The 288,358-nt window shown below is 45.6% G+C and overlaps 2 protein-coding genes and 1 pseudogene across 7 annotated transcripts; 1 reads left to right on the forward strand and 2 right to left on the reverse strand.

Moving 5' to 3' along the window:
- The first annotated feature begins 26,449 nt into the window (after positions 1–26,449).
- On the forward strand, positions 26,450–154,424 carry SMOC1 (SPARC related modular calcium binding 1). Of its 6 annotated transcripts, none has more exons than XM_035539738.2 (13): positions 26,506–26,756; positions 65,775–65,946; positions 73,181–73,293; positions 82,357–82,456; positions 84,721–84,768; positions 105,866–105,922; positions 110,659–110,739; positions 127,795–127,987; positions 128,858–128,940; positions 133,340–133,445; positions 142,954–143,201; positions 148,883–148,933; positions 150,955–153,218. In XM_035539738.2, exons 1-13 carry the CDS (start codon positions 26,631–26,633, stop codon positions 150,966–150,968), a joined length of 1,392 nt encoding a protein of 463 aa, XP_035395631.1. In that variant the 5' UTR covers positions 26,506–26,630; the 3' UTR covers positions 150,969–153,218. The 6 variants fall into 6 exon arrangements, with proteins under 6 accessions (XP_035395636.1, XP_035395631.1, XP_035395630.1 ...); XM_035539737.2 differs by having other exon boundaries at positions 26,508–26,756; positions 150,952–154,424; XM_035539735.2 differs by having other exon boundaries at positions 26,508–26,756; positions 105,833–105,922; positions 150,952–153,220.
- A 9,044-nt stretch (positions 154,425–163,468) lies between these two features.
- SLC8A3 (solute carrier family 8 member A3) lies at positions 163,469–243,673 on the reverse strand. The gene is given in 8 exon segments (XM_035539622.1): positions 163,469–163,845; positions 164,007–164,282; positions 164,846–164,945; positions 165,422–165,546; positions 173,446–173,463; positions 183,594–183,700; positions 241,907–242,403; positions 242,405–243,673. Coding segments are annotated over 8 exon segments (2,769 nt in total).
- A 39,500-nt stretch (positions 243,674–283,173) lies between these two features.
- LOC118244871 (uncharacterized) lies at positions 283,174–283,296 on the reverse strand (annotated as a pseudogene).
- Between the last annotated feature and the right edge of the window lie 5,062 nt (positions 283,297–288,358).

The following is a 288,358-nucleotide window of genomic DNA, read 5'->3' on the forward strand; positions in this document are numbered from 1 at the left end:
TTTACCAGCAACTTTAACCGTTTCTGCATTTGCAGACTGGGCACTTTCTGCATCCACACCTCCCTGTGTGGGATGGGGCAGCACATCCCTCATGTCGGGTCCTATGGAGCCCTGGGTACCTGAGTGGGGCAGCTGTGAGTTTCCAGGCAGTTTCCCCAGGTGCAGCATCATCTCCTTCCTGCCGCAAAAGAGTGACGGAAGGAAGGATCCACCGCTTCACTACCAAGCGACTCCTGGGGGCTCAGAGCAGAGCCCAGCAGTGGGATTCACTCCCTTGTGCAGCACGGGAGGCTGAGGAGCACTCTTCATCTGCCATATCTGTGGGCTTGGAAAGGGCAGCCAGTGGCAGACACCTGGCTGTCCGGTGTAGGTGCGTCTGGCCACATGCTTCAGAGCTGCCAGGTCTTCTGCAAATCCACAGCTTTGCTGGGAGAGCTATATCCTACCTCCAAAACCTGGCAGAGGGATGTAACTTCCCCTGCGGGCTCACAAAGAACGAGACTCTCTCCACCTGGGGCTCACTTGTATGGCACTGAGGCAGACTGTGGGCATGCCATGCCGTCCCGCAGCATCTGTTTTTCTGAATCTCCCCCAGCCCACAGCATGAGGCTGCCCAAGGGAAGCCTGGAAAACCCTGCAAGGATGGGGTGACAGAGACAGCTTCTTCCCCCCGCTTCTCCTGCCCCGAGCTGCCCTCCCTCGGGCACCGCGCTTTTATATTTTTAGAAAGCACAGTTTGTGTTCCTCAGCGCTAGCTGTGCGCGTCAGTGGCTGCTTCACAATGAACTCTCAGGGGCCTGTCGGCTTTGTACGTGAGGGCTGTGCCCCGCCACAGTATTTTCTGCTGTGCTGTCAGGCCCACTGTGGGCTCTAGCTGCCTCAACATGGCGGCCTATTGTTCAGTGCCCGCCGTGCTGCTTGAAAGCAGGCCCGGCGCTGGCAGCGTTGAAGCCCGAGGTCCCCTTGTGTGAGGGCTGCTAGAGAAGGTGGAGGAAGAGAGGGGACACTGCCGCCAAGGACAGACAGCCCTCTGGAGGATAGGGCTTTGCTGTGTGGATACAGGTTGACCATGGGGCCTGGGGGAGCCATTGAACCCCTTATGTCAGAGAACATGGCAGGATCAGTAGAGCAGTCTGCAGCCTGCAGCCTGGCTGGGCAAGGGCAGCATCCTTCTCCTCGCTGGATGGCTCAGGGACACAGTACCAGGGGCAGACACTTTTTATCACACTGACTCTGACAGCCCTCCTTAGAAATGACTCTGCTCCACCTTCCACGGACCCCACTGTGCGCACCCGTATTTGCATCAGGTATCCATCTTTTCCCACAAAAGTAGCTTGTTCTGGGGAGCTTGTTTCACCACCCACCCGCTGTAAGCACCTGTGAATCATGTGGCCTTTGTAAAATGACCTTGGCTAACCTGTACGATCTCAGACTAAGCTTTCAGACCTTTCAATGCTTTCACAGTTTCCGAGCTGGGCTGAGCGCCCTTCCAAATTGTCAGCCTGACGCCACCCATGCTGATTTATGTTCCCTGAGAAATGCAATTGTAACTATTTCCATTAAGAGAGCCCTCAAAACCGTAAATGGCTCCAAAGTTGTGAAGAATGCATGCCCCCGGCTCCCTACAAATTGCCCCTTATATTTCCCTGAATCTAGCTGTATCCGGTGCTTCAGCTAAAGCAGCGTTTTTATTTACAGCACGTGCACGTATGCAAGGCACACTACCAGCTTGTGCTGGCATGCTGTCTACACTCAGACTCGTACCAGAATTGCTTTCCACCACTGAGGCTTCCTATCGCAGCATTGCTCCCCAGGTAAAGGCCTCTTTCGGTTTGTCTTTTTCCTCACTATATTTGCTCATCCACTTGAAAATAAGATCTCCCAGGATATTATTGTCTTTTATTCTGGGTCAGCAGCTTGTTTGGGGTTTTACTAACAAAAATGGAACAATTCTTGCAGGATTTGTAGGACAACACACTTTATTTCAGGCACAAACAAACCCTGGCTCTCAGTTAGCATATGCGAGCCGCTGTACAGCACTGCATTCACCTACGGAGGTATATAAAGGGTAATGATAATGTTGCCCAGAAGGCTAACACATCAAAGGCCGAAGAGCAGTTAAAATGCATTACGAGCTGTTGGCAGTGATTGTGGGGGGTATTAGCATATTGCTGGTTTAGACGGCCTGAGTAAATGAAAACCCTCTGGATTAATTGGTACACCAAAGAGATTTGGGAGGAAAATGGAGTCTGATGGAAAATGACAAACACTGGAGAACGCAGATAGCTCCGCGTGCTGACCTATGGCAGGGCACTGCTGATTAACTTGTGGCTCCCTGCTGTGCCCTGGGGAGCTTGGCCAGGCCAGGCTGCCCCACCAGCAGGAGCTGCAGTGCTGCCATCCTTGCATCCACGGGTGGTTAGAGGTGAGACTTACCAGGTGTCTTCTGACACCTGGACACCACAGGAGAAGAGTTTAATTATTTTTAATGATGTGGGGGCTGGGGGAGGGAGGGGAGGACTTATTTAGTCTCCTGGTGTCTGGTGTCACAGAGCAAGTGAAACTGGGAACTTAAATATTTATTAGCACAGAGACTGCTGGCTGAATTGGATGGCAACCAGCATGGGTAATATTGAATGTTACAATACCATCCTTTACCATGTAAACCAACATTCCAGCTTCTACTGTGTATTTTGTTACTGATGCTTCAATTATACACAAACAACATTTAAACTAAGTGTTACAGCAACAGCTACACAAACTCAAATTATACTGGCTTATTCACAGGTGAATTGACCTGCTGGAGCTCACTGACCCACCTCTCAACCCGCCACAGCCACACCAGGTAAGTCCTGCTCTCCTGGGCCACCCATCTGGTGACTGGAGCTGGGTACCCATGCTGACACCAGTGGGCAACAGGCACTGACAGGGGGCTCCTTCACCTCTTTCACCCACCCACACTGGGGTGTCAAGGGTAGAGGATCCTCTTCTTTTCTCTGACCAGCAGCTGGACTCACCAGTGGGTTTTCTTCAGGGTTTTCAAAACAATTTGCCCAAAGCCAACCTGCTGCTATATTTATGATTTCTTATCTGGGCATCATATGGCTACATCCTCAGTCTTCTTACTATGATCTAATCCACTTGTCATCATCTCTGACAAATGATGATTTTCTATTGTTAGTTTTAACTAGAAGCTTCACGGTTTGGGTGGTTTCCTATTCAGTTATGCCAGTCCCCTTGTAGCTCAACAGTTAGCTTCATTCCTATGCCTACCATTTGAACTCTGCACTTCACACATTTGTCTCTTTCAGACTTCAGGTGTCATAGGAAGAAAAGAAGAGAAGATAGTGTGTTTCTGGTCACCTGAGATGATTTACAAGCTCCCTTTCTCCTTGCATTATCCTTTCAGTGTACAGAAAAGGGGAAGGAAGAGCTGCTAAAACCTGAGCACTGCATGGCCTTCTGGTGGCTGTGTGGGCATGATGGGGATGGAAACTCCAGGGGGACCTTTCTCTGTCCTTTCTCCAAATATATTTAGGAGCAAATTATGTGAGTAAAGACTTGGCAGAAAGACAGAGAAGGAAAGTGAGACGCCGTATGCAGCTCATGTCCCAAAAAGCTCGACTCCTGCTGACACAAGTTTGACAGGCTCCCACCTGATCTCCCAGCTTGTTGTCTCAGATGATTTAAAGCATGGCTGAGCTCTACAGCCTCCGTCATTACCTGTCCCACTGTCCTGCCAGCAACTCCATCCTTCAGTGGGTGTCACAGGAAAAGCTTTGTTTTCTGCTTGTGCCAGGGAGCATTGTGGTAATGTGGGAGAAACAGCAATCTTTTACACTTTTTTTCATATTGTGAAGGTAATGGACACCAACTTCTCTTTGACTTGTTCCTGAAAAATTCCTTGCTTCTCCCATAAATCCAAGACTTATATAAAGAATCTGTTTTCCATCTTAAAGCTAAAGACAAACATCAATTTTAAAATCTATTTTTAGTGAGTTGCATTGTAATTTATAATCTTAAACTGAAGTTTTAAAAGTGCTCTCATCCTTGAAAAGAAGAGACCATTTCATTGCTAATGACTAGTGATAAAGTGTTTTCTAAAGGTGACTGAGCATAGCACAAGAAGTCTTAAATATATTTATTAGCTTATTAAACATAATGAATTGAATCTGGTTGCTAATATTAGCTATGCCTTTGTAAGTGAAAAGCACTTTTGGTTAGTTAGACAGTTTCTTATCAAAGAACAAAAATACAACATTAAAACATATGCAGCTTACTGAATAATCATGTTATTTGTCAGACAAGCAGAAGAATCATCACTGAAGCACTCTCAACGTGCCAAATTGGGTAATATACATAATTAGGATCCATTTGATTAGATATGTGCCCATGGTAACAGCCACACTCATGATCCACATATTAGTACAGCCTTGAAATAGTCTTCAGGGAGAATGATGGCAACAGTGCACATCTGAAGCTTTACTGGAGAGACTTTTGGAACATAACCTACGTACTGATTTCCTCTGTTTCTGTGGTTATTCTTTATTTTTAAACAATGTATGCTTTTGTTCTCAAAGGTGATATACTGCTTCCACGAAATGTCACTGCACTTTTATCCCTAAAAGGAAGATCTCGTAATCATCTACATAACATTTTAAAGCCCCAAACCTTCCTATATTTAGGGACATATCCCAGCAATTGCCAAGACTGCTGCAAGCTGTTACTGGGAGGTGGGAGCAATCATCACCTGGAAGCCAGCCCATCTCAGATCCACTCTCCTCTTGGAGCCCAGGACAGCCCGGTGATGGATAAGGCCTTCTGGATGTTCTTTTAGGCTGTTGCAGGAGCCTCATGAAGACACTGCAAGGACTCAGAGAGAAGATAGATTTTGCATCAGATCCAAACCTCTGAGAGAGCCTGCAAGTGCTGATCTACTGCCAACCCACAGGGAATGAGTCTGGAGGGTACTATTTGGGTAACAGTGGAACCCAAGAGAGTTTGTTTAGCCGTAGATGCAATATGAATTGTTCCTGCAGTTTATTTTTACATCCTTAAAGGGTGAATGAGTTTGGAAAAGTTGGGCAGAGGCAGGGAATTAGCAGAATGAATTATTAGGGGTTATTTATACAAAATGAGAGAAGTAGATCTCCTGGCACAACAGCGTATGTCCGGGACGATGAGAGTTGCTGCTTTTGCAGTAGTGACCACTGGGAAATATTTAAAAGAATCTTTTTTCCCCCCAAAAGGAAGAGATCAGAATATAGATAAGTTTGCCCAGGTGAAGGCACCAGGCAAAGACTGGCTTGTAGTGGGGAAACCTGGGCAACAAATACCGAGAGTCTGGCAGAAGAGGAGTGTGGATCACCCCTGGAGAAGTCCTGGTCAGCCTGATCCAGAGGGGTAGGATGGATGTGACTAGAATCTGGCCATGTGAACTATCCCACCAGTGCAAGAGAGCCGTCATGTACCCATGTGCAGACACCTTACACTGTAGAAACAAGACAGGACCCTGGTTGTGGATATATAATGGAGAGGGAGTCAGCACTGAAAGACTGTGCAAAACAACGATTCAGGAAGTCTTCTGGCTTTTTGGGAAAAAGGGGTTTATCTCAAGTGTATAGGAAACACAGAACAGCTAAAATGATTTGATGGAGGAGCACAGGGGAAGACTTTACTCCCTGGTTTGGCTTTTGCTCTGGCAGAAGAGGAGCACTTTTCTCCAAGGGGCCGGTGACACACACAGCCGTGTTTGCAGCCTTCAGCTGGAAGGCAACAATACTGTAAGTTATGGCTACACAAGGCAGTCAAACTGTTACTAGGTATGGTGGTAGGATTATACAGGCAAAAGTAGACTTGTGGGTCCATCTTGGGCATGCACTGCCTGATTCAGAATGGGTCACCTTTCTCCATATTAGTGTGCTGTTAATCACACTGGGGACAGGATCCATAATCCTCGGCAATAGAAATTAAGTTCACTGATCAAAATGCACTAAAGTGGTTTGTCAAATTCCTACATCCTTCTTTTTCAGCAAGTGCTCTTTTTAGTATGGCTCCCCAAAGCAGGGGATTATTCAAACGATTCACACTTGCAGTATAAACTATTTGGTCTGAAACAGTTCAGACCAAAACCCACACCTGCCCTGGCTGGGAGGGAGGACCGCTTTTTTGTGCGAATCCTACAGCACCAGTAGTGATGCTGCCTCCTGTATGTGACAGAACACTTGTACTGGGCGTGCCCAGATGCTTGGGATGTCCTGCAGGCTGAAGGGTGTCCTCTGGCCATGGGGCTGCCGGTCTGGCATCTCTGTGGGTGGTGAAACCAGCCTGGAAAAGGCACAGCAGATGTACCCAGCGTGAGTGTGAGAGTGCTCAGGCACACATACGTATATAGGGAGTATTAGTCCCTCCTGTGATAAACAGCTCTAAGGAGAGCTATGTGAAATTTTGAGTTTCTGCTTCTGTTTTCCAGAACAGAACAAACTGGGGCAAAAAAATAGGAAAAAATTGTTTCCTGGAATTAAAACAGTCATGTTCAGAAATGTCTACATGTTCTGTTTTGACATTTTTTGGATCAAAGTGAAGCATTTTGACGTTTCTGAGGTAGGAATGTTTTGTTTCAATTTGTTGAACTGACATGAAACGTTTCGTTTCAAGTCTGCTTAACATTAAAGTAGGCAGTCCGTTTCCTTGGGTTTGGGTCCCATTCTCTCCTCTGGGCTGTGCTCCCTGGGAGCTTTGCCCAGCTCCCATAAAGCTTGGGCAAGGTCCACGTTGTTCTCAGTAAATGTAGCTCAGCCACAAGGCCCCATGCACAGGAAAGAACAGAGGCCTTTTCGGGAAAGTTCATTTTGATGTCGAACTGAACCAGAATGAAAAAGTGGGGGGCAGTTCACCTCTGACAGTTCACCCCTGACAAAACACAATCTCATTTCAGCGGTGTCCCTATCTTCCCATGGGCGTTTTTTAATTGTGCAGAAGCTGTTTTCTGATCAAAAAAGGAGGAAGTCTCCCAGCGAGCGCCTGTATAGGTGTTGACAAGATCTACATCAATCAGCTCCCCAGCGGGCTGCAGGCTGGTCCCCTGGACTTAGTCCTTGGTGTGGGGATGGAGCAGACCCCCCGGAGCACACACTCCCAGGACAAGCTGTGGAGCCCCGCTTGCCTGCTCGAGGCGCTGGCTGAGGCCCAGGCAGCCTCTGGCTTGGCTGGCCCCCAGGGGGAGCGAGGGTGAGAGGACTGAAATAAGAACAGAAGTTGCTCTCGGGATGTTAGCAGACCCTCTTCTTTTCTGGAGACGGCTGTCGGGTCTTGCTGGTGTTCCTGAAGAATTTTTCCTAAAAGCTGCTCTGGTTCATTCTCGACCAGGCAGATCCTACTGCTTGCTGTGCAGGACTGGGCCCCTCCTCCCCCTTTCCTGGGCAGCAGCTTCAAAAGATCTCTGATTTTGCTCTCCAATCAAGCAATCTCATTTGCAAAACAACTGCGAGGGCCCTGCGAAAGCAGAGGGCCTGCTCCTTTGTTCGGCGCTGGCTTTGGTGACACAAAGGAACCATAAAGGTGATGGCGGAGAGGCCTGGGCAGCAGCAGCGCTTCCTGGGCTGCCAGCACGGGCCTCCCTCCCCCAGCTGTAATTTCAGACCCTGAACGTCAGGATTATGCAGGGCCGAGACCAAGGCGAACAAGGTGGATTGCAACTATTCTTAGCTACAAAAATTATTCCCGGCTTGCTTTGAAATCCGAACCAGGGTTAATTTCTCCCCCCCTTCCCCCAGCCTGTTTCCTCTCCTCTTTCATGTACCTATTTGCATAGACTGTCATCGCAAGAATCTCCATTAAAATTGAAAGCCTCCTTCCTGCATGTCACCTCTCGCAGCCCCCTTCCGCTTGCCCTGCGTGACTTTTGGAGGGCTGGAGAGCAAAGGTCCTCCGCTAGCATCGCCTGGCCGAGCCCTGCATTCCCCGTACCGCTGCGTTGCTATAGGAACATCTATCAACTGGGGAGTGCCGGGGAAAAAGAGCAGGGAATTATCTTAATTATCTAATGATTGATTAATATGTGTTTACAGAGCACTTCAAAACTGTGCATCCTTCGGTAAATTGTTTATTAACTGGGCAAGTGGTATAATTCGCTGAACATCCTCCACTCTCACTGGTTTCGGTGGGAGAAAAGGGTGGTAGGCAGTTTGCGGGATTTGTCATAACTATATTATTAATATCTCTAGTAGTTCTACTTCAGGAAAACAACTTAACTATGAGCCTTCCCTTTAAATTTTCGTAGGCAGGGCTGCCCCCACCTGCCACTAATGTTGCTCAAGTGCCTCCACTATAAAGACCTGTGCTCAGTTGTTCTCTGCTTTGACAGATTTCACCCACATGGGTCCCTGATGTTTGGCCCTTGCCCTGCTTCCTCCCTCGTCTGCTAATGAGCTGAGACCATGCCCAAGCAGATTGCAAGGTGGGTGCAAACCGATCCCTTAAAGAGTTCTGCTTCACAAAGCACAGGGGAATCTGGGGTGCCCAGTGCTCTTCCCTGTGTGCTTGATAAACAGGGCTTGCAGCCTGCATGGCTTTGCTGTGAGCTGCCAGATGCTCTGGGCGCCCATACGTGTGGTGTGACCTCGGTGTTGAGTTTGACCGTCCTTGTAGGTGCAGGCAGTGAGACAGGCTGGTGTTATAGGGTGCAGGCACCCACCAAAACTGGTCTTCCCCATCTAACCCAGAGGGGCTGTTTCGTGGGAAGCTGATGGGCTCCTTTTCTCAGTAAGGTTTGTGAGGGAGGATGATGGGGAGGGTAATAAGTGTTACTGGAGGGGCTGCTTTCCTCTGGTTGCTCCATGCAGAGCACAAAAGGCCTTGGATGCTGTGGGATGGGCCTTGATCAGGTGTGTGACATGTACGGCTCGATAGTTTTCCAGTGGAAGTACAGAATAAGTAAGGGGACTTGCAAAACAAAACAGATTTGTCCTGGGTATTTACAAGTTATTTAAACCCTACTGATTTCAAGGACTCTCAGGCTTCTCAGTCCCTATGAATCTATATGCCATACAGCAGATAGCATCCAGTAAAAATGCCTTCACATGTGGCAGCCACCTTCCTGGTTCATTTATAGGGCCTAATCATAGATTGCTGCAGAGAAGTCTCCACTCCTGCTGAAGAAAACAGCAGCAGCGTTAGGTTGCTATTCTGTAGTGGTTCAGCACTAGAGGGGGATGTAGCATGTGCTTTCCAGCACGTTTCATATGGGCATGCAACAATATTTTACAGCAATATTTATGAGGCGGCTGTTTTTTTAATTGCTGACATGAAGATTTTTCTCTTGCAGGGGCAATTTTCTTGCATAGGATAAAAATCAGAGAGGCTGCTGTTTTCCAAGCCTTAAGAGACTGTGCTTGTAGCCAATGAATTTTGTGATGTTTAACATGTCTTGGATATTGGGGCCTCAGAACTTAGGGCAATTCTTGGGTCTTTTTTTTTTTTTTTTTTGTCTGAAGTGAGCTAGTGTTCGAAAAGCAAATAGAGGCTGCTCTTCAGCTGGCTAGGAGGGTCTGGGGCCTGTTCTTCTTGCCGTCGTGACATTTAGTGTGCTGTGCCAGAGGGCTGCAGCCGAACTGTGGTAGCGAGTCCTGCGAGTGGCTGAACTAAGGCGGAAAGCCAAATCCACCCAGCTCGGCTTGCTTGGAGTTTCTGCACGTTCCTGTTCTGAGCAAAAAATGGCTCTTTGATTTCACAGACATACCAGTAATAAAAAACAGTTGTCCACTTCATGAAATGTTGCTGCCTCATGGGTGTTTTTGCAAACTTGTAGAGTGTAAAAGCTGGTCAAATTCCTGTCTCTTCTCTTGTTTTTCTCCTCCTCATCTCCCAGGAGCCTTTCTCGTTCCATATTTTGTTCCATGATGCAGATGAATGTCAGTATGGGGACATAATTTGGTAGCCCTCTAGCTCAGGGGATTTCTCCTGGTGTGTTTGGGTATGATGTCTTGGGAGAAGAGCAGTTTTCCTGGTGCATGCCCCATAGATGCACTAACACAGCTGTGCAGCCCAAGCAGTCCTGTACTGCAGCAGAAGGTGGGAATGACACTTGCTGAAGAAAACCCATTTTCAGGGCAGGAGATAGAGGCTCGCTCGGATCTGAGTTCTGCTCTGCCTATGGCAGACCTTCACGTGCAGCTCCATGCCCTCCTCCTTGTACCCTGGACACTGCACGGGGCTGCTGTTTCCACCTCGCACTGAGGGCAGCGTTGGAAAAGACGTCCCCATTCACATTTCCAAATACAAACTTTTCTTCCCCTACTTTTAGCGCCTGTAATTACCTCTTTACTCCAGTGCCAGCAATCTTCTATCAGGCATCGTTATTAACAGAGAGAAAGGAGAAGGGGAGGGAGGGAGAGCGAGAGAGCCACAAAACTTAATTTAATCACAGCACCCCATGCTCAATTTAACAGACACAACAGCTCCGAATGGGGTCCCTGTGCAACGGGAGGGCAGGCGGTGGAGCGTCCCTGGAAAGAATTAATTGTGGATGACAATGTGTAAACAGTGCGGATGAATAGGGCACGCAGGTGTGAGGCACCGGGGCCATCCCGGGGACTTTTTCACACGAATTTCAGCTCCTTCACTGCTGACCTGCTCCCGAAAATGTGATTAGTGTCGGCGTTGGGAAACCATTCAGGGTGTCAGGATTTGGCACATATTAACTAGCCCTGGGGGAGAGAAGGGGGAGCGCCTGGGGGCTATGAAAGGAGGAAGTCTGGCAGGCGAGGGGATTGTTAAAAGGACAGAAAATCCTCGGTGCTGCGAGGTGACCGGGCTGCTTGGGGGAAAAATGGAAGACGGGCAAAGCAGAAGAGCACTCTGAGGCATCCCAGCCCTAACTGAGCTGTGTGGAAAACAAGGCATTGCATCGTGGAATATTTTTCTCTATGTGTCCATCATAAATATTGATGATGTTTATATTACTGACTTCTTGGCGGGGGCTTTCACAGTTCTAGACACTTCAGCTCAAGAGATAAACAGTCAAAACAAGCAGGAAAATTAATGACACAGCAGCACCAAGAACAGGAAATATCTCCTGGGTAACATATGGATGTTATTCAGCATGTAAAAATCCCCCTTCATCAATACGTACCCTAAAAGTAAGGTGATACATACAGACAGGGGGTTGTATAATGGGCCCAATTTACCAAGCACGAGGCTAGACACTCTTAAATTATGTTTCCTGTGCCAGCCTGGCCCTCTGCATCCAAATGTCAGATTTAAGTGCAGAGAGCAGATGAGGTTAGGATTTTTTTTAGAATGATGCAAGAGGAAGGACAGCACTTGATGAGGGCTGCCGTGAGTACCAGCACCCTTGCTGGGCTCTGTCACTCCCTTTCTGCCTTGCTGGGAGCCCTTTCCCTGCCTGCCTGTGGCTGGGGCAGCGCAGCAAGGTGCTGCACAGCTGGGATTCCTGGCTTGGCGCTGCCTGGACCGCCTAGCCTGCAGGCTCAGGCCTTGCATCATCACAATCGTAAAAGTTATGCTAACCACAAACACACCTGGGGATGCGGAGGTGAGGCTGGGCTCTGCTGGCTTGCAGAGCTCAGCGAGGGGCAGGGCTGACTGTGATGCCGGGCTGCGGTGGGCCAGCCCCTCGCTGGGCTGTTTTGGCTTGGAGAGATGGAGGAGGCGGTGAGGAGAGGGCGTGAGGTGTCAGAGCAAAACCCATGAAGACAATATATTGAGTAGAAATCTCACTTTAAAATTTAAACTTAATTACTGTTGAAAATTAGCTACTTATTTTTTTTTTCTCAGTAGACTACATAGATGTGGTGCTCAAGTCAAGCATCGATGTGTATGAATTCTGATGGTGGCTGTCACTGCCTTCAGGCTGGGGGCTGAGGCTGTGGAGGAAACTACCTTGCTCAGGCACTAAAAATTTTTGCCTTTGGTTCAGATCGTGGTGATTGGGGATGATCTCTCCGGTAAATTACAGCAATGGCCACATGGGAAAGGTATTCCATAACTACCGATGTGACCTGGCAACGCTCCTGTGCTCAGTTAAGTCATCGACATGTGGATAAAACCTGTTTGCTGTTAAGTCCAGTGATAGAGCTTCATAAAAAGCAAGAAATAATGACACTCAGTTTATTTAGCATATGTCCAGGAGGGTGTCCAGTCCTGCAGCTCTTGAAATGGGGCCCTCCCTGCCCAACAAGTTTCCCAAAAACTGGGTACCTGGCTGAAGCCATTCATCTCAGTTCTCTGTGGGAGCAGGGTGACTCCAGGGGGTACGTCACCTTGCTTATCTTACATCCTCAGCAGGGACTAGTGACAGTCACTGCATTGCAACCTGCTTGACTGATGGCTGTTTTCAGAAATGACAGTCAGTGCTACGGCTGTTTCTTTCCCCAGCATCTTGGCATTGAGATATCTTCTCTCCTGGAGCGCAGCAGCGCTCAGCAGAGCTCATGCTGAAAGACATTTTGTCCTATAAACTGTGTACGTTAGATCTCCTAAAAATCATCAGAAATGAATCAATTCTGTATTGGCTGTTCTTACCAAGGTGAACGTGATTTTTTTTTTTTTTCAGAAGAGTGAATTAGCCTTGTTGCCTCAGACAAATTCCAAGATACTTTCAGTTTTAAGGACAGAGTGTTGCATTTGTTGCAATATTGCTTGCCTGTGCTTGGCCAATGGCTCCTCATGCTTGAACCCCCCCCTTTTTTTTTTCCCCTCCCATCATTTGCATAGAGTCATTATTTTGGTCACGTGCTAGAAATTTCACCAGCTAGAGAGCTGGTAGCTTTCCCACTGGAAGATAGAGGGCTGCAGGACCCAAGGAGATGTTTTTGCCAGACCACCTAGGGGCTCTGCAGGCCACGAAGGACTGTCTCCATGCAAGCCATCCTTATCGTACAGTACCAGCTGGCTGGACCTTAACAAGTATGCCAACAAAGACTGGCTTCTCAGAAAGGCTGCAACACTTCCTCAGCTAGAAGACCTAACAATTGTCGTTCATTGTACCTTCTGGTTGGATCACTGGATCTCCACTTGTGCTATTGTTATCTATTGTTTCAGATTCTATGTTCCCTGTCCGTGCCCCTGCTCTAACTCCCTGTGGGAAGCTTTCCTTGGGGCCACCCTGCCATGGCAGTGCTGGAGCCCTAAGGTACTCTGGTTCAGAGCTGCCTGGTCAGCAGGACCACGTTGGTCTGCGGTTCCTTGACTTTGATCCTAGCTGAGGAACTTGGTGCCACTCCACCAGCATCAGCTCTGCTGACATTTCCCAGCTGAGGACCAGGCTAAAAGGCTGATTTTTCACAACTTTCTACACTTCTTGTGTGGGATCTTGCATTACAGGCACTAGCTGCCATAGCACCAAGGAAAACTACGTAGAGTTTCTTTAGTTCAAGAGTGGAAGGCTTGAGGATGAGAGAAGGTAAATAATGTGCAGGCAGTGCGGATGGGACAGCTGAAGAAGGTGAAGATGTGACTCCGCAATCAGTTGTTTTAAACATACAGCCATAGTTCTAGCTCAATTGTGGGTTTGTTTTACAGAATCATCATTTCAACCAGATTTAAAACATCACTCTAAACTGATGTTGCATATGGAATATGCTGCTTTGCTGACAAACCCCTCTTTCTCATAGATTCTCCAGTAAGTGCAGACATTTTCAGGCTTGGTGAGAAATCAGTGCAAGGAGGGGCTCTGGGAAGTTTAGAAGTCACATAGGTGTGTGCCTCTGTTCCTGCCAGCTCTCATACCCATTTCTGCAGTGGGTATTGGTAATTACATCTGGTGAGTTTGATGGTACGCTGAGTCCAGCTTTGCTCATTCTTCTATTCTGCAAAAGAGCATTCAGCAAAACACTTGGCTTCTTTCAGCCCCCTGCCAGTGCCTTGGCAACACCGGAGTTTTCCAAAGTGCTCTGAGATGCAGACTCTGAGTAACTTATTTTCCCTGTAGCAAGGCTGGAGGAAAAGCTGCCTTTGGAAGAGGTTACAGCAGAGGGCTAGGAAACGAGCTCTGGGGTGACAAACAGCAGTCTCCCCTAGGAAAGATGAGCTGAAATTTTGGTTGCTGAGTGCTACTGGCTTCCCCATGCAAGGTCTAAGCTAGGACAAATTCTGGATGTGCCAGGGGAAGGAGACCTGGGAATATGGAGGAAAAGCTGTGAGGGGAAATCCACTGCTCAATACTTGGTAAAGGAAAGATGCCTTGCATCTTAGTCTCCAGGGATCATTAATCACCATAGCTCAGCTGGTCTGCTCACAAGTTGTGCTGGTCTGGCTGCAGCACAGCAATGTAGTGGTATGACACAAACCAATGCGGAGGAGTTATGAAAAGCAGTCTCTCTGCTGGTTTATAGGTGATCCGAGTGACAGTGAATGAAATGCTGTGGAGCTTCAAGTCGACATATTTCTTCAAGTTAGAAATGGATTGACTAAATCAAGTAAAATAAGACTCAAAATTTCAGCCAGAGCTCAGATTACATAAATTCTGAGTAATTTGCTTTTCCTGACAGTTTTCAAGTCTGCATTTACAGCTTCTACTGGGAGTGCTTACAGAACTGCTAAGTATCACTTCAGCAACAGGCTTGTGGGGTGTTTTGCCTTTCCTAATCAGTGCCCGCACTGAGGTAGAGGAGAGGCAGTACTGATTTCTCAGTCCGAAGTGTCTTCCTGGAAGATACTTCTTGGGTGTAGACCAAGAGCGTGAGGGTAGGTGAGGCACTTTCTTTTGTCCCAAGTTTATCTGTGTTAACTGAAAACCAAAGAAAAACCAACTAACCAAAACCAAAACAAACAGAAAGCCTTTAAATCCTACCTTCCTATCTGTTATCAAGTGGTGGGCAGTTGCAAGTGATGTTGGGCCTGGAATAGGCACCAATGTGGTGATGTTGGGGTGCTCAATCTGTCTGTCCAGGGGTTTGCTTAACTGCAAATGAAAGCACCCACCCTGCACTGCCAACCCGTCTTCTGCCTGGGTTAGAAGCAGGTTTGACTCTTCTGGCATGGCCAGAACAAGGGTTTTGGTTCATTGTCTGACTCCAGCTGCAGTGATCACATACAGGACTGCTTGACAAGTATCCCCAGCTGCCCTCAGTGGTGTGAACTGCACACCTTATTATCCATTTGTGTTTCTTGACCCCTCTTTTTGCCAAAGTTTCATTTCCCTTTGCTTGCCCCAGACTGGATCCAGAGAGACAACCTGCACCTTAGTCCTTTTTTTCTCAGTAGACCACCATAGTTTTGCCATATTCACAGCTGAATTTGGTATTTCTGTTACTGGTGGCTAGATTATCTCAGCTTTGTGTTATTACCAGCACGGGTACCGGGCTCGCTAGCCTGGTGAGGTCCTATTTCCCAGAATGTCCTTGGTGTTCCCCTCCAGCTGTGTGGTTTGGCTGCTTCTCACATACGTCCCCCTTAACTACCTGAGAAATCCAGCCAGCCCTCGTGGTGCTATCTGCAGTTTTTGCCAGATTCTCTTAATATTCCCTCTCACACTCAGCTCTCCATGTGTCACATCCCTTCTCTCATGCCTTTTAGCTCCCACAACCTTCTGAGGTTGCTTAACCTCACACTGGAGCCCAGATGACAGCTTTGCCTGCATCGATATCACTGTCCCTATCCTCCAGGCTGCAGCATTTTTATTTGCTTGTAATAGACCTATATGAGGACTATTAATACACTTATGTGATGATGTAAATCCAAGTCTTCACCGAAAAATCTCCGAGGGGCTGACTTTTTGAGGACATATGGTAAGAAACTCAAGGCAGAGGTCACTTCTGAGCAGTTGTATGTTCAGCTTTCCAGCTAATGTCAAAGCCCCTAGCTGTTTAATAACAAAGTAGACTCAAAGAAGGTGGTCGTGAAATGTTTGTGGATGTCCTTGCTTGTTCCTTGGCAAGTCTATGGGATTACCTCTAGCACCCTGAGGGTGGAGAAACTATTCAGCTTGGTTGTTTCTTTCACACCTTCAAGAATGTGTGAGGTGTCATTTTGGATCTGCCTAGCGATGCTGGATGTCTGCCCAAACCAAAACGCTGGACGTGGGAACAGTTGAAGTCCTTATGAGATGGACCTGGGGGAGAGGAGGTAAAAGCAGTCAGTGGCAAAGGGGCTGAGCGCTGGTGAGACATTCCTTGTGTCTCTGCCCTTCCCCAGGCGCTCCAATTCTGCTTTGCTGCTGAGCCTCAGTGGAACCAGCTCCTCCTGGTCAGGGAATGTCTTCTCCACTCAGGGGTGCCTGCTGAGATGAAGCCACCTGCAGCCATGCTGCTGGCTCCTGAGAGGGCCTGGGGATGGAGCCCTGCCCCAGATGAGTGGTTGAGCAGTGCCTGCAGCTCTGCTCTCACCCTCCTGCAGTCCACCTGCTGAGCTCCAGTTCCTGCTGGCAGCAGCACACCTCTGCCTGATGCTGCTGAGCGCTTCACGTCCTGGAGGCTGGGACACCCGCATCCTGCTGGCGGCAGCAGAGGCAGAGCCTCTACAGGGTTGGCCCTCATGCCTCTTGGGTGTTAGCACCACACACACACAAAGATAATAAAGGAAAGAGCTTGTTGTAAAGCCGCAGATGTGACAAATGAGTAGGTAGCCCACACCCAAGGTGAGGCAGCCTACTTTAGGCTACTGGTTTCTACCAGGGGAACAATGTAAGGCTATCTCATAGCTGCGAGTGCCCACTGGATTTTTATCCAGCCATTGGCTACAGTTTGCAAAGCATCACCAGTTAGTTACGGTCTAAATTTCAGCTGGTTTAGGCCTAGAGACTATGAGCACAGAATTAAATAAGAATAATATAATTTACTTTTTAAAAAAAAAAAAAAGAAGAAAGAGAAGTGGGATATTTTAATAGAAGCTTATTATTTCTAGAGAGTGAGGGAGGCACTGAAATACCTGAAAACACCTACAAACAGAAATACAGAGTAACCTGTGTTTAACCACACCAAAGAGCCCTATTCCCTCCATATTTTGGGCACCATTGTCTCTTTTTGCATAGATGAGCGGTGAAGTATTTGGCTAGTTCCCAACTGAGATTGCACACCCAGGGTTTTACCAAGCTTCTCCGTTCCAGTGGTGCACAAAGCCTTACCTGCTTTGCAAGCACAGGTACTGGTGGGGTGTGTAGCCTTGGCTGGCACGAATGCTTGGCCTCAAAAACTTGGGTGGTTAGGTGTTGGTGGCCACGCTCTGGGATGGCTGCAGGAAATTTGGCTGAAAATGTTTTGTGAAAAATGTATGAGAGCCGGTCCTCCAGCAGTATGTATGTACGTGCTATTTTTTCTGCTCTGCCAGCTGGCTTAGCTTATTGAAATGTCTTTGTTTCTGACACATGGAGCCTGACAATCTCCATCTTTGGGCCACATTCAGGAGATATTACTCCTGCATGCAAGTAGAGATGACATCTTGAAGAGGACTTGCTGACCTACACAGATATTTAGGGGCCAGACCAAAACAGACCAGCACCTGACTAGGGTGATGCAGCCAGACCTGAGCCAGGTCCACAGGAGCCCCTACTAGTGATGTGGGGTCGGTGTCACCACCACCTGCTGGCCCGTTCTCACACAAACTAAGTGGAAGGGAGGCCTTCGAGTCTGCTGGAGTGCCACGGCAGCGTGTTCCACTTACAGCCCAGGAGGTTTTCTGCACATCTTCATGGACCACGTGGCTCAGGCTATGTAACAGGCACGTTTTAGGAGACCTTCAAGCCCCAAGGAGGCCATAGGAAGTGGTCCCTAAGTCAAGTTGCAGGTGCTGTGAGGACTCCTGTTTCCTCAGCAGGGGTGGGGGCAGCCTTTGGTAGAGCTGCCATACACATGTGCCTCTTGCATCCACCGTCAGCGCAGTCAAGGCAGGCCTGCTTTTTTGGGAGGCATTTCCACCCATGCATGGGAGGGGTGCTTATACACAAATACATATCTTACGTGGCTGTATTCCTTTGAACTGATCCTGTAAGCCCACTGAAGTGCATGGGAGGTGGGTGAAGCCTACTCACGGGAGCACCAATTTGCACGAGCAGGTCCCTGGTTTTCAGCAGGCTGCAGTCTTTCTCCCATCTCCTTTCATATCTTCCAGTACATGTGTTTTGACTCTCTGAAGCCTTCCCTTGCAATGCAAGGAACACATCTCTGTCAGTGCTCCGTGCAGTACTCAGTACCTGAGGAAGCGAATGGCAAGCAGTGGGGACGGATGGTGCTCAGCACGCTGCTGGGAAGCCTTCTGGCTCAGCCCCGCAAGATGCGCTCTTTTCTCCTGCTCTGCTCCATCCCCAGTGTGTATTACACTTGCCCCAGCTTTGCAGAGATAATTTGCACTCTCCTAGTTCATTAGCTGCTACCCCCTCCTGTCCGTGGGCAAAAAAAAGCCCTTACTGTTCAAAAGAACACATGCAGCAATCATTAATGCTGACCCTAATTGTGCCAATTCAAACCACTCAATAGCTCTAATTAAAACCTCTCTTGTGCAGGGCACTGAACAGTAACAAAACTGTCACCCCGAACAATCAAATCATGGAGTTAAGAATTTTTTTCCCCTGTTGTGTTCAAATGTTGTTGGTGCTGTCGGAAAGGGTCATCTGAAGGGATTAAGTATGGGGCTTTTGTAGGCTGCAAGGAGGGGGGGGGGGAATATTTAAAAACAGCCAATATCTTTTGGTCACAGTTTGAAATCAGAAGACCCCAACTCTTTTCCAGGTCTCCTTTCATCCACTTCACCCACCCCCATGCAGCAAGCAACACCTGCAGAGCCGACAGGCTCTGGGTTATGAGACACATGGACACCACAAGTCAACTTAAACATCTGCAAAGGAGGGAGGGGGGAAAGCCCAGGCGTTCCTATCCCCGCAACCTTGTTTCTCAGGGTCCCTGACTACACTTTCCTGTGCACCATAAATAACTCTGCAATTACATTAATTGGTTGCATATTTGTTGACACAGGGGTGGACAAGGGTAGGTTATGGTGGGAGGATTTTTGCTTTCAGTGCAATTTTATACTACTTTCTTCAGATGTCCCTTAATCCCCAGTCTCCCCTCCCCCATAATTTAGGATTCACATGTCTTCCAGAATAACTTTATAAGCGTGTGGGTGGGAGGGGGGGGAGAAAGAGCGTTAAAATTCATTTGATGGCACCCATGCTCTCACATCTGTTCTGCCGTGTTTCCCTAGCAAAGTCTATCAATCAAAAGCAAAAGGTTGATATGTATCACAGTAGGATATTTCAAAAAAGCTGGTTGCAGGCGATTGTGTGCTGGAAGTTCTGCACAGAGTTTCTGACAGGGGTCAGAAGAAAGAAGCAGTATGTGTACGTGCCTTTTTTTTTAAATATATTTTTATTTTTTTGTACATTTTGTACTTTTTTTTTTTTTTTTTTAAGAACATAGTGAAATCAAAAGAGCAAAAGCAGTAATTGCCACAATCCCAGTCTCAGCATCTCTTCCTCTGTTTATTGTTGAGCATGTTCTGAAGCCCAGATCTGGGAATGCAAGAGCCTGGAAACACCGCAAGTGCTTCTGCATCTGTGGCTCTAGTTTAGATCGTTGCAGGCACAGATGCTGGCTACAGTGTGTGGCTCTGGGTTCATACCACTGCCTCCGAGTATTTGGTGTGGGCTTCTTGAGGGAGTCTTTTCTTCCAGTGTCTCCTTGGCTTGCTTGCTTTTGCTAGTAAGTTGCAGTAAGAAAGTTCATGGCATGCCGTTTCATCTTTCCTCCTTTCATCCCTCCTGAACCCATGTCCCAGCTGAGGACTGGGGAGTAGGATGATACCCGTAGAGCCCTGGCAGCCTGCCTCTTCAAACAGCCTGAGCACTTTCTGTTAGAAACCACCTTCGTTGTTTCTTGTTCCGAATGGCTGGGTTGCACTGCGCGCCCTTACAACATTGCCTTGTCTCAGCGGTGAAGCAGTTCCATTTAGTGATGGGCAAAATAGCCCACATTTATAGTGCAGCTTGACTCAGCCTTGAAGTATTTAGCCTCGGTTAGCAACTAAGCACAAAATCTTGATGTATAAACATATAAACACACATTTATTATGTATAGAAGCAACGGAACAAAAGAATGTTTTTAAAACACTTGAAGGTGAACAGTCCCTTTTTGTGCAAAATCATAGCAAAATCTGCCATCTGAGAAGATATGTTGAAGGTAAGGTTGATTTTCCCAAATTTCCCTCAGACCCTGCAAATTCTAGCCCAAGGGCCAGCAGGAGGGCCTTGCTGTTTTCCAAACTTGGGGATGTTGCACCTTCTGATTGCGCTGGCCCCTTTCTGTTTGTGCCATCACAAGACCCTAATTTTCAATAATAATGATGTGTTCTTACAATGGGATGGTTGACACTACTAGATGGCATCCAAACGAGTGCTTTTATCAGAACAAGGTCCCTTCAGCAGCAGCACTGGTGAGAAGAATAAGGAGCCAGAGCCCTTTGAGAGTTTTGCTGTCTGTCAGGGGCCATGGGAGATATCTCTCCTGCTAGTACCTGGCACTTGCATTACACAACATGCATGTGAGGCTCTTACAGTTCTTGATACTTGCTCAACAGGGAGAAATAAGGCACAGAGACATTTTTTGACTGGCTCCAGGAACTCTCAGTGAGCCAACAGGCACCCCAGCATCATCCCCAGACTCTGGAAAGCACCACCTCTTTTTCTGAGCTGCTTCTTGCCTGTGTTCATATGGGAAGCTCTGTCTCTCTCTTATCTGCATGCTGAGGGTAGGGGATTTCAGTAAAATATGCTCTGGTATAGATTCCCATTGCTTTCTGTATGGATCTCCCACGGTCTCTGTCTGCCCTTCCGTCCTCATTCCTTGCCCCCATTTTCTAGGCAGCAATGCTGGAGCCTATCCTCTTGACGAAGCTGCTGCACTTTAATTTTCAACAGGCCCCTGTTGCTCTTGCACCTTGTGTGTGGTCTTTGAACGTTATGTGGCTCGGCAGCTGGGAATAGTGAGTGGGTGGGCAATTTAAAACAGAAAAGACTCTGTATCAGCGCAGGGCTGAGGTTTGAACTCTGCTCAGCTTTGGATACGTGTAGCCGGTTCTCAGGGCTGTGATTTAAGTGCAGTTTTGCTGGTGTCAGTGTGAAGCCTAAATCAGTGCTAAGAAACTGGTAGGGAAGAAAAAACAAACTTTGCCTGTCTGATAATGAGCGTTACTCTTGGCCCTGATCAAAAATTGTAGGATCAAGGCATCTTGTTTGTATCCTGCTGTTTTGTCACCCTTTTGTCCCTAGCTCGGAAGACAGAGGGTGGCTAATATGATGCCAAAGATTCTTTGCTAAAATATGTTTCTGAGCTTCTTTCATGCCGTTTAAGACACCAGTCTGATTCTGAGCTTACTGAGGATAAGGACTGTTGATGGAGGAAGATAGATGGAGGGGGGTGTAAACCCGTGACACAAAATATCTGAATCCAAAGATCTGAGTATCTCTCTAATGAGACAAGGTGAATGTGCTCAAGTGACAAAATAAACAAACAAAAAAATAAATAAATCCCATGTCATTGTTGAGCTCACAGGGCCTGATCGTCATCTGCTTTGTCCTCCTTTTTGCTGTTGTCTGTGTTAGTGGAAGATCACCTGAAGTAGAGGTCAGACAAAAGACCCCGCCTTCCCTGTGCCCTGATCCCCCTACACGTCTTTTGCACATTCAGTGGTGAGCCCACTCCTCTGGGCAGACGGTTCACATGTACAGGAGGTTCACCACCTGCTCTCCCTGGCAATTGCAGCCTAGAGTACCCAGTCCTCAAAATTTCAGTGCAGAGGTATTTCTTTCCCCACCCACTTTCCATCTATCCCACCCAGGTAGATAGGATGAGCAGAAAGAATCCTTGCCTTGATAAGATTGATAAACGAGGTTGGAACAGAGCTCCTCTCTTCTGGAGTCCATATGGAGTCCAACCCAACTTCAATCTCATAGCTGACTGAAAAGAAAAAAAAAAGAAAAAAAAGAAAGAAAAAAAATTGGCAAGTTCCTAAGCACTTTTAAAGATTCTAAAGGTTAAAGATATGGTCGATTGGCATTCTTTTTAGAGCCTGAAGTGATATTATATTTACTTCACAAAATTCAAAGAATGCACAATGAACGTGCCACATAAATACCCATCATTCACCATCACTACACTGGCCTCATACTAATTCTTAACATTATAACCTAGAATTTGCAAAACCCAAGTAAAATGGTAAAAAAGAGTATCCTTGTTTTCAAGGAGTTGGCAGATTACATACTAACACCAGCCAGGTCATAGTGGGAGTTCCACCCTTAAAAACAGATATGTGCTTCAGCACCATGAAAAATAATATGGAAGCTCAAATGGGCTTTACTGCATCTTGCACTTTACTGCATTCCTTTCTAGGTTTATTTTTTCATAATAACACTGGTGTATGGCCAGCAGCCTGTTCCTGTGGCAGAATAACAAAAGGGTGTGAAGATATGGTAGCATGATCAGATGGACAGGTACTAGTAGGAGGTGAGGGTTTGGCGGTGATGGGGAATGACCAGGACTACTGGCAATTTGTTGGCCAACCAAAGAAGTGCAGCTAGGACCTGCACAAGTTAATACGCTTCCTAGAGAAAAGCCCCGCACAAAATTTCTATATAAAGTATAATAAATAATGTGGTGGAGTCTAGATGGATTTAATGGAAAAAGACTTGCTGTCTTGTCATATTTGTAGCAAAGCTTTTTGTTCAAGTATTGGTGAGCATTCTGCCAAGAGCTTCAAGGATGAAAAGCCCAATAGGACACTTACAGGGTTTCTGTTGCACTCAGGCATACAGGTAATTAGTTTTCATAAGAAATTGAGCCTCCTTTTTGCTGACATAATCCAGCAAGTCCACCCCAAGACATGCTAATAGCGGTGTGCCTCTACATCTTTAAATAGCGTGAACACTTTGCCCATGGCAGCAACTGTGCTGACAGTGGGATGGCACCGTGACATTGCCATGTGCTGTGACTTGAGTCCTTTCAAATCCAGGGACTTTCGATTTCCAGCCTTATATGACCTAAGGGTCAAATTCAGTTTTCCCCACTATCCCCATATTCAACCTGTGTCTGGGAAGCTGGGGAAATGATGTTCTGCTTCAGTTTGGGGTGACTGCACAGACTCTTCTCCTGTGGCTGCTATTCCAGTCTGCACAGGGTCATGAGTGTGCTCAAGTGTGGTTCTTCAGTCTTTATTCTGGGCTGCCCTGAACTCACTTTTGGATGGAGATTTGGAGGTGTCAGCATAGTAGGAAAGGCTCTTTCACTGCTGTGGGTTCTCAGCAATCAAGGCCTGACAGGAATGGACAACTCTGATTGTTATTATTCAAACTATTCAGTACGCATAAAGTGCAAGAAGATAGCTTTAAATTCTGCATCAGGTTACAGTTAACAACAAATCAAGCTCACAGCAAATCAGCCATATTCCTCTTTACTACTTTTGTGACAAAAAAGGGAACTAAATCTAGGCCTGCTGCAGGAGTGATTGTAACATCCACTGACTTAAGAAAGAACCAGTAGCATTAATTTGGTCTATAAAAGCAATCAGCTCATATTTGGAGGCAGTGAATTATTCTGTATTGCAAGTGTGAGTAACAATTTCTGCTAAACTTGTAGGAGCTAAACTTCTCTGATGGAAGCAGCGGCAGGCAGATCCCGTGACGGTTCTGTTGTGGATGCCAATACTGTTCAAAACAGGACAGCAATCTCCTGAAACTTGTCCGAGGACAAGACAAGTAGAAGCAAAGGCAAATAATCACGGCAATCAAACGGTTCTCCCTGAACAGTTGTCAAGACCACCAATACATACGCCTTGTGCCACGGATTCGTGGTGGTGCACGTGCTATGCGTGCACCATGGCAACAAGATATTAATCATCAACACCTATAGGCACATGTTGGGGTAAGTCTCCAGAGATGCAAGCTGTAGGCTGTATCTGCTGCACACAACAAGCCCCGACGATACTAGCTTCAGTGCTACCTCCAGCAGCATTGCATAGCTGAATTCATTACTGCTGGGCTTACATCTCACTCGGAAGCATCCAAACGCCGGGCCTGGCGTATGAGTGCCTGGACATGAAGAACAACTTCGCTTCTAGTTCTGTGCCCCTCTCTCTTTGTAGTTTTCGGTTAATCACCCTGGGCAAGTTCTTTGCTGGTGAGACACCATCGACTGAAAGTGGCACTGTGCCAGCGCAGCATTTGGCACCGCAGCCTCCAAGGGATGGCAGGGATTTACAGAAGAGCTCAAGGGAGGTGAGGCACCAGTTCCTCTTGCGCTCAGACACTAGCCTCCTCTTGGCTCATCAGCATCTCGGCAGTGCCACTGGTGCCCAAGACAGGCACGTCCTGCTTGCCAGGAATCTGGAGAAAATTAATGGACAATGCAGGGGCAGAAAACTTTGTTTGGGCAGTTTGCTTAATGAGATTTTTCTTTAAACACAACACACATGTAAAGTGCACCTATACCAAAGGGAGCACCCGCTTAGCTGAAGAGTTAGGCATGAATTTTCAGCGGTGAATGTTATTCACCACTGAACACAGAGAATTATTCTCTCTGCTGGTGTCTCTACCATGTAACTGAATGTCCTTCTGATGGTTTTTGGGCTCAGTGCATCTGAGCGAGATTTAATGGTTGTATGGCCAGGCTGTGGAGTCTCCTCTGGCCCAGTTATCACACTAATGCCATTACTTTTCGCAAAGAAAATAGATGTCCTTACAGAGAAATAGCTGGCCATGGAAATATTGTTCAAGGGTGGAGTGGTACATGCTTGTGGTTATAAACAGCTTTGGCCATAAAGTAGTCAAAGCGTTCAGCTACTGAGGATTTCTGACCCTCTCTGGGACTTCTACTTGGTGTTAAGATGCTGCTGGTGTCAAGGCCACGTAGGCATTGAAGTGTAGGCTTCTGGCATAGCTGGTACTCTCTCTTAGGGAACAGGAAAAACATATATATATATATATTTTTTTTCATGGAGGTAATGAGTGTTTATTTAGCAGAGAGGTCCTGGTATCCATGGGTTTATCTGTGGAAAATATACCAAAGGGATACAGCCACACTTAAAGTGCAAATGTTAAAGGACACATGAAGGCATCACATGAAGTAGATCAGATGCAAAAAACTCCCCATGAAATTGGAGAGGGGATTGTAGACAAGTGAGATATTGTTATTCGGACTGGAATTTCATCAAGACTTAACTCCAAGGTGATGTGGTACTTTGGTGGTTGGATCCCCACCTCAACAAAAGTGAGCTAGATTCTGCCTCTCTTTCTGCAGGTGCCAGGTGTGCACTGGTATAACTTGTCCAACCTCAGCAGAGGTGATCCTGATGTACACAAGGACACTCATATATAGATTTTCCAGCTCTCCCTCCCCGCCTCCCCTCAAGGTCTGTGCTCATATCATGTGGAATGGCAGCAGTTCAGGTGTAGATCAGAGAGACTTTGAAATGGAAAATCAGAGGATACCGCAGGCCATGCTGAAGAAGAGCTGGCAAAGTTTAGGACCGGGATAGCAGAGAGCGGTGAGGGTTAGGGCTAAGGTACATCAGTAGGCTTGTATGGGTTGCCGGGTTTGGAGCTCCAGAGAGATCTCAAGCCAAGAATAATGAATACTGGCAGAGCTCCGTGTGAGTAACAAACGGCTCATACTGCCTAGGCTAATGACAAAATGTTACATACTGGCATTTTAAAATAAATACTTAAAAAAGAGAGAGAAGAAAAGAAAGATGAAAGCAACCGCTATAGCTAAACACCCTGCTTTGCTCTGATAAGATGCCAGAATTATATGACTTCTGCTGTGTAACAAGGTTCTCCATGTGGGCGTAGCAGCCCCTCCCCATACCTAGCGGATACACTCTAGGGAATTTTTACAAGTGTGAATATTGGCTCTTGTAAGGCCATTGAGTGCAGAAAGCCAAATATGCTGTATGAAGAAACTGCCTGTCGCGTGTTTTTCTGCACGAGCACGAGAAATGTCCCTCCGAAGGTTATTATCATTGTTGTGTGCACAGCGATGATGTGCGCTGCAATGAGTATCATTTTGTGAAGTGCAGGGTCTCTGCCCTGCAACCAAACTCATCAAAACGAGGGTCCCCAGGGCAGCCGGCAGGTGGGCAGAGGCTTGGCACTGCTCTCTGCCTCCACAGCCTGGGGTCTCCAGGCGCGGGCGGCTTCCCACACAGCGGTCCCACAAGGGCTGGATGTCCCGAGGGAGACCCGCAGCGGGTCCCCCCCAGCTCCGGGCGGCAGGGGGCCCTTCCCGGGGCCCGCCCGCCCGCCCCTCAGCTGTCACCGCGGGGCTGCGGGCCGGCCCCTCAGGTGCCGCCGCCCGGACCTCGGGGCCCGTCCCCGGCCGCCAACCTGCGGCGCCCGCCTCACGGCCGGCCGCGGGGCGGGGCGCGGGGGGGCTCCGCCGCCGCCCCGCCATTGGCCCGGTCCCGCGGCGGCTGCGCTGCCATGGGTGCGCGGCGCGGGGCGTGCGGGCCGGCCCCGCCCCGCCCGGCCGCGGCTTTATAACGGGCATCCCCATGGCCGAGGCGGGGAACCTGCCGCCGCGGGAGGGGCGCAGCCGAGCCCCGCCGGCCCGCACACAGCCGCCCGCCGAGCCCCGCCGCCGTCGTCGTCCCCGTCCCGTTGTTGCCACCCCGCTGCCGCCGCCGAGGGGACGATGCCGTCGCCGCCGCTGCTGCCCGCGGCCTGGCGCAGCGCCGGGGCTCGCCCGCTGCTGCTGGCGCTGCTGCTGCTGCCGGCGCATCTGCCCCAGGGCGGCGGGCACCGAGCCGCGGGGCCCCGGGTAAGTGAGCCCCGCTCCCCGCCGGGGCCGCCCCGCCGCCGGTGCGAGCCCCCCGGGGCTGGGCGCGGAAGGGCTCGGGCGGGCTCCGCGCTCCCGCACCGCTCGTTTTGTGCCCGGCGTGGCGGTGGGGCTGGGTCCGCGCTCCCCGGGGGGTTAACGGGGTGCCCGCAGTACGGCTAGGTGCCTCCGGCCCGGGCTGCTCCCTGCCGGAGGCTGGCTCCGTGCTTTTTTAATGTGACAATGCCTGACGCTTGCTGGGGCTGCTCGTTTCACTTAGCAAGCTGTTCCCGTGCTCCTGGGGGAGCCCAGCATCTCTTCTAAATATGGTCCTCCCAGTGCAGCACCGCCACGGACATCCGCCCGCAGGAGAGCCCTCGGGCACAGGGCAGCAGGCCGGTAGCTGCTCCGCAGGCAGTACTGCCACAGGGACGTGGTCCTGGGTAAGTGGGAAAGCTCGATCTCTGCAGGCGTGTTGGATGGGCTGACCGCGTGCATTCTTGTCCCATCGGTCTGAACGTTATGAAATGTAGTGCTTAATTAACTTCAACCATGGTTAGGCAAGATCAGAAGCCTTTGGAATCCCGACTCAGACAGAATATAACAATAAGGGACTCGGGTGCAATGGTCTAGCTTTTAAATAGAGCTGCTATTTGACCATGATGGCAATTAAACGCTTCTCAGAGCTGTGGCTGCGCTGGTGTCCCTGTGTTTAGCTGCACCATGCAGCCTCTTTTATGGCCAGATGTGTAACAAGCAGCTATTAGAAAGTGGCAAATTAGATCTAGTGTGTGCCATAAATCCTTGGGGACCTGTTCTGGAGGATGGGGAACCGTAAGGGTGCTTATGCATCTATCTGTATGACCTGATACAGAGCCTAAAGCTCAAAGTTGGAGTGGTGCTGTATTGAGAGGAGCTTTGAGGTGATAACTAAGCATCTAGCTAGGTGACTAGGGCCCTGAATAAGCACCGGTATCTAAATGCTTTAATGAGGAGCAGTTGAAACAAGAAACAAAGAACAAAATGAAAAGTCCTATTGGCAGTGCATAATTGCACAATGAGCCTGCCTATCAAACAGTTTCCATATAGGCCACTTTTATACACTGTACTTTACAAGGCAGTTTAATTGGTCCCTGTGTTGTGTCATCTTTGGAATGGGAACTGCTTCAGGAGAGTGGAACAACAAATACAAGGGGCTACTGATTTACTTACTGCTTGAAATCAGTGAACCAACTTTGGTATTATCCCCTTCATAACTGAGGAGAACGTCAGCTGAATTGAGCACCAATGTCTACAGTTCTGTACAAGGATCTGCCTTGATGTTTTAATTTATAAGCTTTTTAGTGGGAGGCCATGGACTTCCAGGATGTTTCACAGGTGAAGCCTCTCTTCTCACCCACCAAGTGTCTTGCCTATGTGCACGCAAAGATGGAGAACTTGGCCTACTCATTTGCAATCGTGTTGATAACCCCTGAGCTTCATCTCTGCTAGTGATTAGACATTGCCAGTAAGGCTGTTACTAGCGTAAAGATGCCATACTTCGAGCAAGAAAATTCTTAATTATTCCTAGTTTTTTTTTTTTTTTTTTTTTAATGATGCCTACCACGTTACATCACTGTTTCTCATGTGGACTTGTGATCAAGACTATTTTCCCTTCAGGAACCCTCCCTGACCTGTGAGGTCAGTGTGGTAGTTCTGGGGACTAATCCTGCAGGCATTCAGTTGCTAGGTGTGATACTTACTCTTTCTCTTCTGTACAGTGAGCACTAGAACTACAATGTGTGCAAGTTTGATTGCTTTTAAAGGCAAACAGTAGTTTTGAACCAGCCCTTCTCAGTGAGTTTAAATGAGCAGCAGTAATGTTTGAAACAAGTTTTTGATCTTTCTCTTTTGCATTTCCCTCTTACTATAGCAGTGTTGCTGCTAACCTAGGCAGCCAGCAGTGTCACTGAATGCATAAGCACAGAATTACGACTTGCAGAAAATGATGAACATTTAAGGGTAGCACAGAGAATGGGGAGATCTGTATTTCTTGTGCCAATGCAGGATCAAACTTTCAGATGAAGTGAGATGATTGTGTGGATACCAAGGTAAATTACAAGAGCAGGTGATATCCACTGGGCTGCTGAGGTACTTCTGGCTCTCAAAAGTTGTACAAAGCTTGATGTTTCTTCCTACAGTGAAACTGTGAGCAGTGACATGAAGCATTTGGGCTTGGGAAGTATCAGTGACCTGTGGGCAACATCTGACTTTTGTATGCCTGCTGTGCCCACTGACAGTTAGTAACTGTTCCAAGTAAAACTCCACAGTAAGTCTAATGTCTTGGGTGTCCTGGAAATAACTTGAAAGTCCAGGGCTATTATGATTTTTCTTCCTCACTTGACAGACTCAAAGAAATTGTCTGCTCTGTTATGGGATTGCTTGATCATTTGTACTCTTGTAGGTCTGAAGAGCACAGTGCAAGTGATCAACTGACTACATTTGGAAAATGCCTGTCTGAAGAATGTTCCCATGTGGAAAAAGATAATCAGGCTTGACTTTCTATTCATATTCCCTTCCTTCATGCCTCTTTCTCTCTGCTGGCATGAAATCTGGAATTGTGTGACAAGACAAGTCTTGCCATTTCTCCTCCTTGACCCCACAGCTTGACTTGCAAAGATGGGGAGCTTGACTGGGCTGGCTCTTGCATCTGCTACTGTGTGATGAATTTGAGCAGTGCTCTCTCATGGCAGATTAAATAGATTGTGCCGCTAAGCCCTATTTTCCTCCATCTGGACAATGAATTGTGTCCTCTATCTTTCTAGTTCAGAAAGATATCTTTCTATACAGAAAGACAGAGCTACGTTTCCTGTATGTCCCTTTCTTTTTGTGGCCAATTCCTGACCATCATGAATGTGCTCCATTAGTGGCTTAACAAACAAACAAACAAAAACAAAAAACAAGAAAACTAAAACAGGAAAATAGTGGGTGCTTGCAGAAGTATAACATGACTGCAGCAGTCAAAAGCTGTCCTAGGAACAGGGTTGAATTTGTGGCAGACAAATTCAAATTCTGTATCCCCAGTGACTGAATAGGACTAAGAAATGGGAAGCGAGGGCACTCACTAAATTCTTGTCCTAGTTTCATGCATGGAAACGTGCCATATCCCTCCTTGAAAGGAATGCTGGTTGGAGGTAGGGGGAAACCTTCAAGTTTAGTGCTGCTGTAAAGGGAAGGTAGTAGGCAATAAAACAGTGAAGGATCCAACAGGTTCCAAAGCATTAGCTGGAGTGGCACAGAACAATGCAAACTCCCTGCTGCAGCTGGTTACTAGCTAAAACCCCACATAAGGACCGCAGTAAAAAGTGCTGAAAAGGCTCTTGCAGCATTGCCATTCCCTCTGGAGGAGTAAGGAGCATGGCAGCTTGTGCTGAGGAGCCTGTATTGTGTTGTCTTCTCACTGCAGCACCGCCATAAGGGCTCTGCAGAGCAGGTGTCTTTAGGTATGCTCTACTAAACCTAGGGAGAATGTTTTCCTTCATGGTAGGAAGAAATGAGAGAAGGACATACAATAAAAATACAAAGCAAAGGGCTATATATAAAGGAGATCTAAAACAAAAGAGTGAAACTTAGAATGGGTTTTCAATAACTGAATTATGGTTTGAGCTTACATCATTGCATTGCAAGGGTCAAGCCATTACTTAACAGCTGAAGCATTTTAATGTTTCAGATATTTTTACTGTTGGAGGGATTTCCATTTTAATGAAGGAATAAGTACTCAAAGGCAAGTGCCTAGAGAAGTGTCCCCTAGCAGGACAGATTTGTTGTCTGTGATGCATAGCTTTTGGTTATAGATACTCTGTTTTGGTTGGGTGGTAGTTTTTCTTGCCTAAGTAGGAATTGTAATTATGTGTGGAGCTATAGCAATGTTTTTTCTTCCTGTCCTTGTTTGTACTTGGGTCTTTAATGTTAAATAGCTTAATTCCTTGCAAACTACCAAAGAAGCTGATCTGATGTGCTTTTTCATAAATTATGCAGCTGTGTTGAGGAACAGGATTCATTCTTGTGTGGAGAAGTATTAAAAATTACATTACAATATGTTACTATTAGAACAGTGAGTCCTGTTCTAACCAAGAAAGCACTGTAGGATACAATTTGTTCTGTGTAGTCTTAGTGTGTTTTAACTACCTGAGCTTCTGAGTTGGCTTTAAGAATATTTCACTCATGTTAATTACCTCTGCTCCTAATGAAAGATTTCTGGCCAGCAAGAGACTTGGTACAGAGAAAGAAACTGCTTGTGTACTTCTGCTGGCGCTGGTAGCAAGCTCTGTAGCTCTGGAACATCTGCAATGATAACCTCTTGGACAAGTTTTCAAGTTTCTAACGCTAGTCATGTGCTAAGGTAATCTTCACAACCATCAGTGCAGAGCAGATGCTTTCTTGGCTGCTTTTATTTCTAGATGGCCTGAAGCAATTGGTAAGATGACTGTAAACTTCATTTCAGTGGTACAGTAGTGCTGTAATATTAATACTGATGTTTAAATATCTTAGATGTTCTTATCCTGCCATCTAAAACTAATTGCGACATCACTTTGTCGGGAAAAAAAAAAACAACAAACAAACAAAAACCCATTTATCTCCTACTTGGCTGCTGAATCCCCAGTTCTTCTGAGACTCATACATCTGACAATACAGTTAAGTGTTATACAATAAACTTTATGCTGACATTAAAGGCTGAACACTGAGGCAGTACAGGTGAAACTGAAGCTAAGCCCTCAAGTCTGAGGGCTGCTGCACTGGCTGTAGGACTTAGCTGCCTGTGTGAAAACATGAGGGCTTCCTTTTGGGAGCCTCACTGGTGGCTTCCACATGGTCTCTCTGGTGACACAATGTCCAGGGACCTAGCAATACAGCAGAGCTTGCCCCAAGTTTAATGTGCGCTGCTGATAGCTCACTGCTTTGTTCTCAAGTGAAGTTCAGGCAGAGAAGCAAAAGGTGTAACTTCCACCTTGAGCTGTGAAGCTTTCTTTCTTGTTAGACTACATCTTTACTGTCACTGAACTGGTAGGATTGTAAGTCTTCTATGCTTGTTTGTGAGAAGCTTTTCCATTCACTAGGTTTGTGCCCAAACGCTACAAGGCTACCATTGCTGTAAGTGAATCACTTCTGTGCTGGAGCTTTCTGGGTAACATGTGGTGTTGGTGTGAAATGTTTGCCTGCACAGAGAAATTACTGGGATCTGGGATGACAGTGTATGGAACTGTCTCCCTCTTCTGACAGGCTCACAGTAGCAGTTGGTGTTTGAGGTCAGCAGCTTGTATGTGAAGCCTTCTGCATGCTGTGGCTTTCACTGCCAGTGTGTTCTGGCACTGTGGCCCTTCTGGTGGTGGCTGTGTGAGAATCAGCTCTGCCTTCTTTTCTGCAAGGCCTCATAGCTGTAGGAGAGAAACTGAAGGAAGGCATAGCTAGTCACACCAGAGTGAAGCTTCCACTCAAAGCAGTGGAAATAACCACCTGCTGTACGAAGGAGTCCTTTTTTTGCATGGCCTTGTGTGGGCTATGGGCAGCTCTTCAGTCTGAGAGCAGTCAACCCAAGTCAGCTCTCTCAGGACCAGACCTTGCCTTGAAATTGGGCTCGTGACTCCTGTCAGGGATTGCTCTTTTCTTAGCACAGTAGGCTCCTGATACAGCTTAGATCCCTCAGTAACACCGTAGATGGTGGTGGTTATATTCATGAGCATTTGAGAAGAATCATCCCCTCATTTGAGGGAAACATTGCCTTGCATAGAGGCATTCATAAATGCTGCCTGTTCCACAATGGAAACAACAAACAAATGCTCTTGTGCTCCCCTACACAAAGTGCTCTGAGGGAGGCCTGTGCTAGCTGGGCATGAGCCCTACACACTGCAAGCACGTCCCTAAGAGGCAAGGAGGGGTAAGATGGAGGAAACCAGCTTTGGTGCGTGAAGCGATTTGCTGTAGTCTGCATGAGCCTTCCAGGGTAGCCTTAGTGTTGGTCTGCACCTGACTGGATGTTGTGAAGACCAAGATTGCCGGGGCAGCCAGGAGGGATGGACCTTGGCCTGATGTCCCCTGTGGCAGCTCCTCAGAGGCAGTAGTGCTTCTGTTTCCAGAGCAGGGGGTGTCGAAACCTCCATAAGCCTGGAGCTCTTTGCGCTGTCAGTCTCTGCCCTGGTGGTCTCCCATCTGTAGCCTGCTTGGGAGGACGTGCTTGTCTGCTGGGTTTGTGTGTTTCTGCCTCCCACTGCCTCATGGCTGAGCCAGCTGCTTTTGAGAGCCCACTGACAGGTGTTCTCACCTGGAGCAGCACGTAGCTGTGCAGTGGGGAAGTGAGGGGTAGGTGTGAAATGAGGGCAAACTTGGACCTTGAGGGGAAGCACCTGTGGCTAGAGATAGGGAAATACTAGTTACTGGAGGAACAGAGGCTATACCATTAAAGGTTGGCTTGGGTGTTTGTCAAGTAGAGTCTGGCAGCAAAGCCTAGACAAGCAACGCACCAGTGCTGCTGGCAGACTCTTCCATGCAGGTGGAGGAAGCTGTGGAGGAAGCCATGCAGGAACTGGTAAGTGTTAGGCAGATAATTTGCTCTGCCATTGGTGTCCTGCCTGAGTGATCACCTGGGCTGGAGCTGGAGTTCTATGGAGCAGCTACGGCCTCTGGATGAAGAACATGGATGAATGTGAGCAGGGCAGTACTTATGTGGGTAAGCACAACAGAGTACTGCACTGTTCATTAGTACAAACCAAAGCCATGTGCCATTGTTCTGTAAATTGGGTTGCCTTGCCCCCAAACATCTTGACATTAGCTAGGGAGAAAGAAGCAGTCTGTTGGCATTCATCAGTCTTTGTGTGTAGGTTAGACTGAGCCCACTGAGACTGGCTGAGTAGGCTACATGGCAGCATATTAGCTCTAAAGTTAAAATTTGATTTGCTGCTGGAAGAGCATTGGCCTGACGTAAGCTTTCCGTGTTCAGAGGCTCATGGCAATGAATGTCACTTCCCACTTCCCCTTACCTTTCAGAGGGGAAGAAGCCTGCTGGTCTGCAACACGAGGCATTTGATTAAAGCTGGGAGTGGAGGGGTGTTACAATGAAAAGGGTGAGTTTGGAAGTATCATAGGAAGTGGAAGGGGAAGGCACAAAGGAATAAGGAAGATGGGGAAGTAGGACAGATGAAATAGCTTTCTTTCCTGAGGTTTTTCTTGGCCACTGGTCTAGTTAATGACAGTTGGAATCCTATCCGGAGGGAAGTGCTGATCCTCAAATGGGGAGGACTTCCAAACACTTAGTGGGCAGATTTGGTTTCAGAGTTTCTCTTGGCTACCAGTCCCCAATTACCACTAGCTGGGTCACAGACTAGAAGGAATGTGGAAAATGTTATCCACCCCTGTTCTCTTCTATGTTCCATGACCGAGATCAGTCACTTAAATTGCTCAAGGAAGCCATGCTCCGTCTTTTCATGAGAAGTCCACCAGCCAAGTTGCTACGTTTGTGCTTGTTATGAGGCATGGGGTAGTGCATGTTGTATACTTTTGTGGAGTTCAGCATACTTGGTTAAGAACTGTTTTTCTTTGGTTAAATATGAGATCTTATCCTTCAGTTTTAACTGTAGTGCTTTAGGGTTTGACACTGCAGCAACTTTAAACCATCCAACACAATCTTAACATAAAGATAACTGTCATGTTCTACAGCAGCCATGAAAACTGAGAGGACTCACGTCTGTTCTTTGAGCTACAGAAGCACAGCGTGGCTGGTATGGAGGGGGAGTGAAGCAGAAATCAAGTAGATAAGAAAGCATATTCAGGTGAAAACACCTGGTAAGGTTAGTGGTATCCTTTTAATGTACAACAGGGATATATGCCTAGAGAAGACATTCAGATGTACACTATCTCTAGATCTTGCTTCTCTGTTTACTAGACACAGATACTAGTCACAAGCAGGTAGGTTGATAATCTTTTGTTGCAGCATAGACTCCCTTGAATAGCATGAAGATTAAAGAGCCTACTCTAGTTTGTACATCAAGCCATTTCCCTTCTCATGTCTTTGAAGCAGATTTACATTGTAGTCCACACATAGGCTTAAACAAATACTTGGTGGAATGAGGTGCAAGTAGAGAACTAAAAAGCCAGAAGCTCCTGGGTGTGTGACTTCCAAGTGGAAGATATTACATGAATTGGTGTTTGTGGATACTGACCAGGTAAAGGGGGGTTCTGTCTGTGCCAAGTAGCTACTTCTGATTTAAGTATAGTTACCATACAGGATGGTAACTCATGGGATTTTGCTTGGAGTTTTGCCTCTGGCTTACTTCTCTACTCTTAAGAGTGAGTGGGCAAGTGTTGCAATAGTTGATGAGGATGTACAAAAGTAGCTTTTTAAAATTGTGTTTGTCTGGAATGCCAGCAGATAATCTGCTCCAAACCTTTAATGGAAAGGCAGATTTTAATATGTGCGTTTCTCAGACTTACTGGAAGTAAAATACATCTAAGGTAGAAGTCCATAAAAGACTGATGTACAAAATGAGCAGAGCTGTAATGATGGGTAAACTCATTCTCGGGAAGCACATCAGCCCAAGTTTGTTTTGTACGCTCATCTTCAGGGACTTCCAGAGAACTAAGCATTCTCTTCACAGTGAACTCAGAGTGCTTTGTTATACTACGTGGTGGTGGCTTTCTTTTTTTAAATGATTGAGCTTTTACATTGAGGCAGGTCAGTTGGTTCCAAAGCAGTCTAGGTGTTGCTGGCTGTGGCAGCTGAAGACTTTGGTTTTCCATAGCTGCCAGGTTTTGTCCTTTCTCTGGTTCCCCTGAAGCAACCAGTGTGTGGGCAGGAGAAAATGTATTCTGTTGGACTTGACCTGTCACTTTCTTAAAACTTGCAAAGTTGTTGAAATCTAACTGTAGGAACTCTCTTGAACTTTACAGTTCTATCAGTCTATAATCTACCAGTTGTGTACACCCTGAAAATCAGGATTATTTTTAAGGTGTGTGGTGGAGCATCAAATAGTTAATTGTTTTTGCCATGATGTCACTAGTATAGGTGCCTCTTGAGGGTGAAAAGGATGGGGAGTTGGAAGCAATGGGTGTAAACTGTTGCTGCTTTTGTCTTTGTCTCATTGAGAGCTAAGGACAATCTCTATTTCAGGATTTTTAATGTGAAACATGGATACCTGAAGGAGTTCCAAACAAGCTGGAATGGGAACAGAAAGAAGTTGCGTATTTCTTAACCGAGATGCTACCTGAAGCATTTTGGCAGTAGTATTGGAACTGAAGCTAGCTGTTGCTCATCAGCATACTGCAGTGAGCAGTTTTGAAAATTTCTAGTCTGGATGTAAAAGCAACCATAGGACAAAGCTACACACAATAGCTGTTAAAACACTGACAGACGTTACAGACGTTGCAGATGAGTTAAGGGGCTCTTATCCTAGGAGGATGAAGCTATCCTGCTGTGATTCTTGCATGGAAGTAAATAGGAAAAAATATCAGTCCCAACTTCCAAATTGAATTTTACTTGTAGAGTTAACTTCAGGAAAAGCTCAGCATGTTTTCTAGAAAACCATATTTTGGTGCTGAAATTGGAACTGAGTGGGAAGAAAATGATCTGCTACTCTTGACACAGTAAATTTCCATGTGCGTTCTTAAAACCTGCCCATCAGTATCTCTGGAATTGACCTGGTTGTTTGAGAAATGTATTTTGATTTGAAAAATTTGAGATGCCGATCTAGCTTGAATAGTTGGTGAGTGTCACAAGTAAACTATTTTTTCTTAGTTTCCTGTTGGAACTCAAAGAATTTACCTAAATGGCTCCAAAAATTGCTTCTAGTTCTGCTGGCATGAAAGCAAACTAAAAACAACAAAAAAAGCATACACAACTGCTTCACGTAACCCAGGGACTTCCCCCAGGAGCCCCAGAATAGATGGGAAGATTTCAGCAGGAAAATCCCATGCAGTTTAAAAGAGAAGGATTTGATTTTGCTTGAAACTTGAAAAACCACAAACACTTGTGCTGTCAAGGGAATGACAGTCCTAAATAGAAATTATTTTTCAGCTGTCAGCAGCTCTTTGCTACGGGAAGAGAACACTGAGTTTCAAAGGCGTATCTTTTTCCCTATGTTAAAGAAAAGGTAGGTATTGTATCAGAGTAACTGTTCTTCCTGCAAAACTTCATACTTTCTTGGGTGTCCCATGCAACTGTTAGCTTATTACTGCTTTTCATGATCAGAAGAAGTCCACATCTGACTTCAACTGGGGACTCTTGATCATAACTACTTCCAAGTCAGCCAGCTCACTGCTAGCGTCACCTCTCAAGAACAGCTACTTACACAAGCTTTCTGACTAGCTTTTTCCTCATCCAAACTTTTGACAAACTCACGTCCACACCCTCCAAGATGTGTACTCTGTGTGCCTCTGTTCAGGCATGGCAAGGAGGGTGGGAGGACAGTTCAGAACTTAGTAGTTCTTGTTGAGCCCTGTCTGGAGCTGCCCTTCCGGCAAAGGTGAGTCCAACTTCAGGAAATAATGCTTTTCTTCGGAAATCACTGAGGCAAGTACACCAAGTAAAACTGCACCTACATTTTCCACCTGACATGCTTCCCTTTGGTTTGTTCAACTTCGATAAACACTTCTTAGGTGTAGAGATTTAAACAACTTTTCAGTGCAATGGTGAAATGCAGCATGTCAGAGCAAAAGCTAAAGATGACTTTCACTTCTTTCCTCATCTTCACCTTTCACGAAACCGTGGGGAATCCAAGCACTTATTCAGGAGGTGCCAGAAGACTGCTGTTAGACATGATGAGGTCACCTCAGATTAAGAGGACAAAATAGGGTGTTATCTTTGGCTTGACTCTTTGGTTAGTATTTATTAGAAAGCAAACCTAGGGATTACCACAAAAAAACTAAGCCAAGCACTTGAGCTCTTAGTAGATGGCAGACTGACGTTCATGCATATCCATGTATTTCCTAAGGCAAACAATTAGGATCAAGTGAGAAGAGATAATCTTGTTAAATCTCATGCCAGTGTTCAGATGGATAGAACCATACTTATCTAAAATCTCTGTAGTGTGACTTGCTAGTGAAACAAAAGCCGCTAGCAGATGCTGATGTAAAAATACAAGATGCTCTTGCCATCTCATGTGTTGTAAAGTGATTGACACCAGTGCTATGCACAGCTAGAAAGCATCTGAATGAAGTAACAATAGATTCAGCAGTAACATACTAATTGAAGACTGTGTATTTACAAATGCTGACACTGAAACTTGCTCATTAATGCCCTGTACTAAATGGCATACAGGATTTGATGGCTCTGAATAGAGGAAACCTCTTAAAATCTTAAAATAGCCAGGAGATAGGGTTTTAGGACTTACTTCTTTCTCAGGATAGTGAAAACTTTCCTCCTCATGCACCGTCTCTGTCCTTATTTTTTGCTAGCTGCCCTTACTTTGTCTAGTTGCTGTCTGACTTCTTGTTACTCTTGAGCACTTGGCTTGGAGCTTCAGATCCCTGAAGTGAAGGGAAGGTATCAGGAAGCTCCAGACTAATTCTGGGAGGAACGTGCCTGTTTTATTTCTCTTCAGGGGAGGAAGATGATGGTACCTGATGTCATCTTGTTCTCTGTTGATGAGAGCTAAAATGTACAGCTGGCCCTAGAGAATCTTTCTGTGTGTTATAGGGTGACATCTTAAATCTAGTGGTCTATGCAGAGGTTGCTAGGCCTGAACTCTGTCAGTTGGACATGCTGCTTTCAGACAGTCTAGAAGGATTCCGTGTAAGTGTGATTCTCCCTTTGGGACAGGTCTTGGTAGAAATTGAGGAAGATTATAAAGCTTACCCACTTAAAAACTCAAATGGTAGTGACTCCATAAACATTACAGGCTTCTAAAGAGGCAGTTGTAAAGCACTGAATGAACAATTGGCAAGTGTCTGTCTTAGTTGAAGCTTGGAATCTGCTCTGGTAATAGCAATACAAGCTTTTAGGCTAGAAAAGAAAAACAGAAGGCAGATGCTTCATCAGTTTGAAAGGTCAACAGTTCCCCTGAAAATAAGGGAGAGCTCAGAACCTGTGACTTGGTATCAGTCACTATGACAAGATTAAACTTAAATGTAATTAATTGCTTGATTCACTTCTCCGCTCCCTCACTTGGTTGGGTTATTCACTTATTCCAAGAAGAACTTCTGTAGGTTTCAAACTATACCTGTATTTCACAGAATCATCTAGGTTGGAAGAGACCTCCAAGATCACCTAGTCCAACCTCTGACCTAACACTAACAAGTCTTCCACTAAACCATATCACTAAGCTCAACATCTAAACGCCTTTTAAAGACCTCCAGGGACGGTGACTCAACCACTTCCCTGGGCAGCCCATTCCAATGCCTAACAACTCTTTCAGTAAAGAAGTTCTTCCTAATATCCAACCTAAACCTCCCCTGGCACAACTTTAGCCCATTCCCCCTCGTCCTGTCACCAGGCACGTGGGAGAATAGACCAACCCCCACCTCGCTACAGCCTTCTTCAACACCAGTCACCTCTAACAACAAGCAAGATGGTATTAAGTTATGCACAGGGCTGCTCTTAGCTGAAGTGTGAGGATGGTGCATAGAATCTGCAAAGTGGAAAAGTTTCTGCTCTTCTCCTTGCTGGTGTGGTGGGTTGACCTTGGCCAGCTGTTCCCCCAAGGTGTTCCCTCACTGCCCCTCAACAGGGCAGGGGAAGAAAAAGATGAAAATACAAAGGGGTTGTGATAAAGATAGGGGCACCACTTAAACAGTTAGTCAGATCACAGCTGAACCTAGACATTGGCTTTTCATCCTTCCCTTCTGGAAGGCAGCACAGAGTTAGTTGTGAGGAAGAAGTACTGTTGCTGGACATGGTACTGAATAATTCTGAAAAGCAAAATGCCAGAAAAGGAAATGCCAGATGTTACAACACTTGACAAATTCCAACCTGAGCAGCTTAAAAGAGAATCTGTGTAACTTCTGGTTCTGGTGTTCTGCATCCTTGGTTGTGGACAAGCCCCTGTTCCCTCCCTGGTGCAAGTGCGTTTGGCCCTGAACTAGCTAGGCTTTCTGCTGGTATGTCACTGTTATCCAGTGAGGCAGAAGATCATGACAAAGTTTTGCTTGTAAATTAAATCAGGTCTGACTTTTTTTCTCTTAAGAGCTCAAGTTGCAGGTGCTGAAACTTGCCGTGCAATAGTGCTAGTGCTCTGCGCTTGTTGGTGGGAAGGACTCTGGAATACTTCAACAGAATGCAGCTTCAGAGAAGAGCTACTGCTCAAATGCCTAGGTTGTCTGATGAAATGTCCTGTATGTCAGAGACTAAAACTTCACTTCTCTTAACACTTTCTAGTTGCTTGAGGCTAAAACCTTTTTTGTTAATTGTTTTTTAGATTAGACCTTTTGCTGGGGCAACAAGAAATTAGTAAGTTGCAGGCAGTCTCCAAATAGAATAGAAATAAACCTTTAAAAATTTTCTAGAATCTACTAACTCTTGTAACATTTTAATCTGGAGGCTTATGCCTTCATCAAATCATCTCTTAAAGCCTAATGAAGGGTATTCCACTGCAGTAATTCACAAGCACTTACTGACCTTACGCTTTAAAGCAGCAATAAAATTTTACTTCCCTTCTTGCATTGCTGGCTGCCATTTGGCAGGATCCAGTGGAAAGTACAAGCTTTGAGTTTAAAAAAAAAAAAAAAAGGCAACTTAAGAAAAATAATGTTCTGTTACAGCTGTAGAAGTACCACTGCTTGAGCTAAGATTGACCATTGAGGACAACTGGCAACAAGCTTAGCTGAGTACTCCTGTTACTGAAAACAGGAGGCTGTTACAGCTTTTTCAACCTATAAACCATCATTTATGCTGTATCCATACTGTTGGTTTGGGTCGCCAAGGTCATGTCTGAGCATCTTTTCTGATTCCTTGCTATGGGGTGAACTGGTTGCTTTGGCCTGCTGCAAGCTGTTGCCGGACTCCAGATAGAAACCTCACTTCTGCGGCAGAGCTGATGCTGAAATTTTGCTTGCCAGTCATAAAGCTGGAGCTGGAGATGTACCAATCTGGGCTGTATATACCTGAACACATTAGATTCAAAATAAGAGGTATATACTCCTAGTACTCCTGATGTCTTTTTAGGTAATAAACCACAACCCATGAGGGATTGAAATGGTTTGATATTTCAGAGAAATCTTTACATACTGACACTGGATCATGCATGCAACTTTTTATATACAAGGGGATAAAATTGCTTCTTTAGATGCTTACCTTCCAACATGTCTCAAACATCTTGTATAAGAATGATTGTACTTGATCATCTCCTTAGCAAAAACAGAGCTTGTGTGCACTCACCTACTATGAGTTGTGGTCTCTGAGAAGAGGAACAAATGTTAACATCTACTAAAACAAACAAACAAAAAATCCCACCCACACAATACACCCCTACTCTACCCATATTTGTACTAGGAGTTGCAGTGTTCTGGTATGGTGTTCAAGCCAGGTGTAAGAGCAATCTTCTGTGCGTGAGAAACACGTGTGAGAAGTAACTTTCCTTCCAGGAAGAGCAAGACTAACTCTTTCTCCTGCCCTTTTTAAGACAGGGTAGGCTAAGGCCTAAAAGTTTGCTGGGTAGGCAGGATTCATTCCCGACTGAATATGGTGCATGCCTCAAAGCAATAGTAGGTTTGTTGTTCCTTTGCAAATGTGAAAATTAAGCAGGCCAGCTCAATCTGAGAGTAGTTAAGGGTGTCTGGGCTAACTTCTGCTGAAGTCAAATCTTTCTGCTTTTAACATAGGAGCACTTTGGTTCTATCCTGTACTGGAAGAGCTTTCCCAGTGTAGGTATAAGTGAACATTGTACCTATGTACAAGAACTTGTCTGATAAAAAGGAAAACTCTACATCTCTTCAAAAGAGATCTGGGGTATCTTGTATGTCTCAGCCTTGGCATTATAACTAATTTTGTCCCGTCGCTTGTTAGGCAGTTTTCCCTTCACGTCTGGTGTAGTGGTGGGGGTTAGATTGAACTTGTAAACAAGTACTTTTGGACTCCACAAGGGTGCCTACCTTTGCAAACAACTGCAGAAGACATGCCCCTGAGCTCTTCAGGGTATTGCCTAGACTTCATGGAGCTGGGTGGACTACCTAGAAATGCTCTAATACAGCATACTTCATCATGTTGTGCTCCCACTTACCACACTGTGGGGTCAAGACACACACCCCTGAATAACGGGGTTATTAACGTGGTTATCATTAGTTATGATGGTGCTGGGTGCTGCTCTGGGCCAATTGATTTCAAACTGGATGTAGCACATGGGGAGGTGATGTGGCTCCTTAGAACCTGTCAGAGTTATATGCAGTGCACTAGAAAATGAATTTTCAAGGTGTTTTGGTGGATGGGCTTGGTCCTACGTATACTCTGAAAAGAGCCTCTGTCTGAATAGGGGAAGGAAACTGAGCCCTTGGGTATGTGTGATGGATTAGATCTAGCCTAGCTAGGGCACCCTTATTAATTTGGGCTTTTAACATCTACATTCCCTTTGCTTTCAAGTCCCATGGCCAACCTGTGCAAGGTTCTCGTCAGCTGCTTTTTATTCTCTGTTGTCAAATATGTAAGTAGTTGCTTGAAATAGAACAGTGAGATGATTCGGCTGAGCGCAGGGCTTCTCTGCTCATCTGCTGCTTGTTATTTCTGAACGCAGGAGTGTCAGTCGGCCTTCAGTTCTCCTTGTTTAGGTCTGCGGCATGCGAAAGTGAAAATCTGTCATGCGTGTATGTAAACACACTGCGTTAAAGCATTCGCTCTGCAACTGTGAACAAGGCACTTGATGAGAATGAGGAAAGTAGGTCTGGAACATGTAGCAGTGTTAACTTAGTCTAGAAGGGAAAATGATAGTGTTGCTGTCTGCAAATGGGGTGGAGAATGCTCAGAAATCCTGTCAGCTTTCCAAATTACCAGAAAATTGAACTGAGACGGCAAAGACTTGACCAGTGTACACAGTGGTGTGCAGGGGTGAGAAGATGTGGGTTGATATGGTTTCTGTCTTTCTGTGAAATCGCTGATGTACACTAAAGGTGCAAATCTTGCATTAAGGCAGTTGTGCAGCAGTAGACAAGGGCTTTGAGTAGGGAAAGGCAGCATCAAAGTCTCTGACATCCCTAAAAAGTGCAGTGCAAGGCCTGTCTCTTGCACTGAACCCTATCTTCAGAGCAAATGTCAATGCCCTCTAGTGGCTTCAGCCGTGCAAGGAGCAGCAGGCTGGTTACCTAGAACACCAACCTCCCGTTCTCTGTGGCTGGAAGAGGTAGCAGGAGGTATGCGTTCTGGTGAAACAGCTATGCTGCAACTGGGTGAAGAGGAACAATGGGAAACATCCAGGAAATACTTCCAAACACGAATTATTTAAATATTGCAGAATTCCAGGCATTCCAGAAGTGAGATCTGGGGGTACTTTTGCCTTTTTAGGCTGGGAATAAACCTTCTCAGGGAGCTCACTGCAGAAGAGTTTCTGTATTCCCTTCTGTAAGAGCCTGGGTTTAAAGAAAATCAATCACTGTGAGACTCAAATGGGGAGTTAGCCAAGACAGGCTTCCAGAATTGCATGGTGTAGAACTGCATTGGCAACATGAGGTAAAACCTGATGGTTTTGGGTATGCACGATGTTTTATCTGTAGTGCAACAGCAATGGTATACCGTTTGGGCTTTGGGTTGTCTATTGTTAAATCAGCTATGGGTATGTTGTCGTAAGAGTTAGGTTAGTCTCCTAAAGTAACTGCTCAGCTCTGAATGCCAATGCCTGTGTGCTGTCTAAAGCTGTTCCTTGTACTCTCAAGGAGTAAAACCTGGGAAGTTCAATGTTTCTGTGGCTATAGAAGGTAAAAAGGTGTTGGGCAGAATAATTGGCTGTCTGAACTTGCTTACTACCAAAAGGAAAAATTGCCTTAAGGAGCTTTCAAGATCAAAACTTCTCGCAAGACTCTTGCCTTTAAATCTGATCTTTAAATTTACTGTGGCTTCTAATAATATTGTAGTAGTTCAACTTTAATTCAGTATGTTGTTGGGGAAAGGTAATTAGATGCTTTAATTCCACTTGAATTGTCTACCTGACCAATGATATAATTAAGTGGCCACTTGTGCCAGTTGGAGGTATGTACACTGGTGTGCAACATACTGATAAGGTGTCCCAAAGATAGCTTTCTTGAGTGCTTAATGTAAGGTGCTTTGAACTGGAAATTGAGCAATTACATTTGGAAGCAATTAATAAAAGCAGTGGAAATTGTAGTTAGTAAATTGTCCTGAATGAACAAAGATTGGATTATGCATCTGGTGTTTGAAGACTCAGTCTCAAACATCTACGTGCACTTGTAGGCTGGGGAATCTTTGTTCTGGTAAGCTGCCCAGGTTGTGTTTTAAGTTAGAGAACTCCTAAGTAGCTTCAACATGTACAAAAATGGGTCCAAAATGCAATAGGGTTTGTCTTTTCTTTTCAGCTTATGTTCTTTGAAAGGTGCTCCCCCAGCATGTTAAGGCCTTGTCCCAAGAAGTGAAGGATTTTCTTTCACTGTGCTTGGGATCTTGAGTAAATCTTCCATGAAGTAAATGGCAGGTTTGGTAAGAATGTTGTTTTAAGGATACCTTGTCCTACACTAATACAATGGATGTATAGCTACCAAAATGCATGTCTGATCCTGCCTGTCTCAGAGTCCAGCAGTTCCTTTACTTCAGTAGGAACAGAGCAAAGCTGAATGAACTTGGGGTGCTGTCTCTGCAATGGGGCAGTTAAGTCCCCTTGTGCCTACTGCCACTCTGTATTTCCTGGTGCTAAAGTTTCGTTTCCTTCCCGTGTAATGCTTCTGCACAGGCACAGCTACATCTCTGAGGGGTTCAGCTGATGTTAACAACTTCATTTTTTACAACGTGGAATTGCCTAAATAAGAAATAAGTAAAGCTAGAGGCGTAAGGCTTCTGCACAAGTCTAGAAACTGAATTGTGATTCAGCAGGTGAGGAGATCCTCTGAGGGCCTCAACCGTTGTTTCAGCAGGTCTGTACTCCAGTGATTAAGTGCTGAATTAGACTCTTCAGCTTCTGTTTTTATCATGATTACTATGCTTGATTGCAGATGTGTTGCTGAGTTTATCCTGTCAGCCCTGTTTGATACTGACCTCGGATGTTGCAGTGCTGGATGCGGAGGAGCAATACTGAGATGGCCAAGCAGTTGCTAAGTTGGCACGCAACTTCTGTAGGTGCTTTGAGCAGTTGGTTTGGGTGCGTCTATCAATGTCTGTAGCTGTTGATCTCCCACAAAGGTGTATGCCTGAGGTCTGATATTTTCAACTCTGGGTTTATCAGAAGCTGAATGCAGTTCTCTGAGAAAGCAAATGCTGTTAGCAGCAGTCCCACTTCATCTTTCTCATCATATCATAAGTATAGCAAACTTGATTGTCAGCAGCTTGTCCCACAGATTTGCATGGCAGGAACAGGCCAAATGAATTATCTGCCAAGCTGTGAGCCTTATTGAGAATTCAATGCCACGTTAGACTGGCTGCTTTTCCTGGCTCTTTTCTTGTCTGCCCCTCTTAAATTAAGAATTTGAAGGGGGGGTCTCTGCCTTTCTTCATGTGCAGGCCCATTGCTTGTTTTGGAAAAACCTCTGCTTTGGAAAAGCCTTATGCTTTTCCAGTTCCTAGTTAGGTGAATGAGTGACTTTTCTTTTACAAAGGAGCTGCCTTGTGTTTCCAGACTTGCAGCTGAGAGGAAGTGCCATTGTTGGAACAGAAAATAAACCTGTTCTTCATCCTCTCCCAATGCTTCCTATCTTGTAGGCCAGTTAGGTGATAGAAGGGACAGTGCCTGGACATCCTGTGCTGCACTACCCTCTCAGAGGGTGCAGGGTACTCCTCTGGGATCCCACGTGGTGCTTGGCACTGCTGTGGTTGGGTTGGTGCCATGTTTACTCTGAGCTTGCCCCAAAGGTGGGGGAAAGGGAGGGGAGGAATGTCAAGTATCTTCAGCTTGCCACAGGATGTGATTAGGTAACATAAGAGGATTTAAAAGTCTTTCAGACAAGGAGTAAACATGTCAAATGTGATGGAAAGCTCCAGAGTGTTATATGGACTATCTAAGTCTCTCTGTCAAACTTGGAGCATCAGGTTAGTGTTGAATTTCTGCTCTGTTTTGACCCCTTTCCTTTGAGGGGAATGTACCAGCTGTTGTAGAGGGGGAGCAGGCCCTTGCAGGCTAATAAAGAAATAACTTGCCACTTTGCTACTGAGAGTTAATGTCTTCTGGCTCTGGGTAAGATACTAATGAAGTTATAACTAGGTTTTATAAGAAAAACCGTGGCTTGTTACTCCTACAACTGTGCGTGGGTCTGAGTCTCAAATTCCACTCAACTGGCCTCAGAGAAGTTGTGTATATACTAATTTAAAATCTCATACAATTCAGCAAGGCCACAATAAGCATACCTGCATTCACTCAGCTCTAGCTTTCATGCCACATTTTGTGTATTTCTAGCTAATCTTTCCTTGGTGGGTAAAAGACCTCACACCACGCACAGTGTTGGTCTGTCTTGTCCTTGGAGCGGTATTCACCGAAGCCATCTGCAAGAGCAGTGATAGGTTCTTGCTTAACTCTTTGCTGTTGAATGGCATTCACTGCACTGGTGAGGTTAGAACAGCAGCACAGCTTCATTCACCTCTCTCCATGTTGTTCATCCACCTCCTGTGTTAGGTAGCCAGGCTGCATCAGCAAGTGTTTCTCTGTAGTTAAAAACATTGCTTGTAAGTGGAGCCTGTGCTTCCTTCACAGCTGTAATCGCTCAGAGGTAAGAGCTCCAGGCACCAGGAGTTAACTAAATGCTCCCTCTCACCCCAGTGATGCATTATTGTGCCCTTGCCTTGGATGTGCTTTTGGCGAGTAACTATAAACATGGCCAGAGGCTGGGGGGAGAGTAGCTTTCCATGCATAGAGTGTCTGGAGAATGGTGGTAGCTTGTGCTCGTTTCATCTTCTGCTGGCTTGTTTTGTGAACTTGACCATTTCTGAAGCTCTTCACCCAGAGTGGAATAGTGCCTGCCTTACAGGTATGTGGTGGAGCTCTTTTCCTGATAAATACACCCTAGTCCACAGACAAAAAGAAGTCTTAGAAGTGCAAAACCTCTGAAGCTACACAGCATGCTTACAGTATATCCCTGTTAAACAGCTGTTTGGCAATGTCTAATGCAATTTCCAGTTAATGAAGAATGTTTTCAGGCTAGGCCAAATGAACAGGTGATGTTTTAAACTGATATTTTTAATAAGTCTTTATTTCGTATGATGCAGCCAAGTATGTATCCTGCTGCATTTGGTGGGATCCTGGCCATTCTTGTTCTTAAACAGGACCCTAAATTATATTGCTCAAATATTGTGCAGCACCTGGGAGAATCCCTGCCTTAAAGTTCAAACAAGAGCGGAAATATCTGGGGTGTCTGCGTCATGTTAGCAACGGCGTGGAAGAAAGTCTTCCAGTATCACCCCCGCATTTCAGTGAAACCTGGCATAAGCTACACTACAGGGTCAGGTATGTCCTCACTTAAATTTAAGAGCAGGAACGTGCTCAGTAGGAAAAAACTGTTATCTAAGTAGAAGTTGCCCAGTCCCTCAACACTATGCTCCAGCACCCAGGGCCCTGGTGCAAAGGGTAGGCTTGTTGAGTGGCGAGAGATTGCTCAGTTGCCTGCGGATTGCAGCCAGTCCCAAAGACTACCAGCTGAAGAGTCCTGACAGAAGTTATCTAAGAATGCTTGAAATGGCACTTGTCTCTTGCTGTTTTCTGTATTCCTCAGTTTTTCTGGGCTGTGTATTTATAAGCATTAAGTGTCTGAAACAGAATTCATGCTAATTGCTGTATTGGTTTGTTGCAGAAGCGGATGCTTGCCATGTAGCAGTTCTTATGGAGCAGAGGGAGGTAAGAGGTAGGAGCGTGATGCTATCTGTGAGCTGTCTTGGCACTAGATGTGCTGTCCTCCCTGCTTCTAAAATATCTCAGGAGGAAAAAGGCTTATTTTTGGCATTGTTTCCTCTTTATTGTGAAGTGCAAGGAATGAAATCTTACAGAAGATCATGGACAAGAGACTCAGACTGAAAGACTCGACCAGATAGAGATTGTTCCTGATAAACCATATTTGGGTTGGCTAGAGATGGGAGTAACTAAAACAGCCTTTTTGATGAGCATTATTAGAAAAACTCATGCAGTATTAGGAGGGACCTTCACAGTTAAATATTCAGCAACTTTTGTACTAGGATTTCATTTGATGTTATATGCCTTTTACATTCTGCCTGCTGTCCTTTAAAGCTCTGCCAGTATTGCTCCTGATGGTCAGTTTTTGCTGCAAGTTTTCTTTGCGAATGTGGTGCTTTTTCCTAAAATGCTCACTTGCAGCAGGGTGGTATGCAGAGTTGAAGCTTCTTGTTGATGCTTAGCCTCTGAGCCTAGACTACCAAGCTACTGCCACTTATTATCACCAAGTAAAATAGTTCTTAAGACATCCAAAAGCTGCAGGGTTTCTCTGGTGTTCCAGTTACATTAGTCTAAATAACGTACCCTTCTCAGACAACATCATTCTGCTCTTCTTGATAAGAACGTAAGCTTGGTAAGTTGAAGAGGTTGGTGGACTTAAGAACCCTGTTTTTTCTCAGGTTAGGACACACATTCATCTAGCCCTCAAACACGGTGCAGATGGTTCAGTGTGTGGGGCAGAAAGTCTAGAGCTAGGTGAGAAGTTCTACTAAGAGTGACCATACGAATAACTCCTCCCACAAGCAAGCTGATGGAAAAGTTTCAGACTGATTCCCTTGTTAAGTTTCCTTGTTGCTGTGTAATTTCTTACGGGGATTGCCTTCTGTGCGACTATCTACTGGTTTAATTCTTTAATATCTGACTCTGGGGAAAAAATGAAAGTACTTTCTATATTTGGATAAACATTTGCATTACCCTTAAACGATGTCCATGTATGCAAATACATGGCTCACTAGTCAGTACATCTGAAGGAAGCAAACTTTATCAGAAAGTACAGTTATGCTGGGGGAATGGTTATAAATAGAAAATGGAGCGAGATGCCCAGGGACAAGATGACAGCTGGAAGTCACAGGCTAGCTGAAGTGAACCTGTCTGTGCATTGCCTGCATGAATCCGTCCGGGTACACCTGCCTTTGGGTAGTTGTTGCCATGTGTATTGACTCCGTTTTCTTGGGGAGTCCTGGCTAACAACTGCTGAGGTGGAGGTGAGCAGTTTGGTGTCATCTAGTCATCACAGATCTGTCCCCTGGTACGAACAGCACCAGTAGAGCTACCCCAAACCACTAATGGTGTCTTTCTGCCTGAACTGTTCAGTACTATGTGTGAATAATTTTATCTGCGAATAATACTTATCTTAAGCTGTTTATGTTGTTAAAGCAGACTTCTGTTTAAATTTAAAAAAAAAAAAAGAGGAAAACCAGGATTAATTAGCTAGTGACTTCTTGGTATGCTTTTTGTTTGTTATTGCTATGTACCTACTATGCCTCTAATCAATTTGGGTGAATTGCTACCCATTAAACAGTATGATCAAGCACATAAAATGTTGCAAAGACTTGATACTGTCTTATGCATCCTCCTATAAAAAGTAACCTGATTTTTGAGCTAAAAAAGCAAGTCTTTTAGATTCTTATCCTTGCAGGGTGCTGTTCTGGAGAAGACATACTATTGCTGCCTTTTTGATTTGCCCTCAGGGCTGGACAAGAGCTCCTTTCTGCATAGAAATATAGAAATCAGAGTTGCCATCATTTCCACAGGATGTTCAGGCCCCTGAAATGAATTATCCTGTGAAGTACAACCACCTTCAAACAAAAATCTTCTCTAAATTCATGCTAGTTGTAGTCAGTTTCTGTGAGGATGTTGTGTTTGTGTTCCTTGGGGTGATCTCTTCTCACTTCAGCTGAGCTTTTTTAATAATCATTTAGCCACTTGAAGTGTTGCACGCCTTCAGACCTTGCCCGTTGAGAGAGAACTAGTTTGAGTAAAAATGTTTGAGGCAGGTGTCATTAGTGCTTGGTATGATCTGGGGAGAGAGACTAGGCACTCCACTAAGCACCCCTCCAGCTTTGTTTACTGCTCCTTCGGAAATCATTCAGAAACAAGTTTTTAAGGACCTATACTTACATTTTTGGCACTTCCGAAGAAATTTCTTTCCATAGTCAAAGATGTACACAGGTCCTGCTTCAAGGCTTTCTTATAAAATATTGCACAGAAGACCATTTGTTGCCTGCAAACCTGGGATTCATCTGATTTAGAGGACTTGACGTGACTCCCTTTTAAGAACAGTGCTCAGCTGGAATTGTTTGCTCCGAGGCAGTCCTCATACTCTGTAGCAGGATCCAGTTCTGGGTAGGGACATGGAGAATGATGAAATAAGCAAGGGATATAAATCTGCGTCCTGGAGCCAAATATTGCTGTCAGCTTCTTTGCGTGCAAACTTTAGACCTTCCCTCCCTTTAAACCTTGCTCACAGGTGTTCAAAATCTGGCTCTGGCTTTACCTATTGAAACTTTCCCTCCTTTTTTTCCTAGGGATTAACGATGACTAAATTACCCTGCAAACTTTTCTAAGAAGTTTGTGTTGGGCTCTGCTGAGAAGTGAGGAAATTCCAGCGGTGGGGGGAGAGGGAAGAAGGAAGCTCCTTGGCAGAGACTTCACAGCCAGACTTGGGAACTGCAGAGAGTCCTAGTCCTGTGCAAGTTGTAGTATACCTGTGCTCTTAGCAGGCTCTGGGTACGTGGGGAGGGAGGCTGAATCTGGAGATGGGTTCTCTGCAGGATGGCTTACTCTTGTTTTCAGATATTTTGTGTTTTCTTGAGGATAATTTGAGTTTGTATTTTTTCTTGCTCTTTCCTACTCCACTTTATTTTAGGCAGTGCTCATGCTTTGTCGGCACTGTCTTGATATTTAAATGTAATGATATTGTGTGGTGCTTCTGAAGATCTCTGCAAGAAACTGAGTTATTGCTTCCCTGCCAAGTGGCCAACAGCTAGGTGATAGCCACAGGCATGTTAGGGATGGGATGGGAAACAAGGCTACGGATATCTTGCCCTGCCACTGAAAAGTAATGAAAATAAAATCTGCTTTCAGGATTTGTAATTTGTCATCTGGCTTGATGAATCAAAAACAGGGCAACGTTGAACTGACTTATTTCTCTGTAGCCTGGATTCAGGAGTCTAGTGAAAACAAAGAAATTTGCTGGCTGGAATATATAGCTCAATTACTTGAGCTGTAACCAGTAAAAGAGGATTGGGGATTGAAGTAGTATCCAGAGATTGAGCAGGATTACTGAGTACAATTAGGGCTTTTGAGGGCTTGTTTAATAACTTCCTACTACTACTTGCTTGCATTCTGAATAAGAAATTGGCTGAAGAATTTGTATGGGTTTTTAAGGTACTGGGATGAGAGAGGTCTTAGGAAGCTGGGCAAGCTGAGAAGGAGGGGAGGAGCTGGCACAATGATGAGGGGTGGGAATGAACCAGCAGCCTGGCACGTGAATAAACCCTTGAGGAAGATGCTTGGTGCATGAGCTGGTAACAACACTTGTATCTCCAAGATGTGACTGTAATTGCTAAAGAAGAATCTTTTGACGTTGATTATGGAGATGGTCTTTCTGTGCACAAGAGTCAACACACTTCAGCTGGGAGGAGCAGAGATAACTTAAGGTTTTCTCAAAGGTTTCAGTGTTTTCCAAGTAGGTACTGGAAGAGAGCTGATTAAACATATAGGACCTCTCTGAATCTAAGAGGGTGAGAATTGAAAGGGAGCAAAGGCCAAGAGTGAGAAACAGTGTCTGGATACAAAAAGATTTGAGTAGAGAAACGTGTGGTACCGCTAGCCATGGCAAGGTTCAGCCAAAACCAAGACCGACAATAATAAGCTGATTCAGTCACACTAGTGTCTTCACTAGTAGACACATCTAAATTTTCAAGGGTTGGTGAAATCTTGTAGCTAGGCCAGGTATGCAGCCATTTCTTGTGCACCTATAAATCCAATTCTTACGTGACTGTCAGCCCGATTTCTTCAATCAAAACAGACATTCTCTATTGGGTCGCGGTTGCCCTAAACTGACTTAGCATCTGCCTGGAGTCCTATCAAGCAACATAAAATTAGTTTTGCTAATTCTTCCCTTCCTATTTGTATGGCTGAATTTCACTGGGTTTCTGTCAGACTTGATACCCCCTCCAATCATCTCTTACCTCCTGATATGGACCAAGAAGCTTGTAAGAATTGTGATGATGCATTGTTCAACATGTCAAGATTATTTTTTTTTAAGGTGAAAGTAGGACTTCTCAGTGTTTTCAGACAGCTGCTGCGTGGAATAACTCTTCAGCCTGAAGTTGCTGAGTGCAGGGGAGGAGAGAGGAGAATGGTGGTGGCTTTTTTTTTTTTTTTTTTTTTTTTTTCCTTCTCCTCTATTCAGAACAGGCCACTCTTCAACCAGAAAATCCCTGACAGCTACTTGTGCTGGATGCTTCTGCCTTGCTACTAGTCTTGCTACTTGCTAATAGTCTTGCTACTATTTAGATATCACTGAGCTACTTTTTGGGGTGTGGATGACAACAGCCATGGTCTGGGCCCTTGTTGCTATCTACTACTTTTTTTTTTTTTTTGACAGACCTCACCTGGCGTCTGCAGCACTTTGCAGCTGCAGTGACTAGAGCTTTCCTGAGACTTAGTTTTGAGCAGGGTGAGGGAACATGATTTGCTAGTGTCTTACTTCTTGTTTAGATGAGAAGCTCGTGCTGTAATTACTACATGAGTGGTTGTAGGTGGATGGGAGAAAGGATTAGAGATGCTTCATATCTGTTCCCTGCCAGTGTGTTAGCTTGCCTGCTATGACCTCAAGCAGTATGGTAGTACCACATGAGCAGTAAGCCCTTCTATTGTGATATTCAGTGACAAAGCAAGCCCTGCTTCTTCTAATCCTTCCTACTGGTGCCTCTCTATTCTTTTGGGGCTCATCTTTATATAGGCTCCTTTATATAGGCTAAAAGTCCAGGCTGAGAAGGAGGGACATCCACCAATGAGAAGAGCAGTCTTGATCAATGGGGTCAGAAAGACAAACTCCTTCAGGTGAGGTCGGGCACAGCAGCTTCTTATGTTCCAGAAGGTGTGAAGAAAGAAAAATTGCTCAGCCTTGTTTGGAGGAAGCTCCCAATACTCTTCCAGATGTGGTGGTGATGTGAGCGCTACTCTTTGTAGTTTGGAGAAGTTGAAAAAAAACCTAAACCCTATATGCAGAAGCTGGTATCACAGACTGCTTTAAGTCTGTCAACTAAAAATGTAAGTTTGGTCTTTGTCCACTGCGAGAAGTCTGACCAGTGAGTCCGAGTATGTGTTTGTACTGAGGCCAGGTCTTAGACCAGACTGAAAGAGATCCAGAAAATCTGAGGAATCCAGATAAAGCCACAGCTGTTTTGCCATAGCTTTCTCAATAACATGCCCTGAAAAGGAAGATGAGAGAGTGCAATAATCTTGCCCATTATCTGTGTCAAGGATTTATTGTGCAAAGGTTTCATATTTGTTATATTAAGACTGATACCCTTCTCCCTTCAGGGAGGCAGACAGCAAAAATAGTCCAATATGTATGTTAGATTTTTGTTTAGCTTTCACTCGAGACACAAATACAAATAGTAGCACAAAGTTAGCTGAGCACTTCCAGAACCCCAGTGAGTGCAACTGGAGGAAAGTTAACCTGGTGAGTTTTGTGTGAATTTGGGCTAGAGGTGACTACTTCTATGAGCTGTCAACCCTGGACAGAAGAGCTCATGTACGAAGGTACCCCGTACCTTCGTACCACCGTACCTGGTGCGGACAGCTTTTGACTACAAGGATCTTAGTGACGGTGAAAGTTCACTTCACTTGTGTCTAAGGGACAGTACTGTAGAGCCAGAAATGCTCTAAAACTTATTTCTTTGGGAAAAAAGGAAATTGTCTGTCTCTAGCAAAAAGGAATCTTCATGAGTATTCTGCAGCTCTTCACCTAAGTGTGAAAAATAGTTCAGTGTAGCTGGAATCAACCTTTCCTCCTAGCTGAAAGTAAACAGACACTAAAGTAAACAGTCCCGTAGTACAAAACGTGAAAAAGCTGTCAACCTGAGAGAGTGAACAGCCTGTATGAAGATCAGTCACTCTCTAATGTCATTCTGCTTGGATGTAGGGATTAAGGATATGTATAACATAGCGGGGTGAGGGGAAGGGATGCAGTATGATGGGAAAGGAATTTTGTAGTTTACAGGGGAAGCTCATACCAACAACCTGGGGCAGCGTCAAGATGCCTGTAAACGCTTCTTTTGAAGACACCTTTATCCTAGCTTCCCCTTCCATATATTTAAAAACTGAAGGCCTCAGGAGTCTTCGAGCAGCAAACCCTGACAGGTTAGTGATGACCCTTGCAGAGTTCGGTGGTAATGAGGGGATTTGCTGGGAACACCTTACAAACCATGTCTCTCACTTCAGTACTGAAAATGCTCTTGACCTGTGTGAACAGCATGTCTTGCTAATGGAATAGCAACGTTGCTTGGTAGTTCACCAAAAGTGATTAAAATGAAACCTCTTACTCCCAAGCTATCAGAAGGTATGTGAACTCTGTATTTGAGCAGGATAGGAAGCCTTGTGCACTAACAGCTTGTCACTTTGAAGTGGCATTGCGTAGTTTGCAGTAAATGGCAGTGCTGGAGCTATAGTAATGCTTGACCTGTTTTGTGCTTTTCAAGTTCGTCGATTGGCATCTAAGTTACTGCTGCAGTTCGGAAGAAAAACACAATTGTAAAGGAATCCTGTCTGCAGAAATCCAAAAATGTCTTTACTCCTCTGTGTATACACTAACACATTTCTGAATGTTGTCTGTCCCTGACAGCAGAGGATGGAATTAAAGCCAACAAGGATCCTTCATTCTTGCCTTGCACAAGCGTTTTATCTTAGAACTGTCTTTTGTAGCTTTTTCAGCTCCTGCAGTAGCCAGTACACATCTTGTCTGTTATGGAAAGCTTGTTATCATATGTTTGCATGGCCATATTAAGAAACTTTTTTGAGGTGGGAGCTTTAATTAAATTAAAGCTGCATATTGACAGAACTGAAGTTCATGTCCTGAGTCTTGTACTCACAGCAGGTTCTTCCATTTCTGGCCCAGAAAGACTCCAGTAATGGGGAAAGCTTCTCTGCTACTGCCTGTACGGTGCCAGGAAGATCTGACTGCCTGACGGTCCAAGGAAGCATTGTCCAGCACGTCATTCACACAGAGGGCTAAACTCGGCGGGTGGTTACCCATACAAAATCGAGGGAAGCATTTGGTTTAAATGCAAGAGGAAAGATGAGAAATATTGTAAACACTGTAAAACACAACGCAAACAGAATTGCAGAACAAAGTAATAAAACAATGACTCTTTCCCTTAGGGAGTTAGGGGAAAGAGTTTATTTTTCCTGACTTTTGACAGGAGTTTCAGTTCTGTTTCCTGATTCTTTCCCTCTTGCTCTAAATTCCTGGCTGGAGTATTTCTTTTCTTGGTAGACAGCACTATTTTGTTCTGAATTTAAACCTTGCCTTAGATTAACGTATCTGTTTAGGTCAGTGTAGAATCCCCTGAGGTAGGTATGGCACTTGAAGCAGTGACTGTTAAGAAGTCAAGCCTGGGATCCTTACGATAACAAAAGCACCTACTGGAGGGCTATTTAAAGTCCGTGCTGACCTACAAAAGCAGGAGTTAAGATTGCTAAATGGTATGTATTTCAGTAGTATGGTTTGACTTGTAAAGCTCGGTCTCTGAAACCACCTGTCTGCAGCTCAGACCCTAGCAGTCTGAACGTCAAAAACCAGCATGTTTGTTTGGACTGTGGATGTCACTACTGCAGTGTTTCCTGGAAGGAGCAAAGAGGACCTCATAGCTATTAACTGAGCAATTAATAACTTCTGCTGATGAGAAAGTGTCTTTACTGCTGCCTCTTAATCCATAGGCTAAAAGTCAAGGGATGAGTCAGACTGTAAGATGCTAGGAAAAAACCTTTATTTGTAAGAGCTCTGGAGTAAGGTTAGCCATAAATGTGAGACAGCTGTAGCTTTCACAGTGCTGGCAATGTGAGTTACTCTGTATTTAGCAAGGGAACATGGTATTTTGTATTAACAAGGTGAAGTTCCTGTCTTTTCAGTTTCACTGTTTTTGACACTTCAGAGGAGTAATAGAGTAAATAAGGGCAACCTACTTTATTACTCTGTATAGCTGATGGGGTCAGGACCCAATGGAAAATCTCTGGAGATGCAAAGGTAGACCTTCTATGGAGGGAGACCTGTCAAGATAGCTATGTTCCCAGACAGAAGCAGTAATAGAGCTTCAGAAGCTTTGATGCTGAAGTGTTCATGATTGTAAGTGTAAAGTCAGATGGAGTGCAGAGAACCCCCTGATGCATCCACCTTCCACCGAGAGTTATCTTTGGTTAATCATTGTCTTTGGATCGTGTGGAGGTAAGCATATAGTTAAGAAAAGCGACCTCTTTAATGTTCACAGCACCTCCTTTTTCAATATTCCTCCTGTGCACTGGAATGTCAGACTTGGCATTCAGTTAGTGTACCTCTGCTGATGGGCAGCCAGCCCTTGCTGTGTTTGAACTAATGAGCTCAGCTATTTCTAATATCTACTTCTTGGTTCTGCTGTTGGCAACAACCATAATGAAGGCTGGATGCCAGCTTCAGTTTGAATGACTCTTTCAGTGTTTTAGAAGAATTGAGTTAAGAAGGACTGAAATTTGTAGAGCTATGGAGTTTTAATGGGTGGCATTTTCAATCCTGGAAGATCTACACGAACAAAGCATTTGCACTCTCGAAAGAATGCCCTTATACAGTTGTATTTCCATTGGAGCTCAGCTCGAAAGATATGTCTGCCTAGCTGTGTTTGTAAAATTGTTTAATTCTCATCTTTTTTCATGTGATGATCTCCTAGCAGAGTAGAGCAGTTCCAGAGATGAGTCGTCTTCATACACCTGATGTGGTTTTTTTTTTTGTTTGTTTGTTTTTTTACAATAGTGTTTAATACATGTGGCCGTTGTTGAAGTGAGACACTGGATGTGGATGTGGTGTAGACTGGACAGTGGTGACAATCTAGAGATTTTTCGGCTTGACATAGGCTCAGCTGTATCTGTTTTGCTGTGTGTGCTTAACTAATATGCATGCTAAAGGGAGTTAGTTACCTAGAAGATAGTGTTCACAAGTTTCAAAGCAGTGAAAGTCTGGTAAAACTTACCTACTTTTTGCAGTGCAAGGTGTCTGCAATGAAGAGTAGGTTTTGTTTTTTGTTGGAGAGAATGAGTGATGGAAGGAAAAAATGTTTGTGTTTTTTGTCTTGCCAGCTTGGGATGTTTAGAAAGCTTATCAACTGCCCTGGAGACTCCATTTAGAGCAGGCTCCCTGCTCTTCAGCAATAACACTGTGGAAAGAAAGGGCAAAGTAATTCTATTTCTTGAGATAAAGAAAGGATGAGACTGTACTTAAGGAGGGTTGGATGAGTTGTTGTCAGGTTATAAAGACAAATTTTAAGGGCATTTGGACTTAAAGGGAAGCTTTTTATAGATACCAGCCTACTGATGGAAACTCAACAGAGAGCTTTTACTTAAAGTAGATTCATTTAAGAATGCTTCAGCAAGACTTGGTTGTAATTGGACATGCTTGCAGCTGATGTGCATCCTCACATTACATAACAGACTTGTGTAAGAAACACATGAAATAATCTTCTACCCTTTGAAACAACTTTGGCACAAGGAAGGAGCGTTGCTGAACAGTATTAGTGTAATGCTGAAAACTCCCATGAATAAAAGATTTGAGATAAGTTCAAGAGAAGGGTCTTACAGTGTTCTTGAGCAGTAATAGATCCCACAGAGGTTCTAAGGGAATTATTAGGAAGGAAGTAGTTATAGGTGGAGGGGAGGATTACTGTAGATTACACAGGTCAATCTAATTAGGTGAATTATCATCTAACATTTCAAGAGTTTGGAACCAGTGGCCCCTCAACTTGTCCATGCTGTCTGCAGTGCTCCAAGCTTTTTCAAATTGGTAAGAGGGCATTTCTAGGGCTGACTGTGTAGCCATTCCTACTACAGGTGATAAAGGGCACAGGAAAGCATTCTTTCACAGCCACTCTCTGCATTCACGTGGGCAGTTTAGCCCGTACACAGAACTCTGGAAAGACTGGAGCTGACACTTAGTTTTTTACATGGTGGAGCGTAAAAAAGCATGTACCTCAGTCTCCAGCACGATTCAAGAGATTTAGGGGCAAGAGGGTTTGCTCCAGATCTTGAAGAACATATGCAGTGGTTTAAAGCACTCATCTACATTGTTTAAGGATGGGGAACACTTTGGGCAAAAATCTTGCTTGAGATACTGCCCTCTGTTATACTGTACACCTAATGACATTGCTTCAACCCTGCTGGTTTCTTGAGATCTCCTGAGTTTCTTTTGAGGAAAATATGCCCCCTTCCAGTGGAATAGCTGACTTCTCACCTTCTGGTGACAGCACAAAATTGTAATCCTGCTATATTTGCTAGGGGAAAAGAACAGCTTCAACTGTCGTTATGACAAACTGAAGTAGGGGATATAGTTTCTTAAAGGAGGCCAACTTGGCATAAGTTATGTAGGATGATGTTTAGAAGTCTGGTTTTGTTTTTGAGTTATACTGAAGAAGCAGAGGACTCCCTAAACCAGACAGACTGGATTGGGTTATTAAACAATACAATTTATTAAAGACAAGATTCCACCTTTATGTCAATGGAAGTTTTGCCATTGTTTCCTTTGGGACAAGAAATGCATTTCTTGACTATGCAAACATCTGGATTTTCTATCTGGTTCAACATATATATAGTAGCAAAGTTAATGAGAAGAAATAGTCCAAGTTAAACATACCTTCTCTTGTCAATGTGTTTGACAAATTAAATTTAATCTTGAATTTGTTGTAGGCTTGCATGTCATCTTGGCTGCAAGAATAATCTGACTGGGAGAGTGAGCTTTGACAGAAGCTGAAGTAATGTTATTTCAAAGGAATTAAATCAGTCTCTACCTTAGTATTGCCAAATTTACTACTAAGGCTTAGAAGTCATGTTAGAAATAGAAGACTTGAGCAGAAATTTCTATTTTGTGTTCTCAAGATTTTTCCTCCACTGTTCAGTTGATCAGCATTCTGATCTGTGGTACAATGTGCTTCAACAAACTAGATGTTTACATAAGGAAAGGAACTCAAAAGTGATACAGGCATGTGGGTAAAAATTCTGTGGAAGAAGAGATTGTTTTGAAAGCTTAAATTAAATCTTGTTCTTTGTCTCTTAGTTTCGTACTTTCCTTCCCACAAGACAGAAGTAGTTAAGGGGTTATACGTATTGCATAAGTTTGCACCTCAAAAGCAAGAGATACCATTTTAAAAGTTCACTTTCTCACTGTAATATTTTTTGTTGTAAAACAATAAAAACACACACAATATCCCCCCCCCCAAAAAAAACAAAACAAAACAAAACACCGAAAACACCAAAGTGGAAAAACTACCCAATAAACAAAAAACCAGCAGAGATTCTCTGTTACGGTTCAAATTCTAAGGCTTTTCTACTTAACTATTTGTAGGTGAGCTCTTTAAATATTCTCTTAGAAAATTTCGTTGGCTCTAGTACCTTATCTTCTAAAAGCAGAGTACAGCCGCCTCATCATGTTTTCTTCCAAGCTGATTCCCCAAAACACAGTATTATTTCCCTAGCTAGAACTCTTCCAGCAGATGAAGCACAATACTTGACCACTTGTAGGGGCTTGCACAAAACAATGAGGGGGGGGAGATTGCTGTAGAAAAACAAGGTTTCTAGCCTGTAAGGGAAAAAAAAAAGCCTTGAATTTAACTCCTACAAATACATACCGAGTTTGTCTGCTTTGTGGTGTGATCCCATATGTTTGCCCAGCCTTCACCATCCTCAAGCGCAGGCTGTGTGCTTTGAACCTATTCTTGTTTGCACAGCTGGGGGCTTGGGGTTGAAATGTAAGTGGTGCTTTAGCTTAGGCTAGACTCTAAGCTTTGCAGGTGGGATGACTCAAGGAGTATAAGTATTGCAGTGTCCTTCTCGTAAGTCCCTTCTGTCTGGGGAAGGAGCTGAGCCCTTTTAATTTTTTTTAATTTTTTTTTTTTACAATACCCATTACACAACTGGCTTCTCAGGAAGCTGCCTTTGAAATCTTTTTATTTTTTATTTTTCCCCCACCAGATGGGTTCTGAGGCTGAAGGCCCTGGTCAGCTGGTGGGAGCCATGGTGGTGCTGGCTGGCTGGTATCTACCTGCAAGCCACGATCGGCCTCTCTCTGCCAGAGTTTCTAAGGCTTTCAGTCTTGCTTTCTCCCTTTCTAGAAGCCAAATGCTTTGAGTCTCTGGCTTAGAGCGTGATCATTGACACCTTCGAGGACTGCTGGGCTGCTGGTTCCATGGCGGGAAACCTGGCTGAGCTCCCAACCTGTGGCTGAGGTGCTTGGGCCCTGCAGGCAGCCTGCCACGGGGCTGAGCCTCCCTGCGATTAACACAGGGACTCGGCTCCAGCTCTGCCTCCAGTAAGGCTGGTTGCACCAGTTGGGAGCCTGAAACCAAGGCATAAATCTGTAAGGCTGAAACTAGGAAATGCGAAATGATACATTCCAACGGCAATAAAAAATGTCCAGAACTTTGTAGTCTCTTCTAGTGTATAAAATGGTATGGTTTTCCCTGGGGAAGTCTCTGGGAAGGACTTGAGACAGGCCAGTCTGATTGCTTAGACAAATGGGTGGGTGCCCTGAGCGGTGTGAGCATGCCTCGATTGATCACTTTTTCCAAAGGTATATTCTGGGGGTCTTTAAACTTGAAGTCTGGCAAAGCTGGAGTAGGCCATTGCACGTGCTGTTTCCTCTCTTTCTCCTCTACCTATTTTTTCTATCCAGCAGCCTGCGCTAATCTGAAGCAAAGTTGCTAAACAGCTGAGGCACCTCAGTTTTTATCCGCAGTGGACCCTTGTCTTTTAGATTAGTTTCTTAACAGGCTTCCAGTTTGTCACATTCACGTCACTTGTGTCCCTTGCTCCCTCTTTTCCCTGAAGCTTTGCTAAAGCACTTTGCTCTGACACTGCAATGCTATGGCCATTTCTCGTCACCCCCATCACAAAGGGCTGAGCTGCTCTGTTTGTGCTTATAATGTACCCAGATGGTGAATAGAATGAGTGACCACCAAGCTCATTTTCACTTGTGGGGTCAGACCTTTCTCTGCTAAATAACACAAGTGTTCCCAGCTGCTGTGCAGCTGCAGGGAGTCTGCTTTCCTTCACAGGCATTAAAAACCCTTTAATCAGTGTTTGTTGTTTGTCAGCAGTGGTGTTGAGGTGTGGAGAAAAAGAACAGATATGCTTTGTTGGCAAAGTTAACTTTATTCTGACCTCTTATCTTTCCTTTTTCTTTTAAAGTCTGAAGAAGCAGAAAGTAGTTTGGGAAGTGGTTTCCGCAAGCACCTGTGTAAATGTATTTGCTGAAGGAGGAGGTTTATACCCTTATACAGATACTGCATTTGATGTAAAAAGATGCTCTGAGAGCTGCACTGAACTGGAAGCTCTTTAGGGGAGGGGCTCTCAGACTGATTGGTGTGGGAACTGCAGGTTCCCTTAATGTAAGTGAATGCTACAAAAATACAAATATTGGTATATAATTCTAGTGTTACTTCTGCTTATTTTAGTATAGAGTCTGTGTTTAAGGAATACTATTTGTAACATGGTCAATTTTAACATTTCCCTGGAAAATAGATTCTTCCTGCCAGTTCTTTTTTTGTTGTTTTTTTTCGGTTCTGCTTTTAATAGGTCTTCTCCCATGGAGGGAAAAGGACTGGTAAGCCAGTGACACCCTCTCCAGTCCCATTTTTTTGGATGTAGCCTGTTCTGAAGAAAATGAGAACACAGGTATCAAGAAGAGGCTTCAAGAAATCTTACCGAAGATAGTTATTTCCCTCTTCTTTCTAGAAGAGGATTTGAAATGGCTGGTGCTGCACGCTTGTTTGCAGGGTTACTTCTCTGTGTGCAGAACTGTTCACATTGTGTGTCCAGCACCAAGCGCACCTCCACACGTGTTGATTCTGTTGTTTGCAAAACCTGTTCGTGTGGAAGTCCCAAGGCAGTTAGGACATCAGGCTTTGATTCTGGCTTCCAGGGTGATGATAGGACAGTCTGTGTGAGAAGTGAAATCCCTTATCTCACTGCTCTCTGAAGGCACCTGAGATTCACAGGACTGCATTGGTGATTTATGAGGGTCAGTGGCCAGGCATTGGGGCACCCCGTGCACATCTGCCTGGCTCAGTGGTACCTTCTGCAGCAACTGAGGGGCTCTCCTGGAGCAGGGGCGTGCTTCTGGGGGGAAAAAAAGCGCCTGCTTGCTTGAAATGGGGATGAAGAACTGGGAACAAGTCACTTTTGAATTGTAGCTCGAACTGTGACAATGATAAATTTGATTGCTCTCCTTGCTCTCTCACTTGTTTCCCTCCCCAGGTGGGCAGACCTATTTCAGCATTCATCCAGTGTTTTTCCTCTGTTCGTTGCTGAGGCTGCTAACAAAGGAGCGCAGTTGTCCTGCTCTCAGAGAGGCAGAATGTAGGAAAGAAAATGTCATGCGCTGGGCAGGAAGGGATGGATGCTCGAGATAAACTAGTACCTTAAATAACTGTGGATGGGATGTGGTGATGATTAGCAGTGTTCATGTGATAGAAGCAGAAATGGTGGACAAAGAACTGCCATTTTATTATCTGAAAGCTGCCAGGGCTGCCAAGCCAAAGAAGGGCTCTGAGCCATGGTGAAGCAGGTGTCCTGCAAGGGGGAGTTTTTGAAGCCCTACGGTAATGTCTCCAGGAGATGCAGTCTTTCTGGCAGTGCTGGCTGATCACATGAACAGGACCCTGATCAGACAGGCACGATCCTGGATCCTTCTGGAAATTAATGCAAACTTTTACAATTAAAATCTAGTCGAACAAAACAAGCACCATCTTGTGCAACTACGTAAACCATAAACTTTTTTGGCAAGGCAGGTGTGGCATCTTCAGTGCCTGGAAAGCACCTAACGCTGTGTGGGATCCCTGCTGTAATCCAAATTACAAATGCTAAAAAGGCTTTGATATTTTTTTATTTTTTTTTATAGAGCGATTCTTGGCTTCATGTGGATAGGCAAGAACTTCATAGAGACTGCATTGGGGCACGCTGCATGTTTCCTCAGGCCCTCATAATTAATCAATGTCGAGCTGTTCCTTCCCATCCCTCTGTAAGGAGGCACCCGTGGAAAGCTGTTCCATAGCGTTGGCTTTAGCTCATTTGTATGGGCTGGCTGTAAGCGGCTTTATATTCCTCACGTATGTCCCCTCTGGGAGCAGGGGCTGCCCTGTCCCGTACGGCCCTTTGGCAAGTAGTTTGGTGCAGACGACAGAAGGCTTAGGTGAGTTTTTGTGATACACACTGAGTTTTCATTAAGTTTGCAGCATGGTTTGATGATGGAAATTAATATTCTGGTTTTTGGTGCTCTTCTGGAAGTCTCTGATATGTGGAACTTGGTTTCTGACACGAGGAGTTGCAAAAACTGCTCTGTGCTGGTATCTCAAGTCCTCAAAGCTGTGCTAAATGGCAAATATGTCTGTTCCTTCTGAAGCAGAATGGTTTTGGTGTTTAACTGAGTGTTTAACCAGTGTGTGTGTACCATACAATTCTGTCAGTTCTGCTTTAAAGTCTGTTTATATAGACAGTTGAGAAGCCTTGCAAGTCTTTGAGAAAGAGTCTCTGACACTGCACATTGGGAGGAAGCTTCAGCATCATCAGCCTGCTGCTTTTTGGTGTGTGTTTACAGTCATTGCACCCTGGGGGCTGCAGAAAGACGTGGCTGTACCCAGAGTGTGGTTCCAAGCTCACTTGTGGTAGTTCAGCCCCTGACAAGAACAGGGCAAAAATCTGGTCGAACGTTACAGTGTTTTTATAGTCTAGTCCAGGTCTCTATAAACCATTTAAAATTGCCTTCAGGTTTAAATTTTCCAATTTCCCATTTGGAACAGGTGTTGCCAGGTTATAGAAAGTGTTGCAGAAAAGGAACAAAAACACTTTAAAAACTCTGCTGTTACAAATTTTGGCAAGTCTCTGACAGATGAGAATTTAAAAAAAAAAGTTTGCCCCACCCAAATTAAAACAAGTGCAGACCTTGCTCACTTTTCCCAGCTGTCATGTTTAAATAGGGTTTTTAGTAATGCATGAGTTTTCAAAAGGCTCAGCAGTATAGAAGGTAATGTGTTTTCACACGAAAATATTCAACTTCTCAATTGTTTTTCATCTTACTTAATTGGGGGGGAGGGGATGAAGATTTTTTTTTTTCAAATGTCAAAAAAACAAATTTCTGCGATGCACGTTGCTGGAATGGTTAAAAACCAACCCAAAGCAGGCTTGAGGCAATGTTTTTTCAACAGCTTTAACCTCAAAGCAGGGAGCAGACAGCTTTGTAGGCAACTTTGAGACCAAGGTGATTATGGCAGTGACTCACACTTCCCTGTAAGGCATCCAGCTATCAACACACTTGGAGAGCCGTGGCTTTGTGCATGCAGGCAGGGTGTCAGTCGGTGCCCCCTTGCCAGCCAGCTCCGAACTGCTGAGCTCATAAGTGCTTTGACAGCATGCTGGGGTAGCGGCGTGCTAGAGAGCAGGTCTGATTCCCTCGTGCTCAGGAGAGCCTTCAGAGATGGAGCTTGGGAAGGGGAAGTGCAGTGCTGGTTTAACTTCCCTTCTCCGTTCCTTGCTTAATCCCCATGGGACTCGTTTCAGGAGTCCTGTGAAATCTTCCTGCGAGCAGGTAGTTGGGTTTGGGGAGTAATTAAGGGTCTGCCTGTCAAACCACTAAGTAAGGCAGTGAAAAGGGCTGCTACTGTAACATTCTGTTGAAACTCTGCAGGTATGGAAAGAGGACTGATAATCAGGGTCCTCAGCACGGACTTGGGAAAGAGGCCTGGGTATCGCTGTAGGCAGCTCAGGGTGTAGCTGAGGACACAACAGAAAAGTACCACCACGTGTTGGGCTTTGCAGGGACCAGGCTGAGAAATGGAAGGTGGGGACTCATCTATATGTGCATTGCGGGCTTCAACATCTCCAAAAGATAAGGCAGAAGCCAAGGTGACTTCAGTGAAGGGAAACAGCAGTGATCATGGTATGGAGGACATCTTCTGAGCAAGGAATTGAGGGACTGGCAGGAAAGGAGTGCCATGTATGCAGAGAAACAGGCTGCATCCGAACTGAACGCTCGGAAGAAGAGGCATTCAGAAAGATAGCAAAACCAAACCTGAAGGGAAGTAGTTCTTCACATGGTATGCAGTGAGGTTCTGGGATGCATGGATGCAGTTGTCAGCTTGGCAGGATGACATCAGGAAGGTGCTAAGCGTGGCCTTGGGAACGTGTAGGTATGCTGTTGTCAGTGGTATCCACTGATGATATAAGTAATGCTTTAAAAAACAAATAACTGGTAATATAAAGCTGGCCACATCCGTGGTTCAACTACCAGGGCCAATCTTGATAGGTTATCTGGGTTCTTCCATCCTTGGTGATGCGTTCCTTGCACCTCTAACTAACGTTGTCTAGGACCAGATCCTGTTTGCGGCGGGGCGCTGGGTGAGCTGGGCTGATGTGACTCAGTATTGCCCTTCCCGTGTGGGTTTTGTTTGGCTTTGCACAATTTGTGTTTTCAGAGGTGAGGCAGAGTGAGTAATGTTTCCCTTGTGTTAAAGAAAAGGGAATGGCAAAGACCGTTATTTTCTTTAAAAGATATAAGTGTTTCATTTTAAGTTCCCTTCAGGCAAAGTCCGCTTTGGTAGGCAGCTTAAACTGCGTTATAGACCATATTGCTATTATCATAAAAACGAAATATGCTGCACTGTGTTTTGGGAAATTAAACAAAACTCTTTTTTTTCTTCTCCCACTTTCCCTCCTTCCTTCTTTCACTTCCTTCCTTCAGTTTTTAATAAGCGACCGTGACAGAGACCCTCAGTGTAACCTGCATTGCTCCAGGTCCCAGTCCAAGCCCCTCTGCGCTTCTGACGGCAGGACGTATGAGTCCATGTGCGACTACCAGAGAGCCAAGTGTCGGGAAGCGAGCTTGAGCGTGACACATCGGGGCCGGTGCAAAGGTAGGTGGATTTCAAACACCTTTGAGGGGAGGAATGGGAGCCCTTCCGACTACCAGACGAGTTTCTTGTGCTTAGTACCATGCTCTGTGAGTAGTCTGATTTAAATTATGCATTAATATGAGTATGGTATCTGAGTCTGGGGTGTAGGTGGCAGGAGCAGGAACCAACAGAATTATGAATGAAAGAAGGCAAAGGAGCCAGAGATGCCAGAATAAAAAAGGGCCCGAATGTGTGTCTATGGAGCAGAAGGGGCTGGCTTCATGGAAATGCACAGTCAAACCCTGAAGGAGATCTTCCTTGCTGCCTGCATCAATGAGAAACTGAGATACCTTTGAGTTGTAGGAATGTGCAGCAGGGAAGAGTGTGCAGGCACATTAGGTGAGTATGTCTGAAAAAAGACCAGACAGCCTTTCTGTGCTGAGCACAGAATGCGTGGAAGTCTTTACATGGCCTCTGTTTTGCTTTCCTGCTGTTACACATTTACTTAGAAGTAAGAATATTGTCTTTCTTTCAGTTCGGCTTTTTCTTCAGCATACCCTAAAGTTGAAGTTGTAACTTTTTTATTTTAGGAATATTAGCGTCTTGTCACACAAATAGTCTGCTTCTGCAGTGAAGTGAAAAATTGTCGAGTGCGTTTTCTGGGAGCACAATTGACTTAGGGCAGATGGCACAGATGTTTTTAGCAATTGGTTAAAGTGACAGAAGAAACTCATTAAAATCCCTGTGGAAGGATAAATAGGCATATGTTTAAGTCTAAATTGTTTATGAAAGGTTTTGTTTTGTTTTTCTACTATAAAAATGTATTTTTAAATTGCTGTCAGACTTGCTTGTTCTAAACTGGAAATCTTTTTTTCAATGTATTGACAAATGTTATAGTTTAGGTGAATTATGAGCATGACAGCAAATATTGCTATGTTTTAAATGGTTTGGAAAAAAGCTTCCTTGTATGTTTGTTCTTGCCACTGCCGAGTTGCTTTATGGTAGCTTTTCTCCTATAGCAGAGTGTTTTAAATAAAAGCAACAAAAACAACTCACCCTAATTCCATGGCTGATATTGGCACACAAACTGACACTGTTCAGTTGCTTAAATCATGAGATCTGTAATGTGTTACAGCTCACGTGCAGAAGTGTCTGTTTTTGGAAATGCAGAAAATGTTGATTGCAAAATTGTACAGTCTAAAGACTCCTAAAGAAATAACTAAAGGATTTTTTTCTTAAGCACAGATAAAGTATACTTTTCCTTTTTGCATGCTCAGACAACTGAAATGTTTAGCTGGAAATGCTTGTGTTCTCCTTCCTTTTTCCCCTTGCCCTGTGTTAACTGTACAACACTAATGACCTGGGAATGTTTGACAACTGCAAGTCTTGCTTTTAAGCCACTGTCTAACAGTCCAGTGAATCATTAGGAAGTAGAAATATTCTTTTAACTATCACATTCAAATTTAATTTTGCTGGTAACTTCTGTGTGTGCTGTTATGGAAAAGTTCTTTTGTTTTTCTAGTCGCGCTGGGAACATGACCTCTAGTTGTGCATAAAGATAATTGCTCTTGGCAAATGCAGACAGTGGCAAGACCAGGTGTGTCTAACTACAGGTCTATGTTTTGTATTCTCACAAAGGGGGGGAGGGTACCACCAGCAGTGTCTGAGCATCTTCTGCCACTGGGTTTATGCTGAACAGCTTTCATTCCTTCTGCATGACAAAGATGCTCTGCAGGGGAACTCCCATTGAACTGGAAATGATCCCAAGGACCATCCTGGTCGATCCTGTATCCAAGAACTTACCCGTGTGAAATGAGCGCTTTTAACTTCCACTTCACTCTCCAAGGAGGAAAAGAAAAAATCTAGTAACTAAAATAAGGAAAAGAGGAAGTATATTGTGGATAGCAAGGCATGGCCCTGCACCCCAGATTACTTTAGGTTTCCAATTTCATGTGCTGATAGCTTGAACTGTGCTGTGCTAAGGCAAGCAGAATGGTTTCCATAGTGAGAACAGAACCTTTTTGATTCAGTTCAGTTTTCTGCTCTCTCTCAAGAAGCTAAGGACCTTTAAAGATGAAATCTTGCCAGCCCTTTGGGAACTGTAACTCTTATTCAGCTCTTGCTCCTTGCTAGCTTCCTCGCGTGCTTTTCAATGAAAATTCTCTGGTGCTAAATTATCCCAAACTCTCCTAACCCTTACGCACACACATCACAAAGGGTTACAGATGAGGACTAGCTTTAAATGATCAAGCTACGGCACCTGTGAGAAATAGAGCCTTGCTGAGATTCCAGAGAATAGTTCCAGACATAGCCGTGTGTAAAATACACAGCCAAGCACTTGTACCTGGGTCTTTTGTCAGCTGGCATCTTAAGATCTTACATTAAATAACAGAATTCTGCCTCAAAACTTTGCAGAGATGTAGGACAAATACTTGTTAAATGAGTCTTGGCAAGCTGTCAATATTGTACAATGTTTTAGGTTATATTGGATATCTGTGCCTTAAAAAACACTTAAGTTCTGTGTTAACTGGTTAGTTTCTAGGAACTTGCTTGGCCTATTTAATTAAAAAAAAAAAAAAAGGGAGAAAAAGGAAGTGGAGTGTGTCCTAAAGGGAAAACTCTTGATTGGTTTTAAAAGTGGTGGTACAAAGCTTGTTCTGCAATTACAAGTCCCTAGGCAGAACGAACCTGTCTGTAGGTTACTGGTGGGAGTTGGAACAGGAGTCTTCACCCCATATTCCTGGGATACCTGCATGAACACAACTTTTGGCTGATGTGCTGGAAAGGAAGGTCTCATTCTGACTAGAGATGTGTTCTTTGAAGGTAACTTTCTTCCTGTACCTACTGTTCACATGGTAAGGGAAATGGGGTGCTGAACCCACTCTTTGTTTTAGTTCACTTGCCAGATTCACATATTTTGTCTTTGAACTTTCTTATTCTTCCTAGTCAAGGGAGAAAAAAGTGAGACCTTCCTTGGCGGCAGATTGTCAAAATCTGAAACGAGGCTTTCAATCTCTTTGCAAATTTTGGCATGTTTTTAGATATGCTCCAAATAAGTTAAGGAACTCGGGAGCAGCAGTGGTGTCTGGTTGTCAAAGAAGCAGCAAAGTACGTCAGCATGGAAGGAAAGAGGCTAGATATTCCAGGTGTAGGACTGGAGTGAAGTGGAAAACAACTGGGAGGGTGGAGAATGATCGACACCATGTGGGACAGATGGGCACATTTTTGTAGTTGGCTCAGCTTCCATTTTTTGTCTCTTATGCAAAGACACAGATCATTGGCTGGTGTAAATGGATATGAATCTGCTGATTTCAGTGTAGCTGGTCTGCTTCGTGCCTGATGGGGTCTGGCCTGTATGTGAGACGGTTACCTAATGTAACTGCAAATAGTTCAAAAGCTGCGTTTAGATCAATTTTTGCCATTGAGCTTTTGGTAAAAACAAAGTAGAATTAAGACTAAATAGAAAGATCTTTGTGGCTTGCTGCTAGTGGTCTGTAGGTGCCTGGAGATGTTCTGTTTCCTATTATTAGGATAGCTTAGGTCTTTATACCAGGATGCTGTGTGGTGTCAGAACTGCCTCTACCTGTTGAAGAGAGGATGCTTGAATTCTTGGGGCCTATTCATGAGCGCTCTGTGTATGTTATGAGGGACATGGTGGTCTCGTTTGAATAAACTATTCATGGATAAGATCAACTGTGGTAACTAGCCAACTTCATTGCAAAATCCAAAGCTATGTGCACCTGTATTCTGCAGATTAGGCCCCAGATGTCAGAAACATCACGTGTAGTTCAGTTCATGGTTGCCAGCTACCAGCTTGAGAATGAATTTTCTTTAAAAGGCAGCTTTCTGAGCTGCAGTGAATCTGTTCTAAGTTTAAAATATTTAAAGTAAAAATTATTAGACAGCTCTGCATTTAAAAATGGCATCCTCATATGTTTTTTTCACCTTATTTAGGGGAAGAAGGTCTTCTTTAGTCTGTCTGGACTGTGAAACTGGGCTGTATTAATGCCATTCTGTTTTTAGAAGCTTGGTGTTTGATTCTTCTGAGAACATTTTTAAGAAAATAGAAAAAGTGCTGAAACACTCAGTTAATCAGAATGCAGAACAGGGTATGTGAACCTCCATCGTGTAGCATCAGGCTTTAGTAAAATTTGTAATGCATCTTACATTTGGGGTGAGCCATTTGACAGCTACTCTTTAATGCTTGGCACTTACGTAATATTTTATATTTTCTAATTAACAAAGCAAAAATAGCAAGGTGAAGTCATCCCACTGAAATCACATGTTGATGTAAACATTATAAAAATACCAGCCTGTGGAGTGAGGAAGAGAAGGATTGACAGTCCTTCTAAAAACAAGCTGGTAGATGTTGATATTAAAGGCACTGTTTTTACTGGAACCGAACCGTGAAACGACAGACGAAAAAGATAGCAGTATGCACGCACCTCTCCAGCCAGTGCAGTGCGGATGGTGGTTCCAAGTCAAGGCTGTAAAAGGACTGGCATGACCTTTGGAAATCAATGAGGGAGGATGGGAGAAGTAATTAGTGTTGAGCGTTCACGAACAGGAGAGAAATTGTCCATCTTCTCTCTGCATGTCAGCAGCAATTTCTGAAAGTGACCCCACTTGAGTGAAGGATTGAGATGTGAAAGAGGATGTCGCCGCAATGTTGAGCTCTTAAATTTTCTGTTGTATCAGTGGTGTGCTACACAATGTGGTCTACTAGGTGACAGCAGGTAATCTGATCCATAAAGGCCAGTTAAATTTGCCAGGAAGGGCACCCTCACCTTAGTATAGATAGCATGTTTCTATCATCTCATAGTAAGGGCTTGATTTTGTATGCATTAGGCAAACTGGACAAAAATCTGAGTTAGATTCCCTTCTGCCTAGACTCCCAACATCTTTGTGCTACAGGGATACTACGAAGCGTTTGCTCCTGCCGGTATGGTGAAGCATCCAGTTTCGGTTACGTAGGTACCGCTGCACAGGAGTGGTGAGTGCACCAGCACTGACGTAGGTGCTGTGTGCTTTACACTTCTGCATCACATTCAGGAGGGAACCTAGGTATGCTTGTCTGCAGTCCTGTATTCTCACACGGAGAGACTAGGAAACAGACTTGAATTGTGGATGTGTGCTTTGATTGTCATGTGACGTATTTGCAGCTCTTGTTTATTCACGTGCTCTTCTGTGCTCAGATCTGCATAATCTGGGCAGAATTTTTTTTTGCTACTTAGTCGTCTCCTCTGAAGCAGAACTTGAAGGTGTTTTTAAATCAGTTGGCTGTGTAGTAAAACAGAAGGTGTAGCCATACCATCTGGTTTTATAATAACATCTTGTGTCATGCCAAGCAAGATTAGACTCCTAGACTTGAATGGGAGATGTGCAGGTGATAGTTAGGTGTTCCAGTTACCAGCATTGCCTGTGCTTCCTTTTCGGCTGAAGGAACCAGCATATTCTTCTAGCAGAACCATCTTCTGGTTGAGGTGTGCAAGCAAGGTCTGATAATCTGTTTCCTTTTTCAAGAAAAAAAAGTCCTACAAATTTAATCCTAATTTTAAATTAAATCCTAAATTTAATTGAAGAAAGTCTTTTTACTCTGTAATAATCTCAGTCTTTGTATGAGTTTAGGTCTGCCTGAGATCAAATCCCCGTGTGCTAAGGGCATTGTGCAAACACCCTTCAAACAAGTTGCAAGCTAAATGTGAGTTATGTAGGATCAGCAGGGACACGAGGTCATAGGGAGGGGAGGTAATGGACTGGTCATCGCTCAGTGGGTCAGTGGCAGAACTGATGCAGGCACTTGCTTTATAACCCAGTGCTTAAGCTATATGTACCTGTGCTGAATGCTATTGCTGCACATAATGACATTTTTTCCCTAACGGCAGGGGATTGATTTCCATAATTTCAGAAGACTTGTGTAATACTTCTTGGGGACCATGTTAGTGTGATACATTTAACGTGAAATTGTATAGACAATGTTATCAAACCTGAAACTTAGTCTCTTGTATCATCAATTGTGTAAAGCTGTCATCTTGAATGCTATTGTCTGTTTTTATCAAAACTATTCATAGTGTTGTGATTTGTTTCTACATCTAGATGTGCTTAGATAGAAATTGCTTCTATAGCTATCAAGTGCAAAGTCAGTTGATCTGGGAACCCAGCCTGGCTTTTGAATTCAGTGTTACTATTGAGGATCCTGTTGCTGAAGTTCAAGTGATTTGTGAAGCCCAGTTTGGGCTCTTCAGGGATCCAGCAGAATTTTTTTTCTTAACCAGTTCAACCTTGATTATTCTTTGTGATGCTGCTGAAAGATCTGATGATCACATTTTACAGTTTTTGCACTGAAAATATTTCAGTTGTTGGATTCATGTGAAAAGGAAGGGGGTGCTAGTCCCTGTGTCAGTCCTGTGGAAGCAGATATTTGCTGTTTTTCATTCTAGACTGAATATTGGACATGTTTTAAAATGCAAACAGCAAGTCAATCTGTGTCTCTGCAGGGCAGAAGTCTTTTCTTTGACCCATCAGTGTTAGGCTTATATGAGTCTATGCCCTGTAACAGTGAGCAGGACCTGGAAGGGGTTACGGTCATGCTACATGCAGCCCTCATCTGGAGTAAGTGCAGAGCTGAGCTCTTAACCCCTTCAAGCTCTGCTTGTAGAGCAATGTTTCTCCTTTGTGGCAAAGGAACTGATATGAGGAAGTATAATACACTCCTAGCTCTAAGTGCTGGGACTGGAGGTGGAAGGTGGGTTTCAGTAAGGCATGGGCAATGGCATGTCTTTAGTTGGGTGACTGGTTGTTTTTGGCATCTAACTGGGAGAGTTGCTCAGAAAAGCTTTGCTGGAGCCATCCTGCTTCCACATTGCGTGTGCTTCTGGGCCTAAATTACTTGGCTTATGCTTTAGCCATCCAGTTTCAGGCTGTTAATACTAGCACAAACACAGCTTCCTCCAGGAAGAGCTTTCAATGTGTGAATATTGTGCTCTAGCTTGGAAGAAGCTTCCAGAGCTCTTGGATGATCGTAAATAGTATTGCCTAAGGAAATTAGGCAGTTCTTTGTTAACTGGGTCAAAGTTGTCTAGCTTGTCATGGATAACTCCACAGCTGCCTTTTAAATGTACAGGTAAAGGTTGTTGATGCCCTGTAGTATTATTATTACTATTTTTTTTTCTCAGCTGCATGGTGCATCTGGTATCTTTTGAAGATGCCGAATAGTTATTTGCAATCTGAATGGGGTTTGTTTGTCTCTTTGTAGATGCTGGCCAAAGCAAGTGTCGATTAGAGAGAGCTCAAGCACTGGAACAGGCAAAGAAGCCCCAGGAAGCGGTCTTCATTCCGGAATGCAATGAGGATGGATCATTCACGCAGGTAAAACTCCTACTGGCTTCCTTTGGCCAGGCTTCCAGAGGCTGCAATGAAGTCACTGATAAGGCATGAGCCAAGCGAGGATGGCAGTGTGGGTACACAGTCCAACTCAGTTACTGAGGTGAAGGTGTTGAAAGCTGAGGACTTGGTTAACCAACTAGAAACTTTGATTCAGTCACCATATGTACTGTAACGCACACACACATGTAATGGCATCCACCTCCAGTGTAGCAAAAACATTTTTCTGTGTTGGAAGTTGAAGGAGAGGTCAAGTTTTCTGCAAAGATGAGCTGAAATGGGCATCGAGGCTCTCACAGAACAAGGTGGGACATGGTTCCTCTGTTTTTACCTCCGCTTCATTTATCCCAGAAAAAAAAAAAAGTATCCTAATGAGCATCTTCCCTCTGCATGGCACTTGTTAATGACAGACTCTTGTTTCCTGTACTTGGCTTGGTTGTGGTTTGGGGGTCTGGAAGAGAGGGGATGAGAGTTGTTCGGGGGTTTGATTCTTCAGTATTTATTTCCTGGAAATAAATGAAGTGCTGGGTTAATAGACCGTTTCATGATGTTGCTTCTCTTGAGAGCAGTTGTGCCAGGCAGGTGTAGCAAAGAAAGCTTATGGTTGGCCTTTAATATTGGTACAAAATCACTAGTCAGTCCTGGCCACTGAGCATCCTTTACAAGTAGTTGAACTGGGCTTCCAAAGAAGTTGAAGTTGTGACAAAAGGAAAGCACTCATGAAGGAGAGTTTGAGAGGAAGATTAGTCTGCTAATCATAGAATGGTTTGGGTTGGAGAGTCCTTAAAGATCTAGTCTAACCCTCGTGCCATGGTGATGGGTCATTGCCAAGGCAGGGTAGAAATGAACAGCGATGCTCGTCTCTGTTACCGCCAGTGTATTGAGTGGTGTTCCAGTGCTGACTGAACTAGATAGTAAAAATGGTTCACGTGCTGTTCCCTGGCAGGTAGGAGAGGGATGATGTCTCCTTAGTTTGGCACAGATCTCAGAAGCCCAAATTCTGCATCCCTGGTGATGTTTGCTTTGTGAAATTGGGTAGATCATGTAACGCTTGTGCTTTAGCTTCCCTATATCTAGCACTGTTCTAGATATCTTGTGCCCCAGAGAATTCTGAGAATTCATTAGTTATTGTTGTTTGCAAATTCTTTTGAAGGTTATAAAAAAAAATCCTAAATAGAATCAATATTGGCTTCAAAAAGATGAGTCAAAAAGCTTTGGGGCTGGTTCAAACACTTTGCAATGCCTCAGGGAAAAGGAGAGGAAAGATTTTTTTATGATAACCCACCAAAAATCTGTGTTCCCCCTCAGCCTTACCCTCCCATTATCTGATACGTGGGAGTGTTTTTGTTTTGTTTTTTCACGGTGAAGTGGGAAAAGTTTAGTCCATCTTGCCAGCTTTGCATACTTCTCCTTTGGAGCAGCATCATATGTGTGCAGTGTGGACCATCTTGGGGAGGTGGGGTAAGAGATGTAGCTGCAGTTTTTTGCAATCTAACTGCGGTCTCAACTGTTGAAATTTGATTTTGTGCAGAGCTGCTCAGGTTATGTTGGCACTGGAATGGAATATGTATAGTACCTAGCACAGTGGCCAGCTAATTGTTCCATGTTGAACTTCACAGCTCAAGAAGAAAGGGGGAAGGAAAGCTGAGTTTTCATTTTCTGTCAGCTGTCCATCAGCCTCTTGGAGAGTAAAGTAGGGGGTGCAGGTCAATTTTTTTTTTTTTAAACTCTAATAAGCTGGAATAAGAGTGCAGTTGATAAAGCTTTACTTCAGACAGGTTTATCTGGTAGTTTGGTACTGGTGTCTGGGTTGTGGAGTAGTTGCTGGGCCTCTTTTCTGCACATTCCCGGGGCAGTGTGGGTTGCCAGTGTTTTCAGTAGAGAAGCAGCGTGAAACTGCTCACAAAAATCATGTATTCTGAGCTGGCGGCCAAGCGATATTTCGCATTCTTCCTCCATTTAGTTCTATCTCTGAACACTAAAATGCTTTTGTTGTACCTGGCATGTGTAAGGAAGCCTCTGATCCCTTTGTAACTGGCATTAACTGAAATTCACATCATTCCTTGGATCATAATGCCCTGTGTTCCACATACGTCAGGAACCAGCTTCATCAGTTGTATTGCAGCACTTAAGGTCGTTGTCCCTGCTGAAGATGTGAATGAAAAACAATGGCCAAGGAAGCTAACTGGTTTTCATCTGCACTTGAGACAAATATTTCTTTTAGCTTCTGGTTCAAATTAATTTAATTTGATTTTAAAAGCATGAATAAATTGTAGAATTTTGGTAAACAGTATAAACAGTTTTTGCTTCCAGCAGCTCGCAAATAGATCTGGTTTGGTGGAGGTGGTTTGGATACTGCCTCTCTTTAGCACAGAGTTGGCACCCCCAGGTTCTGCTCTGCAGAGGAACTGTGTAGGCCAGTTCATAAAGTGCCCGAGGCCTTGCAGAAGTCAGATCTGTGCGGTTATTAGTTTATTCTGCTTCAATACCCAGTGAGTAGTTTCATCTGAACTCCAAAATCTCGGTTGGAAAGCCTAGAACACAGCAGCATCTCACAATGATGATTCTAGGAGGAATATCCACCATGGTCTTCAACTTTGGATCCCTGTCCCAGCAAGAATCTACTCAGGTGCACATATTTCAGAGTTGGCTAGGGAAATTTTTTCAACAACTTCATCCCTGCCATGTAACATTTTTACCTAAAATATTTTTTCAATAAGAAAAACTTGGAGAGAAAAGGACGATGTGCACATGTACATCGAATATTAGGTATCTTGTTACTGTGCTCAGATCTTGAGCTGAACCTCTTCTTTGTAGATGCATACATAGTAGGTGTTGAGGCCCACATCACCATCAGACTTGAAAATATCCTGTTTTTTTTAAATTTGTTTAATTAAAAATATTCAAAAATAGTTTGGAAACAATTTTTGGTAGAGGTAACAGTGTGTTCAAAGAACCTGCTTGACCTTGATCAGATTGAACCTGTTAAAGATATCCTGAGTGTCTTAAGTCGTATAAACTGTCTCTTTCGATAGTTTGCAAAATCTAAACTGAGAAGAAGTGTTGCCACCAATTCTACTGCTTGGATGTACAATTTTTCTAGGCAGGGCTACTTATAAAGGGTTTTGTGTGTGCTGCATGAAAGGGAGCAGGCTTCTGTCTGTTCCTTGGTTTTCATAACTGTTTTATGCACCGTGTCTGTAGCTTCCCTTATTTTGGGAGTTTGTGTATTGCGAAGATCTTATCAAACTCCATTTTAGCACTGCTTATACATCTAAATGTCGCATGGAAGAGGTGGTGGCATTGCAGGCATGATGGGGTGACTGTAATGGGGGCAGACCTGTTGGATTGCTCTGGAAAATGGAGTTAGGGGTATTTCGTTATATTTCAGTCTCTGTGAGAGGACTATTACTTCCTATAACAAAAGCTCTCTGCGGTTAGCCAATAATAATATAAGCATGCAGATAAAATTTGAGTTATTCACAACATAAGAATGTTTGATATGAGTAATTTGATTCATTTTACAAAACTGAGCTCACATACTGTTGTGCAGAATTGGATGAGACTAAAACCGGTTTCTGTTCCCGAGACTGGTTCTCTCCTTTTTTTGTTGTTATGCTGTATTTTGCATAAATGCCATTCCCTTTCCATGCTGCACTTAACCTGCTGTGATCTGTTCTTCATAAACAACAGGCTCTGTTGGGTAATCTGTGCACTTTCTTTTGCTGCCTAGTGCCATTGGGCTTATTGCCATGGGCTGAGAGAGACTTGCATTCTTCATAGTTTTTCCCCAAGCAATTTTTTTAGAGAAGGTTGCTGAGGTTTTAAACAGAATCAGTTTCAGAAAAATGAATATGAACATGAATAATCTTATCCCTGCTTTGGGGATGTAAGCTTCTATGGCTTTTTTGTGGTGTCTTGCTATTTTGCCACCTCCTTCTACTGTTTAGCTTTGGTTTCTTTTCCTTGCAAGTCTGCATGCACGTGGCTGAGAGCAATAGCATACTTGGAGAGTTTCTCTGAGTTCAGGGTTCTCAAAATTGCAGCTGCTGGTGCAGTTACGATGCAGCACTAAGACTGCTGTGAGCACATCAGGCAAACCTGTTGTCTTATGACGGGGTCAGTAACTGTCTTTGTTGGACCAGTTTTCTGTCATCAGACAACTTCCAGAGTACTCCAACATCTAATCATATGTCTGGAAAGAAAGAAGCTTTCTTCATAAAGAATCTGGGCTACAATTAGTAGATACCTCTGCTTATTTTTTAATATTAAGAGAGAACCTTTCTATAAAAGACTTTAGTTGGAGAGGTCTCTGTGAGCGCTGCTCTGCAGACTTGCCTGCTACTTAGGCACTTTTTTTCTTCTTCCAGCTCTTGTTTTGTATTGCATTTGTATATTGACCTAAGAATAACCCATGGATGAGTAAGGAGGTGGCAACTTTGGAGATTATGTATATCTTCAAGGAAGAACTGGTCAAGAGAGTAAAGGAAAAGATTCTTAAAACAGGAGTGGACATCATTATAGAAAGCAACAGTATAAGATCATGCATCCTTAGTGTTAAGGGTCACTTTTTGCTTCTGAAAGAGTCTGTGTAATTTTAGCTGGGGATCCCTCTCCTGAGCTATATAATATCAGTTCAGTGTGTGTCTGTTGGGAATGCCCTTGAATGTGGCTGAGATGCTTTTGCCACAAATCACTTATTTCCCGATTACATATTAATAAAGAAATTCCCATGGAGCAAGTGCTTCCTGAGCAATGCATAGGCATGAGGAAGGCGGCCGCTGCATAAAACCATGTTGGGAATATGGGAATATGTCTGCACAACATCATTTGGGAAGAATTAAATTTGAGCAGTGAACAGAAAAAAGTGGCAAGAATGATTTAAGGAGTTACAATTCCAAAGAAGCTCAAGCTTAAGCTGTAGGCTGATTGTTCCCTACAATTGTCAGTAAAGGCAAGGCAGACTTCTGGCAATAGTCAGCCAATGTTAGCCTGGCAGAAAAGATGACACAGTCCAGGGGCTAGGCAGTACAGCAAGATATCTAAACCAGGGCAGAGGTGCTACCGCTTACTGTAAGGGTAAATAACCGTGTTGGAAACAACCCCTTTGTTCTCCTTTTTCAAATGGTTGTGAGGTGATAATGCAGCTTGTTTGTTGAGTTTTTGAATTGTTTGGGAATCTGATTTTGGCGTTGCTGGTGAGATGCTGAAGAAACCCAAACAGCAGCAGCTTTTTCCCTCGGGAATGAAGAGGCAGAGGAGTCTGCCAGTGACGATGGTTTTAATGCTTGCATACTGTAATGAATACGAGGGCAGGTGTTTATTCATGCTGCCAGTGGCTAGTGTGGTAGCTGCTGTTTGATTTCACACGTGGTAATAGCACGGGGGAATAAGGAACTGCTGCCACACTCTTAATTTGGGCAATGGCAGCAGAGCATAGTTGGGCTTGTCGCTCATACTTTTCATCCTTCAGTTGAGACACAGCTGAGACGGCGTATCTCTCACCCCAGAAATACAGAAAGAGGATCCTCCTGCATAATCAGGGATGCAGGTGCTTGCAGGGCTTTAAACTGCAGTTTGATTTTGTTTGGAAGTGTTGCTGTTAATAAGGAATCGGAAAGACCTCGAATGATCTGTAGGTTTTGTTTCTGATTCCATGTTATGTAACTTAAAATGTTCAGCTGTTGGACAGGTGTACATCAATTTGGGATGTCAAGCTAAGCTTGTAATGAGGCTTTCCTGCAGTAATGAGTGTTTCATTACCCAGAGCTTGGTTAGCACTCGAGTTTATTTTGTATATAGAATTAATAAAGTCTTTTTCTTTTGTGTCAAAGCTTAGTCAGCTTTAGAAGACTAATGAGAGGGAAAAAAAATGAAACTCTTCTTAACAAATGCATTTTGATAAACCCAAGTAAGAACTCAGTAGCTGAAGGTAAGATTTGTGCAGTAAACAGGTGCCACTATTACTCTTCTGACCATTGAAAAATATTGCAGTGTGGGAGTGGAATTAGATTAAGGTTGAGTTTCAGGCAGAAGATCAAATGGGAGTTAGAAACAAAAACTCAAGCCTAAAGTCATGTGAAAAACTTAAACAAAAACAACAACAAAAAATTGGATTTCCAATGTTCCTTACTACAGGAGCTCTGGAATATGTTCACAATTTAGTGTCGATTTTGTTTACACGCAGTGCTTGGATATGGTCCTAGATCAGCTATTACCTTTACATTTTTCAAAACTGTAGCAGTACTGTGTAACTGATAAAAAGTATACCCATTTCTTTTTTTCTTCCAGCCTTTAAACTACAAATTCTTATTAGTCTAAAGACCAATATTATTACGACACCTAAATATAGAAAGACCTGGTCAGGTACCATGGTGAAAGGTAGCATCTATCAAACATGAAGACATCAAACATGAAGACATGCAGGAAAGTCAACTGCAGTGATTTTTGGGAGGTTTCTGAAGTGTATGTTCTTCATGGGTAGTTGTCCATCCTTTAGGAATGAAAGGATAAGGGCTGACATTTCATGACTCGTATTATCCATAGTAGGGAAGCCCTTTGGTGCTGCAGTAGCACATGTGGTTGGTATGAAAGTGCTGTCAATCTGAGATTGTTGTCGTTTCGTTGTGTTTTTTTTTTTTTTTTTTTTGTTTTCATGACTGGGTGGGAAAGGTGCCATGAGATACCAGTCCACAGAAGATCAGAGTTGCTTAGTTTAATTATTCAAGAAATTACTTCGCCTTTATTAATGTATTGTGTTTAAATGGCATAAGTGAGTGGCATATAATTGGTAGCTCTCCACTGGGATGAGTTTTATAATATGCTTTTAGTTACCCTCAATTTCCAATACGTTTTTTGGACTCCTCTGCTGTCAACTTTGCTATTTTCTGAAGGTTTAGCTAAATAACTTTCAAGTCACTAACACCTGATTTTTTTTTTTTTTCAAATGCTGGGTACACGGGGAGCTCCTGAAGTAGATGATGCACTCCCTTTTTTATATAGTGCTGCAGCTACTGCAAAAAGAGAAATACTTAAAAGATATTTTTGTTGGAAAATATTTGAGTCCGAATAGTAGTATTCTGAAAAAGTGGTCCAAAATACAGACAAATGCTTTTTTTCAGTAATGTAACATGGAATGGTCTTGCCCTACAAATCTGGGACACTATCCTGGAATTTGACTTCATCTCTGGGTAAGATTTTTACAGTTAATGCTCAGGTGTAAAGACAGCTTCTTGTGCTGTTGGGAATGCAGTAGCGTGTGCAATAAGCAAAGATAAACACTAAACACCTAAAAAAAACCCCAAGTTTTTCTATCACATCTTGAATGTGTCATTGATAAGACTGAGCAATAAGAAATATTTTGCAACTTGATTATTGCTAATTATATTCACAGCACTTTTGAGTAATTTGCAATCAATTTTGTGGTATATTAAGAGAATTAAAAAAAAAGTGTGCAGATAGCAGGGACAGTGACTCTAATAATGTGGGTACATGAGATTGTTGTTGATTTTGGCTGCTAACCGTGCGTTTGCTTGAGGCAAAATGATTGCTTTGCGCTTTAGTAAAATCCAAGATAAACACGTGGTACTGTGTTATAGTTGCTCTTAGATCATGTTTTATGTGATACTTAAAGCCTTTTAAAAAGACCATCGTTAAGTCTCTAAGCAAACTGCTACCTTGGGGAATCAGAGCCAGCTGTCAGCAAGGGGGAATAACTAATCTAGTTGTGAAGGGTCCCAAAGGGAGGGAATGGTACAAACACCCCAGTGCTCACCAGTTCTCTGGGGGGAGGACTAGAATGGGAAATCAGCTTCAGAGGACTTCCTTGGAAAAATAGAGAATGGACTGAATTCAGTCTGAAAGCAAAATAAAAAAGCAGATTTCATGCCATGGTTTTTATCAGAAGTGTATGATGCAGCCATCTCTAGCCTGTAATAGTGTAGACATTTCTATACTGTTTCCAGGTGCTGGTGTTACTGAGGTACAGACTCGCCCACAACTGAAAGTGCGTTTGCTGGGAAGGATTTTGGAAACAGTTTTTACACCAATCCCTCTATGATGATTATTTACTTTAGTCTCAAGGGAAGTCAGAAGAAAACCTGAATTCATCCAAGTGCTGATCATTCTGTGAAAGCTGAGGCAAAAGCTGCAATTAGATTTGTTAAGCTGGATGAAACTGTACTGCCACTGGACTAATACCTGCAGAGACATCACTAAGACCAGCCTGCTAGATCAGGATTTATTGCTTCTCACTTCAGAGGTCCACCTCCAAACTAGTCATTCTGGTGTCCTTCCATAGCGTTGGAAAGAACCGAGACATTAGTCATTAGACATTAAGTTCAGATGCAGAGCTTTAAAGATAAGCAAATTGAATCTTAGGCTGTGCACCTTTTGGCTCATTACAGACTTCATCAAATGCTCCTAAGTCCTTGTCAATATGCAAAGAGCAAGCATCTTGCTCCTACTGCTGGAGTTGACATAGTAACAGGAGAGAGCTCAAATCTATCTGGAGAAGGTTTGTTAACATAACAAGTCAAGTGTTGTGTTTTTCTAGCTGTGTTTACTTAACAAAATGCTCTTGCAACGCCCACAGACCACTGTTCTCCAGCAGTGGCTGTGGAAAGGGGCTGAGGTGGCCTTGCCACATTGCAGCTGGGATGCAGTGGGACTCTGAGGAGAAATTATTTAATGGTAAATAATAAACAGGATTTAGCAGAGGGTGGAATGAGCTGAGACATGACTGCTGCGTACCCAAACTGAAGTGTTCTCAGCTGAGTATCTGTAACTTCCTTTGCCTCCTGAATTGCAGCTAAAGGAGTTGGAGTAGGAGAAATAACCTTTCTTTGGGGAGGGAGGTGGAAGGAGAAAGTCTTTGTCACAAAACATGTCCACCAAAATCAAATATACTCTTCTATGTGATCTCCTTGCTCTGAAGCATTTCTTCAGGATGCTTCTGGGTTGGGACTTCCATTAAGGTGCTGGACTATAACAGTAGTGGTGGGTGACAGAGTGAGAAATGAAATGCCTGCTCTTTGTTTTATCAAACAGGTGCAGTGCCATACCTACACGGGATACTGCTGGTGTGTGACACCTGATGGCAAGCCTATTAGCGGTTCTTCTGTACAGAACAAAACTCCTGTATGTTCAGGTACTGTGGGAGTGGCTTCAACAAATACCCGTTTGGTAACCGAAGGGGCATGGGGAGGACATGTCCAATTCAGAGTGCTTAATCTTTTCAGGTGACTTGGCCAGTTCACCCAACTTAAAACTGCAGTTGCTGCTTGTATTTCCCTGTTTGCTGGCTTTTGGAACCTGCAAGGAAGCGTGGGCTGTGGCATTTTCACCTGGCAGCTTGGGTTTAAGACTCACTGAGGAAAAAACACTAAAGTAACAGAGTGGAACCATGGCTTGTGGTAGCCAAGGCAAAAGCCACAGTACTGCTGTGTACACCAAACCCAAGAATCCCCATAACAGATGGGATCTCTCTTTTCCATGAGATGTATTTTAAAGAAATGGTTCTCAGGCTGAATTGAGTTGGGTCATAGTCTTGTTGCCTTCAGAGGCTGTCAGAGCAGCATTTAAGCTTCCCAAATCATCACTTTCTGTACTTAAAGTAAACTGAAGTGTTTCTCCCTGCAGTCAAATACAGCATCCCATGGCTCAGATGGGATGGGACTGGGGGAAGGCTCTAGATTTTCATATGGCCTTAGCTTTATGAGCTGCAGTGAGCAGAGCTGCTGTGGCAGCAGCAGCACACCAGGCACAGGAAGGGATGGGAAGCTGTTCTGTGCTGTTTGAGAGAATTCAAGGGCGACACTAGAATCATGTCCACCTGCCCCCCCAAAAGAAAAGTTGGTGAGAATAGGATTGTCCAATGTGTTAAGTAATGCCATGTAGGGACTGCTGCCTCTGGCATCATGCTTTGCAATCTGCACCCTAAAGGTATTTGATGCACTGCTGCTCTCACACCTTGCCATGTTTGCCTGTTAGATTGGGAGCATGGCAACAGTCAAACCCTTTTTTTTTTTTTTTTTTTTTTTTTTTTTAAATCCTTCTCACTTTGTTCACATCTTCTTTGCTTTAGGGTGTGTTGTGGTAATAAGTAAATGTAGTGACTTGCATGAGGATTCAAGTTAAGTTGGGGAGCTGCCTGGGGACTAGTGAGTCAAATACTCTAGCTAGAGGGGATGCTTAGTGTTTTACAGGTACACAGAAAGAAAATAAGGTTAATATCCTATTTTTGTTTAAGGTAAAATGCTACAGTAATTTGGCGTAAGGCTTAGAGAATGACTTTCTTCCATTGTTGGCTAAATATGTTTTTGGTAGGGCATTTTTAGAGGATGTTTTGCTGATTTGTTCACTTAATCATGAGCTGTTTATAAAATTGTTTTACCAAGAACCTAGAGTCATTGTGTTTTGTGGGACATGCAGATGTTAGCCTATGACAACTAATATTGTGTATGTGCTTCCTACTTGTAATTCAGCAGTAGACCTGTGATGAACAGATCTGCAAGTGAAAGTACCTAGGCAATAAAGCTTAGGGCTTGTCTTGACTGGACTCTTGGGCCTGTCAGAGCTGCCTCCTTGGAACTGACTTTAGATCCATGTTTCCTGCATGATCAGTAATCACTGGAACTGTTTAATAATGGTGCACAGCAGAAGCATTTCCCTGGGAATAAAGCTATTCCACAAAAAAAAAAAAAAGCTTGTCATAGATTTTTTACATTTTGGTAACAGATTTGTTAAGAAAGCCTTTATTATCAGCTCAAGTTTTAGTGGATAATTCATGATGCAGCACTAAAGCAAACTGCAGAAACAAGTGCAGAATCATTTATATAATATGAAGCTTGAAGTGTAAATTAGAAAAAAACAGGATGTGTCCTATTTGAGTACATGCTGGATCTTATCCAATGTCCCTTCTCAAACAGCTGGGGATGTTCAGGGCTTGGTTGAAATCCATTTTCTGGAAATTGTCCCACTTAATCCCTTCCTTTAGAATACTGCCCCTTGCATTCCCTGTACACTCTCACCACCTGTTTTTGATTTGTTCTTCCTGACGTTTGCAAACCAAAGAAGTGACTCTTATTGATCTTTCCCTCTTGCCCTTGGATTTATTCCAGGTTTCTTACTAGTGCACTGCTGTGTTGAGCTTTTTCAAATCACTGGATCCAGCTACTAAAGATTTCTTGTTTACCCACATCCTGATTTAACATCCTTAATGCATAAAACTTTCTTATGGTCTCCTAGTTGGTTGAAGCCACAGGAACTCTGAATCCTAAACCAAGCTGTTGGCAAGTAAATAGACATTTTGTGGGCTTAGATATTGACTGTTTTCATGTAATATTACACGTTTTGTGTGATTGTTCAACATCTAAAAAGTTGTCTTTTTTCTTTCCTTTTTTTCCCCTTTAGGTTCTGTAACTGATAAACCATCAGGCCAGGGTAACTCAGGAAGGAAAGGTGAGTGGAGTCCTGTGCTTCAGCAAGTTGATTTGTAATAGCAGTTGCCCAGCCAAGTCTGTGAGATAACTTAGAACCTGGGTTTCTAAACAGGTCTGTGTGTGAGAGGCTTACCTGCCTTTAGACCTCCCCCTGCAGTAGGACAAGTAAGATGACAGTCTGTGCATCACCCTGGGGACTGAAAAACTGTGTGTTCTGCTCTGTGCTGGTCGCTGAGATGTATAAATGAAAGCAGAGCTTCCCAAAGGGGCAGCAGATACAGGATAACCTTTGTTTTTTTCACCTTGATGTTAGCTACTGAGAATGCTCAGTAAAATCCTTGGAGATTAGAAAGACTAGCAGTATGACTAGTACACTGGGAGTTGGGAGTGCTAATGTAATGGTTGTGGCCCTACATGCATTGAAAAGGTGGTGTTTTTTTTAATTGTTCTGCATAAAACCCTCTGGCCAGCTGGAGCAGAGTTAGATTAAACCATAGCTGCTGTTGCAGATCTCACCCTTTTGTGCATTAAGCAGTGGTCCTCCTTCCTTTCACTGCTTTCTTTGGTCCTTGCTTTTCCTGAGCAAGGCACTGGATATGTTGCTCTCAGTCTCCTGTGTGTATTAGTAGCCCTTCCCTGTGTCCTCCAATTTGCATTCACTGAAATAGTCTTTGGAGGATGAGCAGTCAAGTTTGATGAGCAGTCAAGTTTGTCTTTAGGTGTTCTACATGCTGTGATTTCCAATCCATCTTCCTCCTTACCCCCCATTCAGAGTCAACTTTCTAGTGTCTTCTTACTGCAAGAAAACTGTGCTGAGTGCAACCTCACTCCTGCTGAAGAGGAGGAAGGCTTTTTCCTGAGAAGTACCTGTTTTGATATATGAAGCAGGACTGTTACTACTAACTCTAAATCATAGAGTATCCTGAATGGGAAGGAACCCACAAGGATCATTGAGTCTAACTCCTGACTCCAGATGGGTCCACCCAAAAATCAAACCACATATCTGAGAGCATTGTCCAAACACTCCTTGATCTCCAGCAGGCTTGCTGCCATGACCACTGCCCTGGGGAGCTGTCCCAGTGCCCAACCACCCTCTGGGTGCAGAACCTTTTCCTAACTCCCAGCCTGCCCCATCCCTGTCCCAGCTCCATGCCGTTCCCTTAGACCCTGTCGCTGTCCCCAGAGAGCAGAGCTCAGCGCCTGCCCCTCTGCTCCCCTCATGAGGAAGCTGCAGGCCGCCATGAGGCCTCCCCTCAGGCTTCTCTGCTCTGGGCTGAATAAACCAAGTGATTTCAGCTGCTCCTCATACGTCTTGCCCTCTAGACTCTTTACCATCTTCATAGTCCTCCTTTGGATGCTGTCTAACAGTTTTGTCCTTTTTATACTGTGTTGCCCAAACCTGCACGCAGTACTCGAGGTGAGGCCACACCAGAGCAGAGCAGAGAGGGACAGTCCCTTCCCTCGACCAGCTAGCTGTGCCGTGCTTGATGCACCCCCAGGATACAGTTGGCCCTTTTGGCTGCCAGGGCACACTGATGACTCATATTCAACTTGCCATTGACCAGAAACCCCAGATCCCTTTCTGCAGGGCTGCTCTCCAGCCTCTCGTCCCCCAGTCCATACATACAGCCAGGGTTGTCCTGTCCCACGTGTAGCATCCGGCACTTGCTCTTGTTAAACTTCATATGACTGGTGATTGCTCAGCCCTCTGATTTGCCAAGATCTCTCTGCAAGGCTGCTCTACCCTTCAGAGAGTCAACAGCTCCTCCCAATTTAGTGTCATCTGCAAACTTACTCGTTATGCCTTCAAGTCCTGCATCTAAGTCATTTATCATTTATCACCCATAATGTTCTGGTTTTGTCTACCTGTATGCTGGACACTTTTTCCAGAAGGATACTGTGAGAAACAATATTGAAAGCTTAACTGAAATCCAAAAAGTTTACATCAACTGGCTTCTCTTGGTTGACTATGTGGGTAATCTTGTCATAAAAGGAAATAAAGTTCATTAAACAGGACTTTTCCCTTGTGACCCATATCGGCTGTGACCAATGACCATGTTGTCTTTCAGGTGTTTTTCAATAACTTCTAGGATAATCTTCTCCATAATTCAGTTCATCCATAAATCAATTCAAATCAGTTACTTCTGAGACTTCAAAATGCAGGAAAATGCCTACCTTGATGCCTAATTTTAGTTTGAAAAACATCTTCCATGCTGGGACTGTCCAGTCCTGAAGGCACTTAAGAGGAATTATAGATTGTTATGCTCAAAGCAATGATGCATTTTGAGCGTATCTGCTCTACAGTCTGTTGGTTGTGTATGGTAGCTTAGGAAAAGGTAGGGAGAAGAAAGATGCAAAGAGACCTGCTTATTTAAACCTGAATGCTGAAGGTTGCTTCTTACTTCAGATAAGGATGTGTCTCTGTAAACCTGTAATTAAGTGTTAAACTTCACAGCCTGTGGAATTGCCACCTGAACACATTGTTATCATACTTTTAATACAGTTATTGTTAGCCTAGCCTGAAATACAAGCAAATCAAGTAGCTCTTGCAATCTGCATTATTTTAGAAGAGCGGGTTGTTTGTAGGCTTCCTACCTGAGTAGTTCAGGTCTGTTCTGGAATTGGGAGCAGCTGATACTGGATTTCTTAAGAAACAGAGCAAAGGGGAAAATGTCAGAGTTTTTTTTTTTTTCCCCTACCTCACCCCTTTTATTAACTCAAAAGCTTCAACATACAGAAGAAGAGAACTATAAATGAAAGAAATTAATCTAAAATTTGTAATATAAATTGACTCTTCTTGGTGCTCCCTGTGGCATCCTATTTTAAGAATGCTAAGCTTGATCACATGGATGGAGAAACATTCTATGCAGTCAGTAGCTGTCAAGAAAAGGAAAACATCTCCCTTTTGGCCAGCATGCTTCAAGCAATCATGTAAACTTTACATCCCCTCCAATTCTGAGTGTTCATCTGTTGAAAGCCCCCACACAAGCCTTTCTCCATCATGTCAGAAAAATCCTGGTGAGCAATTATTAAATAGCCTGTACAGGACTTTTAAAATGTGAAATGATTTGAATTGAAATAATTTGGTTTAACATCTGGGGAAGTTAGCATTATTCTTTTGGCTTGTGAAGAATGTTTGGTCTAAAAATTAATTTGCACTAATCAGTGCTTCTTTTTGACTTATTGCTGTGATCCAGAATTTCAGTATTGGGTTTTGTGGAAAGCAAGCCAGTACCAAGAACAGGCAGCCTGGCTTCCTTAATGCAAATCATTCACAGGAGCCCTGGCTTCTCTGAAGGCTTGTGACTAGCCAGCGTGGCTATAACCATCCGTTTTAGCGGAGTGTTCTGAGTCTTTCTGTAAAGATAGCCCTTTGCAGGAAGACAAAAAGGACATGATGAAGAGGAGTCCATCAGGAACTGGGTCAGTGATGACTTTGCAGAGGCACATTTTGGAAAATTCTGAAGTGGTCCCTTTGAGCAACTACCATCTGACTTAGCTTGTGGAATTTCCACACTCCTCTTTCCACCCCTGGATGAGAGTCCCTGGGTCAAATAGTATTATCTGGCACAGAATAGGCTCTTTCAGGAGGTGAGGGAATAGCTAAGACTCTCAGATGTGATTTCCTTTGTCCCATTCATACAGGAATGTAAAATATGGAGCTAATAAACTTTGTATGACGTTGATGCCTTTCAAGTCTTCAGGGCAAAATAGTTCTTTGGAAAGAGGCTGCTCTGCCTAGGGAACTGTACAGGTGGGTAGGCTTAGGCTATTAGGTAACAAGTGAAAGGGGAGACTTTAGTAGCATATTAGCTGCCCTCTAGGAGAGACAAATTAATGTTGGAAGAGGAAAAGGACCGGCTGTCAGTAATAGCTCTCTTTCTTCAAATGTTTTGGCTTAGTTTGTAGAGGTCAATAGGTATGATGGAGAAGATGTGCAGTAACACATGCTTCCTGTTCACGGGCTGTCTCATTACTGACGAAAAGAAAATGAAATGGCTCTATGGGCATTGGCTTGATATGTAGTTCCAGAAGTGGCTCTGTGGAGCTTTCTGCAGAGAACAGGCAAAAGTGCTGGCAAGAAATCCTTTTTATTTTTAAATCCTGTGCTCTGGTTGTCCGTGTTTTCATTGCTGCTGTTTCTGTATGATGTAATGCCAGTTACTCATATAATTTGCCCTGTAAGGTAATTTAAATCAAATCAAATTGGCACCAAATTTAAAACTTTAAAATAGCCAGTACTGATTTGTTCTGTGTGTGTGGAGTGCTCTGCTGCTGGAAGGCAAAGACCTGGGCCCAGGGAAGCAGTGACTTATTCTTATATGGTAGAATGGAAGCCTGGGTTCTCCAGGACTTGCAGTTCGGACACTTACCACTGTTTCTCCTGTCTGAATTCAGCCTGCTTGAATTTTTTATAAACAAAGTCCTTTCAGGTTTGTCTGTCTGACCCATGAAAGGACCTCTCATCCCCTCCATCTCTAAGGCCTAGTGCCCTAATGTAACACAGCTCAGTGCCAAATGTTTGTCCCGAGTTACAGTTCATCACGTGCAATGAAGCTTGACAAGGTTTTTGTCCTTCCACTGTCATTGCCCTCTCCTCAAACCTTTTTGGAGTAGACTAACACTCTAATTGTTTGTTTTCTTGCATGGTGCACAGTGCTGTTCTATACTAAGGGACAGGTTTTCCAAATATTTCAGTCCACGCCTTTAACAAAGTGGGGCGTGTTGAGGTGGTACTGCCTCTCTGGCAGTGCTTGGACCAACACCACCCAGCACCATATGCCCTGGCATCCTCACTTGAAGAGCACTGCCCACTGTAGGAGCACAAGACGATGGGAAGTACAGCTTCTGGGCTGCTGGTGATGGTTGGCTGGCTGCAGAGCAGCCCTTCCTGCACAGCCAGCCTCCTGATGAAAATGGGTCATTCAGCTGACCTCCGTGCTGTGAGAGTAGTGAGGCTCTGAACAAATGACTTGGAACTATGTTAAGATGCTCTAAGCTTGGTTCTCCAGGTGGACTGAGTGATCCTGAAGTGAAAATGAGGAAGGATACTCCTTACCTAGAAGATGAAGTAGCCCAGCCAGGCTGACATACACCGTTCCTTCAGGCAGCTGCAGAACAAGTGTCCAGGACCTTTGTCATAGGCTGCAGATATTCCTGGGTGGGATTAGGATATCCAGAAACTGCAGACTTGTTACTGTTTGTTCCATATTCCTGCTTGTGCCTTGTACAATCCTTTCTTATAAGGAGCTTCTTGCGCTAATTTACTCCAGCTGCTGCTTAGTTTGAAAGCCTGAGAGACTTGGAAGATGCACACAGTCCCCTAGAGTGCTGGATCTCCGTCCCCCGCCTCCCACTGGGAACTTCTTAATATTTTAAGATGCAGTGAAAGGCATCCTTGGAGCCAACATGACTGGATTTCTTCCCTGCCTAAAGAATGCAGATTGTTCCTTTCCAGCCAAAGGCAAGTTGTGCCACACGTTTGAAACAAAACAAGCAAGCACAAAACAAAACTTTATTTTCTTTATCTGTGGAATGTTGGTGCTTTAGGACTCAAAGATGCAGACTTGGCAATTGCAGCCACAAGTAGTGTTTTTCACAGTCACCAAGCAGGCTTTTAAAAAGTAGGCTGGTCAGGAGACAGGGATAATAAATTACATGGCTGCTTTTTATCCTCATTAAATCATGCAGTCTTCTTACTTAAAACTGGAAGCAGAGTGAATTAAAAGTGGAGGTCAGAAAGGAGAGAAGGTGAAAATCTAGGTGGGGATAGTGGTTTGTTAGTCATTGTAACTATTCTGGATGCCATGAGAGGTCTTTATATCATTTTAAATAAACTGAATGAAAGAAATGGGAAAGGAAGTGTAGTTCTCTAATCTGGGATTAAAAGATGATGCAAGTACAGGTAAATATGGGCTGACTGAACTGTTGATGTCAGTCATTGTGAAGAGTCTTGCATGGTATGTATGAACTCCTTTCTTCTTTCATGAAATCTCTTGGAGCGTATGAAGTTCCAAGCCTGTTTTGACTAGCTTTGTTTCCCTGTTGCAAAAGCTGGCAACAACATCTGCAGTTCCCTGAGCCTGGGGCAGGTACGGTGATGTTAGTGGAATGTGAGCTCTGATGGCCCCACAGGAGGCGAAGTCTGGGTGGAGATGCTTTACGCTTACTGTCTTACGTGCAGGCATTGAATTCCGTGCTTTGACTTTCCCATGGAGTTGCGAAAAGCTTTGCCCAATGAGTTTGCAGACAAGTTGAGTTTCTACAAGAAAGCACTGAAGCAATTTGAGGAACCTAAGATAAACAACTTAAAATTCCTGTCAATTAAAAATCTGGAATGGGGTTCTTCCTTGTGGGTTTAGCTGCAAGAAACGGGCACAGAGGAAAATCTCAGTTGGAGCTGTGGGCAAGTGGGCCCATTCTGTGGCTCTTTTCCTGCTGGTTTCCAAGAGCCTTACTTGCAGCAAATGTTAATGGACTAGTTGTGCCGCCAGTAGACTGAGCAATTTGAATCAGTAATGAGCCATTAGTCTGAGTCAGTAATTAGACCAAGCAGTAAAGGGTGAATGCTCTCCTCAGGCAAACCTAAGCAGAGGACGGCTTGTGCTAATGTAAATAAATAGAAGTGTTTGTACATGGAGACCTGGAAGCTTTGTCTGCTGGTGGTAAGAAGTCAGGTGCAGCCAGCACTAATTCACCTGCTGCCTGCTTGCAGGGAGGGGAACATCCTGCCTCGGCAGCGGTTAGTACATCTCACAAGTATGAACAGATAACATCTTGACAAAAACGTCCCACTCTGTAGACAGGGCTGTCAAAGGTGTATGTCACTGAAAGCTGAGACTTCAGTCTTTGCCTTCTCTGTTTTTTTCTGGATTCAACTAGGTACTTATCGAATCCGAAGCAGAGCTGTGCTATTGCACAAACCAAGCTTCAAGCACTCAATTAATCCTGCCTCTCTAACCCAATAAATAATGAGAAAGTGCTTTGTGATGTCTTTAGCAGCTTGTAGTAGCTACAAGAAAGACAGAGTATCACATGGCCTCCATCAGTGAGGTGAAAGAAATACGAGTTTACTTGGGCAGAATGAAGCCAAGCGATGGTTCTAACCGGTGATTGCCATCTCATGATGAATTTCTTGCAGAACATAGGCAGGTACTAAGTCTGCAGTGCTACTCACGCAATTCTGGATCCTGTGTGTTATTTATTGTAAGATAAATAATATCCCAACTTGTAAGTCTGGGTGAGAGAGAATTTTCATGCAAAAATTGCTTGCTGAACTGTTTGTTGCCTGTAGTATTCCTAAGCAAGAACTGACACTTTCTGTCAGGTCTTTTCTTGGTAAAATACAGACAGATGTACACAAATTGTCCGTGTGTAGTGTCACTATGTGGAGAGTCAAGCTGTGCTATGCACGGGTAAATCATCTGCTTCTGACAGCATCAGACTTGCTGTGGTGGTGCTATACAAATGCTCCAAGCTGTCTACGTGCAAAAGCTTTATTTGTCCCACCATGTGATAGTGGCTTTCTGTGAAACGGTTGTGAGAACTCAGGTGGCTGAGGAGGAACTGGGTGAAGTTAGTGCAACGATAGGGTTGCAAAGGTCCTGCAAAGGCCTCAGTGAGCTGTGGATAAAATATTCTGTAGATGAAGTTTGCGGTACATAAATTTTTGATTAGTACGTATTTGTATTTCCAAGCAAACTTAGGGTGGGAATTAAAGTTTGCTTTTCCATTTTAAAAAAAATAATAAAAAAGAATCTGTAAATATCACTAATCTGTAGGCTTGTCTGTTTGCAGATGTTAAGAATTCAGTCTAGTTCTTATCGCTGTTCCTATATCATACGCAGTATGCAAATTTGCTGTTAAATGCCAATCAAATGTAATTGTAGAAGGCAAGTGAATTTCACAGGTATAGCAGACTGTAGTTTGCCAGTGGTGCTAATAGTACTGGTTTTGTAAGATAGAGAACCCAGCTTTTACCTGAAAATCCTGATCAATTTCTGTAAGAACAGAGGCATGTGGTTTCTCAATACCACGGATACTGGATCACTTTTCGATGATAGAGCAGTGTTCTAGGAAGCACCTAGATTTGTCTCACTAATCAAACAGAATTTTTGAAATATTAAGGACTAGAAGAAAAATTCAACCTCAAAATTGTTACGTAAACAGTAGAATTAAAAACAATCCTTTTGGGTCCCCACATCACTGACTTGTCTGAAATTGTTTAGCTTTTCATCAAGACGTTTTCTGTGGGCCTCAGAACATATGTATCAAATTTGAGGCTGAAGAAAGTTTCATTGGCAAGTTTAAGCAGAAGGCAAATTTTGTTTTAAAGTATATTTTGTTTGATATAATGCAAGAATTCTACTTTCATCTATAAAGAACCAGTTCTAATCTGTAGGTTAGTCTATATAATATGACTTAATAAAATTGTAGTTTACAAGTGTTGTTACAGCAATCTACAGACTATTTATGTCTGTAATGTCTTAAGGACAGCTGTAAAGGTTTTTAAATGATTTAAGTCATGGTATTGAGCAGCCTGGTGAGTAGATCTAATAAGCAGACTAACAATTGATTAAGCAACATCTGTTAAAGTATTATTAACTGTTTATGTGCTATACATAGGTTTCTGGTGTCTGACCAATTACAGCTTGCAGAGAAAAGAAATAGAAATAGTTCGAGGGACTGTGGGCTGCTTTTTGTTGAAGTACTTCATAGCTATGTGGCCTCAACACCTTTTCTTTTTTAAAGACCTGTTTAAAAAAAAATCTTCCCGAGCTCTTCAAATATCTGGATCAGTACGCCAAGATGTTATGCTATTACAGTATGTATTTCTCTAGATCCTTTAAAACAGCATCATTATAACTTTGAAATTAATAACCCTAGACTTCCTGTCTTCTGTAGCTCTTTTTTTCTTAAAAACAAACCTCTGGATAAATTGGAGGAATTGATGTGTTTTCAGATAAATTAACCTAGAATATTTTTCTTACCAGCCTGACGTGATCCTATTTTGTTTTTGAGTATTTGCATCCTGCAGAAGAATCTAGACATCTAAATGTTAGTGTTGTTTTTCCTCAAACCAGAGTAATGCAATGGGAAATGTATTTTAAATTTTGGGGGCAGTGGTTCGGTTGAGTGTGGCTGGAATTGCACTCCTTTCAGGCCCTTTACCCAATGAGTTCTATCAACATCTCTCTATACAGGAGATAAGCCACAAAACTGTGATGGGAAAGTTTGAACACATGCAGCGTGTGTGTTCATAAGTAAGGTATGGGGAGGCTGGATGTGCAACCACAATCTTTGTTCAAGTTCGTGAGATGGCACCTATGAGAACTAAAGCACAGCTGCAATAATGGTTTCCCTCCATGTACTCGTCTGGTGTTTTATTTATTTATTTATTTTTATATTGACGTCAAGGAAGATGTATTAGAAAATGCTTTGATAACAGGAAGGGATGGGAGAAGTCTTCCTCAGAGACTGCATTTCTCTGGGCTGCATCCCTGCCTTTTACTACGTTACTGTGCTCAGCTTGGTGCTCAGATTCTGATGGGACCTTTAGGTGCTGCAGCAAGGCAATTCTTAAGTGTAATGACATGACAGGTTTCCTCTTGACTATTCAGCTGCTCACAAAAACACCTTTAGTTGACGATCGCTCTTAAGTTCAGTCAAGCTTATCTCGAGCAGTCAATCTGTAGATGTCTGGCAGCCTGTAACATCATGGAATGATCTTCCTTCTCGTAAAATACAAATATTTTAAGTTTGAGAATGAGGTGTCACTTGTACCTGAACAGTTTCATTTTTGTGATCCATATTCAATACATACTGATTTCCTTCTCAAGCATGTTAGGTTCTTTGGAGGTCCTTCCAGCACAACTCAGTTACTCACTCATCTGCCTCCCTCAATTTTTCTTTATCCCTTCCCTTATACAGAAAAACTATTCCTTCAGTTTCATAATCACATATAAAAACTGCTTTAGACTAAACACAGATCTTGGAGAGAACTAGCTGGGGCAATCATGTTAGAAAGCAGAGTTGTGCTCACTCAGAGTTCTGAATTCCTCTCTTAAAGGTCTGAGAGGAAAGAAAAAAAAAACAACCTGCAAAAAGAAACAATGAAAAAAAATATATTTTCCTCCCTTTCCCTAGTTTGCGCACATGCAATATACATGTAGCAGTGAGGTATCCATTCTCTTTGCCTGCAAGGAAATGAAAAGGCGTATTGTAAACCCAAGGCCGGTCTGGTTGTCAGCCAGGAATTAGTCCTCTAAAGGAGAAAGGGAGAGGGGCTGGCGAGAGAAGAGGCGGGAGGGGGGGCTGGAAGGGTGAAAGTACACTTTGAGATAGGTTCAGTGCACATGGCTAGAGATGCAAGGGGTCTTGTGCTTCCTCGGCGTGCAGGTGTCGGGAGAAAGGAAGGGAGCTTGTGTTCTAATACACAGGCATGTGTCTGGGGGAGCAGGGTCAAAAATTTAGACTATTTACTTAATCCCCTGGAACGGCTTTTTTCTCTTCTGTTTTCTTTTTGTGTTTAACAGACTGCTTTACAGGGGACACGTGTGGTAATTAACACATGCAGCTGTAGGGCTTCAGCCATATGTCTGAATTTCAAATGGCCATTGATCTGGGAAATTTGCTGCCGTCTCCACCCCCCACTTGTAGGTTGTATTCCTTGAAGATGTAGGGGAGTTTATAGAGCCTTTGCCTTGAAGAGACCAGCGCTGGAAGGAGAGAGGTGAAAGGGAGTGTGTCTGATCTCGGGGAGAGAGGGAAGAAAGACTGAGATCCTAATCACATCCTTTGTGCCCCTTGCCCCAGGCCACCATATATTTCAGGTAGCTACCAGAACATTCCCAAAGCTAGGAATATGATCACTGCTCATAAGAAGCTTGCTCAACAATCATTTTCTTCTTCTTTCGGTGAAGCAATTTAAGATCAGAATCACAATATCCTTGCCTGCCTTTCAGGCATGTGCTCCCTTTTGCACAGCTGCAGGTATCTGCTCTTCTGCAGAGTCTGGAAGCAGCAAGGTGAGAGTTGGCTGTGGGCTCTGAGCAGCCTTTTGGGAGAGGTAGTCAAGAGGGGAGACGGGAGTAGCAAAAGCTACTTCACATCAAAGCTGAGGGTCCTCGAGGTAGACATCCGATATATTGTGGGTAGAATTGAACCAGAGAGACTAAAAACAGTCATATGGTGGTTGTTGCTTTTGTCTACGCGTGATCAGGCAGCTGCTAACTGCTACAGAGCATTCTGTGAACTTCTGTCCAAGTCTGGGGCAACATCAAGTGCTAAAGTCTTATTATGAGACATGGTATCTTAAGTAAAATACGTATTTGTGCAGAATTCTTTTGTTCCATTTTATTTCAAATGTTTTTTCAAGGCAGAAGGAGCCAAACAGAAGATGGTTCAAATTTGAGATACCACGGTTTAAAATCCTGCAGTATCTATCATACTGCTGGTGCTTAATGGGTGAGATAAAAACATATGCTTCTACCAAATGGGAAGCTATAAAAAAAAAAAAAAAAAGGTACATCTGTCCTCTTCCTCTTCCCACTCTTCAGTCTATTTTTAGCTTTCATGTTGGTGTGTATATTCAGAGAAGGCTGGCTACTGTGGATTCCTTGGTCTCATCACTCCATGGTGTAAGTAATGCTGGCACTACGGAGGTGTTTCTGCTCCGGGAAGAAAAGCACATTCCCAACAGTGAGTGCGTGCTCCAACTCTTGCTGAAGGGGGACTGTGATTTACCCAGCCCTTATAATCCTGCTGTTCTGTTTCCTTGTGTTCTGCCTCTGTGTCCTCTCCACCTTCCTTGAGAAGTTTAGTGCCAGGAGTGCCTGCACCAGGCATGTACCGTATTGCTTCTTCTGACTTAATTCCTTTTTTTTACTTTGATAATACGGACAGTGCTCTGTTTTGGGACAAGATAGCCTAATATCCCTTGTGCAGATTGGCATGAACTTTTCCAGATAATTTGGTCATAATGACATGCACTTGGATACAACTTCTGTTACACAGATGCAGGGCCCAGTTCTCCTTTATTCACTGTTATAACTGTTAAGTAAAGTTACAACTTCTATAGTTGTATTTACTTTCAATCACTTCTCTCCCTGAAGCTCCTCAACAGGTAATTAGGCTAGCATTCTTTAACTATGCTCATGCCTCTGGTGAGGATGGGCTTGCAGCTTGTATGCTGCAAAATTTTATGTTCTGAAATTATCTGCTGAGAAATAAAAGTTCAGTGTGTAGAGGTTGGGACCAGCATTTACATATGGCGTTTCTAGGCAAACCGTACACTGGGGCCAAAGGACTGTGGGCCAAAGTGACTTCTAATGTTTTCTCTGCTGCTGTCTAGTTGATTTCATCAGACATATGAAAAATACAAAGGAAAAATGATTTTGGCATTGTGGGACTGCGAATATGCTCATTTTTCAAGACAGAAGTCATACAGAGTTTATCCAGTCATTAAGAAATTACTTTTTAAATTATTTGCTGGAAGCAAGAAAAACAACAGAACAGAGAAGGTACAGCAATAATGGGGAAATATTGCCTTCTTCCAAAGAGTAATGGCACTTTTGTCTACGGGGAAAGGGAAGGACTCGGCTTAAAGGGCGAAACAGTCAAACCTAGTACAGTGGAAATGGTAGGCTAACAAATGGATGCACACACAACTCACATCCTAGCAGCTCCCTCAAGAGCCTTTGATTGAATGAAAACCAGGTTCTTTTAAGGTTTTTCTGTTGATTTGAGCCACTATGGGATTGAATTGAAGGTTTTGTCTTAAGACGATTAAAAACATTGCTGGGCTAGTTATTATCCTCGGGGCTGGGACGCTGCTGGAGGAGTTACTTTGATTCTGTAAGTCAGAGCTAATGACAACAGGGTGTATTTCCAAGTCATACCATGCCTTGTGATTTCTGTCTAGCTTCACAAATGGAACTGCTGCGTGGGTCTGGGAGGGTGGGAATAACAAGTCTCTGAAGATGGCAGGGGGGACAGGCAACAATGTCTTCACAGCTTGAGTAATTCCTCACTGAAGAAAACAGTTTTTTGTGCACGTCTGAACTAGAGATGGTCCCAAACTGCCTTGACCCATATTTATTACCTGCTTCTCATTTTTGGCAGGTAAGGTTCAAATCTGCCTTTTGGGATTTATTTTCCCATTCCTTCCATTTCGCATTTTTGATAGGAATTTGGCCATGGAGTCTAAAAATTGTAAAACTACATAAGGTAAGCCCATGTGCAATGACAGGTCTTCCTCCCTGAGACTGACTGCTTTGCATTTGACCTTAGAAATTCATCACTACGAACCAAACTGAAATCTGCTTGTTTGCTTCTCTGTCCATCTCTTATGGGCATGCTTTGATAGAAAAGACCTCAGGGTTGGATTTTTGGCTCAAAAGTGAACTGAAAATTCTAGTTAAGTTCAAAATAGCAGAATGGGTGCAAGTTTCTGTTTCTGAATTAGTTCTGTATTTGGGCTGCTGAAGAGATGCTGCTTGTCCAAAACTCCAAGCCTACAAAATTGAATAAGACTGGGGTTTACTGTTCAGTTTGAACAAAAATTTGTTGGGAAAAAAAAAAGGAAATCCTGTTTCTCTGGCTTCAAGGTTTTGAAATCTCCATTTATTGTATTGCTCACAGATTACATTAAAACAGATCACACAAACTTGAGACACCCTGCTTTTCTACCAAATGAATTGATAGCACTGTAGTTGGGATCTTTGCTTGGGCAAGGGAGACCCACACCTTGCTCTCTGAATTAGATCAGTGCTCTAAATACTCGCTTTAATTATTTTCAGGTTCTTGCTTTGTCTTTTGCTTGGTAGCATGCCCATATACCTGAGGAAAAATATGATTTAGAATGCTACATTTTTGAAACTGGTTAAAACAGCAAATTTTCAGAAGTACTGAAGCAAACTTAACAGAACCAGAAAGTTCACAACCAGCTCACCTTATCTGAGCACTTATGAATGCCACTTGTTCCTAGAATAACATTTGTCTTTCTCTGCATTGGCATCAAAATCCCTAAGAGTTCTGTCATCAAAATAAAGTATAATAGCTTATTTTTCAGCTGCATTGCTCCCCATGCAGCAGTATTAGGAAGATTTTTTTTTTCCTCCCCAGAAAGGTTTGCATAACTTATGAGTCAGGTATTTAAGTGGTAATTACCATAGGGCTTGGTTCAACCTGCAGAGTTCAAATCTGAATCTGGATCTGAACTTTCCCAGAGGCAGGGGGTGTGTTTGGACATTGTGTTGGTTTGACCTATTATAGGGCCAGCTCTGAAATGCAGATCCAGATGTGGACTGGGATTCTGGGTCCTCCCAAGTATGAGACATCTAGGGATACTTGCTTTGTTTAAACTGACTCCCGTTAAATGATACATAATTGGAATAACATAAAACTGGATCTCACTTTGGGGAAGGTGTCTACAGCATCGTGTCTGAAGGGTAATATCTTGCTGTGCCTTTATTTTTCCAAGGGAGCCAATTGCTGAAAGCTATAAAGAATTTGAAGAAGTTAGAGGGCACGTTTATTTTGGCTAATTGCTGTAGAAGCAGTTTGAGAAGTCAGGCAGCAAATGAGGATGCTGGATTTTACGGAGATACTGTCTGAATCCTGGGATTCAAAAATGTTAAAGCCCCTGCATCCCAGATACCAGAGCATTGCTATTAATACAGAGTGCCGCTCCAGGCCCTTTTGACACGTTTGCTTTTGAAGGACCAGGAGCAGGAAGAGAGAGCTCTTTGTTTGCAGGCAGAATAAACTCATTGTACACCCGGACAATTAACTCTTCAATCGACTTGCCAGCCTCTGTAAAGCCCTCCAGCCCCTCTCTGTCTATCTCCAGCTCTATTCAGGCACTTAACTGCACCGATGTTTTTTTGTTTATTATTCTGAAAAAGTCCTTCACAAGAACAGTCGGAGCGGATCAACATTGTCCCCTCAGCAGCATTTATCTCCGCCTGGCAGTGAATATGTCAATCAGGAATCAAAAAGCCAAACAGAGGAGGCTTTGAGTTGTGTCACGGAGGTCAGAGGGACTTCCAGCTGTCTGTGCGTGGGACAGGATTTCTCGCAGGGCGAAGAATGGTGCTGCCATACAAACGCACTGACTGTGCTGGACCACAAAGTCCTCGGGGCTCAAGGGGCTTTTTTCATGTTGACGCACCTGCAAGGGAGATGTGAGGAGGGAGCCGGGGATGTGGGGGGAACTAATGCCTTCCAGAAGGCGCACTGGAAGGCTGCTTGTGCTATCTGGGTGATGCCTACAGTGCACCGTTGCAGTAATCACTGCCTGCGTTTGTACAGCATACAGAGTAGTTGATGTAGGAAGGGAAAAATGACTGCCGTGTAAGTCAGTCTGTGTAGTTAGAGCTCCTTAAGCTCTTACCCGTTCAAAGCTTGGGCACGTTTTCACCTTTTTAATCAAAACTTTCCTGTATTTTGGTCTGTCTTAAGTGTTTATGGATTATATCTGAAGGGAGCACATTGTAGCTCCCCTCTTAAAATGAAGACAATAAAGAGTGAGTTCTCACTTTTGCTAATTTGGTTTTGAAAGCTGTTTTTTTTTTTTCTTAACAGCTGTAGGATCTCCATGCATAGAAGTGGAAAGGGGTGTGAAAACCTGGCAGGGAAGTCTCTTTGCACTGGTGCATTTGCATTTCAGCTGCTTGGCAAGAAATTATCTTGATCTGGCTGGATCATAAGAATTTCACATTTTTTGGCAGAAGTGCTAACTTTCTGCTTTTATATTGGCAATATGTTTGTGCATGAAAGTTGCATTGGCTATTGGGTTAATTACAACTTGCTGTAACTGCTTCATTTGATGTAGGGAAGGACTGATTAAGGCAACAATTTGTTCCACACCTACAGTACTTGAAGGGATGTGTATTTTTGTACAAGACCCCCATGTAGTGCAAACACAGTTTTTTGTCGTCTTTTTTCACTACTTAATCCAATGCCCCCAAGCCTGGGGGTAATATATGGAAATGATGAAGTTGTGAAAGTGCATCTTTGAGAGTCAGGAACTGCCCAGATATAGGGAACTGGAGTTGAACTGGCAGTTATTTTTTGCAACCTACTACAGTTAAGTAAAACCACACAAAGGTGTATATATGACTTAATTCTCTCAGGAGTGCTCAGACCTGGGAGGGCTTTTCTCCCTTCCTGTTGGTTCAACAGACTCACAAAAGGTGGGCTTTGCAGCCTGGGGACAGGGCAAGGTAGGAATTCATTCACTGTCATGGCTATCTGCTCTAAGTTGCCTGTTTACCCTCAGCTATGGCCTGTAACGGCTCATCAAAATGGATAATGGTTTGTGAAGGAATCACTTGAGACTGGAAAAAGGCTGCCTCCTCCCAGGGCAGAGCTACACGCTTAGAGTTGTCATACTCTTAATACCCTTGATGTTCAAGCTGTATACTTACAAAGACTAGATTTGGTACAAGGCCTATGTAGTTGACCCTGTAAACACTCTAGCACTCTTTAAAATGGTAGAAACGTCTGCAGAGCATCTCATGGATGCCAGTGGGAACACAAAAATGGTATACTGAAGGCAGAGGTTGCTTAGAAAACGTATAGATGTTAATCTTTTAACATGATTATGCAAATATACAGAAGATTTTTGCATTGGGTGTATGTTCCTGGGTAAGGGATGTGATATAGGAGATCGTTAATAATCTTTTCTGCTTTCTCCAGCTTCCATTAGTTGATGCTTCTGGCAAGAACAGTGAACCAGAGCAGCAGGCAGTTACTTCACACTTTTCTGTAGTACTTTATGCCTTTTCTACGTCAGGGAGTTCAGTTTTCCCCTGACTTAAATTGCTTATGGCCTCAGTGCCTGCAGTGCAGAGTATAAAGATCATTTAATAGTCATCTTTTATGTGAACTGAATCTCCTCAACCCTAGTGTACACTGCAGTCGTTCCAGATGTGGATGTTTGCTAGGTGTTCTGCAAGAACAAGGGTAAGGGAGAGAAGAATCCTCATGTTAGTGAGACCATAAAGAGCTCCTGCTCACCACAAGCAATAGATCTGGACATGCAGGCAGTTGTCACTGTTTTCAGTTATTGTCAGGCTAACACAGAGAAAGCAGTTCTTAAGCTTATGAGCTTCTGACAGTAGTAGTGCAAGTGGTTTTCTGTCTTTTAGCCATGGTATCTTACTGTGAAAATGGCTTAGGGAGGGTTGTTGGACCTGCGTGTTTTGCTCTTGCCAGAGATAAGATTAAAAACCAAACCAAACCAAAACAGTTTTTGGTTTGATACCACTTGGGTCAGAAGAACTTTCAGTTCAACTTTTGTAGGTCTAACCCAGGAAAATGGAGGCCTACAGGAAAAGTTCTATGTGGCTTTCAAACCTCATGCTGTAAGAGATGTTATGTTGAATGATGTTGTCTGTATTCAGTGATTGTCTTGGAAAAAGGAAGTGGATATTTGTGCTGGGTTGTAAAATGTGGAAGAAAACCATGCCAATACACTTCTCTTCAATGCTCTGAGAATATTCTACAGCCAAGGAAAATTCTTTGGTTCTACAGTACCACGTTCCTCATCTGGAAGCGTTGCCGTCTAGAGGGATTAGGAAGCACTTAGTTGACCTCATTGTTCCTTCTGTTTTTGACACGCTCTGCATCAGCAACTATTGCAGTTCCACATCTCTTTTTTTAAAAGTGTGGAATTTGAGAGTTTTCTGAAGAAAGGAATAGATTATAGTCAATGAACACACTTTCTGACCTCTGTCCCCAAAGTAACAATATCCTGTTCATCTTGCATGATATCACAAGGGATTGTAGGGCTCTGAAATAGCTTTTTGTTGTTGTTATTTGTTCAAATGTTTCCTTAAGGAATACAAAAAGTTTGTTCAGAATTTTTAGGTATGCAAAACAGAACTTGTTTCTTGTTTACCAGGAGTAAGTAGGTCAGCGAAACTAATGTCCAGTGTTTTGACCGGTGTATTGAGCAAGAAGAAAAATCCTATGAGAGTAGACAAGAATTAGGGTTCTTCTTCTGCCCAAAGGGAAAGGCAGTGAAAATTTTTGTCATAAACTAATTTGAAGGACTAAGTCCTACTGAGAGTTCTCCAGTTTAAGAAACAGAGTTGCTAGTCTTGGAGTAAGAAGCTGGCAGCTGGGAAGTTAGCAGGATGTTTCTAATAAAGTGTAATTTTTGTCTTTTATGTCACTATTTCATGACCTTTGGAAAAAAAATCAGAAATATCCCTGGCTTTTGATTTTTGAAATATGAACAATATAATTACAGGGTTCTTGTCTATTGCATTTTTTGTTATATGTGTGATGAAAGAACTTTGCTTGTTTGAACTACAGGGGAGTGATTATTCTTCCCTCTATTTGCAAAACCCTCAACGCTGTACTGGGTGCTGCTACAATAATGGATTTAGTGACAATTTGGCTCTAGTAACTAAGTCAGAAAACGATTGTGTAGTTCTTAAAGCCTAGTGAGATGATCATAAAAGCATAGTTCAAAGGCTAGTTTGGTACTTTTGTCTGTTTGCTGCATTTGTTCTGTCACTGTTTAATACCTTTCAATAGTTTAATGGCTAACTTTATACAAAAAAAAAAAAAGTACAAAATTCCTATTCTCTGTGTATTTCCCCATTATACACACACAGAGGTAGATAGAGATGAGCCCTAAAGAAATCCCCTGAACCTGAATAGTCCTGAGATCTGCTAAAGTTCACATAAGGGTTTGGATAAAAAGTGCTGTGGCTCATATCCAGTTTTAATTTTTCTCCATTGTTGGCTCCTGTGTTGCTCTTTAATATCTGAAAAGCAGTTCTGCAATTACTTGCTGTAGAAGCATTCATGAGAACAATAGGAATAAACTTATTATACTACTAGTAATTTTTTATGCAGGGTCTATTCTTATGTTATGTAACTTATGAATTATTTACCTTTGCAGTTGCTCTGAGTATCTTTTGGTTTTGGGCTTGGTTTCTCAATCTGTAAACCCTATCATTCAATAGGAGAAAGAGTAATAACTTTAAAAGAGTGTAGATTTAGATTAGGCATTAGGAAGAAATTCTTCACTCAGGGGGTGGTGAGGCACTGGAGCAGGCTGCCCAGAGAAGCTGTGGATGCCCCATCCCTGGAGGTGTTCAAGGCCAGGCTGGATGGGGCTTTGGGCAACCTGGTCTGGTGGGAGGTGTCCCTGCCCATGGCAGGGGGGTTGGAACTGGGTGATCTTTAAGGTCCCTTCCAACCCAAACCATTCTGTGATTACATATTGCTCACTGTTTCATTACAGAGTGAAATGTTATCCTAAATAATAATAATAAAATATAAAAGAATTGCTGTGGCTTCTGGGATCTTGTAGAAGCAGAGCAGGTTTAGACCCCAAAAAATGTGAAGATCAACTATTTACTTTTATCCAAAGGTTCCTTTAAAGGGTGAAATCTTCTTTTCTGTAAATTGATGAAAATTCAGGGAATTTTTCCAAGAGATCACATACTCTAACTCTGAATAAAAAATACTGCTTATCTATGTTACTGATAGTACCCAAGAACAGGAAAACTCAAAACAAGAGTTGACTGAGAAATGGTAAGTATTTTTTTTCTTCCAAATATTTTTTGTTGTGCTTACAACTAAGCATAAAACCAAATACATTGAACAAGAGGGGAAATAACTTAAAGGTTCTCGTGCTTGTTTCTTCAGTGGATCTCTGAGGTTGAAGTAGAATTAGCAGCATATTTTAGCATTCTGTGAATTAGATGGCTTTATGTGGAAATGCATCAAACTCATGCTGTGAGGAAGAGGTGTTCAGTCTTCTGCTCACTTCATATGACTGCAAATGCAGGTTTTGATGGGAAAATAGTCTACATGCCTGTTTTCCATCTGTGCCCATCCATCGCCTTCCAGTGGTCTTCTTCATTCTTTGGTGTAATCAGAACAAAGGGAAGGCTGGGGGCAGTTACTGCTGCTTCTGGGAGGGGCTGTCCCCTGTACCATTCCTCCAAATGCCTTCTGCCATGTGCATCTGATACAGTCTTGGAGGTGGTGGTTTTTCTGGTATAGGCTCCTTTCCAACTGATTTTCACTGTGCCTGGCAGTTCTCCGTTGTAGGTTATTGCCCGCTTTCCTAATGTGTAGTGTCATCTTTGCCCCTAATACATGCAGAAATAATTGTTAGAAACTGTGTTTTTTAAAGCCACTAGATTACAAAAGAACGAAAAGAAAAAAAAAAAAAAGAGAAAAAAGAACATTTTGCCTCGCTTAATGCTCTGCCATTGTTCCAGTGCTGTGTAATGATGATCCAGGCTGGAGCTTGAAATCTGGATCCCTCCGAGCATTGAGGAAGCTTAGACCTAACCTGAATCCAGGCTGGGTCTGTAGATGTGATATATAGGTACAATGAGCCAGAGTGTAGGCTGAACGCTTTTCCCTGTGGTCTACCTCTACATTTCGAGATTTATATTTCCCACAGAATCTATTTTGGTTGAAGAGTTTAACTATAAAAGAGTAGTGGTCAGAAGATGTGCGGCACTCTTGCGCATGAAAAAGCTAATCTAAGAGAAGTTCTTTTTCCACAATATTTTCATTAGAAGGCATTGTCACAGCATTGCAATTAGAGAACACCTTGATGCAGATATTGTAAGAACAAAGATTTGCTATTGACCATCCCTTTCTAACAGCTCTGCAGTGAAAGTTGGTGCCAGGTTCTGCACAGGTAAGTTTCGGAAGAGGAGTTTTTCTTTTGAATAAAAATAATGAGAGAGACACAGCAGGGCAGCAGTCCCCAGACCTCTGCTGTCCCAAGGAATGACCTGTGTGGGATGTAGCCACCTAAAGCAAAAGGTGATTGCCTGATCAGTACAGCAAGTGGAGACTACCAGGTGATTCGTGCTGGTCATTTGTGGAGGGAGAGGGGAGGGGATGAGGCTCCTTTTGAGTCTAAGACTAGTCAGTGCATGCTTGCTATCTAAAATGTTACTGCTGATAGTGTAAACTCTGAAATTTGTTTTCGTTCTGTCTGTCTTCTCTTTCTTCTGGACTTGGCCGGGTCATGTACAAATCCCAATCATTCAACAGTACTGGAGAGTAGATAGTATTTACCTCAATAATGGTAGTTTCTTTTCGATTCTTTTTAACTCTCAATTCAGATGACGGGTCGAAGCCAACGCCTACCATGGAAACCCAGCCTATTTTCGATGGAGAAGGTAAGAGCATCCTTTTAAAAAAAAAAAAAAAAAAAAAGGTAAAAAAAAAAACTACTTCCGTCTCTCTTTTCTCTAGGGTTTATGGCTTAAACAATTTCTTAATCCGGCAAAGCAGAAAAGCCTGTGAATCTCATAAGTTATCCAAATTTCTCAGTGCTCTTGGGACCTCAGGCATTTTCCCTAATCCTTTTACATCCTCCCCTCATCCCTGGAATCCAACAATAACACCAGTTGAACAGATTCCTGGGATAACCTCGGAGGAAAAGGTGTCATAGCTAAAAAACGTGTATCAAGCCAGAAACGGGAACTTCCTTTGGACTATCCTTACCCTCTCAATCTCCACCCTCTCAATACCAGGAGTGTCATAACTTCTGCTGTGCCTTACAGCTTCACTACAGGGAGGGCAGTGCTAAACCACAGCTTGTGAATGTTGACTTAGATGAAAATTGCTGGGAGGTTTCTTTATTTAGTAATTACTTTCATTGACGCACATGCTATTTAAGCAAATGAAGTCAGTGTCCTGGGCCTACTTAATACATGGCCCACCAAGGCAGCTCCCTTCACAAATGGGCTAGTTTTGTGATTGTATTTTGGAGAGGGAATACCAGACTTCAATCCACTGGCAGCCTTGAAACAAGGATAAAATGGCTGTCCACGCAGAGGGTTCAATCCTTTCAAATGTAGAAACAGCAATATGTACCAGCATGAGTCCCGGTCCTCAGGTAGTGAGTGGGCCTGTTAGCAGCTGCTTAGGTTTTGCACGTTGCTTGGAAGTGGAGTTTATTTTTAAAAAAAAAAAAAAAAAAAAAAAAGATTGAAACCCACAACCATTACAGTAGAGCTACAGGCTGAATAGGTCTGTACCACTCTGTGACCCCTTTGGAGTTACGGGCCTTGAGGGAGTGGGGGAAAACCTGTGCACTTTCATACTGAACTGCTGTACTTGACACTTTAAAGGCAGAAACGGAAACTACTGAGCAACAGTAGGTGGTGGTGTTGATGCCTCCTGTCTTCTTGTAAAAACAGATGATGGGGTGTTTTTTTGTTAATGCTAAAATAAACTTACTTAATAGCAAGGTGCTGTAGTCCTGTCACTACTAGTGATCACAGGTAAGAATCTTATTATGAGCTTTCTGAAACAAAACAGTCTTCACAATAAAAAGCATTCTCTGAAAAACAGAAGACTAAAGTCTGGTTGACTACCTTGATTATATCGAAAGGAAGTTCCTCCAGGCAGCAAGCCAATGTATTAAATCACTGTTTGTAATCACAGCATGCTTCTAGCCTTTAAATTTTCTCCTGAGAGTGCTCATTGATATTTGAAGGAGAGAATTGACAAGTAAAATGCAGAAGGTAGCTAATCTGGTTAAAATCTGGTTAATACAGCCTGTTCAGAAGATTCTTCAAGGAGCAACTCAACATTTTGGTCATTCAAATAGAACTGGGCAAAGCTCTTGAGAAATGCTGCAGAGTACAGACCCTTTCTGGTCCTTATGGTAATAGATAAAATCTAAGAACACTTTGTCCCATCTTCTATGAAAAATATTTGCATTGATTTGTTAAATTGAGTACATCAGGTGTAAGAAGAGAAGAGAGAAGCCTACAGAAGAGAAGGCTTAAAGCTGACCTTGTAGTGGCCTTCCAATACCTACAAGGAAGTTATCAAGAAGATGGCGCCAGGCTCTGCACAGTAATGCATGTTGGGAAGATGAGACAACTGTCAAAAATTGAAACATGTTTGGATTGGATATAAGGGAAAACTTTTACACCATGATGATGGTTAGGCAGTGGAACAGGTTACAGGGTGCCCAGAGAAGTGGTGATATGTCCTTTCTTTCTGAGCTGGCTTTGAGCAGTGTGGTCTGATCACACAGGTGACACTGTCTTGAGCAGAAGGTTGAACTAGAGATCTCAGGATGCTATCCTGAACAGTCCTTTGACTCTGAGCAACCACATCATGATGCTTCATTGGAAATCTGCTTCATCGGAAATCTACTTCATTGGAGAAGGTCGTCCTGAGGAATGGCTTGTACTTTGTGTCAGATGCAGATGTCAGGTGACAGAAAAGGGTAGAAAGAACAGTTACCCATTCAACTATCAAGTCTGGATTTTTCATAGATGTTCAGAGGAGTCAATGTCTGAATTTCATTCAGTTCCAATTGGCTTGAGATATCTGTTGGGTTCCTGAAAATCTGCGTATTCAAAGTCAGGCAACCAGGATGGACTCAATAACAAAAGATGAATGGTCAATAAAAATATGGATTTTTTTTTTTTCACGCTTTGTTTTTGGATGCCTACCTTCAAGCAATAAGGGACTGATGCATTTTACTGCTCCTTGCTATAGTTATAAGTAAAATAAGAAATAATAATAAAACAAAACAAAAAACAACCCAACTACGTATACCAGTTTTATTCCCTCTTGTACTTCTAGGCTCTGTTTTCTTTGCATCCACCACCCTCTATTTAGTTTCAACATGCAAGTTGTATTCATTTCCTAAATAACAATTTATCTGAACATCTTCTCGTTTTGGTAAACTTTACCTTGTGACACAGTGGAAATCTTCTCTTTCCACAGATCTGTTATTCAGAGGAGTAATTAATCTAGATTGCTTCTCTGTATTCTGAAAAATATCCTGGTTAACTGGATTGCAAATACATTTTTACAGTAGATCCCAAAGGGGTTCACTTCCTTTTCTTCTTTTCCTTTTTCTTTTCTGGAGATTGCTTGTTCTGTAACTTCCACTCTCACTTAAAGATATGCGCTACTGTGTATCTAGAGGCCCTGACCCATTCTCTGACATCCACTGAATGCAGTTATCCGTTCCTTTCCAGCTGTAGATGTACTCAGTCCATACAGTGCAGAGTCAGAGCTAAATTTCATTCCAGATTTGGCAGTTTGCATCTAGCACTTTGCTTCGTGGCCTTTTCTGTTTTTGTGCTTCTCCCCTTCCTACCCCTCACATGATGTTTAATTTGATAAAGCTATCCCAAGAAAAAGCCCAAAGTACGTAGGTATATGTATTTTATGCATGTATGTATTTTTATATGACTGGTAATAAAATAGTATAGTGAAACTTGAAGATAAGGCAATCTTTGTTAAGTAGAATTTTACTACTGCTGGGATATCTATCGGTGTTCAACCTCTATCTTCATACGAAAAAAATGCCCTGAGCATGATTACAATAAGGCTTATGATCAATGTAGCTGAAAACATTTAAGAAGTGAAAAATACCCTTCACTTTTTCTTTGTACACTTTTAATGTGTAATTAGTTTCTCTTGTAGTCAGCCAGCTTCTCCGTTGCAGAGCAGATCCATGTAAATGTCAACAAAGGAGCAGGAAAACTCTTCTAAAAACTTCTTAGATGAACTTCTTAAGCCAGCTCCAGGATCTAACATGTAAAGTACGCTCTTGTAGAAACTGGAATTTTTTCAGCTGAAAAATATCAATTCTGAAAATGTCACTTTAGGAGCTCAAGCCCATGGTATCAAGTACTGCTTTGCTCAGTTCTATTCACAGAATCGTCTAGGTTGGAAGAGACCTCCAAGATCATCTAGTCCAACCTCTGCCCTAACACTAACAAGTCCTCCACTAAACCATATCACTAAGCTCTACATCTAAACGTCTTTTAAAGACCTCCAGGGATGGCGACTCAACCACCTCCCTGGGCAGCCCATTCCAATGCCTAACAACCCTTTCAGTAAAGAAGTTCTTCCTAAGATCCAACCTAAACCTCCCCTGGCGCAACTTTAGCCCATTCCCCCTTGTCCTGTCACCAGGCACATGGGAGAATAGACCAACCCCCACCTCTCTACAGCCTCCTTTAAGGTACCTATAGAGAGCAATGAGGTCGCCCCTGAGCCTCCTCTTCTCCAGGCTGAACAAGCCCAGCTCCCTCAGCCGCTCCTCGTAAGACTTGTTCTCCAGACCCCTCACCAGCTTCGTTGCCCTTCTCTGGACTCTCTCGAGCACCTCCATGTCCTTCTTGTAGCGAGGGGCCCAAAACTGAACACAGTACTCAAGGTGCGGCTAAATGCTGATGTGTCATTACCATAAGGAGTTTCTTAAGGCAGGTTCTGCTGTGTTTTGAAGTTGAGTGTAACACTTCAGAGGAGGAACTCTTAAGTACATTTTTCACAAAATTGTGTTTGTATATCTTGGTGATAGTGCATTAGAAGTGCTTTTTTAACCAGAACTTATTTCTTTAACAGATTTCCCTTTAAATCTTTCCAGAAATGCCCTTATTTCTTTGTTTGTTTATTTTGGGTTTTGCTGTTGCTTGTTTTAAGGAACTGAAAAACCTGTGATTAGCTATGCTTGGGTTGTTAAAACAATATTTACGGTCTGGATTAACTTTTTTTAATCTGGATTTCATACATACTTTGGTGGAAAGCAGTACTTACCATAGCACGTAACATAGCCATTGAGTTCTGTAAGTCTTGATGAGAAAGGCTTTACACTTTAGAATTTGGCTAAGAAGTGGGAAATGGGGGGAGAAAATAATGTTTTGCCAATAGAGAGGCACTCTCTGGAAGGGGAAGATAATGATAAGATAACCTCATGGCACGTTTACAAACACTGGCTCATAAGCGGTTGGAAGACTCACCAGGGGGGTGAGCCAATCTCTACAAAGACATGCACCTGTTGGCAACACCTTGTCCTCATGAGTAAGGACCATGTGTATTTGCTAGCTGCTGCTAGCAAATTTCTTTAAGGCAGTTATTTTTTCTCTTTCAGAGATCACAGCACCCACCCTGTGGATTAAGCATTTGGTCATCAAAGATTCCAAACTGAACAGCTCCAGCGTAAGGAATTCAGGTAATATTCCATCCAAAAAAAAAAAGTTGCTTTTTTAATCTAAGTTGCAGTCCCTCACTCTCGTCTTGTTTCATTCTTTCTTCATTGTAGCCTATCCTGCTGCATTTACATTGCAGGATTTGAAGTGTGGGCTATAAAAGAATTTTAGATAGCATCCTTGTTTGTGTCCAGAAGACCACAATAGATGTGCGATGAAGGGTGTTTGTTTCCACAGACCAGAACTGGGGAAGCTCTAATTTATTCATGTGATAATTCATCCCAGCCACTTGTCATCTTTATTCTATTTGCTGTTCATCAAGTCTTTCATGGACTTGCAAACAGATGCATTTGGCTCTGATATCTTTGCTGTGGTTTTGGTCTAAGCACTTGAGAAAATACAGAGGGGCTTCTCTTGAAACTTCATGGTTCTTCTCTGCAGGGAATATTTTTTGATATTTGATAGAGAAATTATAGGTTTATTTCACAATAGAAAGTAGGTTACTTATGTCTGGGCTTAAGTAAATGTTGAGAGAATTTTTGTGGGTAGTAGAGTGGATGAGAGAAGACCTAAGCAAATAACAGCAAAGAAAATATGAACATGAATGGGAAGCAGGGGGAGCAGCAAGATATGAAGTGAGGATATAAAACTTGAGGTTGGAGACGAGGCTGTAACTGTGTGAAGTCAAAGAAATCACAAGAAACTTGAACAATCTGAATAGGAAAGTAGGGGATTAGGGGTAAGAAAGGTTTCTGTCTGATATATTTTAACTAAAGTGGAAGAATACGAAAAGGTAGAATGGACATCAAAAGAGAAAATTGCCTTAAGAAATCATGGGTTTATTCTGAGGTTTGAATAGCATCTGCTCTTATTGCGTATATTTTACAAAACAATATATGGCTAGAACAGCTGTTGGGAATAACTCCAGCCCCCAGAACAGATAAATTACACTAGCTTGAAGTACCTGGTCACCTTGTATTTCTGGATTAGCCTGAGAGCATTCGTGGCACTCAGCAATTCCTTTAACTTTTCCGATCCCTTCCACATTTCAGGGTGAACTCTAGGTTAGGTGAGGTTGTTGTCTCACTGCAGTGTGGAGCTCTTAGCAGCCGGAGATCCAGTGTTGCCCAGACCCCAGTTTTAGAAGGTCTGCTCTGCCTCAACTCCTGACTGCTTTTGCAGCAGAGTGGTCTGTGAACACCAGGTGTTCACAGGGTGATTTGCGAACTACTGGGGCAACCAGTTTATTCATGGTGCAATTGAAGGTGACAGTTCAATATGAATATCCTAGTTAATGGTGGGTTCTGCCTATCTTAGAGACCATCTTTCATTGTTATGTGGCAAACCTGGCAGCTGTGATGAAAATAAGAGCTCTCAAATCTGGTTCTAGGAGGGTAGAAAGTGACTTAGGACTGGGAGGGTCTTTCATTAAAGAGCCTGTCCTCCACCCTTTGTTGGCCCAACAGAGCAGAAGTAGACTGCCTTTCATGTTGTTCAAGCATTTCCTTACGAAGCTGCCTTGTGTAAGGTAGAGTTCTGTTTGTGAGAGTTCGTTTTGTGAGGTTTACCTTTTTTCCACTTTTTTTTCCCAATTAGTTATGATGTCATTTCTCGTATTCAAACAAGATTGTTGTGGGTGCAAGCTACAAATCAAAAATAAATGATCTTCTGGAAAATTCAAGAATTCCGTAACAGGTGGTTTCTACAGCATGCTAAAAGGAGATGTGTGGTTCAACTGACTCAGCCTTTCTTGTGGCCCTAACAGACACTCATTTGCTGTGGGATCTCATTAAGAGACTGGGTTGCCAGTTTTAGACTCAAGTTTCCACATTGGGCCTTACAAATACAGAGCCATCTCTGTTTATTACAGTAGTTATTGATATCAAGAAATGCTGCCTCATCAAAATGGGTCTATAGTGTAGCTGATGGGAAGTGTGAGCTATTTTAGTCTTTCTTTCAGCCAGCTAAGCCTAATCCCTCTGTTTGGTACCTCTCATTCCAGGCCCTTGTCATACATGTTAAAAGACAACGTAGGGTTGGTGGGATGGAACAACTAAGAGCTGGTGAGAAGAATTATCATTTAGAATCAGGTTTTTCAAATGTCTTCAAGTATCTCTTGGATGCAGATGATCATGTCATGGGATGGGCGTGCATATTTAAGGGGTATTTTTAATTGCTGTTGTCCCTTGGCAGCTTGAAATATCGATGCCTAGCACACTTCTGATTTTTTCTTTTTTTTTGGAAAGGGTTAAGGTAAGTTTCCCTAGGATAAGGTTGGGTTTTGTTTTCTTTGGTGTTTACTCAGCTATATTGCTGATGACCTTGCAGCTAACTGTCCTGAAACTGATCCATCCTCCTATGCTCTTGCAGCAATTTCATGGGATGACTGAAATTAGAGGTGAGAAAAGACCTAGTAGGTCAGCTAATCTGCTGTCTTTAGGGCTAGAGAATGTTTGTACTGTACAAAGAGCAGTATTTTCTAATATAGTGTAATATAGCCTTAGGGCATTAAAGGTTTTACTTCTTTCCACAGGAAGCTTCCCCGGATGGGTCTCTCTCTCTCTCTTTTTTTTTTTCTTCTTTTTCTTCTTTTTTTTGGTAAGAGCCAGTCTAACTCTTTTAATTCTTCTTTTTCAGTAGTATTGAGTTTTTTGAAAGCCTGTGCTTTTTTCAGGTTTGTATACTTGAAACATTTAACCCTGATCTCTCTCCTCCATGTGGTGGTTACGTAGCCCTGTCCTCTGCAGCTGAAGAGAAGTCCCGTAGATAACTACTGTCAAAAGGCTTGTGTGCTACTCTCTAATCAGCACTGCTATTTGACATCTTGGAAAGCTAACACCATCACTATATCAACCGTGAGGATAATGTAAGAATTGTTATATTGAGACAAATAGGCTCTGTAACTTGTCATTCTCTTTCCTGTTAATATTGTGCTTTAGTGGAAGCTTTTAGAATAACCTTTGAGTAAGTTACCTACATAACCATACATTTTAGAGAGATTTTTAGCTGCCTGTGGTGTGTTGCTGAGTATCTACTGAAGAAAAAGAAGCAAGGGAGAGGAATTGAGGAGCTTGGAATGCTCTCTTCAGACTTTTAACTCTCCCAAAGAGCAGCGCACAAAGCCACAGTGCTTCCAGCATGGTTAATGACTCTGCACAACAAGGCTTCAGGCCTTGTCCTGTGTCTGAGCCTTGTATCTGGTAACATCAATGTGGCTGTGTACCTGACAGGAGTGAGCAAGTCAGGAAGATTTGAAGAATTTGTTGTATCCATCTTGGTAGTAGTGATGGATAGGACCCTTTCTCACTACTGGGAGCAGTCTGAGTCAGAATTTCCTGCATCCCATCAGAGTGAACCAACCAGTAGATAGCTGAGCTTTGCAGAACCGGTGACACCCCTGCTTTTTCCTGCAATCCTCGTTGCATACGTAGTCTGTATCTGACAAGAGCTGCATTTGAAATCTGAGTGTTCTGCCTTCCATTTAGTGCTGGTGAGCAGGAATGGTTCTCCTGAAACAGTCTTCTCTTCTGGCGCATTTACGTTTTGCTTAGTATATGTAAATATTAATTAAGCTAGGGATCAGGAAAATCAGAATGACCAGTCTGTTGATTAGAGCATTTGACTGAGAATCCGTATGTCTCCAGGTGTTTTCCTAGTGAATTTTTCTATGCTAAGTAAAACACCATTGCTAGTGGATTGCTAGTGCTGTTACCCCAGCCCACCTTAAAGAACAATGACTAGATCTTTCTCATTGGGGTGAGATGCAGGTTAAAATTGTCTTGGCCAAAGGCAGGAACCAAAATGTGAACATGCTGTAACATCTGTACTGTTGAGCAGCAGAAATGTTGATGTTTTTCTACACTTACAAACTAAGCCTTTTGGTTTTTTTATGAAACATAAAAACCCAAAAGTTTTTCTTTTAGGGGTAAGTGAAAGATCTAGATAAACACAAAATAATTTGTTTGCTGTGCAAGATGACATTTTTGTTTGTTCAGTTTGATTTCCACCTTCTACAAACGTGCACACCTGTGTGTACACATGCATCCCCCAAACTAACCCTCTTATTTTGCACTTTTCTTTGTGATGTGTCATTTATTTTTAACACTACCAGAGCAGGAAGAGATACAGACCACACCTTTGCAATGGCCATTTCCTAACAGTTTGGGAGGGAATTGCCTTTTCATACTACTTTTACTGTTTCAGGCTGCTGCTTTCCTACCTCCTCTCGCCAGCCTACTCCAGCCTGGAACAGTCCAAATGATTATTCTTTTACAGTTCTTCCTCTAGGGAAACACTTGATAATGAATTCCGTTTCCAAGAAAATAAATCTAATGGCAGCCTGTTCGGGAGCACCCCATCTCCACTGAAGAATTCACGGTTGTTCCTCATTTTCAGAGTTGGGTTATCTCCAAATCCATTTGTGCTACTTAGTGATTTGGTTTTGGTTAGCAAGAGATTCCAGCCTGTATCCAGCGTACCCTGACAACCTTTAAGAAAACCACAGAGTGATGTAATGAGCTCATGCATGGAAAAATAAACAGCTCTAGAGAAACCAGCAGTAGCAGCCTCAAGTAAATATTCTGCAGTCACTGGGGTTTTGAACATGACGTTATTTGAAAGGAAGAATGAGTAATATATTAAGGTTAGCAGCTGAAGACAGGTTTGTGTGTGCCTAGTTTAAAAAAAAAGGGGGTGGTGGTGAAGAAAAGTAGCTGTTTATTTCAAAATCCTGCTTGTTGAATACAAGCCAACTTCACGTGGCCTATTCTGTTCGTCTCTGGCACCCAAGCACCAAGGCATCTGATGTGACAGCTTTCCAGTGATAGAGTTTCCTGCTGTCAGGAGCTCTTCGTGGACAGGGTTATAACTGTAAATGAGAATGGTGGTATTCATGTTTGTTGGTTTTTTTTCAACTGAGTTTACTTGGAGCCCAAACTTTAGGGCTTCTCAAAGGGAAAAAGAGCTTGAAAGCCACATGTTCCCTGCAAGAAGCAGAAGCACACTCTCCCACCTACCTGAAGGGGAGCCTCTGTACTTGCAGGACAGTGCAGTTTGTCTCCAAAGATCTGCACAGTGAGGTGGGATGTAATTATATCAAATGTACTTCCAGGACATGGGTTTTCTGGTTTGTCTGTTTTCCCTCATTTTTTTCCCCTCTTGCAGGAGAGGAGGAAAAAAAAAAAGTGAGAAAACCCACACAGCACCCCAGAATACCGCTCTCTCTCTAGTAGTCATCTAGGAAGTGATACCACTTTTCTGCATGCTTTAAGGAACAGGGATAGTGGTTGCTTCTAGGAAAAATAAACTTGTTTCCTTAGACATATGGAGTCTTTCTAGGATTCCATGCGTTAACAAGGAGTCTGTGCCTTGGAAACTTGGAACAGTGCAGGGACCAGGGAGCCGGAGGTAGGTTCAGATTGAGGCTCTCAAAAAGCAAAGCACTGTTTTTGAATGGGGGCATTTTCTCACTTGTGCTTATCCCTTCCTGTCTTCTCAGCCTCATTCCTTAGCTGTCCTGTCTTGGCACATGGCGCTCCCCACCTCATTATTTAAAGTCATGTGAGACCATGGGCTTCTGCTTCTCCTCCTGCTTTTCTCCTAGGTTCTGCTTCTACTAAACTGATTGTGTTAGTTCCAAAATGACTGTCTGTCTCTCTGTGCCAGTTGTGTTAATATTACTGTCCAAATATCTGTTACAGGATTGTAGGCTCTTCCCCAAAAATCTGGGGCTGGTTAGTGTTGGTCAGGCCACCAAGTGGAGGAGAGTAGCAGAATCAAGTTGATGTCACTTTAGCAGAAGGTAGGTTGAGAAGGGGAATTAGCCAGACACAAGTATGGTTTAGTGACATCCGAGTAAGATTTAGTGACACTGGAATTGGAGCATTTTGGTGCATGGGCATGACATCCTAATGTAGACTGCAGCCCTTCTTGCTGAACGTTTTAGTACCTTCCTCTGCTTTGGGCTTAACACCTGGGAACAGTGTCTTTTGAACTTCCCCATATCTGAAGAATAAAAAAATTGTCAGTGATGTCTAGAACAAGGGTTCATAAAAGGGAACCAATGAGTCAGAAAGCTTTTGCCTTTCCTACTGTCTGCAGGCTCTTGTCCTGCATCTTGAGTCAGTGCTTCCCCATATAGTCCTCCTCTGATCTGTCAGAACTATTGTACTAAAACCTGTCACTTCACTGTCCCACCTGCCAGAACTATTTATCTTCAAACCTTGATGATTTTTCTCTCACCCTTTCTTTTTGTGAGTGGCTAGTTTTTGTTTGTTTGTTTTTGATTTGGTTTGGTTGGTTGGTTTTGTTTTGGAATTCATCTTAATTTAGGTTGTGGAAATGAAGCAATCTCAGGAGAAGCTCACATTGAGTATGAATTTACTAATTCCATCTAATTTACACTGCAGATCTCTATTCTTCTCTGCTGAGTTCCTGCTTCCTTGGAACCCATAAAATGCAGTGCTGTTTCTCTCTTATTCTCTCTGTCCCTCTCATTCACATCCTGCTGCTCCATCTGTGGTTCAACTAATCCCCTCGACCACTGCTCTGGGGGGGACAGGAGCCTCTTCCTCCTTCCTGGAGGTCCTGAGAAGGTCTGATACAGGTCATGCCCAAGTGTGATTCTCTCACAGCCTCAGTGTGACAGGTGTGGTGAAGAAGGTAGTATGCAGAAGAAGCAGGGAGAATGGAACAATCTAGGACCAGGACCCTTCCCAGACAGCCAGCAAACAAAGCCATAAATAATGTGCCACTGAGGACTAGTTAATCTGGTCTATGAAAAGGTGCAAAGTATACAAGTGGGAAAAATAACATTGTATAATAATCGGCATGCAACCATAGGTGTTAAACCATATGCAGCTAGGCAAATAAATGAAGCTCCCCCTGAGTGCTGTGATAAATCATTCCCAAAGAATTCAGTCACTCCCCCCTCCCTATCCCCCAAAGAAAGAAAACAAATTACTCTAGACATGGAGTCATGGCTGCTACTCTGCAGCTGCCAGTTAAGGAGAGTGGGCAGGGAGGAGTAGGAGGGGGGCAGTAAGTGTCAAAGATGTAAGAAGCTGGGGTAAAAAGAAAAAAAAAAAAACTACAAAAAACCCACCACCAATTGCATTTGAGGTTAAACCAACAAAGATTTGGGGGGGGAAAGGAAAGGAAAGAGATTGCAGCACCAGGCACAACCTGGGCCTACAGGGAGAAATGGAGAGAGGAGAGGTCAACTTTGTGAAGTTTGTTTTGCTTTTTAGCAGAGGAAGGTTTATATGAAAGAATTGCATTGATTTGCTGGTGTCCTTAGCAGTGAGGAGCTCCTCACTGTATATACTACCACAATTTGGCACAGGCTTGTGCGTGGATCTGCACCTCAGACATCCATTTGAGCACACGTTGATGCCTGCAGATAGACTATACGTATTGACACACTTTCCTGCCTTTCTTAGAATGCTCCTGCCAACTTCAAGAGAAAGATCATAGCATTTCTAAGGTGCCACGGATAAGGAGGAGTGGTTTAAAAGTAATGGTTGGACCTCCACTCTAGGTTCCGTCTGGAACAGTGTAGCCCTACTAGACCTCTCCTAAAACCAAAAGTCCTGGTGGCATTTGACAATTATAGAACTGAGGACCCAAATGATTTGCAGGAAGCCATCTGAATAAAAACAGGTTTAGTGGTACATAGAACAGTATCTCCAAAAGTGTCTGCTGTCCCTGACGTTGTCCAAGGAGGCCATGGATATCACCTAATAGAGCACAAGGCTATGAAGGAGCAGAGCTGTGTTTCCAAACCACTGGAAAACCCTGTCCCTCCTGTGAAAGCTTCCTCCTTTTAGTGGTCACCTTAGGGTGGAGAAGTGGCTCTAGACTTCAGTGGGTCTTGGAGAGGGAATGAGTAGATGAAGGGGAGAAGGGAAATGCGCAAGGTTCTGCAGGAATATCAGTAGAGCTTGTGAAGGAACATCATGGAATATCTGAGGTAAATGTTGGCTGTGGCCTCATTACTTTCAAAACCTCATTTTAACAGAGCTATGAGCTGTGTTGTAAGAGTTATGTGCATATTTCTGCATGGAGGGCATGAGTAAAAGCTGCCATCCTCGTGTTCTTTTTCTCTTTGCAGTCCTCACATATTTTGCATTATGCTAGGCTACCAAAATAAAGTGGTCAGTGGGGATCAGCAAGGACATTTTGTGGTACAGTTCAAAGGTGTCTTAGCTGCATGTTTTTCAGTCTGTTGAAACAGTAGCTGGAAAAAATCTGGTAGAATATCCCAAGAGTTGTGTCTGAAGACTCAGGAAAGAAGGGCATGCAGAGGACCTACCCTAAGAGCCAGGCAAAGAGATGGGTCTGTGTGTTTAAACTGCAAGGCAGCCCTCAATCTCCTGGAGCACATGAGGAAGGAAGATGTGTTAAATCGGCTACCCTCGCTCCGGGTGAATGGAAAGGCATTTCTCCAGTTTCACCAGTTGCAATGCAGGGAAGTATGTGATCCTGCTGGCATCATCAGACTCCTGTCTCATTTAATTGAACAGGCCCTGATAGCTGCAGCTATCTGCATAACAGGCCCTGATGTGCTGCAGCTTCTCTTATGTCCAAATCCCATACACTAGGTCACTGAGTTTCCAAAGCCTGAACATTTTGCCCAGAGACAGGCTGGTTCAAGCTAGTGTTCAAGAGTATATGCTAGTGTTCCTGTCAGAGACAGTTCCCTGTGTCTCCTCATCCAGTGCTAAATGCTGCAGGAAAAAGCTGGTCTGTCAGTACATGAAAAGACTCATCAGACAACACACTTGTCTCTTTCTCCACCGCTTTGCTCACCAGCACAAAAGAGGAATGTTACTGTAATTAGGTAGACTGGTCTGATGTATTTCTTACCTGCCTGTGACAGTTTTCAAAAGCTTCTCTTTGGTGCCCTATATTTATGCACTTACAAAACTGTAAAAGTGCTGTGCTCGTATAGTCCAGCCAGCAGAGGTAAGCAAGTTCTCCAACAACTGCCATGCTGGTTGTTCCAAGTACTGTTAAAAACAGGTGTGGAAGTGAAAATAGTTTCCCGGTAAGGTTAAGGCTCCAGTGGAAACACCTATAGCTTCTCATTTTATTGAGTAGCATTCCTTAGTGTGGAAAGAGTGCAAAGAGAAAGAAGTATAGGGAAAATGAATGAATGTGTTCGAAGACAGGTGGCTTATCTCAAAGCTAGGTATACCACAAGCTAACAGGGCTTAGAAACTATGTGGAATGGAAAAGAGGAGTCAGAGAAGAAAAACCACAGACTCTGGGTAGCTTCCTCTCAAATTCACAAGAGTGGTGTCTAAGGTTGAAAGCATTTCTACTGCTGAGGAACTGTCCTGATGTCAAGAACTGAACAGGGCTCCCTCCATTTTGATGCCAACTGTCCCTGCTCAGACTGGAAGCTGTTGTCATCGTGAGGGTATTGCACAGCTACAGCTGTCATACGGTACATGGCAGCCAGATGCTTTAGGAAAATCAGACCCCAAAGTCTGGAAACTTAAACCTGCTCAAATCCCTTGAAGATTTCAGGCTGTGTTTGTAAAGAGAATGCCTCGGTCGTGTAGAATCTGCTGGAGCTTACCATCCTCTGTGAGAAGAGCGGAAAAGACCTGAAGAGGTCGCACAGTTTGTTCCACCTTGATTTAACTCATGATTATACCCAGCTAACAGCAGCTCTGTGCAACCTGTGCCTAAAACGGCAACAGGGATTCCTTCGCCTCTTTGAATGATCAGTTTATCACCAGGGCTTTTTTATATCAAACCTTAAATCTCCTTTCTGCAAGTAAGCTGACTGCTACTTGAACTACCCCTGGGGAAGAAAAAAAATGATCTATGACCATCTCTATTTTTTTTTATATAACAGCTTTTAAATCTCAGAAGACTGAATGTCATCCCTAGACTAAACAAATGGAATTCTTTCAGCATTTTCTCATAGATCAAGTTTCCTAGACCTCTGCCTGTTCACTTTGCTCTCTTCTGCACTGTTGCCAAAAGGTCCACCTCTCCCTCAGCGGGCATTGCCCAGAGGTGGACATGGTTCTGATTTAAAAGCTCATGAGTTGTTAGTGCCTGTTCCTTATGTATGGGGCCCTTGTCACTACATCTCACAACTAGATTTACCTGTTTTGACTTTTGTTGTTTGCAATGTCATGAAGTTGCAGACTTCCTTGCAGTCTACCTAAACTCCTGACCATTTTTTTTCTTCCAAGTGTTGCTGTCTTGCCAGTAATTTCCTTTCCACACGTTGGATTTCTCTTTCCTGGTTATTTTGCTTTGTACTTGTAAGTTTTGATCGTACTGCTTTCAAACCATTTGTCAAGATGACTTTGAATTCTTTCCTGAATTTTCATCTGTAAAATGGATGCTATGTTCCACTAACCAAACTGGCCACTTACTGGAATTTGATGTAAGACACGTCTAATAATCCTTTTAATATGAAATAACTGTTTCACAGAGAGCTTTTGCCTCTTGGAGCATGTTTTTCTTAACCTGCAGCGTTAGGCAACTATCTGACGGTAATTGTATGTAATGTCCCTTTCCCTCATTTGCTTATGAGAGTGACACAACTTATAATATGCTCTAATGAACTAGAATTTAATCAGAGCTTTGTCTAAAGCATTGTTTAGGATCATGCGAATGTTTTCACTTTTTTGCCAGAATGTTGTACTGTAGCCATAAAATAATACTGTCCTCTTTCTGCTGCTAGTCTGGCTACAGCTCTAGGAGGGCTAGAACTCTGACTGACAAACAGGATGGTAGAAAGAGTCCAAGCTCTGTCTGAATGACAGTTGAGTTAGAATTGCTGGGACAGGTTTCAAGATATGCAGGCATGGATCTTTATTCCTGTGTGGTTTAGAAACTGTGGAGCGGGCTCCTTTCCTAGCTGGGCAGCACTTAGTGCCCACAGGTTCTGCATAGCAAGCATGTGTTGAGCACTGAAGGGTGGCTTCTACCTTCAGCAAGTTAACTCTCATCCCTGGGACAGCGCTTCACTCCTTCAACTATTCCTCCTTATTTCAAGCTAGAGGGTAGGTATGAACAGACTTCTCATCACGTTACGCTGGAGGGAATGCAGGGCAGCTCTATCGTTTTGAGCAGAATGAAAATGGTAGGGGAGGGATGTGTTCCCTGGTAGCTTAGGTTTAATGAGCCACTTGGAACAATCTGTTTTTAAAATTATAAGCCACCTGTTGAAACTTTGCATTGTACTTGTTCAGCACTGGAACATGTAGTAACCTCCGTTTCTTCTGTAGCCATACACCTTGAAAAATGAAATTGGGCGAGTGTCAAGGTAAAGGAAGGACTGCTCAACTGGTACAGTGTGGGAGCACCTGCAAGGTTTTTCTTTTTACCTTTATGTTAAATAGAATACCCTGGAAGGACTACAGTCCTAGACAGAACAGGGTGGAGTGGGTAGCAGAACTGATGGCTAACAGAGGTGAGGAGAGATTTATGCTATCCTCATGAGCTGTGTTTGCTCAGCTGTCATTGTGCTCCTAGTAAACACAGAAGGGGTTGTTTCTCTTCCTCCACCCATATCCCTGCTTTGGGGACAGGCAGCTGGTGCCTATTCACTGCCTTTCTTTGGTAGCCCCGCCAGCCCTTGTGAAAGTGCATACCGAAGGCTTTTCACATTCTCTTTCCCTTCCGAGGTGGAAGGGGTGCAGATTTGGGCAGCTGATACCACCTGTGCTGAACCTTCTCTTAGGAATGAGACTGTGCTTTCTGCCTGCAGCCTTTGTGAGCTCCACACCTGGACTGAGGCACCTGCTCTAGAGCAGACCCAGTCCTGTTCACATTAGAGCAACATGCAAGCGCCTTTAAGCTGGTAAACAGGATATGCTAAAATAACCCATTTAAGGCTCCTCTTCTCTGTCAGAGCAGTGTAACAACAGGCTAAATAAAAATGAAAGATCAACCTCATTTAAATTAAGCTTCCCTGGGAGACAAACAAATGCTTTCTCTCACTGGGAGGAAAACTGAGGCACAAAGACACTTAGCCCTTATTTGTGGATTGGCACAGGATGTTAGTAGGAATTTGGCACCAGATATCTCTCTTGCTGCCTTTCATTCTGTACTGCACTAGTTCCTGATGCAGGGGAGAGCTCAGAGCTGAACAAAAAGAAATTTGGGAGAGGCGGGCATTTGATTTTTTTTTGAAATGGTATTTTGAAGTCAGGTCCCTGCTACAGCACTAACAATAGGGGCTGGTCAAGAGTCTTTCAGTAAAAGACCTTTTCCTCCCCTTCCGATGAATGCTTGTTCATTAAAACTGAAGCTTTTTGTGGGAACTCCATGGGAAAAGTTTCTCTGGTCCAGATGGAATTTCTGGTCAAAAGAAGAGAGAGAGGGAAAGAGAAGCAAATCCACCCTGCTCAGGAGTAGCCCATGGCTCTGGGGTTAGGCTATTCCCATAGGTTCAGTAGGGCTGGGGAGAAGCGCAGAGGGAGGTTACACCCTGAGATTTGGAAGGAGGACTCCTAAGGATGTAGGGATCTCTCCAAGGTGGTTGGTTTTGGTGTCATAGTTAGTGTCTCTCTTTTTTTTCTTTTTTCTTTTTTTTTAATAAGAAAAAAAAATCATGTACAGAAGGGCAATATTGAAAAAATAGTCAGCTGTGGTTGGATGAGAAATCTTCCCTGTGTCCCACCCTAACCATCCTCAGCATCCTTGCAGCCCCAGTGCTCGGTGTTTGGTCCTTTGGCTCTGCCAGCAGTGAGAGTTGTTACACATCAGGAGAGCAACCAGGGGAGGCCGCCTGGTCCCCAGAGCAGTGCTTCGCCTGCATCCAGCCCCACAAGCTGAGCATGAGAGCTGTCGAGCCCAAGCCTTTGGTCAGAGGCTGCTAGACACCCTCTCTTCTCAACTTCGTAAGGTAAACAAACACCCTATCTCTTTAATAAACATCTCATTTATTAGACAGTCAGATGAGTCCCTTACCTCATCCATCATTTTTATTTTTATTGTGCAGGCGCTAGATATGTGTTTGAGTGTGTATACTTAAAGGACCAGGAATGAGAGACCTTTTTATGAATCTGACCATGTATTTCTCAGAAGGCCATTACTAGGGGAAAATAGTTGCATAAATAATGTACAACTGCAGATGTCCAAACCCTGCTTTCCTGCAATAGCTCATGGCTTCAGAGACACTACTTTTAAAAATGTTTTAAGGAGTGTTAGAAGCAGTGAGGACTAAGAAGTAACTCAAAGTTAGCATTTTAGAGCTGAGAAGTTAAAGTAAAATGTTTATTTCTGCCAGTGATTCTCTCTTTTGTGTCTGCATGCACACCGTATCTTTTTGTGCTGTCACTGAATTTGTTGTAACCTGGATTTGCTGTCACTGAAAGGTTTTGCTGCCCAGCACCTGCAAGCTGGCAACTGTTACTCAGCTTCTTTGCTGATGGCTGTCATAAGTCAAAGCAGAGATGGCAGAAAATAAGGGAAGGCTGTTTATCACTCACTGATTTGCTGTCTTAAATATTCGTCTCTCTCTAAATGTTTAATATAGGGAAAGGAGGAAAGTCTTTTCTCTGCATCTTTGTCTGCAACCCCCATTAACTGAAACAGGGAATGGGCTTTTAAGTACCCTGCCCATGCAATAAAGATATGCTTCTTTTTGAGATGACAGTTTAATTTCATAGTTGGCATTAAACCTTCTAGCTTAGCCATAGGCTTTCCTTATCCTCCATAAACCTGGCCTTGGCAGCAACAGCGAAGTTTCCAGTAAGCCATCAGACTGGAACAGGCTGACTTGAGTGTGCTGGAGCCAGGATAGCATCTGATGGTCCTTTTGTTACCAGCGAGGCTGTCTTGCAGGGTCACGCTGCATGCGGTTCATGCCAGGTCCCATACTAATACTAGGGAAGCTGATGGTATGGATTTCCCAGCTGATTTTGCTGGCTGTTGGAATATACATCAGTTATTAATATTCATGTTTGTTTTGAAGGGAATTAAGAGCTGTTAGAGTGATAGCTTGGAGGAAAGAGCCTCTCCAGGGGCTGGTGCTAGTTAATACTCTCTTCTGCCTATTAGACGTATGGCACCAAAGGAACTTTCCACAAGTCTGCTGTCAGAGCCACCATTTAATGTCAGCGTAATTGCTGCTTTGATCCCCTCTAGCTCAGGGAAGATAGAGTTGATCAGGAAAAGGTTCAGAGGAGGAGCAACTGGATCAGCTGGGACTCTTCAGCATGTAAGAGATGAAGTAGGAATCCATAAAGCAATGAGAGGCAGTGAGGGAGTGACTGCAGACTGATTTTTCACTGGCTCATCCTTCAGAAAAACTAGGGTAGGCAAACAAAACCAGTTGGAGCCAGGTTTAGATCACACCGAAGTGTGTGCTGCGTTCTACATACAACATGTAGTTGAGCCAAACACTCACTGCGGGGTGTTGTAGTCAATAAAAGTTTATGAGGAGGGATGTGGCAAACTGGTGGAAGTGAAAAGCCATTACTACTTATTGAATGCAAAGTCCTTCTGTTTCTGCAAGTTTCTGATCCATAAGTGGTTGAGACTGGAAGAATACAGGGGAAAATTAAGTATATGCTTTTCCTAGTTCTCTGTTCTCTAAATATCTGCTTTTGGCCACGACTGAAGATGAAACAGACAAGTTGGGCCTTTGTTTTGCCATAGTATGGCTCTTTTGTGTTCTTCAGGGAGCAATGGAATAGATGGGACTTGAGTAGTGGCTGCTTCTACATGCATGCTAGAAAAGAGAAAAATCACATCTCCTTGCTATTTCAGCTGTACTGGTATGATTGTTAACGAAGGGCCACTGAAAACTGGTGACAATGGTGGGGTTTGCATTTTTATATCTGTTTAATATCAGCTGAACAAAACCTGCAAGATCTGTCCTCGCACACCCACTCAGGTATTTTTGTCCAGAGATATTCGTAGTGCTGGTTTTGCAAGACTCAAAAGACCTGAGAGATCTTGGTTTGAATTTGTGCACTCAGGAAGCTTTAGGGATTTAGATCAAAAAATTCCTGGAATGTACTTCTGTCCAGTAGGTATTTGTTGTGTTTTGTTTTGCTTCTTATATAAAACGATGACAGGCAGGGAATTCTGGCCCGGTTTTGCTTCGACAAGCTGCATGAATGCTCCTCCTCACCTGCGGCCCAAGGTGTAAATTGCCACCGGGCAGCCCGCGGGGCCCCCTGTGATGTAAGTGGCTCGTAGGGAGCCTGCAGCCCTCTGCTCAATGGCCTCTCTGTCCACATGCAGCCTGGGAGCAGTCACGGGGCCTTTTTTTTCAGATGTGAAATCTGTCAGCAAAGTGAAGTCAGCTTAAATATCAGCTGAGGCTCGAGCTGCCTTTCGGTTTTTGTTGACTTTATCCCCCTCCTGCTCCCTCCCAATCGAGTTTCTCTCTGCTTGAGTCAGACTTGCCGACACTTAAAAGTTGGCGTTCTGTGTTTCAGTTGTGTGGGTTTGTGTGTGGCAGGCTTGAGGTGCCCTTGAGGAGAGGGAAACCGTGCTGGGTCTTTGAGGCTCCTTTTGGTAGGTGCTGCGGTTCGCTCAGAAACCAGCAGCAGTGCGGCCGGTACCCAAAGCACGCTGTGATGGGGGTGATGCAGCGCAGAACCATGGGTGTTTTGTGTGCTCCTCCTGCTGCTACCAAGCTGAAGGGTGTGAGTGGTGAAACAGCACCCAGCCTGGTCCCCACATGCAGAACAAAAGCTCCTGCCTGTCCTCCCACAATTTGTCACCAAAATATAAGACGTAACCGATGGGGGTGCAGGCAGGCAGGCAAAATACAGGGGGACAGCAAGCGCTGCTGTTTCTGTGCCCAGCCTGTCCCGGAGCAGGGTGCTCAGGTAATGCTGTGGCTGCAGGTTCACAGGATGAACCCCTGGCATCACTGCCTGTCAGTGCTGAAACATTTTGTGTATTGAAAGCTGGAGGTGGTTCCTGGTTTTGACTTTTTACAATGAAAAAAAGGAATAAACTACAAGGGAAAGGAAAGCTAGGGAAGGAGAGAACTTCTGTTCCCACTTGTGGTTTTCATCGCTCTCTTAAGGATAACACTTAGCACTTGTGTTGTTTGTCTTGTTTTTTTGTTTGTTTTGTTTTTAGCCCAGACTTCATATGTTTTAATTCTGTGATCATCAGCTTTGACTGCTTTTCTGTCTTACATGCATGCTTTTTTTCCTCTCGCTGCCTTTGGTGGTTTCCAAGGCTGAAGTCATTTTCCTACTCTTCAAAAGGCCAGAATATTTGAAGACTTCCAGTTGAGAACTTCTGGCTGTTGAGACAAATAGATCTTAGTATCCTACGAATACTCTGTGCATCTCTTACCCCTTTAACAGCTTGTCCACATAAGAAGCAGCAGCGGGGCACCTCTCCATACTTCACTCCTCTGCAGCCGGTGTGGAAGAAGCAGCATTAGGGCTGAAGGTGTTGGGCACCAGGCTTGGTGCATGTCATCTGTGTACTCTGTTCTCTGCTTGATGACGTCCTTGGTAATATTCTTTCCTGTGGAATAAGCTGCTGAGGTACAGGGTCCTACCTACCTCAGGGCGGATGGTTAAGAAGAAAGTGTTGGTTGGGTGTCCTTGACTTTCCAAGTGGGAACCATGGTGGAGTGTGCTGGAGAGGTGCTGGCAGTGTAGGGAGAATGGGATATCCCACTCTGTGCCCCTCAGGTGCTCTATGTTCTGGATAAATTGGTGTTAAAATGGTACCGTTCTGCTCTCTTGGGCTCATGCTGGAGGGATGCTATTGAGAAAGAAGAGTACACTGCATTCTGGAGGAAGAGATGCTGGGAGTAGGGCAGGCTGAAAACCTGGGTGAACAGGAACAGTTTTCTTGCTCTCCCTGGCTTGCTGGACATATAGCTGTCAATGTCTATAATCCCTAATCTTGTAGCATTATAATTGATTGTAGGAAGAAGTTCTCAACCCTCAAGTCTCTCGTTCCCTAGGGTGCAGGGTTGTAGGCATACTGGTGGTTACTGGGAAGAAAAAGCACAAAGATCTCCTGTTGCGAAGGGTATCCCTGACTTGCTGAGCTGAGGAAGGTGATCTTGATTTGACTTCATTTCTCTGTTCCCCTCCAACCTCCCTCCTGTCTTCTAGAGAAAGTTCACTCCTGCGACCAGGAAAGGCAAAGCGCCCTGGAGGAGGCCAGGCAGAACCCCCGTGAGGGTATCGTCATCCCCGAGTGTGCTCCGGGAGGGCTCTACAAACCAGTGCAGTGCCACCAGTCAACTGGGTACTGTTGGTGTGTCCTGGTGGACACAGGACGCCCCCTGCCTGGTACTTCCACTCGGTAAGAGCTGTAAGCCTGGTGAGATGCCTGCCTAGAGGAGATGAGATATGAAGAAAATAGTATTGCTGTACCAGATAAGTTCCTGCGTCTACAGCAGTGAGCTCTGTGCTACTGCCTTCCCTAGAGCTACCAATGCCTTATGTGATGTGTTGATGTTGTTGAGTATCCTCAACTTATCCTTTCCAGTTAAGTACCCTGCAAAATAGCTTTTTGTTTTGTTTTCTGGCTTGCAGCTTTTTTGTGGTAGCAGGAGCCAGTCTTCTGCTCAAAGTACAGGTCATCTGTATGAGTTGTGAGAAGTACCTGTGTTGCATTATGCTCTGCTTTATATTTCTGTGCTTATATTTCAGCCATTTAGATCCTGACCAGAACAGATTTAGAAGGCTTCTCAGTTGTGCATTAACAGATTTTAAGCAAAGGGTAGATTTGATCTTTTTGCTGCCCTGTATCTTAAAACTACTTGGGGAATATTTTCTCACTTGGGGGTTCAGAAACAAATTGCCACTCTGGAAAGCTATAAAAAACTGTCCAGTAGGGGCTGGGACCTAAACTCTACTAGACACAGTAATTCTGCAAAACATGGACATTTCTGGAAAAAAAAGCACAATCTGTGCCCACAGTAGTTGGAAGAGGGCCTTGTGTTGTTTGTGGGTTTCAGTTGGTACTGGATTATGGAGTATGCTCCCACTCCTCTCTCCATGTCCTGTTGCTGTTACTGACTGTCCATAAGCAGAGAGATGCTTGAGAGTCACATTTCTTTTGCAGGTTTGTTTCCCCTGTAGTGAGCAGATTAGATGACCCCCCTAGCAAGCACCTGATGACACTAAAGCTATATCACATAGCTCAGCATCTGCTGTTCTTCTTTTTCAGCTATGAGACCCCAGTGTGTGAAAGTGATGCCAGATCGAAGAGCACAGAGGTTGATGATCCCTTCAAGGACAGAGAGCTTCCAGGTCAGTGAGGAACAAAATCCTGCCTCTGTCTACTCTGCTCATCTCATTTTGGGACCCTCAAGAGGCCGAGAAGCCTCTTGTTGAGATGGGGGATTTCCCTCACTGTGCTTGTTTTACCATGGGTTTAATTCTGTGTTATTTTGGATAACTTGGAGAGACTGGGAGTGTTCTGGGGGCTGGTTTATTGCCTATCTGCCCTTCCTTTAAAACACGTCTGAGATCAGAATTGTAGGGGAAAAAAAAAACAACAAAAAAATGGTTGCCTGGAGGCCCCCTGGGGAAAGAATGTGCTTGGCATTTAAATTTTTATTTATTTTTTTTAAAGCCTGGCCAGGATAGTATCCTTTCCATTTAGCAGGGCTTTTCAGCGGCTTGATGGCCCTGTGAGCAATGGTGGACACAAAAGTCAATTGTCAGTGGACCAACTGGCTCCCTGACCCTGCAGGGACTGGCAGGACAGTATTTGTGGTGCACTGAGGTCACTTACTTAATGCTGCATGTTTACTTATCTGAACAAGATTCCTGGCTTTCTACTTGGGGCTTACTTTATCTCCCACTGCTGTTCGCTTTCTGTTCATCTTTCTCCTCTTAACAAAATGACAACTCATAATTTACTGTTTGCATATCTTATTTCTGTTAGGAAGAGGTGCTGGGCATAGGTGTCTGAGCAGCTCTTAAAAATGCCATCCTACCTGCCTGTGCTCTGCTTTTTCTTCCCTCTGCCTTTGTAAGGAGCAGAGTGAGGAGCCCTCACTGAGAGATCAGCCATTGCTCTCCTGGGTGGGGAATAGCTGCTCAAAACCAGAAGCTACAATGGTGATACAATCCTCTCCACCATGAAGGGAGCACTGGAGACCAGAAACTCCGCAGAAAGAGCTGGTAACACTTCTCTTTTTTTATGGCTCTTTCTAGGACCAACATAAAGTGAGTTATCCCTGAGCAGGTTAGCAAAGGAAATGAGATTTGTTCCAGATTTTACGTCCACATCTCCTTCTGCTCTCCTTCTGCTGGCTCTTGACGTTGGGCCCCATAGCTCTCTGCTTAGCAGTGCTGCCCTCAGCAGGGCTGTCTACTATGCTGCTGCTCATTTTCACAAGTCATGTAGAAATTTCCTATATGCCTCCTCCTCACGTTTGAATGAAATTGGCCAATTGGCTTGAGTATTACTTTGGGGGGTGAGGGAAGGGGGAGGGAAACCAGCAGACCAGCTATAAGTGATTGCATTAAGGCTCATTTCCTTAGGAAATCATAGTAAAATAGAATAACCTTGGTTCCTTTCTTCTCCGTCCCCTTCTCCCCTTGCTTTACTGCCTTTCCCTGCATTTCCCCTCTGCCTTCCCAGAATTCAGTGGAAATCCTTTACTTTGGGTCTCTTTCTTTGAGAGTCTCTGTCTGATCTCTCAGGAAGACAGAATGGTTTCTTCTTCCTTCTTCTGTGCTGCAGCTGGATGGGGCATAGGAACTACACGAGGCACAAGAGGACACGTGTAGGATGATCTGTAGCTTAGTGGTCTGGTCCCAGCATCAGACTCCAGGAGAGTTCCCCCCTCAGCTCAAGCCACTTTTCTTTACCTGAGTGCACTTCAGCTCTGTGCTCGGATGTATGGTTCCTGTCCCTGATGGATTCCATCACTAGAAATACGATGGAGAGATTAGGAGATGGAGGAGGAGAGTTAACAATCCTGGTTTGTCTGTCTGGAAGATGCTGTGCTCAGTTGCCTTTTGATGCAGACTTGAGGTTTGAAGGGACAAAAGGAAGACTCAGGGAACTACAGGCCAGTCAGTCTCAGCTCTTTGCCCAGCAAGATCATGGAGCAGATCCTCCTGGAAACTATGCTAAGGCACTTGGAAAATAAGGAGGTGATTGACAGCCAACACGGCTTCACTAAGGGTAGATCATGCCTGGCAAATCTGGTGGCCTTCTACAATGGGATTACAGCAGTAGTGGATATTGGAAGAGCAACTGATATGATCTACCTGGACTTGTGCAAAGCTTTTGACACTGTCTTCCATGATGTCCTTGTCTCTAGATTGGATTGACATGGATTTGATGGATGGACCACTTGGTGGGTAAGGAATTGGCTGGATGGTCACACTCAAAGAGTTGTGGTCCACAGCTCAGTGTCCAAGTGGAGATCAGTGACAACTGGTGTTCCTCAGGTGTTGGTATTGGGACCGGTGCTGTTTAACATCTTTGTCAGGGGCATGGACAGTGGGATTGAATGCATCCTCAGTAAGTTTACCAATGACACCAAGTTGTGTGGTATGGTTGACACGCTGGAGGGAAGGGATGCCACCCTACAGGGGACCTGGACAGGCTTGAGAGGTGGGCCTGTGCGAACTTCATGGAGTTCAACAGTGCCAAGTGCAAGGTCCTGCATCTGGGCTGGGGCAGTCCCAAACATGAATACAGGCTGGGCAGAGAACGGATTGAGAGCAGCCCTGAGGAGAAGGACCTGGGGATGTTGGTGGATGAGAAGCTCTGCATGAGACAGCAATGTGCAACTACAAAAGGGTAGGTTTAGATTAGTTATTTGGAGGAAATTCTTTACTCAGAGAGTGGCAAGGCACTGGAGCAGGTTGTGCAGAGAAGCTGTGGATGCCTCACCCCTGTTAAGTGTTCGAAGCCAGGTTGGATAGGGCTTGGAGTAACCTGGTCTGGTGGGAGGTGTCTCTGCCTATGGCAGGGGGGTTGGAATTAGATGTTCTTTAAGGTCTCTTCCAACCCAAACCATTCTGTGATTCATTAGCTGTTCTTGTATGTAAAAAATTCCCTAGTGAGTCAGAAGAGGCTAAGGTGGGAGAGACATGAGCACAAATTGTTACACACCTACATGTACCCTCTTCACAAACTGTGTCATGTCTGCTTTCACAAGAGCCAGAAGAAAGAAGGAAGGAACGTGTTGCTTGCACATAGCAAATGGCAAGTTGCTAATTCCTGCAGATGGTGAGATGCTGAGGCCCCAGGGAGATGACTTCTAGCAAATGGTTTTTCAACCTTCTCATTACTGCAACAAAAAGCTCCTTTAAGTGAGTGGTCTCCTCTGGCTGCCATAGCAGCTTACCCATTACAATGCTGACATTTTCTGGACCATGTGCCAAATGAGTGCCGAGGGGTGTGCGTGTGTGTAATACGCATAATATGGAGACAGGCTAGGGACTGTTGGTTAGCTGTTGCAGAGAACAGAGCCTGTAATACTGCAAAGGAGGGAGTTTTGTCAGATCAATTTGCAAGCTGCTTTCAGCTGTCAAGGGATTATAGTAGGTTTCTGCTGCTCTGTTTGGGGTACACGTGCTTCTCTGCTTGCCTGGGAAAGGCAGAAAGTGTTAACATTGCTACTTGTTACTAAGGCGATACTGTTTTTTGGTAATGCTCTCCTAGGTGAATAAACAGTGTAGTAAACAGTGGTTTTGGGAAAGGGAAGAGGTAAGTGAGGTGGTGATGGCTTTGGTGTCACATCAGAGAAGACAACGGAATTGGGAGGTGATGGGTTTGTGACAGTGGCTCTGGAGGTGATGGGTAGAAGTTAAGTATGTTTGTTCTTTGGTAGGCTAGAGCAATTGTTACGGTATTAATGTGGTAGTAAATGAAGCATGCTTTTCCTCCTTTAAAAAGCAAGAAAACTGCATAGCTTGCCTCATAAAGGTGGGGAGATGAAGATTTTTGTCTCAGTTCTGTCATTGGAGGCTGACAGGAGACTCCGTTGTTCTGAGTTTATAGCAGAAGGGAACTGGATGGCCTCAGGACTAAGTCGTGGAAATGGTTACCAAGCTTGTCTTCAGCGCACTTTGTCCAATTCCTGCCTAAACCAGCAGTGACTGGGGTCTGTTGCCACGTGATGACTCGGTCTGACATAGTTCCCATGCAGCGTGGTCATGAAAAGAACTGAATTATTGTGGTAGCTCCCGGCAGGCAGCACTCTCTGTGCCTGAAGAGGAGAGTACAAGCAGCAGTGCTCATTTTGGCCCACGCTTTAAGAAACTTTAAGCTGTCAGTTAGGACCTCAGAACAGACGTGTTTTCAAAGCAAGATGACCCAGGAGGTAATGAGTTGTTTTGTAAACTTCTCTACAAGTGTCACCATGGGAACTCCATCTGCCAGGCCCTTCCAGCACATCCCTGTGGTTATGCTGGTAGGGAACTGGGAGAGGCCGTCCAGCCAACCACATGGCCTTCCTGCCAGATATTGTTGGTGACTGTGTGTGTGCTGGACAAAAGCTGCAGGACAAATTGCCACGCAGAGAAACCCACTGAGGGATTCTTTTGCCTTTCCTTAGGGACTGTGATGATGGCTGCCACGTTCCAAACAAATGAGGGGTTCTGGCTGATCCTTGCTGCAGTGCGTTAGGAGACCGGTCTTCTGTGTTCTTGCATTGAACCTCCTCTTTTCTTTCTACAGGCTGCCCAGAAGGGAAGAAAGTTGAATTTATTACCAGCTTACTTGATGCTCTCACTACGGACATGGTACAGGCTATTAACTCAGCGGCACCTACTGGGGGTGGGAGGTGAGTCCGGAAAGCACTCGGGCTGAACCCACCAAGGTGGCTGCAGAGCTGTGGGTGCCCATGAGGTGGGGGCGGGAGGGAAAGGTGATGCTCTGAGCTGATTCCCACTGATCTGGATTGCTGGGAGACGAACTAATGCTGTATCTTCAGAGGCTGCTCTGTCATGTCATCGTAGTCTGGGGTGCCTCCTCCCACCCCTCCTCCCTGGCAGCTGTTCCACCATAAAGGTTAGTATAGCCCATTTGAAGTGTGAAATGAGAGCTCAGTGGGAGGAAGTGGCTTGTTCTTTTGTCCCCTGGTGCATGAAAAGACCTAATAAAATGCAAATGGATTGACAGAGGCCGTGTGGCCTAGTGGCTACCATGGGGAGTGAAGAATGTGAACAGAATCCTTGGCAGCACTAGCACTGCTGTTTTGCTGTGGGGCTGAAGCCAGTCTGCAGATGAGGAGAGAAGCTGTTTTTCATGACCCTCCCGTCAGACCAGCTGCCTCTTCATCCTTCTTGGAAGAAGCAGCAGGTCAGGCCTGTTGAAAGAGGTGGGCAGAAGTCTGCTTTTCTGGGGAACTGGAGAAAAGCTGAGGTCTTGTCTCCCCCTTCTGCTTGATGATAGGAAATCCCCTTAGTGCAGCAGCTGCAATGCTGCAGCATGCCATGCCTACTGAGAACGGACTGCGGTTTGAAAAGAAGTGCTGTATTGCCTTGATTAGGCAAGACTTCTATGGTTCTGGATTCCCCTGACTATAAAAGGGGACAGTGCTAGCTTAGCACGCAGGGATGCCACAACACATAATGTGCTCGTGTTCATACGGGTATAGAGATGAAGGAGGTGCCTCTGTGCGTGTTACTTCCAATGTTTTGAGAGTAATATTGGTTCCCTTGCTCTCCTCTTTCAAAACGCAAAAGGAAGAAGCAATGCCATGTTTAAATGCTCAAGACAAAAACTTCCTGGGTGGCACCTTTGAGCCTCTTGTTTTCAGGATGGATTGCTTGTGAACCCATATGTTTCTAACTTTGCATTTGGACCTTGCAAATTGGGCTGGTGGCTGAGTGCCTGCACATGGAATATTCTGTAACCTTTTGAGTTAGCAGTATATGCCTAGCACGTCTGTATTCGTATAAACAGGATGAAAAATGCCCCAAGGATGGGAAATACGTCGTTCTCTCCCAGCCATAAGCATTCCAATGTCAATTTTGTGTAATTTGCATGGTTCAAATGCAGTGGGTAGGGGTGGCAGGAAGCCCTGGAGAGTATTTGATATTTATTTGGCATCTTTGGCACAGGGACTGAAACCCAGCCAATGTAATCATCACTCTTAAAATAAAGCTTAATATAAACCAATATTGTAGAGACCAGAGATATATGCCCCCACTGTACTTCTATAAACCCAGCAGGCTTGCTTCCTAATGTTCCCCAAGCTTTGTGTATTTCTCAGCTTTGAATAGAGGCCTTTCTGGCAGAATTTTTCACTGCCCAGCTCTTCACACAGTCATCATCTTGATTTATTTTCAGCTCCAGTGTCGGCAGCCCAGTTGCAAGGGGAAAAAGAAATCTTTTAGCAGTCTGTCCTTTGTAAGGCGAGAGATTGCTACCACCCAAATATTCTGCCTGCCTGCAGCCATGATTAAATTCGGGAAACTGCTCTGGTGTAAACTTTCATGTGCATCAGTTAGGGTAGGTGCAGAACCCAAAGAGTATGTGTCAAGATTTTCCATCCCGCCATGATATCATGAGACCATTTATTTTGGAAAAAAAAAAAAAGGCATTTCAAGGAATTTTAGATACTTAAATAAAAATTTAATCAGTACAGCTTTCATTTTGTGTGAGCTTGCAGAGCTGAGAAGCTGTCTCTGTGCAATGAATCCTGCTTTCCAAGTTTCCCAATGTGGGAAATGTCCAGAGTCTTCTCTTTAGGAACATCTGGAAGTTTACTGGGTGACCTAACTTCACTTTGGCACTAGAAATGAAAGTTCTTTTCCATGGGTATTTTGCCCATATGGCTAATCAACTCATTTCTAGGCTTAAGAACTAACAAAATATTTGATTTATGACAGTGCTCATCCTGTACCTCCCTGGCCCAGGTTTGCTGAGAAGGTGATGTTGAAAACGAAAGCAGGTGGTCTGTTTTTTCTTAATGTCAGCTGAGGCATTTGTGTTTGTGAGGAGAGCTTCACTTATCTCAGGCTCTTCTCCATCTCCATCATAATGATGGCAGAACAGGTGCTGTATTTAAACATGTACTAGTTTCCTCTGTAGCTGACCTCTTTCTGTTCCTTTACAGCATTTTTGTTTCTTCTGTTCATTATTTCATCTTCTGGGGCTCTTTTAGAAGCTGAACAAATGAAGCTGGTAATCTAAAGTACTTTTAAAATGTATTATCAGCAAAGCTTATGCCTGTTGCAGAGGGAAGGCCAGGCAAACTTGATGCAAACAAGCTGTATCCCCAGGCCAGTTGGCCCCTTCTATTGTCCCATGTGTTTTAAGTGCAGAGTGGACGTTTTGGGTGGGTGGACTGAATGTAGGGCCTCACTTCCAGAATGGGGACGGAATTGATGCAGTACCCCAAACTGACTAGTTAAGTGCATTGAACTCTGGATATGAGCTTGCAGTGTGGGGCTGTGGCAAAAAACGAACAAGTAGCAAGTACGAGTTTTAGGGAACAGGGGTGTATTTCCATTTCTTCATGGCAGCAGGGAGATGTTACTGGCCTACAATATGCACCTTTAGTATTAACATTAAAATAGGGAACCAGAGAAGAGCCTTGCCAAAGTTTTAAGGGCTGAAAAAGCCTAACAGTGAGAGTCTTAAGGAGTTCAGGCTTCCTTAGTGTATTAAAAGAAAGAAAAAAAGGTTGAAAGATGATTACTGATAATCTGAGTATCTCCATAGGGACAAAAGCTCTGCAGGCTCTTTGTTCTTAACAGGGAAGAACATGATCAGCTGAATATAAACAAACTTGTGATCAAAATTTCTTTAAAGCGAGGGCATTTGTAAGGCGGAATGAAGTAATGAGGGAAGTGATGGATTCCCTCTCTCTAAGGCTTTCATCTTAGGCCTGATGCCTTTCAGAAAGACTTGCTTTCGTCAACCCAAGTTATGGTCTTAAAAGTAATTTGATTCACGTTCTGTGCCTATGATATACAGGAAATGAGATTAGATGACCCCACAGCTTTCAGTCTGAACCTGAATATGTGGAGTGAAAACTTCCTGTGTTTGCTGAGTGTCTTCAAGACTTTACCTATATGTGCTGCAAAGCTATCCATGGCGTTGCAATTAGTGTGTTATTACTTTTTCTTTGGGGGAAAGGAGGAACATGAGGAGAAATGATAGAGATCTGCCTTTAGAGCACTACGTAGAGCTGTGCTAAACTGCACACTTTATACTTGGCACACACGAAAACAATCTAGTAGCAGCAAAGTGAGGCTGTACAATTTGGATTGCTGCAGGCAATGTAAGTAAAACCTGATAAGACCTTTTTTTTATTGGGCATGCTTAAAACAACCTTGTAATCCCTTATAGGTCTTGTCTCGTTTAAGCAAGTTCAAAGCTATTGACTTTAATTGAGTTACTCTTGCTTTACAATAATGTAAATGAGATGAGAACTTCCCTTCCTCGTGGCCCTGGTTTATATTACAGCAAAATAGCCAAATAGACTTCATTTAGACTTTTGAAACAGAAAATCTCTGGTAAAATTCATTCTTAATTTTAAGTTTATGTAATAACTCCAAGGCACATCTTGTTACTGTATGTTTTCAAAGTAATTAAGGGAGCGCTTGTAGGAAATGAGTTTATTAACCAGTGTTTGGTATCCTTTTTGAAAAGATTCATAGTTGAAATTGTTCATGTATAAATCCTATATAATAGGAGCATCACTTTTTTTTTTTTTTTATCACTTTAATACATCTTATTCTATTTTCTAAGTCAGAGAAAATAAAATGTGTGTCACGCTCACATCACATGGGGTCTAAACTAGAATATCTAAAAGGGAATCCCAGCCTAGGTTTACCCGACCTAAGAAACTATTCCTTGATTCAGAATTTTAATTGCCCAAATGTGTGCACTATAGCTTGTTACATCATCAGCAAAAATATTAATGCCCTGTGGAGTTTTAGGTTAAAAGGACAGCTTACGACAGCCACCCTTATCATGTAACCCGGTAGCTGTGTGCCTTCATTTTAAGTTGCCAATTATTTCCCATGTAATAGCCCTAAAATGTACTTCAGAAAATTGCCCTCAAGGTTCCCTTTCATGCTGCAGTTGAGCAGTTTGAAGCAGGCTCAGTAAAGCTCAGCACATCTCTGGGGTGTTCTGAAGTTGCACCATGTTTTAATAAAGATTGACACTTTCAAACAGTATGGGGAAGTTAATGCCCAACTCCTATTGCAATTCAATGGAAGTTAGATATGAAATTCTCTTTATGCTCCTATGGAAATCCTAGCCTAATTGAAGATATGACAGAGTTCATGCAAGAGGAGGATCTTTTAAAAGTCAATGAGGAGTGAAGGGAGCTGATTTTTAAACCTTCTAAATGATTTATTCCACGATCTTCAGAAAAGTTGTGTTCAGAATAATGTTTCATATACAACTTAGCCGGAAGGAGGAGAGAAAGAAACTGGGTCTGTAACAGGAAGATAGCTTCAGTTTTAACTGTAGAGGAATTATGCATTCCCCATAATGAATTTGGACTGTGCACTAACCTTTTGTTTAGTCTGAACACAGCTTATTTTTTTGTTAGCTTCTTGACTCTTTCACTACAGGAAAGGGAGAATAAGAAAACAAACACACAATCCTTTTCACAATTTCATTAAAGTAATCTTCTTTGATTCAAGCCATGTTCCATGGTTAGGACTTAGAGCTTTATGAGAGACAACCGCAAAGAACAACAAAAGGGAGCAGAGCAAGAAGAACCGTGAATTTTACCTCAGTTTGTTAAACTCTTACCACTTCCCACTACTCCCCCTAGGAACCTTGGAGGGCATCATCAGTGTTCTCATGGGCATTGGCTGGCAAGACCAGCCCTAACATTTCTGTAGCTTCCATCCATCCTTCATTCAGCAACAGCACCAAAGCGAGGCATACATCCTTGCAAGCTACTTTCAAGTCTTAGAAACTTACAGCTTTAAATCCTGTAGGCTTCCTGACTACAAACATACCTTATGTGTTAGGGAGCTGGACTAACTTTTTTTTTTCTACTCTGTTGCTTCTGCTAGTAGCTTCTCACACGTCAGTGTACCTTCATCCTGGAATTAGCTCCATTTGGTTTATAGTCCCTGTTTGCTGTCTGTAGTTAGGTGATGTTAGGCTGGTCTTAATCCCCTTTCCTCCTCCTGCCTCAGCCATTCTTGTTGCTGAATAAAGTTTGTATTACAAAGGAACAGGTTTTCTAAAGATCTTCAAACAGCTTATCATCTGCTGGGAACTTAGAGCTGGCAACCTTGCTTTCTCCCAAAGCAGTATTTTGTATTTGGGTTTTCTGTCACTGCAACAATATTGAGTGTGCAGTTGCATGCAGCGGGGCTGCACATGGGCAGAGGGGTGGCTTTGGTAGGAATGGACTTCAGTTACTCAGTAAAATTTAGTGGGGCATGTTAAACTTTGACGGTACGCTCCTATGGAGGATAATGTGATTGCACACTGTACATGGTTTGGTATGTAAGTAATATCTGACATTGCTACTCTCCTATACTCTAAACTATATACCTACCCTTCCTTCCTCCCTGCTCCTTCCCACTCCGTTAACCCCTCCTTTCTTGCTAGGGGGCCTCAAGGGCTGGAAAGCATTATAGACTGCATGCAAAGTGCATGTTCAAGCTGTCTAGGTGGTATTTTGGCATATTCTTCTCCCTCTGCTCCAGAATTTAGTACAGCTGCAAAAGCACACATCCGTGTTTTTTCATAGCCTCTTTGTTTTTCGCTTGTACCCCAGTTAGACCAGATGATATGAAGATGTTCTGTGGCAGCATCTCAGCTGGAAAATAGTAGTGTTAATAGTAGTAGTACATTAACCCAGGTATGTCCAGGCATTAGCCACCTAAGAAATAATTATTCTCCCATGAGGGAACTGACAGCATGTTACACAGGAGGAGGAGCAAAAGCCTACGTAGAGAAGGTTATTTACTTGATGCCAACAAATTAGTTAGCTGAATTAACAGGTTCCTGTCCTAGGCTGTTAATGACAGACCACTCTTCTCTTCCCTGATAGGCTGTGAGTGGGTTTATGCTGCATAATGGAGCTAAACTTGCTGGCTTTTATGTAGTCGTCATGAGAAGCCTAAGAAGTCTATCTGCATTTTTGTAAGGTGTCTTTACTAGATCTTATGAAGCTGTTACCGCACTGCAGTGAGAGACTGGAGTTCAGTGGATTTTCATGGGACCAGTGTTAGAGCAAGAGATGGGAGTTGGGAATGTGCAGAGCAGTTTTATTCTCTCTTGAGCTTTCTGATTCCTTTGTGGTCTGAATGAGTGGAGATGCAGCCCAACAAATTAAGTTTGCATCTGAGAGCTGATTCGTTTCTCTTGGAATAGCAATGGAGAGGCATTAGAAGGAAATTCCCCAAGAATACACATGAAAACTCTGCCCTGGCAGAACACTTTGAGCCCCCAGATATATTTCAGCTGATCCAGCATGTATGGTTGCTGCCATGGCACATCATCAAAACTAGGTGGCTTAGAAATACTGTGAAGTTGCATCAACTCATGTTTCATGGATGGAATATAAGTGTCTTGCATGGGCAGCCATCACAGTCAAAATATTTAGATAGGGTGTTGTAACCTCGGCCTTCTTAGTGTATCGTGTAATTTCACAATTCACCTAGGGAAATATGGCCAGCCTGAGATGATGTGGATCCTCTGTGTCCATCCTGTGCTGGGATTCTGGATGGCCATCAGAAAGGGCAGGCAACCAACTCAGGAACTGCAGTACTGGTAGGCCAGCCAACGGGAAGCGGTAAAAACTCAGTAATGCCTGTGTCTTCCTTCCTCCTGCAGTCACAGCAGTTAAACTAATAAAACTTCAGCTCCATTAGCATGCTAGAGCTGGGTATGAGCACTCAGCGTGTTTGTAATGGCGAGGACTGATAAATCATCACCTCATGAGTCAATGTATTTGTATTAGCCTGTGGATTGCCTTGGTTTTCTTTATGGAAGTGCTGGAGTGAGCTATATTGCCTCTTCTGGTAACTCACAAGAGCTCCTCTCTGGTGTGTTTCTGAAAAAGAAGGCACTTTTAAGTCCTGCTGCCGAGTGTCTCTTCAGCAGGTAGAGAGGAGCTTGTGTTTCTGTCTGTTGTTTTTCCACTGCTGGTGCTAGGGATGCTCTGCCCTTTTCTCTGTTTCTGTCTCTCCAGATCTGCGCCTTCAGAAAAAGGTTAGGGCAAAGGGCAGGCCAACGTGTGGACCAGGGGAACCTCACATGCAAAAGCTTGGGTTGTATTCCTATGTTGGAGCAAAAGCAGAAGCTCCTCCGTTGCAATACAAAACTTCTAGTTCTTCCCTGTGGCTGTTGGAAACACGCTAGTCTTCAAGTGATAGCCAGCTCGCTTCCAAAAGGGAGAGAGGCCAATGGCTGTGTTTATAAATGTCATAAAAACAAGCCACAGGATGTGTTTTTATTCTCTCCTGTCATTCTGGTCTTCACGTAGAGTTTCAAGGCTCTAAAAAATCCAGGCACTCCCTTAGCTTCCTGGGGAGATTTTTGCAACTTCTGCTTGTCCATAGGTAGCTCCAGGGGCTTGCCTTGTGTTTTGGCTCCCAAAACGAAGCCAAATTTATTCCCAACCTCTTCTTCCTCCCCCACAGTGTTTATCCCACTGTACATTGACCAGATGCTGCAACTGAATGCCAGGCTGCTTCTCAGCTAAGAATTAAGTGATGAAGGAGACATTCTCAACAAAAACCTTGGGAAAAACGTGCAGTTTATTTGCCACTCCCCAGCGTGTGTTTACTTTTGGGGGGGATCCAGATGTCTCCGGGTAGGGGCTACCTTTCATGCTAGTGATGTAAATTACCACGGCTGTAGGTTGGAATTTTTATTTTTCAGGTTTGTTAGCTGCATTTTAGAGGAAGAAGCGGTCCCACAGGAAGGTCAAAAGGATTTTTGCCCTTCTGGTTCCCAACGAAGAAATCTTCAGTGACCATTTAAATATATATCTTACCAGTCTCTGAAATAAGCTTGATGATGGTCTTAAAATCTATTTTATAGCAGACCTTAGTGAAATTGAACCTCGGTTTGTATTTCCCCACCAGCTCGAGTGCCCAGAGCTCACACCAGAACCTGGCTCCGTGCAGCACACAACTGTCCCTCTCTCACTGCTGAGGAAGGAATTAGGCAGCAGCTGGAGGTGTCTCCTGGAATAAGTCAGGGCAACCAGTGCCAGTGTAGCATGTCTGATTGCCTGTCAACTAATTTCCATGCACTGAAATGCTGTACGCTTGGGAGGAAAAAGGCTCAAGTCTCAGCATCATTTCAGCTTGTTCTACTCATACGTTTATCACATGGAGAAAAGACGGGCTACCTTAGTGCAATTCTTAAAAATACTTATTTAGAAAGGGTTTCTTCCCTGGTTCTTTGTATTGCGGAGGAATAACACCCTTCCAGCTGCTGCTGCAGAACACCCGATACAGTGTAAACAGTGTAACATAATAGTGGCTGTTCAGAAAAGGCTTGAGGTTGTATGGCGGTATTCTCTACTCATGCATCTTCAGCTGTGGCTGTTCCTCCTCGTGTCCTCCTCCTTCACTGATATTTTTTGTTATTGTCCACAGAAAGAAAATGTGAGCCAAATAACGTCAAACTTGTAATATCAGAATGAGTAAGAAATGAAGCAAACTGCAGTTGCCAGTTCCGTAGTATTACTTTTAATGGATTTGTGGTGCTTGTCTGCTGTGGAATTCTTGTGTATAAATCAACCATGTGAAAAGCATTAAATATGCTGGAAATACAGCACAGGAGTTCAGATCATATAAATAGATACAGCAAGAATGTTGCATCCTGCCAAGGACATTTTCAAATAATGAATGTGTCTTGCATTAAATGAATTTGTTCCCTTTCTAAAGCCTGGATGTTGATATCACAGAAACTACCATGATAGCTGGTACTCATGGTTCTCCTGTTGGTAATTTGGATGGGAGCCCAAGGGTCAAAAGGACCATGGAGACTGCCTTTTGCCCTCTAAAGGGAGATCCTTCTGGGATTAGGCAGAGTTTCAGCAACTGGTGTGAAGAGAAGTGTAGTTACTGAGGGTATCAGTCTCCAGGAATCTCTTGGCACCACTTGTTAATGCTAAAGGACATTTTTAGAAAAAGTTTTTTTCTTTTTTTTTCCCTCTCTCTCTCTCAAAAGAGCTCAACTAAAAGGAGATTGCAAGACCTGTGTGTTTATCCTGCTTTAAATATGGCATAGTGTGTGCCTGACTCAACACTCTGAGTGAGCAGATCTGGCTCTTCAGCATCTGCCTGACAGTGTTGGTGAGAGCACCCACTTGTCAGGGGCCTGTGCTTCCTCCCTTCCAGGTTCTCCGAGCCAGACCCCAGCCACACGCTGGAGGAGCGAGTGGTGCACTGGTACTTCAGCCAGCTGGACAACAACAGCAGCAATGACATCAACAAGCGGGAGCTGAAGCCCTTCAAGCGTTACGTGAAGAAGAAAGCCAAGCCCAAGAAATGCGCCCGACGTTTCACTGACTACTGTGACCTCAACAAAGACAAGTCTATCTCCCTTCAGGAGCTGAAGGGGTGCTTGGGAGTCAGCAAGGAAGGAGGTGAGTGCCTTTCCTTCCCCATCCTGTGAGAATAAAAGACTGATGTGGAGTTACGTTCAACTCAGGAACCAGTTTTCCCCCCAGGTGATTTAGAAGTGCCACAGTTTGCATGGGAAAATGAGAAGGATTAATATCCTGTCTTGTAAATATAGTTCATTATTTACTAAGCTATGTCTTAAAGTCCTTAACACAGACCTTTGTGCTAAGCACTATACAGATGCAGGGCAAAAATTTGAGCCTTGCTTAGTACCCAGCTTGTACTATAAAAGTCCTTGGAAACCGTAGTTCAGACCGGGACCTTTCTGAGTAATACACTGCTGACAGTATTTTGTTGCCTCAGCCATATAGGTTGGATGGTGTATGAGCCAGCACAGATCCAGTCCTTCTCCAGAGACCCTGTTGACTAACAGAAATAATATTTATTTTCATTGCTAAATCCAGTATGCAGGAGAGTGGATGACGCACAGAGAACAACTCAGAAAGAAAGTGCAGAAATGTGTGTTTGCCCTTTTTCAGAGTTAAATTGAACTTAAAAAATCGGAGAGAAATGGGACATAGGAATAACTTTTTTCCTTTCTGTTCAATGCCTGAGCAACCAACCCACCCTCCTTCCTTTTCTTCCTTTCATCTTCACCTCATCTGCTGTTGGGACCTGGACCAAACTGATATTTTTGGAAATTTTACGAATTGAAACTCTTCAACCCAAATTCAATAATTATCAGTCATTCTTGACTGTGGGTAGATTTACTTGGCAGGAGAAGGCAAGCTGGAAGATTCCTGGGGACTAATTTCCTGTGCAGGTGTTTTGGCTGTGCGGACAGCTCTTGTTGTAACTAACCATCGTGCTGCTCGGGATGGGTGGCTAGCTTTCTTTTTCTAGGCTTAACCTTTCCTTAGTCCTTTCCTTGGGTTTAGCAAGCGTGAGAAGAGAATGAGTGCATTTGAATGTTGGGAAGTTGCCTTTTCCAGGTGCTTTGCAAATGTTTCAGTTATCATAATAAGGCTGTTGCATTATTTGTCAGCTGTGAGAAGCTTTCAGCTTCCCTAGCTCAGTGGAAGCTTTTTTCTTAGTCATTGGTACTTTACTGAGGAATGACATACCAAAATAGCAGTCCTGTTCCTTAATTTTATTACCTTCCCAATAAGATGAATATGCCAAATTAGTTTTATTGCTGTTTGGCCTGGAATAAGACTCTCTGGAATCTGCTGCCTTGGCCAACTGACTGTTCAGAATTTAGTTTGTGGAAGGGGGGAAAAAAGGAGAGAAGGAAGAAAATGAGAATCTTTGAGCTCGAGTGAAGGGGAAAAGAAAGTAGCAAGGGAGACGTGTTGTGAGTGCCTGATTCCCACACTGTTTGCTGAGAACACAGCCTGACTTCTCATGGTTTATTACATTGTATGAGGACAGAATTGTGTGCAAAAAAGGGCTACGACCTTTTTTTAATCACATAGCTCCACATACCGAACAGAGGCCTGATAAGCCTTGAGGTAAATGCCTAAGTTTTGTGGAAAGAAAACTCTTAAAGGACTAGAGGTAGCTGAAGGATGACGAGGGCTAAAAAGCAGTAGAGGAAGCCAGTGCAGGGAGCAGATACCAACGTGTAGGAAAGAATTTGAGTACTCTAGAGGTACAGCTTACAAATTTGTGATAGATCTTTTTAAAGGAGTCATGAATTTGTGAGGAGTCATGAATTTGTATTCACAAGAACCTCTAAATTGAGAAATGGCCAGTAGCTCACCTTTTCTCCAACATCCGCTTATTCCAAAAGATGGGAGCATGTAATCATCCAACTAAGTCCATGTGTTTCTTCTCTGTGTTTCTTTCTCTATGCCATGGCCTCCGCACATCTGCTTGGGCTGAGGTCACTGTGGGTTGAAGCCAAGAGCTGGTTGGGAAGCTTTTTGATGACGTACTTTCTGTTGTAAACTGCCAGTCAGATGAAACCAAAACTTCTCACGGAAATGTTTGTTTCAACAAAAACTTTGTTGGAAAGGTTTTTCTGGTCTGGTTTTGGATGAGGGAAGGGTTTGAGGGATGCAAGAAAAGTCATCATTTCCAGTTGATATACTTCATTACTAATGAACTTGCCTCAGATGTTCCGAATCATACTTGGTATCCAGCAGCATAAGGACTAGAGCAAGTTGGGTCACCACTCCAGGTGAGCATGCTTCCTGCTAGGTAAATTGAACGCTTGTACTGATTTTGAAAATAAAGCTTAATACAAACTTTGTAGGGTTTGGGATGGTGAGAAAAACAAATGTTAAGGCTTCTGCATTTTTGTCAGCTTTTGATTTTTTTTGTGACCATTTCCATCCAAAAATGGAAATGGTGGTGCTTGGTGGAAGCACAGGGTGTAGATAAATCAGCACTGTTGTCTGTCTCTTGGCTAATAAGTTAACAAAACAGAAAAGATTTCTTGGAAAATTTATTGGTAAAGATTCTGGAAAGATTCATCTAGGATGTTCATGAGGACAAGACTGACTCTGAGCTCTTTCCAGGTTAGGATCAAATCTGTCTGAGGTGCATAGTTCTGTCTTTCTTCCTCTTCTCAGCAGGTTCTTGATTCCTGTGGTCTCCTAATGTGTGGATGCTACCAGTCAATGGTTATCCAGTAAGGAAAAGAGCTGTCCAGTCAGCTAGAAACCATTCTTTTCCATCCTTATGATGACCCAGAAAGCTGCTGGGAAATCTGCGAGGTCTGGTGGCCACTTTGCACAGCTCTTGCCCCTCTGCTTAAACCAGATGCGTTTCTATCAGGAGCAGCTCTGATGGAGAAATGCCATTCCTGGCACTCAGAATGGGGTCACCACAAAGAGCCAGCCTTTGCAGGTAACCGTCTGTGCCAGCAGCGCAATTCAGAAATGGGATCAAAATGTCTTAATTAAAAATGGGGCATGTCACTTTCCACTGGAGCTGAGCAAAGACTACAGAAAGAAGGAAAAATAGTGGACAATTTAAACAGCAGAATTAATTCAGTGCTGTGTGAGACCCTTCTAATTGGTATCTGCAGAAGTGACTGATTCTCTTTGTGCCTGGGGAGACCTCTGGGAATGAAGATACTCCATCACTTATGCAAGCAGCTGTGTGGGAACTGGTAGCAAGGAGCAGTCATGTGGGAAAGGCCTCTGAAATGGCAGTGGTAGGAAGCGATGACAGTCTGAGAGGCTCTGAGAAAACTGTAAAATACCATTTGCTGTATATAACCAGGCAGTGGCTGAGTTAACAAAACTGAAATTCAGAGTACAACTAATTGTAATTAAATGTAGATTAGAATGTAAACAAGCTGCACTGGTTCAGTGCTTGGTTTTGTTTGCCTTGTTGAGATATCCGCCTTTGGAACTCTGTGGGGATGCTTTAGTTTGTCACCTTTAATCCTGAGGGTTAGCATCAATCAGGACATCAGTGTTGTGTTGACACAAGATAGGGCTCCTGGTGGTGTGTTTCTCTCCCATGAAAGGTGAGAGGTTTTCTCAGTCAGTTAGAGGAATTACTTCTACCTATAAAAAGCTGCTGGGGTTTCCTTGCGGCTTTTCCTTTTGAAAGACATCTGGCCTCATTGTAGCGAATTATTACCCAAAAGAGTGTACTTGCGAGGCTGAGTAAATACTTTCCATTAGGAAACTTACTGAGTGATGGGATGTTCCTCTGCAATACCCAAGTGCTTCCTGGGTATACTTTATTTACCTGCTGTCACCATCTGCCATACACCTTCCTCTCTTTCATTTCAACTTTATGCTCGGTATGGTATTACTCTGGTGGGGTTTTGTCTTCTGTATAGCTACACGTGCTGGCCTGTGTTTATACTGAAGGCAGCTGACTGAAGATGATGTTCTCTGCCTTTGGAGTGAAAAGTGATCAGCTTTATGGTAGTCAAGTTTCCCTGCGTGGATGTATTTAGGAGAAACCCACAGAAAGCACAGAGCCCTGCCAGCATGCTGGAAAGGTCTGTCATGCCCAGCCTCGAGTGTCACTGTCATTTTAGGCCCTTTGTATCAACTTCCAAAGTCTTTCTGAAGGTCACAGTCACAGTAATGCACACGAGTCTTAGTGGCAGTGGTTTCCAAAGTTTTGTTTTGTTTTGGTGACATCTCATTTGCGTGTGCAAGTTGCTTGTACTGGGAAGGGGACTGAGTAAATAGCGCAGAAGATGTTACCTGTTTCAGTTTGGGGTGGGGGGATGTAAACCTGTGAGAGCCGCTGAAGCCAGCTTCCAGCCACATGTGAACATGCAGTCGACACAAGAGAGATGAGCACAGACCCTAAGGAGGAGGCTTTAGCCGCGGGTGGGCTGCGGGCGAAGGGAGGTGATGGAGCGTGGGGCCATGCGTGGCCGAGCAGCACCCTCTAGGGGAACGGCTGCCCGAGGATGCAGCCACTTGTAAAGGCCCTACGTTTTTATTGCCAGGCCCCTGGGTGAGTCCCAATTAGCTCTGGAAGAATCTGCCTCTTGGCAACAGAGCCCTGCTTTTTATGTACAGGCACAGGAATACGTTAACAGCGGTTCCTCTGATCTTGCCAGGGCAGATGGCTGATACGAGGCTGGCGTTTGGGGGCCTTGAAATCACTTACTATGTTTATACAGTTTCTCTTATTAACAATTTTTAAAGCCAACAGGTTTTGCTTTGTAATCCATTTTAAATGCAGCTGCCCCCACCTTTCTCTCCCCCTCTCTTTTCCTTCCCAGTGCTTCCATCTCTTTCTTACGGTGCAGCATCTGTCTTCCTGCAGTTTCCCCATTCTCCCACCCTTTTGCTACCTTTCTGCTCATCTTTCTCTTGAACAGAGCAATGTTTTCTTTAGATGTGAGTGTCTGTATCACTGGTGCAAGTGAAATCACTTAATGTGCAAAATAAAGCATATGGTCATGGCAGATGCACATGCAAATCAATGATTTAAACCTGGCCACTGTGGGGCTGGCAACATTCTTCTGGGTGGGAACAGCAGGTCCCATTTCCAGCTGATGACCCTCGTCTGAAATCCAGAACAAGCAGCTATCAGGAACTGTAATACGCCTTCTAGAGTGCTCAGCTCCTGTACTCCCTGAGCTGTCTGTACTCAGCACATCATAGGAACTGGTTTCTTGCAGAGGCGAAAGCCCTTGCCGTTAGCTCCATCTGGTGTAGGGTGCATGTGCCTGTGTCTTGTCACATGGTCATAACTGTACAGTCTGTTCTGCCCTTCTGCCAGATATGAGTTCAGATCTTCCATTTTAGGCACCTGTTGGATTGTGTGCCCAAGCATTCGATCACTAGAGATTAAGCAAACTTGGCCTATCTGTTTTACACCTTCACTTTTCTGGCTGCCTGCTTTTTACATGGCGTTATTTTGCTTGCCCTTAGCAACACCTGTTTGGGGAAACTTCATGGCACTACTTCTATCCTTCCTTCCTTCATCCTCCTTCCACAGTTTAGCTTAATTGTAACTGTTGCTTCTTGCCCACACCACACCTCTGGATTTCACAATGTTCAGATACTGCAGCACCAGGTGTTTAGCATCTGTCATCTCAAGCATATTGGTCTGACTCCTGCATGTGAATCTTAAGGAGTGCTGATGAGGCTTCCTGTGTGCACACCCACAACGGAGGAGCTCCTTGGAGCCTGTCTGCCAGCACAGACGGTGGGGATGCTCCTTGGCATGCCATGGCATTTATTGCCTTTAACGTGGTTCTTGGATTTTACAGGTAGCCTGAGCAGTTTCCCCAGTGGAAAAAGACAAGGCCTTAACCCTTTCAGTGAGTATCTTGTCAAAATATTTATTTCCCTTTTTTTATGATAACCATGTGTCCCAGAATTCATGCTCTCCTATGTTTACAAATAGCAATACATAAACAACTGGAAGCCAAGGTTGTTCTTAAGAGGTGTGAACATAATAATAACACGCAGCTCTTCTGCATCAGCTCAAAGTCCAGATCATGTCTTCAGCTGTGGCAGACAGCACATTGCTTAGGAATTAGAATAGGGCACAGCAAGTATTTGATGAACACTCTCCTAGCCTTATTCTCCCTGCTTCTAGCAAGCAATGATTTAGGTGATTTGTTGTGTTTACATTGTATTAGTTTATGGACGTGTTCCCATGAAGGTTCCTCTCTGTCCCAGTTAAGGTCTTCTCTCCTCTGCACTTTGTGGCAGTGAATTGCACCCTTTCGTCAGGTGTGAAGAGCAACTTTCGTTTGTTTTCCTTTAAGACCTGCTGCCTCATAGTGTGAATGGGTGCTTCTCAATTTGTACTGTGAGCAGCAGTGGGCAGCTCTCCCCTGCCTGTCTCCCCTGTCTGTCTTTCCCCTGACACTTGTTGTTCTATAGCCCTCCAACATACATCTGGTTAGACTCCATTCCATGTTGAAAAATCCTTTGCTATGTATTTGCTTAGTGATAGAAATCTTCTCATACCTCTTGCTATCCTCCACTCCTTTGTGGGTACCTTATCTAGTCCTGCTGCGAGTTCCCCTTGAGATGGGCTGAACAGAGAACGAAGATAAGGATGAGCTAAGCCTTATGCATTGGTACAGTGATGCTTCCTGGTGTGTCCTCAGTTCTGAGCATGTATTTGATTTTCGTCTGCCCTGAAAAGCTGAGAAAAGGCATTCCAAAAATCATGTACTATGGCTTCAAACTCTTTCCTAGTCACTCAGAGTCCTTGGTGAAGGACAGGTTATCCTCGCTCCCCACTCCTGCACTGCTTTGCGTGTTTAGACACTGAAGTCAATCTGCTGCTGTTACAACCTGCTCATTGAACACTGTGAGAGCATTAAGCAACGCTGTGTAGTCAGATTCAAATATGACAGTCTGAAGTAATTTTGCATTTGACAATATTCGCCCCCACTTGGTGTGGGGCATGTCAGTTAGCACTGGTCCCAGTGAGGCCTGCCTGGTAACTTTTCTCCCTTATGAAAACCAAATCCATACTTCTGCTTTCTCTTCCCTGTGTTTTCACTTGTAATTAATTCACAAAGTGCACTTGTTCTGATCCCATAAGAGCTTTGATTCTCCTAACTTTTGATAAGGGACTTAAAAAAAAACAAAAACAAAAACAAAAAAAATACACTTTCTGAAGAAAGGAACACAAGGATGTGGGTACCTGTCTGACTCTCTAAGCAGCACCTTTGCACCATCCCCTAGGACACAGCTCAGCAGGGCCCTGGGGCTCCCAGCTCCATCCTCGCTGCATCCTCTCCATTTCATCAGCATGGTAGACTTCAGAGGGCATGGTGCAGGCAAGTCTTGAAGAACTGCTAAGCAGGGAAACTGCTGTGTTTTGTTATTGCAGAGATGGGGACGGGTCTTAAATGTCATCCTCCTGCTTGCCTGACTAGGGATTGTGGAAGCTGGCTGTGGCTCCAGGGCAGCTGGAGGCAGGGTAGCCTTACAGCAGTGGGGTTCTGCATCAGCCATCACAGGCAGAAGAGCAGAGGGAGTGATGTTGGACTAGTGTTTTGCCCAGACCGCATGCCCATTTCCAAGAAGGGGGAGGGTGGGGGAGAGTGGTGGTTCATGTTTAAAAATACATTAGTCCCTAGGGCTGTGTGTGACTCAGTCGATGCTTTTTTCAGCAAGGCTGTCTCATTAGCCCCTTGTTGTTCTCAGCCTCACAGCTTACTTGAGATCTCAGCCTTCTGGGGCCTTGGCTGCAGCAAAGGCTGTGCTGTATCTTACCTCAGTTGGGAGCCATTTCGGTTTTAATCTGCCTTTTTTCCTCACTTTCCCTGCTTCTGTTTTGTTTTTCTCTGTTTGCCCACCCCACCCCTCTCAGTAGGCCGCCTGGTGTAGCAGCAGAAGACGGGAAGGGAAGGCAGGAGCCGACCCAGAGGAAAGAAAGATACAGCGACAGACGGACAGACACCTTGCTGCTTGTGAGCAAGCATGCAGCATCAGCAACATCCAACGTAGCAGAAGTGGCACCCAGAACGTTTGCACTTTCTAATAATTGGTTTGGGTTTGGGTTTGTTTTTAATTTCTTTTCAATGCCATTATCTAATACTTTGGAGAGTGGGGGGAAACAGGATCATGACTTTTAAAAATTGGAACAGCTACTGATGACTTAAAATTGAGTTCACTGGGACTCAAAGAAAGAGAATTTTATATACTGTATATAAATATGTATGTAAATTGTACAGTTGTCTTGTACAGGGGTTGGAGTCACTGTTCTGTTCCTCCCTTTGCTTTTGAAGGCTGTTAGGGTTAGAGGGACACTTTGCATTTAATGGGTTACAGTAATGCATTCATTTCTGACACGATCCACCACTCAGTTGCAAACCGATCTCCTTAACATCCCTGTGCACAAAGGAGCAAGCATATCAGCATTATTTGTGCTCACAGGTGTGCACACAGTGCCCCACGTACCAAATGCTTCTTGGGAACCCCCTCTGTTCTTACTGCACAGCACAGTAAGAACTGTGCAACTCACAGGCATCAGGGCTTTTGAGAGAGCACAGATTTCACCTCAGTAGTGGTGCACTGCAAAGCTGCTTAAAGTAGGGCTAGGAAAGGGTTGTATTAAGGAAATATAAAAGTAGTTTCTGCACCTTTTGCAAATTGGGCAGAAATGAATTGCAAATGCATTGCTATCCAGGCTCAGAAGACATGCTTAGCAAAGATGTGCCATGTCCTGGAAATCTAACACTATTGTAAGGACATGGGAGCCTAGTAGAGTCGGCAGAGTGATGTCCTGCATCTTCTTTTCTGACAAAGTGTTCGTCTGTATGGTGTAAAACAATAAAAATACTGAGAAACCTGCTTAAAAGCAGCATCAGCCTGCCTATTGCTTTGCTGGAGAGCAAAGAACATATTTGTCAGTGCAGAAAGACACAATTATGCCGCCGGTCCCCAAAAGTCTGGTTTATTTACATTGCAACTCTACAGCTTGGGCTGTGCTCCCTAGTAAAGGATTGTCTGCAATGGCTGTTCTTGTCTTTGGTGGCTGTGAATCCCAAGCTCTTCTCCTGCACAGCAGAGGGTCTGTCTAGCTTAGAGTACCCACTTCACCTGATTCTCCAGTACCAGTGCCTCCCATGCTTTTATACTCCAGTGGCATGTTACAAGAACCGTGAAGGCTTGGATCAAAGAGCCTGGTGCTCCTGGAGCCCACAGGAGCTGTTTCAACCACCAGCATTTTTTCCAAAGTTGTCTTCTTAATCTCAGTCAGATGCAATTGTGAAGTCAGCGGATCAGCTATCCTGGGTTTGGGCAGAGTGGGGTGGGACACCCCGTGTTTTACTTTGTTTTGTGCATTTTCAGCCTCTGGCAGCACTTGCGCTTCACAGGGGATGTTCTGAGCAACTTCCCACTTCAGACCTGGCAATCTTTGTGCCACTCATCTCTGGACCAAAACCTGTAGTCAGAGACGACATCGTGCCATGCTAATAGGAGATCACACCAACAATTGCTTGTAAAAGCATTGTGTTACTGTAGAAACTGGGCCTGTCGCTTGAGGCTTTGCTGCTTTGGTAAAAAAATGTTGCAACACAGCGTCTTCACTCTGTGGCAAGTCACCATGATGATAGCTTGAGATAAACACATCACAGCAGGACTGGCCTGATGCAGTAAGTTAGTGCCTTGTTGACAAAATGGAAAGTTAGAAAAAAGAATAAGCTTTCTTTAAATAACGGTTTAATAGCAATAATAACTCTTCCCCTGGGAAGTAGATTGGAGCTGATTAAAGCATTTGACATGGGTGAAAACAACTCTGGTAATCTCTGAAGTGTACGTTACACCACCACAATGTAAAGAAAAACTCTCTTTAATATGAGCAGATCCTGCTGCTGGATCTTCATGGTTCCTCACATACAATGTATGTGCTTTTCTGGACTGCGAGTTCCCATTTCTCAATTGCATCTCCTCTTTTTAAATGTCCAACACACATCTTTTGTGTGTTGAAATGATTTGGTTTAGTGTATAGTTAGAAACGTCCCTGTCACTCGTTAATCCTATTGTAGGAGTGATGAATGAACCCAACTGTATAAAAAAACACTTCTTGTCTTTATTTGCTAGTTTTAGAAATTAAAAGCTCTGGCTGCTGTTTCTTGTTTGTTTTTGTTTTTTGTTTTCTAATGCATAGTTGCATCCAGCAAAAGCAGACGGTTGGATGCCTTCAGGAGCTCTGTCATCCAGCCAGCAGGGGCAGGCAATGCCCCACAAGATCGGGGGGGGAGTGCAGAGATGCTAAAAGTCATTGCATCTTTTCTCCTGGAAATATCAGTAAAAACAGCCAACCACTGCTGCTGCCTGCCACTTAATTATCCTTCTGCAGACCTTTTTCTCATTCTCACATTCTTCCCCTCTAAAAGGCCTGCGTTCACATGTAGTTTGCAATTAAAACTGAATGAGTTCTTCAAGGAAGCCTAACAAGGGCTGTTTGTTGATTTTAGCTCCGGTATTGGTGGGTATTCACATTACGCTAGTGCTGACTTGATGGATGGATTGGGATCCAAGCATTATATTGTTTCCCCCTTTATTTTCATGGGAGGAGTCCAAGTCCCAGCCTCCTGACTTGGGGTTCACACAGGCCTCTGAGCAGCTTGTGGCAGCGTTTGTACGTTGGCATGCAAGACCCAATCACTGTGGCTATGTGATGGCTGGACAGGGGTTGCGTTACTTGTTCTGGGTTTGTGCATTGGATGCTCACACAGACAGCACTGGTCCTGATTCATATAGCCCATCCAGTGAGTTGTCCATACAGTCCATACTCCTCACAACAGCAGTGCCTCAGCTTTCCTCTTCCCTTGTTGCTTTTCTGGCCGGGTACCTGGCCAGTCCCCCTGGCTGCCAGGCCACACTTGTCCTTGGGTGGCAGTGGTAAGCATGTTCTGCTCTACCTTGCATCAGTAGCATCCTACTGAAGCTGGGGCAGGGCAGTGTCAGAGTTGTGCCTGGAAGCAGACCCTGGACGTGTCTCTCCTACAAGTCCTCCTGGGCTCTCCAGCTCTACTTTGGATGACGGCTGAAAACAGGTGGGACAGAGAAGAGAACCAGGGCTCCACAGTGCAAGTCATCTGCTCCTCCTGCCAGAAACAAAACCCCTTCCTTTTGTGCGGATTCTCCAAGGACATGGTGTGCTGGAGGGACTGCATTATGGTGGGATTCATTCATACAAAGGCACTGCTTTCCACAGCCTAAGTTTGTATTGAACTTATCCTGCCCCATCACGTTTCTGCCTATGGCATTATTAGACTGAAAGGCATCTGTTTGATTCTGGTTTTGTAATAAAATAGATAATTTTTGCTCTAGTGTCTTGTGGTGGCTTCTTGTTGAATCTTGATTTCCAGAGCTCATCTTTCTTTCACATAATATTCTGTTACTTACACAGTGCCAAAGCAGAGGGAAGGGACTTTTCTTCTCTCAGAGCCCAGTTTCGGTCTTTGTTTGGGATCTGAGGTCCTGAGGATGCTTCTCTCCTGTGTGTAAGCCTCCAGGATGAGCTGAAACATGCCCAGAGTGCTGTCCTCTGTGGTTTAATGACAGCAGCCTAAATCTGCCCAGGCTATTTTAAAAGGCTCTGAAGCCTCAGTAGCAGAGTAGAGGTGACCTCCGAAAGTGGCACCCACAGCTAAGTGAGATCTCTGAGCAGTTTCCTTAAACCAGGGACAGAAGACAGGCACTGCATCTCACATCTCCTCCTCCCTTCTCATGTGGGAGACATCACTCCTGCAGCTCAGGCCTTGCTACATTGGAGCCTGAAATGGTGTCTTCTAGATGGTGTTCAAAACCTTTTATTCCTCAGAGATGGCAAGTAACAGGGGGGTGTGCCAGGAAGCTGCTATTATCGTAAAACATGTTTTTTCATAGAATACTGGGGGGTGGCACTCATCATGGATACAGGCCCATGGCAGAGGAGGCCGCACACCCTTCACATCAAGCAGACATGACCAGTTTTCTCATCACTGTAAATGTCATTTCACTTGGTCACACGTAAATCTCTTGCAGTTGATAATGACCAATTCATTCATTGCACATCAAAGGGGAGGTAATTGCAGTCCCAAAGGGAGGTTTTCTGCTTTTATAATAGCCACAGGCTGGCATGTCTATAGGTAAGGCCTGTAGAAAGGGGAGCTATTAAGACTGTTGTCCTTACATGCAAATTAAATAATCAAAGTATTGCAAACTTCAACGAGAAAATGTGAGGAGTGAGAGTCAATATGGGTTTGTCAGGAGCAAACTAGCAAACCAAGCCCATTTGTTTGAATTACTAAGGTAACAAGTTTGGGGGCTCGTGGAGAAGCAGCGGGTAAGTCTCTGCAAGACTTAATGAATTAAAAATAGGGAATTTTAAAAAATGAGTACTTCTTTAGCCATGCTTCCTCTTTCTCAACATGAGACACTCTGAGAGGCCTTCAGCCTTCTCTGGTGGTGCAGTAAATGTGTAAGCAAGTCAAAAGAACTACAGAGAGCCTCTTTCAACTTACGCTTCCAACAGTGATACTGCCAGAAGACTTTTCATCCTCCTCCGTATTCATCCCCCTCATCTAACTAACAAAATCCCCATGCAGAGGCTGACCTTCTGACTCCTCAGCAGCCAGCCCTGACAAACCATTCTGGGCAAAATCACTCAGCAGCCCTCCAAAAGCTGCCTTTAAATTGGACAGCAGGATCTGCAGAACCAGTGCTCCTCAGCTTGGAAAACACCTCGAAAACAAAGTGGGTTTTAAAAAACAGCACCTCAGGAACTAGGAGTACAACAGCAAGTATTTTCGAAGGAGCGTTTGCTTGAAAGCCTGAGGCTGGCTGCCCTGCAAGTTGTGCTTTCTGCTATTCTGTATCTGTAGGCCCACGTAGACATTTTAATGGCTTTGTTTTACCAAGGTGCCTTGCCTGTGCACACCAGGAGGTGTCTAGCTTTCGTTTGGAAAACATCAGCTCTGTGTTGTAATACCGAGCCACATCCCCTCCTCCCACAAGAGCAGCAATGACCAGTTAGGCCATGCTGTGTGGTTCTTTCACCACGGTGGCACTGGGCTGGGGGTCTCGGCATAGGCAGAGGAGCCATGGCCTTGCTGTGTGCTGAGCTGGCCGGTGTCCCCTCGAGGACAGGCCCCTGGCGGCTGGTGGCTCTGCCCTTGCTTGGGCTGGCTCTGGGCTGTGGCAAGGGGCACGTTTGGAGGTGTGAGAGGCATGCTTGTGGCCCCCATGGAGGCTGGGGCTCCACACCTCCTTTCTGGTGCCAGCAGGCACAGCAGGCCCAGCGCCCCTGCACACCGTACGCAGCTGCCTGGCCCTCATTTGGAGCTCAGATCAGCTCCTCGGGGCAGGATCCGACAGGCTGCTGTGTAGATGAATTCAGCTCACCCTACTAAAACAGACAAATTCAGTCCTGGCTCATAACAGACCCTTAACGCTTTGTTTTGTGAGATGTGACGGAAGGACTCAGACCTGTGTGCGTCCTCTGGCCTCATTTTGCTGAAATGAGTTCTTCCGTAGCATCTCAATGCTGTGCTTCGGGCAATAAAACTGCAGAGTTTGAATGCCCAGCATCCCATTACAGAGTAAAGCTCCGGCTCTGCACAGCACAGAGTGCCATTGCTGTCTCATGATTCTGGCTGGCACTGCTCAAGTGATCCCTACTGATTTCACTGTGTCAGGAAAGAGCTGACGCAGCACTTGGCTGAAGAGCTGGAGCTATTTCAGAAGTGACTTGGATGTTCTCGCTGTGAGCTGGCGGGTTGTAGCAGGCAAAGCTGCATGGAGGTGGCCAAAGTTGGAGCTGGTCACCCGCAGTCCAACATGAATGTGAATTTTTGCATCTCTAGAGCTGCTATGATTTTTTTCAATTGTTCAGATGCTTTGCTTTTCCTGCTTGAAATGCAATTTAATGCCAGTCCTCTGTAAAATGAGGTAAAGCACTTCAACTCTAAAAAATAAAATAGCAAATATAACTGAATTCAGGAAATGGGGCAGGATCTCTGAATAGATGTCTTTAAGGGTTAAAAGAGATCTGAGACATCTCAAGAGCTGAGGTCAGAGTCCTAATAAGAAACTATCCTGTTGTATGGGAAATGAGAGGAGCATATGTGGAGACCAATATATACACAATAAAGCTCTGTCAAGAGCTCTTTAACATCCTGAAGTAGGAAAAGGAACCTAAACAGAAGGGTACTTACACAGAACCTGGGTGCTTACCTAAGACTCCAAATAGAGGAATAGCGTGAGAAAGTAGGTGTAAGATAAAAAAAGGCTGAAGCCTAAAAATACCCATAACTAGCATGTGATCTAAAAGATGTGAAGGGAGAAGGCAAAGTTTGTTTTAACATGGAAGGTGATGTGAAACAGTAACTTAAGGACAGGCAGAGCATTTAAAGCCTGCTTTAGTCATTGTTAAAAAAAATAAAAACAAAAATAAAAACAAAAAAATAAAAATAAAAATAATAAAAATAAAATAAAATAAATAAAGTAAAATAAAATACAATAAACAAAATAAAACAAAATAAAATATAAAATAAAATAAATAAAATAAAATAAAATAAATTGTGACCCTATAGTTAGCAGAATTAATTTTATTAAAATGAAAAGATCACACAATTGCATGTTCACCCACCCACCAGCCCCTGAAAGAGGAGGAGAAACATTAATGCGAATGATATTTGATCACTGAGGAAAATGTCAGCAGGGCCTGATGAAGCTCCTTCTGGAGAATCAGAGCACTGGCCCAAGTATTTTTGGCTTATACAGGATAAGTTTCAGGGCATTGTAGAATACAGGTGAGATCCCAGAGGACTTAAAGATGACAAAGCAATGTCACCTAACTAAGAGATGAAGAAAAACCTACGGAATTACAGACCTGATGTCCTAATGATGTCGCTAAGTGAAAACCTGTAAGAAGGAGGTACTGAACAAGTATTCTCTAATCACCTAGATATACTTACAAGTTTGTAAAAAATGGCTGGAATGGATTTGTTGATGTTTTGCTGAGGAGAAATCACATCAAACCCATTTGAGTCCATTCTTTGACAGGATAACTGGCCTCATGGCTGGGCGGGTCAGCAGTAGATGTGATGTATCTTGACTTTGGTAAGGCTTCTGGCACTGTCCCAGAAGACATCCTCATAAGCGAGCTGAGGAAATGCAACCTATTTAGGCTCACAATACATTGAGTTCAGTGTCAAAGTCAGAGCGCTTCCTGGGGAAGTCTTTTCAGTGCCCATCCACAGTCCCGGTCTAGTCAGTATTTTTGTCAGCAGCTTTAGGAAATTGCTTTGATATAAAATTTCCGGGTAGTAGGCAACTGGGAGGGGTTGGGAGCTACCTATGAAGGGTAGGACCAGAATGCTTGATAAATTGAAGGAACGGTCCAAGTCAACAGGATGAGTTTTGGCAGATAAGCATGCAGTGACCTGCTGTGAGGATGCTGGAGTGAATGTGCAAACACAAAACGAGAACACAGCAGGCAGCAATCCAACAGAGAAGATTGCTCAGAAGATGAAAGAGGAGAAGGGGGAAAAGCTGAAGGGCTTTCTCATATATGAAATGCTCTTATATAGTGATCAATGATAGTGATCGATGATTTTCTATGCCACTGTAAATAAGAAGGAAAACAAAATGATCAGGGCAAAAGAAAAATCTTTAGGTTTGCAGTTATTTCCAATGCAAGTTGCTATTGAAGGTGAGGAGGCGACAGAACTTCTTTTTCTACCTTTTAAAAAGCTTATTGAGCAATGATGGTGGTGGAGGTGGTCTCTACAGCATGCCATAGTGCCAAGGAGGTGTCATGGTGACCTTCTGAGGGCTTCATTTGAGCTTTTGTTGAGATTTTATCATACAACATTTGCACACACCCAAGGTGTACAAAATGGGACCAGCTTTTCTGTAACACAAGGCTATTTTCTGAGACACCAGAAAGACCATCCCAAGAATGTATTTATAGCTTCACAATGTAGACCCTAAAAAAAAAAAAAAATCTTGTTCGGATGGTTTATTCTTTAATTCGCCTAGATGTCATACCACTTTCAACTTCCTAGATCTGTGTTACTTTATATTGTATTCTTCAAACTGACCCAAATTCTGAGTGCACCCCCAGCAACAACTAGTAGGCAGGTCACGATTTTTCCTTTAGCCACAGCTACATCTGGCAACAGCAGTGGCACTCTGGGACATTGGCATATCCTCATATGTAGGTGCAGGAGGAACATCTGGTGAACTCATCCAGAGGGTAAGGGGGTAAATGGTAAATCTACACATGGTGTTAATTTTGGTGAGCCATTTACTCATGGTGCTAATTATCTAGATATTGTAAATATCTCATTTAAATACTGTGAGGCCCTTCGTCCCCACCCCCTATGGAGGCAAGCCACAAATAACACTACTGTTAACAATCTGGCTGCCTCTGGCACACACACACGATGACAATGGTCGGTCATTAAAAACATTTTTTTTTCCATATAATACTCCAAAGTTTATTCTTGGTGACAAGTGCATTTCTGCTTGTTGCCGGGGCTGAGCAACTGCTGCTCCCATTTGTGCGGGTGGTTCTCACACCAAGATCATGGCTGTGACCATTCCCAAACAGAATTAACCCAAAAAAGCTTCCCACCCTCTCTAAAAAAAGCAATTCCTGTAAATGATATGAGCGCACCCAGAGCAGGGTGCCCCGGCCCCACGTCCAGGTGGGTTTTGAAGATCTCCAAGGAGGAAAGATTCCTCAAAGGCCTTGTTACCTACGCTTTATCTCACCAGTGTCCAGGTACTGCAGCTCTGGATGGCTTCCAAAATGCCTTTCTAAAGCAAATCTGCTGGGGAAGGCATGTGGGGAGGTCCCGTTCCCCCCCCCCCCCCCCCCCCCGCAGTAGTGGGGCAGGGAGGTTCTTGAAGCCCATGGTGGCACAGGGAGCTGAGGGGGGCTTCTCCTGCAGCTGGTGCTGTGAGGTGAGGCAGTGTTGCTGCTTTGGGAGGGAGGGGGGTCCCCTCCAACACCAGGGACAAGTGGCTTACAAAGCCATCCAGCAGCCACCGCTGTGGGAGCAGAGGAAACGTGTATCACAGAGTATTTTTGTGTTTAATTTGTGCTTGTCCAGAAAAGCTCTGATGACACCAACAAAACAGTAATTACTGAAAAGGTAACAAAGCCCGATCTGAGAGCTATGAACGCCCTCCTCCCTGGCTTAAAACCTTTGCTCAACAGCTCTAATAGCCATTTCATTCTGAACTGTGTATTGCTCCCAGTGTGCCAGGAGTTATCCCGGGAATGCTACGCGGAGCATGGGAAGAGCCCCCAGGCAGGCTGCGGGGAGGTGACGAGCACCTGCTGCATTGCACCGAGGGGTGCCCTCACCCCCATCTCCCCAGCACCCTGTAGCTGAAAGGTAAAAGCATGTGGCAAAGATGAAAGGGCTGTCGAGAGAGGAGAGCGGGTTTTATTGCAGGCTGCGATGGGAAGCTGCCAGGAGAAGCAGAGAGGAAGGAGCAGCAGCAAGGATAACGGAGCAGCAGAAGCACCCCTCTGCAAAGCAGCTGCTGGGCCCTCCCAGCACAACAACCCGGCGTCCAGGCACCTGCCCAGATGCAGCACGAGCAAGCACACAGCCCAAAAATAAAACATAAAAGCCTCAGCAAAAACAAATCCCCAAAGGCACCATATTTTTTTTAGCTTGCATATTTTTTAATGAAGTAAAAAAAAAAAAAAGGAAAATAAAATAAAGAGACACTCCACTGAAGTTGTCAGCGTGGCGCAGATCTCCACAGTGCATCGAGGGCACCAAAGTCACCGTGCAATTGGCAATTGCAGACACTCGTCCCCCTGCCCCCCCCACAAAGTGAGCCTAAGAAAGCAGCAGATGAAAAGCACACGACCGATACAGCACAAGCAACAGAATAACAGCATTGCAGCTCCCTGTGCCCGGGTTTTAGCCGGGAATGGGCAAACTGGTATGGTTAAAATAAGAACTGAACAGACTTGACATGTCCAAATTAAAAACAGCAATGATAACACAATCTCCTTGAGAGCTGCACCTTAAACACACACCCCCAAGCCCAGAGATCATTTTGGGGGCTTTAAACTTTTCCTTCGTGTCACACATCTGTGCTCTGGGGTCCCAGCCCGGGTGAGCAGCAGCAGCGACTGACATAGACAGAAGCTGCTCTTGGTGGCTGCTGGCACAGCCAAAGGCCGGAAAGATTGGCAAACTCAGCTGGAACCTGGCCTCGGGATTTCTTGCCCTTTTTTTTTCGTGCCCTTCCCCAAAAGCCACAGCAAAGGGAGGGCAGGGAGGCAGAAGGCTGGGTGTTCGTCAGCTTCAAACCCCAGGGCTTTCACCCACAGAGCTTCTGCAAGCAAAGCTCCTGCTGTCCCTGTAAGAAGGATCCTTATTCTCTGCCTTACATTTATACACTTTACACAGAGAGATATTTGATAAACATTTTGTATGAAAATAAATATTTTTTCTGTGTTTTAAGGACCATTGTCACTCTCATCTATTCACTTGCTATAATGTTATGTCTGTTCTTTGTCCTTGATAACCCTGTTCCCATTGCATTTTTCCTCATCTACAGACACCATCTCCCTGCTCCTTGGGGCAGCAGAAAGCCCCCCCAGGAGGTTGGGATGGACCCTTTGCCAGCTCCTCTTTTACGTGCTGACTGCCTGGGTTTGGCTTGTGCTAGGGAAATTTAAGAGGAAAATGCTTCCCTTTACAGCACCTGTTTCTTGGTAGAAAAAAAAAATTATCTTCCTCTTGGAAACACTTTAAAAAGAGCAAGGCTTTAACATCCCCTTCCAGGACTCTCAGTTAAGAAATATATTTATAGATAGCACTGTTTATATAGATATAGGTATAGGTTTTATTTAATTTTATTACCAACCCAACATTTCAATTTGCAGCCATTGATGTAATTCATGACATACTTGTTTGTTTGCTTTTGTTTGTGTTCCTTAAAAAGAAATGCACTTCAAATGAAAAGGGTGCCCTTTTGCCTGTCTGTTTTTCCAAGGATGTGCTGGAGGTGATGCAGGACTCCTGGGGCGGGCGGCAGGTCTGAAGCCCGTACCTTTCCACGGACCGACGGCTGCTCGTGAGACGCAGGCACTGCGAGCATCGGGATGGCAGCTGAGTGAAACAGCAGCCGTGACACAGCTCAGGCCGGCTGTGCGGGACAATACCAGCACTCTTTTTGGGCTTCCCTGTCGTCCTCCTGCCTTTATTTCCCTGCTCTCTGCTCTCACTCTTTCCCTGCTTTCTGCTCTCACAGGTAGGCCAGAGCAAGCACGTTATCACAGGGATCCACTCCCACCTCCGGGAGGAGGACCACTGCACCATCATCGGGGAGCCTGTGCCAGCTTCCCCAGCCCCCCGGCAGGCTAGTTCTGTGCAGCTGTTTATTTCCTTACCATTTGTAAATGAACATAATTTTATCTCCCTGCAGTACAACAAGCCCAAAGTTAATTGTACAAAGAGAAATGCCATAGTCAAAATATACACGATACGTATTGTATTAGAGGGTTGGGTTGTTTTTTTGTTTTTTTTTTTCCTCCTTTGTTTTTTTAGCCCAGGCAGGTGATTGAGATGCTACATGCTCCAGCCTTCATCACGGAACTCGTGTGTGTGTGTGTGTACGTGTATGTGTGTGTTTGTATTAAAAATATATCAGTCTTGTGATGCTCTTAAAAAAGAAAGAAATGGAAGGAGGTGGGGGAGGAAATGGGTGAGAGTGAAAAAGTTCTTTGACGGTGTCAGTCTTCTGTGGCTTCAAAAAATACATGTTCAATTCCAGCACTGACGGCAGCTTGAAGCTTTAGATTTTAAACTTGTAACATTTTTCTGTTTAAGTAGTAAAAAAAAAAATATATATATATCAAGCTATGTGCCCCCCCCAAACCAAGAAGCAATAAGCAAAAGAAAATAAAAATAAAAATAAAAATAAAATTCCTGATCAGACTTCTGCAATTCCCAAACAGTAAAAACAAGAAAGCGTCTCCTTATGGTGGAGGGGTGCTCAGGAGACTGGGAACAAGAACCTGCAGGAGAGGAGGCCGTTAGAGATGGCTGAGACTTCATAACCTCATTGACTGGGGTCAGTGGCTGGGTTTACTTTGTTTTGTTTTATTTAAACGCCTGCCATTGTCGCTTTTTTTTTTTCTTTTGTATCATTTTCGGTGTTTTTTTGTGGATTTTTATTTTGTTTTGTTTTTGTTCTGTGAGGGTTTTGCCCATCCCGGCACCCAGCTGTCCGACTGTCCGGGCAGCGGACTGACAGCCGTCCCTCCTGGTGAAACCGTGCTTCGAGGGCCGGTGTCCCGTGAGGTAACGGAGGAGGGGGTCCCTCCCCTGGCGGCACCGTCCCCCCACCGCCTAAAACCCCTTGATGTAGCAATAGGCCTCCAGGGTGGCGAAGAGGATGTACAGCAGCCACAGGCTGACGAAGAGCAACGTCGTGGCCAGTTTGCAGCCCCGGGGGCCGCCCAGCTCCCCTCCGAGGTGGGGCCGCCGGCGGTAGAGGAGGACACTGATGCAGATGAAGGCGAAGATGGTGAAGAGGGTGACAGAGAAGGCCAGGGTGCCGGCCGACACCTGGAACTCCTGCCCCTGCGATGCCCAGTAGATGGCCGCCACTGACCACGCCAGCCCGATGCCCAGGAAGACGTTGACGGCGTTGCTGCCCGTGACATTGCTGATGGAGGCGTCGGCGTACACGTCCTGGATGGCCGCGGCTTTGCTGGCAAACGTGTCTGCAGGGCAAGGAGGGAAGGAAGAATCACTGGGGTCCAAGGGCAGAAATGGGCAATCCCCCCTTCCTGAGGAACAAGAGACGCTCAGGAGTGCCACCTGAGCTGGGACATGGATCCCGACTCTCTCTGGACCTCCCTCTCCCTCCCCATGGCCTCCCCACCTGGTACGGAGGTGCCGAAGGCTACAAACACGACGGCGGTCACCGAGTCCTTGAGGCCGATGGTGCAGCCAAAGTGGGAGGCGAGGTCGCCGATGACGGCTGTGAGCATGCCGATGATGAGGATGGAGACGACGAAGCAGGCCCAGCCGTTGCAGTACTCGGTGGGGGGCACGCAGGCAAACAGCACCTTCCAGAAGACGGTCAGGAAGTGCATCACGTAGTCGAAGCAGGACGGCAGGCGCTCCTCACCCGACTCATCCTCGTCTTCATCACCCGCTGCAAGCAATGTGGAAGAAGAGGTCTGTCTCGTGTGATGGAGCATCTACGTGGCCACCTGCCCCTGCTCCAGAGCAAGGGTTGATTGCCAGCACGGCCCCCGCAAGAAGCTTCACATCTGTGTGAGGGTATTGGCAGCAGCCCCTTGGAGGGGTCCCTCCTTAGCCTGGTAGGGCAGGTCAGCCCAGAGGCTGGAAGCACTGCTGGTCTTTGTGTGGATAGAGGATGATGGGGAAAGAGAAAGTAGGTAGGGAGTGTGGGGCAGATAGCAAGGAAAAGGGAGAGATGGAGGAAGAAGGAGGCTGTCCTGGGAAAAAACATTGCTCCAAGGATGGAGACACTGTTTCCACAGGAGCAGTTTCTCTTAGTTGCTAGAGGGAAGGAAAGCGAATACCCTGCATCTCTTCTTTCACTTCAAAGGAAGCCCTTCTAGCCACTGGTGAGAGAACACCACAAACCCAACAGCCGGGCATCCCTGACGAGGCAGATGCTGTCTGCTGAGCCCAGACACAGCTCATCCAGGGCTGGGGATGCTGGCGTGGGTTTGCTGGTCTCCCCCTCACCTGCACTGACGGTAATGGCCTCCATAAACTGGTCCCTCCAGGAATGTGTCCCTACAACCAAAGCCAGGTTTGTCTTCTTAATCAGCTTGTCCACGGTGCTCTGTTGCGGGAATAAAGATGAACAACAATTAAACCACCAGCTCGTGCGCAAGGTGGTCCCTTCCCAAACTATGGAGGTGCCACAGGCACTACCCTACCAGCCAGCTCCATGCCTGGAGTTGGGCCCACCCATACCTCTCCCACACGTGACCCATACTTCACCAGAGTCTGCTTGTTTGCCACCCCTTACTCCAAACAAAGCTCCTTCTTCCCTCACCCCTGCCTCACTAGGGACATCTTTGCTCCTGCCCTCTCCTGCATGCTGGCATCTGCTTGTGCTCCCTTGTCTTCCTCCTTTCACCTCTGCCTACCAGCAGCTACATCCACTCCATTGCATTGCACACTCCTTTTCCTCTTCCAGCAGCCTTTTCCCTGTACATGTGGCCACCCTCTGCCTCCTCAGTCCTGCTCTCCAGGGCTACTCTTCTCTGCCACGCAGCTGTCCCCTCCTGGAAGACCCCTGGGACAACCACTGACCTTGAACTCATAGGACTCCTCAATGATGACTTCTAGTTTGGGATGTTCACCAAGGATTGGTTTGCCCATCTCTGCAATCCTCTTGGCTTCCTCCTCTTCAACTGTCAGCTTCCTCTCAGCCACCTCTGCAAAAGCAAGGTCAACACTAAGATGCAGCCAGCCGCCCTCGAGCACCAGGACGCCGCAGGGGCCTGGGGCCTTCTGCAGCCCCTGTGCAGCTCGCTAAGCTCACGCAAGGACTTGGGGGACAGTGTGGGGTGCTGGGCCACAGAAATAAAGGCCCAAGATTTCTGCGTATCGGTTAGTCACCAAGAACATATATATCGTGGTCTTATTTTTAAAAACACACACATTTCCTCAGCCTGCATTGGTGCTCTTGGATGACATAGGCCCTCCCATCACCCCTGCTACATCTTTGGTGAGAGTGAGGTACCACGCACCCTGCCATTTGGCACATGCAGCCTTTAAGACAATTTTAACATCCTGGCATGCTTCCTGGCTTGAACGAACAAGAGAGAGAAGCTTTTTATTCCCCTCTGATTAGAAAATCACTGTTGGCACTCTGTGCCGCTCAGTGCTCGAGCTAACCCTCAGAGAGACACAGTCACAACCGCACACGCACACACGTACACATGTATATGTACACATTCACTTGGAAAAATGAACATGAAGTAAGTCAGGAGCCAAGTGGATTTTTGCTTTCACAGTACTGGATGCTTAGTTTCTGCTGGAGGAAAGTTAAGTGTCCCAGGTCAGCAGGTGCCACCCTGGGACTGCCCATGAGGCACAGCACTCTGGGACAACATCAGATGATGCCCCAGCAAACACAGCAAGAAGTCTGGGGAAGTGCTGGTTGCCCAAACAGGATGAAGAAACACAGCCAGGGGGAAGGGTGTCCTCTCCCACCCACACAACCAAGCATAGGCACGCGTCAGGGGCTGCTTTAGCATCTCAAGAAAAGCTGGGTTCCTCTGGCTTGCCTGTGCCTGACCACTGGGGGCGTACAGGCTGCAGCACACCGCCCAGCTGAGCTGCTGTAGGAGCTGCAAAACCTGGGGAGGTACCACAACAGAACAGCATCTTGTTCTGCCTGAGCAGTGGGCCAGATGTTGCCCGAGACTTCCTATAGAGTTTACAAACACCCCAGGTAATGCCTCAGATATGATTAATCCCGTGTGGAGTCAAGAAGATCTCACCAAAAATCAGACAGAACAAATTATAACCTCCCAGTGGAATCTAGTTATAAACTCTGCCTTCTCTTCATCAGCCCTGCTAGATTGATTGCAGGGACTGTAAGCCTTGCAGGACTTGCGGAGTTTATAAAATATATAAGAACTCCTGTGTCAGGTGGCATTACTATATCCCATCACAGAGGCAGAAACAACTACATCCATCATTTGAAATCAATGAAGTACATCAAAACCATCACTGCCTACCACCACCACCACCTACAGTGGATTTGGGAATCCCCAAAAGTTTATGAATCCTGACAGAGACAGAGGAGCAGAGCAACTGGAGCAAGGCAGGACGGCAGAGGGGCGGAGGATGACTGCAGGAGAAGGCCAAGCAGCCACAGAGGGAAGGAGGCAGCTGAGCTGGAGGTGAACCTGGACAAAATGTTCTGCCTTATGTTATGTTTGGAGGCATGGACTGATGATCGCTGAGGAAAAAACTCCAACTACTTATATTCACTTAGGCATTTAACATCAGTTGCCACAGCATGTCCTTGTCTCACCCCACCTGAGCCCCCCCACAGTCTGCTGCTCAGGAAGGAGGCACCCCCAGCTCTGCAGGGGCCCAGTGTGGCAGAGAGCCCAGCATGTGCTGACATCTGCTGACACTGCTTTGAGGAAGGAGCACAGCAGCCACCCCAGCAGGGCTGCAAAGCCTGGACTCAGTGACAATCTGGCTCACTACAACCGTCCCCGGGAAGTACCTTCAACTGCAAAACTACAGGTCGCAGCTGCCAGCACGGCCCTATGGGCTATTGCCCACCAGCTGCAGTCGCACGGCACAGAAAGTCAGTCAGAGCTGCCTGAAAACTGGGAATCTCAGACTGAATTTCCCCAGCTTAACAATCACAGGAGAAGTACTACAGCAAAGTCTCAGTCCCCACTTTAACTGATTGGACAAAAGCCTTTGACGTGGTAAGACAACACGGAGTCTCGTGCAAATATTAGCCATCTTCAGACACGTCCGTAAGTGCCCACACTGCAGAATACACTCTCCTCCCTGTAGGGAGCAGCATCAAACACAGATTTATCTCAGAACCTATCACCACACTCATGCTGTTTGATGTGCCTGTGCCAGGCAGAGCAGTGTGAGATCTGAAACCCTCCTCTGAGGAGGACCTGCTCGGTCTCTTCTGACTGCGTGCCAGGCCCCGGGCTGCAGGGCTGCGTGTGTCCATGGCTGGTGGCAGGACTTCAGCTGCTGGCAGGTGGCTTTGTTGCCTCCACAAGCCACTTGCAGATCACCTACTGATTTGACGAAAATGGCAAGTGCTTGCCAGGCAGCTCTTAGAAGAGAGTGAATGGACAGGTCCATGTCCAGCAGTGGACAGAGAGCTTTGGTGATCCCTGGGCCGGGCACAGTGCAAGCGTTTGGTGCAGCCACTGCAGGGAGACCATCTAGAAATCAGAAGTAAAGGTGGCTGTGCCTACTACCACAGCACTGAAGGGCTGTGGGATGTGCACTATTCAGAGGACGCCTTGTCAGCAGAAGTGCCACCAGAGGCACCTTCAAGCCCGAGGCCACTTTAGGTGAAGGGATGAGCTGACCGGCGATGGACCTGCGGCCTGCTGACAGCGTGCCCATGGAGACCTGAGTAATAGAGGCTCTGCTGTCACCACGCAGCTTCTCTGTGGTGAATACAGCAAACTGGGGCACAGAGAGGAGGCATGGTCACCCAAGAAGGCACGTCAAGATCTCCTGTGGGGGCAGTTAATTGAATACCGCTCCAAAGCTGAGCCTTTCAAACGTTAGGTGCAAGCAAACAGCAGGGGAACAGGCATAGGCAGCACGTCCAACTGGGTAGCTCACAGAAATGTTAAAAGAGGAAGCTTACAAATAATGTAAAAAGGAGGTGATTCCTGCATGACTCATTAAAAAGTGGAAATACTTGTAAATGTGCAACTTGTTATGCTAAGTACAGAAACCTAACAAACTTCAAAGGTGATTTTGAAAATGCTTAACCTGAGTCTTTTTACCCTAATGGGAGATACAACCTGAACCTGTGGAGTCTGTCTGTTCCCATGGGATGCTGAGGACTGAGTTGAGCCCCATGTGCAGAGACCCAGCTGCTGAAAGGGAATAAACTGTTACAACGTCCCAGCGGCAGAACACACCTCAAGGAAGGGGACATCGAGGTCCCAAGCCCTTGCCTCATGGTTACAGCCTTACTAGCAGACTAAACAGGGCCAAGGTATGGGCCCAAACATCGACAGGACCAAATATTCTTCAGTAGCTGTGGTCCAGTGCCAGCAGGAAGGAGGGAGGTCTCCCACACTGTGCTCAGTGCAGGTCCCCGGCCCCTGTGAGAAGTCAGAGGCGTCCCTCTCATCTGGGACTGCTGAGAGGTTGCAGACCAGCTGTCCTCAGCACGAAGCCTCCCAAAAAGTCTGATGTGCTAGAGGAGAGCTCACAAACCTGTCCTGTACAAACATCTAGTGGCCAGAACATTCACCCAGGGCAACAGGGGTCTGATTCCTCACTGATTTGATACTTAGACGGATGCTTCTGCCTTTCAGGGGAGCCCCTTACCTAGCAGCACTGCAGGAGGCTGCTGCCTCTGCCAAAAACATGGAGCATGCCCTTCCTCCTGAGGAAACAAGTGTAGAGATGGGGTCGTGAGGGCTCCTCCAGGAAGCAGGGACCGGTGAGGTATGTCACACATCGCCCAGGTGTGCCCGCCTACAGAGACCACCAAGGGCTGGGACAAAGAAAGCACAGGAGGAGGGTGGACAGGAGAGACAGGTGTAATTTGGAAGGTCAAGTCTACCAAGGTGAGCACTGCCAAACTGCAGTTTAATTATTAACTAGCATGATTTCTGTTTGTATCAGCACCAGCACCTGCTCTTCTTTGCACCCTGGACTCCCAGCTGTCAACCCCAGTTAAACCTGATGAGGTCTGGGTATGCCCGGCAGGAACAGGAGCTCACCAGGGCCTCCTGGGGTGCCGTCACCTCATCCCTGGAAAGGGGAAGATGGGGGTAGTGGGGTCCCCTAAACCCTGCCTGCACTGGAGTGCAGGTCTGTGTGACCATCAGGTGATAACAGCCCACCCAGGCTACAGGAGACGTGCAGGCTGCTCAGGCGATGCCAGCTGGGGCTTGTGCACCAGGTACTGCATGCAGGTACCTGCTCCTCGTGCCAGGATGCTCATCAGGAGATGCTGCCAGCAAGGGAGAGCAGCAGGGCTGGTAGAGCAAGGGCAGGATGGCAGGAAGGGCAATGCAGCCCACATTTGCCCAGCCTGTAGCAATGGCCACAGCCCATACCCAGTGCTAGACCCAACGCTTCCCTGTGGGAAGTGAGGAAAGGTTTTTGGTTAAATCCCTCCATGCTCCCAGTTGTTCTGCCTCATTCAGAGGCAGTTCAGCACTAAGGTGGGGCAGATGAGGGGGCCAGCAGCTCCTGGTCACAGTCCCACCCCTTGCCTTGGGCATGTCCCTGCCGTGCTCACCCGCATGAGAATGATGTGCTCCTGCAGGGACACCCTGGGACTTCTTCTGCAGTTATCTGCAAAGTGCTTTCATATCTCCACATGACAGGCAGTTTATTGGGCTGAAAATGCTGTAAACATATCCCCTCTTCCTGTTATTTCTCCCTCAGGAAAGGGGAAAACAGAGCAGTTTCCACACCATGCACTGCCCCTTGCAGGTACTACCTGAATGCTTGCTTGCTCAAGTCCCTTCAGGGAACCGGGAGCTGGACATTGCCTGTGGCCCACTGGACACAACATAAATCAGAGGTAGATAAAGCCCGTTTCCACAGCTTTTGTGCTGAAGCAGGCAACGGCAAGGCCCCGTAACACTGCTAGAGAGGTAGATCCCTATCACCTAGGAAATGCTGCAAGACTACCAAGCAGCTATGGGCTGGTTTGTATTCCCTGTCACTTGCTGAATAAATTGGATTAAAACCAGCAATGTATTCATGAAAGACTTCTCTGAAGGCCATTTCGCACCCCTCGAGCTATCTCGTATCCATCCGTTTCTGGAGTGGGCCTGGATCTGCATGAAGGTCACCCCTTCTGGGGACTGCGCTGCTAGGAAGAAATTAAAACGGGATTTTTGTTGTGGCTCAATAAAATATAATCCCAGCTAAACAAAGTAAACACTGAGCATGAATGAGCTCCTCTCTCCAGAGGGCTGTCAATCCGTCAGTCACAACTGGGGAAGACTGCTGGCTAAAAGACACGCTGGCTTTGGAGGTTAGCATATTGATGTGCCCTTTAAAGAAACACACACACACACAGCCTGTGCCGCTTTCTAAAAATGGGAGGAATCTGCTTGCTTAGCCCTGAAAGCTATTTTTGAGGTGTGATGCACCCAGTATACATGCCCTAGTGTCCTTAATGCTAACTGAGAAACTGTGCATCCACGAGAGGAGGGCTAACACGCAGCTAAACCACAGGACAGGGAGTCGTGCATTATTTCACTGCTGGCTCTGCTCTAAGATCGATGTTGATGTGACCGTCCCCGACAGCTCTGCTCCCCAGCCTTCCCATTGCAAAGTGGACATCGGCCAGGCAGCTATATATACAGAGAGCGGGCCCATGAGTTTCAACGCACAAAGAAACATATTTATAAATATTTCCCTTGATTTGACTGAATATGTGGAAGTGAGGGTATATATGTAGCTAATGTTTTGATAATTCCTCATACCTTTAAGGATCTGAACATCCTGAGCCCAAGTACCAGGCTTCTAGGGACAACTAGTATCAAATATTTCGCTATATAAAGAGTATAGAGGGAAGTCAGTGCCAGTGCCAACACAAAAGATTATGCTTCAGAGAAGGTAAAAAAACTACCAGGTGTGACTCTCCAGTCACCCCACAGCCACCCTGAACTGCTCCAGTTCTCTGCAGCCCCAACAGCTGGCACCGGGCATTTCGCAAAGGAAAGCTTTCAGGTTTACAGCCTTGCAAGTCTGCCTTGGGGCCTGGTGGAAGTTTGGTGAGTACAAAAGGCAGAGCCGAACCTGCGCCAAAGGCTCTCCCAGGGATGGCTCTGCAAGGGGTGGGCGCAGCCAGGCTCCCAACCTGCTCTGAAGGAAGGGCTGCTCAGCCAAGGGATGGGTTGGCACTTGGGCCCATTTATCCGCTGACAGTGCATGCAGGCTCCCAGGGCTTCTGCAAAGAGATGGGGAGTGGGGGCCACAGCACACAAGGGCAAACACCACAGCAGCGGCAGAGGAGCACTGAAGATGCTCCGGGAGGGAGAGGACCGACAGATTGCACCGAAACTCTCAACCAAGCCATTTTCACAAAGATTCCTGCGCTTCCATGTAACCTAAATCTAACATGACACAGACTAAATGAGAATGTCACTTCTCTCCCCGCTTATTAGGCGTGATGGCTGCTGAGTGACACCCCAGCGTGCGTGCCGGCTGAGCCCAGACCCCAACCAAGTGCCCGCCGTGCACCCCACGGGCACCCCGGCAAGGAGGGTGGCGGGGGGCTGGCACCCCAGAGACCTCCCCCGTCACGGACAGAGAGGAAGCTTTTCTCTGTTGCCGGAGTGCAACTTTCCTTAGCTGGCGACCACGTCATCCGGTAACAGCTGCCAAAAGCAATCAGGCCGGATCACAACAGCGGGAGAAAGTTATATTATTTTAATACAGATTATTTGGTTCCTGAGGTTCTGATCAAATTAGGCAGCTACTGAATTAAAGCAATGAAATTACTGTGAAGGAGGCCGTGCTCAACTTATTTCCAGTCCTCCTGGACCTGAAGAAGTAACAAAGGAAGCCATCCAAACTGCTCGGAGGAGGTTTCCATAACACCCTAAGCTGATATCTGGGGAGCTTGGGACTTCTGTCTGCCACTAGCAATCTCCTAATTAGCCTCATCTCCTGTGGGCTCAGGCCATCCCCTGCACAGCAGCCTTGGCATCCTCCTAAAAATCTCAGAGACAGAAGCTTGCACTGCAGAGACACTGCTCCCTTGGTTTGCAGCACAGCTCAGGTGTTACGAACATATGCCATCAGTGCCTTAAATTCACCTGAAGCAAAAACTTGTACTAAATCCCACGGCCTATGGCAAGCCAAAGGAGCACACAGATCTTTTCAGGGGTTCTGAAGCCGTGCCTGCAAGCAGCCCCCCACCGTCACCGCAGCCTGCTGCAGGACTCACAGCTTCTAAATCTGGGGGGGTTGTTTTTCTAGTCTGCAGGCAAACCTGCCAGCTCCTCCCTGCACCCTGCATGCCCGGCCTCAGCTGTTGACAAATGTTTCTTTAATGCAAATTCAACTGTAATCATGCCTGGAATTGAAAGAGTGAGAAAAATATAGGATGCCAAGAGAGACCAGCATGGTGGGGATTTCAGGCAAAGAGGTGGGATTCAGTACTAATAAATGTAAAATCCTGCCATGATAGGAGGTGAGGAGCACAGAGCTGGAGCTGGGGTGGAAGGGAGCAGTGTTGATGTGCATCACATCCTAGAGTTGCTGTCGGCACTGGGTGCCCCCCCAGGTGCCTGCCCAGCCGAGCAGCTCCAAAACCACAGGAAAATCTGGGCTGCCCGAAGAGAGGGCAGAGTCAGGGCCAGAGCTGCAGGTTCTGTCTTCCAGCCTGGTTGGGACATTTCCCAAAACTGCAGGGAAATATCTGGAACTGGGGAAAGGCTCTCAGACTTCAACCACTGCCATGGTCTTGACACATCGTTCTGACCCAGCTCCTGCTGGATGGAACACCTGGAGGTGGGGGGATCCCTGCACACAACAAATGCCAACAGAAGAGGCTGACTGAAGAAGATGAAAACAGAGGCAGAGAAGGAAGAGGAAAAGAGAAAAAGCAGTCTTACCTTGGGTGAGCAGCAGAGCTGTGCGGAGAGAAGAACGACACAAGACAGAAAGGGAGAAAGAAGAAAACAGGGAGAAAGTTAATATCTCGCTGGAAAAAGCAGAAGCTGCTTAGCAGAGGACAACATTCAGTGAGTGATGGCCATGGCTCAGTGCGGTGTGCGAGCTCCCCAGGGCCACATGCCAGGCACAGGCTGGGGAGCAGACCCCGTGGCAGCGAGATGGAGATGATGCTGGCGAGCACTGGTGAGCACTGCATCAGTGCTCTGGCTCCCAAAAATCATCCCCCCGACCCCCGAGCAAAGGCAGAAGGATGGGATGCAGGTGGGCAGTAGCAGGGAGGGGAAGGGAAAGAAGTGGGGGGACAGTCACGCTTGCCATCGGGGCCTGACATGACCCAAACTGCAGCTTGCCGAGAGCCTCAGCTAGGGGAGGTGTTGATAAAATGGGTGCTGGCCTCAGGGCCAGTGAGAGGGCAGGGGTAACGTGTCTGTGCATCATCACCAGGGACACCCTGGCTGTTCCTGGCCTCCCCTACACCCCACAGGTGCCAAGAAGGGCACAGGTAGGCTCAAAGATCACGGCATGGGGTCTTCCTGGCTCTCCTTGCTCCCAGACTGCCTGCCAGATCTGCACGGGGGTGCGGCTGCCTCCCGGCGCCTGTCACCATATGGTCCCACGAGGATGGAGGTGGGAGGAGAGTGGCATGGAGGTCCCGGTAAGGGACAACCTTACCCTGACTTTCCATATGCTGGCTCCCCTGACTTCATTTCCACAGTTGTCCCAAAGAAATGTCCTGCTGGGCCCCTCCTAGGTGTCCCCCTAGAATGCCACAGCCTACGCCCAAGTTTCCAAGTAACTACCCTTAAGTCTGTATGGGGTATCACATAGCAAAATATACTGAACCCTCTCCAAGAGGGGTGAGCACTGTGCCTTAGCTCTGACTTCTACCTGTCCTTCAAACAGCAAGCTGGTCTCTGAAGACTTGGTTGCATGCTATGACAGTACTGTAATTACTAACACTTATTATCACACACTTTTAGTCTCAGAAGCTTAAAACTCTGTACAAAGACTGAGTCAGTATTAACATCCCCATTTGACAGATGGTGAAACCAGCAAAGAGAGGCTAAAGGGAACATTTTGCAAACTCAGAAATGGGCAGGAATCCAAAAGTGCTAATTTACCCAGGCTTGCCGGCTCAGGCCTCTGAGAAGCAGGCACTTTTACACGGAGGTACCTAATTTTATCTGCTCTGGTTGGAAAGTGATTTCCTAAGCAATTCGTCAAAGGTCCCAGAGCACATCAGCGGCAGAGCCAGGAAAGTGATGTTGTGTCCTGGCTTTCAGGCACTCCTGCGCACCATCGGAAATCCTTCCCTGCAGGCTGCAGAGAGGCAACAGAGCAGGCAGGACCAGATGCGTGGTTCGGCACTACCAGGAAAACACCAGTGCCCTGCACTTCAGCCCAGAGTCACTACGGAGCCTGACAGCAAGTGGAGATGAAGAGGCTCCTCGCTAAGCATCCCTCATGTTTCAGAAGTCAATTCCTTTCCAGAGTCAAAAACCTCTGGAGGAACCATTTGTGAATATGTTCTGCAGCAAGTACAGTACCACAGAGCCACGTGAAGCAGTGGGGTAGTTGCTCTGACTGCACAATCTCCTGTCCTCCACAGGACTTTGTCTGCAAGTCTCCAACAGGCCTGTCACTGCTCCTCATAGTGTGAATCTGGAGGCTCCTCGTAGCTCTGTCCTGCTGTGGCCTCCTTCCTCTTCTGTGGTCTTCTGGTCCTCCAGACAATAGGGGGAAATTGACTTTGACTTTTGCAATTGCAGGCATTAATACAATGGGTCAACTCAGTGTTCAGATTTAATATAATGAAATATTACTGGGCCCCTAAGCTACTGTGGTTATTAAAAAAAAAAAAAAAAGACATTGGTTCCTCATGTTTTTTTAAAATGTTATTCTAGTGCTCTGGGATTTGAGTTTATTTTTTTCCCATTTGCTTTTGAGCCTGCAAAAGAAGTATTTTTCTCCCTTTCACTTATGATATGATACATGAATATTTGAAGAAGCCTATAAAGCTATGAATGAAACATCAAGAATATAGCATGGAGAAAGGCAAGGGATTATTTTATCTTTATATTTCTGAGTGAATGCTGTGCATGCAAACAAGAAAATGATTTCACGGACTAAAGCTTCCTTCCTGCACATGCATCTGCTAATGTGCCCTTAGTCCTGACCTGTAACGTTTCCTGACAGTCCATCTGGGGATGCTGCACCTGCACCAGCTCCCCTGACAGCCCCTGTGCTCTTCCCATCCTACAAACCTCCCTCTGCTGCCCCGCTCTGTCCTCACACACCTCTCCTCCTTCTTCACCCTTGCTCTTCTCTCACTCCCCAGGCCCCAGCCAGGCCACCTCAGCACTTGCTATTGGTATCTCAGGTAGCTTCAGAGGCTTGGCAAGCATCTTCTTACAGGCAGCTGCTAAAATCAGTTCAGTAGCCAAATTCAAAATCACAGTGCCAAGCACCCTGCACCCAAACCTTGCACAGCAGGAGCGCAGAAAAACACCCATGCCTGCAGACAAGGTAGGCTCTAACCACACTTTTCCCTGGATTCTCAGGAGACTCAAAGCCTTGCTTTCAATACAGAAGGAGGACAGCAGGCATATGCTGAAGTGAGCAAGCATGGAGGAGTGATACATGGATAAAACCACTCAAGCTCATAGTGACGACGGATGCAATGCTTCACGTTTCCTCTTTGAGCCCGGCCTCTGTAGTTGCTGCTCTGCAAGAACTGGTCTACTGGTGTGAATCCCTGAATGTGCTGACACATGCTCGCACCAGTAGCAAGTGGGCTGGGGGCAAAGAATTTAGACCTGAACTTAGCTGCTAATAAGCCGATGACCAATAAAAGCTGCCATCTGCATGCCTGCAATGTACTTTGGGGTCAAATTCTGCTGTGACAGGCGTATTGGTGTGGTTCACAGATCAGGAACTGCGTTCTCTTCTGCCTCAATTCCACTGAGCACAAAGAAGGTTAAAACAAGGGGAACCAGCTTCGGCTGGGAGCAGACGAAAAATTAGACAATCCTGTAATCTACAGCAACTGGATGTGCTAGATGTCTGCCACAGATGTTTTCTAAACAATCAATACCTTTTTTCTGCTGTTTGTACCTCACAGAGAGGTTTGACCACATTGCATGCTTTATTCTAGCCTCATTCTTGGTTAACATAAATCTTCTCTAATCAATGTGCCTAAGACAGGAAGCCACTGTGTGGATGAGAGGATCCTCACAGGTGGTTAAACACCCGCTACTTACAGAGTGAGCAGACATGAGGGTGGCTGTGGATTTTGAGGGGAGCCCCCTTTACATACAGCACAGGCAGAAGGCAGCAAGAGGAAAAGGCGAGAGCATTGCTGTGGCTCTAGATTGCACTGAGGTGAGCGAACTGTTTCCCTAAAGGACTATGAAGAGCTATGAACGTGTATTTTTCATAAGATAAGCAAGGTGGAGCTTTTCCAGCTTTAGCCTGAATCCTGTTATTATTGAAGTCAATGACAAAGACTCCAAGAAACAGACCCTGATCCCTTCTGTCCATTAGGAGAATTAGCAGCTTTCAGCTTAATCACAGAGCTGCAAGCAAAATATTAAACCTTCAGAGAAAAAGGCGGCAGAAATCTAGCATTTTTTTTGCTATTCCAAGTAGCAGCTGATGGAAGAAGGAATTTCCCAGACTCTGCCCACACCTCAGCAAACTGCGGTGCATGTTCTCACACATTGATGTGGCTTATCTTATCCAGGCATGGACCTTTGTACCCAGTTACATCATCACCAATATTTTGAAACAGATAACTCAATTGGATCAATGCAAACTAGGAGCCCATTTTCTTCGCAATTTAACCCTTAACTCCACATCCATCCTCTGAGCCATGAAGCTTTCTTGTATGGCGTGTTGACACTCAATTAAATGGAGATGCGTCAGGAGATTCATCCACACCACTTCACTCAGTGCTGGGAGGCTTGAGGGGATTTCAGATGAAATCTTTCCAAGCCAGGTCATGCCAGCCATCTATTTAATAGTGCTCACTGGCCACCTGTGCTCCCACTTCCAGCAAAGTCATATCTTGCAGTCATATCATGGTTTTGGAAGCAGAATTTTGCATGAAGGATGTCTGTCCCTTTTACAGAGTGTAATGCTCTACAGTGTTCAGGCACCATCCCTGGGGCTGAATCTTCTATCGTTGTGCCACTAGCTGGATTCTCATGAGCAGATTCCCAATTACCCTCATGAAACGTAATTTTCCAGATGCTATTTTCACCATTATCTGCTATCAAGTGAAATCTTCCAATGTAGCCTCACTTGCCATTGGGGCTCTATCAGCCCTAAGGTTAACCACAATATAAGCAGAAGACTGACTTTTTCTAGGGAAAGCAAAGCCAGTTTTGCTCCCGTAATCCAGGGCTGCGGACAAAGTGTGAAAGCTAATGTGTGAAGAAAGTAAAAACAGGCTGGATTTCTCTGAAATCCTGCAGGGCTGACAGCAGCAAAAACCTAGGCCTGAGCTGAGGGCATCATGAAATGATACCAGAGCTGCCATGGGAGTAACGGTGAAACTGAAGGATTGCGTCTTGACCTAAAGGGAAAGACTCGTTTCGCAGCAGAAACACTTTTAAAAGGTGCTGAAAAAAGGTTGGCCAGAAAAGTGGCTGAGGGTGTGGGGAGGTTTCAAAGTCCTGCAGTGCTCAGCAGGCAGTGATTCAGTTTATAACTGCACATGTGGAGAAAAGGTGACACAAGAAGGATCCAGAGATTGATTTCTTAGAAACAAAGATAACAGAATAAAAATCAGGAAACTTGGGAGATAACCAGGAGCACAGAAAAAAGCTACACTCTTACCCTCTTTGCCAAGCAAAGAACATGATTCTCTCTGATTTCTTTGTATTTATTCACTTCAGTATAACTAGCTTGCACCAAGTGCCATCTTTGCCAGTGCTTTTTGCCACTACAGAACTAGTATCAGTCTTCGCCATGGAATGGGCTGGCAAGATACCCATCCCAGATCCCTTCTAACCTCTGAATTATTTGAGCACATCAACAAAACGAGCTGCTAAAGTCAAACTGCTCAATGCGATTTATATGGATGACCAGAAAGTCTTTGAGAAACTCCAGTTGCAGAAAGCAACTGGTGAAAAAGACTATATGGGCTGCCAGATGGGGCTTGGTGCTGCAGACATTACATTTATATACAGGAGAGGAGTGAAGAAATGGAATTAGTGGTCAGCTCCCCTTACAGCCAAGGTTGACAACGGCATGCCCACAGGCTCAGAGCAGGTACTGATACAAGTAGGGGCAAGCAGTGAGGATCAGCCTCTGCAGATGGTGCACAATATTTCAGTCACAAGGCTCTATCAGTTCGTTATACGGACAGGAGGAGCACCTGTGTTTACCCTGAAGTAGCTGTCACACGTTGTGTGGGCCCTGAGCAACCTGAAGACAGGAGCTTGTGTCTGGATCACCACAGGCACCTTCCTGGGCCTCAGAGATGTTGCTCCTCTGGGAAGGGGCTAGCAGGTGCAAAAGAACCAGAGCTATAGGGTGAATTTTCTTACAGAAACCTCCTGCAGCTACACAGACCCAGGCACGCCTCACCCAACGGGCATGGCCGTTCTACATCCAAAATAAGCTCTCCAAACTCTGCCCCAGGCCAGTTTGAAGAGCACACATCTACTCCCCTGGTCACCAGCTCACCCCTGCTGCCAGCTCTGCCTTCCCCTGAGGAAGAGCAAGCACCGTGTCTCCTTGCTCGTTTCACCCCAGACCCTAGCTCCTGTCCTTCAGGCCAGGCAGCACCTCGGTGAGGTCCCAGGGCAGGCCCCACGACAAAGCTGCCACAGCATAATCCCCATGGGGATGATGGGGCTGTCCCACAGGGCCTGGGCAGCAGGCTGCCTCCCAGCGCCATGCAGTCAGCCAGGGCACACAGCACAATCCAGCTCAAAAGGGGGACAGAAGAAATGTTCTGAGAACACCACAAAGCAGTCTGAAAACAGCCTGAAAACATCAAATGCTCCTACGGCACCCTAGGCACAGGCTCAGCGTGACAGAGCTAAGCGGGGAGTAACAACAAAATGAGGGCAGGCCGTCAAAAAAACCACGTCTTTTGTGGTGCTAGAAGGAAATGTGTGGGTAGCCGAAACCCAGAGAGACAATTCAGCGAAAGCAACCCAGCCTGAACCTCCCAGGAGGGCCGGGAGCCGTGCTTTGCCCTTGCCTTGCGAGTCGTGTGGGGGCCCATTCATCACTGCAATGAAAACAAGCAAACTCCCAGCTACATGCTGGTGATTTGGGACTTTTTTCCCCAGTCTGTGGCTGAATCCCTGCAGCCTCTGTTTGCACAGAGGTGGCTGCTCTGACCTCGCAGCCAGCAGGGCCACACCACCCATATGAGTGCTTCAGGCACCCCGCAAGGCAGGAGCATGCGTCTGAGCAGGTGGCTCGGAGTCAGCCTGAGCTTCCCTGCACACGAGCGTGCATGAGGCTACACAGCAGCACGGGCGCGTGCCTCCATGAGCACTGAGAGCCCATACACCTCCTGGGCTGCCCCTCTCCACTGGGAGCTGCCTGCAAGGCAGCGGCTGTCTGTCCCTCCGGATGCTCCCTACCTGGAAGCCTGCTGTAGCTCCTCATTCTTCACCCCAGGCACCAGGCAAGCACATTGGAGACCCTGTGGGGTGCAGCACTGCAGAGCTCGGGATCCTTCCAGATGCCCTGGAATCGGTGTAGCGACTGTGCCACCTTGTGCCAGGAACACTTACAGATGCATTTTAATCTTGCTCTTATATTCTAAGAACGGTGCTCCAGCTCTGACTTTTCTCTAATGAGGCCAACCAGGGCCCTGCATCTCCTCCTCTTCATGGTCCCGTGCATCCTGCTGGTAAGCAGAGCCCGGCCAAGGCCGCGCACTTACCTCGGTGGGAAGCAGCTGGCCTGCAGGTTCTGCGATGGAGAACAAGCAGTCCAACGGATCTCCTCTCTGCCGGTTATGTACCAGACTATCCCACTGACTCCAGTCGATGCTGGTGTAAATGAGATGTGCACAAAGCAGCAAACTGCCATCACAGTCCTACTAATAATGAGGACGGGATGTTGTACAGACTGAACCACTTCAAAGGCTGGATTTTTTCAGAGAAGTGATTTTGTTCAGCCATATGTGACATGGCCTAGACAGGAAAAAGAAACACAGGACTTCGCAGAAACCAGCCCAATCCTGACTATATCCTGAAGCTCACTGGTTTAGAGAGGGATTCGGGGCTCACAGACAGCAGACAACTGAGCAGCAACATCAGTGAGATGCTGCAGGCTGCCGCGTGCCCAGACAGGAAAGAGCCAGGAGCAGGTGATTTCCCTTCTGTACCCAGTGAAATGGAGGTGTGAGCCCCGCCCATGTGAAGGGACATGTGTAGAGAGGAGACCCTGGGATGCTTCTAGGACTGAAGAAAACATTTTGCAGTCCCATGTTCAAAGGTTTAATCTCCTTAACCTCCCAAGAAGACAATTTCTTCTTGTAATACAGATAGAGTGAGCAGGTACCTATACAGAAGGTGCAGCATGCTACATAGTTCTTTAATCCGATGGAGAAAAGCAGGAAAATAACTAGCAGCTAAAAGCTGAGGCCAGGCAACTTCTACGTATGCCCACCCACATCTTTAGGCCAGAGGGCAGTTAACTGGGACATGGCAGGCTGGTCACTGTTTCTGATCAAGAACAAATGCTCATTGAAGTTGGACTTTGGTGAAACCCGAGGGCCTGAGCTCAATGAACATCAAAACCTCATGTCCCTCACTACCTAGGGGCTGCAGGAGATGGTCTAACGGCATTAAACTGTGAATGCTTTTTAGGTTTATATTTTACAAATCCACAGATGCTATATGACATTATCATGCTAATGCAAGCTGTGTCTATGCTGAATGTCCTGGAGAGCTGTGCATGGGAGCTCGGACTGGCTGGAGGGTAGTTGCTGTGTTTATGAGATAAGGGACAGGAGACGTTTCTGCAAGGGGAAGCTGTGTGAGGCACAGGCAATTGCCAGATGTTTCCATCACCAGCAGCAGTACTTGGGAGTAGAAATAAGCCTGTGGGCACACACAGCTGTCTTTACTCTGTATCAGGCACCCAGAAGGTAGATTTCAATTCCTTTTTGTAAAGTGCTTCTGTTTAAAGACCGGCCCTCCCTGGCCACCCCAGAGCTGGTGAAGCCCATGGCAAGACTTGTTCAATGAGAAAGAGGTCAAACACGTATACGAGGACAAAGATACATGTAGGAAAGGCATGACAGAAAGTCAGGGTTCAGTCCCACTATGATACTGATCCACTGGGGGATCCTGGGTCTCAGTGCACCGATGCTGAAGTAGGACATCAACACAGCTCCACACCCTCTGGCCAACAGGCTGGGGTTGTTTGACACACATTAAGGTGCTTTTCGGATGAAAGACACGGAGAACCATTTTTAAAAATAAAAGCAAAACGAGATACCTCACACCTTCCCTCTTCTCCTGAGGGCTTTTCACCACACCTTACAGGGACCCAAGAGCACCAAGGCAATGCCACTGGCAGGCAACAACAGAGGGAAGGGCAGGGGGGTGTACGGGATGAGCCGAAGAGGCAGCCATGCATTGTGCTTTTCTCTTGTCTTTCACATTCCCCAAGGTCCTGGCAAAGGAGCAGGAGAGGGGAGAACAGCAGAGGTGTGCTCAGAACAAAATCAGACCAAGACAAAGAAACCCAGTCACAATAATACGGCCTCTGAGGCCCAAGCATTGCACGAAAGGAAGATCAGAAGTAAGCTGGGCTCTAAAAGGCAGAGATGACACCGGAACAGGGTGAGAGTGAGAATACAGAAGGGCAGAGAGCAAAAGTCCATCCATCCACAGGAGGAGGAGAAAAGGAGGGAGGGGAAGGAGGAGAAAGAGGGTTATATTTTCTGGATTTGGGGTTTGCAGACTTGATTCTGTTTGCTTGTTTTCAATTATTTATTTTTTTTCATATGGGATCTCACACCTGATATTCCTCGTTCCATCCATTTCGGTTCACCAAGGGCAATGAAGAAATTCTCCTGCCTTTCGTATTCCTCCTCATCTACTATCTTAACCCTTACGGTCTTCCTGTAGGGACAACAAAAGAGACAACCGTGTACAGCGGGTCGGCCGGCTGGAGGCAACGCAGCAGCAGCAGCAGCGCAGGCTCCTCGCATGCAGCCCCTTCCCGGCGGGGCGGCATGCCTCAGCCGGCCTCATGGACATGGCGCATCGGTCGCAGCTGCTCCTCGGGGAGCGAGAGGGCATTAGGGGGGAGACGAGGCTGGCGAGGGGGTGAGGAGGGAGGGAAGAGGGGGAGTCGGACCTTGCTGATGGTTAGTGGGAGGCGACGTCTGCAGCGCAGTTTTTCGGTGTCACATGGTAATGGAAAGGGTATCAGCTGCCCGGAAATCACCGGGGGCCACGCTGGGGTACCAACTGTGTCTTAGCTGGAAGATTGATTGCTTCTGCTACCCTCGCAATAAATAATAAATCTGGAGGGACTTTGGGCTTGGAGCCTGAGAAGAAGAGAGAGAGAGAGAGTTGCGTACTCGCAGCCACACTCCCCTGTGGGGTGAGGCAGGTCTCTGCTGCCAGGCTAGCTCTGCTAGCTGGTATTTCTGATTTCCAGTTTTAAAGCGGCACGTCTTATTGCTTCTCCTCCCTGACACTGCCTGCCTCTCCCTCACCTGCTCTCTCACCTTGGACGAGGGCCAGGTGATGAGCCCTGGAGATGCTGGATGTTTCTGGCAAGCATCTTCCCACCGACACTACAAAACATGCCTCAGTCCTTCCCTTCAGCAGGAATATCCATGGAAAAATATTCCCAGCGAGGACTGATGGCCACCCTTCTCTCTCTCCATCCCTCGCCACCTGCCCCAGGCCCCCCCACCATCCCTGTCCCCCCGCTCCATGGGTACCATGTGACACGGTGTATGCGCACAGCAGTGTTTAGGACAGAGCAGTTGGAAACAAAGAGAAATCAGAGGAAGAGGAGGAGAAGAGGAGGAAGGAGAAGAGAGAGGAGGAAAGAAGAATGTTAACGTTAGTCTGGAGGGCCAGTACTACACCTTTCTGTAAACTCATATCCACCATGCGGGGGCTCATCAACTCAATGAAGAAATTCTTGTTTTTCTCATACTCCTCATCATCAATTACCTTGATGTGAACTGTTTTGCTGTGGACGGAAAAATAACAAGCGTCATAAAGGGGAGAAGAGAACAGAGAAGCAAAGTGGAGGAAGGTTGGGAGGTGAACAGGAACATTAAAGTCAAAGTTTTCTCACTCACTGAACGAGCTCAATGTGGCCCTGAAAAGAGGCTAAAGCCCCACTGCTGCCAGCAGTGCCAGCTGATTTCTGTTTAACCAGCAGGCCTGAAGGCAGGGCCTGAATGAAGTGAGACACGGATGGCTCTGACCCCCTGGCAAACTGGCAAGGGTCTCAGGAACCAGGGCTGTGCCATGCAGAAGAGGGGCACACTTTGTCCCCACTGCTCTCCACGTCCACACACACGCAGAAGCACACGCACACACACACACACGCCACTCACCAGCCCCCTTCCAGCCGGGGCCGCAAATTATACCTGCACTTTGCTGGCTTTCCTCTCGGGTGAAAGGCTTCCTGAAATCACATCCCTTGCTCATGACAGAAGGGATTAGTGCTTTTATTCCAGGGTGATCCTACACCCTATTAAATGTAGCATTGCCTGCATATGCACTGATGATCCTATATAATTACATGCTCGTATCAGTGCATACGCTCTAAACGGGCATGAACTTGCCATCTCGGTGCTCCCAGGCTTCCAGTCAGCCCTGGCCCCAGGCTGGAACCACATTTTTTAAATGAAAAGCAAGCTCTGCCCATAGTGCCCTTCCCTCGCCCCAGCTCAGCTGACCCTTCGACAGAGGGACAGCACCATCACTGCACCTCCGCCTCCCCTCGCTCCCTGCCCAGCCCCAGTGCTCGGATCAGCCCCTGGTGCATTTTGCCCAAAACCAGTCTCGGCTGTGGATGGCAAGGATGAGAAAAGCAGGACTGGCAATCGTGGAGCCTGGAGAAATAGCTCCAGGCTTCAAATGATGGCCTGCCTCAGTTTCCCTAAGCTGAGCTGCTGCTGCCTGTGCGCTCACAGGGAAGTCAGTCTGCCTGACTGGGGAAAGGACTGACACACCACAAGCCTTTCTATCTTAAGCACAGATGTTAAACACACGTAGTGTCTTTGGCCCCATAGCGCTTCAGAGACTAAGCAGCCCAGCCCTGCATCCTGGGGACACTGCAACCCACGCTACTGCCAGCAGCCCCCTGAAAATCACCATTTCATAGTGGGAAATGTGAGGATTGGCTGACTTTCATTGCTGCAGCTTGCATTCCTACTGATATCATTACTGACCCCAAAATTATCCAGTTCCCCTACAATTTGACTCGTTTAAGTCATAATTTCTTCTATGCTCTGACGGGAAATCCCATTCCCTGCGCTGACTCTTGTTTTGAGCCATCTTTCAAATGATGGCATACAGGACAGGGAGAAGAGCTTGAACACCCCCTGCTATATCCATCAGTGTATGAATATGCAAGAAAAATCACCTCTGATTCTTTAAGCTAAATCAGCTTTATTTTTGATGGTGCTTGCTCTAACAATATCCTGCAGTAATGCCAGCAAGCCTCCTTTCCCTTCTCTAGACCCTTTCAATCTTCTCTAATCCAGCCTGAAGGATGTAGGATTTTAAATGATAGGTCTCTGGTGTAAATGTTGGTGTTCTGCTAAGACTTCATCACAATGATTTCATTGCATTTCCTTTGGAGAGGTTGACTGAATTTTGCTTTTGAACCAGATGTTGTCTGGGCCCCTGGTACTTTGCAAAGCTTTTTCAATTTGCTGAATTAAATCTACATCTGATTCATAGCTCTGATCTCTTTCTTGCTCTCATACTACAAAACAGAAGGTGGGATTTTCAAAAGCAGCCAGTGCTTCCTGAATGTGGGTTGTTTTTTAAAATCCCATTCATAATTAGTATTGCTTACAGTTTTTCATCCCAGGAGCCCCATATTACTCGGTACCTGCAACAAAACTTGTCTCCAGAAACTAAGCCATTCTAAAGATTTATGCAATGCATATTGAGCATGCACACTATTGGAGTTCGGTTTCATACAGCAACTTTCTTTTTTTCTTTTTATGAGGTGGCTCTCCCATTCCCATCAGTAGTGTGTGCACACACCAAAGCAGGGGAGAAATACTCATTTAATGAGAAAGTGTGCATGGCAGATGATCTCCACGACTGTGCTCTGTGCATGGAAAGCCTAATTTCACACAATCCACTTGTCTGCACAATGTACACGCAAAGCTGTGGACTAAAGAAATAATGACTCACTGCATGCCCATTTTGTTAACTTCAGAGAGCTCTACACAGCACACTAAGTAGTCCCACAGCAATGAGACTTCCTTGTAGTGGGGTCTTATTTAGTATTACAAAAAAAAAAAAAACAACAGTCAAGAATGAGAAAGAAAATGCAGTGGGGACCATACAGAGGATGCACAATATAATGCTGACTTTGTAAAAAGAAGTCCCCTGGGGTTCGTGGCCAGTACCTGCCTGACCTCCTGTGGAGCCCACCCTGCCCAAGCTCTCCATCCCACAGGAGCAATAGGACACCACCTCAGGTTCAGTTTGGCTGCACAAACAGCTTTACCTCCCTTGCATGCTGTGGGCATAATTAATCCAGGCAGAACTGGAGCACTGTATCCTTTAAACAAAACTCAAAGCCCAGCTCTCTCCTGATCCCTTTTTCCACTGGCAAAGCAGTGAGGTTCAACAGTGATCCAAAGGTGAGGGATGCTCAGAAGAGAAAATCTCATTTGCACAGGTACCCCCTGCCTCGTGACGGTTGGTTCTCAAGGAAATGACTGAGATTTGAGCGATGTTGCCATTGTTTGGGCTTGGTTGGGATTCAGCCTGCCACAAGGGAGAAGGAAAAAAAAAAAAAAACAAACACCAACAATACCTTTGCTGGAAAAAGAAGCAAACTTTAGCTGTTCTAGGAAAGGCTGAGGGAAACAAGACAAGCATTCAGATTTTCTCTTCTCTGTACAGAGAAACAGATGTTCAAGTTTTGCCCTGATATAAAAGGCCAAGTTGAAGGCAGAAACACCTCGGGATAGCTGGTAAAACCTCTGTATGAGCATAACCAATCCCCTGAGCTCCTAGACCAGCTCAGCTGCAAACCGGATCATCTCCGCACCCTCAGGCCTTACATGGCTTTTCGAAAAAGGGTATCTGAATTTGGTGACCAATCCCAGTAAACTGATGTTTAACCCCTTGCTACAAGCAATAGGGAGAAAAAGAACTTTTACCTGGCACGTTCCCAAAGGAGCTGGGGACGCAGGCTGTGTGCCTGAGCTCAGTGGCTCCATTCACCTACACGTGGATCAGGCCAGGGTCACCTCCATCGGCTTTGTCCCGCTCACTGCCCTAGACCAGAGCTGAAGGTGCCCAGCATGCCACCGATGGGGAATATCTGGCCTTTCGCTGGGACTTTGCAGCAGGGTAAGAGCAGCTCGCAGGGCTGCTGCTTGACCTGCAAGGAGTGGGGCTGCGCTCGCTTCCTCGCGGGGAAGTGCTGTTCTCTCAGCTGCCTCGTGTGCCTGTGACTGTCACCGCAGAAAGGTCACAACTGACGGAGAGTGGCTGTGGTGTCCCAGGCTTTGCAGCTTCTCCAGCCACCGAGAGCATTTCTCTCCCCTCCGTGATGGGATCTGCAGTGCGCCTTGCTCAGCCAAGCAGCTTTTGCTCCCCGGTCTGACAGCCCTGCAGTGGGAAAGGACACTTGCCATCCTCCCCCTTCCTCTCCGACAGCTCCATCGCAGCCCTGATGTACCTCAGACAGCTCAGAAGCAGATAACAACAAAAGCCATCCAAAAGCCTGTCATAGAAATCAACCGCCTTCATTAAATGCCTCCTGGAGCTGCAAACCCCAAAGCTCCAGGACCGGTACCAAGCCACAGCATAGTTCAACCTCAGCCCCCGCATTAGATAAATCTGAGGAAAGAGCTCTTTAATTTAGACCTCAGTGGTGCTTTCAGCATGCCAAGCAATGCTTTCAGTTTGTAATGGCATGGGTAACATCCTTCTCCGTGTGTGCCTGCAGGTCAGACGGGACCTGGCAGGGACCACCTCCAGCAGCACCGAGCCATGCTTTCCTGCCACCAAGAGCCCTCAGATGGTGCCATCTGGGCTCTCCTGTAAACACGCACTGAAAAATAATCACTGTTTTTAAAAGTTAGGGATGGGAAAGCTCCCCTGGGGAGCAACATTAAGAATGAGATTTCCCTGAGTAAGCAACAGAAGATAAAACGGATAGACATCCGTCTTCTCCTAAAGGACTTTGCACACATGATGTTGCTAAATTCCCCGTCTGGGAAGTACAGAAGATAATCTACAAAATCATTTTATTTGACAACATGTCCGCTTCCAACACATAAGGCAACAACTGGATGGTTATTTGATTAATGTGCTAGAAAATATTGAGTATCTCTCTGTGTGGAGACTCTCATTTGCAGGAATTATTGCAGAGGAGGTTAAGAGGATGTGTCTGCATGACTTTGGAATGTGAAATAAGGCTCAGCTCTGAAAACAGTGTAAGTCAGGAAATGTCACATAGAGTATACCATTGAAACAGGCAGGGTTGTGCAAGGGCAGGATTTACAGTCCCTGGTGGGATGCTGTTAGCCAGGATGGAAAGCAGCCAGGACAGCAAGGTAAACATCCCTAGGACAGTGAGAAGTCCTGGGAGATCTTTAGTAACTCATTAATGTGAATCATTAGCGCACACACCTTGGATCAAGCCGTGGTGTTCTTGCTGCACCTCAGTATACCCAAATCCTCACCTGGCGTGCTGTGGGTACAGGTCCCTGCACCATGAATTTCAAAGCACGTGGTGCCAGTCTGACCCTTCCCCAGAGCTCAGCACACGACTGCTGGCACCAGGCTGGGTTTTCAACACAAAACTACGGATAGGACCCATTCTCCCTGCCAGAAGATCTCATTGAGAAGTCCTGCAGCAGAAATGCTAAGTGAGATGTCAGAACATGAGGCAAACCAGAGGGGATTAAATAAGGCTATGTATAGTGGGGAGCTGTCTTTGCCCAGCTCATTAGGAGGCAGATATTTAACAGAACAACATGACAGTGCTGGCAGACAAGGTGAAGAAGACAGCAAGAGGAGCCCTAATATGATGCACATGGTCACAGAGAGCTGCACATCAAGTAATCCAGGGTGGGACAAGCTGAGCCGTTTCGAAACAAAGGATTATACTGTCACATAGCAACAGATAAAGACAGGAGGTGTTTGAGGGGGAAAAGCATTAGATCCCAGAGCAGATCAAATTCAAGGTCACCAAGGAAATGATGAGTGATCATACTGTCAACAGGAAATCAAGGTAATTTAGGAATCTACCCAGACCGAGATCAAGATAGACAGGGAGCACATTGGGCTTCAGTCTATGCCCACGAAAGGAGATTTTTGGCCTCCATGGCAATTACTGAGAGAGGGGACAGGTTTTGAAAGACGCAGCTGCTGCCACCAGGGGTGGTCACAGTTTGCTTTAGCAGCCAGGTCAGAACTCAAGGTGCCTCTAAGGTCAGAGCAGACCTTGGTACCAATTACCTAAGCAGATAGCCACAGGACAGACGAAGTGTCAGGATAGAGTTTCAGGCAGATCACTGATGTACAAGTTGCTGATGTATGAGTTACAGAAGAACCGGTGCTAGTGTAGAAGCTGGAGATGAGCCACTGTGGGCCACCTTCCAGGAACTAGCTGTGTCATTCATGAGGACCTTGGAGGAGCAGCTGTGCAAGAGCCCCACTCTGTGCAGCAAGCACACGAGGAACAGCCTGGACAGTTGCACTACCGGACCAGTCTGCTGTAAAGTGCCACAGAAGCCCCCTAGAAAAGGGATTTTTTCTCCTTTGTCTTCAAGTTGGTCTTGGGTAACCAGATAGTAACTGGTTATAGTTTTATTACTACAACAGGGTTCTCTGCAGTGCTAATCATTACATGACCTGTGCATTTCTCCAGGCAATGCTGAGGCCATCCATGTCACTCGATACCCTGTGCTTCAGTTTCTATATCCACGCGGTGGCTGTGATCCTAATTTCTCACAGGGATTCGATAGGGGACAGTCACAATTTGCAGAGCATTTGAGCTCCTCGTTTGGACGATGTTACAGTGACTCGTGAGGAATAACTTTGCTTGGAAGGGGAGGGGAAATAGACCTTTGGCACTGTGTCAGGGAGGAATCCCCATGCCCTGGCTGTACCTCCTCACACAGGGATAGGAGGAGGCTGCACCACAGAGGCAGCGGGGCTGAGGAACTTCCCCACACCTCGGAGCTGGGACCTGCACAGGCAACCTACAGTCCCGGTGCTCCCCTGTCCTGGGCAGTAACCCTATTTTGTGTACAGCACACAAGCACTTTCCCAAGGGCAGCCCAGTCCAACCCCTGCCATGCCTTTCCCTGCCTGCCCCAGGGGACTGAATAACCAGGGACCCCAGGAACTCATTCCTGCCAGCTGCTGGCAACACAGAGTTTGGTCACATTGCACCACATCTTGGTGAGGGATAAAGGAGGAAATATTGACACAAAAGTGATTTCCCTTTGTGTATTCCCTGTGTAATCTTGGCTAATTAGTGAATTGGCTCATGTTTCAATTAGGACTATTGAAAATGCCTTAGTATAGCTGACACATGATAATTAAAGGGACATAGTCAAGACTACATCCACTTTTTAAAAGTCTTTATTTGTATTAGAAAACTTTTAAGTGCTACCAGTAAAAGACTTACAGCAATAGCTGGTGAAAAAAAAAATAAAGCCAAAATAAAATGTAAGATGCCCATTATCCTTCCTGCATCCTGAACAGAAAAACTGGCGAGCACTTTTTGGCTGTGCCCAACTTCACCTTCCAGTCTGTGTTTATTTCCTGCCACAGCAGCACAGCCCTCACTTCCCACTGCCATGTGATAGGATATAAAATGCTGCCAAATTCACATGACTGTTTCACACCTAGTTTGTACCAGTGCAAACGACTGTACAGGCAATAACAAATCAGAGCTGCTAAGTTACAGGCAGGTGAGCCCATTAAGCACTGTCATCTCATGCAAACAAATACTGAAGAACCCCATATATTAAGCACAACTCAAGAGATGCAGTATATCCACATGCGTCAGCCACAGGATCAGCACTGGAAATGCTGAATGGTAAACGTCTCACATTCAACTCTGAAGCCCTGGAAGAGATGGAAAATGCATACAGGGCAGGCACAACAAAATGCTCTGGGACCTCCTTAACATAGCCAGCCCTGCCAGCTGAGCACATTTCCAAAGCATTCTTTATTTCACTTTGTTCAACATGATAAAATTCTCTAACATGGAGGGTTCCTCACAGAAAGATGCCACAATTTGCATTTAAGAATTACTGCAAAGAAGCAAAGAACAGGGTAACATGGTTTGTTGGACTCCCCTACCAGCAGCTGATCAGCTGAGTTATTTGTTTGGTTATACAAACATAACAACCCAGCTCCACAGGTGTTTTTTTTTATTTGATTTAATAAAACTATTTCTATATTAAACCTTTTGAAGGCTCAGCTATAATCTTAAAGATCTCCTAGAAAACAAACAATGAAAACCACTGGGCTGATTTGTGCCTCACCTTCCAGACTGCTGGCTCTGACCACCGCAGTGCCTGTGCCCAGACACAAGCGGGCTCTTGCCTGGCCTGCTGTAGGTCAGCTTCTTCATGCTGACCCTGCAAGATTTGGTGCTTCAGGGCCAGGAGAGAGCAGACAGTCTCAGCAGCCTGTGGAGCTTATTTGTTGAGGTCTGTACAATAAGCTCTTGTCTTGTACAAGTAGTAATTCGACTTGGCAGTCCATGAAGCCAGCCACTTCTGGTGGGTATCAGCCTGGTGTAGGTGCAAAGCAGTGCCAGGATCCTGGGCAGGAGCATTTCTCTCCTCCCCAGCTTGGGCTGCTTCCCAGGGGAACAGCTTTTCTGAGAAGATGATGTGCCCTTTTTGTCTTAGAAAGGGATTTTTGAGAGGAGCAAAACCCCAGCCACAATCCCATTCTGGTCACACAGTAGAAAATTTTAGAAAAATTACAGGGTGGAGAAAGAAGGGAGACAACGCATTCCTTACTAAAGGCCTTTGAAGGCAGGCTGGCCATCTCAGAGTGCCTTGAGCTGGTCGCGAGCCAAACTGGTCCCCAAATTCAGCTGGGAGCGACCCCAGCCCACCAAGGCGCTGAGTCCCACCTCCTTACTGGCTGGTGTTAGCAGCCTGGTGCTTCCAGCTGTCGCCCTTGGTTTTAGGCTTTTAGCTGAAGGCATGGAGATTTGGAAGCTATATTTAGATGTCTTCTCTATTCTTCAGCAACAGGGTTGCCATGGAGATGCTGGCAAGGACGAGAAGGTGGGGATGAAGGGGGAGAGGAAGTTGGGGAATGAGAAGTGCCAGATTCAGAACAGCACTCATTGGCACAGGGAGGCTTTAAGCTCCTTGTAGGGCAAAAACTGCCAAAACCTGCTAGCTGAAATGGTCCCCCCAGCACTGCCAATGGCTTGGGTCTGCCCTGCATCACTCAGTGCTGTTGTGGCAGGTTTAAATGTGCCCTGTGGGTGCTGATAGCCACCTGCACGCCCAGGACATCCACCCCGGACATGCTCAGGATAGCCAGCCGTGTTCTCCTCTCTGGGCACAGCTCTGAGGGCTGCAGGCCACCCACTGCTGGCTGCAGCCCAGCTGAGCTCTGCGTAACTTCTTCGATCTCTCTTCAGCATTCAGTTCTGTGAACTCCCAGACACGCAAAAACCTTTGGCTGTAGGGTTGCCAGAACCAGGCCTGTAATGCCACGTGGCACCCCAGCACAGACACACTAGCCACTGTTGCCTGAGGGCCAAAGCCAGCCCACTGTGAGCTCCACTCGAGTTTTGCTGGCTGCTGTGTTGCATTACAAGCTCATATCGATTCTGCAACAACTGCTCAGGTGGGAAAGAGACAGGAAAATTGATTTATAAAGCCCTGATGAAGGGACAACATCATGTAACACGTCCCAGTCTGGCTTGGTAACTGAAGAACAGAGAGCTGAGAGTTGTGGAAATGCCACAGCAGCTATTTCTGGTGGCCGGGCTGCCAGCAGAGAGGGTCAGCCCCAGCCTGCCCTGCCCCAGGTGAGATGCCAAGGGACTCAGGCTCCAGCTGCCACATGTGCAGATACGACACTGGTGAAAGTGTTACAGAGGTGTGCAGTCACAGGCTGGGAAGAGACTGGACAACTACAAGCCCTTCACGCTCAGAAACTTGGGAAAAGAAAGCCTTCCCTCGCAAGCTGCTATTGCCACAGGGAAACCTCTGGACATCAGCTTCGCACGTCCCTCCTTCCTTCCCTCCCTCCCTCCCCACATAGAGCACGCAGTGCTTCCAGCCCAGCGGGGCAGTGCTCAGCCCAGCCATTTGAGTTGCTCTACATTCAACGGAGCAGCAAGGCAGCAATCTGTAGGAAATTAATGAGCTGCAAACAACGCTGTTCAGCTGCCAGCCTGCAATGAGCCTGCCCTGCACGCTGCAGATAGAATTATTATATACGAACAAAAGGAACTGGAGCTGGATTCCAGGTGCTTTGGCTCCAGTCACAGGCTCCTTGTGACCAAGATAAGGGACATCACACCGAATTGCCACAGCAACATTACAGTTACACATCCAACCATCACACAGAGCCGATATATTGCATCTTTATCCAAGGCAATGTGCATTTGGCCAGGCTGTTTCCTTTTTTTCCCCTCTTCTATGGCAATGGAAACAGGGCAGAGGATACCCAGTTACACTGTTTCATTTCACTCTTTGGGACTGTTTTCATTCTATTTCTTACCTAAAAACAACACACAGGAAACACAAAAGGGGGCCACTTTTTAGCTCCTGGGAGCTAAAACGCAGGTTCCCTGGAGGGGGCCAGCCCTGCTGGGCTTGTAGTGATGGGCCTCTTCCTCCAGCATCCAGAGCTTTTAACCATAAAAAAAGCCCCCTCCTTATTCAAAAATTGAACAAATGTCATCAGTCACCTTTGCAGTGAACAAGGGTGTTTCAGAAGGATTAAATCTAGCAGCAGGACACCCTTCAAGCCTTGCCTCATTTTCCAGATGCCCCTGCTTCCACTCCCAAAGGGCAGTGATGTCAGACACCGCTGTGCCTCCCCACAACCAGTCCTCCCGCAGGACAGCCTGGCTCCCTGAGGGATGGGAACAAGCGCTGCTTGCTGGCATGGCCAGATCAAACAGACCCAACAGACTACAGCCTGCACAGCCCTCAGCCACCCAACTGGCCTCCTTTAATCAACACAATCATCATCTTACTGCTATAATTACCACCATAGCACTTAGTCCCCTCTCAGCCTTCACATGTGGATCCTGTTTTGTGGGAAGTGCTTTTGCCAAACCCTTCTGACCAATCCACATCAGAGACAGCCTGAACTCCTCCCAGGGTCCCTGGCTGACAGGCAAGAGTCTCCTCCTGCCCTTTCTGCCTGGTGGCAAAAGTTAGCACCAAGGCCCTTAGTTCTTCAGAAGAACTTGCCAAAGACGCTCCTCAAAGATGCTCCTGGAACTTCATCCAAACTTGCTCCTCAACTCTCATTCCCCTTCTTGCTGAGTTCCCCTATTACAAGTCCCTCAAACACTTGGACCTTAATCTATGATGCTGTCCTCTCCCTTTCAAGTTTTGGAGGCACTGAACAATTGTTTGACTTGACCAGCCTCCAGCTTCTGCCCTGACAAAGCCCAGCCTGATCCACTTCGGTGTCCATCCCATCAAACTTCCACTGAACCTGGGGGCTACAGGCTGGTCTCACACACTTCTCACCATCTGGATAGAATCATAACCATTATCAAATGAAAAAAATAACAATTCTCCGAGTACTGGTCTTTCGCCAATATCAGTGGCACACACAGCACCATCTACTCCAACATCAGCAAATACCTCCAGGGGTTTTCTGACATGGCACAGCTGCCTTTAGCTGGAGCTCTGAAAGCTGAAACCTCAAGCAGACCTCTGCAAGGAATCCCTTGTGCTTTCTGTGTTGCCTAATTATCTCCTCTTTTGCCTTCCAAGCCCTTTCATCTTAAAAGATAACTCCCTGACTCTGTGAAGTGTCTTTCCCATTGTAGGTCCTAGAAGACTTGTTTTTTAGAACTTGAAATAGCAAGATAAAGAGTTTCCAAAGAGAATCAAAAAGGCAGGCTTGATTCCCCCCCCCCACCCCGAGCTGATTTTGATATTTTTTCCCCCCTTGAAAGGAAGTACCAGCCAGCCCTCTGCCCAGCTGCAACATTGCTGGGCAGCAGTGCATTGGTGCCTGCACCTCATGCCCACCCTGCCCCAGCCTCAGCTCTCTTCCAGCTCAGTTCACCCATGCCCTGCCGTGTCAGCACTCCTACAAGGATGCTGCTGTACACTGGAGAGGCTGTCAGGAGCAGGAGCCTTCTGCTCTGTCTGCTTACCCAAGTGTCTGTCTGTGTTTATCAGCAGCTCATGCTAGTTTTCAAACCCTCCCTGCCACCAACCTCCCTTCCTGCTTCCCCAGCCACCCCAAAAGGTGCTGGAGCAAAATGTATTCTCAGAAGTAAATTGTAAATGGTAAATGTCCCTGACAGCTGATCCTGATCAGCCACAGACCAGGCCTGAACACATGCCCCATTGGGCTGAGGCTCTCCCGGTGCTGTGCACGGGTAAGCCGCATTTATCTCTGCTCTCCAGAAGCAGAGAGGATATCAAAGACATGCTCAGCTCCACATGCAGCAGGCAACTAGAGCAGCCGAGGACAGCACACAAGCGACGCCCAGGGCTGGCCATGCCTCCCCCACGGGGAACACCCTCACGCCTGCAGCTGCTGCCTATTTCTGTCCTCTGACCCATTCACAGAAGCCGCACCAGTGCTCAGAGGCTGCAAGATCATGACGAGAAGTGCTGTGAGCCCTCCAGGTCCCTAACCCTCCTTGGTGGGGCCCCACTCACTGGCTCAGGGGCTGTAACTCGGAGATGGGACCAGAGCAAGAGCCAGAGGAAGACATTTAGGGCTTCCTGAAGCAGTCTGAGCAGCCCACTCTCGTTCTCCTCAAGCTGTGTAAGACTCAAAATCATGATGCCGCCCAGGCAAAATATTGCCCTATACTCACATCGAGACTAACAGCAAGTTGTGCTTCCAGTGGACACTGCAAGAGTAGAGGAAAGCCTGTGAGCCACAGGCTCTGCCTTTTTCATTGTCCTAATGGTGAGAAGGGTTTGCAGAGCCAGCCTTGAAAGTAACTCCCTATTGAGGGTTTAGAGATGGTCTACAGCAGAAATAGCCTGCAGCTGCAAAAGTTGGCTTTGTCAGGCCTACAGAGAACCAGGTCACATCCCATTTTCAGCAAATTAGAAATAATCCCCCCTTCTCCTCTTTTTTTTTTAAATATGTTTATTTACCAGTTGGTGCCTCCTGCAGAGACAGAAATTTAGAAATCTACAACTGTGAAAAAAGCTAAAAAAAAAAACCACCTCAACTTCTAATGGTATTGCCATCTCTTTAAGAAGCAATGACAGTAAGTCCCCACCAGCCCTTGGAGCTTCAGACACAGCTCTGCCTGTCCATGGGACTGTACAGGATGGCAGCATCGAACTCTGCTTTAATTTTAGCCCAACTGCTCCAGATTAAATTTTCACAGCCTCTGAAGAAAGAAATGGCTTTTATTAGAGACAGGAGTTATTGGTTTACAGGCAAGCTGGACTCTTTCTTTCCCATGCCTTAGCACAAATCACAGTTTTGCAGGCTAAACAAGGCTCTCCTGGCCATCTGTGAGACCCACGGAAGACTGAAAGATTGCCCAGGTGTAATTCAGGATAAAATCTGGTTTATGGAGCATTTAGCACTGCTGAGATTCAGTGCTCTGAGAGAGAGGGAGAGAGAGTGGGAGAGCCTAGCAAGCATTTTGAGCCAAGAAATCCTCACAGTGCTGACAGACACCAAAATCCGTTTTTTTTCTCCCCTCCTTCCAGTGCCAACAAATCCGATTTGAAGTGACCGAGAGGGAACACATGGAGTTCTTTTTACAGTAAGTGCAGATTTCAGATCCTTCAGTGTCTTGTTCCTCGAGTAGGAACTCGAATTCAGCCCTTCCAAAGCAGATTTGGGCAAGGCTAGGTTCACCCTGAGCATCTGTGGCACCACGTAGCTGTTTCCTCCTTTTCGGGTGCAACGCTTTCCCCAGAAATACTCACAGCTGGAATGGCAGGGCTGTTCTTCAGCTGAGCTCGGATGAGTTCCTTCCTGCCCCTCCAGGTTCTAAGGTTTAGCTCAAGTCAAGCGAGATTTGCTATTTTCAGCCTAACCTAACCAGACCCTGTCACTTGAAGCCACCGACACTGTGCAGAACTGCCCCAAAGGCTTCTCCAGCCCCGAAACAGCTCACCCCACGCTCATCCCTACCAGCAGCAGGGGCTGCAGAGGACTGCCAGACCCCTCGATGGGGGCACATCTTTTGGACAGGGGCAGTCCCACCCAGGGTGCTGCTCCCACCACGGTGAGCCATAAGGCACACCAACTACCTGCTGGCCGAGGTCTGAGCAGCAGCCACCCCTCTTATCCACAACCACCGCTGGCTAAAAATACAGCCTGAGCCCCAGCCCGGCGAGATGTAAATTTAATGAGACTTCCATGGCAACGAGCCTCATCGGAGGGGCTGCTGGTGGGGAGAGAGGCTCCTCGGCCAGGCAGAGCAGCACGGCGGGATGCTCGCGGCGGTCAGGTGCCAGGTTTTTTCCTCGCCGGTATTAATAAAAACCTTTGAGCGTTCAGTTCAGTTAGCTGCAGCCAAAGAGGCAGTCTGTGTAGTGTTTCTAATGGACAAACCTGCATCTATTTCTGTCATGAGGATAAATATTTACTAGTCAGCCTTAATTAAACTCGATCACCCACAGGCAGAAATGTTAAAATAGGGATAAATCAAAGAGCCTGTTTCAGCCTACCAATGCTATAAAAATCCTTTTAGGTAAAGACTTGCTCCTGCCATAGCTCACAAAATACAGTGTTAGAACTGGCCGATACAGACCTGAGGATAGCTAAGGTCATGAAGGAAGTAACATAGGTATTTCATGGATGATGTCCTCTGTGCCAGTGCAGGGGAAGGAAAAAAAAAAACAAACAAAAAAAACCACCACTGTTGATGAAAATCTGGGATAAAAAGATGCTGTAAGTCTGGCTTTCAAAGAAGAATAGAACAGATTATTGTCTCTTTCTCTTCATATTAATCCTCCTACTTTGTGTGTAAGAGTAAGGATAGGTGCTGGCCACAATCCCACTTTGATGTGCATAGCTCTAGGCATTACATCAGCAGGGGACCGCCTGTGGCTGACGGGTGTTTAGGGATCCATGGATTATTTCTGCAAAATGCAGAAAGTACTTCAGAAAAGCTAGCCTCTTACCAGTCAGTTAAATTTGCTATTCAGGGGAGTGACAGCATCACTGGAAAATGGTCACGGGGTCACAAATCAAAGTCCCTATTTCCATTATAAATGTACAGTATTTTTGCAAAATGCAGATTTTGTAGGTGTTTTTCTTATTTCATTTACTTGTACCCAGACACTACTTCCTACTGAAGGACCAAGAAGAAATTGAAGCAACTCAAAAAAAAAAAAAAAAAAAGCTAAGTATTAGCATTTTCACTTTATTGATGAGAAACTGAGGCAGGAGAAAAGGGGATACCCAGCCTTTGGTCAAATTTAAGTATTTAGCACTGGGAACAAAAAAATCGAGGCCCTCAGAATTGTAGCTTTTTACTGAAAATCCTGGCAAAAATCAAGTGCCCCCCAAAATCAAGCACCCCAGCTAGGCGCCCTAGCATAAACTTAAGCCCGTATTTCTGACTGCTAGAAACAAGCATAGCTTCCTATTTCTTTTGACTCAGCTCCTCATATTCAGGTACCCTTCAATTCAGAGAAGTCTGCCCAGCATCCTTCTCCATACTGAATAAACCATTCCTGTTAATGTGAGACATCATCACTTGGAGGCACCTAACCCTCGTATAAGCTGATTTTGTATACGTTAGCTCCCATCAGTTACATCTCTCCTGCTAAAACAAGCTCTCATCCTGTTGTAAACCTACAATGTGAAGCATTTCACCAACTATAATAGAAAATCATGTCTCTGCCCCATGGAAAGCACCTGCTGCTAGGATGGAACACAGCATGTGTTAACCTACACATGGCACAGAGACTGATGGTCTCAGTTGGTCCCAAACTCATTGCCCCACTGAGATCTGAAATAAATAAGCAAACCTCGAGGCTCTGTATGCCCTTCTCTGCGGTCAGGAGATGAAGGTGCAAAGGAGGAGCTACCACAGCATCTCCTTGACATCTCCTAAGAAGACACCACCATGTGGTCCTTGTTCCCTCTGCCAATGTCCTCCTTTGCCAACTTTCCCCACTTGTAAAATGGGAACAAGTGCTCCTTTGCCTCTGAAGCATATCATGAGCATGAATGCATCAGTGTTTCAAAACGATTCCATGTTATGGAGGAGAGAGTGCTTGAAACGTGTAAATAAATAGAAGTAAGGTTTTTAAGGAAAGGTAATGTGCTTTACTAGCTCATCTAATATTTCTGTATGAGCTTCTGAGCATAAGGGATTTGTGCCCAAGATGTGCTCGGTTTGAAAACTGGGATTTCTTGTTAAGCTTGTAAAAAGGTTTGCATCAACTCAAATTGCCTTTTCCTGGGAACTCACACCAATCAGCTGGGCTCATATTTCCTCTCCCTAGAGACTTTGCCACTCATATCCTTAGGCCATCACAGTTTACAACAACATAAATTGCTAATTAACTTTTTACTTAAAAGTAAGAAAGCAATCAAGCTGGCATCCTCACCAGCTTCTAGAAACACTTCAGCTTTCCACCACAGCTCAGACAAGATGCAGCCTGAAATGTTTGCTGCCAGGGTAAGGAAGGCAGCATGTTCTGGGTACTGACAGAGGGATGATTTGCCCTACAGTCACTTGACTTGCTACACAATACAATATAGCCTGGTGAAGCAGTAACTTATAGGAAATGTATAGGAAACAGTAACTTATAGGAAAGCTGGGTTCCCAGGGCCACATCTCCCAAAGCATCATCTCTTGTGCCTGTCCTCCTTCAGCCACACTGCCAAGCGCTCGTTTCCAGACAGACTGGAAATCATGGTTTACGCAAAATAAGGTAGCTCCTTTTTTGGCCCCAAAGCTACTCTCACAAGCTTTGTGGGTGGGTTGCTTTCACGCTTCACAGTAAGGCAGATGGTTCTGGCAGGTTTCCATCTCACCAAGCAGCTCAGACACCTGGCCTCAGACACCCTCCCCACCTTCTTTTTTTTCTTTTTAAGATGTTCTCTTCCTTTCCAAGATTTTTCCTTAGGGATGCTGTTAGCTGGGCAGTATTCCTTGATGTCAGTCCCCTCTCCCCTCCCTGCAGTTGAGGCTCTCTGGATCCCCAGGAGAACTGGTGCAGGACGAGCACAGAGGCAGGCAGGGAGCTGCAAGGGGGATGAAGCTGTCAAGAGGGGACAAGCTCAGCTGCCATGGACCTTCTCTCCCTGCTGGAAGGAGAGCATCCTACAGTGCAACAGGGAGGCAGAGACACATTGCACATAACCTGAAGGGGTTGGCTCAGCTCCTTAGTCCCCCCTTCAGGACCCCCTACTGCGTCCCCAGCTCTCACAAACCAGGAGTCAGCAGATCTGTCACAAATGATAAAACCTAGCCGCGGACCCTTAGACCTCTGCTTGTTACAAATCATGAGCCCTGCTGGTGGAGCACGCAGGCATGCTGTGATTAGGAAGGACACATCCATTTCTAGCAGTCTGGTCTCTCACAGGACCTCGACATCCTAATGCCTTGCACAATTCCATGCATCCACTGTTGTGGACAGGGACAAAAAGGAGCTAAGGCAGGAACCACAGCTCCCAGCAGCGCAAGCACCGCTCAGCTCCTGGCCACCAGCCCCCACATGGGAAGAAGACCCTCTCCTAAACATGGATTCCTGTAGACGGCAGCTAGTAATAGAAAAGGATGTCTGAACACTGCAATGCTCTGATGCCTCCAAACAGGCTGTCCAGAGGGATTCCAGTGGCTGAAACACCCACCCTATTAAAACAGACATGGGCACGGCTCCCCATGGCTGTACCAGTCCATCAGGAAGGAAGGAAACCCTCCGAGCAAGGCCACGTTGACTCCTGGAAAGAAACCCAGCGTAGCCAGAACCACCAGAGTTAGAGCTGAACGTATTTAACAGGAGCATCTTCAAACCCACCAGCCAAGAACCAGGCACCAGAGTGCACAAAGGGCACTGCTGAGCCTGGAGAACGTGCTACGGTTTTGGACCACCTACAGATGTATCTCTACAACTTCACTGCACTTAAGAAACATCATAGTGCGTGGGTGAGGAGGAGGAGTCAAGCTTTGCCTTGCATTTGGCTTGCTTTTCAAGAGCTCTTAAAACAAGAGAGAAGGTTTTTTTTGTTATCTTATGAATAGGCACACAATCTGGTATACTGGCTGCAAATAGAAGTCTGTAGTAGATTACACCCTCCTAACAGCCTGTCATTACATTTGGGTCAGGCAACAGGAGAGGGGAAAAAAAGGATAATAAAATCATTGCACTTCATTTTTATTTATTTTTCTAATACTCTGGATTTTATAGAACAAGATAGAGATGAAGCTTCTGTTAAAGCATGCTTAACAAGCACCTCTGGCCTGCATCTCACGCATAAGTGATTCTCTCATCTGAGTCCTGATCGTCTCTGGAGAACAACCTGCCAGAAGTACCAGAGGTGACAGATTTTCAGTGCATGTCTTGGATAAAATCCTACATTCTGCATAAGGTAGCTAAGAGCAGATGCCTAAACTGAGCCTCGCCTTATTACCCAAAATGAAGACAAATATAGGCAGAAGAGCCCTGTTAAATATTGTTTTGTGAAAGGGAATGAAAAATAACTTCTGTGATGGAAGAGGAGGAAACCTCAAACAAAGGCTACAGGAGCAACAGCAGAAAACCTACAGGCACGAGAAGCAGGATTTGGTCTAGGCAAAAATCTAGCAAAAACCATGTTTGCTGACTCCAGCCTGCTAACTCTTGGGGTTAGGGGGCAAGGGGAACGTTTGCATCTGTTTTGTTTGTTTTTTAACGTAACTACTCAGGTTAAAAGGGGCACCATATATCTATATCTTCAAAAGGAAAATCATCAGCTTGAAGCCCAAAAGAAGGCAGTCCTATAGGGCTTGTACCAGCTCCTGCATTCCTGCTGGTGGACCATGTTCCCTTCCCACCCTATGTCAGAAACCTAACCCTGCTCTGAGGTCATTTTCTGAAGAAACTGAACACAAACTCACGAAAGAGACCCTGTCTGTTTAGCTCAATGAGGGAAAAATAGCTCGCATAAGCATGGAGAAGTTGCGTCCATTCCTACATACACACAAGTAGCCTGCCACTGTCCCAAAGAGTAACTGGTTTGTCGCAAGGTGAATCTGCAGTCTCTTGTCTCCTAGGCCCTGAAACAACAGGCTGCAGGGCTCAGTTTATTGCTCTGTCTGGTATCTTCTCATTTGGCTCTAATCCCCTCCAATATATATGCAATATTTCAAATGCTCTTGCAGAGATTGGGCTCTTCTGAAGACCTGACATTTTTATGGCCCTGGCAAGCCATCCGTTTCTATTTAATTTAGTTCTCAACACAAATAAATGTATGCACAGAGATTTACATACGGGTAGACTAGCCAATGTTTTCAGGTTTGCATGCTGAGGGCTTCATCTTTACTGCAATCATCGCTGTAACTGTGGGTGCTGCTGAACTATTCATGCTGGCTATCACCAGCTAAACTGGGGGGTGCCACCAACACAGCCAGGGCAGCACAAAGCCCCTCACGGGCTACAAGCTACCTGAAAATCTGGGCAAAAGTGCATTGACTATATCGCTGTCCAAGCTATGCCAACTGTTTTAAAATTGTCTCAGACCTCCTTCTACAAGCTACAGTCACAACACACAGAGAATTTAAAGCGCAAAATAGAGTTTTTAACCTTTTGGCACCCCAACAGCCCCCACAGGTTCCTGCCTGTTCATCACATCCACAGGCATCTTACCTTTGGTTGCCCGCTCTGGTTGGAGCTCCTCCAGACTATTCCCCAGAGGGCAGGGGAAGGAATACCTGGGGCAGGCAGCAATTTATCCCCCTACAGCTGGCACCAATTAGTTAAGGCAGCCCCACCTGCTCACAGCTGGGCTACAGGGTGAAAATCATCTTCAACCTCCCCTCACCGGGCTGTAGTTGAACTCCCAGTGGGTGCTCTTTGGGTTGGTGTTTTCATTTCCTGACTGGGTATAAAATCCTTCCTTCACGGAGCTCTGTCATGGTCCCAAGCACAGAGCTTCACAGCTACAGGATAGATTTGGCTTTTCTCACTGGCAGCAATGCCAGGAAAGGGAAAAAGCAAAGGGAAAGAGCAGCCTCAGAAGGCTCGTGGCTACATGGAGGGTGGATGTGTAAGTGGGTTCCTAGGAAAAGTGTTATGCTGGCTTAGAGAAAAGCAAGGAAATAGAGCTCAGGCCCGGTCAACACACTGCCTTCCTCACCTGTATGAATTCCGCTCAGCTGAGCCTGAGGCTCTGGACATAACCAGGAAACCCTGCCAGTGTGAGCTGCCCTTCTCCTGGGGACCCTCTGGGCAGCAGCCATGCGTGGGACGCTGGGCTGGGTACCTTGTGACTGAGCTGGATGCTAAGATACCAAGCACTCTAGCAGCGTGGGGTGCCACCCTACAAAGGAATAACTGTTACCCAAACAGCACCAAAAAAAAGTAATGGCAGCATGTGATGTGCGAAAACTGACACAATCAGTGTGTGCAAGCTGATGCTTCGTCTGGGACTCGTGTAACAGTGTTTAAGGCTCAGGCTGATGACAGTAGTCATGTCTCCGGCTGACGACTCGGTTACACCAGCCTGCATGTATTTAATCAGCACATTGGGACGTATCTCCTTCAGTCTTGAATGTTCTTGCTGTGCCTCCTTCTTCTGTGTAGGCTGCCCCAATGCATAAACCCAAGGAACAGCTTCCCCCCCACTCAGCTGATTCAATGACATGTTCACAGGGGAAAGAGGATTGGTGACCCCTATTCTGAGATGGATTAAACAACTAGCTGGACTTCCAAGAGCAGATTAAGGAAAATGACTTCCTATTCCTCTGTTCCAAAAGGAAAATATGACCTGCTTGTTATGAAGCCTGAAAATCACTGAGAGAAAAGTCAAACCTTGCACTCCTGGAATCTTGAACTAGAACAGCCAATGCAGAGTGGTAAAAGGATGCTAAATATTTCAGTGATTGAAAGAACACAAAGGCTAAGTTATTAAAAACCCATATGGCAGACAGTGGTTCTTGGACCGTGGTCTGTGGGGCACCAGTGGCCTGCAGAGTGTTCCTACATGGTCAGCAGAAGGGCTGCTGTCACAACAGCAAAGCATCTGTCACTTCTTAAGCAGTGACCTGCCTTGCTCTTTCTACTCCCGTCCAAGACTCACAGAGTTTCCCGAGACTATTTTTGACCGGCTGGGCTGACAGAGAGCCCAAGCCTGTCTGTCCGCACTAGGCAGCAGCTTCTCCTGCAGCTCCTTTTGATGGCTGATTTGAAATGTGTAAAGGGAGCCATGAAAAATGCTTGGCAGAGCACTACAAACCATGCAAGGAGTATTGCAGCTGATCTATGAGAGGGTCTGTAAAGAAAATAAGAGAACATCATGTTGGGCAGGGTGGTCTAACCAGGAAGCCGTGCCCACTGCTCTGGATGGACGTTCACCACGTACTCTTCCTACGACATTTGCTAACATTTCCTTTCTGGATAATTAGCCCTGGTATTGTATTTGCCTTAGGGAGGGAATGAGGTCAAGAACTGAGAGGCTGGAAGAGGAGGTGAAGATGATGGGCAAGTTAAAAATGTCAAGAGGATCGGCCCAGGGAAATCCCCTGCTGCCATCCTGGTGATGATTTTCAAAGGCAAAAGAATTCCCAAACCCCTTCATTTTCAGCTTCCTTTGAAGATCTCCCTTGCATGGTTATCTTGAATAGATGCATATCTCTGATAGAAAAACCTGACCTGAAATCTTGTAAGAACAAGGTCTCCTGTGTTTCTTTAACTTCAGGGCCAGAAAATCCACATGAACAGCCTTCATCTACCCAGGGCCTGAAGTCTCTGAGTGCCTTCTAGCCGTTCATTAAGCAACGTGACTAACGCTTGTCACGTGTGCTTTGTTATCACTCATCCTCCCCGCAGGCTCTGCACGCAGAAGGCTCTGTGTGCAGTACAGAGCTTTGTCTCGGTAGGGTTTAGTGTATTTCCTTTTTCAAGGTATGCTAGCCGCAGCAAGCTGCAGAAAGGTGCCTTGCATTTAGAGGGAGAGGCGGTGATGCCTGCGGATGTCCCTTGCTCCCTGGGGGAAGTCACTGCACTGCCCAGCACGAGCTGTGCCTGGCAGAGAAGATGTCCCAGTGCCTCGACATTTACGGCTCCAGCCTGGGGAGAATTAACAATATCACAACAAAGTGTTATTGATTCCGAGCATGGGATTAGAGTCAAGGATGGCTCTTACTGGACGGGAGGACACCTGTGCCTAACAAAGCAGAGATATTCCACGACACCTCACATACACCTGAGCATAACCTACAGTAGGCAAATCTCACTTGATGCCACCCTCAGCATATCAGAACAGGCCAGCTAAACACCAAGTGATCTCTCAGTCTCCTTCCTGATACATGTAGTTTTAAACCACGTATCGGAATGGGTAACATGTAAAGGGTTTTGCTTCTTTCTTCTCTGTGTGGGGAAGCGACACGCTGAAAATCCCAGTTACTTTGATTTGGTGACCGGAGGCACTAGGTGACCTTATCTCTCCACCAATCTTCGCAGTGCCCTGTTTTCCCTCCCCCTGCATGCTCAGGATCGCAGAGCAGTGCCTCTGGCATGCACAGTGAGTCAGCAGCCCGGCAACTTCTCTATCATGGAAATACCCCGTTCCCAGGCCCTCGTTGCTCTCAGCTTGGAGAGCGAGGCAGGGCACCCCAGCTTTGCCAAAGAAGTGCCCTACGAGGAGCCAGGCCCCCTAAGGCAGCCAGCATGCCAGTCATGACTGATGGACGTGGCCACGGGGCCCACGGAGCAGAGATGAGTAGCCCTTCCTACGGCTCACAGGACCCTGTGGGTCTCACCAGGTGACGGTGGGATGGCCACACGATATTTCTCAGAAGTTGAAATCAGTCAGTGAACGTTCTTTGTTGTTTGTTTTGTTTGTTTGTTTTGTTGATTTTCTCAGCTAATGCTCCTGGGAGTAAAGTGTTAGTGTAGCAAGAAAGAAGAACTCTCTGAACTGTTGTTGCTAGTGTCTGAACTAAACCCCACTCCTGAGATTTCAAAGGAATTTCTTTGGCTTTTTAACTTTTCACTGCTCTTTGCATTCCCACTTCTGGACAGTAAAAGGTCCAGCAGACTAGTGCTGTTTTCACAGTGTGTGTGTTGTGTTCAGCATCATAGTGGAAAGGCCAGGCCTCTTGAAGTGGAGTTCCAGTCCCAGCCTCTCTGAAGAGGTCCAAACTTGTTTAAACACTCAAATTCTGGTGACACTTTTAATCAAATCCTTTGAGTCACCTTCAGGGCTCACTGCCTTTGTGCTGCAGTCAGGAGCATGCCCCATGCCTTTATGATGGCTGTGACTTTAGTCATAGCCAGTGGCTCTCTGCAGCCTCAGCAGCACTACCTGGTAAGGACCAAACCCAGTACTTCTGTGTTTGCTTTGCATGGTAGCATCTTGTTTCACAATATTGAGGCTTCTACTGTATTTCCATCATAGCTGAGCTGCCACGCTTCACTGGTCCTCTAATGAGGATGCTGGCACTTACGGGAAAGAGTGTATTTCTGAGAAAAGGTGGGCTGAACTCTGCTTTGTCACTGATGATGGTGGTGAGGCTCTTTGCCTGCCTATTTTGACTTCCTCTACAAAGCCTGGATGCCTCTAAATAAGTTAAACCCCTGGACAGACTCCTGCGGTTTCACCTCCTCTCCAGGCTGGCTGCCAGAACATGTCCTATAGTGGCCACTTACCTTCTCACCAAAGGAGATGCCACCAAGAAAGCACATTCTTGAGCACTTTGCATAGGAGGTGTAGAGAGTCTCACAATAACATTTATTCATGGGAATGTTAGCCACAGAATCACAGATACTACTTTTGAGTTATAAAGCAAAGCCCCCAGATAGCCAAACAAGCAGTTCATTTTTATTCTGACGCTATCCATACAACAAAGTGTAGTGGGTTAATTAAAATGGGGTTCAAATTTGATAGCCTTAAACTGGTGCAAACCATGGTAGAGACACTAAGTAGATCCTTGGCTTACACTTGTTTAAACAAACAACATAATTGGTTAAAAAGTTGTGCCTCGATGTACAAAGAAGCTACAAGGCTAATCTAATGAAGGTATCTAAATCTGCAAAAAGCAATAACCTGTTTAAGGGTTAGCTGTGCCAGATCTGACTGTTAATTGCCCTTCAAAGTTTAAATAACAGCATATTATGATCACTTTTAGTGGAAATGGCTATATAAAACAAAAAATTAACATATCCCTGATTGCAGCACTATCAAGCTTTAAAGATCCAGACTGCACTTTGGAAATTCACATTGGACTCACAATTAAACTCTAAATATCCATCGCCTGCTGTAAATTCACACCTGAAATCAAATCTGTCAGTGGTAGGGAATTTAATGTGATCTTGTGACTCTCCCTGGTATTTGCTAGGATGCTGCACAGTATATTCTGGACAACATAATAAGCTGTGATATAACATCAGAGTCACACAGAAATGAGTAAGAAGCAATACGAGAGTCCATGAGCACCCTGATCCTTCTCTGTTGCCTTTGCTTTGAGTTATTCACATTCTGCAAGGGCAGAGAGATGATACAAATTTCTGCTGGGAAGCCTGAACCATGGAGCGATAATTAGACGCTGAAGGTTAGTTTTAGTCCAGCATAGAGGTGAGCGCTGAGAAATCACCTAGCAAACTCCTATGGTCCTGCCTAGAGCGATGGGTGGGAAAGGAGGGAGAGATGCACATGGTGTTCAAGTACGAGCACCCCACGTACGAACCTTTGGCAACTCAAAAAAGCAGTCATCTACACACACGCCTACTCAGCCCCGTGGTGCAGCCTTAGAGATAGCAGGTAGTGCTTCTCTATAGTACAAATGATAGGTGTGGAGAAACACGGTTACACATGCTAACAGAGTGTGCCAATACTGATACCCACACGCTTAAACATCATCCTCAGCAGGAGGCGCAGGATCTCCTGCCCGCCCACACTGCTTGCAGCAGGAGGGGATGTGATGCTGTGCCAACCTGCGGCACCTTCGGCTGCTGCATCAGGCACTGGTGGGGGAAAGAGAAGAGGAAGCCTTGTCCCCTGTGCCTACATGAGACAAGAGTTCAGACAAATCCAGGTTATTACCAGTGCTGAGAAAAGAGTTCTCAGAGAACCTTTTCCTCCAGCCTTCACCTGAGATACCTGACCAGGAGCAGACAGCACTCCTGCAGGTTCTTCCTCCCTCCTGCTGTTGTTCAGCTGGGAGCTTTTACAAAGATCACAGAGAGCCAAAGCATGTCTCCTCCTGCACAAATGCTTCTAATTTGAAAGAGACAAAGAAGGTTTTGTACTGTGAGGAACAGAAGACTAAAATGCGCCCTTTATCCTGATGGTCTCCTTTTACTTGAGGAGCAGGCAGGCACTGGGGGAACAGGGCTCTGCTTTGAACAACGTGTCCTCAGTTGCCCATAGAGTGGAGGTGCATTCCCTAGATGCAGAGACAACCCTACTGAAACTCATGGGACCACAGATCTCATGTGTTGATTCCTTATTTTAGAGTACAGACGCTTAGATCTGAATCCAGACCAGCCAGGTATGCCGAGCTGCTGGTCTCTGGGATGCTCACGTTGGATCAGCGTGTGACAACATCGGGTCACTGCAGCGTGAGACACCTCTGGCTCGTGGGGCGCTGGACACAGCCACTGCTGGAGACCTGGACCAGGCACTGAGGGACACAACTGAGAACGCTCTCTGGAGCATTTGGCACCTGGAAGGCTAAAAAAAACAAACCAACAACCAAAAAAACAACCCTTAAAAATCCTCTTGTGAGCATCGCCCTCCTGGACATTTTTAGCTCTCATGAATGTGAAATAAGCCTTTTCTATAGAGATACTGATGACACGGCTGGTAAAATCCGTCCTTGAATATGGTCAAGGAAAACCATCAAAAGGCAAAAGAAGAAAAGTCATTTCCATGGGTTGCTTTGGTTGTTTCCACATCCCGCTGCTCAGAGCTGGGGCATGCTGCCCCACCTCCCTGCACCGCAAGCCGGTGGGTGAAACCTACTGTAAGGGAGCAAGCTAGCAGCATCCCCAGTGGTCCTTCCCCAAAGAGCCATCCTCCAGAGCTGCAGCAGGGCCCCTCATCATCAAGGAGCCACTTTTCAGCTGAGGCTCTTGCCCTGGTCCCTGCCTGATCCACGCTGCAGGCAGTCTTCATGGCTTAGGCTTGACAGGACTCATCCCTGGCTTCCAAGGGTGATGTCCAGTTTGGGAGCATGGCAGTCTAAAGGTCAGTAAGGCATCCCAAAATGCCTTCAGGAAAACAGGACGTTCAGAAAACACAGCTGTGTGAAATATCAGCGTTGCTGCACATCACCATGCTGGCTGCTTCTTGCTCACACCCAGGTAAACAAAAGCCAAGAGTGCACAGCCATTTCATTTTATTAATTAAAGTGACTGGCATTTATACAGCACCAAAGCACTTTGCAAATCTTAATTAAGCTTCGTAACAGCCCTGTGAGGTGAAACGTGTTCCCATTTTACAAACAGCAGAAAGAGAGACACAGTGAGGTAAGCAACCTGCCAACATGCTCAGGAGCTCGGTGGAAAAAAAAAATGGGAAAGACTCCAAGATCCTGCTTTTCCACCTCTTTCCCTTTCCCCTCCCCACGCCACCCCTCAGCATGGAGTGCCTTTAACTGTGACCAGACACCCCAGGGACCTCCAGCCCAGGCAGCCATGCATGGGCAGGAGTAACGCCAGCACAGAATGCTGAAATGTTCTCCCATGCCTCAGAGATGCCTTAGGGATCTATAAAATTTTTATTATTTTTCATATATTGAAGCAGGTGGAGAATCTACAGCCAAGGCTTCAATATGCCTCCAAAGTTCATTTCACGCTGCCCAGGGCCACTGATTTTTATTGCACTGGTGCTGGAGGAGACTAATACTGGGTGTCTGGGCACAGAGTTATTCCAAATGACAAATGTCCCCAGCAGCGAGCCGAGATGTGGCACCTCCATAAGCGGGAGACTCTGTCCTCAGCAGCCCGCCTGCTTTGTCCCTGGGGAGCCCAGACAGCAGTGGGGTGGTCGAAGTCGGGAGAAAAGGGAAACCTGCCCCTTAAGATAGTGTTTTGGGGCAAGAGTCTACATGGTTTTGGGGAAGGAGGAACGGGGAGCTGGCAGCTCAATGCTCTGCGTCCATCAGCCAGGATCTGTTCCCATCTCTCCTCGGGTGGGACCTTGCTCTGCAAGAGCTGTGCTGTGGGAGGGAACGTCTGCCTGAGGGAAACCAGCCTGACAGATATTTTGCACAAATAATTGAATTATTTTTAGATGCTCTACACATCCACTCCTAATACAGCTAGCTACACTGAGATGAACAGATCTCACAGCCCCTTACTAATCCACTGAAACAGCTAATCTCCTTAACCCTTGTGACTCACGAATAATGGGAGACATGATTTCCTCTGAAGAGGCATTGCACCACGCTGCTTTTACCCAGGATGCTGCGACCAAACGAAGGAGACCTGCAGCAGGTTCTTTTGTTTGTTTTGGAAGGGAAAGGAGGGGCCAGAAGCAATGATGTGGGGAAGCACTCTTACAGCAGGGACTTCTCCTTCCTTTCCTCCTTTGCTGCTTCTTGCAGCATGACATATGTACAGGCATGATTCATCCCTGCCAAAACAGAACGGGGTCATCAGCACTCATCCCAAAAGCAAGATAGCTGGGTTGAGGGAGGAAAGGTTATTCTCCAAGCACTTCTAAGAGCCCCCAGCTTAAAAATAAAATAAAATAAAATAAAAAAGGCTTGGTTTGGCTGAGCATGGAAAAGAAGCCTCTTGCAGTCACCTGTTTTTCTTTGGCTTTTCAGTACTTTCACTGAACAATCTGAGGTGTCTCATTTTGAAAGACAGCTCTCAGTGCTCTGCATGTATCCCTCACACTCAGCTCTGCCTTCACCACACACTACAGCAAGGGTAGGGTCTCATTCCCAAAGGCTGTATCGCTGCCTTTTTGTCTACAACGTGCAGTTTTACAGACCTGACATTTAAAGTGTACGAATTGAAATAAACCTTTGAGATAAACAGCACAGGGAAAAAGAACCCCTAAATACATGCACATACAGGCTCACCCAAAGCTCAAGGGAGGTAGGGGCTGTATCGTGTCCTTTTACCCACGTAGCCAAGACACAAAGTACCCTGATATTTCTATGCTGCTGAGGAAATACCCCAGTAAGCATGGGCTCAGCTATATTCCAACCAGCACCATCAGCAGATCCACAAAATTCCTTGAATCAGGGCAAAAAAGGATCATACAGCATATTCGCAGTGGCCAACCGAGGCTCGTGTGCACAGAAGATATGCAGGAATTGCACAGCCACGGTTGCTGGCCTGGCTGTAGCAGCTCTGCTGCTAAATGCCTTGGAAAAATCTCTCGACTGCTGCGGAACAGCGAGCACTATGTTTTTCTAAAGCACTCGTTGCATAATGCTCGCACATAACTGCATACCTGGCTGAATTTCTAGCACAGTTAGGGTACAGAGGCATGGGGGGAAAATATTTCCAAGTCTCATGAAATTCACATAATGGATACACAAAGGCTATGATTTAGTATAACAGCACAGACAGGCTCCTGTGCACTTTCGCACAGCAATCTGCCAACGCTCCTCAGCCGAGGCCTGAGCGTGTCTGTGCTCTGCTGCTGGGGAAACCTGCGCAGAGTTCAGCCAGCCCAGCCCTGCAGTGGCCCAGCAGAGCTGGTGATGAGCCCCACCAGCCCACATCAGTGGAGAGCAGAAGGGCTGGACCTTCCCAAAACCCAGCCATAGCACTGCAGTCCTGCTTTATCAACAAACGCCCACCAGAAAGGCTCAAAGTGCTCACAGAGCAAGCTCAGTCCAAGGTGCGCTGAGGCTAAAGCCAAAGTTAGCTCCAACTTCTGCAGAGACAGCACAAGTCCCATAGCTGGCAGTGGGTCTGCAGCAACAAATCTAATTTATAGATTATGTTTTCCAAATTCAGCAATATTTTCAACATAATTACAGCAGTACGCGGCCAAGTATCCAGGTCTCTGAAGATCTTCAAGCACCCTAGTATCTGTGCATACCTACTGTTAGCACTGCTCCTGTGGGAAGTGAATCCAGCTCGGCTCTGTAAGGAGAGTGTTTGCCAACAGATGGTTGTACCTGAACCTGAAGAAAACCCTCGCATGCTGTACCAACAACTAAAAATCTTCCCTCTGGAATGCCTACAGCATTTTTTTTTTCAAACCTGGAAAAAAAAACCCACACACCACCATAAGGTGGGTTTTGTTGTTTGTTTGTTTTCCAAAAGCTTTAAAGCTTTTCCATATTAGTCAAAGAACCCCCAAAATGGGCTAAATGCCTAACAAACCACAGCCCTGCTACCAGTTTGCACAAGAGCAGGGCAAAGCATCTGCTCTGTCCTTTCCATCTCAGTGCTGTAAGATGAGGGAGCCTAAAAAAGATTTCAGCTTGTTGGGAATGTCGCAGCAGCACCTCCCATCAGCAACAAAGTCAAAATTAATGCTAAAGTAGCATTAATATTTAAAGTAAGTTATTCTATTCCATGCTCCACTGTTTGTGAGGAGATCAGGGTAATCTCTCTGAGGATTTCCAGTCAGCTTCCCTGCCCAGGCATCTGCTAGATAAGAACTGATATTTTGCAACACTTGTTCGATATTACAGCATCTGGAGCATGGCTAAGACGAATAAATTTTTGGAAGATGTAGGAATCTCAGCCTTTCTTCTACCACCTCCTCCATCTGCTTGCACCCCCTGGCTCTGTATCCCTTTCCCTCCTGCCTTGCCAAAGCTGGTGGGACAAGCACAAGGTGTCCCTCCCCACCACTACTCGCTGGGAGCCTCGGCTCCCCAAGGACCACACTTCCCATGCCTCCTGCCGACCAGGGTGCTACCAACATCTTCTGGACTTGCCTTCAGCCCAAGGAAATCGAAATGTAGAGGCTGTGCCTCATGAGGAGTGCAAAACATGGTGCTGCTCACCACTTCTCCATCCCTGATGCATGACTGGGATCACTGGGGACCAACAGACTTGATTAGAGATGAGGTGAGGTCTGGACAGGAGATATCACCTGTCTCTCCTGTGAGATTAGAAATTTTGTCTGCTGGACCAACAGTGCTGCTGCACACCAGCTGCAACACAAAAGACTCTGGGGACAGTCTGCAGAACGATACATACAGAGCATGAACTGCCCCAGCCTTAACGTAGAGGAAAATCCATGTGTGGCTAAAGCCCCACAAACACCCCTGAAGCATAACTGCTCAGCAGCACCCCTAAAGACAACCTCACATCTCCTCCCTCATCCCCTGGCTCCATGCAGGTGACACGTGTGGAGATGCCCCACCAGGGGCTGGCTGGGGAGGGCACTTTGTGTTTGGCAGCACAGGAACAGTGCAGGCCATAAGATTTGTAGCTGACAGCTATTTCCATTTAGCCATGGCAGGGAGGGGAAGGCACAAGGCACAGGACATCACTGGGCATTCAGGTGGTATCAGTCAAACCCTTCTCAAGTTACACAGGAGATGCAAAGCCTCCTCCCCTGCCATGCAGCACTGCCAGCGAGGTGCCTGCTTGTCCTCAGACCCCAGCTGTCCCCTGTAAAAAACCCCAACATGTCAACTCCCGGGGGCTAACCAGCACTGGGCCACCCAAGGATTAAAGCCAGAGAGGCCATTGCAAAGGAGACAGGAGGTGAGGCAGAGCTCAGCCTTAAAACACTGGATGGTAAAAGCCTCAGGGAGGCTGAGGGATCTTAATGGGATCAGCCTACAGGACCCATTTGCCCCCAGAGGTCACTGCCCACACACCAGCTAGCAAATGGGCCAGGTGCTCTCCCACTGGGGCAGCTGGGCTGCCTGCCAGGAGATGTCCCCTGCAGCCCCAGGAGCCCATGGCTTCACCTCTTTTCAGCCTCCACAGGCTGGCAGGAGGCGAGACCTCACCTCCCCAGCTGCCCCTCGCACAGGTGAGCATACATTTGTTGCAACTGCTGTTGAATAAGATTCAACAAATAAGCTCCACACGTACCTCTTTGGCTCCCTCCTCATCTCCAGCATTACTTTATTCCACAGAAATAAGCCTGCAGGGATCAGTTCATTTATGCTGCTCAGCACTACCAACTCCAGTGATGCAGTTCCTCATCTACATCTCCAAGGGATGCAAATTTGCCCCAAAGAGCCCGTGATCCACCCACAAAATGCTCCTCAGAGCCAGACAGAAGAGGAGTAGAGGGAACAAGATAATGGCTGGGATGATCTAGAATAACAGGAAAAAATCCAGAACTGTGAGGAAGGAACAGAAGGGAACAGGAATGAAGGGAACCGGAATACTCTGCAATGCTACCTTACTGATTCTTCACGTAAAGCTGAAAAATGCCATCTTTCCAAATCCCCCCTGACCTGGGCACACCTCAAGCCACCGTTGCCAGACCCCTGCTGCATTCACAATGAAATGTTTACAAAAGTGTTGAGAAGTGGTCCGTGGAGCTGGGAAGCCGGAATGTCACAGCTCATCACCGGGAGGAGAAAAAAAACACCCCAGAGCTCTGACAGCTCAGCTCTGCATGTCACATCAGTGTCCATTGAGGAAAGCAGGCTCAGGAGATGTCTCAGTACAAAAACCACTCTGCACAAAAAAAAAAAAAAGAGTCTGGGGCGGGGGAGAGAGCTCAACAGCCAGTGGAGATATTTCAGAGAGGAATGAAAGGTTCAGTTTCAAGCTACCTAGAAGATTAAAAGCAAAAAGGCCACATCTAACTGTACAGCTTCCTACCAGGGACTGAAATTCCTTTTCCATTGCATTCTTCACAAGTGGAGAAGGTAGCCTAAGTACCGCATATGGTATTTGTGTCGCGATTAAGACAACTCCAGGAGCTAGGGAAGCTCTCATGTTCGCAGCAGCAGGCTGGAAACAATGCACAGACCTGAACGGTGCCACCAAATTTTTGTGATCCAAGCCTGACTTCCCAAGGGAGAAAAGAGCATCCCCTGGGCTCAGGATCAGGCAGAGTTTGCTCCTGGCTAGGAGCCACTGAAATGTCTGAGTGGCATCAGTGTCCCTCTTTTGCACAGAACAGCTGGAAGCAGGTGCATCCAAAACTGTACTGGACCTGATGAGGGACCAGGGGGAGAAAAGCAGGAACTATTCCTCACCACTCACACACTGGGGACCAAATAATTGCAGATCCATTACAGGATTTCTGCTTACTGGTGCCATCACAGCTGCCATACAAGGGGCCTTGTCATCGCCATCAAACTTCAGGCATTCACCACATAAGAGCTCACCACAATAACTAGGGCAAGTTGAATGTTTTCAGCACAGTTTCCAGGGCCTGGGTAATTCAGAGGGCTGCCTGCAGTCTTGGCGAAGTTTCATCTCTAAGTTGATGGTTCCTACAGAGCCCCACCATGGAGGCAGACTGATAGCTGATGGGCAGCTTAGGGTCCAGCTCACATGCAATAAGTGACTACGACATCCCAGGAAAAAGAGCAAGCTCCAAGGAAGTGACAGACATGCTGAGCATAACAAAGATACACAGTTAAAAATAAGTAATGCTAAAAATGCTGTGTAAAGCAAAAGCAAACATTAAACCAATCTCCAAGAGTGACGTTTTAGAAGATGCTCACGGAAGCAGCCCTGTATATAGCCACAGTGACGCTTTGTGCACTTTCCTGTGTCTCAGAGGGTGGAAACAATTTTGAGATCTAAGATTTGCTGTCCGGGTAATGTCTCTCTGAAGTGCCTCCTGAGATCTTCAAAAGGGCAGAGAGAGGAGGCATCCCAGGCATCCACTCCACCTCTTCACTTGCCCTTGTCACCAGCAGCTGGGCCTGCTTTCCCAAGAGAAAAGGCCAGCTGGGATTTCTTACATCCCAGAAAGTGTGGGATCGGCCCTGTCCTTACCCTGCCTCACTCGACAGAGTAACTGACATCTGCCACACCAAGGTGACCTGTTTGATCCATCTCCACATTCCAGCAGTCAACAGCTCCAGCTGGTTTGGATGTGGTACCTGCAGCATGCCTACCTGCATTACAGGTCTCTAAATACTTTGCTTTTTCCTGGCTTGATGACCATTCAGCTCATATCTTGAAGCCTGCAGACTCCTTCCATCCTAATCTGTACAACTGCTGACGCTATTCTTATTCAGAGAAATGTCTAATTCATACAAATGCTGTTCACAAATGGAAGCAAAAGGCCTCATGCACTGGAGAAGCTCCAACCAGCTCCAGCTCACTCTGCTGCACCCCATCTGGCACTATTTTGCTACCCTGATGCCATTATCTGCCCATATCAACCCAAACCCTCCTCCCCATCCTTTTCACTATTCTATTTCCTCAGGCTGTCTCCAGACATCAGGAAGATCGGGGGCCAAGTTAACCCATTTGTTTTGAGAAAGAAAACCTGCTCTCCCCAGCTCCTCTGTACTCCCCCAGCCCCTATACTCTCTCCAGTCTCTTCAGCTGGCTGATTATTAGTGTTGCCCAGTACCAGGGTACCAGTAGAGACTCCTTCAAGAAATACCTAGCCCCACTGCCTCACTCGGTGACCAAAGGGGACAGGACTAAAATCCCTCTTCTTTCCATATAGGATTTCAGGGGGGCTGTTCAAATGCCTCTTCGCCACCCCAGCTATGACTCTTGGCAGCTCAGAGGATTTTTGGCACAGGTCAGTTGCACCTGGTGACTCAGGCACTCTCCCTGCATGCGGTTTTTGTGGGATGGAGGACGTGGCTAAGGGACAGCACTCCCATCTGAGCTGTCAGGTCTCCACAACTAAACCCAGGCTGTCAGCAGCACAACTAAACCAGAGGCGAAGAGGAGCCACCTCCTCCAAGCTGCTTCCAAGACCTTCACAGACGCAGGGGAACAAGGATCAGAGAGTGAGGGTAAAAATGGGAGTCAGGAGTAAGGAGGGCTGAGAGCTGGGAGAATTCACCAAGCTGCATTTGCTGTTCCTTCCTCACGCGTCCAGAGAAAAGGCCTCAGCTGCAGCGTGGGCACCAGCACAGGGTGCTGCACGGACCAAATGGAAAAAGTCCACAGAAGAGCAAAGAAAGCAAATGGAGGGTGAGGAGAGCTGGTTTGCTTGAGGAAAGATTAAAGGAACTGGGATTACCCTATAGGTTAGGTGAATACAGGGGAAGTGAACCTTTGAGGCACAGCACTCAAGGATATAAAATATATATATATATATATATATATATATATATATATATATATATTAATGAAGAACCAAGGGAAGAATGGATCTGGGAAAAACGTGGCTGGAGTTGGAGCAAGGCCAATTTCTCTTAAGAATTAGGATAATCTTTCTAAGGGGTGAGGATAGTAAAGTACTACAAGAGATTGCCTAGGGACACTGTAAATGTCTCTCTACTGGAGAGGTTTAAGAACAGGCTGGAGAAACATCTGTCACAAGTGACACAGATGCAAGTGGCTCTGCCTTAGGCTGAGATGATGTTGCATGGTGCATCTTTTAGATCACGTTACACCCATGTTTCTCAGCTGTACAAGCAACAGTCATTGTGCTTAGCCTGGGACAGCAAAAGGAAGATTCTCCTCTCTTCAAGGGTATCACCTCTACAGCTTCAAAGACTGTTGGCCATCCTTGCAACACTCCACAAAGTGAGTTTTTCCTCCAGGTGGAAATCACCAAGAGGCCTCTCCTTGCCTGCCTGCCCTCCCCTGTAAGACAGTACGTGGTATTGGCTGCAGTTATTAGAAGGCAAGCTGGTGCCAGGGAAACGAGGAATCTCTTCCAAGTAAAATCAGGCAATAATGGGGACTGTTGATGGTAAACTAACACAGCAGAGCAGTGGTATTCTCCTCCGTAAATACCAGAGCCAACAGAGGATGGGCAGCAAGGTTAATTCGAGAGCTGGCTAGCTGGGAGAAGAAAAAAAAAAAATCTGTTGCTTACTCAACTTGACCTCAAAATGCTAGAGCACTACACTGTGTGCACTGTAGTAGAGATGCTTTCAATCACCTCCCCTGCCAAGACACTTGGCCCCAGCATTCAGGTGAGACAGGCTATGAATTAAGGATGTGAGAACTGGTTTCACAGAGCTGAGATCCACATCCACATCCATTTTTGTAGCAACGTCAGTTTTAGAACATTGTTTAAAAAATCTTATTTTTTTTTTTAAGAGAATAAGAAAAAAAAATCCCCCCATCTCTTTTTATTTTCTCTTGCCAAGAAACTGCCAGATCCAGCCCAGGATCACAGTGTGCTGAAATCTAAAGTGAAAAGATACTCTTGCTTCTAGCTGAATTACTTTAAGTATCCAAGTTTCACAAGACAGACAGGAATGTCCCTTCTAGGTGTGGAGACTGCAAACAGGCTTCATGGTCCAGAATTTATCTGTATGGGAGAAGAAACCAGAGAGGACACAGACCTCTGTGTGGGTTTCTCCAGTCCAAGGATGGAGGAACTAGACTGCAAGGATGCTTCATTATGGCTGCAGAGACACAGTCTGAAGGATTCCTTAAGGCAGTTGTGGAGGGGAGTTAAAGCCAAAAGGACAAGATACAAGCCACATCAATACCTTTGTGCTACAAGTTATAAAAGCTGGGCTTTCCAGCTTAAGTGCTAGAGTCCCTTTGCTAGAGTAACACTCTGCTTCTACTGCCCTTTTGAGTGACACCAGAGGAAGAAGAGAAAAAAAAAAATGAAATCCTCATCCAACTTGCTGGACTAATGGGGGAAAACGTGTCATCATTCAGAAATCCAAGAAAGTGGCAGACCTCTGCATCTGTCTGACCTACAGTGCAAGCTAGTAGAGGTTTTATGAACTACCAGCCACTGAGGACAGCACTAGTCCTACCCTAACAGCAGGATGCTGCTAGCTGTAAGGATCCCTGGACTTCAGCTTGTTGACACAGTTCTGCTGTGCCAAGGAAAACATAAAAGAGACATTGTCATTCTTCCCAAGCTAGAGGAGTCCAGATGAGACACATCCCACGTCACACTCTTACTGAGTCTGAGAAAGCATCTCCGAAAGAAAAAAAAAATCAGAGGGGTGTGTAGTTATGCCTGTGCGTGCTAAAATTAAGAAATGCAAGTGTTACACAGCAGACTTGCATTTAAATGTTTAACGTGAATTTAACGTAAACCCTGGTAGATTTGCTGCCTAATAGCTTTTGTGGAAAAAGCTATTCATTACTATTTCAAATACTATTTACAATGTTATTGGGGGTATTGTATACTTATTTACTACAAAATCATACAGTATGGTCTCTGTGAAGGCTCCTGGGAAGGACAGCTGATGCCTACATCCAGAGCTTATTTAATATTTTATTTATGATTTTTATTTTACTTTTGCCATTCCTGACAGTCATCCGATCTGTTGTTTAAATCCTGCAGTGACAGAGATTGTACAAGCCCTGTGGGCTACCTGGTCTGGTGTTTAAATGTCCTCCCTGACACAAGACAAGAGCTGGGATTTCATCTCCATCCCAGCAGTTCCAGCACCTCTGATTAAATGCTGCTGTGTGCTGCCCCAGCCACAGCACGGGGGCTCCCGGTGCCAGCCCCGCTGGGCTGCAGGGGGACATGTCACACACCAGCCCCGCTGCCCACACACACTGCTTGTGACAAACACTGGGAAGAAATCTGTAAGGAAAAAGTGAGTAAGCCTCAAAACAAAGATAGTTTGGGCTTAGAGGCTGGAGATGAAAAACATTGGCTAAACGAAGCAGCTAGCTGGAAACATCCCAGAAGCCAGGCATCTGCATGTTGCATTGGCACTGGCCAGAACGTCTCAGGGCTGGTTTTTCTTCTGTCACATTTATATCAGTCCCAGACTGCTACAGATCTGCAAAGACGCACTGACCCTGGAGAAGCAGATGACCTGTCATGCTGAGCCACCCCAAGGATGTACACCCAGCTCTGCTTCGAAGCTGAGCACTGCCCGCTGCTGGATCTGGAGCAACGCTGGTCCTGCAGGGACCAGGCTGGATCCCCAGCTCTGCAAGAGGAGCAACGAGACAGTGGTGGGCCCACACACCAGGCTGGCAAGTCCCAGTGACCCCCAGATCACACAAATGGAAAGCCCTGGAGAATATGGATTGTATACAGAGGGAAGGCTTGCAAGGGCAGCCTACGCATGGCATGAACAGGCGAGCGGGTCAAGCAAAGCAAAGGTAGAAGCTTTCACGACAATCCCGCCCTCAAGATTGACTGCAGCTGCAGGACAGAGCCATTACAGCTCCCTGGCAGTGCTTGTGAGCATCTCCGATCCAGCCTCAGCTGCTGGAGGCAGCAGCGCTCAGTGCTCTGCTCCCCGATGCTGGGCACACCTCCTGCCGCAGATTTACTGCTCCTCCTGACAGTCAATAAAAGCCTGCAATGCACTAGACGGGAAATCTCCCCTCTCCATCCCTCCCACCCTTCCAACTAGAGAGATCCTGGGAGATTTATTGCTGCAATAAAAACAAAAGAGATGGAAAGATCCGGGGGAGCCTCGGAGCCAGGCAGTGCTTCAATAAAGCCCAAGCAGGCTCATGGGGGGATGCTGTTCTCCAGCACTGACCATGCCAAATGGCAGTGAGCAATTCATCCCCTGGAAAGGAAAATGTCCCAAGGAGCAGGACAAGGAGGATCCCTCTCCTGCTGCCTCCATAGCCAGGCTGGGTGGCTACGCAGAGGGGCATGGTACTGGGGCTGGGATATCTGAAGAGTCCTTTTACCGCCTGGAATTTTTCATGCCCACCCATAGAAACAGATTATCCCTGATATTAGCCACCAGTTACCTTGAAATTACTCTTAACACAGGCCTAGACTTCCGCACAGTAAGTCAACCTCCTTAAAGACCAGAGAGAAAACGGGTCTGTGGGTCTACACTGGGGTTGTGAGGACCAGCCCCTTGTGGCCACCACCCCACCTCAAAGAGGTACAACAGCAGCTTCCCTCCAGCACCTCAGAAGAGCAGGAGGGAACACGTGTACTTCAGACAGACAGCACCAAAATACAGCAACCCCTTCCAACACCGATTTAGTGGTTGCTGTTGGCCAGACAAAGGAACCACCAAAAAAACGAGGCTTGCTTGCTTTCTTCTCTACCAAAGTGATTTTCAGTTCTCATTTTCAATATGTAAACATATCTGAACTTGAAGCTTACAAATACTATCCTGCCCTCTGAAATAATTGGTTAATTCCCTCTTGCACGCAAAGCTCTTCAGTTCACCTTTAAAAGAAGGAGATGGATGATTTACAATCCAGCATCCCCAAAGCAAATCTCTGCTCCCCACGCAAGAGGCAATAATTCAGCAAGGCTCTGCTGCCATCAGTCATGCTTCTCATCTTCCCGGTGAACCTTTCCTGTCACTCCCTGGCAGGGGGAAATGGATAGCAGATGCTCCCCGCTATGTCGGGTCTGGAGGTGGAGGGTGGGAAAGAAGGGAAAGGGGTGACCTTGCCAACACTGTCAGCAAGACGCACGTGTCTTGCTCAGAGATGGCTGGTGGTCTCCTTAGTGACTGCCTGGCTTTGCTAATTAGATGCTTTGAATGTTTGAGAGAGACATATTTAGCTCCCCAGAGTGTGGTTAGCGTTAGAGGAACTCTGTAATTTGTTTTTCAGTTGGTTTGTTGGTGTTGTTGGCTTTTTTGTTGTTGTTTTTTGTTTGTTTCCCTCCATATGAAACAGGCTCAGTTTTCAAGTCAAAAGATTACTTTTTTTTTTTTTTTTTTTAACTGCCACCTCTGCAAGTCCAGCCTATGATCTGAGAGCCAGGCAAAGCCTTTTCTGCTTTGCCTAGTAATAAAGGCCTTGTAATTACACAGGCAAGTCTGGTGCTAGTCCATAAACCAGAAGGCACTTCAGTCTATTTTTCTGTGGCTATCCTGTTTCTAGAAGATGGAGCAGCTTACACATACAGGCTGGGTGAACAGAGGTGATTCACACAGAGACACCAGGCCTGGGATAGCACTAAACCTGTGAGGTCGGTGGAGAAAGGGAAAGCACGTTTCTTTTAGACCTGCATCCTTCACATCCCTGGCAGCTCTGCAAATGGCACACCATAACTTTCCCTGCCATGTAGCTAACACTGTGCTGATATCTCTTCCAAAGCCACCAAGCCCACCCCTAGTGGCACACCACCACCATGGTGGGAAAACCAGCCGTCCAGCCTGGAAGAGCCAGGGCACAACTTCCCACAGCTCTTCAGAGAGCAGAGAATACTAGGCAGGTAATACCCTAAAAGCAAACTTTAAAAGATATTTCCTTACATCTGAAAGAAAATCATCTTCTATGCTTTACATATAAATAAATGCATTAGACCCAGGGGTGTAACGCTGCAGGTGATTTCATTCCAGTGTAGCTCAATGAATGTTTTTGAAAAAACAATTCTGTCCCCAGAAGGAAAAGATGCTTGTGCATACCATGACACTGAAGATAACCCACCTTACACGAATTTTGGATTTTGTATCCTCCTGATATCAGCCCATGCCATTGGATAGGGCTAAGGACTTGATCCTGCACAGAGTTCTGCTGAAGCCAGTGCCTTGCCATACCGACACCTAATGCAGGACAGATGCCTTCAGCTCCATCCTTACCTGCAGCTGGGCAGGCTGCTAAGGCAGCAGCCTGTTCTCTGGATCTGTTCCACACTCATTCAAAATCCCTCTGACTCCTCCTACATGTCCCTTATTAAAATGCCACAACAAGTGAAAGGAATTGAGAATTCCCGTCACCTTCAGGTGCTTTATCCCTGTTTTGGCACCTCCGTTCCAAAATACAACATCTAGGGCATCCAACTTCAAAGGAGAGAAAACCAAGACATTGCCTTCAGCTCTCGATGATACAGCCAGCTCCCTGCTGGCTATGGGCACCAGCTCTGCTCCACAGCAAGAAAGGAGCTCCAAACACCCAATTACCCCATCCAAGAGAGACAAGAGAGCTGATAGGGTATGTTGGGCAGGAGCAACATGTGACAGAGCAATGGGCACACACCAGTGACACCCCTCCCTGGGTAACAGGCAGCAGACGGTTTATTTCCACAGCTCAGATGCCTCTATTTGCTGAGACTCAACATCCTAATTATCACTCAGATGGGCCCTTCTCCACAAGGAGAGTGATGGGGCAGAGATGCTCTGTTCTGGGTCTCTCTGGAGCAGAATAGCACAACGAGCAGTGATCAAGGACAAGACTCAGGGCAAGAAACTTTCTATGATAACATAGCATTAGGAAGTGTAATGGCTGCTATGTTGGCCCCATTTTGCATGTGGATGAAGCAGGGTATGGACCAGTGATGCAACTTCTCCGTGTCTGCAAAGCAAATTAGAGGAAGCGCTGGGAGAGGAAGCCAGCTTCCCTCACCTTATGTGCTATTCCCCTTTGGGCTGCAAGAGTTCATCATATAAGGCCAAATCCTAGTTCATCATATATGGCCAAAACTGGAAAAGAAGCTCAGCTCTATCACCATTGGGACAGAAATGAAATCATGTACCAAAACCACAGCACAAAACACAATCTAATACTAGCCTACTCAGTTATAGCAAATGAAGACGTAACAGAGGAGGAATTTCTGGTTTTGCCCATGAAGGTGGATTGTGCCCTAGCAGTTGCCGGGAGCACAACAGGACAGACCCATGTCGGGATGAACTCCAAGCTCACCTGTGCTGGGTCCTTCATGGTCTGCATGGCCAACAACCTCCAATGATGCCAGATCTTGGAGGTGCTTCTGTGTGCCTCAGGACGAAGTCTCAGTCCCAGATGTTCCAGGCAGCATTTGCCAATTTCTTTGAGGACTGTAGACTTACTTCTGCTCCCCTTGTCTTCTAGATTCAGCACAAGGACAGGCATATGCTTCAGACATCACATAAGGAAATTGCAACCCAGCAACACTGGGAAGGGCTTGTCAGCCTGGGGCGACTCCAGAAAGCCTAGCTGCATGAATTTAGGAGTGTGGAGTTAAGGCATGAGAAAACCCCATGTGGACACCCTTACTCTGAAGGAACATGACCTCAGTTCAGTTCAGCTTAATCTTCCTGCGAAGGCAATTAGACTAGCATAAGGCCACGTGAACAAGATCAGCCACAGAAGGATTTAACAGACTTTAACTAACGTCTGCAGCCAATCTCTTAGTCAATAACAAACACAACTGGCCCAGCCTGGTTTGGGGAGACTGCAGACTGACTGCTCAGTGCACTGCCACCATCCACACCAGCTGCCCTGCCCTCGTTTTGCTCCTTTTCAAGTTTTCCACAACCGGGCATATCTTCACCTCAGCTAACAACCAAATACTTTAACAATGACCAAAAGCTTCCTACCCCTTTGTGGTGGCAGAGACCAGAGCCACCACAAGCTTCCCGGAGAGCAACAGAGTCAGAGCCTGGACTCAGATACACCAAACACTGTTGCTACTGCTTCAGTTAGAGAGGGTGTTCGTATTGCTGCTCCTCACAGAAGCCAAACTTTGCCCAGCCAGCTCTGGACACCAGAGAACATTTCTACATGCCAGTATACCGCTATTATTTGGTTGTTATTTTATTATTTGGTTGCACTAAGAAAAGTACATGTTTCATGATTGAGATAGCAAACCAACAGAAAGATGCTTGCACAGAGCTATTTGGAAAAAAAAAAAGAAAAAATCTGAAAGGCATGATTTGATTTTGGTAAGGACAGTGATGCTTGAATCTGCATTCTTAGATGAGTGCTCTGGCACACATACTACATCAACAAAATTAAATGGCAACATCAAGGGAAATGTGACGATGGCAGAATTAATTTTGTCCCATGGCGCAACAGAGATGCTTACCAGATGTAATCCTTTCTCTTCACACATGGTGCAGGCATTAACAACATAACCAAGGCTTATTATTTAAATACCACAAAGCCAAATTATATCCATAAGTGCACTGCCTCTCAGAAGAGGGAATCGCTTCACGTATTACAGACAGACCTTCTCAGAGTCATTCATGAGAAAAGAGTTTGGTACACTGCTCTTACACAACCTACTAGAAATTAAATATAACAGCCTGTAATAAGGCAGAAACGCTGCAGGCGTATTCAGGCCACCTAAGTTTTGCAGCTAAAATAGCTCTGAAGTTAAACGTTTCACCCTCTGAAATGGAGTGCTAATGGACAGTGAATGGTACAACACACAGTCACTGGCTTGGAAGGGAACGTTTTGCCTAAGAAGTCTAGAGTGGTGGCTTTCAGCCCAACACTTTGATGGCAGGCTGCGGACTGCTCCCAAGGGATTCATGAAAGGCTACTGCAAAAAAAAAAAAAAAAAAAGACTACTACACACTACAGAGCAAACTAAGTCTTTTCCAAAGGGCTTGATATATCCCCCTAGAATATTTTGAAAGGCCTCCAAATTGAGAAGGACTGACAACCCCTGTGCTAGGCACAAGCTCCTCATCTTATTTTGCCTGGTTCCCACCAGCATAACTCAATATGAAGGGAACATCTTCTGATGGACACCAGTGGCCCAGTAAAAATTAAGAGAGGATTAGGCTTTGGTCAGCTCAGCTCTATGTGACAGGATTGGGATAATTAAACTGGTGGAAGTACCGCAGAATACAACAATATGACAAGATGTTTCACATATGAAGCTGTGTGTGGAAGACATCGAGAATACATTTGATTATCAGATAAACAGTTTGTAATTGTGTAATTAAATATCATTTTGTAACTATACACACTGGGGGCAGAATTAATGTTCTGCTTGGCATTATTGACTTCCAGGACTTAATCATGCAAATGGAGCATTCTCTTAACGAGATTTTTTTAAAATAGCCTCTCTTGGGCTTAAATAGAAAACAGAGGAAAAGAAAGAAGGCTATCCATCCCAGAGCTGGATTTAGCACAAAACTATCACATTTGCCCCAGGCAGGAGGCCATGAGACAGAGGTTCAGCTTCACAGATGCAGAGATGTTGGCACCCTACCTCGGTATTTCGGAAGAGCTCCCACACCCCTGTTAAGCATCCTGCTCCCAGCTCCTGATTTGAGCAGCCTGCACAGCTCCACATGGTTTACTATGGGAAAAGAGTGATCTTAACAGTGAAAAGAAAGGATAAGGAGTGGAAAAGCAGGAATGGCTGGAACACATGGTATTCATAAACATCTACATCAGAAACTCAGTCATGTCCGAAGTCTCTGTTTTGTGCAGTTCCCATGGCTGAACACACTTCAGCAACTGCTAGTGCAGAACAAAGCTACGTTCCCTGCCTGATGCCAAAAATGCCATCAAATGTCTGTCATGCTGATGCACACTGAGCATTAAAGACCATTTAGCTGGGCCCAGCGATGTCCCAATTTGTCACTAATGGCCCTGTGTCAGGGCTCTGCACGGATAACTAGGGATGGCAGGGGGGAGCACGGCCCTGCCCAGCATCAACTCTAGCTCCAGGAAGAACAGAGGGAAGGCAGTCTCCTTCTGGTCACCAGGACCTTCAGGACCCTCTGCACCTGAGCCTGCTGAATACAAGGGGCTGTATGAGAGATTGCTCTCTGAAATCTCTTAAAGCTTCCATACTGGAGGTGATACTGACATCATGTATGACATTCCTCAGCTTGCCTTGTATTTGCATTACTTGCCAATCCTGGCTCCTCTCTCCAAGGACTTTTAAAGCATAAGAAGCAGAGGTGCACTTGGAGGCAAAAGCACTAGCAAACCAAGAAATGACAGAAGGCTAGAGAAAGAGAGGAGACGGAAGATACATATATGAGTATATGTTGGAAGGGGTAGGGGGGATGAAATTCCATCTGGCTTCTTCCAAGAGCATGGATGCTTGCTCCTGTTCTCAGCTGCACAAGCCCCGATTGTTTAATGAAGAATCATTATTCAAACAGTGAGTGCAGTCAGCCCCACTGTACAATACTGAGCTGTTCCTCATGCTCCCAGGGCATGTTTGATGAATCTAGTCAATGCTGCTAACCTTAGGCTGGAACGTGGGTGGCTGTCACAAGATGGCACAGCTCACGTGGGTCCAGTGCCAAAAGCACTAATTTCAAGACTGATCTCTTGTAGCATGGGTCTGATAGCATGACAAGCAGCCATGCCAATACCCAGTGCCCAGAGCATCCCCTCTGGGATCTGCAGGCTGCAATTAGCAGGTGAATGCACTGTCTTCTCTGGGTTGATGAAAGCACCTCAGCCCCTATCGATTGCCGATCAATAGCCACTTCCCATCTCTCTTTCAGTTTCTGCAGTAGCGAGTGTTAGTAATCAAATAAGAGTGGCAGGCTGATAAGATCCTGTCATCAGTGCACCAGCAAAATGGGATTCTAGATCTAATCTCCTATGTCACATTTCCAACCTTAATCATCAATATTTAACCCCTCCAAAGACTGAAGCAAGTAGCCACAGTTTTAAGACTTCAGAGGAAACTTCCTGATGTCCACCCAGGCAAAGAAAGCCAGTGGAAGAGACCCAGGTTTCCTACTCTCATCGAAAGCCAGGGGAAGCAGCAACAATTGCAGGAAAGGCCCGTAATGGTAGCTATTACTGCTAAACACATCTTTTCATTAATTCTTCTTGTACATCTAAGTTAACAGAAGAAACAAAAATGTCATGCAGTCACAGGGCTCTAAACTGCCCTTTTATTCTATTTTTCACAAATTTTATATATATATATATATATATATATATATATATATATATATAAAAACCACCAGAAATTTGGGGTTCACAAGGATTTTTTCACATGCTCATCCTCTGGGCCTGTGAAATCTCTGCACCCTCTCAGCTAGGAAAAGAAAAGTCATTCCACCCTGCACAGGACTTAAATATTTCGGTGCTTGCTTGCATTCCTGTCCTGGCAGATCTTGGTTAAAATCATTCCAGTTTCATGGCTATTTACTGATATGTCCTCACAGCATATGGATGCCTGGGCTGCCTGAGAAGGGACACTTTGAATAAGCTGCCACGACTGCATGGATTCTTTTCCTCCAACCCATCACGTCAAAATGACAGCAAAACACTGTATGCTGGGTGAACACTGTCCTTGTCAACAAAACAGCAAATACCAGCCATAAGATGGTTAATGCCATCCCCTCCACCCACTCCAACAGCAGGAGCCTTTCTATCACATCTAACAGGCTCCAGCTTGGGCCCTTAGAGGACTACTCTATTTAAAATAGAATGTTAACAGAAAAAAAAAAAATAAAAGGAAGAAATTCAACCAGACATTAAGGTTGAGAGACAGCCAGGCTAGTTGTTGTGTTACTCTGCATGAAATACACAACATTTGAGATCTCAAATAGATTGCACTTCTGCTCTCCTTATCATTAGCACTTTAGAAACTATTATTTCTGATATACTTCTGCTTTTTCCACCTTTCCGCTAAATCTCACGTGCTACAGCACTAGCAGTCTCCCGGGGAGCTCTGCTACAAGTCTACTTAGCATCTCGCCTGCTCCAGATGCAAAAAAAAAGGCACAGAATGGACCTTGGCTGGGAAATCCCAGCTCACCACAGATGTCTTTCTTCCCAGGAGCAGGAAAGAAGGGGAGCAGCCTGAGGACACCTTCCCTGGGCATCCCAGCAAGGGCTGCAGCTGATTCTCTCTTACATGGAATAAACCTCTCCTGAAGCCTGCAAAATCCCAGGTCAGCAGCACAGACTTACAGGGCTAACACTGAAGATGTGCTACACTGCTGACTCACGCCCAAGGGGACCAACAAGCCTGGTGGGGGAATATGGGGCCCATCCCAGGCAAAACAGGACCATCACGGAGGGATCATTTATGGAACGGTGTTTAGAAATCCATAGCTGAACATCAGCATCATGTAGGCATCTGCTGTTGTGGTTTATCCACTGTATTGCTGATATCGATCCTCATATAGTTCACTGATTGCTGGTTAATTATATGCTGCTGCTAAGTCAATATACTGCTTCAGTCCCGATTTGGTTCGAACTGCCCGAGGCCAGCAGTTCCCCCCGCAGCGCAGCGCAGCTCCCTGCCTGCAGAGCTGCTCCCAGCCAGCTGGCCCCCAGCCTGCGCCGGTGTGGCAGCCGCATCCCTCCAGGCAGCAGGGGCTGAGCCCTCCAGGCCCAGCGCAGACCCCCTTGGAGCCGGCGCTGAGCTCCACATGAACACTTCGTGCTCACCCTTCCAGCGGTCACTGCACAGTCTGAGAGCTACGGATGGCTCCTCACAGGATAGGCACAATGCATCCGACCCTGCCAGCCCCAAAACTGCCCAACTGGGGCACCCCCTCGCCCCAATCGCTCCCTGCCCTGTGGTACTGGTACCATACAGCGCCCCGTGGCCACCCAACGCAGCCTGCTAAGGCACAGCTGCTCCTGGGCAGCAGGTAAAGTGACACTTTATAATATATATATATAGTATGTATATTAATATAAATGCCAATAACTGCCACAAAGAACTGCCCGAGGTAACCAGATGATATTACCTCAATATTCCTTAGGCAACCTCTGTGCTCTGTCTACTGGAGTTCAGATAACCTTGGGCATGCTACTGTCCCACCATCTTGTTACAGAAAAAGCGTTTAACCATTTCTAAAGGTAAATGAAACGTGAGCCAGCTGGTAAAAGCTGTTTCCCTTTGAATAGAAAACTTGTGTTATTCCACAATGATTTCCTTGTGCAAGTGCAGGTGAGCAGTGAGAGTTACTCCAGAGCTGTAGCAAAAACATAACCCCTAAAGCAGCCAGGGAAGAGCCTGTCACAACTGTTTGCTTAAGTCCCTCTCCTGCTCTAGACAAAGATATGGTGCTTGAGAGCCATCAGGATCTACACAATGGCTCAACGTTTTCTTTCCTGCTGTACCTTTTGTTTTGCTGCAACCTTCAGAGCTAGGGACCATCCTTACAGATACCTGGATGCCAAGAGGGGAGGAGATGATGTGCACTGGGAGGAAAGCTGCTTCTTTCTTCACTCCAAGCTATAATAAGTTAAAGGCAGCAATGCCTGAAAAAGAGCAGATGGCTTCCCAGTGCAATCTGAAGCGTTCATAAGCAATAGGTAGTGCAAGGAGGTAGGCTCCAAGATGCTGTAATTTTGGGGGAGTCTGAGCAGAGACAGCAGTAGGGAAAAGTAGGAAGCAGAAAAAAGCCCCTCCTTCCCTTGGCTTCCCTCAACAAGGCTGGAAGCTTCTTCTCCAAACAGTTAGTGGCACGGAAACGAGGACATAAACCTGAATCTACTTCCAAGACAACCCCACTGACTGAGAAGTCCTGACAGAGGTATTGGCCCCACAGCAAGACACCAAACCCCAGTCCCACACTAGGGAAGAAGAGCAAAGCTCCATGGATCTGAGCAAGTAACTCTCATGCATTTCTCTCTATCATTATGGCCACCTTGTTCTCCATCTGCCTTTCTCCAGAGTACTTAGCAATCTGCAGCTAAGCTCCTTCTCAAGCCCTGGAAGCACCCCCACCATGGCCCTGCAGGCCTGCGATTCCCTGTATGATCATCCCCAAGGAGGGAACAACTCCATCTAAACACACCTCTGCTCCACCTTTGTTGACTCACCCCCGAGACACCAGTCAAGGACATGCATTGGGATTCAGATCAGATGCCTTTGGGGTCAGCACAACATCCTCCTGGCTCAAACAGGCGCAAACCTTGCTCACTTCCCCCATCACCTCCCCACAGCGCCTTCCCTACCCTCTTCCTTGCCTTCATCTCGTATTCCAGAGGCATCTGGCTTACTCAGAGCTCCAGCATTTGAGGGCAAAAAGAGGCTTTGGGATTGACAGGCAGCAACGTAACAGCATTGACAACAACTACAATCTCATGACAGGTAGATGGGTTTAATTATCCGCGTGGGTGGACGAACCTTCTGGGAGAGCCGTCTGGAGCTGCTGAGCTACAGAGGGTTGGGGCAATACAGCCTTCCCAGAGCAGCCGTCAGACCTGAACAGACTAGGGGCGTCCCTTGATCATGATGCTGTTTCCCCGTGGACTTCCCAACAGGAAATTCCTCTACATGATTTCTTTAGGCTACGCAAAGTCGTTCTGAGGCCTCACCTCACCCTCCCTCTCTGGTTTTCTGGAGATTGATTTAAGCTGGTAAGAATAAATTGAAATTGCAGTATCCCATGGAAAACTGCTATGTGTTGGCCAGGTTCCGTGTTCCTCACTGCCTTAAGCCATCTCAAATGCTGCAGAGGATTTGGTGAGAGTGTTTCACACCAGAGGTGCAAAGCATACAAGATAACTATTTCTCTCCCCAGAGCATACCGACTCCTATTAAAATTTTACTATCTGGGGCAGGAAGGTAGGAAGGACACTTTGCTTGCTCTGCAGCTCACTTCCTTCAGCATACCTGGTATCACATCAGACTGTTGTTACCCAACAAACAGCAAAAAAAAAAAGGATAAGGAAAATTTCCAGCCCATCAAAACCCCCAGGAAGCTTCAGGGAGCAAACCCGTCAGAGAGGACGGTGAGACAGAGGTGAGCAGCCCCAGCCAGAGGGTGGGAAAGGAGCTGCGGGGCCGGCGTGCCGCTAACGGGTTTATTCCGCTGGCAGGGATCCCCTTCGGCAGCAGGCGGGTGAGCGCTGCAGCCCAGCGAGCTCAATCTGCGCTAAGCAGATTAGTTCCTTACCGGTGAAAGGTTCTGGGCAGCGGCAGAGAGTTGCTCACCATGTGACACGAGGGGGCTGTCATTACGTTTCATAGATATGATATAATTATACGTTCCCTGGAGGGTACTTCTAATTGAATTATAGGGTGTCTCACAAGTATTCTGGGCAGCGGTTCGAGGAAGCTCTCGCCACCCAGAACACGATAGAGATACCCTTTAATTCCATTAGATGTACCCTCCAGGGAGTGGGCTGTTACACTGTGCAGCGATTCGCTCAAAACCCATCTCTCCCCGCCAAAATTGGAAAGGAGGTGCCCTTAGCACAAGTTTTGTTGTTGCTGCGTATTTTTCCCTTGGGACTCCTTTGCAGCCTTGCCACCCAGTGAAACTCCCCAGCCTCCAACCCAGGAGAGAAATCCCTCAGCAAGGGCAGCCACTGTCCCCTTTCCGGGACTGTCCCCTTTCCGGAGGGGACAGTGGTCCTTTCTGGATCACTTCCCAGAACAGATGCAGCACTGCTCAAGGCGTCACATGCCAGGCTAGATGTACAGGGAAGGTCTCAGCTTCCTTTGGAGACCCCTTCTCAGTCTTTCCTAAGACAGTAAGAAGAAGCTCAGGGGTTACCAGGTATGCAGCCTACCTACCTGTCCTCTTGTCCTGCCCTCCAACACAGAGCTGCAAACAGCTACCTGGGACAGGGTCACCCTCCATCCTCTCTTCTGCGGGCTGTTCACCAGGGAAACCACCCCACACTTACACTTCTCTCCTGCTCCAAGACTGCTGCCTACAACTCACTGTCAGCCAGCAGAGATGTCACAGCTGCTGTATTTTTTGTTTGTTTGTTTGTTTTTCTGCTCTGTACCATACAAAGGATGGGATAATCGGGCCCCTGAGCCTATTATTTTTTCCGTCACCTCAAGGGAAAGCCAGCACCAGCTGCCCACCACAAAGTTGAATGACCTACTGAAGCTGCCATCAGTTCTGACTCCTACAGACCGCGCTCGCTCCCATGTCTCGCACCACCCCGCTTGTCAGGCCACAAAAAGAGCAAGGAAGACAGCTATGTCAAGGACTTGCTAATTATAGAAAACGAAGATGTTCCTATAGGAAAGGCAGCACAGTCACCGCCGAGATAAAGCACACGGCTGCTCACGCTGGTGTGCGAGCAGCAGCCAGGAGCCCAATGCACTACACCCTGCCCAGCGTGCAGGTATTGCTCTGCAGCATGCAGCTGATCAAACTCCAGGAGCCCGGCTGCCAGGCAAGCAGTTATTGCTCATGCATAGTCCATTTGCTGTGCTTTTGCATTATTCACAGCTCTGCCCACCTCCGGTGGTGTCAGCTAACAGGACACATCTGTGAAAAGCTGCCAAATCACACATTTTCCCTCCCCAACTCCACTACAGAGAGAAAAAAAAATACTATGAGTTATCAAAGCTAACACTACCAACCCCAAAATACTTTGGGCATCTTAAAGAAACACTTCTGATGTCTTAGAAACAGACAGCTTAGTACTTATTTACTCTTGCACAGCCAGTACGTTGTCCCTGGCACCTTCTTGCTCACTAGCACTGCAGCCCAGTTATCTCTACTAAAGAAGGCAGAGATAGAAGCATTAAGCCAACATGATCAAGCAGATGAGGTAAAGGAGAGACTAATTCAGGAGGAAAGACAGGTACAGCAGAGATAACAGGAGGGGGAATTTCTACATTAAATATTGATGGCTTTACCACACTTTAAGGATAAAAGCAGAGCAACATGGTGCCTAGGTGGTATTTTTTACGAGGGTAGGACCTCTTTGCCTTGCTTATCTCATGGAAAGAGGCACAAAGGCTCAAAAGGTAATTCCTGCTGCAATTCACTCTAACAACATGCCTTTACATGGAGTACTAGAGAGGCACAGCTGTAAATAAACCATTGTGACACACTCGCCATGCCAGAGCTGTGAAGGCAGGAACAACCACAACTGAAAGCTCTGCTTGGCCAGGTCAACAGTAAAGAAAGAAAGAAAAAAAAAAACCATAAGTGTTGGAGGAGATCATTCCCAATCTAACAGAGAGACCAGAAGATCAGAGCCACAGATCTTACTTACATGGGTAGCAGCATCAAGCCCTGGGCTCCTTTGATACCCAGAACAGCTCAGCACCATCACTTGGGAGGAGCTGGCAAGGGGAAGGGCTGGCCATTGCTCCTGAGCAGCTGGTGTGCATCTGTTCCTGAGAGCAGCAGGACATGGTGGAAGCTGTCAGGATGTGACGTCTGGAGCAGGGAGCAGAATTTCCAATCTCTCTCTTCACCTGTTGTTCTGCTGGGGGAGGCCAGAGAACAAAGGAGCCCAGGTGGACATAGGCAGCTATGCACGAGGCTGGGAAGTGGTAAAGGGAGCTTTGAAAAGGCACTGCAACCTGCCCTGCAGCAGACCCATTCAGGAGAGGGGAGGCTCAGCGAGGACAGGGCTGGCAGCTGCTCAGGCTGATCAGGCTCACAGCGTGCAGTCACAGTGCCACACTCCATGCGAGGCTCATCAGGCTTCAAGGCAGCCCAGCAGACATCTCCATCAGCCTCCTAAGGACAGGTCCTGCAAACCCTGGTGGGAAGAACTGGTCCTGTTTCCAGGTGTGATGTTCAGGTTTCCATCACACTGCCCTTCCAGCCTAAACCATCCAAATGGCCCAACTCTCTGAGCAGCCAGTGCTCACACTACGCCAGGACTGGCTCCAGTTGAAAAGCTAGCAGCAAGAAGTGCTGGCACCCAAGCAGAGACTTGAGGGGCCTCATCTGTCAACGGTCCATCTGCCATGACAGCTGCAAATACATACCAGCCCAGATTCCTCCCAGCTTTAAATCTGCTGTTTTCACTGAAGCTAAACAGAGGATGAATTTGGTCTACGGTACTTACAACGGCTAGAGTGGCAAGTTCTCCTATCATCACATTTTATCCTGCCATGAGGTAAATAAGAAAGAAGCCACATTGCTAGCAACAGATAAATCACCTCGCATTTGAAACAGGTGCCCTCTTTCACCAAGGTCAGCTTCTCCTATTTAGCCACAACAGAAATGTGCTTGAGGACCTCTGGTCAGGGAGGCTCTAGGCTCTGCCATTCTCCGTTAGAAAAGGATAAGTACATATTTGACTCAGAAACCTTGCTGGCACTCTGATCTGCTAGAAGTCACAGATACACTAAAGTAATGCTGTAATTAATGGTCCCACTGTGGGTTAGAAAAAACAACAACAAACATACCTGCACTGGAGCAATGTAGAGTCTGTCAAGTCTTGCCCCCAGCATTTCTTCTCAGCCCTGAGGCTGCACTATTTAAACTGTGGCTTCTCCCCTTTTTGTAAGTAGGAAACAAAAGTGATCTGTGCCTCTGCAATCCTGTGTGTAAAGTGTGTGTCTGTAGGCCCCTCATTCAAAGGTGCTTCATGCAGTACTGCGCAAGCCAGTACGAGTAAAGGAGGCAAAGCTCACTCAACCCATGGTAAACTTGTTTTATGTTGGATCAGTTCCGGTCTGTTCATTTTTAAATCCAAAACTTGGTTGCATTGTTTTGCATAATGAATTTTCCTGTGTTTGCTCTAAACTAGGAATATCACTGGTTTCCCAGAAACCTCCCAGAGCTGCCCCTCTAAAGGTTTCCTACTCCAGGATCCCATGAGGCTCTCAGGGACTCCTCTGCTAGATCAGAGCACACACCAGCTCTGCAAAGCCTAGTGCACACCTCTCTTTTGAGCTTGGGTTCTTGTTTTATGCTGTTACATAAATTCATACAAATGCCTCCTCTGATGGGCAAGAAGTCACAGTCCCTGAGACAGCATGCCGTTTATCCTTCTTCGTGAACTGATGGCAAGAATGTCCACTCGACACCTGCCAACAAGACTATCTGGGAAGGTAAAGGTCAACTCAGGGCTCCTCTTCCCAGGATGGTGTCACCCTCTCACATTTGTAGGGGATGATTTCACATACGCTCCAGGAACAGTCGCCTGACACCTTGCGCTAATCCCCTGCAGGTCACACCACCTAGACCTCACAGCAGGTCTCATGCAGAAACTCAGTGTGTGTGTGTAAACGACTTCAGTTAGATTAGAACTACTCCTACTATTAAAAACATTAATTTAGAGCAAGAAATAAATACAACAACCTTTCACAATGTAGTGGGGTTGTGGTGTTGGTTTTTTGTTTGTTTTTCATTGGGACCAGCTCTGAGACTGCCAATATCAGTAACCAAATCAGGTCACTGGAATATAGAAGAAATATGTTGCCTGGATCAAGAATTCAGATGGACAGGTCAGATAACTAGCCATGAGAAACAAAATTGCTCTTCTCCTTTCTCTTCAGGAAATCATTAAATGAAGCCATAGAGCAGTGTTGGAACTTCTCCTCTGACTGTTCCTTGTAATGCTACTATCTCCTTTTGAGGACAGCTACTACTGCTCTTCCTTAATCTGGATTAAAACAGGAATCAAGAACCTTTAATTTATGTGAAGGCGGAGCAAGAGAAAGCCAGGAGGAGCTCATCCTCTGATGGGAACAAACTGAAAAAGAGTTTGGAGGATTCACTAAAAGTTAAATCTCAAGAGAGCCAAAATGGGAAGGAATGGTGTCCTGAGAGAAGGAAATCAGCTTCATACAGCAAATTCTCACCGCCCGGAATCCCACTACTTAGACTTAACACTTTGAGAGCTGTTCTACTTCGAGCCCAGAACATCAGGATCAGTGCAGAGTGTATGAGGGCTGTGGAACAGGAGTCCAGACTAGATTATCAGAATAATTTCATCATGACCTAGGTCATTAATTTGTGTCACCACAGCTGACATAGATAACCCAGGGTCTGCAGATTCAGTACACCTCTATGCCATACAACCAAAATTTAATTTAGGAAAATGAGCACCCAAAATTGCAGTTACCGTTGACAGCTTGAGGGGGATAGGGAGGTATTTCAGCTGCTGCCTCTATCTGTACCAATCTGCTGCCTGATAGCTGGGGAGGTCAGTGAATCTGCATAAATTCATTGTGGTTTTCAGTAACAGGAAATTACAAGTTTGATGTGCACAGACCCTCCTCTGGAGGGTGCATAGGCCAGCAGTTCAGGGAGATTGGTTTTATTCCTGTCCTTGCCTCTGATCTGCTGGGTAATCCAAAGGGAACAGAAGTCACCTTCTCTGCATTTTCCCCCCCCACTTGCAAATAAGGGGAATAATAACCCCTGATCTCCTTTGCAAAGTTAGACCTCATGGTGAAACAACACACAGAAGAGCTAAGCATTTCCCTCAAAATGCTGCAACGATGCCTGTGTAGGTGATCAGATTAAAAAATTGACAGTTTCCTCAAGCACTGAATGGCAAAAAGGAAGGACAATTAATTACACCAAACCTCAGTTTGATGTCCTTCAAACAAATAACTGCCATTTACTTCTCTTCACTGCCACCTTTCCCACCAAACAAGGGTGGCACAGCACACAGGAGAGAAGGTGACAGAAGCAGACATGGAAAGGCAGCGTGCAACTTACAAAGAACCTCCTCTGCAAATCATAAAGGCCAAAAGTAAGCAAAACCTCACTGGCTATCAAGGCGGCCTGAACACGTTTGTCTCCAGCAGTATCTGTACTAAAGGAGGAGACAGCCCTCCCATAACTGAGAGCTCTGCCTAACACACACAGATAAATGGCTCTAGGTTTCCATGTGTTACCAAAGCCATTCTTTTTTTTTTTTTTTTTGGTTTTGCAGGCTATTTAATGCCAGTTTAACATCACAGCTTCTGTCAGCATCCAGCTTCTCCCTGAGCCATAGGCAATACACAGTACAACGGACTCAGGGCAGATGGCTACACCTTCAGTAGACTGCAAATGCTGAAAACAACAAAGCAACCACATACATGGGCAAGCAACAAAATAGATCTGTTGGCCTAAACATTAACTGCAGCAAACGCCACAGCCACAGCAGAACTTGTCGCTTTATCATCCAGCTGGCATATCAGTTAGCTACTGGTAACTTGTGCATCTTCCTAAAATTTCTGAAGCAAGACAGACAAATTTTCATATGAATTTAATAGCAATTTAAATTAATTTAAAGTTTCTTCTCTTGACTTGCTGGGAGTCCACTTTATTATGCAGAAAGAAAATTCTTTAAAAAGAAACTCACTTTTTGCTCCTGGCCCTTAATGATTTCTGTATTGCTTGGACACAATAAAGCAGCTTGGTCAATCCTCTTCTACATTTTCATACATCCAGGAAACCAAAGCTTACTTACATACAAAGTTATTTAATAGGAAAGTGGTTATTTTGAAAAAAAAAATCTAAGTTTTGAACTTGATCCTTCAAGAGTTTCCTTTTAGTCAACAAGAAAACTAGGAGTCTACTTCAGCTGCTTAGGTCATACCTGAGCCTCACTGGAGCAGAAGTTCAGAAATAACAAGCGTAATGAAAAAGCAGCAGCCTTATCAAGTATGTAAAACCTGATCAATTCCCTGCTCAACAGATGACAGCATTCAAGATTACATAGTTTGATTTATAGCTATCCAACACCCATACACATCCATACGCACACATTGCATATGACCATATTTCAGTAATAACGGCACTGTTTTGAGCTTCCTCATCCCAACCTGCTTTCTTTGTGCTCCCACCCAAACGTGAGTAAGGAAACTTTGACCGTGTTAGTCTAGAAAGAATCACAGAGGCAGTAAGCAAGAGCCGGTGGCAGGATCTGTTTTCCTCTTACCCTGTAATTTATGCATCAACTCAGGTTTTTTTAGTCCCTCATACTTCAGGGAAAGCCTCTTAAAAACAACCCTGATATGGTTTATTTTATCTTATAATGTTTAAGCAAAGTCCCCTTCTCCATTTAATTTTAAGGGGAAGCGCTCACTGTTATCACCACTGGCCCTGGGGATTTGGTAGATGGCAGTCTCTCTCCAACAGTTTGATCTCAAAGATGCTGTGTAAACCAGTGCCCCTCAGATTAATTAGGGCATTGCTACATTTAAGGAGGCTGACCTAAAATCTACTTAGATTGCCTGCCACTGCAGAATGCAATCTGAAGGCTTTTAATTCATATGTTAGAGAATGAGCTGAGAGTAAACTGCAGCCTTTACCCTCCTCTGGCTTATGCTGAGCAGCATTTCTTTGTGGTTGCAATCATAGCATACGTGCATAACCACAGTAAACCTTAGCACTGTCTTTAAATAGCTGCATGAGGTTTCCCATGCACTTGCTTCCTTCTTGACTCAAAAATCTTATAAAAGTGACTCCACAAGGAGAATGAATAGGTTAAAGTAGTGAAGGAGGCAGAAACCCATACTGAGTACGTAAAAAATCATGAACAGCTCACACACCAGAGCGGAAACCCATGCTCACATTTCACATTTCCTAAGTAAGGGCATAAGCAGCCAGTTAAAGCAGGGAGCACATACCTCTCCTTGCTTTCTGGCCCCCTGTCCTTAGGACTGTCTCCTGAACATTGTTTCCCTGCTTTTCCTCCTGTTCTGCAAAGGGCTTTGTGGACCCTCAGTTCCCCTTCAGTGCACAGCAGACCCCAGCACCTCCTGGCAGATCCCCCTCAGTGGGGAGGCGTTTCAAAGGCAGGCCCTGAAACATTCAGCCAGGCACAACCTTGGCTGTTTGGTGACCCAGTGTCTTCATACAGCCTTGTACCGCACAGTGCAGGGACCACTTACTCACACAACGCCCTCTGGAACTGCAAAATTGCCCCAAACACCCTATATTCACCTGTCCTCCTAAACTAGGGGAAACCAAAACTAGATGGCATTTGCTGATTGTGGGTCTGAATTCCAAATCCAGACCTCAATTGCCTCAAGTTTGTTCACAGCCTGAATAATTTCTCAGAATTATTTTTTCTGCATTCAGATTTAGAAACCATAAACAGGAGGTAGAGATGCAACTCACCTATTAGCACCTCCAGGTTTCTACAGCTGCCTCCACCCACACCTCAGCAAAGAACAGGCAGCACCTGACCTGTGTTCAGTGAATTTAAAGGCCAAGGGATGATTACCAAAAATTATCTTCACATGTTTCCAAACCTAAAGTCCATTCCCAGAAGACCTGGAGAGTTAAAATGCAACCTGGGAATGAATAAAGGCAGCTTGCTGGCCTACGTGGTTAGGCTTACTAATTTGAGCAATGTATAGCAATTCTAGTTTCAAAATAAATATATCTGTTGTTCCTATGGCATAGGTGCCACAAGGGGTGCTAGAGCTCCCCTGTAGCTGGAAAACTTTGTTCTCAGCAGCCTTCCAACAGAGAATTGAAAGCCACATTAATGCATTAAGTGTGGGCACAATTTTGAGTACAGCACACAGGTTTTATCTGTGCTCTAGGGCATCTTCTCTGGGACACAACCACAGTGCAAAGCATCTGGCATGTACTTGTTTTCTGGACTGCCTTCATTTTCATTAGAGTTTGTCCTACAGGGATGCACATGGTCCTGCTGAATGTGGTTTGTTTTAACCCAAGTGAAGCAAAAATGCAGTTACACTCTGACCTTCTGTCACACTTTTCAAAGACAAAAATAAGTCTTCCATCAGCAGGCAGATAAAAGAGAGTACAGTTTGGAGTAAGATGGCTCATGGCCTTATTCTCTGGTACCCCAAACCTGCTGGCCTTTCACTGATGGATCTTGAAGTCTTTTTTCTTCAAGACCTGGCTGGAGCATGGCAGTACTCATTATATAAAATAAAATAGAGTAGATCAGTTGGAAGGGATCTTCAAAGATCATTGAGTCCTACTGTCTGACAACTTCAGGGCTAAACAAAAGTTAAAGCACATTATTGTGGGCATTGTCCAAACATTTCTCAAGCAATGACAGGCACGAGGCACCAACTACTTCTCTAGGAAGCCTGTTCCAATGCTCAACCACCCTCACAGTAAATGATTTTTTCCTTATATCTAGTCTATTTTAGGCAGTCTCCTCACAGGAGACTGTATCCACACAACTGACCTCTTCATTGCTTTCCCTGGAGAAATTAGCTTGAGGCTCAATTTAGGAGACTAACTTGCCTTGCCCATCTCTCTGAAAAGGCCAGATGAGGACAGCTGATCCTTCTCCATCTCTGGATTGTGGCTGAATCCAGCCAACCAGGAACTCCTGTTCCTTTAATAGGGAAGGACATGTACAATCAAGCATCAGGACTGTGTATATTAGCTGGATTAAGTGGTCTAGTGGGTTTAAGGCAGAAGGTGCTACTGAATTAGGGCATCCCTACTCCACAGCATTTAATGTATTAACATCCTTTTGGGTACTGTAAAGGGAGGCTTGGTACAAAGATTTGCTTTCTCTGATGCCAGTTGCAAGTCTGCACAATTCTTCCTTTGATGGCTCAAGTGATTAGGTGTTAACAAGAGGAACCTAGGCACTTAACACCAGGGAGTTTTAGCACCAGGTTCACACCCCCTCCCTCTCCCTGCTCAGCTAAGGGATTTTTCTCATTCCCCACTAATGTTAACAGCAGGTACTTAAAGCAATTAGACATTATCGCCTCCCTGGTCTTTATTACTTCCTAGCTTCATATCAGCTACTTTGTACGCAATAAAAGTGCTGAATTAACAGGACTGGTGCAGACCATTCTGCTTCCCTTCTTTATTCTGTATGAAAACACTGGGTCATAGAGCCACATGGACAGGCTGCGAGCTGCAGTGTTTTAGACCATTATTGCCAATTGCCATGGTATTTTACAAGGAGAAAAACCACATGTAGTAAAAGAACGGACATAGGAAGATCATAGAGAAGGTGACGTGGGGAATATGGGTAGACCATGGGGACATAAAGGCTGGAAGGATTGCACAAGTCCAAGCAGAACAGCTTGCAGCTGTGCCTATGCTGTGAATTAGGTACCACACAGATCTGTGAGTTGCACAGACAGCCTAAGGACACAGGTATGCGGTAAGGTACTGTGTTGCTCATGTGAAAATAAAGCCCCATACCTACTGAGCAGCTCTTGCTTGCCTGGGAATAACTGTTGTCAACTTTTTATCTTGGGATAGCAAGAAACTCCTGTGCCCTCCATGTCTGGTTTGCAAAAAGAGGCTTTCCCATATTTGCCCTGCCAGTTAAAACCTCCCTCTTTTTCTTTTCCCTCTACTTTAACTCACCATTAACCCATAGCTTGAGCGCAGGATCTCAGAAAATGATGTATTTTCATCCTACCCCCTGCAGTATTTCTAAGCCTCACTTTGTCACTTCCCTCTCAGGGGGATTGTCATTTCCCTCTCAGGAATGACTCTCCTAAATCCTGCTGTCGGTTCTTGCCTGAAAGAGGTAAGTAGGGAAACTGAAGGAAAGCTGAAGAAAGGAGCCTGTCCCTCGTCAGCGTTCACCTGTAATGGAGGCAAAATGTGGGGTTAAGCACCAAAACTAGACCCAGAAACAGAAATGAATGGGGTACTTACACAGTTTCATCATTCTTGAACTCCAGCTCCCCATAAGTGTCTTCAAAGTCTTCTCCACCTCCTTTTGCTGTCCCTTCTACTGTCCTAAATGGCACTATGACTGTACCCCGAGCACCTGATGTCCTTAGGACTTTGACTTCCATCACACCAATGCTCTCACTGACATGTATAACATCGCACTCAAATGTGAAGATGCCAGCATGGTCATCATCCAGTATAGTCACTGTGGCCACACAAGGAGAAGCCAGTATGGCCTTTGGGTACGGGGAGTTACCAAGCTCTGGAGGTTCCTCACTCTCAACCACACGGAGGTTACTAAGCCGAACAAAGAAATGCTCATCTTCTTCAAAGATGTCATCATCAATAATTCCCACTGAGAATTCCTTCTGGGTCTCCCCTGATTTCAAGACAACAGTCCCCTCTGTAAACTCATAGTCAGCACCAGCATTGGCAGAGCCATCCTCTGTTTTATAGTCCACATAGATGGTCTTGGACACTGTCCCCTCCTTTGCGCACCACTGTCAGGAGAACAGCACCACAGTTCTCAAGACACTGGTAGGAGCACGGGTCAAAATAAATTTTGGAGATGAATTCCTCAGGTTCATCTGGCCGCACCTCGTGCAAGCTGGTGCTCTTCTTGGCTTGCTCAGCTGCATGCTTCTTCAGAATATTGCCAGCTCCTGTCATCATTCTGGTAGCCTGAATGCGATAAAAGGCTCTGCTCTTCTGCTGATGAGACAAGGCATAGTAGTTAGCCATTTCTACCAGCTGGTCCAAGTCCTTCTCTGGGTGTTTTTGCTTCAGATCCTTAAGGATTCGGATCATCTCTTTGCGAGATTCATCTACCTCCTTCCCCTCCACAGTCACTAAGTTTCCATCCAGAAAGTGGGAGTTCATCATCTTGCCATCCATCTCAATTCCCTTAGGGTGATCGCCTTCTGATTCTATGATAATGCCCCTGTGCTTGTCAGTACGGTACTTTTTGTGCATATACTTATAGAAAAGCAGACGTCTATCTGCTATCCAAGCCAGAAGGACACAAAGTGGAAAGAAGAAAAGTGTGAGCAAACCTTCCCAGACCTGAACCACACCTGGAGAGAAGACAGCGAGAATCATGTACAACCAGATGTAAGCAAAAATGCTCCATGCAGCTGTGACAAAGAAAACTCTCAGGTGTTTTATCTTTCTGGTTTCCCCATCAGGGATCACGTAGACACAGATGGCAATGATGATAAACATATTGAAAGCAGCGCTGCCAACAATTGTGGATGGCCCCAGGTCTCCAGCTATGAATCCATGCCCGCACACTTCTATCAGAGATAGAAGGATCTCAGGAGCAGAGGAGCCCAGAGCCATGAGAGTCAGGTTGGAAACAGTTTCGTTCCAAATCCGAATGGTGGTCGTTGTGGTCTCTCCATTGGGTTTCTTAATTGTGATTTCTTTCTCTTGTGATGTAATGACCTCTATAGATGCCATGAAACGATCTGCAATGATGGAGACTCCAAGGAACATGTAGATCAGTGCTACAAAGTACACAATAACGCGGGCAATTTTGTCCCCAAGGGATGGGTTTTCTGGGTACCATATTGGCAGGATAACACCCTCCTTGCAGTCAAAAGATCCTGAACACGAGCTGTTTTGTACTGAACTGGTTGAGTCTCCCGTCAGGCCAGCATCCACCTGCAAACCATGCAAAAACAGCACAAAAGTAACCAGCCCAAAATGGAGGAAGGCTGAGGTGAGAGGCTGCAAGCTTAACCACGCCATACACAAGATGCAACTTCCACTGTGTAGATCCAAAAAGGCCGAGAACCTGAAACAAACAAAACAGAGAGGGGGGAGGGAAGCATGAGAGAAAATAAAGATGCAACATTTACCCAAATGCACTTCAGTATCTCACCATGGAAGAGTACTGGTAGAGATGCAAGGGTTGTCTCTCTGTCACTCTGAAGAAGGTATTTAGCAGGGACTCTAACAAAGTGCAGCACTTACATGCCCAGCAGATGAAGATGAATTGCTAAAAAAGTAACTCAGAGGAAAACTATGTAATAGCCTGCGCTTGACCTACAACGTATGCAATAGGAGTACTGAGTGCTCAGCTGCCGCTCTCCTAATGATGCCACCATGTTCCCCAGAACACAGCAGTTCAACTCAGCACAAGAAACCAAATCTAAAGGCAACCCTCTCTCACCACCCAGGGAATAGGACAAGTCAAGGAATCACGAGCAACACAAGAAGCGCCATTTAAGGCCAGTGAGCAATTTCCAAATGAAGTTCATTTGTAGGACATAATTCAGTTACGGAGTACCTTGGTGGCCAAACATCCCCATAGGCAGCACCTCATGATAGGCTGCAGAATGTCCAGAAGGGTCCCAGGGCTCGCCTAACCTTCCGATGAGCAGGGCCCCCACATTAGGAAGTAAAGATGTCACCAGGGAAATAGGGAAGAGTACTTGTGCTTGGCAAAGCTCTGAAGGCCATTTCTCACCAGCTTTTCCACTCCTCCACACTGGAGGATCACTGTTTTACATCAGTAATCGTACTTTCAAAAGGTCACAGAAACCTACAAAAACACCACAAAGATCTGTGCTCACAAACCGAGCAAGATACAGCAAAATGCATGTACTCACAAATACTCCTCCTGTGCCCCTAAGAAAGTGACGTATTTTCAATTACCCTCTAAAATGAAAGTAATCTCTAAGCTAAAATGCCAGGCAAAAACAAAGCAGCTGATTGATGTATCATGTAGATTTGGGCGTATCAGTGCACAATAGTGCCTTCTGTTACTTGTGGACTACATTGCTGTAGGACTTGTACCAATTAAAATTGGAATCTCAGTCCTTCACTTTGTCATGGACCACACTATTCTCCTTCCTTTACACCAGACATCAGGAAGAATTTGGTCTCAGGCTTAGCTGAAGAACCACATTTGTGAGTCCAGCCACAGCCAAGTACCTCACAGGAAACATCAAACTTAATAGCAGCAGTATCTAAAGTATTTGGATGGTTCAAGAGCCTTAACTCCCACTAACTTTCATTGAGGATTGTACTGCTAAATCAGTAGGACCAGAATTCATTTCCCCTGCTGTAACTATCTAAATCTTGGGCAGTAAATTAAATTAAATTTAAATAAATTAAAAGTCGCCTAGGCTCCCTTTGTAGTCAGAGGAAAGAGACAGTCAGTTCCAGGGGATGATCCTTCCTATCCCACCCCATTCTGATCCAAAAGATGTATTTAAGATGCACATCTCCAGAGAGAATTTTGTCCTTTCCCATCTCTCTCCATGGTTCAGAGACTATGTCCAGACAATTTAGAACAGACACCTAACCTTCAGATGGAGGCAGTTCAAAGGGATGAACTGGTCCCTGAACACTTGAGGGGGTCCTGTTCCCGCCCCCCCCCATCCTTTTGCACTGTATGTATTCCTGGCTACATTTTCATTTTATTAGCATTAACAAAGGCATCTCAAATGGCTATTTTATCACTATGTTGTGTTGCTCACATCTTCCCAAAAAGCGGGTGCAATCTTCCCAATATCAACAAAAGTGTTTTCAACTTTCAGATAAAAATCTATAAAGACAAGCAAAACAGGAAGGAAAGCGTGAACAAGGACTGCAAATGAACAAAACCATCCCTGACAGCGCACAGCAGAGGGAAGAGAATTGATTATGCAGTATCAGGATCACAAATCCATATCTGACACCCTTGATATGAAAAAATAATATACTTCTTCATGTCACCTGGACTAATTCAGAAGAGACAGATTTTCCCACATTAGCCTACTTCTCTCTCAAATGTTGATTTATCTTCCTTTATACCCCAGCCCCTGGGGACCAGGGGAACATCAGCCCCGGGGAGGGCTGTTGGGCAGCCTAGCTTTCTCATCATCTCCCTTCTCACAGGGAAGACCGGGCTACCCAGCACACACAACCTGGCTTCAGTTTGACACTCCCATTCTGTTTTTCCTCCCTCTCTGCAGGGTATATTACCAGGCTCAGGGAAATCCCTGAGAAAGGGACAGAGTCACAATGAGCAGCGATGGGCTGCAAGGTAGATGCGTGCACATCCACGGTAAGATGACGTTTTCCAGGTGCCCCTGGTTCCAGGTACATGCAGAGAGCAACTGCATGTGCACAGCGGCTCCAGTACACCCCGGGCACATCACTCCTTTCCGTACTGCAATTGCTGGCAGGTATCCATGAACCTCTTGACTCCTGCAGCTTCCAGAGGCTAGTTAACTGTACAGCAGCCAGTAGGCACAGTGTCTTCCAGGATCACCCATGTAGAAACGTCTGACAGAAAGACAGGAGTCATTTCAGAGCCATCTATGTGACTCAAGCTCTTAAATTTGGTTTCAAACATGACTTTACAGTCTAAGTATCACTTAAATTCAGAGCCCTGTCTAGTAGTAGCACAATGACTAAAATGCCCTCTGAAATAAATCACTGCTACCCCCTCTCTGTGGTACAACCACCTTGTGTCATTAATATTCTACATCCACCTCAGTTAACACTGTGATGGTTTCTAACACTAGCCATGCCTCAAAACAACCAGGGGCCTCTCCAGCCCTTGTTCAATTTTTAATTTGATTTTACACAGAAGGTAATTCTACTACTATTCCTCAAACTAATCGCATATTGCTTCAAAAACACCCTCTGTCAGGTCAGCCTCTGTGTATGCTTTTGGACCTCCGAACTCAGACTATTGGTTGTAGGCTAAAATCTCAGAATTTGAGAAGACATTTTTTTCACTGGTTTTCACTTGCCCTGACAAACATTTTAAAGTTAAGTGGAGGTCACAATCATTTTCTAAAATGATACAACAATGATCCGATCCTGCTATTTTTTGACACAGACAAAACTCCCCACTGAGATCAATAGGAACTTTGCCCATGGACACACTGCCTAATAAGATCTTAATATGCTTTCATTAACATGAACAGCATTAACCTAACCCATCTGAAAAATACAGGGAAGCATTCTGACTCCTCCCATCCCCCTTGGGAACCAGTGCAAAAGTGCTTCACAACTCAGAATAAAACTATTAAATTTTTAAATTGCCGTTAATAAAATATTGAAGTAACAATTCTAACATTCAGAAGGCAGAGGATGGAAGAGTTAAAACTCGCTCTGTAGCTCCAGGTCAGTAAGGTTGCTTATACAAGATGCAACGTTGTGCTCAGATGTATCCCCTACACTCAGTCCAGAAACCTCAAGAGGGGACCTGTGTGTGAAAGTCAGTTGGCATTGGGTGATCTTCGGCTTTATGCCATCGAGATCACAGTTCTGCTGATTTCCCCCACCTCTTTGCTCTCAGACATCTCACACAGATCTCTGCCCCACTATCGTTGTCACATTGAATACATGCAAATAAAGGCAGTGGTACTGAGCGAAGTGCCCCCTGTCTGGTAGGACAAGTTATGAGAGCAGTCCATCAGTGCCAAAGAGAGAGCAAAAGCTGAAAGCACCAGTGCAGCAGAAGGAGACGGTGTTCAATATGAAGGCTCTGGGAAAACACGTAGCAGTATTTTTTTAGCAGGGGGAACTCCTTCCACAAGAGTTGACAATGGCCACGTGATCCATAAATCCATAAATAAAACCCATAAATATAAAGATCCGTTTTTGAAATACTTCTGGACACAGTCCAGAAAGTAGCAGGGACCATGCTTGTCACTATTAAGCCTGCAGTAGAAAATGACAATGGACAACTATCAAGCTCCTTACGTCTTTTATAATGGCTGAGTTTCAGAAAACTGGGGGTTTGCTGCAGATTTATAGCAAGGCAGAAAGCTGGGAAGGCTGTGTAGATCCCTTGTACTTTAGCATTTACTATACAGCTGCTCACATAACTCTAATGGCAAAGATAGTTTCAAAAGGAAGCATTCATGACAAGAAACCAAACAAAGAGGCAGGATAACGTGGTGATTGCCACATACCATGTGCCCAAGATCACTTCTCAGTAAATACAAAATCAAAGGCAAAACTTTAAGTTTCTATTCATTTCTTATTCACGTAAAACTCCCCTTAAACTATCATAAAAGCTAGAATCTTTGAATTTGACCTGCAAATAATATTAGGTTGTCCGGCACCTCCCTCTCCCTCCCTCCCTCCAGATAAATCAGGCGCACTGAGCACATCTGGGGCCATCCATCCGCTCTCCCCCTGACTTTAGTCTACCCAGGAAATGCTGAGGATCAGATAGGAGTGCTGGGTGAGCCCCAGTCAGGCGTGGGTGCTGCCCTAGGTCCAGACACAGACATCTCAGGATCCAGGGCTTTGTCTGCTTGACAAACATCTGTCCCAGTGCAGAGCAGATATGGTACTGCTATTCGTGTTATCTTACAGTCCTGCTCTTAAGTTGGAGGAGACAGAAATAAGGTTCATCCTAATAACAGGGCTGTTATTAACAGTGCAGAAAAAGGAAAAATTACCTCATATTCCTCATCTCCAAAACACATAAAAGCTTTTTGATTGAGCACACGTTTTTGATAAGCATCAGCAAAAAAGGAAATTATAGCCTTTCTGCCAAAGAACACAAATAACTCAGTTTTCACATAAGTATTATTCCTAATTCACACTCCTCCCAAATAAATCCATAAAAAATATTTAACACAAAACAAAGTATATTTTCAATCATCTCTATTCAAGTGCCATCTATCCCTGTCTTCATCACTACAACAGGACCCAAAGCATAACTTAAGATTTACCTGCAATCCACAAGCAAGAGCGATGTAATTAGATCCATTTTGTCAGACAAAGGCAAATTTTAAATCACATATGAGGTTTTAAGTGGTCACTGATGGCATGCACCTATCTGATATGAACATGGCCAAAACCCCAGGCTTACCTTACGCTGGATATTGTACAGCAATAGGCAGTAAAGCTCCCTACTACCACACCAGCTGTATTTTACAAGGAAAAAAGCAACGTAACTCATGCTTAGGCCATGACAGATCCCCAGAGTTCAGCTCTATAGGAAAGTTATGGCAGGGGGCCATAGGTGCTTGGTTGTTTTGCACTCCACAGGAAAAATGCCCAAAACCAGAATTAGCTGCCTACAGAATAACCCCCTCGATATGTGCCAAAAGCAGCCTTTTTTTTCCTCTCAACATCATGCAAACAGCTACTGTAAAAAAAAATTAGCTCTTGTAGTAAGTTTTTTAATATGTACAAGCTGGAGTCTCTACTAATTCGAGTAGTATGGTAACCTAGCATGGTAAAAGGGGTGTTAATTGACAAAACTGAAATTTAATAATTCCTTATAGAAATGCTGCAGTTACATTAGTTTGTCCCAGAGGATGACCTAAATGGAGCACAAGTCCATGGACAGCCAGGAGCAATCTCCAAACACTCAGCTTACCCTAGGGAACTGGTCCATGATGACTTTTCTGTATTTTAGTGTCTGTGATGCTCCTGGAGAAACAGTGCCATAAATAGCTAGCCCATAAAGATGCCCGTATTTAATTGCCCCTTCCAATGCTGTACACTCTGCACTTGACTGGCCGGGCATTTTACTTCCCTGTTCTCACCCCAGCTGAAAAATTACAGCCTGCCTTGCTCTCTTGGGAAACGAGCTGCAAAGACCAGTGCTCCCAGAGCCTAGCACCCAGACCACCAGCAGGCAGACAGCCAGTCCCACCGGCGCCGTGGCTTACGCTCTGTGCACAGGGACGCAAATGATGAGCAGGCAGGCATCAAAGGGAACCCTTCAGCGGGTCACACTCCTGAGAGCAGTCCTAATTTATGGCATGGGCCAGCATAGCTTCCTTCAGAGCCATGGCACAATTGTTCTTCCACTCCTGGTACACGTCCACGTGCCTGAGGCTCTGCAGGATAAGGGAGAGTGAGTGTTACCCTTTCTATTTTTTCCCCCAGAACTGAAGCTGTTTTTACATTCAGAAAACAAAACTTGACATTTAGGCTGACACATATAGTAGAAGTGACCATCCTCCTGTTTAAAAAGCAGTATTATTTACTGTGATATGGGTGTATTTTTATTTTCCTTCTCATTAATAGTACACTGTCTCAGTGCTGTCTTTCCAAATGGTGTTTAGTAGCACTTCAAAGCAGCCAGTTCACATGGGAGGTAGCAACCTGCTCTTTTGCTTTGGGGATCACAGAATCACCAAGTGGCTGAAGCCAGAAGGGACTCTGGAGCCCATCTGGTCCAACCCTCTGCTCAAGCAAGGGATACCTGGAGACTGCTGCCCAGGCCAACCACATGCACGTTTGGCAAAAAGTCACTGCTGCAAATTTCTGCCTTTTGGAAGTCACCAGGAAGCCTCCATTACAGGTCTTCCAACCTCAGTCTTTTTATTGCATTTAGAGGTGTTTCTAAACACAATTGGAGCCTTTAGGTGCCTGAAAACACAACCCATAGCAGTCTGAACTGGCCCCTAACTGAGAGGGTAGGTACTTTCAAGAGCACTCTTCAGGCCCTCAGTTTGCGCCTATGATGTGAAAGGCCCAGCTAAAAGGCTGAAATGTTTTCCTGTGAGGTTTGGAGGGCAGATGGAAACAACAAAGTGGAGTTATTGGCTCACCCGCTTGGTGGCCCCCACCACAGGCTGCCCCCCAACAAGGTATGGGGTCGCAGCAAGCGCTGATTCCTCTGTGCACTGATGACTGCATCCTGCAAGGCACTGGCTTTCATTGCCTCATCTTGGTGGTTATATTATAAAGAGCAGCAAAGACCATTTGGGGAGGTGGGGGGAAAAAAAAGATTCCAGCACTGTGAGGAAAACTTCTTGTCAGTAAAAAACATTTTATATAGTGCCTGTGGCAGCACACAGGGCATGTTATTTACTGTTCCTGCTTCACCGACATATTATACTGCTGGTTCAGGTGCCACCATCAGAGTGCAACTTATCACCTGGTAGCTCACAGCATCCTAGAGGAAAGATGACAGTGGCAACTCGTGGCATTCCTTTAGCATTCTGGTGACAGATCTGCAGTGGCTACAATTAAAGACCCTAGGATTTGTTGTCAACAGCACATTTGTGCTGCAGAGCCACTAGTTACTTGTACAGAGAGGTGTGCTAAATTGTGAAGAAGATGGGGAAGAAGTGCTGTGGTCATATTTCACCCTCCTTAGATACAGAATTAGTTTAAAAAAAACACACGTTTGAACAATTTTTCTGACAGAGAACACCCATTTCAGGTGAACAAGGCAACCCATGTGATGTGCTGGATTTGAGGCATCCAGCAGCAGGTCAGGGAGACCTTCCCCTGCCAGCTCCTGGGGATGATGCCATGGGAGTTCACCCGGGCAGTGGGGCACACACTGCTCCAACCCTCCCACAACAGCCTTCTGCCTTCCTTATCTTCTCCCCCCAGGAGGAAAAATTAATATTTCCAATTTGTTTTTGGTCTGAACACAGACAAAACTATGTTTTTACCAAAAACATTGCGCACAACAGAAATTACAAGTCCTCCACTCTGTTTGGAAGGGCTCAGCTCGTGAGTTGGTAAGAAAGAAAATATTTTAAAAGGAACAGAGGCAGCAGAAGCAGTGTAAATGTTGGAGTGTGAGACTGGGCAGAAAGCAATGAGGGGAGGGAAGGAGGAGGAGGCCACACTTCAGAAATAGCCTTCACCACCGCAGTGGAGAACAAGCAGCTTGGCACACATTATGTAAAACTGAAGACTTTTACACTCCTCTGCGCAACAGGCACAGAAACAGGGTAGATGTGAAAGGCTATCACTTAGCCCAATTAGCACAGATTTCACTGAATTAGTCAAATCAGAGCCAGAAGAGTTGTCTGGTGCATTCCTCAGGGGCTGCTGCAGCATTGTTCCCCTTGTGAACATTATCTCCCAGTACTTTGTCCAGCCCAGTTTTAAATTACCCAAGTGATGGCTCTTCCACAACTTCCCATAGAGACTGTGCCATGATGTAATTTATCTCAGAGGTTTTAGACGTCATCCTTATATTTAGGATGAAATTAAGAAAATTTATGCTGCTAGTTCTCATTATCCTGTCCTTGGAGCACTCTCAACCATTCTCCTCTCTGCCTGAGATTTACATGCTTCAGATACTTGTAAATAGCTGTTCTCCTCCACAGTTATTCTTTGGCCACAGCACACAAATTTATTTTAATCTTTATAAATTAGCCGAGGTAGCCCTTTCATCATTTATCTTGCTCTCCTCCTGCTTTCTTCGAGGTGGTCAAAAGCAGCCCAGTATCTGGGAGTGCCTGCTCCCACCAAACACAGCAGCAAATTTGCTCTGGTTGGAGCAGGAAAGCAGAAGCCAGGAAATGAAGTCTCGCCCCTCAGCTCCGTCGTACAACAGGTTTTCATGAGGCACTGAACTGTTATGAAGATTAAGCTTAGACTGATGCATACAAATTGCTCGCTTCCGAGGGCCTCTCCACCTGTTTGCTGTGTCTCCGGCGTGGCGGTGTTTGTGTGAGGACTGCCGTGCCGGCTGGCATGCAGAGGAAGGCAGCAGAGATTTCCAGAGTTTCAACCAAAATTCAGGCTCTCCAGCTGAGAGGAGGGAAGTACACTGTAACACACGCACTGCTTCTGTGGATCTGATCACAGCAGGGGACGTGAAAAATACACTGAGATAGGGGTTATCCTCAAAATACCTCCCACTTCACTTGGAAGGTGCCAAAACCTGTAAATTCACCCATTTGAATGCAGTTCTCAAATAAGATTTCACACAGCACCCTCAGCCTTTACTGACACATACCTTTTATCGACAATTTAGATATCTTAATCCTTCAGTGGTTTTTCAGCTCTTAATTCTTCGACTGCTTAAAAAGAATCGTATCTATCATGATTAATTCATTCTTCATGAGTCCAGGCTGCTTACTGCTCTTTGTTCATTTATGTACTAGCTGTTTACAGATTCTCTCTTAATATTAGCTCTGTTATTTGCTAGAGACTTAAGTCATATTTACCATATGGTAATTGCAGAGATCACATGGACAACAAACAGTGGAAGCGGAGCTGTTACAGCAATTACAGTAAGTGGCAGCAGTCTCCACGTTACTCATCTACTGCCCCACCTTCATTTCGTCTCTCCCCACCTCTGATGTCTTTCCTTGTGGGCTGTATGAAGCTGTATGCCATTCTGATCTCTATAGCACAGGCAAGCAGAGATTCGTTCTTCACTATGACATTATCGGACAGGATTATTCACCTTTTGGTCGGTGTTTCAACTGCAGGTCTGCCCCACTCTGCAACAGCACTAACTTCTTCCTCTGCCAAGGGTCTCGACATGCCACATCTCAGACATCTCACTGAGGTAGTCACAGCAGAACAGATTTTACAGAGTAGGAATAAGTTCAATGGAGCAGCTCTTTAACCCAATTGGATGCCTTGACCCCACTGAATTCATGTATTTTTCTCTGGCCACCTAAACATGATTTAGCTTTCCTACAGAAAACCAAACGGATTACTACAGGAGGCCACTGCTGTCTTCTCCAAAGAAATACATGAGTGTTTCTGTTTCATTCCTGCCAAGAGCACTGGGCAGGTCCCACACCAGAAGGGAATCAAGCCATACGTGGCTTGATTCTTCAAGAAGATTCCCCCCAAAACATCAGGATTTCATACATGTATTCTGTCACAAAGGTGACACAACAAAGACATCACGGCTTGGGGGCACACAACAAAGCACCTTGTCGGAAAAGGAGGCTCCTCCCTTGCCAGTTTCTAGCATGCCTGCAGCGATACTCCTCTAACCTAAAAGCCAGCACTCAACAAGTGTGAACTGAGAAACTGATGAAGAACATTTAGCAACTTGGGTACAGACTGATGTGCATCAGAAGAATTTCCTAGCAAAGTACATGACAACCATGTGTTTCTTTCCCCCCACCCCCCCCCCAAAGCGGGAGAAGTACCATTTCCATTGTATGCAGACCACTCCAGGTATCTCCATACCATACGCACTTCTCAACATCCCCCCCAGTTCCTCCCTTCCCCCTGTGCTCCATGCTGGCCCCAGATTTGCTAAAACTAGTTCTGCCAATGGAAGAAGCTGAGTCATGGGAGGTGACCACATCAGCCAAAGGCACTGAAACGAGAGAAGGGAAGGAGAAAAACCTCCTTCCACAACCCCAGACCCCAACAAACATCCAGTGTCACCTTGGATCAGCTTCCTGAAGTGCCTCATCCTGGCGGTACAATGACAGGTTTAATGCTGGTGCTTGGGTAACATGCTTACCCCCATGCAGCCACCCGCTGTATGGTCTATTTAAGTCACTGAGGCAAAGAGAGAGGACAGCCTAAATTTTGCCACCAAGGAGCACAGCCTTTGTTATTGATGCTAGCAGTCCCACATCTCCAACAGCTTTACAGAGGAGCTCAGAGCCCACTTCAGGCGCTGCAGAAATTACCTTTCCCTCCATTTCTGCAAAGAGAAGATTAGAACGGAGATGTGCTCTACTTGCTTTGAAGTCCAAATCTCTCCTAAGACAAGGCTAAGGCAAGAAAATGGCGGGGTCCCTCGCTTACCAGGAGTATCAGCGGAGGACTGACTTGAGCTAAGGCAGCAGTCCCCAGCCTGCATTCACAGCCTTGCTCCACACTCAGCCCATCCACTGCTCCCTCAGCTCAGAAAGTCTCTCCTGACCGGCCGTACTTCCATGGCAGTGCCCCAAACTCTCCCTGCAGTCACTGGTGACAGTCACTCCTGTCATCTAGGAAACCCGTCACAGGTGGCAGGAAGGCCTGCTTCACTCAGGAGCAGACACCAGCGGGTAAGGAGCGGTGGAAGGGGCAGAGGGTCCCCAGGGCAGAGCAACCGCTGCTTGTTAGTTAAAGGCAGTGACACGAACGGGTAGACGAGCGAGCACAAAGGGACTTTGACAAAAAGGACAGTCACTCTTAAAGACAAGCAAAGCCTTGAAACGAATCTATTTTGCTGTGGGAGCTCAATGAGCAAATGAATAAAAATGGGTTTCCAGTGAATTAGAGCCCTGTGTCCCAACAACCCTTCTCTCTTCAGTAACCCTTCCTCTGCCTATTCTCCTTGTCCTCCGCTGTCCAGTCTTGCACACGAATACTTCCATGCCCCCTCCTCTGGCCACCCCAACACCCAGCTCCCAGCCAAGCAAGAGGTAATCCAGACTCTCTCTGCAACAGTAGGTAGATGAAGTTCCCAGAGTCCTGCATGACCAAGCACATTTCTCAGCCCTTTTGTTACATCCCTGCCCATCCCCTGGCCTCTCCCGGGATATCAGCCATGGCCAGAAGGCTGGAGCTGGTCAACCAGGCCAGCAGACGCCGGAGGGTAACACCAACAGAAAGCTCCCAGCCTCGGGGTTATTTTACGTGGTGAGCACTGGAAACTTTTTAAATTCTATGCTGTGCATTTGTGCAATCTGTGGAACTCAAGAAATAAATTAAGAGAAGTACTGGAAGGCTCAAAGCAAAACATATGCATGTAAATACTCAAAACATCCATAGGTTCACCAGCCAGGATGCATCCATCCTCTTGGTCCAGAACATACTCTATCCACTTGTGTACTGTTTTTTATGAAATTCACTGATGTGCACGTACAGTGAAAGCAGGAAAGGCCCTTCCTATCTGAGCATCTGCATCCTGACCGGGCCAGCTGCTCTCTTTGGCCCAGCAGCCAAGCCCATGTGGGCCTGAGACGGGCAGAAAGCCACATGCATGGGATAAATGCAGGGCTGAACGTGTGAGCACTGCTGTTAGAAGACTGGGAAGCTGGAAGGCATGGAGTTGTTGTGCGATGTGGGGAGTTGGGACAGTTACTGGAGCATCATGAAGAAAATCATGTATTTAGGAAGGAAAAGCAGAGGGCCAGAGCTGGGGGAAGGAGGGGTGGCCGTAACTCACCTGAGGTGCATGAGGCAGCATGGAGATGGGTCTAGGCGAGCAACAAGCAAGCTGGCAGTCTTGTGGGAGTGACAGAGGCACACCCAGCACAGCTGAGCATCTTCTCACCTTCAGTCTCCTGGTGCGATTCCCCAGAGGGAAGGCAGCTCCGCTGTGCTCTGAAGGTTAAGCTGTGCCTTCTGCCTGGCACAAGAGCACCGTGCAGCCAATGGGCAAAACTGCCTACCTACTTAAAAGCAAACCCCAACACTGCCAGGAGGGACAGGCTTTATTTTTAGCTGGGACACCAGCAGGGTCACTGCTGGTGCTGCATTTCCCCACAGAAGCCAGGGTTTCATGAAGTGTGCTGCGTGCGCAGGGTCACTGCAGGGGAAACATCTGTCAGGTCAGGTTTGGGGAGATGGATTATTTAAGTTAGGGAAAAGGAAACATTTACTAGAAGAAGTGAACCTGAAACTACTCTGTAAGGTTGAAATTGAAGGGAAAGATGATGCATAAAGAGTCAGAGCAGGTGGTAATTAAAGTGAGGGCATCTTCTAGTGCACCCATCTCCGGGATACCCAGACAGGAGGATTCTCCATCACATCGAACTCCAGCAGCATCCTCTATGCTTATCTCATATCACCCAAGTTTTGAAAGGCTCACTCCTGTCTGGGGGCTGCCAAAACAAAAGCAGCAGCATGTCATTATCCCTCATCAGGATTCTTCACAAAAGAAAAGCCCACACTGAGAGATCCAGCTTGCATTTTACCTTCAAGACAACAACATTGAGACCCCCATCTCACTCTGGCACTCAGGTCCTCACACAGGGGCACCCAATTAGCCCCGAGGCAGGCAGCTCCCCCAGGGCTCTCACAGCCGTAGCATACTGGCTAATTAATCACAGCACACTCAGCAAGCACAGGGCAGCAGCACAAACAGCCCACTGCTGCTCTGCAAGAACTAGGAGTCCGGTCTTTTCCTGCTAGTGGGTTTTGGGGGTGCAAACCTAATAAAGCAGTTGGCACCACTCCCATTTGCATGGCCTGCGAATGAGGTCTGGAGGCTTCAACGTGGTGAGATTGTTGCTGATGAAATGCTGAGTGCTAGTGCGAGGCTTTCAAGGGACTTGAAGGAATTGAGAGCAGAGGGGAAGTTCTTCAAAATGAGAGTAAAATGAGAACCTAGGTCCATTTGGCATGCTGCATCTGAGAAATAGCTTGGCCTGGACTCTGTGTTTGATTGGATTTTTCAACCAGGATCAACCCCTGTACCTGTTTTGGGGAAGATTTTATATAAAAAAATTATTTTGTCTTCCCCCTCCCCCCCCCGCTGATATTTGTGTGTCTTAATAGCTTATGAAGCGTTTTGCAGATCCCCATCGCTCTTAGCTTCTTTGTAACTAATTTGCATTCAGGACTATCCATCTCATCAAGAGCAGACTTCAAGGCTGAACCAACTCCAAGCCTTAACTGCTTCAGGCAATTCAGGCAGAGGCTTTACAGGTGGAAGCAGGGCTTCTTAAGCCAAGCTGAACATTTTCCACCTCCGGCCATTTGCTCCCACTCTGCGCTACCTCTTGCCTTTTTGTTGGCATAACTGTTTGCATGGCTTTGCCACAAGTAAGGACCAGGAACAGATCTGGATGTAAAGCAGACTGAATCCAACACCTAGCCACACATCTTGCTGTGCCAGTAACCTGCAGGGGGTGGAATAGGAGCAGGAAGAAGCAGCGAGGGTGGGAAGGCTGTAGAAACCCAAATAGAAATGACAAGCATGGCAGGGGCATTAGCTGGATGGGCAGGGGCAAGTTTGCCTCTTGCAGCAGTGAATCCTGCAACATCTGCTGGACAATTTATCAGCCTTGTCCCACTACACAAAGGCAGAAACTTCTCCACCTGCACTTTTTCCAACCAACGTGCATGTCCAAGGGTCACTGCATCAGCCCAATCAAAAGCATGGAAGATGATTAAGGTGAACTTTCAGCTCTACATCAAAATATTACTTCCCACCAAGGAACAGACACCTCAAGGTGGAAAACCAAGACATCCAGCCCTTGGTGCCCCCACAGCAAATATTCCTTAGACTGCCCACAGAGGGGAGGGCAAGACAAGGGCTTCTTCGCAGAGTTTTACTGTGAGCCCCCATCTGTCAGCAGCTGAGGGGGGCAACGGCACAAGGCAGAGGCAGCACTGCCCTCCCCTCCTTGGGCCAGGGAGCTGTGGGACAGGGCACCAGGAGCCCTGGGGTGGGTTTCACAGCCTGCCTAGACCCTGGTGACAGACTTCCCTCCTACCACTACTTGCATCAAGAGGAACTAGGGCACATCCAGCTGGAGTGGCAGCCCAGCCGCAGGGTGAGGTGTCGACATGTGCCAACCTTGGTTTTGCCCCTGCTGTGGCCTGGAGAAGGAAACCAGCTTTCACCAGCACACCAACACACTGGCACCCTGCATCACTGGCACTGGAGGCCCCTGTTCACTCCCGGACATGTCACCTTCCACACAACCTCACCAGTCATATCTACAAAGTCTCCTCTCATATGTACATCCTGCATCGCCACATTTCTTTTGATTAAAACTGTATTCTGCCTTGCTGCTGGATACTGCTGCTGTTTGCTTTGAGACAGCCTCCAAGTACCAGTCCAGGAGTGGGAGATGATGAAAGCAGTGGCAATGCAGTCTCGTATGTCTACAGTTTCTAAAGCTCTTTGACACCTCCCTGGATGCAAAACATGCCCAGCAGCAAAGGATATTTAGTATTTCTGATTGCTCTTGACCTGGCTGTCTCTGCTGTTGTCCTGAGTTAGGAGGCTTAGGTAAAAAGACAGCAGAGTATGCTAAAGAAGCAAATAGAGCAAGCCCAACTTTGCAGCCCTGAAATAATCTGCTAGTGAATGGAAAGGCTGAATGGAAACAGAAGCTTCTTCCTAAATCTGAGTGCTCTGGAAAAGCTCCCTGTTTTATTCTGATGGAAAATCCTCATTGGAGTGTTTAGTTAGAAAACAAGCTATCATCATAAAAGAAATGTTAAGAGCCCTAAGCTCCCCTCTCTCCCATGATGTCAACTGTCAGAGACATCAGTGACAGCTCAGCTGTGTGATCAAAGGCTCCAGCAAGCGGATTTAAAGACAGAATTACCACAAAATTGAGAGTTGAAGGAGTATGGGGGCCTGCTGGTCACCTCTTTATAGATGTGTCTTATGGGGTGAACCAATTACTCTGTGACACCTGTATTGCAGGAACAACACCTGTTTCTCCTCACTGCAACACTGGCAAGACAGGGGTGGTGGTACCTTCAGACTGGCCTGACACATCACTGCTGCTTGATGCCTTGTTATTCCTGCAAAATCCTGAGAGCAGGAGGCCTTTGCACACATACGTCTGTGATGGCCATCACCCAGAGTCTGCGGTTTAAAACATTCAGGCAAGGAAAGCAGAGGGGAAGGAGGGAAGCCAGCTACTGCCTTTACCACTGTTACTCCCCCAGCGGCCCAATGGGCCCTTCATGCTGCAGGAGACCCAGCCTTGGGGTGGGTCCCAGATTTCAGTCTGGAGGTAAGCAGGGACAGCAAGCTCGCTAAATGCCCCAAACCCCATGTCACTGAAATCAGCAAACACCAGACCGCGAGCTCAGCTGTGCAGAAAGTGCTATAGATGTGCCCCAAGAAGAGCTTATGATCTCACGTGTCTCACAGCACACAAAACTCTTCAGGACAGAGACTGTCATTTATTAGACATTTGTATGGCACTTAGAAACATGGGCCCCCAGCTGGGCTGATGCCTTCAGGAGTTACTGTTATCTAAACATTAAATCAACAATAGTATTCATCTATGCCACAATACCTAAACACAGTGGGTAATGGTAGACAGAGCATCACAACTATCAATTTCCTGGCTACAGAGATTCATTTTCCATATTACAGAGATTTTTTCTTGTCTGTGTAATCTAATTTCCTTCATTTTTTTTAAAATACAGAATTAGATATTACTGCCTGATTAAAAAAAAATACCTGGCAGACAATCAAAGACATCTTTTTAACTGTTGAAGCACATGAAAGGCATCTGAAACACAACAACAACAAAGAACAAGGAACTATTTGTCAACTGCTGTTTGGTCATTGGGGAAGCTTAGGGGAGGAGACCGATGCTGTTTGTTTAAAACAAGCAAACAAAACCTTGACAGACAGACCATTTATCTGTGTAACGCTTCACTTTAAAAAATATTGGTGGAGGAAATACATCTTAACTTGCTTTCTGATAAAAAGTGCTGACGCACTCAGTTATGGCTCTTCCCTTCCCTGGGGATGGAGGATGCCTGTGGCAGGAAGGACCCTCCGAAACCGTGTGGGATCAGGCACACGTGGCAGCAGGTCAGCCCAGGCCCCCTTGCACGCCATCACGCACTGGCTGGGGCAAGCTTGTCCTCACCAAATCCCCATAAAGGGCTGAAAAACATCATTAGCTGCTTTGTGCAAATGAGACGTGAACCCATGTGCCCACCAGCACGCCAGAGGCTTGACACGGAGGCTGGGAGCCCACCTGTGTTTCCACTGCCCTCACACAGGACCTTGGCAGTGGGATTACTGCTATACCTTCTGCATCTGGGCAATGCTTGAACCACTGACTTACTAGAACAGGACTCATACTTAGCTTGGAGGAAAAAAAAAAAAAGGGGGGGGGGAAAAAACAGAAAAAAAACAAAGAGGCTGCTCTACTGCACCTATTACCTATTCACATTCATTCCTCTTCTTCCCCACCCTGACTGGTGTTACCCCCTTTTATTTACAACAGGAGGGTGACCAACGTACCCCCATCACGTCGCATGCTAGCAGCAGAACCAAGGGCTCCTGTGCTGCTCCTGCTCTTCCCCATCTGGCCCTTGGCAGCAGCTGGACGTGCTCTTTTCTAACATTACTACTCCTGCTCAGGAAACAAGTCTCGTTCCAGTTGACCAGAGAAGCCTCACTGCAAGCATCAAACACGAATTACTTTCTTAGCGAAACCATCGCCAGGGCAAACAAATGCCTGCAACAGCAGTGGATGTAGCAGGACTGGGAACTCCCTAGAAATGTTTGTGCCTCCTGGGAGCGATGTCTCTCCCCACTGCACCAAACCTCCAGAGCATCTCTAAGGCCTCCGTGTCTCAGCAGTCCCCCAAAGCCAGCAATGCTCTGGCAGGCCTCCCGCCATGCCCCCAGAGAGCACAGGGTCAGTGCTCTTGGCTGGGAAGGTGCTGCCGACTGTTACCTAAGTCTTCCAGCACTGTCCTCTCCAGAGATAAAAAAACTGCTCAAGAAAATCACCCTTTTGCTCTATGAGGAGATGTGAGGGATTAAAGAAACATACATATATGCACACGGAGGGGAGGATGTGCGTATGGCACATGCAGTTCCTCCAGTGTCTCACCTTAGATCTGAAACGTATTTTCTGGGTGAAATCCCCCAGACAAGCCCAGGAATAAACCACAGAGCCAGGAAACCAACTATTACTCCACATTTCCACTTGGGGGAGAGGGGGGAAAATGCCCATATCCTCATGTTTTAGAATAATTCAAATAATAATAATTTAAAAAGGAAAAAAAGAAAACACTGGCAATGGTTTCATCTCCTGCCCAGGGCGATACTTTAGACACAGCTGAAAAAAAAATAAAGCCCTGACGAGAGGCTGGGCGGGAGGAAGAGCAAGAAATCACCCAACATTTAGGCCAGCTTGCGTGCGTGTGCGTGTAATTTCTCTCCCCCTCTCCCCGTCGGGGGCTGCGGGGGCCCCGCAGGCAGCCCCGTGCCCTATTTAGGGCAGCCCTGGCGCAGCAGCCAGCTATATTTGACACCGGGGGTAAACAAGCCGGCACCGGCGGACGGAGCGCGACAGCTGCCCGGGACGGCGGCCTCGGGGCCCCCAGCAAGAGATGGCCCAGCCCCCCCGTGGGGGAAAATAATAATAATACTAGCAATAATAAAATTAAGGGGAAAAAATGAAAATTAAAAAATGAAAAATTAAAAAAAAAATAACGAGAAAATAAATTTATAGCACTGCATGAGAAGCGCTTCCCCGGGCACCCCCCCCCCCCCGGCATCCCTGCGGGCCGCGCAGCGCCGGGCCGGGCCGGGGCACCCCCCCCGGCGGCGGGAGGGCTCCCGGGACCGGGGTGCCCCCGCTGCCCCCCGCCGGAGCCCCCCCGCCGCTGCCGCCGCCGCCAGGCCCCGGCCCCGCGCCCCCTCCCCGGCGCGCAGGCTGCAGCGGCGGCTGGGCGCCGTACGCAAAGCGCTGCCCCCGCAACACACTCACGCACACACACACACGCACGCAGAGCCGCCGCGGGGACACGGCAGAGCCCAGCGGGCTCCCCCCTCCCGAAATACGGGAACCCCCCCTTTCCCCGTAGCCCCCGTACCATCCGCATGCGAGGCGTGAGCAGGCACTCGATGGCAGGACACCCAAGCGGCAGCCTCGCCTTCCCTACGGAGCAGGGGGTAGCACCCTCTTACTTACCCCTTCTGGCTGCTTTCCTGACTTTATTATTATTTTATTATTATTATTGTTTTTGAAGAGGGGGGGCTCCGCTGGCTCCCCGCTATAAATCCTTCCGGTTCCTAACGGAGCTCACTGCATCCCGGGGGCAGTCACCGGCGCCGTGCGGGGGCTTCTCCTCTGCATGTCAGTCCAACTTGCCGTGCTCGCTACGAAACCTGTGCTCTCTTTTGCAGCTGTCAGGGTGAGCGGGGAGGTGCATCTGGAAAAGGGGGTGGAGGGGGACACGCGTAAAATGTTGATAAATCCACCAGCCTCGATCTTCAGCTCCGTGCCGGCTAGTTTGGGGAGGGAAGGGAGAGCTGGCGAAGGGGGAAGAGGATGGAGATAGTCCTGGGGGGGTGGGAAGAAAATTGCTTGTACCCCAGATCGCAACTGAATCTGCTGGGCTTCCCCACTCTCACAGCACCGGGGCTGTGCCCAGGCTTCCCAGCATCGCGGTGCGCGGCGGAGCGCTGAGCCTGTTTTCTGGGAGACGGCGAGGTTTGCACAACTGCAGCAAGAAGCCAAATCAAAAAGCCAATCTGCGAGCCTCCAAACTCCACGTCACCCTATCAGCTGGGAGCGAGAGCTGCAACAGAATTACAAGCCATGCATATTTATTCTTCTGAACCCAGGGGGGGATATTCAGATTGTTAAAGGAAGCCACAATGAAACCAGAGCAAACGCGTTCCAAAACAAATACAAGCAGAGCAGCTGTCTTGCATGTAACAAGCACACACACATCCCTGTGAGATCTCCATGGGTGTATATATAGATGTAGGCACACACTCATGGAGCTGCGATCGCTCCTGCAGCCTACCCTCCAAGTATATTGACTTGACTTTGTGCATTTCAAGCAAAGGAAGGAACACACGGTAGCTGAGCCTCAGAGCAGAAGATATTGACTGCATATTGTAAATTCAAGGGATCTGCCAAACACTTCTGTGAGATTAAATATAGGCAATGTAATTACATAGGCAGCGTTAGTCCTGGTAACCATTTGAAGCTATGTGCTTTGGTTTGCGCTTGCAGAAACCACCCTTTTTTTTTTAAAAAAAAAAAAAAAAGTCAAATAGTAACTTGTGAGACAGCAGGTCATTTTAAGGCAAAAAATACACACTGCCTCCAAAGTTGCTATTTGACTTTGGCAGAAGATAACTGGGGGCTGGTTTCCATGGCCATGGAACAGGGGAATAGCTTTGTGCCTTACACAAGACACACAGCAGTGTTTGCACATGGGTTTGTCTCCCCTTGCAATTCCCCCTATTTTTGCCAGCCGCTACCACATCAGTTATGGGCAGATATCTGCCTCCAGCAGCTTTACCTTCTAGCATGGCTTTTCACTCCTTGGTGAAGCCACAAAACCCAGGTGCTGTAAGGTAACAACCCCTGAGACAGCTGCATGGGGCAGGGCCGTTCTGCCCAGGGGTGGGCTATTTCATCCTCCAGAGAGAAGCTGGGAGCCTCTAAGTTCCTGAAAATCAGCTGCTACATTCTGGTTACGGATCCACAGGGCAGCCCCTGGCCCCAAAGTGTTAGGACAGAAGGGATCTGGAGACCTGGAGGAGCAGTTACCTATTCTGGTCTGGCTACTTGCTGTCTGCAGTTGGAAACGCAGACCGAGACAGCTGGAGAAGGATGCAGTTACTGCCAGGTGGGGTGAACGAGTAGGAGGCAACAGCACAGAATATCTCATGGGGCCCGGCCTCAGCCCTGTATCTCCCCAACCCTCCCTGCTGTTCCTGTGGTCCCCAGATAACCCAAACAAGGCAGTGACCAGGCAGGAAGGTGGCCCAGGAGCAGGGCGACACAGGGACGCAAGTGCTGGCCCACACCAGCCATCCTCTGGGCGGCCACCTCGCACCTCTGCCAGGGGACAGGCCCCGAGGGTGGCGGCTCTCCAGCTTCCTCCAACACCAAGGGGAGGACGAGGTCCCTGCTGGCACAGGGGAACCCTCCTGAGGCAGGGCTCCCCATCAGGAGGTCCCAAACAACCACTTGTGCTTAGCTCCCAGAGAGCAGGCCTGGCAGCAAGGCCTGGTGGTTAGGAGCAGCTCGTGGCAGGAACCGGCCCTGGGGGTGGCACGCAAATTGACAGCTGAAAATAACTTCAGACAGACAGGAGCTCTTTATTGTACGCAGATGTTTCATTTCACCTCATCTCCACAGCTAAGGACATAAAATCATGCCTAATACATTTAAGAAATGCTCCCAGGCATTTCTTTCTTTCCTCCTGTTCCATATGGGCCTGGTCTTGCGTTGCTCAGTTCAGGCAGAAAATGTTCATCACAACAGGGAGTATATGAAATTTTTTTTTATCTCCTTAGTCTTAGAGGTGTGCTTGCAAGGTACTAACTTGAGATGAAAGCATCCAAACACTTTATATACTAACACTAATAAATCTATCTTTTTTTATGTTAGCTTTGGCAAATAAAATACAGGGATCTCAAACTACTAGACTGCATATTACCATTTCACTAAAAAATGCTGGATCACAGTTTTTAATGAATACCAAGGTCCCATGATGTTTCAAGTGTTACCTAACCTAAACCACTGAAAGACCATAAAATACTAATATACTTAACAAACATACATGATTTCTTTCATAAAAGCTTTTCTCGCTCTCTGTGAATGACAAGCATATTTAATAATTACACTGTGCAGCAACAAGAGCAAATACAAAATTTGTAAAGCAAAAACCATTCACTTTCAGACTCCTCCATGATCACCTGAAACTGAAATCCCAGAGAGACAAGATCTCTTGTGAACCAGAAAGGCCTCTCTGAGCTCTTGAGAGTTGGAGCAGAACAAGAAATACAGACTTTGTTCTCCTTTCCTTGTCCACCTAAGATTAAAAAACAGTCTTCTAACTTAATCCATTATTTCAACATCCTATGGCTTCACTCTTCTGCTGGCAACCATGCTGTTAATAAAGATACTGCCAGCAGAATGTACCTGACAGCAGCGCTGTCGATAAAGACAACCTGCGTAACAGGCATCGACTTGCAACATACAATTAAAAAGCAAAACAAAACACTGCCAGTGTTGTACAAGTTCTGAAAGAAACTCTGGGAGCATTTAACTGAGTCGGAAAGGATCTATGCCTAACCTTTCATCCACCTAGTATGCACTTAACACATACAGGTAAGAATTTCACACAGCTCCCATCCAAAATTTAGACCGATATGGCCAAGCTGCAGGCTTGGCTCTTCCTTGGAAAATTCCTAGCTGAGCAAGTCCAGAGAACTTGCCCCCACCAACTTGCTGTCCTTCTCTGACCTTTCAGCTCTTGGTCTACTTACCAAAGGACAGACACAAACATGATCCACATTTACTCTTGTCGCTCAGGTACAAGGAGCCCCACTGCTTCTGACCTAAGTTTGTATCCAAGGGTCTGGCACAGCTCCCTACTCTCGTTCGAGGTTTGGTCCTCGTGCACCTGGCTTGTGTCATGTTATTTTTTCATAGCTTTGCTTTTCCTACCTCATCAGCTTTCATCGGGTGCCTGTTCAAGTTAATATCAGAAGAGATGGGTTAATGTGACATTTATTAGTACGATGCATCTGCAGAGCCTTGAAATGAAGTTCCAGATCTGAGAAAAAATTACTTTCGAGGGGAAATAAGGAAAGGAGTCACCATGTAGGAGACAGCTTCAAGGCTATTTGTGATTACAGAGCAAGTGAATCCAGATTAAACATAAAATCTTTGCTTTTCTTTTTTTTTTTTTTCCCCTCCCATAAAAGCCTTCTTTGTAAACATGACTGGAGCTTTGAGGGCCAAGCAGGGCTTTATGCACACTTTCTCACTGGTGCATAAGAGACATCAAACCCATCAGACAAGCCATGGGACACCTGGGACAGTCCATAGGACTTCATGGTGCTTACCATGACCAGCAGGCCATTCCTCCAAAGGTCCTAGCAAATGGATTCCTGCCACAGATACACACGGAAGGATGAAACACTGATTGTTCATTTAGCCTTTAGTGCACTGATCAGGAAGGAGTGAAAGCTTTTGATCACTCTGATCCACAGATGCGGCTTTAACATAAGCTCCTCTAGTCAAAGCTCAGCACAGACCTTCCTGTGAGGTTTAGTCTGGGGTCAGTGTCTGTGTTCCTCAGGTCTTTCTCAAGGAGGATGGACAGTTCTGTGTGTGACCAACCTCACTACAGGAACTGAAGGCAGAGCAATGTAGAGACAAGCCCAAATGTAGGTTACTGTTACCACAAACACGTCCTGCTCTGTGCTTGCCAAGGATATTCTTTGTACATGAACACAGACCTAAAGGAAAAACTTAAAGCAGCTTTCAGATACTGTGTGCAACAATAAAAATAAATGAATAAAATAAAAAACTACCTGGAGATAGTAGCTAATCACTGGGAGCCCAGAGCAACTCAAATCCTTAAAAACTTTTGGTGAGAAGTGACATCTTCCAAAGAATCCACCTGACAATGAAGGAGAGCAAGGGCAGACCTCAAAACCAGATTTTGGTTATGAGGTGGAACTCCAAGTGGATTTTTCCAGCATTTTAATTGCTAACTGGGGCTGGTATTCAGGGGGGGACCTTCTCATGTTAAGAAGCTCTGAGACTTTCCTTCTTTCTAGGCAACTTATAGCAATAGTTCCATACCAGTTCTGTTATAAACTATAGTATATGTCTGGGAGGGGTTTTATAGCATATGATTTTTCCAGGAAGGACCAACAGGACTCTGTTGCTTACAGCACTGGAGTATGTGCCTGGCTAGAGGGCTCAAGCAGATCCAGAAGGCCTCTTCCAGCTGCAGTGACTAATAATTAGCAATCAGCACCCACAATGCTGGAGCTGCACCCATTTCTCAGCTGGTGAATAAGTACACGAGGCTCAGATTGTGGAACTGGATTGGACCTGCTCCTCTCCCCACTCTGAGGAGCAAGGAGCCTTGCCTCAGCTGAGGTTTGGCATAACAGATGTGACAGCAACAGATATTAGCATGGAAAGAATTCTGCAAGCATATCAGTGCATTCTGATGGGTTCCCATACATGTCTCACAAAGCTCTAGAAGAGGATTTGGTTCTCAGACATGTCAGTTTATTTAATAGCTTCCCAAAATCATTTCAGATTCCAAAAATCAATGGGAAAAGCTCATATTTCATTGATTTCAAAACCCAAGGAAGACAAAACTGATTGTACCTCTACTACTCTGGTTTCCCTTTTAAACACTGGCACCAAGATTTTTTTCTGCTTCCTGCACTACATGGTGGCTAATAACATGAGAAAAATCCACTTTTCTAAAACTAAGCCAGGCCTTTGTAGAGAGGAGGATTCACAGCTACTCTAGAGCTGCAACTGGTGCTTCAGCCATTTGCTGTGCACTGGCTAGCTTTCACATGCTTCTCTCAGACTCTTCCCCCTTTCCTATTCCTTCAAAATTTTGGGTAAGCTTCTCCCTAGAGAGCAGTCTTACTGTTTGACTGTGCTGCTATTGTTAATGAAAAATGGTCAGGGTTATGTTACACACAGAGCACACAGGTAGCAGGTATCAATCCCTGGCACATGGCCTGTGGGTGCCCCTGCCCCGTAACCTCAGGGCAGCTGCTGGGAGGCTGCACATGAGGTTTCACACCGTGGTTTGCCGCTGCTTCGAGCATGCAGGGTGCTGGAGCTGAAGGCCCCAGATCTCAGGGGATGCTACCAGACAGCACAGCTACAGACCTTGATAGCACAGTCCAGTGGGGATAACAATAAATGCTGGATAAAGATAGAATAAGATTTTACTATTCCCTTAAGGTAAACATCATAATTTTCTTAGCAAAACAGCTGAGACCTACTAAAAATGTCTCCTATGCAATAGTGTCTCTTCCTTTAAAAAACTGGGACAAAGTGAAGAGCGCCACATTGTCTCTTCCCCTCCAGCACTTAGAAGAAAGCCGTGCTTCCCTCCAGGAGACTCCGATCCCAGTTTATAAAGCTCAGGGGGGAAAAGACCTTTAAAGTAAATTAACATCAGCTGTTAATGAACATTAAGAGTTTAATTAAAGGAGCGAAAGACTTGTGCATGGAGGCACTGGAGAGGTGCATCATCCCAGGGTACCCATGGCCTTTCCCCAGGTAGCACACGGGGACAAGCGCTCTGGGCACGGAGCCAGGCCCCAGACCACTCTGGTGATGCCCAGGGGCAGGGACAGCCTCCCCAGGAAGAGGCCGGGTCTGCCTCCACCCTCAGCATTGAGGACATTAGTCTCTCATTACAGCTGTCCTTCTGACACGTGTTGTGGTTCTGGATAAAGCAGGTGGTCCTGAATAAAACATTGGTTATCCCTTCAAGTGTTGGTTTATTCAGGTGCTGCTAAAAGTTGATGTTTCCCTTAATACACAACACATATTTTGTCTATGTTCAGGCTCTGCCCCGTCCACATGCTGCCTCTTGCTCACCCTAGCCTCTCCTCACCAGCCCCTGTGCACTGGCACGGTGAGTTCAGCCCTTGCTCTTCATCATCACAATACTTATGCAGTGAACCTGGAGGAGCTCTGTCTGTCTTTCCTCAGCAGTGGATCTGCACCCCACAGTGTGCAGAAAGAGACCTGCAGTGAGGCATTTCTCACCTCCCAAGGCTGCTGCAAGGGCTAATTACTTGACACTTGCCTGCAATGCCCTCCAGAGGATCAAGGTGTGGTTCAGTACACCCATTATGTGGCTCATTACAGGCCTTGGTATTTACTAGACAAGAGAAAGAGCATCCCAGGAGCAGCAACAGCATGAAGAAGCCTCCTTAGTGTTACACACTTCTACTCACACCACCAGAGGAGCAGGACCTGCTGTGCTCAGATCCCCCTTCAGCTAGTCCTGCCATGAACCCTGCACTCCTCCACCAGCTGCTGTCCCTACCACCACCCTCTCACTGGTTTCAGTGGTATCTGGAGATGGAGCAAGCCCTCACTTGCTCCTCAGCATGCTTATATTCCTGTGGTGTTTCACTTACATCCTTCTCATTACTGAGAAGGAGAGTGGAGGGTAGCTCCATACCCCCCAGGGCACAAGCTGGACTTCTTTGGTGGACGTGTTGAGATCGTAAGTCCATTGCTAGCTTTCATGAACAAGGAATGTAGGTTCAAAAAAGGAAGAAGAAATATTATTAGAAGGACCAAAGCCTCAATGAGTCCCATCACTTCCCCCAGCTGCTGCTGTGTCTAATCATTTTCATAGTGTATCAGGAAGTGTGAAATCACCGATTAATTTTATGACTGTGATTTTCATCACAGAAGGTGGGGACGTAAAACCTCTCTCTCATCAGTGCAGCTGCAGGTTCATTCTCAGCTCCCAAGCCTCCTCCCTTACCCCAGGTACCGCTGGGGACACCAGTGAGACAAAACGCTGCAAACCAGGTCACCCTTCCTCTTTGATGGAAACACGCAGACAAGCTCCAGTCCTCGCTACAGAACCCCCCAGGGTGCTGGGACATTGAGCAGAGGAAGTTTCCTTCACAGACTTGTCAACAGTGCTCAGTAAATAAATAAAATGTGTGCTTCCCCCAGGGCTCCGCTGCCGGGGGAGGCTCTCTCGCACCTGTCAGCAGCAGAGGCAGGGCTCTGAGCCGGGACCCCCTGGCTGTGAAGCACCAAGTGCCCCAACTCACACCCAGGTGCCTGTGCTCAGCACTCACAGCTCTCTGAGCACCGCGCTATCCTCAGCCACGCCAAGGGCCTCCACCTCCTGTAGGCCCAATTCAGACAGCGCACACTCCTGAGCTATGGACAGCCCTCTCCGGCCTGCAGAAGCTGAGGGCAATCCCTCCTTGCACCCATTCACGTCCACCAGTTTAGGAGCCCTCCCTTGCTAGAGGTGCTTAGAGACACGTGCATGAGCTCCTGACCAGCCCAACATTACCACAGAGCATAGGGGGAAAGACATAGAGCTTCCAGTCATTTTTAGCAAAGTGCAGATGATGATGAGATAAAATCCAATCCTGATCCTGTGGAAATTAGCTGGAATTTTGTCATTGTCAGCACTGTAGTCCATGCTACACTGCATGAGCCTAGAGAACCAGCTCAGTGGTGGGCAGGAAGCGAAGCATCCTGCATCCAACACCTTCTGAGAGGAACTCTCAGAAGCAGAATGAGATGTGGACTCTGTCCAGAGCAGCACAGCTACCAACCCCCTGGCGGAGTATATCTACAGGCCTTTACTGACGACTGCTAAGTTCATGTCTTCTGCTAAAAACCAAGCTCACAGACAAACAGGGCATTGGTTTGGCCCTGACCTCAAACTGGAGTGGAGGTGATTGCTGTCCCACAAAACTGGCTCAGTGCTTCAAAGAGAAGAGAGCAGCGTGTGCGGAGACCTCCTCGCACGGCCTGCATCCTCCCTGGGGACCTACTTCCTCCTTCACATGCCACCCTGGCATCGCACTCTGCCTGTTTACTAGTTAGTGAAGCAGGTGGTAAAGCAGCAACAATTCTCCTGCCTCTCTGTTTTGGGCTGGTGTTAGCCATCATGCACGAAGCGACAAGCCCACAAGGCTCCTGCCCTGAGCCTGTACAGTAAGGGTGGCCAGCACGGGCAGCACACATGTGCACATGCTGCGTGGCTTCCTCCAGTGTCCAAACTGGACTGGGCAGACCAGAGCACTGGGACAGACACAAACCCCTTGGCCAGGACACAAAACTAAAGCAGGGTTTTATGAGCTAGGATGAAAGGGGAAGTACTTCAAAGACTGCAAAGCGTTAATTTTCCTTTTTGCTGTGGTTTTTCCTTCCCCCTTGCTTTAATATGATGGATCACCTGATAATGACAGGCGGCCACTGTGATTGACATGTACATCCCGGATAAAAGAGAACAGGAAATTGGATCTGAGGCTCTGTACTGTATTTCAGTGAGCTCTGGAGCCACCAGAAAGGGACGCTTGGTCAGACTGCTAATGCCATCACATTCCCCGCAGCCGCAAACATGCAGTCGTGTGTTCAATTTCCTGCCATCACTCGTTGCATCTATTGTGCAGCCAAAGAACAGGAGTATGAAGTATATCTGATTTAGAGATGTGCATGAGTGAGGCACAAGCTCTGGCTACAGCAGGAAATTGAAGTGTTGATGAAAGTGGTTTTCAACAGGGAGCCTCCTTGTCTCCTCCCTGCCCACTCCAACCTGTTGTTTTCCAGGGCTTATGGTCACAACTATTGCCACTTTCACCAAGACCTCAGTGAATTGTTTTAATACTGGCTTTTCTAGCCCAACTTCTCTCTGCTGTGAGGAAAGATCTCTCAAAGTGCACTGAGACCTTTCCTCTCTCCCATCCTCTACCGCCACAGTGGAGGCAATATACTGAGCACAAAACCTTGGTTACCTTCACTCTGACACCCTTCTGCATCCTGCAGGAAGAGCTGGTCTGCCAGCTGAAGGGGATGGAGAAGCAAGGGGGACCATAGCAGGACAGGGGAACCTTTGCTAAGACAGAATGAAGTCTCCTTTGGGTTCGGATAAAGGATGTAGCCCTGCAGGAGCTGTCAGGGCACCAGGAATCCATTCCTGTTGTGGGCTTTGCTGGGTCCTCAAAGGTTTTGCCCAAGCACAGCCAGCCAGTCCTAAATAAAATACCCTGCACGTTTCATGAAAACAATGTATTTTAATTTTAGTTCTATGGGTTGGACAAGCATACGAACATGCATGAGTTTAAATTGCTTTCCCAAATTTGGGGGATCTGCACCACATTCCCTTGAAAAGCTATTTGAGTTGCCACCCTAGCAGAAAAATCCACCCAGCAATAATATCCCTCGCCTCACTGGCCCATCAGGCTGAAATGTAATAGACAAGATATTGATGCAACAACCTGATGTAATCAAGAGCTATAAAAGGCAAAGCAGTAAATCATTTGGATGCAACAGTCTGTGCACTTAGCTGTTCTTTATGTTTTCTAAAGCATCCAATAAACAAAATTGCATTTACCTACTAACAGTCACACAGGAATTTTCCTTGCAATACTTGTGTTCTTACAGAACGCAGATGGCAGTAGGGAAGGAAACATCTGGGAAGTAGGTCAAGAAATGTCCAGGATTAAGAATGATCTTTCTTTGTCTTCCCTGCAGGCAGATTATCTGAAACTCACCTCACTGATGAGCACAGCTCCCAGGAAAGGCAGCTCTCACTGGTCCTGGGGTTAAAGAGTCAACCATATTCTCTGTGGAACTCAGTGCTCTTAGGACTGAGCATGAAGCACGCTTACAAGACCTAAAACGAGAGCTGCAGCTCTGGGGGAAGCTTGTGCAACACTAACTGGAAACGAAGAGTCAGGTCTGTCTCTTACGCCTCAGTTAGGACCGTCAGAAGCCGCCCTAAAGTGATGAAGCTGCCTGGCAGAGGCAGGGATGCTGACTGCAGCGTTCCTCCTGAGCAGGAGCTGCCGGTCCCCAGAGCTGGCAGTTCAGGTAAGCTGGAGAAATGCACACAAGTGTGGCCGCAAAAGAGGTTCTTGCGGGAGGACCAGGAGGCCGGAGCACAGAAGCGGAGGCCAGGAGCTCCACAGCACAGAAGCGGGTCGCAGCCCCCTCCCTGTCAGGGTCTCAGTGTTTCAGCATGACCTGTGGAAACACAAAGCCTTCTTATAAATTTCAGATATGAAGAAGCACATTTTTGTTCCAGCCCACGAGACAAGCTTTGCTTTTCCTCCACATCTCAAGACTTTGGTTTCCAAATAAAGAATCAGTCAAGATATACAGAGGGTAAATGAGATCAATAATTCCTATCAGCTTCTAAAGTGACTAAAGAGACAGCTCAGGAGCTGGAAAGAGCTGTAGATTAGGCAGAAATTGAGGCATTTTCTTAGCTGCTTCTGTACAAAATTCCTGAGAGCCAAGGGAAGACAGAGCCTTTCTTTGTCTACTTGGCCTCAGTAATAAGGCAAACCCTGATGTCTCAGGAGGGAGAGCAAACACCAGCAGCACTTCAGGTTTCCTTAGGAGCTGTGGAGCATCTCATCAGCATCACCCCAGCAAATTCACTGCAGGTGAGTGATATTGCTCTGACAGCAGCACACAAGACAAAACTTGCCAGCAGAACCAGCCAGGCTTTGTGGTGGTTGTTTGGTGGCCAAGAGTCCCTGACAGCTGTGGAGCTACTGTAACTTACCCCAGCTGAGCGTCTTCCCCATTGGCTGACATTTAACTGCCCTGCTTTTTCCAAGATTTATCAAAAACTCGGGCACTCAAGGTGACTCATCCCCAGCTAAGCCAGAGCAAGCAAGAGCTGTCACGCTGCGCAGTGCTCTGGCTGCCCAGGGGGGCTGTCAGTAACACGGAGTGACCGGGTCCTCCCTTGCCTTATTAACTGGGGCAGCAGCAGCGTATTGCAGGGCATCAGCCAGGTTGGATGGACCCCTCCTGTGTAATAGAGATGGGGACAAGGAGGAACTACTCCCTGCGTGTTGAACTGGGGGCACAGTCACACTAATGCTGCAGCAAAATTCAGGTATGTGTGTACAGAGCAGCCCAACTAGCTTGCACGGAGCTACATCATGATAAACAGGAAGAAAAACTCTAATTATAATCACTTGTCAAGTAACTTGCGCTTTCCCCCCACTCTCCTCCCTTTTCCTTATAGCCTGTAAGTCTCACTGTCAGCCTGCTCATGATTTTCATGTTTCTGCAGCATGTTTAGACTGAGGATGAAGCTTACACATGAGCAGGTGAATTAGGGGCAGCGGAGCAGTACCCAGCAAAGCCTGGAGGAGGAGGCATGTGCTCCCAAAGGAGCTGGCACTGCGGCCAGCAGCACATCCTTCAGTCCTTCATCGCTGGGCTCTGAAAGCACAGCCACATCTGCACACACCAAGTGTCTTATACTATGGGCCCCCTTCCTTCCCCTTCTGATCCCAATGCCAGGCCTGAACTCTGACATTTCTCACTAGAGGGCAGCAGGATGCGTTTAGAGATGCACACAGCAGAGCCAGCTGTGCCAGATGTCAGGCCAGCCCTCCAGGTCCCCCAGACTAATAGCTACTCACACAGGGATGGGAAGGAGTGAGCCAGCAAAGCCCAGGGTTGCACCAAGGGGTCCAGGGCAGCGCTGCCTGTCATTAATATGCTTGGCACAGCATTAAAAAGGGGAGCAAATGGGATAGGAGGCCAGCGCGGCAGCCTTGATGTAGGACATGAAAGGAGACATTTGCTATCAGAAGATCAGAGACAAGGAGGCGCCACAGTAAAAAAAAGAATGGCTACAGTGGAGGGTTCAGCTGCCGAACAGCCCTGTGATGGGCATGAATTCGGAAAGAGCTGCTGCTCCCTCAAAGAGGCATGCATGCACACTGCTCTGCCTTTCCGTGGTTTATTACGGAGAGTTGTTGTACAGGAAGGAGACGGGGGATGAAACTGTGCTCATACTTCAGAGACAGAGCTGCTAAAAGCTGTGGAAAACTGAATTGAACGCACAGGATGAATTGAACAATAACGCTGAATTGACACAAAGTTTGTCACTGGCATGTCGGGAGTGAAAAAAAGTGGAAATTACTCGGCGTGACAAGCAATCCTCTGTTTGAATAGTGGAAACTGCATTTTTAGAGCAGCTTACTGTGAGAGCCTGATTAGTCCAAGAGCACTGAACGTAGCACTCATTTGGCAGGCCGGGAATCTTCCATCTCAGTGCAGCCTAGCACAAGCGCCTGCTCCAAAGGCATGTTTTGAGGCAAGTGGCTCTACTTGAATACTAGACATACTAGAGGTGATCCCACTAAATTACTGCCCAAAGTGGTTCAAACTTCACCAGATAGAAAGCAAGTTGGGAGAGCAAAGCCCCAGAAAGTGAGAGTACATGCCAGCCACGATGCAGTTCATCTGTCACCAAGGATCAAAGAAATCTTACCAAAACTACACCAGCCACCCCAGGTCCCTCAACCCACCACTGAAATGAAGCAGTCTGGAGGAGCACAGCAAAGATTTAATTAGCCATAACAATGCCACTTTAGGACCAGAGCTGAAGAAGGCAATAGCCAAATAGCACTGGGAGTATGTTTCTACAGACAAAGGGAAATCACCATCTTGGTGATTTCCCAATCTTGGTGATTGGATTTGGCTTCAGAGGGCTCCTGAGGCTGCATGGGATGTTAGGCCTGGAAGGACCTGCACTGACCAGTGAAGTCTGGCAGAAGCCAACAGCTGGGTTAAGTTAGGCCCCAGATGTTCAGTTTCAGTGAAGCAGGTAAGGCACTGAGCCCCCAAACACACTGCTCAACATCCTCCTTTCCCTGCAAAGTATGTAGAGAAAGATTGCCCACGGGAGCAGGTCCATGGGTGGGTTTTGCTCTACTAACACAGCCCACCCGCAGTGAGACCTTGCTGAGCCCAGAGGGCAGGTGGGGCACCAACAGCACCAGTCAGAGGCAGGGAGAAAGAAGCACAGAACAAACAGACCTATAAAAAAAGAGAGTGGTCACATGAAAACTTGAAATTGACTTTGGCTGAGCTGGAATTTGACTGAGCTTTGGCAAATTGGCACTGAAAAGGAAATGTGAGTCATGAGAAGTAAAAGATAAAGTGCCCCTAAACCTGTCTCGTTTATTTAAAATTGCACTAATGCTGACAGGCTTTTAGCTTCTCAACCTGCATTCCCCATCTTCACAAACATGGGTCATGGGGACAGAACGACACAGGCACCAGGTTGACAAGAAGAGACCGTGGCGAGCAACCCCCATGTCTTAGCACTCCCTCCTTTACGAGGCAATACGTCTTTCATCTAACCTGCTGTCATGCCTCAGCCAAAAATTGCCATGGTCCCATGGAGACCAGGGGACCTCTCCCTCTGGAAAGTGCTATTTTGGAGGCACCAACAGCCAGGACCTGATGGGTGGACAGGGGCACTGCTGGTTGACGTGGCTGGTCCAGCAGTCTGCATATTTGGCCACAATGATCCTTCTGGCCTCAGTTCTCTGATGGGTGTCTCCAGGCTGTGGTTACAGCAGCCAGTCAGCCTTCTGTTTGTAGCCTTCAGTATTGGTTTACCATAAGGGAGTGGCAGCTTGCATTCCTCCAGTGCCATCCTTCTGGGACACTGATAACAATTTGGAGAAACCACTAGCAGGGGAGGCATGCAAGAGCTTCACTCTGCAAAGCTGAGCTTGCTGAACATCAACTTGTCCTTGGTGGGGTGGTGACACTGGAACAGCCCCACCAAAAGCTGGGCTGAGGACAGCTGTGGCCAGCTTCTTCCCAACGAGCCCAGAGGGGGAAAGATGCCTTGAAAAAAGGCTTGCGTTTGGAGGAGATCCAGGATTTGTATCCATGTGATATTTCAACAAGCCTCTCCAGCTCTGCTTGGACCTCTGAAATGCTCCCAGGTTTCGAGATGGCTTCCCCGAGCGGTCAGGTGTTTGCACTGCTCTGTACTCTCTGGGGACTCCCCTCCTGTCTGTTACCCGCTGGTCCCAGAGCCCCAAATATTATCCAGGCAGAACAATAGGAGAGCACAAGCAATTTGCCTGCATTGTTAGGGAAGTGGAAGCGGGACAGCAAGCCCCAGCCCTACAAATGGTTATCTTTGAGTACATAATTCTTAATTACATACTTAAGTGAAGCCTAGAGTAATTTAGTAAGTTAAGCATGTAATTCCATTTCAACTGATGGGTAAATCCCTAGAGCAAGTGCTTATGTGTACACAGGGTTACTCCCTGACTCCTGCAGGGCCCCCTGGGGATCTGAGAGGTCTCGCTCTGGCTGCACTGGGGGTGCTTCAGCAAGGCACCACATCAGTGTGCAGGCGAGTGGGCTACAAAGCCGTGCCCCAGACTTGTATGACAACCCCAGGCCACCGAGAGAGTGAGTCTGGGTGATAAAAAACCCTCTTCTGCTCTAAGAAGGGTGGATGGGGGGCAGATGCAGCCCAATCTGGCTATGCACTGCACCAGGCAGGCCCCGAGCCTGCCCGGGAGCCCTGCACCTCTCCATCTGCCAGCACAGCTCCAGCAGGCAGCCAGCTCACCTCTGCTCACCCCGGTGCACAGCTGTGCTGGAAGGAGTTCCTAGCACAAACCTGCCTAATTCTTAGTTTCACTGTCTATAAAATGAGGCTAAAAATAGACATCCACCTTTAGAAAATATCTGGAGATCCTTTGATGGGTGCTGTGCAAACAGAAGTTGTTGTCATTAACAGCCAGGTAAGATGAAAAAAGAAGTAGGGGGAAGACCTGTGCTGAGCCTTTTGATGGGTTTGTTGAGTGAAAAAATAAAGATTTATTAAAGCTACATTTCACTGCTTAGATAACAACAACAACAAAAAAAAGCACCACTTATTTCACTTTTCATCATGTATACCTCAAACCTTGGAGTCTCAGCAGCTTGTGAAAAGTACCTTGGATAATTAGCTCTTCCACCAAAAAAAAAAAAAAAAAGAAAAATCATTGTGGCTTAATTAATCTTACTGGTGGCTGCCATGCAGCAGGAGGTAGTGTAAACATGCAGCTGAAGACTTGGCACACTGAAGAAACATCACACTTCAGCTGGTGCCAATACAATGGAGAATGGATTTAATACAACGCTCAGAGGAGGAAGAGAGGTGAGAGATGTCTGCCGCTCTCGGACACAAAGGAGGCTGCTGAACAACAGGAATTGTTTATAAAATTACAGCACTAATTTCACATCTACCTTGCTTGGTAAGAAAGTTCACCTGAGCCAAGGCAAAGGCTGCAGATGGCACCTTTATCAAGGCACAGAGATCTGCAGTGAATGGTCCAGTGCATGAGCGCACCTGCTGCACCCAAGGAAGACCACGGTGTTGTCAGTGATTGTAGTGACCCCTGCTTTATTATCAGCTACAAAGGACCACTAATGGTTTGAGCTGCATGATAACAACACCAAGGGATTTATCCAGTGCAGAGGATCAAGGCTCTGGGCATTGTGTAACTGCACAGAAACTAGTTTTTACCCTCTTACCAGACTGTGAAGCCTGGTCAAGGGTGGGAATAAAGTGGAATTATCCCCTTTTCATAGATGCAGCAGAGAAATGATGTTATTTATCCACAATTACAAAGGGAGACTGTGACAAACCTTCTCTGCCTCTTTCCTACCTCCTTAGAAAGTAGGGCACGATCTCTTTCAGGAGCAGCAGTCAGTAATTTCTCCAAGGTCAACAGTCAGTTCAAACTAGACAGCACAAATGCTCATTGGCATTTTAGAGGTGAACAGCAAATAAGCATTTGTTGTTGAACAGACACCCTCCTCTCTTCCTTGTGCTAGATCTGCTTTCTTCTTAGGGAAAAAAATATACGCAAAAGAAACAGATATTGCTAAGTAGCTTCCATTAAGGTATGCTATGTAACTTTGCCAGTGCTGCCTACTCTCTGGGCAGGACAGGGACTTACTCTGGGTGAACAGCCCAAAGCATCTTGCACATGGCAGATTTTTTTTCTAGTTGGGTATCATTTGGAGTGTACAACCACCTGGGAAGAGACATGAGGAAACTACCAGCAGAGATGTACAAGAGAGGAAAACAAATGAAGCTGAGGAGCTGGGTGGGGAAGGAAGCATGCAGCAGGGAGGAGACGTATCTGCCCTGGCCAGCACTAATATCACTGCGCCCAGCTTGCATGTGACTCAGTCAATCCACTCTGGGCATGACATTTCTCTTGGTAGAACATGTCCTCTCCCCAGCTCCTCCGCTCTAATGCACTGATGCTTTCATTTCAAAAGGTGACATGATTACAAGCAATGCTAAAAATATACATGGGCTTTCATTCCACTCCCCCATCTCTGGTGGAACAAAGTTTCCAGCTTTCGTGTTAGCCATCAAACAGTGATTTAATCTGAAAGGCGTTCTGGGGGCCAAGAGCATTGCTTTTTTTCATTATCTTCCTTCCTTTATAGGACATTAACAACCAAGGCTCAAACTCAGAGCCCAGTCTGGTTGTTTGGATGGCTGTCAGTGAGCCCTCCCCAGCCCCGCCAATGGGAAGGGGTGCCATTCTTTCACCCATCCTTCAATCTTAACCATGCCCTTCTGCATGGTTACAGATCTAGGCTGGTAGCACTCAAATTTCCCATGCCATTGGCCATCTTAGCTACTCTTTGAGGACACCATAGTCTTATGGCAAGGAAAGGGCTGAGTGTATAGCAGACACACAGAGGTGGGGCTCATCACACGCAGCAGCCTGATGCTCCCCCCATATTCAAGCCTCCAGTGCATATACACCATGAAGGCCCTGCCAGCTGCCTGGGGAAAGAGCCTGCCAGGAACCAGTGACAGGCTGGCATTTAAATGCAGGAGATTTTAGATAACAGAGTTAATTACAAAAATCTTCAGCTTTTCTTGCACAAAGTGCTCAATGTACTTGCAATACTGCTATGGATTCAGCCTATGGATGATGCAGATGCAGGTGAGCTGTTCAAAATTATGGGAAATTAGTTAATAAAATTACATTTTTTTCATATAACTTCAGGTTGCTATAAGCTTTCTTTAGCTTTAAATGCTTTTGCCTCACATATGAAACATTTTCTGCTGTGGTTTGAAAGACATATCCTAATACTAAGTTACAGTAATTCCTGCTTGTGTGTTAGGTATTCAAAATAGAAACCTTAATTACAAGTTGGAAATGCTATAAATGGCAGGCAATAAATCTCAACAACAGAGGATCAAAAGGGAATGAAAACCAGCAACATGGTTGTTTTTAATCTAAAAACCAGGGCACATTAGTCTGGTACTAGACCTCAGTTGTTTGGAGAATTTTACCTCAAGCAACAAACTATGCAAAACAGTTATGTCTTAGGAAAATTAAGAAAATACAAACATTTCTCTTTAGGATCATTGTCGGTGTCACAAAACTCAGGTACTGACATTGGCTTTTCATCATTCTTTCAGAAGAAAATACCCCTTGTGCCTCTGATTTTTATGCACAAGTGCTAGACTATTGAAAGATACTTCTTTTAATGAGCACTCCAAAATTTCTCTTTCAATGTTACATAGAAAAAAATAATGGTTGAAAGCATTTTAACAACATCTTTTGCTGTCCCCAAGTTTTTTACTTGCTTAAAAATCATATGTTTATTTTTATACCTCAGAAAACCCTTTTGAGGTGGATGTTTTGTAGCAGCACACAAGCCTCACATAACAACTTGATAATGAAGTTAGACAAAGGGGACATCTTTCTGTACAAAAATAGCATGTGCACTTTATGTTCTAGTTACTGATCAGAGATCATTTGAGTATAAAATTTGTATTAAGGGATAATGAATTAATCCTTTGGGAACACGGAAGCGAGTTCCTCTGTAAACCCAGAAACATGAGCTACCTCTCCAGAAAAATTAAGAAAGGGGAAGATGGCCTTCTGAATGACTGGTTCAATTACAGAAGCTAAGAATTCATTAATTTTAAAAGATTAACTAGACACTTTCATATGTGCTTGGACTAGCTGAAGCAGTCTTCCAGCTCCTTTGAAACACAGACAAGTGAACTGAATATCTATGTAAAAACACTGCGAGGTTCGAGAAGCTCCAGAGGCGCTGTGAGGAGCCACAGCCACCGGGGCAGCCTGCCCCCTCCACGTCTCATGGTGTGGGCATGGAGGCCCACTAGGCCCAAGCCACCGAGCTGTGGCACCCACTCATGAAAGGCTGGCAGCAACGCTGCCAGGTGAAGCCATCCAGGCCCTCACTGCACCCTATAGTCCATTTTTACAGAAAAAAGTGGGGAAAAAAAAAAGAAATAAATGTTTTTATTCCGCTGAGCAACCAGCAGTGCCCTGCCCTCTGAGTGCCCAGGCTCGCAGCTCCATGCAGGAAGCTCTCCAGCCAGCCACTCCTCATCCCAGGCCTGCAGCAGGCAGTGCAACGTGGTGGCTTTCCAGTTTGGCACTGCTTCCTGACACGAAGGCATCCCCAGACCGCGACACAGGGAGGAGCAGGCAAACAGGGCCAGCAGCTAGCAAGAAATTTCCTAGACGTACTAATGGGATAATGAAGTGCAGCTCCAGGTAGTAACAGCTTCTGCTGAGCATCACAGCCCCAAGGCCGTGCACTCGCAGGGAGAGAGAAGCTATCTTTGGTAAACAGATTTCACTTGGACTGAAAATTTTCTGTCCTTTTCCACTGATTTGATTCAGCAAAGCTGTTTCAGTGGCTTCCCTTGCCATTATTGATTTAAATACTTCTGCTAATTATTTGGCACACAATTGAGAATTGCCCAGCTGCTGCAGTTATCTGTGATTTACCAACCACAATTCACTGACTGGTGAACGCTGTGCTTCTGAGAGTGAACTCACCGGCTTGCTTACACTGCAGCAGGGCTCACTGCCATGTGCAGAGAGGGGGCTTTGTCTGCCCCGAGGATAGCCCAATCCTCCCAGCTCTGCTCAAACCTCTTCAAAAAGAAAGGCAGAGATCGCCTTCAAAGTAACCACAGTTTATTATTTATCTCTACTCTTCCTTTTTTTTAGTAACAGAATGGTCATGATTATTAATCATGATTGTTTTGATTGAATCTAATTGCAGTGTTCCCTAAAGTGTAGCAACACTCCCTCCACCCCCAGCCAACCGAAATAGAAAAATCGCATCCTGAAAATAGCAGCAAGAGACAGTTAACAAAACCTGGCCTCCCACAAGTTGTGTCATTAGACCAGACAGATCTTTGAGATTAAATCAGCAGGGAGACTAAGGCTATGAAAGACATTGCTGCCTTCCCACAAAAGCCAACCAGGGGGTTCCTGCAGCAAAAGCCTCCTACATCCCTCCCTACACCCCGAGACGCAGGGGCGCTGCCCCTCAACTCTTTTTGGAGGGTTTTGGCCAGTCCTCCCTTGGTGGAAGGTAAATTCACAGCATCCTCTATGTACCTTCTCTGCAAAGGGTAGTGCAGAGTCAAGGGTGGAGTTTTCAGATGGTCCCCCCCAACACACAGACTGCAAGATACCCTGCAGTTACTGTAGGAATGCTGGAGTGAAATTCCTTTGAGTTATACAAAAGGCCCTACTATATCATTTTATGGTCTCTTCCAGAGATAATACATATGATTTTCTGTTCCATGAATGACTGAGGGATTACTTAGGCAAAACTAAACACCTTGCGTTGTGTAATTACATAAAACCCTAAGGTGGGCCCCCTACAGAAAGCAAACCAAGGACCACTCTGAGCAAATTCACTAGGAAAAGGGTGCACAGATCTCTAGCTGAAAATTGCTGGTGGAGACCTCCTCTGGAGATCAGACTGCTGCAGCTGCATCAGGATGAAAAACAAACTGGGAAGGAAAGGACATGCCCCCAGCACGATACCACAGGCTGCAACAGACGCACCCATCTCCAGTCACAGTACCTAGAATGGGTCACAGCTCAGGAGAGAAAGACACAGAAAACCCCAGTGTCCCAACAAAATCCCAGACAAAATAGCATTCAGCGCTCTTTATATGGGATGTCAGAACCTTCCCTCTGTTCTGGCTGCCTCTTTTTCATTTCAAGTTAACAGATCCGTGTACAAAAGCCTGGGCTGGAAAAAGCTTTCAGGCACTAAGTCTGACTGGCAATTACTGTGCCCCCTGTGGATACTTATGTTTGGATTTAGGAAGTTTAGGAACTACCAAAACCAGAAAAAATATGGAAGTATTATCAATATATTATCATCACAATATTTTAAGGGCTTCCAGGCTTTTGCCTGGTCCCAGAACCTTACAAATGGAGGGGGGCAAAACTCTCAGAGGACTTACCTGTGTTGTCTTCTTCCAAAAAAGGTTTGCATATTTCCTCTAAGAGTTAAAGTAACCAAAAAAGAAAAGAATCTGTTATTACAAACAAACAGTCTTTTTGTTGGCCTTTACAAGAAAGGAATTGAGACCTCAAGCTGCTTTATAATTTCTCCCGCTATAGCAAGCAGAGGCACACCTGCCTTCTGGAACAGCAGTAATTCAGGCCAATGCAGATCAGCTGTACTTGCAAGGCACGCTAAAGGTGACTTGACTTCTAAAAGCTGTCAGGTCTCTTAAAGAGCAGGAATGACAGTAGTTACAGACGGAAAAGAGCCAGTAGGTCTCTGAATCCAGCCTGCTGCAAGGGCAGGATGGAGTCTCCAAAGAGACACGCTAAGGACACTTTGAGCCTTATGCTGATACTACACTTGATCTTAGCCAAAAGGCCAAGAAGTGATAATAGGAAGGGGACTGAGGATAAAAGTGACTGGTGCCTGCCCCCGTGCACTCTGCCAAGGAGATCCAGAGCAAACCTCTTTGGAATAATACTCAGAATTTATCAAGTTGGGCGGCTGGTATTTGATCTGCTCTTCTTAATACATAATCCTGAAAGGTCTATGCCCAGTTTTCTGCTGTAATAATAATGCTGTTTTGCATGTTACAAGAAACCTGAATCAATAAAGTGGTCTCAAAGGGCCGGTTTGCTGACACACTGTTCATGCCTTTGCTGTACACAAGGTTATCTTTAATGGCAGAAAATATCTTTTTATTGCTCCCTGCTGACTTGGAGGAGACTATAGATCCTCTGACCTTATTGCCCATGCAACTTGTGCTCTGGCTGAAGGACAGTCCAAGCAAAACTTGCTTTCAAATTAGGAAAGATGCCTTAGCCTGTTTCATCCAGCAGACAGGACTGTGCTCAGCCCTGCTCAAACAAGTTTATGATTTCCCCTCCTCTGTGACACGACTCCCCTCCTCAGAAAGATAGCTTAGATACGCTGCCTCTGCAGTAGGCAATGCTGGGATTGCAATTATATCTAAAGACCGGTGTTACAGTGCAAAATTTCTGCTGATCTTTGAAGTAAATAATTTACTGAGATAATCATTACGTTGCCAAGAAACTCAGAAGCTTTTCAAAAGAAAGAAGAAATAATAACTTTTAAAAGGATGTCAATATCAGAGATGATCTGATTTTCAAACTTCATTCAGAGTCTATGACCCTGTCCCAGAGGGCTTGGGGAGAGAAGCCCAAGGGCACCAGCAGTGGAGCACATGCCCTCTGTATTTTCCCAAGCACCCATGTGAAGGTTTTGTCTTAACTTTCCATTAAAGCCAAAAGTGGAGCTCCCCAGACTGCCTACTAAATGAGGAGACTTCTTGGACTGGCAAATGTAATCTTTGGGACTGTCTATATACGTATGCATATCTATATCTAGCTATTTGATAAAGTCATATAACAACACACTAGGGACATTAAGGTATTCTACATTTTTTTATATTTCATTAAAATTTCATTAAGGTATTCTACATTTTTTAAATTTCAGATTTCCAGCTACACCTCTTTGCACAAGGTAAAACAGAGAGTGGTGAATCCTCTAAAGGCAAAAGAAACTTTTCCAAGGAGAAAAGGACAATGCACAGAAACATCTTGGTCCAGTACTTCAGGAGCTCCTGGATCACGCTGTCTCTGGCCTGGGAGTGTAAAAGACAACTAACACCTCTTCTCTCAGTAGGTTCTTGGCATTAGCTAAACACACAGAAAGGGAGATGCAAAAACTGTATAGAATATGTGGCAGTTAAAGCAGACAGTGCCAGCAACATAATTAATATATATATATATATATAAATAGTATATATAAAAGGAAATATCCTTTTGGGGAGAAGAACTTCTGACGTTTTAACCCTAGGGAACTGCAGAAAACCCTGTGCATCCTTCTGCTGCTAGCAAAGGGGGGCGAGGAGGGGAACAATAGACACCTCAGGGATTAATAACTGAGAACCCCATATACCACATGATATATGTAGAAGATACTATCAAATTACCTGAGTCCTTGAGGTTAGTCGAAGGTAGTAATGTACATATCTGGCTTCACCTGGAAATTATCATATCTGCATTATTAAGATCATGTGCAGGATGGGTTAGAAGAACACACCTGTCAGATAACATTGCACATCCCAATGTAGCTTCAAGGGACAAAGACAGCTCAAATTTTAATTTCTGTTGTGAATAATTCATTATGTGGCTAAGAAATCTTGAATACATGAAAGATAAGGTCTCCCCCTCCTGTATGTGCTCCAAATCACTGACCAGACAACCAAGTTTGTCCACAGAAAGTACAGGTTCCCATATCCAGCTTTTTCTTGCAAAGTCTGAATAACCTGGGTTAGTCAGAAACTTCACTCCAGGTAACAAAAAAGTGCATGATCTGTGTTGGCTGTCAAGGAACAGTGTTCAAATAAGTACTTAAGACAAATTTAAATTTCTGGATATTTGCAAATAGTGGTCTTTTCAGCTAAGCTGAAACATATTGTGAACACTCCCAGCTGTTCCATTGCAATTACTACCCTAAGTCAAGTTAAAAAACAGTGTTGCAACTCACTTTTAAACCTTCCAACCCCTCCTGTCATTTGTAAAAGGTGAAGTTTTACAGACTTGATCAAATTACATTCAAGTTCATCTGCTCTTAAAGGTTGATAAAAAATAAAAATGATTTTGCTGTTTATTTTTCTAGCATGACCAATAAGGATGCTTGCACTTCACAGGGAGCTCACAGACCAAAAGGCCTGTTATGAGAAATGTGCAATCTCAGAATTTTGTACTGAAAACACATTTGCATGGTAAAAAGCATCACCAGTGGGGTGGAGAGCCAAATGACAGTAAGACATGACCCCAGAATTGGATGGACTACGGTCACTTCAAATATATATGAATTTGAGTAGGACTGGAGTCTTTCCATCTTTGATTGCCAATTTGTTGCTAGACAGGCAACTTAAAATGATGGAAAGCCTACAACTATCATTTAAACAGGGGCAGTGCCCTTTGTAGACTGGGAAAAATGTTGGTTTTCTTCTTATTGTATTATGGTACATGAGAATTCTCTTTGAATACTTAATACAAAATGACATAATTTAAGATGAAATAAACAGAAATAAATTCAGATTGTATTATTAGTGAAAGCAGGGAGAAAGGACTTGTTTCCAGAGGCAACTTCATCAGTTAACGTGAAAGTGACAATGTCATCAGCCAGGGTAGCAGCATGCTGGAGGCAGTAAGGGGCAGCTCTTTTTTTTTTTATGAGTAGCCAAACAGGTCATGAAAGCTGCTGTAAACTGCAAGCATACAACTTAACTAATGCAGGTGTGCTTGTCTGCTGGGCGTAATGCTTGTGTACACAGCCACAGAGGTGTGCAGTGACACACTCAGCCGGAATGTAGGATGCAGGTTCACCAGTTGACTAAGGAATCAACTGGGATAGCTGGGATAGCTGGTTAAAAAAACATTGTAAAGCATTTTCTATCTGGTTGATTGACATTTTGCAACCTGTTCACTGAGAGGGATTTATTTTGGCAAATTACTGAGAATATTTTTTGTGAAAAGTTTTGGAAACTGCTGAAACATTCTGTGTTGACAGTCTTTTGAGTGAAAAAACACACTTTAAAGATCAGTTGTGGCTTTTCATTTCCAAAGTTAAGCTGCCTCAGAAAAATCAAGAAGAGAAAAACATGAAAAGCAAAATAAAACATCGCAGTTCACCCAAACAAAAACATTTCTAAAACTATTACCTTGCAAAATATTCTACTTGACTTTTTGTTCCGACTTGAGACAAGAGCATTTTTAAGCCCAGAAGTTTTTCCTGAGACAGAAACAATTTTCCTTCCTACTCCATCCAGAGGGACCAGTCAGAAAGAACACTCTGTTTTCTATTACTATTTTTGTCCTTAAGCTTTTTTTCTTTCCACTTATTTTTTTATTATTTTCTCTTACTTCCTTTTTTTTTCCACTTTCCTTTTCTTTCCTTTTCTTTCTTAAAATGCCCTATGCACTACAGAACAGGGAAGGAACTTGAGCCTGGAAGCCAAGATTCTTTGCACTTGCTCTCCTCTATTCCTCTGTTATTCAGAAGGAGTATGAAAAGAGCTATATTAAGCTGAAATTTTATTCTGCTGTCCTCTGTTCAACAAAAGATAGTCCACTAAAGCCACTAAATCACAGATAACACTTCTCTGGGCAACATTATTAGGAACTGACAGCTGGTGATGGATGAAGATCTCATCTTTTAAAGAAAAAAGTACATTTAATTTCCTTTGTACATAAAATAGAGAGCACAGCATTGTGTATCTAAAGATAAAAAGAGACCCAGTCTACGCAGGGTGCCATACTTAAGGGGATATAATACTGGGTCTGTGTTTCAGAGCTTACATTTTACAGAACATCTTCAAATTAATTTAGAAACCACTATTCTTCAATTCTCAGTAGAGAAGGTACACTAAAAAAAAAAAGAGGAAAAAAAAAAAGCGGGGGACATTTTGCAGTCAGCTCTGTTAGAAATAAGCAGCTCAGAGACTAAGCTGTTACTTTTTAGGAAGAACAATGGGAGACAGGAGGGAAATGGATTTATAGGGCAGCCAGATGGGGTTCTGCCCGATTCTTCCTGGGACTAAGCACAACTCCTGGGAGCCACTGGGCCTCCTTAGGCTGACACCATCATGGATTTGTTACTGAACACGCACAGTGGAGTTGGTATTGAACACCAAGGATCTCATCAGCTACCTTGAAAGAGGTATGTCAGATTAAGTATGGCGATTTTTCCATCAACTGAAGCACACCAAGCCAGACCCCAAGTACACTGGGTGAAAGCAGATAAATTTCTTCTATGGAGGCACAGTAATACACACACAGTGCTCCCTTATTTCTGGTTTGTTTTTTTTTCCCCTCAAATGACTGTGACTGTGACACATTCAACTCTTCACATTTGCAATGCATAACCATATTTTACACGTCCTTTCTGCGGCACTAACAGCTGCTGCTTTGGTTGAATTTAATTTTAACACACCTCCCAAGCAGGATAGAGATGGCGAGGATGAAACTTTAATTACCTGTCTGCGCTAAGTAAGACTTTAACTGCTCATGTTCAGCAAGAAAATATGGCCAGTCTGATGCCAGTGGTAGGAAAGACTCCTTCGGTCTCCTGGGGTAAGGAAGAGTTTAAGGAAAACATCTGTATGGAGTTTTTGTTTCTAAATCTAGAAACTATTTGTGCATTGGATGAGTCTGGCTGCAAGTCCTCGTAGGAAAATAAGATCTAACAGTGTGCAATTGCCTTCCTTTGATTACAGACTTGTAGTTAGCTCGTCTAAAACACAGCGGAATTTTTTGTGACCCTTACTCCACTGAAGGATGAAAAGAAGCTTTCCACTGAAAACACTGAGGAAAAAGCAGTCTTTCTAAAAGTAAGTTTATGGAAAAATTCTGTGACCACCTTCATGTCAAAATGGTTATTCTGCTTTCTCTAAGACTTT

Source organism: Cygnus atratus, chromosome 5 (assembly GCF_013377495.2).
Source record: "Cygnus atratus isolate AKBS03 ecotype Queensland, Australia chromosome 5, CAtr_DNAZoo_HiC_assembly, whole genome shotgun sequence".
NCBI classification, from domain to species: Eukaryota; Metazoa; Chordata; class Aves; order Anseriformes; family Anatidae; genus Cygnus; species Cygnus atratus.

Excerpts from the sequence above, each read along its gene's own strand:
- SMOC1 (XM_035539735.2), top strand. The coding sequence starts at position 26,631 with ATGCCGTCGCCGCCGCTGCTGCCCGCGGCCTGGCGCAGCGCCGGGGCT. Across the intron at positions 82,457-84,720 it reads CAAAACTCCTGTATGTTCAG|GTTCTGTAACTGATAAACCA; the intron begins GTACTGTGGGAG and ends TTTCCCCTTTAG. Across the intron at positions 133,446-142,953 it reads GCACCTACTGGGGGTGGGAG|GTTCTCCGAGCCAGACCCCA; the intron begins GTGAGTCCGGAA and ends CCTCCCTTCCAG.